Source organism: Asterias amurensis, chromosome 12, assembly GCF_032118995.1.
Source record: "Asterias amurensis chromosome 12, ASM3211899v1".
Taxonomy (NCBI): Eukaryota; Metazoa; Echinodermata; class Asteroidea; order Forcipulatida; family Asteriidae; genus Asterias; species Asterias amurensis.
Window position 1 is genome coordinate 14,348,080 of NC_092659.1, and position 228,824 is coordinate 14,576,903.

The window sequence follows — 228,824 nt, forward strand, 5'->3', positions numbered from 1 at the left end:
GCGGCTTTATGACATTGGGCCCAGGTCCCAATTTCATAAAGCTGTTAGCAGAAAATACTGCTTGAATTTGGGCACCAGTCGCAACAGTGTATACTTTATGGAATGTAACCTGTTTTTACTAAGCAAAATTTTCCTGTGCTAAGCAGGTTTTTGTGCTTACAGGCTTTATGAAATTGGGCTCAGGTTTGGAGTTTGTAGAAAGCTTGTTTATAAGACATCACACAACTATTTTCTGTACTCTTTGTTATGCAAAACATAATGTATATGTACATGTACATGTAAATGGAAAAAAACACTGCATTTTGTCTGTTTATTTTTATGACCATACAAACACTAAAAAAACAATAAATCAAATGAAATATTGCACTAAAATGTATTTGAAGGTTGTAAAATTTGTTTCATTATTGTTGTTTTGTTGTTCAATCATTTTTGGGGTGTGATTCCTTGTTTATTGCTGTTCGATGAGCAACGTGTGCACAGTTTTACATGCACCATTTATCTCTGAAACGACCGTGAGACCAGCGCCAAAACTTAGGTAGAATTTAGGGAAGGGGTGCTTAATTTTTGTTAAGGGCACTTCTGGCCAAGTTTAAGTTGAATTTTTCTGAAACAACCTCTTTGCAGCTACAGATAATTTGATGTTAAAAAAATTATGTCTGCATGTCAATGCATGAATACTAGGTTTTAATAACATTGGAATAGTCACAAAATAAACCATTTTACTTTGGTAATTTTCAATCTCGAGCCCAGATTTAAAAAGGGGGGGGGACACGCCCCATGCCACTAAGTTACCACTGATAGGGTTCAAGGAATTTAAAGAATAGACATTTAAATTAGTAGTTCGCATATTACTTTTCAAAAAGAACAGGCAAGTCTTTGGTTTTATAAGTAAACTACAGGGAGCTGTAAATAGCATCAAAATGTCTATTAGTGTTCGCATATCCCTTGCTGGACTCTAGAGGGCAGTAGATTTTGGCATGGAAACGCTCTTTCAACTCGGCCTGATTAGATAGACTAATACATTAAACTTTAGGGTGGTTCAGAAGAAAATAATATCAGAATTACATATTATTTTCATTATTAAAGAGAACAATAGTTTTAAGTACAATTCCAGCAGGAAGAATATCTTCTACATGTCAATATTTGCCGTTAAAATCATTTTATTTTATGCATTATTTGACATTTTTGGGGGGTACATCGTAAAGATAACCCCTTACAAAATAATGAATTACTCCATGTGAAAGTAATGTATACAAAGTCATGGCGGCGAAGAAGACGTAACATTTTCATCAGTAAAAAAGTAAGATTTTTTGTCTTCCTATTTGTTTGAAGTGTGCTAATTTACGACGTATTAAGAACAAAAGAACAACGGAATCCCGTAGCCCGTAGCCGAAAACTGACTATGCTTGTAAGAAATAGAATACGCTGAAATATCTTTCGTTTTTTGATACTTTTTTTATTTAATGTCATTTTCGACACTCATTCGTCTATTCGATTCTCCCATTCTGATTCTCACTCAGTCTGCAGGCTATTTGAGTATTTTCTTTTTATTTGTTTACTTGTAAGTTTAGTATTTACTATTTTCTTAGCATACAAAATGCGTAAGTAAAACTAAAGGTCTCTTCCCCTCTTCCATTGCGAATTACTAATACTGCTACTGGTTCCTTTTTTCAAAATAAGTATTAGCTACTATATTTTAGGGGCCTACCTGAGCATTAATTTAATTAATTATTGTTCTTGTTCGATACAACTTACAAGGAACATGAGTCTATGACCAAGAATAAGATGGATACAGCGTGATAAAGGTCTATTTTAAGACTAAAATTCATTCAAGTCGGTCACAAAGCTAGGGCCTTCAAAGATTCATTCTTCGTATCAACTGTTAAACTCTGGAACTCACTCTCCTCGGCTGCTGTGAACAGCACAACTCTAGCTAAATTCAAGGGACACTTAAGCAACACCAAATATAGTAGTCTATTTCCACACGCAGTGCGCAAGTTAGCGTTGATGTATCCGGCAGGATATTTTGCTGACTTAACCAATGGAGATGAGATGGAGATAGTCTTATCACACTCAAGTAAGGACATCCGGATGAGTTACTTGTCCTAACTTAGGACTACCCTTAAGTTTTTAGTATCTCCTAGGACTAGTACTATGTTCTTTGTGAAATTTTCCCCTCCTGGTTCGATGGCACGCAAAAAGAAAAATTTTACCCCGTCCTGTTTCATTGTAACTTGTAGTAAACATCAATTATCAGAAAAACGCAGGGCTTTGATGTATCACACATAAGGCCTTTATGTGCTAATTTAAAAGAAAATTAAGCCTATTGTATTAGGTAATTAGAAGTTGTTTTACAAAGGGAAGTTTTACCAAAACTAAGTCAAGTGGCACAGTATTCTAAATAATATAGTTGCTCCAAATAATGCCCTTGAACTTTTTTTGATGACTGTTTAATTTAACATAACTCTCTACCCATTTTGATCTCTGAAGTGCTCTTGCGTCAGTTGAAGGCTAGCTAGCTCAAATCCCACCATGCCGTCAAAGCTAGAGTTCCATGTGTTCGCCCGGCTGAAATCAGCAAAACGCCAAGACTCCAACACCGATCACCATGACTACAAGAGTGGGGCCACTTTCAGCGGTCACTTAGATGGCATGAAGAGGGTCGGAAACGGCACGTTTCTCTGGCCAAACGGTGACCGCTACGCTGGAGAATACGCCGACAACCAGAGGCACGGGAAGGGCGAGCAACTGTGGGCAGATGGGGCACAGTTTACGGGGCACTTTGTGAGAGATATGAGGCACGGTTATGGGGAACATACCTGGGGTGATGGTGAGGTGAGATATGAATAAATTATTCAATTTGCTTATCACCCACATTTCTATTGGCCAACTTCACAAATGCTGATCAATGAATAATGCATGAGAAGTTTTTAAGATCCTCTATAGGACTAGTCCTAAGTTAGGACTAGTCCTAACTCTTTGTGACATTGACCCCAGATCTCTTTTCTTGCTGGATTTCTGGGTTGCCATGCATCCCCTTGCTTCTTCTTGTGAAGTAGCACCAAAGCCAAGATCAGGGGCAGTGGAGACCGTGGCCTTCATTGCCTCCGTGTACTTCCAGGCATCCAACATTGTTATGGCAAGTCAGTTGACCCATTTCACCTGACGTCATCTTGAATGCGCCATACTGGTGGGCAGTTTCACTGTGCGTTTTTATATATAACTCTATGCTGCGCGTTGTGCAATAAAGTGTGCATTTTAGGCGACGCGGCGTTAAACCACATAAACCTAACTGCCCACGAACATGGTGAGCGTGGCACCAGTCGCCTCGTGTGACGCATGCAAGGGGTCAATAATGTTTCCTTCACCACTTCACAGCTCTGATCTCGTTTCTTGCCATGCAACCCCTTGCTTCTTCTCGACCTGTCTCCAAACTTTATGTCTCATCTTTCCTTCAGAGCTACAAGGGAGACTATTTTAAAGACCATCGGCACGGACAAGGGACCTACACATGGCCAGATGGTTCCAAGTTCACTGGGACCTTCTATAAAGACTCAAAAGAAGGCTATGGCGTTTTTATTTGTGCGAATGGCAACAAATTTGAGGTAATTTAGTCAATATATTGTCAGTTTTTATTTGTAGCCTTATTATTTGATAATAGGATAAGATGTGTCAGTCAACATATACAATGTAAATATTATTAATAGTGATTTTAGTATAAATACATACTGTGCTGGTAAACCATAACCGAAATGTGGCAGATTTTGGTATGACTGGTGCGGCTCTGCCCATAGAGTTATGTATAAGAACTAGAGGGCGCACTGGCCTATATATGCGCTCCGGCATGCGCGCAGACGGCCATTTTCTAAGTTGACAAAACTGGCATCTCACAGCGTGTGTTTGTGCGGCCATTTTGTAAGTTGAACAAACAGCATCTCGGTAGCGTTCAATAAAAAAAAACTCAAACGTGTATTTCATATTCAACGCGCGTGCAGAATGACGCGCTTGTCATCTTGCGGTCCCGTGGTGTTTGTGCACGAAGCATCACTCGTGCGCCCTCTAGTTCTAATATATAACTCTATGGGCTGTGCCACACACATGAAGTGGGCAGAAAATGAGCTCGGGTATCCAGTAGCCAAGGTATTTTGAAGCGAGATTGACCTTTTAACCGTCTAAAATTTGCGTTGCGTGTAGCGATCTTGTTGCACTGGTATGATATGTTATTCAGTGCCCACAACAAAACCATTTTCTGATATTTATCATTAACACGGGGTGTTTATGTCTTTGTTCCCAAAACAACAACAATAACAACAACATTAATGCATCCATAGGGTCTATACAAGGATGGCGAGAGGCTCGGACCTGGAATCTTGATGGACACCGAGGGGTTTCAAGATGTTGGACTCTGGCACAAGGAGCGATTAGTGAAGCTCTGCGCACCAATAGAGGGCGCTTTCACCATGAGAGAACATCCCGAGTTTGATTACGACCCGTCAGAGCATCAGATGCTGATTAACATAAACCAAAGTGGAAGTACACAGGTATGGTTAAATTTTGACCCCATCCATCGGCTGCCCAAGCTGAGCAGCTTTCTCAAGCTCAAAGTGTTGAATGTAATGGAGAAATAACTAGGGTGTTGTGAATGATAATTGTTTTATAACTTTCCTGAAAATAGTGAGAGACTGTATGGACGATGTGACCTGTGACATCACATGTTTACAAAAGAGCCACAGAGCCTGGACTTCATGCAGGCACGATTTGTACACAGCCTAATGGATTCAAACATAAAATCTTAAATTTTATGGATTTTGCACTGTCTAATTCCTATCAACTTTTGATAAGATGATAGGAGGCACATCTCAAAACTTGTCCAGCTTTTACTTTCATAATTCTTGGATTTATGTGGAAAATTATGACACAAAGTGCCAACTTTCCCATAGGACCTGTGTAGTATCTTGCCTGCCAGAATACCCAAAGAATGCACAAGGTCACACTTGTTGTAAACAAAGTTCACATGGTCTTTAGTGAGAGTTCCTGGTGCTTATGGAAATAGTGTTCCAAAGTTTTGGCTATCGAGAAAGACTTATCCCTGAGGGATTTTGAACTTAAAGGAATTTCAAGAAGAAGTTTATCTATTTTGGTTTTTACCCATACACCAATGTGTGTTAGCACTGTATACTCAGTACTTTCCCGAGTCCTGTGAACAAATATCACAGGCATGTTACTCGGGTGGGATTCGACTCCCACGACCCTTGCAATTCTAGAGCAGTGTCTTACCAACTAGACTACCAAGGTTGCCCGGTAGCTAGAGGCAGTTCGAATCCTATGTTCGGCAGCGGGTACCGCAACAATATAAGAGATGTTAAATTTGCATCGGGGATAAAGAATATCTATTTTGGTTTTTACCCATACACCGATGTGTGTTAGCACTGTAGAAGAAGCTTGTCTGTCGAAGATCTGAGTCCTGCCCTGCCCATTTGATACAAAATAAGAATGTATACATTGGGAGAGATATATCACAAACCTGCAGCTCTATGGTGGACTACTGAGAGTTAGCACCAAGATTAGGACAAGAAGGCTGAGATTAGCAGGTCACTGTCTCAGACATGCTGAGCTGGCAGTGAGCAGGCTGGTGCTATGGGACCCTACTCAAGGTCACCAATGGTCACTGTTCCCGAGGCAGACCACACACCACCTATGTGGACACCTTGTGCCGGGACTCTGGTCTGCCAACGGGGGGAGCTGAGCACAGCAATGGGAGACAACCAAATTTGGAGGGCCATCATCCGATGCTCCGCATCATGAATGAATGAATGAAGAATGAAATGATTTCTTATTCTCTTCTAGTTGTTGAACGGTTCCGGAGATGCTCCAGACACTGTCAGGGACACCATGGAGCGACTTTCCAGGACGTCGTTCTCCACGGACTTTGAAACATTTCTCCCGAGTCGTCAAGAGAGCGTTGATTTCTCAACGTTGGAGTATGACAAAGAAGAGTATGATCAATCCTTCTTCAAACAGGTAGGTGTTACACTTTTGTTTTTCACGTTTGTGTATTAAGTGCTCGGTACATACATACATACATACATACAACAGAGCGTCTATAAAGCACCTTTGGACAAGATCAAAGCGCTATAAAGTGAGCCAACTAATGGAACTGTACTACAACATATTACACTTGATACAGATAAGTTTGATAAGATTTCTTGAAAAAATGGCAAAGAGTTACAATTTCTAATGGATACTGGGAGGTTGTTCTATATTTTGGGAGCAACATAGGTGAAAGTCGAGTTGTGAGCAGATGAGAGTGGGATGGTTGAGTGTTTAGTTAGGTGTGTGGTGTCAGAAGCTGATCGCAAGCTTGAGCGTGGCGGTTGGTAGAGAGCAAGGCAAGATGATAAGTAGCCCGGTGCGATTCCTAGGAGACATTTAAACACAGTAATTAAAACTTTGAAAGTTACTTTCTCTTTGACCGGAAGCCAATGTAACTGCTGAAGGCAGGGTGTCATGTGGTCATACTTCATAGCACTGCAAATCAGCTTGGCCGCCCAGTTTTGGATTTGTAGAAGACTTAAGCAAAGGGCCCAATTTCATAGAACTGCTTTAAGCCCAAAAAGTAACTAAGCATAATAGCAACGTGCTTTACCAGGATAAGGTTACCAGATCAAATAGCATTCCATTTATTACTGGTATCCTGCTCCTTTTTGCTTAGCAGAAATTTTCTAAGCAAAGTTTGCTGCTTAAGCAGCTCACTAAAGTTGGGAAGATCAGCTGGAAGCACCCCGATGTCCCTAGCAACTCTATATCTCTATAGTGGAGCTTTTTTTCTTCCCCTAATTTTTCTTTCTATGTTTTGGTGACCTTGGCCCAATTTCATAGAGCTTCTAAGCTCAAAAAATTGCTTAGCATGAAATTTCTTCCTTGATAAAAACAGGAATACCAAACAAATTTCCTTTTGTTGCATATTGCTTGTTACTAGTATTCAGCTGTTGTTTGCTTATCCTGAAAAAATCATGTGGAAATTTGGTTGGTAATCCTGTTTTTATCAAGGCAAAAATTTCATGCTCAGCAAATTTTTGTGCGTAGCAGCTCTATGAAATTGGGCCCTGGTGATAAGCTGAGAGACAGGTTCTTTGATGTTTCTGTTTGAGTGCCCTGCTAGTCTCATACAGCGTTGTTGTGTTTTAGTGTACAGCTTTAGTTCATTGCTGTACAGTTCAGTAGCTGTCATACATTGACTCCAAGTAGACTTAAAGGTAGGGTCTAGTTTGGAAGTGACCCAGAATTTTGTTCTTTAACTTTTATCCAAAATCTTTCTCGTTGAGCATTGAAGAAGTCGGTTTTAGCAGTTGTTTACTAATTTATTTTTAGATTTTTGTTGTTTGTTTCTTCTCTTCTCTCAGAACTACAAACCTGAAGGTCAGGGGTCAACTGAGGTCGTTGCCCTGAATAACACCCCGTCTTTCATTGACCTCCAGAAACATATATACAAGCACAGAGGCAGGGCAAAAGAAGTCTCATTCTCAGTAGAAAAAATTATGCAAGGTAAGGAATAATGGCGTCCTTTAGTTATATTGGCCCCCCTAAAAGTTATATTGACCTCCGGTGGCATATACCTCCAGTGGCAAATTGACGCTGCATTAGTTGCATTAGTGGAATAAAAACTTCCAGTGGGTTGATCCATTCCGTTTTACAGACTATTCAGGACGCTCTCAAATCATGAATGCATCATACCATGGAACAACGTTGCCCCTCAGCGTTGATTTTATGTTTCTCTTCCAGAAGTTAGGTATGAGAGGTGACGATACAGTTCAATGCCCATGGTGCGAGGCTGGTTATCTCTCCTAATTCGAGGCCCAACAAGTATCAATGGATTCTTACAAACAGTTTCCCTACAAGTGCTTTCAAACTGTAATAGACCTTTATCATTGTGCGGCCATCTTGACTTTCTTTCATTCTTACCAACGTAACCAAATCGAGGCTGGAAGGAGAAATTGTCTGGTACCTTTTCATGATGAATGAATATTAGCATCCATTAATGTTATTGGATACAGGGAACAAGACGAAGATGGTGTCCGCATGATAAAGGTCTCTTTACTATATATGTATTTTTATTTATTTATTTTTTCTTCACACAAGGGCACCGTGGGAAACATGGTAAAGAAGGCCCCATAGAGCAGACATCCCAGAAGCTCATCAAAGCCGCAGCGGCTGGTGACCAACAGACGGTACATTCACTGCTCATGCAGGGAGCCGTCAATGTCAACGTAGCTGATAAGCACGGTCATACTGCACTACTTGGAGCAGCGGTAAGACACCATTTGAATTTTTTCATTCATCCAAAATGAAAGTTTTATTCACAGTACAGTTTTTGAAATTGTGATGTTCCAGTCTTGTTGTCTGTAGGGGCCCGATTTTATAGAGTACTTAAGCCCCAAAAGTAACGTACGCACTTGTTTAAAGGCAGTGGACACTACTGGTAATTACTCAAAATAATTATCAGCATAAAACCTCACTTGGTAACAAGTAATGGAGAACTGTTGATAGTGTAAAACATTGTGAGAAACAGCTCCCTCTGAAGTGACGTAGTTTTCAAGAAAGAAGTAATTTTCAGCGAATTTGATTTCAAGACCTCAAGTTTAGAATTTGAGGTCTCGAAATCAAGCATCTGAAAGCACACAACTTCGTGTGACAAGGGTGTTTTTTTCTTTCATAGTTATCTCGCAACTTCGAGATTTGTTATTTTATGCGTATGTTGAGATACACCAAGTGAGAAGACTGGTCTTTGACAATTACCAATAGTGTCCAGTGTCCTTAACCCTTTAGAGACCATAGCAGTGAGAAACGGCTTGCACCAAAATACTTATAGCATCACAAACAGCTGGAAGATCTGACCTCTGTTCATTCAAACAATAGAACCATTGCATATGACGTCACACTCTCGAAAAGGAGGCAGATCATTGGACATAGCTGTTCTCTGTGCGTAAAAACATGCGCGTGACCTGTAGCTATTGATTTCCTACACAATACAGAACGGGCCTCTGAACAATGCGCGAAATCTTTGGTGTCAACTCTCTTTTGTGCATGTTTGTATATGATTTTTGACACCCCAAAAATAATAATGCAAGTTCATTTAAAACAAGGCTAAAAGCCAATCTAGGTAACGGGCTACAAGAACAAAATGATTAAACATGAAAATAACTCAGTGGAGCTGGAGGCAGGAATTGATATTCCTCTTAAAACAGTCCAGACTGTAGGATGAGGGGGAAACATCCACCAGGCAAGGAGTTCAAAAGAGATGCACTACGTGGAATAAAGCTGTTGGAATGACCCTTTGTGCTGTTTTGTATGTGACTAATAGCTGCGTTACACAGACTAATTTGTGTATGCCTCTTAGTGCACATCTCTGTGGCGTTTGCCAACCAATTGGGTCTGTACGCATTAGTGAATGTAATTAGCATATTTAATGGGAAGGGTATATGTGTTGACGTTGCTTAGCAAATTCATAGGGAACCAGTCAAATGTGCATTTCTTGATATTTTAGCTGGTAACCCTGTTTTGTAAATCAGTAGGGAACCAGTCGAACGAGCATATTGAAGCTCTCAACCTATTTTGCTTAGCAGGAATGTTTCTGTGGTTAACAGCTAAAGATTTCTTTATTAATTTTCACTTTAAGGTGAATATGCATTTTGAAATCATCAATACCCTCTTGGACAATGGCGCTGACGTCAACAAACTAAACGATGAAGGACTCTCAGCACTGGTTGCCTGCCAAATGCTCTTCTACCCGACCAAGTCCTTCCAGTATAACATCGCCGAGAGATACCTCCCCTTCCCGGAGAATGAAGAGATCCACAGTCTGACTCTCTGTCCAATCAACCCATCTGAGGGTGACAAAACAGGAAGTGTCTATTCAGGTAAAAGGGGTGATTCAGCAATGAGTTCTCATTCTTCGCAATTGAAACCCACAAGTGACTTGGACCAAGAGGATGGAATCGACGAAGATGAAGAAGTTGATGAAGAGGATTTAGACGAGAGTGGGCCTTTCGGAACTCCGGTAAATGAACCAATCACAGATCAGGATAATGATCTCGGTACGCGAGCCGAAGAGAACCGCGTCCCAAGCACGGTACCCAGTGATTTTGAGTCCGACACGACACTCGTGAATTTTGAAATTGACGTGACGGAAGACCTAGTCGAGAGAAGTGCTACGGTGATGAGTAATAATAGACGGATTGTTAGTGGGCGGAGCTCTAGGTGTAGTGAGGGGAACATGGACCAGGCCAGGCTAAGGGCCATTGTCAAGGCAGAGTAAGTTTAACAAATTTAACTAGAATAGAAAAACTCTTGTTGCCGTCTCTGCCGTCGATTTCACCAAACTCTTGCTTACTTAGGATTAATCTTAGGACTTAGGACGAGTCTTAGCCTTGCACTGTAACATGTATACCTTCAGATTAATCCTAAGTTAGTTACTCGTCCTAACTCGAGATACAATTAATCCTAGCGTGTCGTGAAATTGGCTGCTGGCTACATAAGGATACATAACGATTTTTCTCTTAGCTCAAAATGTTAAACGGACCAGAAATGTTTGTACTAGACCAGAATCAACCAGAATCAAAATGAGAAAAAAAATCCTAGGTCCTTCAACATGTAACTGTTTTTATTTTAACAATGGACAGAGCACCAAGATTTGTACAAGATTAATCTCATCTCTTTTTGCTATTACTTCATAACAATTTAGAGGTATTTATCAGACTCAAAAAATCACAAATTTGTTGAAATTCATTTCTGGTCAAGATACCACATAGTGAAGCACATGTAATTTTCTTCAAGTAAAATAAAAGAATGTCGGACAAGTAAGGTCATAAGTTCACCGGCCCAACACTCAAACCCCTGGCCCGAGACCTGCGGTCTAGTTTAAAAACTGAGCCATGTATGGTGAAGTTTATATACCTTCTCAAATCAGATCATATTCTCAAACCTTCTCAAATCAGATCAATACAAAACATCTTTAAAAACTCACCGTTTCCAGTTGCCCTTTAAAATGTATTTGTTTTTTTCATTTTCTCTTGTGCTGAGCGCCATGATTTTTATGAAATGGCGCTCTAGAAATCCTGTTATTATAGTAATAATAATTATTATTTAGTTTAAGATTCAACTAAAATAGAAATCGCACATTGCAGAGTTATGTACACTGAACCTCAGCAGTTTCTGGCTACATAACGATACATAACGATTTTTCTCCTAGCTCAAAACAGTTTTTATGAAGGGTTTTGAAAATAAGAGAGGTTTTGAAAATGTTGTACTGTTTACTCTATCGTCTTTCAATATGTGATTGTTTATATTTTTACATGTACATATATTTTTACCATTGTTACGTTAAGGCCATTTTTTTTTTATTACTTGGATTACGGATTTGTTAGCTACAAAAAACGGGCGGGGGCGGGAAAAAAAAAAAAAGAAAAAAAAAAAAAAAGAGGGATTATGGAATTTCGAGCCCAGAAAACGGGCGGGGGAAAAAAAAAAAAAAAAAAAGGAAAAAAAAGAAAAAAATGCACGTGGGCGGCTTCTAAAACACGTACATATATACACAATTTATGTAGATAAAAGCAACCACTCACTGAAAGAATGTCGCCAGTGTTTTAGGCCAAACAAAATGTTCGGTTTCTGGTTACTGACCGGCCCTTACTTTTACATCGCGACCCTAAATTATTCACATTTTCGGCTTGAAAAAAATTTATTCATATTTTTTTTTAAACCGTGTCGAACAAAAAGTCAGACTTTCACCAAATTAACAAATGTTAGAACAAAATTGAAATAAAGACAAATTTACCGATATCTCCGTGATTTAAGGCCCATGATTTATTACTAATCCACGGACGTACACCGGTTCCTAGCTCACGAGTGAACGTTGAGCGCATTCTAAAGATTTGCAAAATGGGCAGATTGCGCGCAATTTTCCCGAGCTACAATACTAACAAAGCACAAATCTGCAGATTGCGCACCTTTTATGCTGGATCGCCATTCATCTGCCAATTAAGCTGAGCGCACACACGACACGCTGATGCTCTGCCCAAATTCGCGCACACAGACCATTTGTTGATGCATCAATTGATTGCATGAGTTTGGGTCGTGAGCGGTCGATGCTCTCGTGGTTGTTACTAAATGGCCAAACTGTATGCACTTGGGCAAATAGTATAGTCTATAAACGGACTCACACTTTTGTACGTGAATGCATACCATTGGTCTGGTTTCCATCATACATCGGCCGCGATTTTTTTTTCTCCGTTGACACTGACTCACGCCGCGGTTTAATACGTGTACATGTGCATGTACATTGTACAGTACATGTATGTGTACATGTAGGGGTCTCGTTGTAAATTCCAGAAGAAAAAATCGCTAGTAAAAACATGAACACGATGGTGTTTTGTACATGTACGCGATCGGTGGCACTGTTGTATGAAAGTGCTGTGTATTTATTTATTTATTTATTTTTTTTTCCCCCTACAAAATTAGATTTTTCGGGCGGGGAATTTTTAAATTTTTTTCAGAAACACGATTTTTTTCGGGCGGCGATTCCCGTAATCCAAGTTATTAAAAAAAAATGGCCTAAGTGACCCTTTCAGCTAATGCTGCTGGTCATTTTGCATACATACCATTAAAAAGTCGAGTCTAGTCACCCACCTATACTTTCTCGATGTTTGTTTTTCTTCTTGTTTATAGGCACGTCAATATGGAAGCAACAATCCGCCTACTTCTGAAGAGAGGTGCAGACCCTAACGCTTCCAGCGTACCCATGCCAGTCATCTTCTTTGCGATCAAGGCGGCAGACGTCGATGCCGTCCAAGCTTTCTTGGAGAAAGGAGCATTCACCGACATCAGACTGTCACACAAGGTCAGATACTTTGAACTTATGAACACTATTCAATTTTTATAGGATTGTAAATTGGATTCAATACATTTAAATTAAATAATTTAACCCTCCTACTATGTTACCAATTAATATCACTCGCTGTGGTTTTGAATGAAACTTTGAACCTTGAACTTATGAACCCCATACAATGTTTATAGAGTTGTAAATTGAATTCAATACATTGAAATTAAATAATTTAACCCTCCAACTATGTTACCAATTAATATCAATCGCTGTGGTTTTGAATGATACTTTGAACTTTGAACTTAAGAAAACCATTCAATGTTTAAAGGGCTGTAAATTGAATTCAATACATGGAAATTAAATTATTTAACCCTCCTACTATGTAACTTATTAATATTCTTTGCTGTGGTTTTGAATGACACTTTGATACTTTGAGCATCATTCACTGTTTATGGGGCTGTAAATTGAATCCAGTACATAAAAATAAAATCATTTAACCCTCCTACTATGTGACCAATCAATATCACCAGCTGTGGTTTTAAATGATACTTTGAACATATGAACACCATTCAATGTTTATAGAGTTGTAAATTGAATCCAGAACTTTGAAATAAAAGGATTTAACCCTCCTACTGTGTGACCAATTAAGTATCACCTGCTGTGGTTTTAAATGACAGATGTTCCTAGATTGATTGGCTGCGTATTGCGCCACAGCACCTTATATAAACCATTACATTATATTATTTTATTTTCTGAATAATTGTAGAAAGAAGGTCTAGCACCCTTACACATCGCCAGTGCTATTCGTGGTGAAGAAGGCGTTCAGATCACCAGACTACTCCTTGCTGGAAATGCCTGCCCTAACGACCGATCGCTGGACAACGATTCTCACACGGAAATGGTAAGATTACAAAATTACAGAATCTTTTCCCTAGTATGTTGAATGTAATTCTAAATATTTCCCCGATTGTTGTACCAAATCTCCCTGATTGCAAGATACAAATATCGGTGGCTCTACACCATCATTATCATCATCATCATCATCATTCTCTGTGGTCCATCAAGGGGGACGTAGAGCCGCTCAAACCAATCGATTGGTTGCAGACTGCCACAGCTGCTGTACTGGTGAGCCATGGTCCACTTCTAGCTGGCGCAACCAGGTGTTGCGTGGTCGCCCTCTGGGTCTCTTCCAGGCTGGGCCAGGCTGAGTCTCTTCCAGGCTGAGTCCCCCTCGAGCGTTGACGCTCAGTTTGAGGGCGGCATGTGCTGGAGTGTGTTCTGGAAGTCGGCGGACATGGCCAAAGAGGGAGTGGCGTCGCCGTGAGATGGTCACACGGATGTCCTCGAGACCGGTGGTTTCCAAAATTGATTCGTTGGAGACGAAGTCTGACCAATGGACACCGAGTATCCGCCGTTGGCATCTGGTGTGAAATGTTTGAAGCCTACACCTACCTTGTAGAAACAAATAGGGAGCGGTTTGAGATGCTCTCAGGTGTGACAAGTGCTATTATAATAATAATAATAATTGTGGCTTCTTATATAGCGCACATGTCCGTCATTTAGTAGTGACGCTCCTGGCGCTGTAACATACAGTATTTCCTGCAAGATGTGGGACGACGTTTTTTAAATATGAGACCTAATCCTTAGAAAGTTTTTACAAGATGCTGTGGCACAACTGCTGCCGATCGGACCAGGAACACAGGGGCGAACCCCTTCTCTTTTCGATACGTGCACTCGGTTCTTTTACATGCGTTACATAACACATGGGACCAACGGCTTAACGTCCCATCCGAAGGACGAAGCAATGGTGAAGTGTCTTGCTCAGCTAGGATACAAGTGTCACGGCTGGGGATTCGAACCCACACTCTGCTGATCAGAAACACCAGAGTGTGAATTTGGTGCTCAAAGCGCTCGGCCACGATGCTATGCATATTATATTATTCTTATTCTATGTTTTTTTTTCATGATGACCTTAGCAGGAGGGAGGCCCAAGTAGTGCTAATCCAAACAAGATGAGACCCGGTCTCGACGACAGTGTCTCTGTGCTCCTTCGTGAGCTCCAAGAGAAGGGTGAAGACAAGGGTGGACGTACCCCTCTACACATTGCCTGCGACAGAGATGACAACCATGAGGTCAGTATAACAATATTATCATCATCTGGGTAAATTTCATAGAGCTGGCTGCTAAAAGGGTTTGGGTACTTTCTGGACGACACAAAAACACAAACGTCCACAGATTTACATTGAACTTACACGTTTTGAAGATACTGATGATAGAGAGCTTCCCTTAAAATCTTTTTGAGAAATGAGTACATGTAAAACAATTTCTTGAAAATTGTTTTTACAAATTTACCAACTCTTCTGAAAAAATGGCTCAAATCTTTCTTACTGAGGTGCTGTAGTTTTTGAGAAATGAGTAAAACAATGTCATGAAAATACGTTTGTAAATGATAAAAATAATTTTCGTCTCATGAGGCGAAAATTATTTTCATGATATTGTTTTACTCATTTCCCCAAAACTACAGCACCTCAGCACGTAGTATTTTCAGGGAAGCTTTCTACTATCATTATCTTCAAACTGTGTAAGTTTAGTGTAAATCTGTGGACATTGTGTTTTTTGCCCTACAAAAGTTACATAGACCCTTTTAACAGCTCTATGAAACTTGGCCCAGGGCTCGAATTGTGGTTAAAAGATCACAAGGCAGGGCTTGTAGCTCAAAAATTTTACTTAACAGCAATTCTTTTAAGAAAAAGGTGAATGAAATATCTTTTTAAATATTAATTGTATTTTGGGCTATGATTTCATGCTCAAAAGATATTTATTGGATTCAAAGTCAAGATTTGAACAATTTTTTTTTTTAAATAGGTTAAGATGAAGTGAGATATTATCATTTCAAATACACAAGACTGTCAGACTTTTCTGGTTGTAATTTTATTGGTCCGACACTAATTTAGATCCAACATTTTGCAGCTTTTACTTGATATTCATTCATGGCTCTCTCTTTTTCCCCCCTTCGAATTGACCAACTAGCTTGCGAGACAAGTCGTTCATCTACTGTTGGAGCATGGGGCTAATCCCAACGTGCTCTGCTGTGGACAATCTCCACTCTCATTGGCTATTGCCAGTGGCAACGACCTGGTAAGTTTCATCTGTAGTATGAACAGGATGCTTGCTTGCTTACTTGCTTAAGTCGAGTGATGTCCTCGAATCACGATGGTTCCCGGAGCCTTTCTGTCCCCCATTGCTGACTTGAAATCTGCCAGTGATTTAAGTCTTGTGTCCATTTTAAGAATGTTAGTGAGTGTAAGTTAGTGCCGGTCTACCAGGTTTCTTCCTCCCATGCTTAGGGGTCCACAAAACAATATTGGACACTGGTTCGTCTTTGCTCCTGTAGCAGTGGCCAGCAACACACATCCTTCTCTCTCTGAAGAGGATATGTAATAACTAGTTTTTGTACAGTGCTTTATCTGCAAGGGCGTCTCAGACAGGTTTTTTTAAGTGAGACCCATTTATTTTACACCTTGGAGGGGTTTACAAAGTGATGCAGCACATATAGCAACCACTGCCAGAAATACCAAGCCTAACCCCCTTCTCTTAGTTAGAACATGGTTCTTTTACATGCATTACACAACACATGGGACCAACTGCTTTACGTCCCACCCAAAGGACAAAGCAATAGTGGTCAAGTTCCATGCTTAGGGACATAGGACCAGGACTCAAACCCACACTCTGATGATACATGTAAGAAACACCAGAGCTTGTGTCCAGTGTGCTTGACCCCTCACCCACGACACGCCATAGGATATAGAAAATACAGACATTGAGCCCAATTTGTCTAGTTTCGTCTTCCAAACACTGCCCAAAGAAATTACCCTCGCTACACCCCTGTGAGATATGTTAGTGATTCATTGTGGTTTTAACTATTCTCTTTTTTTTCCCCCTTCAACCAGGCCATTGATGAGTTGATAGCCTATGGCGCCAACCCAAGCCTACCCCTGGGTAATGGCATTGGTAGTGCACTGTGTGTTGCAACTAATACTGCCTATGAATTCAGAAGAAACGCTCACCAGCGAATTGCTCTTGTAAGTTTACACCTTTTTAACTAACGTTAATAAAGTTTTTTTTATGATTCTGAATTCTTAACCCTTTCTATAGATGGCAGTGGACACTATTGGTATTAACTCAAATAATTATAGCATAAAACCTTACTTGATTACAAGTAATGGGGAGAGGTTGATGGTATAAAACATTGTGAGAAATGGCTCCCTCTGAAGTGATGTAGTTTTCGAGAAAGAAGTAATTTTCCACGAGTTTGATTTCAAGACCTCAGATTTAGAATTTGAGGTCTCGAAATCAAGCATCTTCGTGTGACCATGGTGCGACAAGGGTGTTTTTTTTCTTTCATTAATATCTCGCAACTTCGACGACCGATTGAGCTCAAATTTTCACAGGGTTGTTATTTTATGCATATGTTGAGATACAACAAATGTCAAGACAAGTCTTTGGCAGTTACCAATAGTGTTCAGTGTCTTTAAGTTTGCATCAAAGATAATCATTAATATTTGATTTTACCCTAACTCTGATGTGTGTTACATGACGGTCTGTATACTCATTACTTTCCTGACAAAAGGCCCAGACCCACTGCAGCGATAGTGAGAACGATAATGATAACGGCGCAAAGAGAATTTCTAATAATAATGATAACGAGGTCTTATAGAGCGCACAAATCCACAAAAGTGCTCAGGGCATTATTACAGAGAAAATTATGTTGGTTGAATGAGCGTGTGCAAATTCTGCATGGAGCAATTTAACCAATAGAATGCTTTAATTTTCGATGTGATCATTATCGTTTTCGATATTGCTGCGGTGTGACTCAACCTTTAGTCCTGTGAAAATTTGTGTAGTACCCGCTCCTAGAATATAGGATTCAAACTGTCTCTTGTTACTTGGCAATCTCGGTGGTCTAATGGTAAGACATTTGCTCTAGAACAGCAATGGTTGTGGGTTTGAATCCCAACCGAGTATGCCTGTGTAGTTTTTTTTCACAGGACTCGGGCAAGTATTGAGTGTACACTGCTTTACACACATCGATGTATGGGTAAAACCAAACATTAATCTTAACCCTCTAACTCTCTGACCATTCAGTATCATCCACTGTGGTTTTTAAGGCTAGATAAACTATCCAAGCCTGCAATCATCTGATGACTGCAACTACATACGTGTAGTACACAGTTAACCCTCCTACTAATTAACCATTCAATATTATTAGTTTTACTTTTCCAGCCTGCACTATAATTCTTTCTTGTGATGAATGCATCTACACATTACACAGTTCTGTGTACAGTTATGCCACCGTACAAATCCCATGCAGTTGAATGATTTCAAATGATTGGTAATTTCGCTGGAAAATCGTTTAACAAGAGTGGGAGGGTTAAGACCAAGATAAATGGGTAGTGTGTGAAAGTCTCTTCAAGAATATAAAGTTGATCCTAAAATCTCCCTCCCTACAGATTGATAAACTTGTCAAGGCAGGAGCCAATATCTTAGCACCAGTCCCAGTGGGAGGGAAGAAAGTGATGGGAACAGCTGTTGACTATGCCTACTGGATGTTCAATCAGGTAATAACAATGGACTTTGCTAGTCTACCATTTATGAATTATGATGTCGCGCCCCTGTACATCGCCCCCTTCAACCATCTTAGCAGGCATTATACTTCGCTCATGAAGGGGCACAGCAATTTCCCTCTGGTGAAGAGCACTTTTATGGGGGAAATGTAAATTTGTATTGAACTTTGCAAAGGGCACCACAGCAAAAGCGCAGGGCACCACGGCAATCGCTGTGGGTGCCGTGGGTTAATTCTAGGCGTGTTATAGGCAACACAAGGTAACACAGTCTACCACAAATCACTCTGTACTTTTTCATTTTGAGCCAAAACCTTACACACTATTTCATTTAATAACTCTGGTTGTGATGTCAAGCACTCTCAGAAAAGCAAACTTAATCACAGGTTTCAATTTTAGATCTGGGAGGAAAACCCATGCAATTCGGTGGAAAAACTGAAAAGCCAGTTCGCATGCTACACTGCCCGGCAGGATTCAAACTGGGCCCAATTTCATAGAGCTGCTAAGCACAACAACTTGCTTAGCGTGAAATTTCTTCCTTGATAAAAACAGAATTACCAACCAAATTTCCATTTGTTGCTGATTGCTTGTTACTGGTAGTCAGCTGTTGTTTGCCTACTCTGAAAATCATTTGGAAATTTGGTTGGTAATCCTGTTTTTATCAAGGCAAAAATTTCATGCTAAGCAAATTTGTGTGCTTAGCAGCTCTGTGAAATTCGGGCCAGGGTCCCAGAGGTGGAAGGTGAGGAAAGAAACCACTACAACGACCCGACCACCGAGCAGTACCTCCCCTCTAACCATCCTTGACCTCCCCTCTCAACAAAATATAATTTAAAAAAAAACCACTTGAACAGTAATTCAAATGTCCAAGGTTCACACCCAGATTCTTGTTCATGTCCCCTCCAGGATCGGCGAATTGCCCACATGCCTTACCACGCCCTGACCCACTCCGAGAGAGATACATACAATGCTCGACGGAAACTCCTGGCCCACCTTGGCGACATCCTACGAGGAGCGGCCGTTAAGAGAGAAAGACAGAGGCTTGAGATGGAAGAGTTTGGTGGAAATAGAAGTAAGCTTTTATACATTTTTCTTTAATTGTCTGAAATTTGAGCAAAAAATTGATGGTCGGATTTTCACTGAAAATGTTGGTGTTGTTGAATTGGTTTTTCTAGATAAATTTTGACAGATGAATGCAAAAACCTCTGCATATACAGCAATGCAAAAAAATACATGATAACAACCATTATTAGTTACTAGATATAACCCATGCATGTAGGTATGATAAGAACCCATAGTTACTTGATAACCTACAGCTACTAGATTAGAACTTATAGTTACTAGATACGAACATAATCTATTAAGAACCTTGGAGTCAGTTTTAGATATTTTAAAGCACTCATTAAAATTACAAGATCAGGACCAATAAGATACTAGTTAAGAACCCAGAACTAGATGCAAACTTAAGATATGAACCTATAGCAATGTGACCTATGTTTACATTCAAACCGCCCTCTGTTGACAAAACACTGTACACGTCATGTTTCGCCAGGCAAAAAGACTGGTCGTGGTAAGATTGCGTGTACTTTCTAGCTGGCTGCCAAAACACAAAGTTTTTGCCCGGCGGTATGCACGCGAATCATATTATGGTTTTCGAGTGACGTCAGAGGTCACATCATCTATAGATACTACATGTAGATAAGAATAATTCTTGCAAAATAAGAACACATTAGTTACTAGATACTGGTACTATTAAATAATTATTTTCCTTCCATAGGTATGAGTCCGAGCCAGGGTTTCTTGTATACAGGTGCTGGCGCTAAACCCCAGGAGAGCGCCCTCGTCAGACCGAAAGCGCTAAGACAGGGAGGAAGGGGTAGCCCCACACCGAAGAGCGCAGAGGATGGGGGCAAGCAGGTTGCTTTTAGAGCCATTACAAAGGACAGCACAGGCGCTGAGCAGCCATTGGTCGACAGAGATGATGATGGAACAGTAAGGTGAGCGACTAAACATACAGGGATGAGAAATGTCAAGCTTTTATCGGAATTCAGACTTTTTTTTTCAAAAGTCTGCCTGGTAAACAAAACGTGCTGTATTTTTGTCCAGAAAAAAATTAGTCATGCTCCTTCTGTAGCGCTGAGGGTACTGTTCCCAGAAGCTCCTTGGAATGTTTTACTCCTGGACCGATTTCACTAAAGTCCCGATTTGTGATTATTGCTATCACACTAATGAAGAGATCTTATACTGAAAATCCATCGCTTGCGACATCGCTGATTTTGTGTTATTGCAGTTGCGATGAATTAAAAATGAAACTAATTTTTTGTAAGAGGCTAAAAAACTAATTTTTGGTAAGAGGCTAAAAGCAATAACCTTTGACACAACCCGCCAAAAAAACATCGGTCGTCGCGATTAACAGAAAAATGCATGAATTTTAAATGTAAATTGAAAAGAAATTGCTAAATCAGCTATCATTTGGATTAGTTCAACACTTACTTTCACACAAGACGGATTTCCCTTGAAAGTTCTCAGGAAATCTGTTCACACTTGTCTACCATTTCTTGGGAGTTGAGGTAAAGTAGGATCATTCTGGGGGGGGGGGAGTGGTAAGCATACCGTATGCTCAAAATTTCCCAGGAAAATTTTGTCAAGTGTGAAACAAACATGGGGTGGCGGTGTTAAAATCCCCCAGAAATATTCTAGGAATTCAGGGCTCAGTGAATGTGAAATGAGCTTGAGAAATCCACACTTTATCTTGGTCTCCACGTTATGGCTTCCATTAACATAATAAACCCTTTGGTGCACAAGGCGGTCTCCAGCGACCACCAAAAACACGTCAAATTGGACTTTTATAAACAGTCGTAACTTAAAAACTACAACCCCCAAATATACCGCTCTCATTCGACTGTTTAGAGCGAGTGTTGAGCTTTCATTTTGTGTGATGGGGGTGCTATTGAAAAAGTTTGAGAAAAGCACGGATGAACATGTTCTTTTTTTTGCTTTAAAAAAAAAAAAATCTGTGCACCAAAGGGTTAATAACTATAACTGTACATTAACCATTTATACTAATAACAAACACTATCCTCTCTTTGGCATGCTTCTCATCATAGGAAACAAAAACAAAGGTATAGTTTGTGTGTGCTTGTTAAAGGTTATCTTGTTTTGTAGGATGGAAAAAGCTGTTTCAGTCCACCAAGAGTGAAATTTAAAAAAACGCAAAAGCTTGTATGATGGCTTTTTTTAGTTTGAATTAAACAGGCGACTAAACAACAACATTTTATTTGTTTGTTTAAAGTGCACTTCCCTTTCATTTGCATAGTTTATAAGCTCTTCTACTCTCTGATCTTTCAAACTCTATGTTTTGAAACGATAGACTATGTCAATATAGTATCATGTTGTGAATGCATCATCACAGTACACACTCAACCCTCCTACTGTCTGATCAGTTAAGCTCATCCACTGTGGTGTGGAATAATAGGTAAAATCTACACAGTACACACTCAACCCTCGTACTGTCTGATCAGTTAAGCTCATCCACTGTGGTTTGGAATAATAGGTAAAATCTACACAGTACACACTCAACCCTCCTACTGTCTGATCAGTTAATTGCTCATCCACTGTGGTTTGGAATAATTGATAAACTATTCCAGCCTGCAATATGATATCATGTGGTGATTGCATCATCACAGTACACAGTCAACCCTCCTACTGTTTGACCATTTCACTGCGGTTTTGAATGATAGATGATGAAAGCCTGCTATTATGTTATCTTGCTGGAGATACGCAAAGTGAACACAGTTAGTTCTGTGCACAGTTGTGCCACCATACACAAATCTTGCATTTTGACGGTTTCAAATGATTGGTCAACCTACTGAAAAGTAGTGATACCAAGAGTAGGAGGGTTAAGACCAAGAGGAATTGTTAGTGTTTGAAAAATTAGTGGAGTTCCTTCCCGTTGCAATCTTGTAATATAAGAACGAATCACTGTCGGAACTTGTGTCATTATTGATTCACAGAATTGTTTTAAAACTATTTTCTGAGTCTGAAATGCCATTCTAAAAAACACTTGCTTTATCTCTATTTTTGGTGTCAGGTTAAATAATTAAATTTTTCCTTTTCCCCCTCAATATTTGTTTCCTCTTTTTTGTCTATTCTCTCTCACACCTCCTTTCTGCATTGATTTGTTATTGGTTCTGCGTCCACCCTTTTGCCAACCCTTCTGTCACTTCCCCCCCACGTGCACCTCTTTCAAATGAGACAGTGAAACTGCTGTTATGACAGTTTACATGAAAGAAAGTGGCTACGACTCAGGGGCCGTTAAGCGGCTCCTGCAGACCAAGAAGTTACGCTACAGGTTGGGTCAGAATTTCAGAATCAAGATTGTTTTGTTTCTGTCGTTTGGAGTGGCGTTATCTTGCAGTTTTATTTGCACCTTTTCGTCATGTAGGAATAGAATTTGGGAATTTGCACATTTCTTTAAAAGAAAAATTCTGTAGTTTCTGTAGTTTTAGAAACCCCTTTGTTGAATGGGGCAATTAAGTTTGCATTATTATGACATCATGACTCATTTGCATAATGACCTAACCTGATGACAGTTGTAGTAACCAGTTAATTGACTAATAACTCAGAATGAGACGGTAAAAGCAGGGGGTGTGAGCTCACAACAAAGAAGAAGTGCAATCACACACAGAATACATCTCATGTGTAAAAAAAATGGCAATTCACAGAGTTGTGCCTCCTCCCCCTGGAGTTGCTGCTGCGTTAGACTTGTGGACGTTGTTGATGGTTTGTCGCGGTGATAGTTAAGTCATGGTGGTGGTGTAATGGTTCAGGTGTCCGCGATCGAATACTGCTCTCACGAGATCACTGCTTTCTCGTGAAGCTGCTGGCTGCCGCCTAGTCCCCCCGTTAAATTAGACTGCACAGCGCGAGAGCTAGTCACGCAGGGGCCAGCAGTTGCGCGAGAATTTCGCCAGTGTGCAGGAATCACGGAGAGAGAGAGAGTCGGGACACTATCAACGTGACAGACATTTAATGACTTGTCCACAAGTCTATCGCTGCATATACTACCATACTTATTTCCTTGCATATAGATGTGTTAACTTTCTTTTGATTGATTTATTCCCTGATTTTCTTTTGCGTAATGAAACCATAGACATCATGGACGAAGTGATAGATATCATTTCAGGTGACATGCTAAAGCCTGGTTCATCGCAAATGCGAATGCATTATGAATTTTGACGTCATTGGGCTATTTTCGCGGCAGTTTCGCACAAGTCAACCTATTGCAAATTATTCGTTGCGAATTTGTGACGTCAAAATTCATACCACATTCGCATTCGCAGGAAGTATGAACCGGTCCGAATACATCACTGCTTCACTCAATACCACACCTTCACAGCATGCTGTGTTAATCAGTGGCTTTGTCGTTCGGCATTGAATGTACAATTTCATGCTAAAATTTCAGGCATTTATTGTATTGTGTCACATTTGTAATAGATTTCACTGTTATAGCCCAGGCCAATTTCACCTCCATTTTAATAGCTCACCTCACCCCCAGTGTTCTCCCTTTCCCCTTCATGTAATCGTCTGCTTGCCAACCATTCACTTACCATCCACCACTCGAATCAACAAATTGACCTAAAAGTCAACCATTGTTGGTTTGATCATCCGCTCACCAAACCATCCACTGACCATCCAACCCTCCAATTAAAAAATCATCCTAAAATTCAACCAAAAATAGTTTGATCAACTATCCATCAACCACCTAAATCAACAAAAACCCTCAAGTCAACCACATGGATGTTGTCATCCACGATCGCCAACCCACATCCACTGACCATCCAACCCTCCAATTAAAAAATCATCCTAAAATTCAACCAAAAATAGTTTGATCAACTATCCATCAACCACCTAAATCAACAAAAACCCTCAAGTCAACCACATGGATGTTGTCATCCACGATTGCCAACCCACATCCACTGACCATCCACCCTCCAATCAACAATCACCCTAAAAGTCAACCATAGTTGTTTCATAGATCAAGGACGCTCATGGTTGGTTTGACCCCACTCAAACCCCCTGCCCGTCACCCAAATCAACAAAAACCCTTAAGTCAACCACATGGATTTTGTCATCCAGAATTGCCAACCCGCATCCACTGACCATCCACCTTCCAATCAACAATCACCCTAAAAGTCAACCATAGTTGTTTCATAGAGCAAGGACGCTCATGGTTGGTTAGATCCCCACTCCAACCCCCTGCCCGCCACCCAAATCAACAAAAAACCCTTAAAGGATTTTGGTACTTTTAGTAACACAAAACATCATGTCCACAGATACATGAAACTTACACCGTCTGAAGATAGTGATAGTAGAAAGCTTACCTTAAAATATTACTTGCTGAGGTGCTGTAGTTTTTGAGAAATGAGAACAACGTCATGGAAATACGTTTTACATGCTAAAATAATTTTCGTCTCCTGACACAAAAATTATTGTCATGACTTGTTTGACTCATTTCTCAAAAAACTACACCCGCCAACCCATCCACTGATTGTCCACCTCTCTAATCAACAAGTTACAATAAAATTCAACCAGATAATTGATTTGATCCGTAATCAACAGAACACTCTCACCTCTCTTTCCACAGTCACAAAGTTATCGTGTGAAGTTCATCCACTGCCTTAATGTCCCCCTTCCCCCAAATCCAGAATGCTGTGAGATTTCATATAATTATTATCACATTCATTATTCACAGCTACAACAAGTAATTAGGAGCCATAGAGTCAATGAAGGAATCTTAAAAATATAAAGTTTAAAAAAAAACCCAAAAAACCAAAAACATTATCATTGCGTTATGGTAAATCTGTCTGAAGTGTAGAAAATAAAGGTCCTGGTTGAGTGTAAAGCGAGCTGTTTTAGGGAATTGCTTGTGTAATTTTTCCTCATCTAAAGAGATGTTGATAATAGGTCAAAGTAAAACTACCAGATAATCATCCCGCCCACATCTGTCTTGGAAGACGCACCCACTTAAAAAAAAAGGGGGTGGGACGGGGGTCACACCAAAAATTCATATTTACCTGTTTTTTTTTCACTTTTACCTTGGCACCATTCTTTCCACGTTTGATGAATAATTCACACATATTTTTCGGACTTCCAAGTTCCACAAAGCCAGCAATTTTTCTGGGTCTTTCTTCCTTCCTAAAATTAAAGGCCCTCATATCCTGTACTGTTTTAAAAATCCAAGAAGGTTCATCTGATAGTGTAATTTTTTACTTGGTCTTCATGGCTACTTTCATTGTCTGGAGTTTGGTTGGGAACATTATTTTGGTAAGCGTAAACTTGTTATGCTTAGCTACATTTTGTGCTGGGACAACAAGGGCTTTTGAAATTGTAACAAACAATATGTAGACAAAGACCCAGGACACAAAGTTTGAAGCCTTTGAAGTTTGTTCTAGATTTCGCATTGCAGTGTCACATACAACAAACAACTGAAAACCTATTGTATTGAAGTCTAAAGAAGCTTTCCCAATGTGCCTTTACTTTTACAGGAAGCCACTGTTCAAGTATTGCTACGAGTGTGGACGGTGTCTAGGAGTGCGCTTATCGGCCTGCACACGCTGTAAAGAGGTCTACTACTGCAGTAAAGCGTGTAAAATCAAGGCGTGGAACGCGAGGCACAAGGAGGAGTGCGTGCGGATTGGAGGTAAAGTTTGGGGTGTAATTTCATAGAGCTGCTTGACGGCTGATATTGTGCTCACTGCAAGCAAGTTGCCATTTCATTGTTTGTTTGTTTGTTTGAATGATCTTCCCATCAAGGGAACTTGGCAAACTCCCACATTATAAGTTATCACACAAGCGCGGGTGGAATACGAGTTGGATATGGGACGCAGACGCGCTATATTTTTTGTATTTCACGAGCGTGCGTGTGATAACAAATTCATCTTCCAGTCTCACTTGCAACGTGCAAAATTTAAAACTTCAGAGCGTCAGTTCACGGGCACAAAGTTTAGAATGTAATTTTTGCACCGTCCGTATACGTAGCGTGACAAAATGACATTTCACAATACGCACTGTGTAATAAAAACAGAGGAAGTAGGGTATAAAACAGAGGTCGCAGTATCCCCTAGTAGTTTGAGCTTCTAATTGGTGGATATAGCGCATACTGGAAGGTAAAGGGATATAAACACCAAACTGACATCAGCAAATCTCTTTCATACAAACATTGGTTTAACGTCTGTGATTATGAATTAAACATATCAAGAAATTGTGATTCAGTAACTATTTGACAATATTTAGTCTAGTCATTGTTAAATCAGCGGTTAGCCTTAATTTGCTAAACAAAAGCTTAACTATGCTGTGTTTAGCAACTTTTTCCGTTTGAGCAGCTCTATGAAAAATTGGTTTTCCTTTTCACTTTAACTCCATGCTGTCTGACATTTCAATATCATCCATTATGGTATTGAATGATGAACAAACTAGGCCAGCCTGCAACATGCATGGTATGATATCATGTGATCAGTGAATCTACATAGTACACAGTCGTCTCATTATCAAACTTGGGCAAAACCTTTATAATCTTGCTCTTGGCTGTTCAGTACTGAATCCATCAAGCTCGGGCAAAAATTTCAGACTTTGATAAGCAAGATTGATATGCCTGGCCCCATGGCGAGTCTGGTTTGTTTTGTCGGGCAGAACTGAGTCAAACTCGGGTGAAACCCATGGAAGTCAGGGTAGGAATGTGCAGTTGGGATTTTTAGGAAAAAGTCTTTCCCTCTAAACATTGATAATTTTTTTTTTTTTTCAGGACGAAGCAGTCGCAGCCCAAGTCCCACCAGCAAACCGTCTCTTAGCACAGCCTCCACATTGACAACGAATCCAAGCCACGGAAATTCATTGGAGAGCCTAGCCTCATCTGTAGCGAACCCAATGATCAGCCAATCAGGCAAGCTTGGAGGTCAACGAGGGTCAAATGCCAAAGGTCAAGGTAGTAAAAACCTATTAGGGGCTGCTGCTAAGTCACTAGGGTCAAAGGGTGGCCAGGGGACTAAAGGGTCGGGGGTTAAAGGTCAACAGACTGGACCATCGATTGGAGGGAAGGGTGTTGCCGGAATCGGCAAGGGTGTTGCGGGAACCGGCCATGGTGGAAAGTTAAACAGTACAGATGAGTACAGTTTACGGGCTGAAATAACAGAGAATTATAGCTATAACTGAATGAACTATTTTTATTTATGATTATGTTCATCCACTGCATTGCTCAGGTGTTATTGCCTCCAAGGGATTGGTCGATTGGGATCAGTGCCACATTTGGAGTGAGGGTTTGTGATTGGGGTTAAATTATATCCCATTTGTATCAGCGCTTAGAAACCCCTGTATTAATGCATGTTATTATTATTATTATTATTATTAATTGGAAACTGAAATGACTGCTGTTTGGTACTGTTCCTGTTGAATGCCATTGAGTTTCTAAGTGAGGTGTTCCAACTTGGGATTAGTATTCCAAGTTGGGTAGTTCAGACACCACAGTTGGGTTCCAGAAGACTATCCATGTTGTACTCCCTGATTTGATTTGGTGCTCAATATGGGGCATGGTGTAAACTCTCATCCCCACCCCCTCTTTTGTGTCTACTTTGTGTGCTTGGAAACTCGGGAATTTGTAAGAGGATTTTAGGCGGTACGTCTTTTTAAGACGAATACAAAATTGTGGTAAAGTATTGGAACATGTGTGTTGTAGCCACAGTGGGCGGTGCCGGGCGTGCCTGCCCAGCCTGCCCAGAACTAACATGAATAATTGTGTTAAACCCTCTCGCCCTAAATTGGATTTAGAGCCCACTACTGGCATGGTATACCCGGTGGGGGAAAAACCAGGACTCGGTTGACGCGAGTGTATATCTAAATGGGGGTAATTTAACTGTATACATTCCCCCAATTGGGAGAAGATGTTAATGTACATCCCAAATGGGGTATTTTAAATGAGCTCATCAGTAGAGAATTCCAGATTATCTATGTTGGTATTCCCTCACTGCTTTTAACAAGTCTTGTTTTTGTGCGGTAATCATCACACAATGTAGCATTTCCCATTATGACCAGTGTAGTATCTTGCCTAGTACCAGGGATTCCCTGGATTGACAAGGTGTCACCAAACATTTTTCATATGAGTGGCAAGGGGTAGATACATAAATTTGGGGGCTGTTCAAAGGCACTGGACACTATTGGTAATTATTCAAAATAACTGTTAGCATAAAAACTTACTTGGTAACAAGCAATGGAGAGCTGTTGATAGTATAAAACATTGTGAGAAACGGCTCCCTCTGAAGTAACGTAGTTTTGGAGAAAGAAGTGATTTTTGACTAAAATATTTGAATTTGATTACGAGACCTCAGAATTTGATTTTGAGGTCTCGAAATTAAGCATTTGAAAGCACACAACTTCGTGTGACAAGGGTGTTTTTTCCCCCCATTATTGTCTCGCCAACTCAACGATCATTTGAGTTCAAATGTTCACAGGTTTGTTATTTTGTGCATACGTTGAGATACACCAAGAGAGAAGACTGGTATTTGACATTACCAATAGTGTCCAGTTTCTTTGATGTACATGTATCTAACCATTCATTTTGCATTTTGAGGGTCTTATTTGTGTTTGGGAGCTGGTGGGCAAGGCTTCTTGGGGTTGGGGGCCTCCCATTCCCCGTCTTCACTCTTGTTACGCAAGCGGGGCCATCACTATACTGACCAAAAGACTAATTGAATATTCACAACATTTGTCACATGAAATCTCAACAATCTATAGTCAAGTAACAAAAGATTTTGACCAACATTTGGATGTAAAAGAAACGATAGCTTTGAGTTTTTTTCATCTTTTTTTTCATTTGAAGTTTTCTTTATTTGTATCATATTTCTAAGAGCACTATTGTATTATATAATCTAAGCTTAACTTTTGAATTTGCTGTGACAAAATTATCACTTTTTATCCATAAAAGAACCCTGAAATTGTGGTTCTAATTATGATTGACCTAAACCAATTTAAGAAGAATTACAAAGTCAAAATACAAGTTGATATACAATAAATTTGTCAGAGGTAAAATACGATATAAAGTGCAACGTTTTAAATATACAACATTCAGGCATGAAATAGTATAATACCTTGCTTTTTGGTTGGCGCATAAATTTTGTTGTGCGTAGCTACTTTTTGTGCTTAATGGAAAAACATCGCTTAACAACTGCTTCACGGAAATGAGCAGGATACCAGTCACAAATGTTACATGTGGCATGGTATTTTTCGCTGGTAACCATACTCTGGTAAGCATGATTTGGTTGTACGTATCTACTTTTTTGTTGAAGCAGAAAAACACTTATTAACAATTATCTGTTCTTATTTTGCATTTATGGCTTTCCATTGTTTTCCAATCTTGGTTTGCAAAAACTTGGGTTGTGACGTTGCAATAGAAAGGTCTATGGGGAGGTTTGGAGCATTCCATTGTTTCAGCGGGGATGCAGTGGGATGTTCATTGTTCTCAAAAGATTGTGCATTCTCAAGAGCGGGATCCTTTTCAGATGCTAGAGTGGGCGCCTGACATGCCATGTAATTATCCCTGATTTCTTATTCTGCTAGACCCATATCTTTAAGCAAAGGTTTTCAAAAAACGCCCATTGCAAAAACTATGAAAAATGACAAGGTACATTTGCCTCTATCTAGTGTCTGAACAACCTCCTATTCCCCTCGCCATGCAATATAATACAATAGAAAAGAACAATTATTTGCAGCCTCAATATTAAAACTGTTGAATGAAATCCACTCGATAGCAATAAATATACTAGAAAACTAGAAAACAAATTTGTTTCTACACGAACAAAGAAACAAGGCAAGACAAAGAAACCGTAGAAACTGGATTAAAAAAAGACATATCAGTGACTCAGAACCAATGTACACAGGAACAGCCATCCAGTTGGGGCTCTTGACATTTTCTAAAGATGTTACTGCTTGCCTTTGACGCTAACAATAAATAGAATTTTTGTTATAACAGTAGTTTAACACCCGAGAAAGAACACACACTACCCAATAAGTTAAAAAATAGTTGCTATTATTAAGTTGGCGCGGTCTCCTGACCTGGGCTTATTCCACAGCAAGGATGCGGAATCCTGACCTGGGCTTACTCCACAGCAAGGATGCGGAATCCTGACCTGGGCTTATTCCACAGCAATGATGCTCTTTCCTAGAGCTCCTCGCTGATTTTCCATCTCCCAATGGGCTGTTCCAGCCTCTTCTAGGGAGTAGACTTTGTTGATGTGAGGGCGCAACCATCCCTCCTCCACGCCTGCATAAAGATCTCTAGCAATCAGTTCTCTGTCCTCCTGTATTAAACAAAAGAGAAGAAGAACATTTAAACCTGATTTTCTACGTTCCAAGTAGTAGTTAAAGGCAGGACAGTTCTTTTCAGAACAGAGAAGTCTCTAGAATTCTGAAAATCTACTCAGCGGTAATGGAATATAAAACAAGACAGTTCTCTAACATCACTGTAGAAAGAGAACTATATTTATGGGAGTGGATTTTGCTTTGGTTTGATGGAGAGTGGAGCATCAGAGTGTTGCATATGAGACCCTTTATAGTTGCTCCATCACTGTGGAAAGAGAACTATAGAGTTATGGAATTGGACTTGGCTATGGTCTAGAGTATGAAGTCTTAAAGATGTAGCATTTGAGACCATTTTACAGACTGTCTACTTCACTGTAGAAAGAGAACTATATTTATGGGAGTGGATTTTGCTTTGGTTTGATGGAGAGTGGAGCATCCAGAGTGTTGCATTTGAGACCCTTTATAAATGCTCCATCACTGTGGAAGGACAACTAGATATATGGGAGTGGACTTAGCTGTTGTCTAGAGAATGAAGTCTTAAAGATGTAGCATTTTAGACCATTTTACAGACTCTCTACTTCACTGTAGAAAGAGAACTAGATTTATGGGAGTGGAATTTGCTTTGGTCTAGAGAGTGGAGCATCCAGAGTGTTGCATTTGAGACCCTTCATAAATGCTCCATCACTGTGGAAGGACAACTAGATTTATGGAAGTGGACTTAGCTGTTGTCTAGAGAATGAAGTCTTAAAGATGTAGCATTTGAGACCATTTTACAGATTGTCTACTTCACTGTAGAAAGAGAACTATATTTATGGGAGTGGATTTTGCTTTGGTTTGATGGAGAGTGGAGCATCAGAGTGTTGCTCTTGAGACCCTTTATAGACGCTCCATCACTGTGGAAAGAGAACTATAGAGTTATGGGAGTGGACTTAGCTGTGGTCTAGAGAATGAAGTCTTAAAGATGTAGCATTTGAGACCATTTTACAGACTGTCTACTTCACTGTCGAAAGAGAACTAGATTTATTGGAGTGGATTTTGCTTTGGTCTGGAGAATGAAACCTCTAAGGTATTTCTTTAGAGACAATTTCAGACTCTCTACATTATTACAGAAAGAGAACTAGACTTATGGAACTGGACTTCAGTTTAATCAATTGAGTATTTGAAGCCTTTGAAAACCTTAAAAGGGTTTTGGGTTTGAGACAATGTCTGGATTCTACATCACTACAGAAAGAGAACTAGACTTATGGATCTGGACTTCACTTTAATCAATTGAGTATATGAAGCTTTTGAAAACCTTAAAATGGTTTTGGGTTTGAGACAATTCACAGACTCTACATCACTACAGAAAGAGAACTAGACTTATGGATCTGGACTTCAGTTTAATCAATTGAGTATTTGAAGCCTTTGAAACCCTTAAAAGGGTTTTGGGTTTGAGACAATTTACGGACCCTACATCACTACAGAAAGAGAACTAGACTTATGGAACTGGACTTCACTTTAATCAATTGAGTATATGAAGCCTTTGAAAACCTTAAAAGGGTTTTGGGTTTGAGACAATTTACGGACCCTACATCACTACAGAAAGAGAACTAGATTTATGGAACTGGATTTCGCTATGGTCCAGAGAGTTAAGTCCTAACAGTGTTGTAAGAGACTGTTAATACTCTCTACGTCCCTGTAGATCGAGAACTAGATTTATGGATCTAGATTTCCCTTCAGTCTACAGAATGAAACCTGTGGATTTTGCATTCTACATCACCACAAGAAGGGAAGTTGGAGAGTGAAGCCCCCAAGGTTTTACATTTAAAACAGTTGATGGACTCTGTCCGTTTCCCTCCTACCTCAGTTGCCAGTCGGAGACCACTCCCCATCATCAATGCTTCCTTTAACATCAGCCTGGAGGGATCGCATTTTGCCTCGCCTTTCTTTCCAACGATCTATGCAAAGAAAAAGCCAAGTTTATTCAAGACAATGGGAAACTTTAGACTATGTGCCAATCACCAAGAGAGGGCGCTCTTCACCAGGTAATGTCAACAACTAAGGAATAGGAGGAGCATGAGTGACGGTCACTGACAGCAAATACCTTGTGTTTTGCGTGTTTTTGATTTTGTATTTTAGATTTAGCCAAACTGTATTTTGTTTTTCATAACACATCGCCAGCATAAACCTAACTGTTCTGGAACAGGACGTACTGGACACGAGTTCCCCAATGATAACGAGCGGTGTGCATGAGTTTTTGGGAGAGTTTCTTCTAGGGTAATTAGCAAAAATTCCAAAATGCTGACCTACCAAAAATTGAGAAATCTGAAGTTTAGTTGTATGACAATGTATCTGATTTAATTTTCAAGGGGCTGAGAGACTTCTAAATATTTTTTGAGTATTTTTGAATTTTTAGCATTTACCATTGTTTGCTATAGGAGTTGTGCACCCTTACCTGGTAGGTCTGCTGCCCTCTAGTGGCAGAGCTTTCAAAAAGTCTCCCATTCAGACTCGTGAAGTTTTGCTTGAATGATGTTAATATAGGTTTTCTCAGTCAATTTCGGCAAATGAGCAGCCAACTTAACCACCAAGCTATTCTATTTCGCGCGAAATTGAATGCTACTGAGAAGGGTCATTTGATTTCGTTTTATGATTAGTCAAATGTAATGTTGTGTCATTCAATTTAACAAAATAATCATTCAATTTAACAATTCATCAAAGCAGCATTCAATTTTGCAGACGCTTCTTGAGGCGTGTTTGTCACGAAAAAGAATGACGATACGCTAAATTGAACAGAGTGCTAAAGGAATTTGACTCGACTCAAAACGAAAGTGAATGGACGAATGCTGAATTTGAAACACAGTAACAACTGGAGAGGCAAAACAGCTTTAATTCAGACGCATGAAAATGAAATTGGCTGCTCATTTGCCGACTTTGACCGAGAAAACGTATAGTATTATGAAGCACGAGGGAATCTGACTTGGTAACGCTTGACCAGTCAGTTTCCCTTGTGGTTTTTACTTGATATTTGAAATAAAAAAATTGCATCCCCTTGAAGTGATCCCCTGGCTGCCGCTTCCCAGGTTGTATCATGAAATTGGGTGTGATCCCTGGCTACATGGCAGATAACGGTTATGGCTTCTGACTGGCCCAAAAGAACAAATATATTGACATAATTGGGAGACCACCCGCTAGATAGCTCAGTTGGTAGGTCAGTGATTTTTGTGAACAGTTGTTTCGTTTACAGATAAATAATTTTTCTTACAATTAATTTTTTACTTACAACAATACGACCTCCTTCACCAATGATGTCCATATCCAGTGCTATGTTGGTGTCACAGTTCATCTCGATAATCACATCAATGTTCTTGTCTGCAAAGGCAGTCTGAAAATTATAATTCATAATAATAATAACAACAACAAATTCTTATATAGTGCATTTCACAATAACCGTATCAATGCGCTTTACATTAGTGCCCTGGTCATAGGGCCAATAACACCCTTTTATTCTCAGCTCTTGGGAGTATGCGTGTAAGGCGCTTGTGGCTTTTCATACACAATATTAACATCTACCCTGGCAGGAACTCATTTATAGAACAAATTGCAATAGAATAAATTGGATGGAACGAAAAATGCACGGTGAATGACGTAGCGTATGTTTACTTGCTACATGTATCATGTGACGGACAGTCCTCCAATACAAATGGCAAAGATCTGCTTGTGTGTTATATAATAATGTCATACCTTCATCTGGTCCTTATAGTCTTCCGCTCTGTAGTCAATGGCGAAGTCTGCGCCTTGCTTCATTACCAGGTTTCGTCCCTCTGGTGTACCTGCTGTGCCGACGATAGTAGTTGCTCCAAAAGCACGTGCTATCTGAATGCATGCTAGACCAACCTGCATTCAGTATTTGGATAATAAAGTGAACCTGATTTAAGACGATTGATTTTGATGTATTGGGTTGATCAAATCTGACATCTCAGTGAAATTTAACTGCGTTAAATATGTTTGACCATTCAGTACAATGGATATGAGAAACCAGAGGTCGTTTGTTTGTTTATTTGTTTGCTTTTTTTGTTTGTTTGTTTGTGTAGATTATCTTCCCAACAAAGGAAGTCGGAAAAGCTCCCAAAAGGAGATATAAATGCAAACGCCAAGCTGGTAACGGCCAAATTCTCTCAAACAAACATTGGTTTAGTCTATGATTATGAATGGCACAAATTGTTAACTTCATTCAGTAACTAGACGATAATACTTATTCTAATCATTGTGAAATCAGTGGTAAGTTTAGCTGGATTCGAACACACAACCTTGTGATTGCAAGTCCTGCAGTCTAACCAGTGATCACAGTGCCAAAGTCCGAAAAGTTTTCCCTTAACAATTATACTACTAATAATAATAAGGTCCCTCAGACCTATTCTTAAAAGCAGTGGACACTATTGGTAATTACTCAAAATAATTATTGTCATAAAACCTTACTTGGTAGTGAGTAATGGGGAGAGGTTGATAGTATAAAACATTGTGAGAAACGGCTTCCTCTGAAGTGGAGTAGTTTTCGAGAAAGAAGTAATTTTCCACAAATTTGATTTCGAAACCTCAAGTTTAGAATTTGAGGTCTCGAAATCAACCATCTAAACGCACACAACTTTGTGTGACAAGGGTGTTTTTTTCTTTCATAGTTATCTCGCAACTCCGATGACCAATCAAGCTCAAATTTTCACCGGTTTGTTATTTTATGCATATGTTGAGATACACCAAGTGAGAAGACTGGTCTTTGACATTTACCAATAGTGTCCACTGGCTTTAATGTCATCCTACCTTTGATTTGCTAATCTTTATTAATCGACCCTTGTTAGTTGCATCATGATGCAACTTGCTCTCTAATCCTACCCTTTCATGTTTCCCTGCATTGTTATCGAACGATGCATTTACCACTTTTATGGTCCAGAAATCCATCCTTTCATACTAAACATCCTTTGTCCTCGCCACTTTACTCCTATTGGTTCATTGCCACCAATTGTTTCTGAAACAGAAACTTTGATTGGCTATAATTTCCCCGCTTTTTCCTGGATCCTTCCCTTAATCCCTTTCCCCTCTCTTTTTCTATAAATGGATATGTATTTGTTTGTACTTGTTTTATGCCTCTGAAGAAGATTTGGATCGAAAGCTAAGGCCATCTACCCTACTCATATTTTAATAATAATTTAAAAAAAATATATTTATAAAGCGCCAAATCATTTTGGGCCAATCCCTCTCATACTCTCACCACAGTAATTCCTTTTAAATCATTGAACTAAAAAAACTCCAATATATATATTTGAATGTACATCTTTACCAATAAACATTAGTCTTGGAGATTTTTACCTGTCCGCTCGCTCCTTGGATCAGAACTGACTCCCCTTTCTCGATTCTTGCCCTGTTAAGACAAAAATCATGAATTAAGTTTGAGTTTGAATGAAGGATACAGTGTGCTTTATAATTGAGCACTCCACTCCAGAAAAAATGTCTTCAACAAAAGATGCTTTGATTCATTAAAAAAAACTTTGCAGCTTTGAAAACACTATTGCTTATTATTTTCTAACTTTTTTATTACAAATACAATATGCATGTTTATGATTCGCTCTGCCACTAGCTACCAGGCAATCTCAGTGGTCTAATCGGTAAGACACTGCTGTAGAATTACAAAGGTTGTGGGTTCCAATCCCACCCATGTAATAACAACATGCCTATGATTTTGTCACAGAACTCAAACAAGTACTGAGTATACAGTGCTAACACACATCAGTGTACCAATCTATGTGGTATGTGTAAAAAACAAAAAACAAAAACAAACATATATCCCCTCCCTCTTTTTTGGACATTCAACAGGCTCCTCCCACCTCCAACTCCCCCACCCCCACTTTTCCAACTTTCCGCCTCCCACACATTCCCACACATTCCCACACATCCCCATCATGCTTCCTTCACCCCCCCCCCCCCCCCCCCCCTGAAAAGAGCCGGTTGGGTCTCGACGTTTCGAACAGTATACTCTGCTCGTCTTCAGGAGAATCCCCTCCTTACATTCAAACTTACCTCTTGACCAAGGCCCTGTGTGCTGTGAAGTAAGGAATCGGAAGAACAGCTCCCTCGTTGAAGCTCAGCTTATCGTGAAGCAGGTACAAGTTATCTTCATTGGCTAGGGTGTATTCTGCGTAGGTTCCCGTGCGTCCACAGACCACGTAAACTCTATCGCCAGGCTGAATTAAGATAAATTTATATAAGTGAACCAAACTCAACTTCTGGTGAAGCTGTGGGTTCGAATTCATTGGGAAGGCATTTACTGCAGCTGATCTCTTCGCCAAAAAGCTAGGTCCCCGGCAGGATAAAATGACAGATAATGTTCAGTGGATTCCAGGTGTTTGATATAAGTTTAAAAGTCGTGGACAGTATTGGGGTGTGGGTTCAAATTTCGGTTATGGCACTCTTGAGCAATATGTTTTAACTGCAATTTACTCCCCTTCACATAGGAGAGAAAATTGTCCGTACCTTGCCACCACTTTTTAGTTTGTTATGAAGTAAAATAGTATTTACCTTACTCAAAACGAGATATTCCTTTTTTATTTTATTTTATTTTTTTTATGAAAAAGTAGTAATTACAGGATAAACCTAACTATACATGTACATTGTACATTCTGCATATATTATGAGATTTATTTTGTTTTCCTGCGCACAATTATTTTGGACGGCGCACGCAGCAACCTCACATCAGTGTGTTTTAAATATCTTCATACCATTGAAGTCTGCACTATATACTTGGAAGGGAGTAGAAGATGTTTTTGTGAAATATTTTATGGTACTCTTGTAATTATTTTTTAACGAGCTACCTTGAATTTGGTGACTTCACCACCGACTTGTTCCACGACTCCACTGCCGTCTACGCCCATAACACTCTGGGGTTTAAACAGGCTCGTCAAGAACAGTCCCTGCCGTACTCTGCCCTCAACCGAATTGATGCCTGCTGACTTTATCTTTACCAGAATCTGGAGAAGAAAACGGGTTAAAAAAAAACAAAACAGGTTCTTATATCCTCCTCTCACCAGTTTTCACGGTATTATGCAGTTTTCTTTGAATTGGGGAAAAAAATAATGATGCGATATATCAACCGATGCCCTGCCCTGATTATCTTTATTTGTTTATATTAAGTATGGAAACATAAATTAAAACTTGATGGACATTGAAATGTTCGCACCACACACCGATCTTCAATGACTTCAACTGGTCCCATTTGTTTTGAGTTTTTTCTGTTTTCAAGGCAAACGAGAAAGAATGGTTTCCCGGTGAAGCCACACGTGGTATAAATATCTGCAGTGACTGCAAGTGTTCTGTGAGAGTCTGTGTATGACTCTATAGCCAGAAGTTGTCTTCATTTTATTAACAATATTTTTATGACATTTTAAAAATAACAATAGTAATTTGCAAAAAAAAAAACAAAAAAAAAAAACATTAAATAATAAGTGTGAATAATTATTGGCTTTTAAATCTAATTTTTAATTGTTTTTAATAAAACTTTTTCCCCTTAACATTTATAATAAAGCGTAAAAATAAAAAGTGATAATTGAATCACCAAGCTGATGTTTAATTATACTAATATTGATACGAGGGTTAACAAAAATATATTAGAAAATAATATAAGCGAATGGCTTCTTTTAGCCTCTTTTTTTCCCAGAATGCTCAGCAGAATGCTCAGTCACATGATTTGATCATCGTTAATTGTGAATTGAAATAGTGTTTGATGAAACTTTTTCGGTGGGCAATTTTTTTATAAAGGCCTCAACATTATGACATATTTTTGTACCTTGTAGAAATGCCTAAAATACCAAACTTTTTATATTTACAAGTGCAAATAACCAGTGGAGCAATACGTGTTTCTAAGTTTTGGTCAAGGGAGAGGAGACTCTTTGCTTGGCAAATAAAACCAACATTTTTGTATCTAGGGGACTGTTTACATCGCGCACAGAGAGGTAAAAGATTTGCCATGATTTTAGGGACACCTTGAAAATAGGACCTCCTACGATATAGGGAATTTTTTCAATAACCATATCATTATCAATGCACTTTTCATTAGTTCTCTGGTCATTGGGTCAATAACATTCCTTTTCTCAGCGCAGTGGAAAGTATACCACCCCGGGCAACCCGTAGCGCTCTGGCCAGTGGCTTTTTCAAACACAACACCAATCTCTACCCTCCACTCTAAAAACTAAAGAGTTTGAATCCAACACTTGCACTGATGATTTCAGTGCCTATACACAGCATACCGACGTCGGGCTGACGTTAAAAAGGGTCATTTTAGGTCGGTGAAGGTCGCCGTCGGTGCCTGACGTTTGTGACACGTGATATTATGGTCAACCTATGACATTCAGGTTGGTGTTTAAATTTTGACGTCAGTAGTGTTCATAGGTTTTGGAGGTACGTCGGCTGGTCGACCACGTCAGAGCCAATGAACAGCTCTCACTGGGTAGCTCCACCCACAATTTACATACACGACGAACGTTGCAGAGGTTTCCTTTATTCTGATTCATTACAGCAGGGTGAATATTCATGTATCGGCCTCTGCGATGTCGAAACACCTGAAGCTTACTCGAGCTATTCTCAAATGCAAATGAATAGAATGTGTGCTCGTAACATACCAAGTAACACGAACAGTGCAGGACTGTCTCAACTCACATTGGCTCTTTACTTGGTATATGTCACGAGCACACAGTCTATTCATTCGCCTTTGAATAGCGCGATTAGCTTACCGGGGGTTTCGTCATCGCAGAGGCCGATACATGAATATTCACCCTGCTGTAATGAATCAGAATAAAGGAACCTTGTGCAACGTTCGTCGTGTATGTAAATTGTGGGTGGAGCTACAGAGCTGTTCATTGGCTCTGACGTGGTCGACCGGCCGACGTACCTCCAAAACCTATGAACACTATAGTGGGACGTCAGTGAGGTGTGAAACTATTGACGTTATTTAGACGTCGTTATTTGGTCTTCTTTTTTTTATGTAGATGTCATTTTGAAGTCATCATGCTGACGTTTTTACAACGTCATATTGTGGTCAACCGGCGATGTCATTTTGGCGACCAACTATTGACGCCAATAAAACGTCATTTAATGGTCAATTTTTGACATCAGTTTAGCGTCGAAATATTGTAGTTAGACGTCATATTTTGGTCATGTTTAGATGTTATTTTGGAGTCAAACGCGGACATTAAAATAATGTCATATTAAGGTCAACCTGCAAAGTCATTTTGGCGTCTAATTAGTGATATCAGTTAAACGTCATTTAATGGTCAATTTTTTACAACAATTTGGCGTCGGAATTAAGTAGTTAGTAAGACGTAATATTTTGGTCACGTTGAGATGTGTAATTTTTGATGCATTATGCTGACATTAGTACAACGTCATTCAATGGCAACAATCAGTATAAGTGACTACGTTTTGAAAGTGTTGGATCCAGCGTTTTGTTTGTTAAATCAAGCATTTTAAAGTTCTGATAAAAAAAAGGGTTAATTCAATAATTTGTTATTTCAACATTTCTTTTAAAAAAATCCTTTGAATCGCTTCAGCAGCTTTTAAAACGTTAAACTGGCACATAAATTGTTGGCCGAATACTCTAGAATGATGGATTTAAAGGCAGTGGACACTATTGGTAATTACTCAAAATAATTATTATCATAAAACCTTTCTTGATTACGAGTAATGGGGAGAGGTTGATATAGTATAGAACATTGTGAGAAACAGCTCCCACTGAAGTGACGTAGTTTTCGAGAAAGAAGTAATTTTCCACGAATTTGATTTCGAGACCTCAGATTTAGAATTTTGTGTCTCGAAATCAAGCATCTGAAAGCACGCAACTTTGTGTGACAAAGGTGTTTTTCATCCATGTTTGTTATTTTTATGTTGAGATACACCAACTTGTCTTTGTCAATTACCAATCTTGTCCAGTGTCTTTGACATACAAAATGCTGGATTCAACATATAAAATGCTGGATTCAACACTTTCAAAGTGTAGTCACTCACCGAACTCATGCAAGTTTTTAGTTTTTAAGAGTTATATCAGGTACCCATTTATACCCCTAGGTGTGGTGAAGCATCTTGCTCAAGGACACAAGTGGCGAGACCGGGACCCGAACCGACGCCCAGATGACTTAACCACCAGAACTTGAATTTGATGCTCTAATAAACCACTCGGCCATGACAATATGACACCCTACAAATTAATATTCCCCTCATTTCACGTGTCTTCGGTATGAGTTGTCAATAAATAAGTCTATGAATTTCATGAAATTGTTTTTGCATATTTTTGAGCTCCTGGTAAAACAATGGGGAATTGTGGTCAAGAGGTGTCTTCTTTGTTGAAAATTGTTGGGCCCTATATCTAACTTTAAAGTGTGAATTAAACACTAGAGGGCATTCAAAGTGTGACCTGAAACGAAATCTACAAACAAGCTCAACTTCAAACTTAGCCGAAATAATGCAAAGTTTCTGAGAAGTTTCGTTAAAAACATTTTTTTATATATAGGTAAAACAATTATTCCTACCTGTTTTGCTCCCGGTGTCGGAACGTCAACATCGGACCGGTGCTTGAGAACCTCTGGGCCGCCGTATCCGTCGATAACAACGCCGTTCATTTTGCTCGTTGTCTCCATTGCGGTGAAAGTTTCTTGTAAATTTGTGAATGAAGTTCTCTCGAAAAAGGCTGCAAATATCATGCAAAAAAAAGAAAGCATATACCGGATATTTAATATAAAAACTATAGGTTTTCTCGATCAAATTCGGCGTATAATCGATCAATTTAGCGTATCGTCATTCTTTTTCGTGACACACACGCCTCAAGAAGCGTCTGCGACTTTCAATGCTGCTTTGATGAATTGCTAAATTGAATGATCATTTTGTTAAATCGAATGACGCAACATTACATTTGAGTTATTATCATAAAACGAAATCGAGTGACCCTTTTCAGTAGCATTCGATTTCGCGCGAAATAGAGAAAGCTGGTGGTTAAATTGGCTGCTCTTTTTCCGAAATTGACCGAGAAAACTTATATTATTTGTAGCACTTTTCGAAACATTCGAAGGATAACCAGATACTATACTGTTGCGTGTGTCTGAATTCAGAATGTAGACCTACCACAATACACGTCGTCGTACGTACTAAATAATAATTACAACAGCGGCTTCTTTATGGCGCCAATTATCCGTTACCCAGTCCTCTTAATGCACTTTTACGTAATATAGGTTTTCTCGGTCAAATTCGGCACGTGAGCAGGGGTGGATTTCACAAAGAGTTAGGACTAGTCTTATCTCGAGTTAGGACCAGTTACTCGTCCTAACTTAGGACTACCAGTGCAATTTGTACATCTCCTAGGACTAGTCTTAAGTTAGGACTAGTCCTAACTCTTTGTGAAATCGACCCACGGCAACATCATTTTCATGCGATCGAATTAAAGCTGTTTTGCCTCTTCAGTTGTTCCTGCGTTTCAAATTAGGTTTTCTGTAGGGGATTTATACAAAGAAACTTTTGAAAAGAAGGTTCAATAGTCATGGCCATACCGCCGCATATATAGCACAATATTCTCGTCAAGAAGTTACAGTGTCTAGGCCTTCCACAATATAAAAAAAGTTAGTTGTAAGAATTGCAGACTTTCGGGAAAACTGCATGATCTCCAGTATAACCAGAAACGAAATGCCACAAAGGACGCAGATTTTTTCCAACATCTGCAGACTAAATTTAACTGTTGGTCTTAGCTTTTTTTTCGCAAGAGTAAAATTATTACCCAATGACGGAGAAAGTAGTTTTGCACACCCGCACGCGTGGTCGTAGCCAACATTACCAACAGCCTTGAAATCCTTCGAGTCACGTACTATTTGTCTAATTATACAAAATCGTCTTAGCCAACATTGTATTCTCGTTGTGGATTTCACAATACAAATTGACCCGACGCGTCGGAGTGCCAGATCCGTGTTCCAAAGAAATCATAATGTGAACAATGACGTCATTGTCATTGTTCACAAGTCCAAAACATCACTCTCACCTGACTACCGGACAAAAGACGGCTTTAAAAGGAAGCGAATTATTGGTCCCCATTTTAAAGCCTGCATTATACACTTTCGGAGCAGAAAAAGAAAAAAAAAGTTCACAGATTTACATATTACTTACAGGGTTTACAGAAGGTTATGGTAAAAGACTTCTCTTGAAATATTATTCCATGAAATAGGCATTCAAGTTTAGGGTCTTGTAGGCATACTGGTAATTAGTGAGAGTGTGGTGGTGTGTGTGGTTGGGTTAGGCTAAAACCGGTTCCTCCATGCTATAACTAAAGAGGACAATATGGTCCACGGTTGGAAAACGTTGGAAAGCTGTTGGAAAAACAGTATGAACAAAGGGGGGGGGGGTGAATAATTATGAAAGATTACGCAATGAGTTCCGTCGCGCGCCTGCCACGAACAGACACCATCCCAAGTGTCAGGTAGTGCTGAACACCGAAGGTGGTGTCATTCGTTAGTTCGTGGAAACGTCACAGACACGATTTTATATTATTAAATAAAGGGACACGTTCAGGGTTCGACCTTAACGCTGGTCCGCTGGCCAAATGCCAGTAGAAATCGCGGCGGACCAGCTGAAACACCTTGCCAACTGGTCCGGCTGACCAGTCAAAAATATCGGCAGCGGTACTACAGAACTATGACTATTATTTAAATATTTTTAGGCTCGAATAAAACATAAAAACATTCACTCAAGGTTTGGATAAAACGTAAAAAAATCACCTGAAGTGCCGCTGAACGCTGGCAAACTTCCCACGATAACACATACACATGTACACACAGCGCAAAATCCCATCATGCAACGCAAATGCTTGTAGTCTTAGTATTAGTTCACGTGTGCCAAAAAGTGTAAGAAACATTGATCGCTAGAGGGCGTTTCAGAATATTCGATAGCGTGAGAATAGACGCCCTCTATTGGTGAAAGTACGCGATAGCTTACAAAACTAGCTTCAATCGCCTTGACAAAAGACCACAAAGCAAAACACATTCTGTCAGCAGCATGGTCGTCGTCAACGGAGCAGATTTCCGTGTGGGGAAAAGAGTCTAGCGTGTTTACGAAAAACGAGCGAGACGGTGAGGCTTCATTGAACAAAAATTACAAAGTTAGGATACTCTGGATGAGCAAAAAGGAGTATTTAATTGGGATTAGTATGGTTCTTCCGTCCTGATTTTGCTTAATTTTTTTGTTATTTGGGGCTTGTTTTTTTTTGCGGGCGATCGGTGGGCGATCTAGTTTTGCTCCATGGTTTTATTGGTCAAATATAATGCGCGGTTGCTTCGGGTTTTTTTTGCGGGTTCAAATTTCAAGAAATACTTGGGTTCTCGAATGCAACACCTCCATGGTTTAACAAAGGCGCAGTTGTTTTTGCTGCTTTTAAATGATTTTTTTCTTCACAAAGGCAGACGCCGGCACCGACCATTCCGTACACATAATTAAAAAAATACCGCAAAACGCCGTATGCTTCTCCATGGATGTTGCAACTATTTTGATGTCTACTTTTTGTTGTTTTTTTTCTGGACGAAAGTGGGAAGATTTTGGGAACTTCGGTTATCGGTACGATGTATTGTGTTTATGAATACTTAATATTAAAAGTACAAACAGGCAATGTTTATACATGATAAAATAACTTAAGCGATCGCACGTAAACCCTCCCCACTGTAGATTTGAAGGCAATACATAAAAAGTTAATATTTTTAACAGTCGGTTTTAAAGTGTTTTTTTTTGTTAAGTAAAACAATAAAAACAAATTCATACAAATGTTCTTCGTACTTGAGAATACTTTGATGTCCAATGCTTACAATAAACCGTAGACTAAAATATTACCTAAATAAAGATCATGTTAAATTTTCCAATTTGCTCTCACAAATAATTTGACCTGTTTTTAAATCAATTTTAATAAGATTATTGTTATTACTTTTTTTAAAGAAAAAATACTCTCAAATTAGTGAACCCCCTTACGAACACAATAACTTGGTACACAAAAATAAAGTATGGCTTCCAGTGCAGTTAAGTTGACGTTGCAATTAATGTTGAATTTTGAAATAGCGGCGATTAAAAATCGAGCAGTTGGTATACAACAGTATTTTTTTAGTTAAAAAAACATATAAAAAATTTGACGGACCAGTCAAAAACCTGGCGGACCAGTGAAAAATCAAGCCAACTGGTCCTGCTGGCCAGTTGAAAAAAAAGTTAAGGGCAACCCCTGACGTTGTCTCAATCGGTCGAGTTCATGAAAAGGTGTTTGAAACCGATTGTTATGAAATCGGTAGGCCTATGGTCTAGGAAGATATTTTAAAAGTAGTATCGAAATTGCATGCTTTTTCTTTACTTTGAGAACTAACACGGTAGGCCATTTATGGAGTCAAAAACTAGACTCCCCTAAATGGCGTGCCACGTTAGTTAAGGAAAACCATGCAATTTCAATGCATATTTGTCTGGCTCATTATATTTCAAAACGTCTTGCAAACCAAACGCGTTTCATAACAAACGTTTTCAAACGCTTTTTTCATAGACCAACTCGCCCGATCCAAAGCAACGAGTGGGAAAGTGCGCGGAGGCAAGGCCCGAAAATAAGCCAAAGTAGCTTTTGTGAAAGGAATAATTTCAAAAAGTTGCATTTTAGATATCGCCGCGGTTACGCAGCAGTTGACTAATAATTGGAGTACACAATCTAAGAAACTTTAAAGACAGTGGACACTATTGGTAATTGTCTAAGACCTTCACAGTTGGTGTATCTCAACACATGCATAAAATATCAAACCTGTGAAAATTTGAGCTCAATCGGTCGTCGAAGTTGCGAGATAATAATAAAAGAAAAAACACCCTTGTCACACGAAGTTGTATGCTAATTCTGATGCTTGATTTCGAGACCTCAAATTCTAAACTTGTGGTCTCGAAATCAAATTCGTGGAAAATTACTTCTTTCTCGAAAACCACGTCACTTCAGAGGGAGCTGTTTCTCACAATGTTTTATTCTATCAACCTCTCCCCATTACTCGTAATCAAGAAAGGTTTTATGATAATAGTTATTTTGAGTGCCACTGCCTTTAAACAGTAAAACTTCTGAATTTTACTGGCATTAAAACCGATATATTAAAATGCTTTAAAAATGCTTTTAAAATACCATCAAAAGCTGATGTAGGTTCTAACCAAAGAATATTTACATTAATTGGAAGAATGATCATCCAAAGTATAGGACCTCTGTATGCCTACCTTCCCTCCATTTAATAAGGATAACATCAAAAAGATAATAACTGCTCTTTAGCAGGCTCATGGTTTCCACTTACCAAATTGTTAATGCTGTTTGCCAAGGCTCAACTCATCTGCTGTGTGATTGATTTTTCTTCAAAGCAAACTCTTTTTATATATTTTACAAAATGTTAGACTCTGACCCCGAAAACCACGAAGTCCGCGATTCCCAAAACTGATTGGAGTTTTTTTCCAGCGGGACTGGTTAACTCTACACGAGGGGGTTTTTCCCATCAATAGCCCGGAGAAACCACTTGACACTTGATCTGTTTTTTTAAGTTCTGGCTAAGTGCCACCGGTATCCGTGAAAGAGTTTTAAACCCGGCTCTTTCTTCCTGCATGGGTGTAATAGAGAAGAAACAGACGCCTGCATGCCGTTAAAGAGGCAAAAAGGACCCGGTAGTTGCGATGTGTGCAAGGTCTACCTATCCACACCAGGGGCCTTATTCATGAAGCCTTCTTAATCTTAGGTCTTAGTAAGCACTTACGTGTCTAGTTCGTTCTTAGCGAGTTGCGTCATATTCACGAAGCACTCGTAACTTCAATCGAGTGCGTAAGTCCTTACTAGTGCTTCGTGGGGTGTTTTCGGCTTCGTAGCGTTTTCTTAAACCCTTTTTCAACATTCCTGGCCAATATTTTCGGGCGAATCGAGCTTTATGTCAGTTACATTAACTTTTAATATTATGTTCTACAATCCTTGCGACATTTTCTCAAACTTTCTCAACATTTTTGAGAATTTACTAACCTATTTTTTCTCACTTTTTAGTAAATTTTTCGTGATTTTGTTATTTTATTTCGTCATTAAATAATTATTTATATTTATTTATTTAGTTAATAGTAATATTAATAATAATAGTGGGCATGTATAATGCGCGGGTATCCATCTAAATATGCTCATGGCGCAGTGACACAATAAACGGGAAAAACGGTTATGAAGTCCTCATCAGATGAGGCTTGATGGAAGTTTTGAACAAAGCTATTGATGGAGAAAGTTTAATATGATCCGGCAAGTCGTTCCATAATGAAGGAGCAGCAGAAGTAATTGATCTCTTACCTATGGTGGCCCCGAAGGGACATCGCATAACGCAAACGTGTGCGCACACGTATGCAATGTCGTGAAACATATCGCAAATATATGCGCACACGTATACAATATCGTGAAACAATTCGCGAATATGTGCGCACACGTATGCAATCTCGTGAACCAAATCGTGAATATGTGCGCACACGAGTGCGATTTGTTTTGCAATGTCGTGAATTTTATTGCATACCATGTTGCATACCATTAGGATGATGTCATAGTTGTGGATAATTTGTTACCGATCTAGGGAGTACTGTGGCGCTACAGCAGGCTCCCTCTGTAAAGCATGTGTATACCCAGGAACTTGGCACCAGGCCAAGGACGACCACACGCCTCGCTTGCCTCACAACAAAGACTACTGCTGCAATGACTACCGCTTATCTCACTGTTGGAAAGAAACCCCCCAGATCATTAGACATTTTATTCAAAGGTATGCAACATGGTATGCAATAAAATTCACGACATCGCAAATAATATTCGCAGACGTGTGCGCACATATTCGCGAATTGTTTCACGACATTGCATACGTGTGCGCACATATTTGCGAATTGTTTCACGACATTGCATACGTGTGCGCACATATTCGCGAATTGTTTCACGACATTGCATTCGTGTGCGCACATATTTGCGAATTGTTTCACGACATTGCATACGTATGCGCACACGTTTGCGATATGCGATGTCCCTTCAGGGCCACCACACTTACCCCATGATGTTTTGGCCAGGGAATTCCTTAAAAGATGTTTGTTATTAGATCGCATATAGACTGGCGGTTGGAAGTATGAGGTTGGAGTCCTTCTGAGAGATATGGTGATAAAGTGCCTTTTGATATGAGCGATAGGCATACACAAGGATCTTGAAGATGATTCTATCTTTAATGGGTAGTCAGTGTAGATCTTGTAGGATAGGTGTGATGTGACTGTGTATTGGACCGGGTTACAATTCTGACGGTAATATTTTGAAGGCAAGACAAGCGTAAATTTATTATGCAGTCCATAGAGGAGAGAGTTTCCCATGTCAAGTCGGGAGGTTAACAAAGGTGCGAACGAGTTTCTTTGTAGTATTTACTTCGTTTACTTTATTTACTTCGTTTATTTACTTCGTTTATTTATTTATTTTGTATTTTTAGTTTAGGGGTAACCAACTACATTTTGTACTCTCATTGCATGTTTGCGTCGTGTGAAAGCTTGCGAAATCTCTGAATGTCATCCCATTTGTGATGTACCACTTTGGTAGTTCTGAGGACTTTTCCAACACAGTTGATTCTCCGCGATTTGCTCAGGTGTCGGCCTTTCTCTTCAGCGTTAAAACATCTGAAAATTTGTTATTAAGCACCTACCAATTCAATGCAACATAGTCAACTAACTTCACTATCTCAGCAGGCGAGAAACTTCGCCTTCCAATGATTCCCCTTTGCCTCCTCCTCGCGTTGCGGGACAACGGTCTTCCTTCTTGCTTTAGTCTGGCTCTCCCTGTTTGCAGGATGACAAATATCTTCTAAATGACCGTAGCCAGTCCAGTCACTGTATAAATACTCGTTCTGGACAATGAGATCACGCTCCAGTTAGCCTTGATCAAGGCTGTTGACGTACTGTTCCCCGGCCCGGTTCGCTGCACACGCATGCAGTGCATACACAACTGTACATTACCATACGTTGTAAAGCGAGAACAGTAGCGTAGTCGTGAGTACGGTCGTGTCTTTCTACTTTCAACCTCGCACACGTGGCTCAAACAACAGCCTTGATGGGTTTGTAAAGCTTTATCGGAATTCCGATAAAAGGGTATTCATGATGTGGGCGTGTCATTCTAAACATTGGCCAATCACAGGCGCGATTGAGAATGACGTATTACTGCAAGCAATCATGACACGTCCATGCATGCATGGGTGTGTGTGTGTGTGTGTACGCTGTACGCTACCTGTATGGACATGTACTGTAATACGTGCTTTTAATAGCAGTGTCGGGAGCGTGGTGTGTATATTAGCTATGATTGTAAGGGGTCTGAATGCGCTGCCGGACGGGTGAGCCGGACAAGGCTTTTTGCAATCGGTCAACCTCAGGGATCGGTGGTGGCTTTTTGCAATCAGTCAACTTTAGTGATCGGTGGTGGATTTTTGCAATCGGTCAACTTTAGGGATCGGTGGTGGCTTTTTGCAATCGGTCAACTTCAGGGATCGGTGGTGGCTTTTTGCAATCAGTCAACTTTAGGGATCGGTGGTGGCTTTTTGCAATCGGTCAACGTTTGCAACCGGTGATGGAATTTTGGGATATCCGAATTTTGCGTCCGGTCGGTGCAGGCCTACTTCAAAACCTATGATTGTGTAGATTGTGGATATTAATTGTTGTTATTTTCTAGTTCACACCACCGTGGAGGAATAAATTACACTCGCCAGCGGGTTGACTGACTTGCCAAACATTTTTAGAAGAGTACCATTTTATACCCAGATAACATACATACATTGGGCAATCAGTTATTCCAAATTATTACATTATTGCAATCAAGATTTATTAATAACTACAATTTTTGGGGTATTTTATAGCAAAAAAAATCTCAACAAATTACATTACTTTGTCATTTTTTAATTGTTTCGACAATCTTAAGACATCCTGTGCCACAGCTTTGACACCCTGCCTTGAAAATTGCATATTATGACCAATGTCGGTTCAATGCCGGCCCAATGGTGGCCGTTACCAAATCAGTATTGGCACAAAAAAGTTGTTTTATACCATTATTTGCCAAAACGGTGTGCCACTTCGAAACCAGTATTGGCCCAGAAAAGGTTTTCTATACCATTTTGTCAAAATGGCGTGGCGCTAAAAAAAAAGTATTGGCCCAGAAAAGATTGTCTATGGTGCAGCTACAAAACCAGGGTTGGCCCAATTGAGGTTTTCTACCATTTTGCCAAAATGGTGTGCCGCCAACAAACCAGTAGACAGATGACAGAAAGTAAAACTTTCATTATCAGACGAAAATTCAACCAGCATTTTAACTCGTAAGTTTTTATTAATAAAATAAAAATGCAAAAAGTATATAAAATATATTAAATTTAAATGAAATTACTTTGCAATAAAAAGGTTCATTACAATAAAGTGTAGTTGTCCATGATAAACAAAAAACATTAAAAAAATGAAAAAACAGCAGCAATGAATAAATCAAATTAAAAATGCTATGTAAAAACCAATAGAATAATAAAGGAGGTATACATTTTAGAATTTTGTTTTATTAATAGTATTCGGTTTCTCAAAATGCCGGTACCATCAGGGGTCGATTTCACAGAGAGTTAGGCCTAGTCCTAACTTAGGACATAGTCCTTGGAGATATATAAGAAACGTATGGCTAGTCCTAAGTTGGGACGATTAACTCTTCCTAACTCGAGATAAGACTAGTCTTAACTCTTTGTGAAATCCACCCCAGCTTCAATAACTTGCATGGGCTAATTCCTTTTTAAATATCAAGTCGGTTTAGTAATTAGAACATATTTCTTTACCGTTTTGCCAAAGCCAGTATTGGCATAATTGGCCCCGAAAAGGTTTTCTATATGACACCATTTTGACAAAAATGGTGTGCAGCTACAAAACCAGTATTGGCTCAATGAGAGGTTTTCTGCCTGTTTTCCCAAATGGTGTGCCACAAAACCAGTATTGGACCATTGCAGGTTTTCTACCACTTTCCCAAAATGGTGCACCGCTACAAAACCAGCATTGGCCCATTAAAGGTTCATCATTTTGCCGAAACGATGTGCCGCACAAAACCAATATTGGTCAAGACAGGCAAACCTCCGTCCTAACTAAAATAGTTTGCCTCTATAAAACCGACATTGGCCCAGTGTGGGCACTTTACTAGCAAGGACATGACGCTTGACCGGAAGAAGGCCAGCACTGGCCCAATTCTGGCTCAATATCATCATCATAATTAACGGCACCATATCGAAACTCGACGCCGGTACATGCCACCATTGGCCCGATACTGTATTGTTTGTTAGGCTATAACTGAAAAAAGGTTTGAACATAAATTGTGAAGTTCTTGGGAAATTGTCCCACTTCCGGTTGACCTGGAAGTAGAGCTAGGTCAATATGGGGGGCAAATTTTGTTTAAAGGTTAATCCTTAATGCTCAAAGAGTCTTAATGCTCAAAAGGGACCCTAACTCCACAAACTCGCCCTTCCAAATTTTTTCTTGCAACGCTATTAAGGGCACGGCGGCCCCAAGATCGTCACAGACGCTATGCAGTGGCACGCTATCTAACCCAGCAAGCGACGCGCTAACGGAACTTACAAATATTGGTGTATTATGAAAGACTCACCGGTTGTTGTCGGCGGCATCACTGCCCCATGCACCGTCGCTGCCGTTGGTGGAACCGTAAATGTCGATGGAGGTACCCCATCCGTCATAACATTCCATCCACAAGCTGGTGTCGTCGACGGGGCCGTCGTCGTGGGCGGCGGTGGTGCCGAAGCAGCGGTTTTTACATAGCATTTTTAATTTGATTTATTCATTGCTGCTGTTTTTTCATTTTTTTATGTTTTTTGTTTATCATGGACAACTACACTTTATTGTAATGAACTTTTTTATTGCAAAGTAATTTCATTTAAATTTAATATATTTTATATACTTTTTGCATTTTTATTTTATTAATAAAAACTTACGAGTTAAAATGCTGGTTGAATTTTCGTCTGATAATGAAAGTTTTACTTTCTGTCATCTGTCTACTGGTTTGTTGGCGGCACACCATTTTTGCAAAATGGTAGAAAACCTCTATTGGGCCAACACTGGTTTTGTAGCTGCACCATAGACAATCTTTTCTGGGCCAATACTTTTGTTTTTAGCGCCACGCCATTTGACAAAATGGTATAGAAAACCTTTTCTGGGCCAATATTGGTTTCGAAGTGGCACACCGTTTTGGCAAATAATGGTATAAAACAACTTTTTTGTGCCAATACTGATTTGGTAACGGCCACCATTGGGCCGGCATTGAACCGACATTGGTCATAATATGCAATTTTCAAGGCAGGGTGTCAAAGCTGTGGCACAGGATGTCTTAAGATTGTCGAAACAATTAAAAAATGACAAAGTAATGTAATTTGTTGAGAATTTTTTTTGCTATAAAATACCCCAAAATTGTAGATATTAATAAATCTTGATTGCAATAATGTAATAATTTGGAATAACTGATTGCCCAATGTATGTATGTTATCTGGGTATAAAATGGTACTCTTCTAAAAATGTTTGGCAAGTCAGTCAACCCGCTGGTGAGTGTAATTTATTCCTCCACGGTGGTGTGAACTAGAAAATAACAACAATTAATATCAACAATCTACACAATCATAGGTTTTGAAGTAGGCCTGCACCGACCGGACGCAAAATTCGGATATCCCAAAATTCCATCACCGGCTGCAAACGTTGACCGATTGCAAAAAGCCACCACCGATCCCTAAAATTGATTGATTGCAAAAAGCCACCACCGATCCCTGAAGTTGACCGATTGCAAAAAGCCACCACCGATCACTAAAGTTGACCGATTGCAAACTTCCATCACCGGTTGCAAAAGTTGACCGATTGCAAAAAGCCACCACCGATCTCTAAAGTTGACCGATTGCAAAAAGCCACCACCGATCCCTAAAGTTGACCGATTGCAAAAAGCGACCACCGATCACTAAAGTTGACCGATTGCAAAAAGCCACCACCGATCACTAAAGTTGACCGATTGCAAAAAGCCACCACCGATCACTAAAGTTTACCGATTGCAAAAAGCCACCACCGATCACTAAAGTTGACCGATTGCAAAAAGCCATCACCGATCGTGAATATGCATGACCGATCGCTAAACCATCACCGATCGTGAATATGCATGACCGATCGCTAAAATGGACCACTGATCGTGTTTTATCACCGCTCGCTAAAATTGATCACCGATCGCATAGGACCACCACCGATGACAAATTTCCGGTTGCAAATACCATCACCGATGATTAAATGCCTCTTTGGCGTTCCATATACTTCTTCCAGTATCGACTGACTGATTGACGTGATTGGTTCCCCAACACAAACACAGTTCGGCGCCCGTGCATTGTGCGTGTTTTATGGTTCACGTTCACGGGCCGTCCTTTGAAAGCGAAAAAGCAAATGGCCACTTTTCGGCCACCTAGGTAAAATATGATTTTCCGGTATCTGAAAGAAGAAAAGGAGATGGCCACTTTTCGGCCGCCAGAATAAAATCTGCTTTTCAGGTGGCGGAAAAGCAGAGAAATAGAAAATTGCATTTTTACAAAACGTTAAATCTGCTTTTCTACTATTCTGATAGCAGAAAAGCAAATGGCCACTTTTCGTCCACCAGAGTAAAATCCTCTTTTCATGTGGCAGAAAAGCAGAGAAATAGAAAATTGCATTTTCACGAAACGTTAAATCTGCTTTTCTACTATTCCGATATCAGAAAAGCAAAAGGCCACTTTTCGTCCGCCAACATATGGAGAAAAAGTAAAACCTGCTTTTCTGGTAACAGAAAAGTAGAAAAGTAGAAAATGCTTTTCAAAAAACGATCAATCTGCTTTTCAGGTAGCAGAAAAGTAGAAAAGGAGAAAAAATTGCTACAAAAACCCATTAAATCTGCTTTTCTGCAATTCTGATACCAGAAAAGCAGATGTCCACTTTCCGTCCTCCATAGCGGGGGCATCGTGTCGTGCGATGTTACGCACAGTGAATACGGGTGGGTTTTTATACAGCGGCGGTCTTTTTTCGGAGTGAATAATTCGACTGCCTTGAGCAAGGCTAGGAGTATTGTGGCATTCTTTCCCCATGGCGACTGTGATCAGTATACAATAATTGCTGCACGCTGTGACGGGGTCAATGGCGTTTCGTACACCCAAGGGGGGGGGGGATGGCACCCGAGGGTGTACAAAACCCATGGACCCCTATCAAATCGTGCAACAATATGAGTATATTAGTAGATACGTGCGCTATATAAGACTTCGATATTATATTATTATTATACCTCGGTAAATAATTGATTATTCCTCTTCTCGAAGTTCTGTTGTCAACTACAACCTTTATTTTCAACGAGCCTTTGTTGCACGTCACGTGATTGTTCTCGACCAATCAAACTTCACAGTTTGTTACCGAGGTATAACAAACAAAAAACGCCCAACAAAGTGGGACATCAGCCGTGATGACCCCAGTTGTCCCAAATACACTCAATACATCTTTGTGTAACTAAGACGAGACGCGTCATCAAGTTGTTTGATGTGTTTCAGTGAACTTTGGATAGATCTCTTCCCCAAATAATGGATTCTACTTAAACAGGAACTGTCCATGATCACGTGACAGCGTTCCTATGACGGTACTTTCCCCTTTCATGAAATAAATGACATGATATGACCATTGCCCAATTTCACAAAGCACGTAAGCACAAACACTTGCTAAGCATAGAAAATTAATATTGCTTAACAGAAACAGGTTTACCAGAGCCAAAATTGACTTATTTACGTTGTTGTGATTGGTGCCTCACTCTCAATTTTTGCTTAGCAAAGAAATTTAGTCAAGCAGTATTTTTTTATCTTGACAGCTTTATAAAATTGGGCCAAAATTTATGAGTATCCAGACACTAACTCAGTGTATTGGGGCCCAATTTCATGTAGAGCTAACGGCTGAGTGTGTGCTTAGGCCAATAAAAAAAAGAAATACCAACTGATCGTCCCCCGCGCCCGCATCCTTTTTGGGGGCTGCATCGTTTTTTTTTTACCATTTTAGATTTTTGAAAAAAAATATCTAACTTGATGCATGATCTCGAACACGTGTAACCGTCTGTTTCATAAAACAAAATTAGTGAATGGCTACCACTCCAGAAAATCTTTTAGTGTAATAATATCCAACCCTGTGACGTGAATGCGGGTCATCGTGCAACAAATAGATCAAAATAAGTTTGCGCCGCGGTGGTTTCAAACTGAAGAATTGGCGGCCTGTTTGATTTGAAATACATATGCGGCCATCTTGGAAAAAAGTAGAAAATAAATAAAAAAGGCCCTCATCCTCCTCTTTTTGGAAAATATCCGGACGATCAACTGGTATTTTTTTAATTATTATTTGGCCTACTGCGCGATTTTAGATGCTAACCGTAAGCGTGCTAACCTTCCGGTGCTTACTGCACGAAAACACACTTGACGTCACGTGCCTTAAAGGGAAGGTACACGTTTGGTAATTACTCAAAGCAAATATTAACTTAAAAACTGACTTGGTAACGAGCGTTGGAGAGCTGTTGATAGTATAACACATTGTGAGAAACGGCTCCCTGTGAAGTAGCATGGATTTTGAGAAAGTGGTAATTTCCCACTAAAATAATAAAAGACATCTGGCTAGAAGTCTTTTATTCCTATCTGAAAGCACACAAATTCGTCCAACAAAGGTGGGTTTTTCTCATCATTTTCTCGCAACTTCGATGACCAAATTTAGCTCAAATTTTCAGAGGTTTGTTATTTTATGCTTATGTTAGGATACACCGAGTGAGAACTCAAGACTGGTCTTTGCCAATTACCAAACGTGTACCTTCCCTTTAATGTCTTGCTAAAACCTGTGTGAAATACGCTTTTACACTGTTAAGCAATGTTGTCTGCTACTTAGCACAGCAAATTTGCTTTCCGTTAAGCAGCGCTATGAAGTTGGGCCCCATAATGTCTTGACTGCATCAGTCATTAGACCGGACATAAGGACCCGGAGGTTCAAGGTTCAGTTTTATGACTCACATACACATGGGTTGTGGTTTGATGTGGTGTTTAGTATGGTGGCCCTGAAGGGACATCGCATATCGCAAACGTGTGCGCATACGTATGCAATGTCGTGAAACAATTCGCAAATATGTGCGCACACGAATGCAATGTCGTGAAACAATTCGCGAATATGTGCGCACACGTATGCAATGTCGTGAAACAATTCGCAAATTATGTGCGCACACGTATGCAATGTCGTGAAACAATTCGCGAATATGTGCGCACACGTATGCAATGTCGCGAAACAAGTCGCGAATATGTGCGCACACGTCTGCGAATATTATTTGCGATGTCGTGAATTTTATTGCATACCATGTTGCATACCTTTGAATAAAATGTCTAATGATCTGGGGGGTTTCTTTCCAACAGTGAGATAAGCGGTAGTCATTGCAGCAGTAGTCTTTGTTGTGAGGCAAGCGTGTACGTAGCGTAATGATACATTAATTTTGACTAATCAATTTGTACGCCACTCGACACAATCATTATATCCCATCCATGGGAGTGGGGCATGGGGGTGGAAGGAGGCTAAATTGTCTTCCTCCAAATTCTAGGTCAATGCTCTGCTTTACGTGAAAATACTAACTTACACGACTTAATATAATTACCCGGATAAGTTCTAACCCGCTGCCACGCCCCCCAACCAACCCAAACCGTGACGTCATTCAAGGAGATCAATGGTTTTTATCGCTGAAGGTCACACGTGAGGTCAAATAAGCCCAATCATTATGTACCCAGACGTCTACTGGACTAAAACACGCGCTGTTGCATCCGGGTTCTGACTAAGTACGGAACAAGGAAAAACCTTGACGGAAAAATGACGAACATTACGTCTGCTAAATGAATGAATGAAATATCAATGTTTGTTCTTTCCAAGAACTGTTAAACCACGTCAAAGAAAGAGTGTGATATCTAGTCTACATTTGTAAACAACCTATAATTATTGCTGGACATAAATGGCGGATTCAGAAGCAGTTATGAAAGACGAAACTTGTTCGACGATGTCGGGATCGACTCAGCAACCCCTTAAATCGGAATCTTCGTCGGTGTCGAAACAAGAGACTGAATATAAACCTTTTACGTTGAAGAAATGGAACATTGTTGCTATGTGGAGTTGGGATGTAGAATGTGATACCTGTGCAATATGCAGAGTTCAAGTAATGGGTAAGATTTGGGAGTATATTTGGGAATATTATTAATTAAATTAAAGAATAAAGAAAGACATGGAAACAGGAAGGATTCTTTGAATTTGATTTTTAAATGACTCAATAATTGTTATTATAATAGTTATATCAATAATAAGATTAATGGCGATTCAGAACCGCAATGCGTTATGGGTAGGCAGATGGGGCAGATTTGCTACAGCAGTGAATGCTGTCACGCACAACTCGCGCACCCATCGCCTATACTTTGTGTGGGTTCAACAGCGCCCTCTCTTGATATTTTGCTATTCGCGGTAAACCTTATGTATAAGATTATAAATATATTGAATAAGTAAGTTCCGAGGGGGGGGGGGCCGGGTGGGGGGGGGGGGGACATAGTTGCAGTAACGTGACCCTCCTACCGACGGCCTGACCGGTGGGTTATGAGTATTGTCATAATACTGAGAAATGGTCCAACATGTATAATTTCGACAACTAGTCGCCAGATTTGCCCCATTTTTTCCATTTTCAAAAATCCTGACAGTGACACTTGAAACATATTCTAAGAACTCGAGCATTAATACCCAATGAATCCTTTCATAACACTCGGAACACCATTGAGGAAATATTTTGAAGAAAAAAGACAACAAATTACCAGAGCCCGGAGCTAAGCAGTCTGCTGAGATTGAGAAGCAGTTTAGATGGCAAACAAGTAGTGCCAATACGCTGGCTTCAATTTCTTCTGCTTCTTTGCCCTAGCCCCTTTTTGGGTGCGTTCGTTTAGCTTCCCTGGGTCGACCCTGGTGTGTGGCGGGTTTATTTTCCAGGACGATTGGGGTAATTATCTGCACATGTTCGTCCTGGAAAAAAATACGCCACACACCGGGGTCGACCCGGGGAAGCTAAACGAACGCACCCATAGTTGTACATTGCATCAGAGAGTAGACCATTTTTCAAATAGAAACCCACAAATTGCCTAGATTTTCCCCCACCCTGTTGTCATTTACCATTGTCTAATAAGAATATAAGAAGAATACATTAGAACAATTTTATGTAAGCTCTTTTTGGTGTAATTTTATGAAGAATCTTGAACTATCATCGGCGCCATGCTATTTAGTGATGCGCATCTGCAATGACAAACGGTATGACTTTGCTATTTGTAAGTCTTTTGTAAAGGTGGTAATTATCACACACTCAGCCACCCCTGCAGAACTTAGATCAGCTCTGTAAGATGTTTATAATATCAATTCTAACTTGGATCTCTAATTTTGTTTTTCAGATGCTTGTTTACGTTGTCAGACAGAAAATAAACAAGAGGAATGTGTTGGTAAGAGAGCAAGTATAAAAAAAAAATGGGTTTAGACTTGAAAAAAGCTTTCCAAGCGGTCGAGTTGGTCTTTGAAAAGCATTTCATAAATGCATAAAACCCATAAAATGCATTGGGTAGAAAGATGTTGTATAAGTAGAATACAATGATCCACACAAACATGTTTCGAAAGTGCAGGGTTTTCCTTTTACCTCGTCGACTAACACGGTTGGCCATTTATGGGAGTCAAATAAAAAACTCCCATAATGTTAGTTCGCAAAGTAAAAGGAAAACCACGCAATTTCGAGGCAAATTTGTGTGGATCATTGTATTCTACTTTTAAAACATCTTTCCAACCATATGCATTTAACAAACGATTTCAAACGCTTTTTATAGACCAACTCGTCTGATCCAAGGCAACGTGTTCCTAACTGTTTGATATACCCCCTTGCAAATGGTGCTATCGCTAAGTTGTGTGTACACGCTAAACTGCACCCAACTCAAAGCCATCGAAAGTCATCCTTTGAACTCAGTGAGGGCACTATTTAAAGGCAGTGGACACTATTGGTAATTACTCAAAATAATTATTAGCATAAAACCTTTCTTCATGACGAGTAATGGGGAGAGGTTTAATGGTATAAAACATTTTGAGAAACGGCTCCCCCTGAAGTGCCATAGTTTTCGAGAAAGAAATAATTTTCCACGGATTTGATTTCGAGACCAAGTTTAGAACTTGAGGTCTCAAAATCAACCATCTAAACGCACACAACTTCGTGCGACAAGGGTGTTTTTCTTCCACTGTTCTTCCACTCAACCCAAAAGGTCAAAGTAAAGGTCATGACCGGAATTGACATTTTCAAATGCTTTTTATGTTTTATAGTATCTGTGTTTCTAAAACAAAACCTAAATTCTGTTTTGTATTATTATTTTTGGCTTAAGACTTTTACAAAAATGTTTTTCTCAATTTTTTGTTTAAGGTGTATAGTGATGATTATGCAAAAATTAATGGACTCTGAAGGTTCAAAGAGTTTTCTGATGGGTTTCTAGGGGCAGGCAATTCGTGGTAAACAACTCTAATTTTACCTTTTGTTTGTTTTCAGTCGTATGGGGCGAGTGCAACCATTCCTTCCATAACTGCTGTATGTCACTCTGGGTCAAACAGAACAACCGGTGCCCGCTGTGTCAACAGGAATGGATGGTTCAGAGAATAGGGAAATAGACACCAGGCTAAAGGAGAGTGATTGTATATTCAAGTGAGTCAGGATGCCAGATCCTCATTTGAACGTCACCAGCATTTTGAGAATGAGGCCATGTACAGGACACCTGTCAAGGTAGAAACTAGGGCCGAGTCCAAGTGTTATGTCTGATGTGATTGTACGGAACTGAATAGGGCACTACTCTAAATGGACCCTGACTAACTGCCACCTCTGTGATGACAGTATAACTGAGCGGGACATCGGAGAAGTTAAATTGCTCAAAACGGCACCCAGCAATGTCCGTACATAATAAACATTTCTCTGTATATAGAAATAAAACCCAAAGAAAGCTGTGTGACTCTGCTTTGAGGCAATTCGTGTGCTCTGCCATTCTAGCTTGTCCCATCGGTTGATCTGGCTTACTTTTTAAACTCCATTGAAGTGAAAACAAAATTAATGTTGAAAGCACGGGATTTCGATCCGAGGCCATTTCCACTCATGGCTGTAATGGGTGACTTTAGATTGCCAGGTGGCACCAGACTCAGCAGGTAGTTTTCCATTATTTGCGTGGGTCTGAGCATGCGCACATTACCGACACCGATGGATTTACATGTTTGAGGTAAAAGCCTGGTTCATACTTCCTGCGAATGCGAATGCAATACAAGATTTGATGTCACAAATTATCAAAGAACAATTTAAAACAGCTGAACTGTGTTCAACTCTTGCAAACAACCAGCCATGTTACATTAAAATACGCTTCGCATTCTCATTTGCAGGAAGTATGAACCTGGCTTATGTCTGTTGCCAACTAGCGTCCCCAAAATCCCCCAGTAATAAAGGTTGGGGGGGACGGTGACGGTGAAGGGGGTGATGATAAGAACAATCTACAGGTAGAGTTCCAGGAGTGGCATATCTTTTATCCAAACGATAAAATAATTTGTCTTGCCAACTCGACTTATCTCATCGTTTTAGTGTACTAACTAAAGCATTCTCTGATTTTTGCAGAGGAATCTTTGAAAAATTGAACAATAGAAGTAACATGAGTGTTACGCGGAAGGACCCCAAGTCGCACCATATAAGTTTGTGTGGTTTGTTAGCTGAATCTTGTAGACTCCTTTAAAACAATGGAACAAGGCAAGGTTTTTATTTGTTCAGGTATTGAGCTCAATTGTTTTTTCCTTTCTTATTTGTTTTTTCTTATTTTTTCAAAATTTGACAAACTCAACACATAATTTAGGCTTGATAGAAACTTAAAAGCTGTGATACTTTGCTTGACATGTTCACTATATTGAGCAAAGCACGATCTGTAGTGCTTACAGATTAATTAATAATATTTGTTTATGTAGTTCTTTGTAACTTGAGTGAAAGAACTTAAATGAAATGTGAGCAAGTTAATAAATATAGAATATAGAGTGTTTCCCAACTTATTTTGTAATTTTCTTTTAATTTAATTATGACTTGAATAATACTGAAATATGGCAAGACTTAACTATTATTATTATTAGTTTTAAATTTGGGCAAATTCGATTAACATGCATTTCAGATAAAAATGTGACAATTATGCAAGGCTTTTCCCCTCACGTTTTTTTTCTTCTGAGCTCTTTAAAGCAAAGTAAAAAAAAAAATGCAAGACCTCATGGAGCAAAATTTGCATTTTAAAATTTGTCACACGACATTTTAGAGCATTTTAAAGCAAAATTTGATAAAAATGCAAGGCTTAAGCCTTATAATTTTTTCTTGCATTTTAGAACAAAATTTGATGAAAATGCAAGGCTAAAATCTTATATTTTTTTCTTGCATTTTAGAAAATAATTGATGAAAATGCAAGGCTTAAGCCTTGTATGTTTTTTCGTGCATTTTAGAAATAAATTGATGAAAATGCAAGGCCTTATAATTTTGTTGGCATTTTATTTTGTTCATTTTAGAGCAAAATTTTAGAAAAAAAAGCAAGGCTTAAGCATCATAGTTTTTTCTTGCATTTTAGAGTACAATTTGATGAAAATGCATGCCTTGTAATTTTTTCGTGCATTTTAAAGCAAAGTTTGATTACAATGCAAGGCTTAAGCCTTATCTATTTTTTCGTGCATTTAAGAGCAAAGTTTTTGAAAAATGCAAGGCTTAAGCCTTATAATTTTTTCTTGTATTTTAGAATACTTATTGATAAAAATGCAAGGCTTAAGCCTTGTAATTTTTTCTTGCATTTAAGGACAAAATTTGATAAAAATGCAAGGCTTAAGCCTTGTAATTTTTTTTGTGCATTTTAGAGCAAAATTTGATAAAAATGCAAGGCTTAAGCCTTGTAATTTTTTCGTGCATTTTAAAGCAAAGTTTGATAAAAATGCTAGGCTTAAGCCTTATAAGTTTTGCTTGAATTTTAGAACAAAATTTGATGAAAATGCAAGGCTTAAGCCTTATAATTTTTTTGTCCATTTTAGTACATAATTTGATAAAAATGCAAGGCCTTATAATTTTTTCATGCATTTCATAGCAAAAATTTAGGAAAATGAGAGGCCTTGTAATTTTTTTTGTGCATTTTAGAGCATAATTTGATAAAAATGCAAGGCTTAAGCCTTATAATTTTTTCTTGTATTTTAGAATACTTATTGATAAAAATGCAAGGCTTTAAAGCCTTGTAATTTTTTCTTGCATTTAAGGACAAAATTTGATAAAAATGCAAGGCTTAAGCCTTGTAATTTTTTTTGTGCATTTTAGAGCAAAATTTGATAAAAATGCAAGACTTAAGCCTTGTAATTTTTTCGTGCATTTTAAAGCAAAGTTTGATAAAAATGCTAGGCTTAAGCCTTATAAGTTTTGCTTGAATTTTAGAACAAAATTTGATGAAAATGCAAGGCTTAAGCCTTATAATTTTTTTGTCCATTTTAGTACATAATTTGATAAAAATGCAAGGCCTTATAATTTTTTCATGCATTTCATAGCAAAAATTTAGGAAAATGAGAGGCCTTGTAATTTTTTCGTGCCTTTTAGATTAAAGTTTTTGAAAAATGCAAGGCTTAAGCCTTATAAGTTTTGCTTGAATTTTAGAACAAAATTTGATGAAAATGCAAGGCTTAAGCCTGATATTTTTTTGGGTGCATTTTAGAGCAAAATTTGATAAAAATGCAAGGCTTAAAGCCATTGGACCCTTTCGGTTCAGAAAAAAAATAAAAGTTCACAGATTTACAAATAACTTACACGGTTTACAGAAGGCATAGGTGAAAGACTTCTCTTGAAATATTATTACATGAAATGCTTTACTTTTTGAGAAAACAGCAAAACAATATAAATTCTCGTTAACGAGAATTACGGATTTATTTTAAACACATGTCATGACACGGCGAAATGCGCAAAAACAAGGGTGGGTTTTTGACGTTGTTTTCTCCCGACTCCGATGACCGATTGAGCCTAAATTTTCACAGGTTTTTTATTTGATATAGAAGTTGTGGTACACAAAGTGTGGGCCTTGGACAACACTGTTTACCGAAAGGGTCCAATGGCTTTAAGCCTTATAATTTTTTCTTGCATTTTAGAACAAAAATTTATAAAAAAGCAAGCCTTATAATTTTTTCTTGGATTTTGGAACAAAAATTGATAAAAATGCCAGGTTTAAGCACTTGATAATTTTTTTTGCATTTCAGAGCAAAATTTGATAAAAATGCAAGGCTTAAGCCTTATAATTTTTTTTGTCCATTTTAGTACATAATTTGATAAAAATGCAAGGCTTAAGCCTTATAATTTTTTCATGCATTTCATAGCAAAAATTTAGGAAAATGAGAGGCCTTGTAATTGTTTTGGTGCATTTTAGAGCATAATTTGATAAAAATGCAAGGCTTAAGCATTATAATTTTTTCGTGCCTTTTAGAGCAAAGCTTTTGAAAAATGCAAGGCTTAAGCCTTATAATTTTTTCTTGGATTTTAGAACAAAAATTAATAAAAATGCCAGGCTTAAGCATTTGATAATTTTTTCTTGCATTTTAGAGCAAAATTTGATAAAAATGCAAGGCTTAAGCCTTGTACATTTTTCGTGCATTTTAAAGCAAAGTTTGATAAAAATGCAAGGCTTAAGCCTTATAATTTTTTCTTGGATTTTAGAACAAAAAATTTAAAAAAACCATCCTTATAATTTTTTCTTGGATTTTGGAACAAAAATTGATAAAAATGCAAGGCTTAAGCCTTATAATTTTTTTGTTCATTTTAGTACATAATTTGATAAAAATGCAAGGCTTAAGCCTTATATTCTTTTCTTGCGTTTTAGAAAAAAATTGATGAAAATCCAAGGCTTAAGCCTTGTAATTTTTTTTGTGCATTTTAGAGCATAACTTGATAAAAATGCAAGGCTTAAAAATGCAAGCCTTATAATTGTTTTGGTGCATTTTAGAGCAAAATTTGATAAAAATGCAAGGCTTAAGCATTATAATTTTTTTGTGCCTTCTAGAGCAAAGTTTTTGAAAAATGCAAGGCTTAAGCCTTATAATTTTTTCTTGGATTTTAGAACAAAAATTGATAAAAATGCCAGGCTTAAGCATTTGATAATTTTTCTTGCATTTTAGAGCAAAATTTGATAAAAATGCAAGGCTTAAGCCTTATAATTTTTTCTTAGATTTTAGAACAAAAATTTATAAAAATGCCAGGCTTAAGCATTTGATAATTTTTTCTTGCATTTTAGAGCACAATTTGATAAAAATTCAAGGCCTAAGCCTTATAATTTTTTCTTGGATTTTGGAACAAAATTGATAAAAATGCCAGGCTTAAGCATTTGATAATTTTTTCTTGCATTTTAGAGCAAATTTTGATAAAAATGCTATAATTGTTTCTTGCATTACAGAACAAACTTCGATAAAAATGCAAGGCTTAAACCTTTCGATTTTTTTTTCGTGCATTTTAGAGCAAGATTTGATAAAAATGCAAGGTTTAAGCCTTATGATTGTGTTTGTGCATTATAGAGCAAAATGTGATAAAAATGCACAGCTTAACTTAGAGTTATTTCGTGCATTTTAGAGCAAAATTTGATAAAAATGCAAGAACAATTTAGAACAAAAATTGATAACCAATACAAGGCTCTAAGCCTTATAATTTTTTTGAGCATTTCAAAATTTATGACTTTTTCATGCATTTTCGAGCAAAATTTGATAAAAATGCAAAGAGCATTTAAGAACAAAGTGTGATAAAAAATACAAGGCTAAATAAGCCCCATGATTTTCAGTGCATTTTACAGCAAAACGTTACACCAATGCAAGGCTAAATCGACTACAAGCTGCAAATCTTTGCCAATATTAAAAAACATTTTTAACTATAATTATTTGGAAGAAGCCCAAAAAGAAAGGTACAGAAGTTTGTACTTGACGCAGAACAATCAAACAGAATGAAGGACGCAAAACAACAAGGTATATTTTGGTAAAACACATGTCCACCCAAATGAATTTTCTATCTTTTATTATTAAAAATGGAGTATTCACTACACGTGAGAGTGAGTGGCAACAGACATAAATTTTATACAAACTGTGATGTAGAAATTGTACTTTTTTTACTTTAAAGCATCAATTGTTTTCCCACTGTGCTTCTGCCCACGGTCAACTCCATTATATCACTAGTCTCCACGATGAACAGAAATTCAATTTACACTTCACTTCGGGGAACTCAGAACAGACACATTATTTTAACGACTCTCTTCTTTGCTTGCAAGTTTCAAGCGAAGAGAATCACGGAAGATGCTGAAGTTTGGCAAAATGCTTTTAAATAAATCATTTGGAGAAAGATTTCCACTTTCTTTTTTAGCACCTGTGCAAAGTGATCCCTTTTTTATGTGATTAACTCTTCAGCTAAAAGGCACTGGACACTATTGGTAATTACTCAAAATAATTACTAGCATAAAACCTTAGAAAGAAGTAATTTTCCCACATATTTGATTCTGAGACCTCGGAATTAGATTTTGAGGTCTCAAAATCAAGCATCTGAAAGCACACAACTTCGTGTGACAAGGGTGTTTTTTCTTTCATTATTATCTCGCAACTTCGACAACCAATTGAGCTCAAATTTTCACAGGTTTGTTATTTTATGCAAATGTTAAGATGCACCAAGTGAGAAGACAAGTCTTTGACAACTACCAATAGTGTCCATTGTCTTTAAAGATGCCAGCTCTTCAAACTTTAACTCTACAATCAGTGGCATTCTATTGTCACCTTTGACCCCTAGTTAAACAAGGCGTATAAGGCAAATTGGTGGCTACATCTACCGCTATACTTTCGTGTCATCATTCATGGAAGTATAGTACATCCTTAGCAACACCCTTAGATAACATTCGTAGCGAGAGCTGCAGCCGCCAATTTGAATCTAAGATTAGGCTTTATAAATACAACAAATTCATGGCTATAGGTTCCCACTTGCCCGTTGCCAGCTTTGAGCCCTTCTATATTTCAAATCATACAGAAGCCAAAATGAATAACTAAAATGCTCCAAAATGATAAACCAAAATGGCAATACAATGCACCTTTGATTGTTTAGTACTTACAAAACCAGGGTCCAATATAAGGCTTTGTGAGTTAGACTTGATCTCTAGTATAATGCCCTGCTTAGTAATACAATTACATGGATTGCTGAATTCCTCAAACTAAATCCAGTGCTGCTTTATCACATGTTGGTTAGAGGCAAACCTTTGCATAGACATGGCTACCACTCATACACAATTTCAAATGAAATATGTGGAACAAAGGCATAGAGTTACATACATGTACAAGAACTAGAGGGCGCACTGGCCTATATACGCGACACCCGGCATGCATGCATGCGGCCATTTTCTAAGTTGACAAAACAGCCATCTCACAGCTGTGTTTGTGCGGCCATTTCGTAAGTTGAACAAACAGCATTGCGTGAGCGTTCAATAAAAAAAATCAAACATGTGTTTCATATTCAACGCGGGTACAGAATCATAAATGGCACGCTAGTCTCCTTGCGGTCCCGTTTGTGCAAGCAACATCACCAGTGCGCCCTTGAGTTCTTATATATAACTCTATGATTAAGACAGACACTGGGCTCGATTTCACAAAGCACTAAGATTGACACTTGCACTTGCTACGTAAAATTGGGGAGGTAGTGCTTTCTGCTCTACCGGCCAGGCTTCAGACTGATGATACCCAAGCCTACATGTACATCCATATAGACTGTGAAATGGGTAACCCTTTTTCAGCCCTAGGAGTAGGTGACTACCAAGTTCTAAAGGCATTATTTGCGCCCCTGGGAGAATGACATATTGGGGCTTATCTGGAGGTTTCCATACAAAAGCTTGTCCTAAACCATGTGCATTGCAACGATATTTTTAGTCTGAGGAATTCAAATTGAACATTTAATGGCGACAAGGCAAGTCACTGCACCAGACATTACATACATAGACCTTTTCGCAAACACTGGGGCGCGCGGGTAAAGCTTGGAATACGGTGCATTGTGGTCTAGCTGGTATCTAAGGGTGCGTTCGTTTAGCTTCCCTGGGTTGACCCCAGTGTGTGGTGTGGTTTTTTTCCAGGACGAACGTGGGTAACTTTCCGCACACGTTCGTCCTGAAAGAAAAAAACCGCCACACACCGGGGTCGACCCAGGGAAGCTAAACGAACGCACCCGATATTTGATCCATTTCTATCCCACAATGCACCTCATTCAGCAGTCTGCGCTTGCGCAATGGTATTTGCGAAAAGGTCTATTATGCACTGATGTCATACCGCCACCAGGGGTGTATTTTCGCGCTAGTAACCAATAACCGTTTTGGTCATTGATTAATGAATAGCCAGTTCAACTGTTATTGGTTCAACCGTGAAAACGCACCTTTTCTGATGAACCAATGGGAACATACAACCATGTCAGCAATGCGCACTAGATGGACCAATAAGCAACCTCTATTGACTGACTGCAGTGACGTCTTGTGCAAGTCTACCCCAATTAAAATTGCAAATGGCTTATTTTAAAAAGTTGCTGAGCAAAAAATGTATCTGCTATTAAAGTAAAAACCATGGTGGCACCAGTCTAAAACAATATACAAAAGACGACCAGTGTCTGCTGGCAAGACATTCTCTCACACAGCTCAAAGGTCTCACAAACTAGATCTTGCTTTTGGCCGACTTGATTTCAGAAATGGTTGGTAGAGGGGGCCGCAGAACACCCTTTCTGGTGAACATTGGTAGGCTTCATTGTTTACACTGCTAATTAAGAGAGGTAGACAGTGAGTAAAAGCTGTAAATACTTCAATGCACTGTTTAGTATAGCTATAGGCAATGTCAGAATACATTGATTCAGCAGCGGCCATGGCTAGATCATCGAAAAGTCCTAATTCTTCAATGTTGTAGCTGCAGCCAACGCCATTCTTGAATTCGCTTGATTAAGCCCCCATTCCCCTTACTTTGAACTCCCTCCCCAAAAAAACAGGACATTTCAATGTTTTATTTTATAGTAATTGGCCTTAATAGTATACATGGGTTGCCTATCAGTTTCAGGCTTTTTTATTTTAATTTAGTTACAAGACCTAAATTTTAGGCAAATTTTAAAATTTTGTGTTTTGTTTTAGGAGATTGTTGTAAAGAAAGTTTCACGTTTCTTACAACACGACACAAACATTATAAGCGACTTCAAATGAATTTACCACCAACTCGAAATGCCACATGACAGCACCAGACCATTTTGCGCATACGCCTCAAGCCATGTCCGAATTGGCGGCTACAGCTCGGCAAAGGCTGGATTGCCGAGTCATCATGCATTGAAGTATAGGATGTCCTTAGCAACAGCCATAGCTGTTAAGTGTAGTCGCCATTTTGGATACGGCCTCACTTTGATTTTCCCAGAATTTTTTTTTCTGGGGGGGGGGGGATGAATAAATTTTAGAGACAATTCATTATAAGGTTTCGAAAAGCAAAAGAGACTTCTATTGGAAATTCTAGTTGATGATTTGTTCCTACCACAAATGAAAGTATATGAGACATTCAGCAGACAAAGATTAAAAGAATCTTCCCAAAATAACGACAACCATGTTAAAAACACAACAAATTCAGTCTTGACCAAAACAAAAGCAGCAGTTTGTCAAAACATCTTTCCAAAACATGATTTGGTTTTGACTGACTTTTTAAACAATCAGTGTTCTCCCTTAGAAATGGTCTACTGGCCAGGTACCAGTTAAAACACCTGGGGAGGACCAGTGAGAATTCTCTCCAGTTGGTCTGGCTGACTAGTTCAGTGTTGAAACAATCATCTTTCTAAAACATGATTTGGTTTTGACTGACTTTGTTAAAACAATCAGTGTTATCCCTTAGAAATGGTCTACTGGCCAGGTACCAGTTAAAACACCAAAGGACCAGTGAGAATTGTCTCCAATTGGTCTGGCCGACCAGTTCAGCTTTTAAACACACCCCTTATTAACATAATATATGATGAACTAGTGACAAACCTTACAAAGCAATAAAATGACAAGCTAACTGGTCCTGCTGGCTAGAGCATTACATTAGGGCTTTAAAAAGTAAACATTATCTCAGTTGATGAAACTCACAAAATAAAAAATTAAACAAGTTTTACAAACATATACAAAGTGGGATTCAACTTTTAGTGTCTTTACAAACAGTACATAGGTGCAGGCCGACATGTGTGGACAATCACGTTTAACGCTACAGCTTTTCTTTTATCTTTTCTCTAAAGAAAATACCTTCCAAAGAGTAAAGAGTATAACTTCCCGCTAGTGTGTATCACAGGAAAAAAACTACACCATGAAGAAACCATCGTTCTTCTTTTGTATACCACACACACAGATCTTGTTATTTGATTGGTGGAACACGTGTCCTTTATGTGTCATCCATTATTTTGTCATGCCTTCAATGCTAAGATGCTCCAAACTTTAATATTGGACAGATACCCATTCAATATGGAAAATTATAGGACACTGTTGATTTTGGGAACAACATTCCCTGCCAGTTTGTCTTAAGGAGGCAAGGTAAAGTTACAAAGGAAAAGGTTGGAGTCTTCATGGTGTCTTCAACATTGTTTGGAAGTTTTTAAAAGGAATTTTCAGAATGTGGGGTGGAACAAGTTTTCATGTCCATATTTGTTTATCGTGACCAAAATACAAATGGCAAGGATCTATGTGCGAGTTATATAAATCAAATATTGAATGTAATTCCTCTTTGCATTGTCACTGGATGTCTGGGTTCCCCATTATATTCGGCTTTGCTTTGTTAACATAAAATAACCCAGAAATTTTCACCTGATTAAATTCTGCACGAATGCACTCATGTTCATCCAATATTTGTTTATTACAGGCTTGGAATTACATGCATACAATGGAGGCCATGGGCTCTGTTGCCCCATGTGTTGGCCTTGGTGCCACTTCAAAAGTTTCCCATTCACAGTAAGATCGATTGTTCAATGGAAGTACCCTTTTCAAAATTAAAATGGCCTTGCCCTTTTTAAGACGAAATTCCAGGCCTGTATTAATACCACAAACAGAAATTAGACCAGCAGAACCAGATATGTTTGTTTACATTGAAGAGGCTATGTTATTTCAACTTTCCATGAGTTTTTATCCGGTCATGCGATTTTCATTTTGGTTGTCTTCAACCAGAGCCCATTTTCATAGAGTTGCATCACTTTTGATTACCAGAACAAGACTACCAGCCAAAACACAATGTCATTATGTGCCATTTGCAACTGGTTTCCTGCATCTTGTTGCTTAGTTGAAATTTTGTAAGCTTAATGAAATGGGGACCAAGATTTCACTGGTTCAAGAAAACAATCTTTTCAGTTCTCTAAGAAGTTAAACATGTGAAGGTGTTTTGTTAACGAAAATGTACAACAAAAATACACACTGTACAAATACACAGAAATATTAAGGCAACATATGGTAGGTAATAAAGATCAAGGTTGGGTCAGCCTGACAAAGAGTGACCAACAGAGGGCGCTTTATACCTAATGTAGAGAAGCTACCTTTTTATGGGATTGTGAGGCCGTGTCCAAATGGTGGCTGCGGCAACCTCGTCCCCATGATTACTTTATTTTCAACCATGTTTACAATAGTAAACCCTGGGATGGAAACTCCTTACTTGGACCCTGATTGGACAACGACTTTACAATATTAGAATATGTTCCATATTCATAGGTACAGCCAGCTGCCGGCAACCAACAATGTACAAACAAGTTATCAAATCTGGTACCGTACTACGTGATTATGACGAAGATGTGAATTTCAAACAGTAGCCAGACTATATTAATTTGCAAATTTTTTGGATATGCAAATGATCCAATACCAGGGTGAGAGAGCCGTCAACCCTGTAACCACTCGACACACCCTGGGGACGAGGTTGTGGCTGCGGCTGTTGTTACAGGTATTCCTTAATATTGGTGGCAATATGAAAAAAGGTCTACTACTGCCACAGCCATCGCAGAAGCGCCTTTCTTCGAATACGGCTTTGGAAACTGCCCACGGTTCATACACAGTGCCCACATTGACATCTGGCGTCCATCTTAACATGCAAAAGTGTACAGACTGGGGGGGCCATCTTTACATGCAAAAGTGTACAGACTCCAAAAATGAGACTCACACTCATTTGCCTTGATATTTTATTCTCACAGAAGAAAAAAAACCCTACGTTTTTGCAATCAACAAAAATTAAAAGAACTCAAAACGAGCCTTGTTTGGGATCCTGATTGTTTAAAGCTATCATTACAGCCAATCAAATTGTCTGTTAGCGGTAACGCTATGGAAGGCAATTACAAAATTTTTAATCAAAGCTCGATGCGATTGGTCCATTATATTCCTTGCAACCTGTTGAATATTCAGAAGAGCTTTTTCTTTCGGGGGGGGGGGGGGGGGGGAGGGTCCAGAGTTTGGCTTATGGACATTTAATACCCTTCAGCACGATTGGGGACATTGGCACAACTCCCGATATTTAAAAAAAAAAATGAAAAAAAGAAGAGATTTTTAACAATCTAGTTATAACATTTGTCCTCATGCCCAAACTGATTGTCCATCAACAGACTTTTTTAACAAAGGAATAAAGGTATTTTTGGGGAGAGTTAACGTCACATTTTTAATTCGATGAAGCAGGAACTAACCACATGTTGTAATTGTATGATCCTAATGAGAAGGTATCATTCATCACATTAGTTTTGGGCTAAAACAAATTTGACTTGTAATGTACAGCCATTAGGACTCGTCCATGCTCACTTTCTGCTAAGCAGCTTTGGGCTGTTTTCTTAAAGATAGCGCGAACAGGGAAACATCTTGATCCAATTAAATGGCTCTGCTTACAGTAAGTAAAGAACCAGTGCTTATGGACGCAGGGAATTCCATGCTTACGTCAAGCGTAGTTCACGGGTTAGCAGGGAATTTTGGCTTATGCGCATGCATATTCCATATTACTAGAAATTCTTCACTTATAGCTTTGAACTTTGTCTCCTTGCAAAGTAAGCGAAAATGATAATTGAATTTGGCGGTAAGCAGAGCTACAAAATTGGCCTCTGCATGGTAATGATGGTCGCGTTAAGGACCATGAATTTTAATAGTATTGGATTGTCTTTAACTTCGAGGGGAAAAAAACTACAACATATTAACTTTTTGTTGCTAGGCATCTCCAAGATTGGTCCCTGATGACCCCTCTCTCATGATAGCCTGAAAAATATACCAGTTTTCTTGACCTTGTCTATGATAGGCTTAAAAAGGGTCATTGACCTTTATCATGACCTTTCTCATGATAGGGTCGACAGACTGACCTACGACCTTTACCGATTATAAAAACAAACCCCCCTTAAATCAATAGCAGATGTCACAACAACAACAAAAAACTACAAAGGCGCACCCGCTCACTTTTTTGTCAAATATTGCCCTCAACGTCGGCCGTTAAAGGCAGCAGAGATCATGTCACAAGTTTGCAGTAATAAAATCCCTGAGTCACCGTAGACAAGTTGACAAATTTTATGACCTTTTGACTCCCTTCATGGTCCCTCCTTGGATGGTCCACTACTGCCCCCTTGATGGCTGAACTATCGGGTCTGCTTTTTTTCCTCACCGACGACGAGCTTTTGGCGGTTAAGGCGAGGCAATCATTTACACGAGGGCGCACTGTAAACTCGAGTCGAGGTCCCCACTTGCAAACAATGAGTGTGAGGTCACTGCGGTCATGCTCAGAAAACGAGGGCTGATCCACTCCTTGCCTGGGGAGGGGGTTGGGATACTGACAATATAAAGAGGCGGTTTTAGCAGCTGCTGCAAGTCCATTATTGGTTGGCGAGTCATCCCCGCCCACCTGGGAGGAAGAAGGGTCTCCTACCTCCGTGACGTCACCGCTGGAGTGAGCTGTACTAGGCCGTCTTGCTCCGATTCATCTAGCGAACCATTGGCCTGTGACCCTGTCATCATGCCCCGACCCTTGGATAGAATCAGGGGACGGATTGACATCATACACCTCACCACCATGAGGGGAAAGCCCCTTGAATCTTTCGGCTCACTATTTTTTACCCCCTTTTTTTGGGGTCTGGTCCTTCCCACAGGGTGCTGTCCATCGCGTCCAACCAATTTTTTTGTATCTTTTTATCTTTTTTTTTTACACAATCCTGGTACAAAAAATTCCTTGTGGGTCTCTGCAATGGTTTGCATCATTTCCGCAGATCCAAAACACACACCTGTGGAAAAACAACAACAAAAATCAGAAAGAAAAAACTAAGTATAACTCAAAGATTTTTGTGTTCATAAAACCTATTCATAAATACCTCCGACAGTTTTGCTATTCCTATTGGTGGAGAGCGCGTCACGTGGGTGTGTATAAACCTGTTTATTGACCAGTAAAAAGTGTTGAAACATGGGCATGACACGCGAACTTGCACCTGTGCTTTTCATTCCTATTGGTCGAGAGCAACGGCTGAAACAGTTGTGCCACATCACGCGATACGTGCAACGTGCACAGCCTTCCCTTATAAGGAATTGTTTTCCCGAGGGCCTTGACTGGGCCTTACCATTTCATAGCTGGAGGGGTGTTGTGTTGAAAGAAATCATTGAAAAATTACAATTTTTGCATTTATTTTACATTGTGACCACAAAGTATTGACGTTTTTTGACCGAAAAGGTATTTATGAATGGGAATCAAAGTGTGTTGAATCGGTTTTCAACTAGTGGTTAAAACCCGCCGAGGCCTGGTTCTTGATTATTTACCTCGACTTCGTCTCGGTAAAATTATCACGAACCAGGCCTCGTTGGGATTAAACCAATAGTTGAAAACCTCTTCACCACACATTGATTCCCTTATTTATTATGGTTGTGAAGCCAAGGATTCCCAGGAAAGCAAACTTAATCACTGTACTAGCAAAGAACCCAAATGGAGAGACGACAAGGAAGGAAGTTTCACTTTTAAAGGCAGTGGACACTATTGGTAATTACTCAAAATAATTATCAGCATTAAACCTCACTTGGTAACGAGTAATGGGGACAGGTTGATGGTATAAAACATTGTGAGAAACGGCTCTCTCTGAAGTGACATAGTTTTCGAGAAAGAAGTAATTTTCCACGAATTTGATTTTGAGACCTCAAGTTTAGAACTCAAGGTCTTGAAATTTAACCATCTAAACGCACACAACTTCGTGTTTTTTCTTTCATTATTATCTCGCAACTCCGACGACCAATTGAGCTCAAATTTTCACAGTTTTGTTATTTCATGCACATGTTGAGATACACCAAGTGAAAAGACAGGTCTATGACAAATACCAATAGTGTCCACTGTCTTTAAATGTTGGAGAGAAACCCCAGAGAATTATTACAGAGAAAACCCAAGCAGCCTTATAGGGGTCTATGATTTCACAAAGAGTTAGGACTAGTCCTAACTTAGGACTAATCCTAGGAGATACTAAAAACTGAAGGGTAGTCCTAAGTTAGGACGAGTAACTCGTCTTAACTCGAGATAAGACTAGTCTTAACTCTTTGTGAAATCCACCCCTAGAAACATAATGCCCCCTTGCAGGAGTCAAACCAGGTCCTATGTGAACGTTGGGGGTCTCCCTATTTTGTCAACATCTTTCGTCAGGCATGAACACACCATGTGGCTAAAGCCGTGTTTGCATTTTCGAGGGCAAACTAACAAAACAAATAGGTAACTTCTCCAGTGTAATCAGCTGAGGGAAATGTCCACCTCCATTAGATAACTTATCTAAGTCCAATGAGCAACGGGGGTAAACTAACAAAACAAATAGGTAACTTCTCCAGTGTAATCAGCTGAGGGAAATTTCACCTACAGTAGGTATATTATTTGAGTCTAATGAGCAACGGGGTAAACTAACAAAACAAATGGGTAACTTGTCCAGTGCAAACAGCTAAGGGAAATTTCACTTACAGTAGGTAACGTAATATCCGAGTCCATTGGGCAGTTTAACTGACCATCTTCTGCACAGGTTAACTAACTTGGTATAAATAACCGAAGGATCAATAAAACAAGGAGAGTTACTTACTGAACCATCTGATGCACTCGCTCCAACTTTATCTCCCCTTGAATTCCAACACACTTCAAAGATTCCCCCTGTCCCTCTATAACTATGTACAAGTGTACCCGTCTGTAAAGACAACAAGAAAGAAAAACGATTAATTCTCAATGAAACGTTGAGACCAATTTAGGAACTGACTCTGCGGTAGTACAGTTAGTTTACAATCATACAGCGTATAAGCTAAAGTAGTAGTCCAAGCCTATTTCTATACCAGCCGCCCGGTAATAGTTAATAAGCAGGACAGTTCTTTTCAAAACTGAAAAGTCTCCCGAACCCACCAACAATCTACTCAGCGGTAGTAGAATAAAGAAAGACAGTTCTCTAAGAACAAACTCTACTTGGCAAGTAGATACACACATGGTGTGTACCGCAAACCAAATATATATTAATTTTCAATTCTCAGATTGTTTTCTCCCAATAGGACCAAGCCAATAGGAGACTTCTGACACCACTTGTTGGCAGCAGTCTAAGCTTGCATCCCACGGCAGAATTATTACATAAAGCCTGTAAGCACAAAAACCTGCTAAGCACAGAAAAGTATTGCTTAACAGAAACAGGTTACCAGCCAAAGTTACATTATGTTCACATTGTTGTGGCCTGAGCCCCATTCATTTTTTTGCTTAGCAAAGAAATTTGTTAGGCAGTATTTTCTGCTTAACAGCTTTTTATGAAATTGGGACCAGGTGTCTTCGGAGGTACCTGGGGCTTCTTTTCTTGACCCTCCCAGCTGCCTCAACCAGCCAGGTGTACACCTTGGGTCTTAGGCCCCGTGCAGTGAAAAATCTTAAGATGAGATGAAGTAAGGATTATGAGTCAATCTCTCCCTGGCTGCAGATCAATCACCAAGTATACAAAAAAAAAGTCTGACTGAGTCACCAAATTTCTTCAGATGACAAAAAAAAAGATTGGTGTTCGCTGGATTGATGACGACTAGAGAACACTTTCCGAAAAGTTGAGAAAAACCAGGTCTCCACACAGCCAACACCTCGACCCAAAACATTTCTTACATGGTCAGATTGTATGATAATAGCAATAGTAATAGTGGCTTCTTATAAAGCGCTCATATTCCTGTCACTCACTGACGCTTCAACATTCAGTATTTTTCCTGCGAGATATGTGGTAATAGGATTGAATATAAACCTACTCCTTTCACACAGCACCATATGATGGTTTACAAGGTGCCCTGGCGCAATATGCAGCCAATCAAGCCAGGAACATTGGGGTGAGCCCCTTCTCCTTTCGATAAGTGCACTGAGTTCTTTTATGTGCATTCACTGGACCTAAAGCTTTTTGCTCATCTGAAGGACAAAGCAATAATGGCTATGTGCTTTGCTTAAGTGTCAGGACTGGGATTCGAGTCCAAACTCTGCTGATCAGCAACACCAATACTTGAGTCTGGCTGAGCGTTAAAGAGCGCTGAATTCAGGCTCTGGTGTTTGCTCAGCAGAGGGTGGGTTCAAATCCTGATCGATTGTCTTGAGCAAGACACTCAACCATAAGCTTCTCTCCACCCAGGGGTAAATGGGTACCTGTGAGGGCCGAGATGGGTGATTGAATAGCCAAGTAGCGCATTTCTTGCACAAGGTTGTATACTCCCTAGGGAGCAGAGATGGTTTAAGCAATGATTTAAGGCCCAGTGACCAGGGGTAATAATGTGAAGCACTTTGGGATGCCCTTCAGGCGTGAAAAGCACTATTAAAAACCGGTTATTATTATTATTAAAACTACATGAAAATCCTTGTCTCATCACAAACTCCTGGGTGATAGTTTACTCTTTCCATGTTAACGTTGATTGGTAGTGACTCAGATCGCATGAATCATTCAAATCCTGGCCCCCATCAATCAATCCCCTCCTCGGTTCCTAAGATAACTATCAAGACACTCCCCAAAAAATGTGATTTAACAAAACTTGATTAAATTCCTGTGAAGTTGGTCAAACGCAATGTCCTGTTTCGATCCATCTTTGATCGGTTAGAGAGAGTTTGTCAGCAGGGTTTGCCCTAAACTTCTCCAGTGACTAACCAGCGGGACCAGGGCCCAATTTCATAGAGCTGCTAAGCAGAAAATTTTTGCTTAGCATGACATTTTGCCCTTGATAAAAACAAGATTACCAACCAAATTTCCAAGTGATTTTCAGAATAGACTGTGCAAGTCTCGCGCAGATTTGAACTTCCGGGACCATTGTGGTCCCAACCTTATGGAGTTTTACGTTGGGGAGATTTTGTTTCGTCCATTACTTTAGTTTAATATAGTTTATGACCATAAAAATGACATATGTTGTTAAAAATGTAATACTAATTAACAACATATATAAAAGTAAAAATGAAGTCAACATAATAACGAAGAAAAACCGATATTTAAACTTGACCTCAGGTCAGGTTACTTGTAAAAAATTAAGAATTTGTGCCCATCTCCGATCACGAAACTTACGCAGACGCATGTTTTGGCCGCACGGGGTGGAAAGCCTTTTTATTGGTCACTTAGGCGTCGGCTTCCTCTTTAAAATGCGTTGCGCGTTTATCTAACGCCCTTGCGACCATTGTGCGTCCGCGTATAAACCAGCTTTCAGTAGTTTCACATTCGGGCGTAGATTTACAAAGGGGGTTTAGAAACATTTAAGATCAAACAAACATCCTTGTCCCAGAGTTTTACTTTTGTCTATACATAGACTTTAACCGATAACTGTGTATTAGTTTAAAAAGCTAAAACTAATTTAAACAAGCTCTAATGGGTATTTTTGTTGTTCAGATTCGGCATTAAGAAAACATTAAAGCAAAGACTTGATTCATATAAAAATTAAGTTCTTCAGTTGTCGTGTTTTCTCGCTCTGGTGCGCGCGAGACTTGCACAGTCTATAAGCAAACAACAGCTGAATACCAGAAACGAGCAATATGCAACAAATGGAAATTTGGTTGGTAATCCTGTAAGCAGATAATGGTGAGCAATACAAACACAGTTATGCAGTAAGCAGAGCCTGCTACATACACATGATTATTCTAGAGATTTTTACCTGTGTGGACCAGATGTGAACACATTTATCGAATGAGCCGCTGGCGAGGTACTTGCCATCAGGACTGAACGCTACGCTATAAACAGGCTCTTGGTGTTTTGTGAGGGTGTGTATGCAGATACCTCTATCAACGTCCCACAACCTTACTGTTGAGTCAAACGACGCACTGGAAAACAAGACCACAAGAAAAAACGATTTATATATCTTTAAAAGGAAGGTATACCTTGGTAATAACAATGACAATAAATACTTTTGGTTACGAGTCCTATAGCAGGTTTCGAAAAAACAAAAACCATTTTGAGAAACATTTTGCTTTGAAGTAATGTGAAGTAATGCGGTTATGTAAGTTATGTAACAGTTGTTAAGCCTCACAATTTGAATTTCAGAAGCTTTCAAGGCCGAGTCACACTGCAGCGATAACGATAACGATCACGACGCAAAGAGAACGCATTCTATTGGTTAAATTGCTCCATGCAGAATACGCACACGCTCATTTAACCAATAGAATGTGCTCTCTTTGCGTCGTGATCATTATCGTTATCACTGTAGTGTGACACAGCCTTAAGTAACCCTTCTCAACACATTGTACAAAAAATGAGTGGAAAAAGGTTTCTTCAGTGACACATGGGTGTAAAGCCTGGTTCACACTTCCTGCGAATGCGAATGTTGACGTCACAAATTCTCAACGAATAATTGGCAGCAGTTCAACTCTGCCCAACTCACTTGCGAATATCGCTGTGAAAGGAGGGTTGTGCTGTCAAATTTGCATCGCACTCGTAACCGCAAGAAGTATGAACCAGGCTTAACTGAGAAAAATGAGCAAAGACCATGAACAACTCTTTTTCAAACTGACTCAGGTTTCTGAGCAAACTTTAATCCATGAGAGAATCCTACCTGGCTAGCATGAGTGGTGTATTTGGGTTATTGGGGCTCCATTTAATGGTGTAGATTTCTTTATTATGAGCTTGTAGATCGTGTACACAACAATCCTGCTTCATTGACCATATCTGCAATAAAGAACAAAAGAAACAACCCTGACATTAACTACATGTGCAATATTTCTCTCCTGGGGTGTCGTGGCCGAGTGGATAAAAGCACCAAACTCAAGATGCTTCTGTTCAGCAGAGTGTGGGTTCGAATCCCGGTCGTGACACTTGTGTCCCTGAGCAAGACACGTAAAAAAATATTTTTTTAGTAATTACCAAATGTTTCCAGTGCCTTTGAAGTACATGGTGAGGTGTGTACATGAGTTAATGACATCATATGCTGAGGGTCTACAGTATACGCCAAGAGTTATTAATAATAATAATAATGAAGTCTTATACAGTTCATGTATCTACCAAACAAGGTACTCAATGTGCTGAGTATCTTTCAGAAAGATATGTTATTGCAGTGATGAATTCTGAGACGCAATTATTGAGCACTTTATAAGGGTTTACAAGGTGCTAAGGCGCATTCAGCAGCCACAGCCAGGAACACCGGGGCGAACCTCTCGTCTTTTTTCGATAAAGTGCACTGGGTTCTTTTACATGCGTTACATAACACATGGGACCAACAAAGTTATGTTAATTGGTACACATACACAGGCTGTTACCCGAGCATCCAACACTCCAGGCACCATTTCAAACAATTCCATCTAAGACTTTGCAATACTGCCACCAAGTGGCAGAAGTCGACCAGGAACTGAGTCATCACCGGGTCGATTTAAAAATAAACACAGACAAGAGAGCCAACACGTGTACATGTTCTTGGATACAGTATAATTTTACACACTATTTATAGAATGGGCAATGTGAGGGGAAGAAGAAAATTAATTGCCCAGACTCGACTCAAACCTATACTAAAAGAAAAGTAAAGGATTTTTTTAAAACGAAGAGAATGTTTTCATACTGCACCAGACATCACAGACTTGCATTCATTTACTAGACAAATTCCCTCAGTTACATGTACTTATTCTTGTCCGAGCTTTCTTTTAAAACCTGGGCAAAGATTTGCATAGAGCTACCTCGGCTTGAGAAAGCAGCTAGGCTAGGCACACCAAAGTTATGCTGACCAAAATAAGGTTTCCATTCAAAAAACCAGTTGCGTACAGTTGTGGTATCCTGGACATCAGGGGCAGATTTCACGAAACTTTACGCAACTGCGTAAGTCCACTTGCGCAACGTTAATGGCGTAAGTTGCGCCATAAACTTTGCGCAAGTGGACTTACGCAGTTGCGTAAAGTTTCGTGAAATCGGCTGCAGGTCTGCTTGGCAGAAAGTTATTAGGCCTAAAGCTAACTTTCGGGACGTTAAACTTGCATCGGGGATAAAGAATACAACTTTATATTCTGCTTAAAGCCATTGGACACTTTCGGAACAGAATTTTTCCAAAGTTCACAGATTTACAAATAACTTACAAGGTTTACAGAAGGTAATGGTTGAAAACTTCTCTTGAAATATTATTCCAGGAAATACTTTACTTTTTGAGAAAACATTAAAACAATATCAGCTCTAAAGTTGCATGCCTGGATATAACTGTAGATATCTACAATAAAACTTACTTGGTCACATTATTGAGATATCAGTTTTTATTACCATTACCTTCCGTTCAAGGAACATGTTGCCTTGGATCGGTCGAGTTGGTCTTTGAAATGCATTTGTAACCGTTTTTTTTTTAAAAATGTGTATGTGTAGAAAGATGTTGTAAAAGTAGAATACAATGATCCACACAAACATGCCTCGAAATTGCACGGTTTTCTTTTACCTCGTTGACTAACACGATCGGCCATTTACATGTATGGAAATGGCCGACCGCTACCGTGTTAGTTCGCACAGTAAAAGGAAAACCACGCAATTTCGAGGCAACTTGTGGATCATTGTATTCTACTTTCAAAACATCTTTCCAACCATATGCAATTTATAAAAAAACGGTTACAAACGCTTTTTATAGACCAACTCGACCGATGCAAGGCAACGTGTTCCTTTAAAGCGCCTCTATAAAAGGTCTTAGTTGTTGCCTTGAAAATGGCCAAAGTTATCAAAATGTGAGAGTAGATTTTGTGATATGGACATATTTTGTAATACACTCCTCTTGAACGATCGCTTCTACCAATATAGAATCACACTTGAAATAAATGAAACTTTGAACCTGTAGCAGTTTATTTTTAACATTCAACCTTTCCAAAAAGGAAGATATCCTAATAAGGCCAAGTTGAAAAGAGTGGAACATGGAACCCTCAAACACGATAAGAGAAAAATGCGAACGTCCCGGGAGGATGTTTCACCCTCTCGTCTTAAAGACCATTATGCGTAATCTTTCATGTAGGAAATCAATTCTGACTGGAGAAAAGAAGGGGGGGTAGAAAGCAGAAAGATTTTGAAAGAGGTGGATATGACCAATCCCCCATTACACTAATCCCTTCTAACTGTGAATGATGATGTATGTGTACATGTATGTAATATAATTTACCTGTAGCAGTTTCAACCTCATTAGTTGTCAAGTTTTTGAGGGGAAATTTTTTTTTCAGGAGAGTCGCATAAAACCTGTTGTACATGTACTTGCTAAAATAATTTTGGTCTCACTGAGAACAGAATTATTTTTGTGAAATTGTTTTACTTATTTTTCAAAAACTTCAGCACCTCGACAAGTAATATTTTAAGGGAAGCTTTCTACCATCACTATCTGTAAACAGTGTAAGTTTTAAATGTAAATCTGTGGACGTTTGTGTTTTGTGTCGTACAAAAAGTACCCAGACACTTTTAAAGGGCAAACCACAGCTGATGGGAGTGTTCTAGGTGCCCCTAATCAACAGAGTGCCAACTGTAAATGAACTGGCGGCTAATTTTGTCAGCCTAATGGACTTTAAGTCTTCTGATTGGGGTGACATGTAATTTTACAACATGACCTTTGGATGTGAGTGAGTTTCAGGAAGATGTGATTTCGATGGCTTGACTGTAAGGGGGTGTTGTCAGGAATCTAGAGTCAGTAATCATCATCTGTGCCCAATTTCATGACTCTGCTTTATAAACAACAAGCAAGGAATCAGCGCTTGCGGAAACAGAGAATTCCATGCTCACATGCACGTCAAGCCTATTTCACGAGTTAGCGGGGAATTTTGGCTTGTGCAAGTATGTACCTGTACTCCACGTAACTTGGTATTCTACTACGCTTACACAGCCAGTGCGGTGGTAATTTGGCGTTTGCACGTAAGCGGAGGACGGTGATCTTAAGCGCAGAATTTGGCGGTTAGCAGAGGCATGAAGTTCAGCCCAGGCCCATGCATCCCTTCCTGGTTCCTAGCATGCCATAATGATGTCAGTAGTTCTAAATCCCATTCTAAGAGAAGGTACCAGGCTGTTGTCTCTTTTAACCATAGTAAAATACCTTGGGTTATACGGGGTATAGGGTATCCCCAACCCCCCCCCCCTTCCCCCAAAAAAAGCTGTGACAAGGAGGCAATGCTTTTATCACATTAAATAGTATCATGGGTGGTTCTTTGAACTCCAAATTTTGTTCCTGAAACAGATTCTCGATAAATTCAAGCCATTACTGATTTATAAAAGTTGACTGTACTTGATAAATAACTTTATGATTCACTGATTACTTAAATAATTTGACATTGATGAAACTTTATTGTCAGTATTTGCACATGATTTATAGTATTTTTAGCTATTGTTTGATAAAAATCCCAATAAAGAAATTGGAAGGTATGAAGAATGTTGTGTTAAAGTACAGCACAGCCACACTTCCAAACATAGTGCAGAGTACTTCTTGATAATGTTCCAAGATTTGTCAATTCAATCTCAATTCTGCAAATTTCACTCCTAATTAACACACTAGTTCCTCGAAATTGTCATCAACAGGTTGCTGACTGATGTCGATGGATTCTGGTCACGACAATTTGCTTCAGGTGCAATGACATCATGCCAAGTTAGCTCGACAAATCTGTACCAGTCTGCCGGTAAATTAATACAAGCTCATGGGGCGTGTCGACTGATGATATAATTCAGAATATCCGGTCACTTCTTGGCAAATCTTTCCCACAATCTGAAAATCATTTGATGCTCTCAGTCTTAAAGGATTCAGGTACATTTTGTTTGACACATTTACAGAAACGTCCACTAATTTTCATTAAACTTTAACGGTTTAAAAATACTGATGGAAGAAAGCTTTCCTTAAAACATTATATGCCGAGGAGGATTACTTTTTGTAAGTAGGATTTGAAACTTTACATGGTGGAAATACGATATGGAAAGGTTTGCGGTAACACCATGCAATGACTATCTCGAAATGAGTTGGGTAGGTTCTAATAGAACCGTTGGTTTCAACTCCTGAGGTGCTGTAATTTTTGAGAAATTAGTTAAACGATTTCACAAGACTACTGTATCTCAGTGAGAAGAAAACTATTGTAGCAAGTGCACTGGATTTACGCGACTTCTGAAAACATTGCTGTTTGATTTTCACTTTTTTTCTCTCAGAAACTTGACTAATGAAGCTGAAATCTCTACAATTAAAGCCATTGGACCCTTTCGGTAAACAGTGTTGTCCAAGGCCCACACTTTGTGTACCACAACTTCTATATCAAATAACAAAGCTGTGAAAATTTAGGCTCAATCGGTCATCGGAGTCGGGAGAAAACAACGGAAAAACCTACCCTTGTTTCCGTGTCATGACATGTGTTTAAAATAAATCTGTAATACTCGTTAACGAGAATTTATATTGTTTTGCTGTTTTCTCGAAAAGAAAAGCATTTCATGGAATAATATTTCAAGAGAAGTATTTCACCACTACCTTCTGTAAACCCTGTAAGTCATTTGTAAATCTGTGAACTTTTTTTTTTTTTTCCTGAACCGAAAGGGTCCAATGGCTTTAAATTATATTTACCTATATCTTTATTCACTGTGAGTAGTAGGGATTCATGTCATGGCCAAAAACCAGATCTACAAAAGGTATCAAAACACCTTTAAGGTACAGCTTCACACCTTGCTGATTAAATCGCAGACAGAGTCGCCATGCATCTGTTTCACTCTCCGATAACGCAATCAACACCTTGGATGTGACAGCAACATGTGTCAAGTGATGACCCTGTATATATCTTTACTTCTGACCAAACATTATGGATCTGTGTACTTGACTCAGTCCAAATGGATTACTTTTACAGGGTGAGTGTACGACTGCGTGGCAACTGGACATAATCACACAGGGTTCACACCTCCAACGAATCACTTGGGTCAAAGGTCTTTACCGTTCAGCGGCACACATTTTTTACAACACTCACTGTAAGAATATGGCTGTTTCTAAAGCATACATTCTACGACCCCAGCGATACATATCTCGTTGAGCCCCCGCATCACAGCCCCCGTGCCCCCTTTCAGTGTTGACTCTCGTCACTCGGTCTGCTCTGCCATCAACATTGGGGGGGGGGGGGGATGGGGGAGAGAATGTTTATAGTCATGTTGCGAATGGGTGGCCCAAGTATTTTGGCCTGTATTGTAGCTACGGCCCCAGCTTCAATACGCTCCATTAACCATTTTGAGCTCCATTTGATTTAATACTACATGTATTTGAGTTTTTACCCTACACCTATGTCATGGTACTTCTTAATTTGTCTAAAATCTGCGGTCAGGACAAAATATACAGAGAGATCTTAAAATGGATCAATTTTCTTAGAAGTGTATTGAACAACTGTCGAATTGACGCCATACTCATGGGGACAAATCCAAGAAAGCCAAGGGTCGCACAGAAACAAAGGCCTTAGGTCACTACGAGGTGTCATCACCTACATGTACAATGGCGTCAGAGGTACTCTAGGTGGTCTTAATGCATCAGTCAAAAGGGAATACTGATGCACTCCTGCTGGTCAGAACAATCACAGGTTTTATCATTATTATATTTTTTAAGCGATTTGATAGCTTTTGTTGATCAAATTGTTGACTATGAATCCCTACCCACTGTAAATGAAGTAAAAAGTTTCAGTTGTCAAGTTCTTGAAAAAAAAGGTGAAAAACCACATAGCAATGTTTTCAGGAAAGTCACACAAATCGGTTAGACATGTAATGCTAAAATAGTGTTCAACAATTACTCTTTTGAAATTGTTTACTCATTTCTCAAAAACTACAGCATCTCGGCAAGTAATATGTTTTCAGGGAAGCTTTCTACCAATAACATCTTTAAACTGTGAAAGTTTAATCTAAATCTCTGGAAGCTTTTGTTTTGAGTCGTACAAAAACTCATAAGGATTTTATGCTTTCAGGGTTCTGTAGGTGCACAACATGTTTCTTCACAAAAAATCCATTTCAAATAAGTGTTCACAGCTTTATTTCTATCTTTCACTCTCCACCGATGGTACATTCTCAAAAAACACATTGTGCCAATCATCTATAAGAATTGCGTCAGAATTGCAGCTCTACCAACCAGGGTGGAACACTTCCTAGATGAAATTAAACATAGTACGTGTAGGAAAAAAAAAGAGCCTAGATCCATTACATACAACATCCCCCCCCCCCAACATAACAGACGTACACAAAAATCAGCTGAACGTCATTATGTATCCTTCCGCACAAAATTGTCAAAACTCCCACTACCTGAGTCCACGCCAACTGCAGTGTAAAGATAAAGACTATCACCGGCAAAGAGCCAGGGTAGGGGCCATCAAGTTACATCAACAGCACTTTTTGTGAACGGAGTAGGGGGGTGGGGTTGTCAGGCGACAGGTGGGAAAGGGGGGGCGATAAAATTGGAAAGATATAACCACTTCCTGGCCGTGACCTTAGGGACTCATTTTCAAGGTTTTGCGCACAGTTTGAGTGGACAAGTCTTACCCTCAAGGTGTGGGTTACACCCAGGCATGAAACTTCACTCTTGAAGAGGCCAAGTAGTTTGTCCATACTCAAAGCAACTCTATTGAGGGACATAAGAAGTTTGTCTTGTGGGTTCGAATCCCTGTCACGGCACTTGTATCCTTCAGCAAAATATTTAAGTATAATTGCTTCTCCTTATCCAGGGGTATAAATGGTTACATCTGAGGGTAGAGGTTGATATTGTCTATGAAAAACCCACTAGTGCCATACAGCAGCTCAGGGCAAGTGGTCTGCCTGGCTATCGGGCAATCTCTGTTCTAGTTGGTAAGACACTGCTCTAGAATTGCAAAGGGCGTGGGTTCGAATCCCACCCGAGTAATATGCCTGTTATATTTTTTTCACAAGACTCGGGAAAGTATTGAGTACACAGTGCTAGTACACATCGGTGTATGGGTAAAAACCAAAATTAATATTCTTTATCCCCGATGCAAATTTAACATCTATTATAAATCCACAGATTGTTTGTACACACAGTTTCAGATATAAATATAAGTCTAATAGTCCAAAATAAATGACCAATGTTGAAGCTCTGCCAGTGGATGAGTCAATCCAACAAATTAACTGTCCCACAGGAGGGTCACCAAAAAAAAAAATGAAAGGCAAATGCTGTTCAGGTTCTATTTCCATGGGCGTGACCAATAGAATGACCAAATGTATGCGTTAATCTGAACCATCAGAGTTACAACCTTAGTATCAAACTCTGTCATCAATCTCTTCCTTACCGAAGGGTTGGGTCAAAATAGCCTCCTCAGCGACATCCCTAGCCTGGTAGTGTTTAGGTAAGGAAGGATCAGCGGAGGTTGGTGTGGGCGTGAAGCTAGGTCACGGCGGCGTGACCTACGGGGACTGTAAGATCTCGGGCGTTGGCCCCATTGATTGGTAAATATTATCGGGATAGACCAGAGAGGAATTCCATCTGGGGGTTTCCTGTCTATTATTTATGGCCATGAGAGAGAGAGAGAGAGGGAGAGACCATCCTCTCTGATGTGATGTGAGAGGGGCAAGATGTCTTGAAGGGGGTAGACATACTAAAGATAGAGGATGGTGTGCTGACGGGGAAGGAGTCAAGACTGCCGGAATTGACTGCCGGCCAGCCCCAGGAAAAGGTTTGTTTTTGGGGTATCGATTTCAAATTGGAGCATTCTTTAAAAGTTTCTTTGATCTAATCAATTTGGGTTGCTTTCGTATAAAGAAAAAAAATTGTTTCCAATTAGCCAGAGGGGAAGATTGTTCTATCAAGATTACGTTTTCGTTCCGTTTGGGGGTAGAGATCTTTAGGCGAGGAACAAGATTTAATGTCACATCGGTGAAGATTTTACTTGGGGGTAGGGATGAAAATAACTTATTATATGCTAGAGGGAAGGTTGGGATCCAAGAATAAAGTTTGTTCGAGCGTTTGGGTTAAGGGTGCAGTGTGTTATTCTAACTTTCTGGTCATGACCTAGGGAACCCATAAAAGTGCCCAAGTGGATTGTGAAAAAGAAGATTTGGAAGAAATCTCAGAGGTTGGAGGAAAGCTCCCTCCTACCCGGGAAACCTACATGTACATAGCCATTTAGGGACTGAAATCCACGCATGCAAGGCCTGGTCTGTAGAGGATTCGAACTGGGGACAACTCAGGTGAAATTTATGTTCTGGTAGCCGAGTCATTCACAGTGTGGGTTTGAATCTCAGTGACGGTCACGCCACTGTCTTGTTTAGCAAGATGTGTACTCAACTATTCAATGCTATTAGAGCTTACATTCTAACTCATGAAGTAGAAGTAAAATGACCAGTATATATGTATTGTATTTCTGTCAACAGTCCAAATTTCATGCATGTTTAGGCCTTGCGTAACGACGAATTTTAGCACTATATAAAAAGCCATTATTTTAATGTAGAGATAACTGCACACAATTATGCTTTGACATGCTTGTTAATTCAATAACAGTCTAACTAATTTTCTGAGGGTGAAAAGAAATACCAGAAATCGGACTAAAGTTTGCAGAATATCACTTCTGGAATTCCTTTTATTGTGGCATCATTACTTTGGTTCCTCGAACACTTGTAACTGCTTGTAACTCAAATCAGATTGATGCTTCTACAGGGATTACTCAAGTGGCTCATCTGGATTTACTTATCGGATAAGGGTGGTGCTAGAATTTAAACCAGAGAAGAGTTTTCCGATGTTACTAAAGAAAACATGACAGAGCACAAAATGGCCGACAAAACAAGCCGGTACTGTATAACGAAGATTAATCAATTAATGGTTGTTTTTTATCGCGGAGCAACACATTACACATTACACAAAGACACTGGACACTATTGGTAATTGTCAAAGACTAGTCTTCTCACTTGGTGAATTAGGACAGTTTCAAAGGAATGCTAAATCATGTTAGTTCTAGTTATACATAGCATAAAGGGTATTAGTGTTAAGCTTGACTGTACACATTTTGTAAACAGGGAGCTTAAGATGGTGGCTGTGACTGAGAGCTCTGATAAGGCCATTGACTGCTTTCTTGGAAAGCGAGCAAGCCTAGTAACTTCAATGGAGGTTTTGAAGTATGATACCTTTTTCCTTTGCATAGCACAATGTAATGGTTTACAAGGTGCTGTGGCGCAATATGCAGCCAATCAAACCAGGAACACCGGGGCGGACCCCTTCTCTTACTGTATTGGGTTCTTTGACCTGCGTAATACAACACACAGACCCAAAGGCTTACAACGTCCAATCCGAAAAGCGCAATCAATAATTATAAAGGGTGCGTTCGTTTAGCTTCCCTGGGTCATCCCCGGTCTGCCCCAGTGCGTTCGAATAGCTTTTGACAGCATTCCAGGCGCTTACCCGGGTCAGCCCCCAGTGCCCTGCTTGTGGAGTGGGTCACTGGGGGGCTGGCCCCAGGAAGACGACGTCACTACGAGAGCGGTGAGTGGTCATTTGTTTAGCTCTTGTCAGGGGCTCACCCGAGTGAGCACCACAGGGTAGACCCAGGGAAGCTAAACGAACGCACCCATTGTGTCAAGACTGGGCTGGGACTTGAACCCACACTCCGCGGATTAGAAACACCATAGCTTTAATCCGGTGTTCTTATCCTCGCGGCCACGACATGCCACATAACAACTATTATGTAAAAGACCAATACCAACACAGAAGACTAAGTGTTTGATCCTCCTTTAATATGATTATGAATTATGTCGATTACAACACGTAAAAATAAACCACTAAATCCTGCAGCACTCTTGGAATTAATGTTAATGTATGTTTTCCCGACCAATTTCAACAAAAATTCATTCAATTTGACGTCAGGCTGATTCAATTTTGATCGAAAATGAATATTGTGTTGGATCAGCATTAGAGAGTCATAATGAGTAATTCAATGTCCGCAGTTTAGCAGTTACTGGTCAAATAAGATCATTACATTCATGGGGTCGAACATCATTTAATTTCGCACGAGCCAACAGCTAGAGGCTGGTCAACCATTCAATCTTGGTGTTAGTAGTTAGTAGAAATTCAACTGAAGAAATGTGAAAATGTGAAGTGAACCTGAATGAAAAGAAAGAAATCATACTTGCCAATGAAAATGGAATTGTATGCAATAGCAGCTAGAAAAGAAAATGAAACTGGCCGGAAAAACCTATCGCTCCTGAGCACAAAAAATTTCATTATGAGTGGAGCTTCTGGAATTAAATTTCTGTCCCTCAAAAAATCGGCCGGGATTTCCAGCTTGAGCTCTGTCACTAACTTCCTATAATCACGGTGATAACTACCTCTCAATTAGCTCCAAAAAACTACTGCAGCACTGATTGGCTTTAAATACTTCCTCTATGTAATTACAGGCAGGAAACATCCTCTGGCAACTGGGGGGAGACAGGACGGAGGGCGATGGGGGTGGTGGAGCCCAAGTCTAGGGTAAGGCGACTGGGTGGAGGAGGGGGGTGATTCAGTCACTGGGTATGTTCCCAACTCGCTATCACAAATTACTAAAGATTTGTCCAAGACAAATACTCATCACTCGTGAGCCATAGACAGAAAACTTCTAGATGAATGTACATGTACATATATAATGCATAACTTGGTGAGATTTAATAACTTGGTAAATTACTCAAAACAAATCTTAACTTAAAAACTGACTTGGTAACAAGCACTGGAGAGCTGTTGATAGTATAAAACATTATGAGAAATAGCTCCCTCTGAAGTAATATAGATTTTGAAATAGAGGTGATTTCTCACTAAAATAACAAAAGACTTCTAGCTAGAAGTCTTTTATTTCTATCTGAAAGCACACAAATTCGTCCAACGAGGGTGTTTTTTCTTTCATCATTTTCTCCCAACTCTGATGACCAATTGAACTCAAATTTTCACAGGGTTGTTATTTTATGCAGATGTCGAGATACACCAAGTGAGAACACTGGGTGTTGACAATTACCTATAGTGCACCTTCCCTTTAAAGGTTAAGTCTGCAAGCTGAAGTTTGTCATCAACGAAATGTTTTCATTAGACAGGTGTTCCTTTTAAAGCACAGGGGTGAAGTCCCCAGGAGTTGTCCGTAAGTGTCAGGGTGAAAAAGACCAATGTCAAATACAGGATTAGATAATTTAAAAATACGTTTCTTTATGATTCGTAATAAATACGTGACTTGAAATGCAGGGAGAATAAAAGTAGGACAATGTGCGAAAACCAGATAACCTTATGGGGACTGGAAATAAAACGGTGCAAGATAAACGCCTTGTGGTGGGGAAGTGACTTAAAGTCAAGGATCTCTGGAAACGTCATCGAGGAAAGACAGTCTTTGAAAAGGAATGAGGGTAAAAGTTTCACACGCATTCATCTTTGAAGAGGAAAAGGCTGTTTTAATTTTGCGAGGGGCACTTGCTTTAAAAAAAATCTTAAAATACAAACAGATAGTTAGTAGAGGGGCATCAATGCAAAGGTTTGGGCAAATGAAGCTGAGAGCAAAAACAGTTACACTGTTGAAGCTTTGACTGCCTAGCAAGACACCAGCAGGGCACCACTTGCCTTGGCGTGAATTACATGTAATAGACCTTTTAGCAAATACCCATTGAATCCAAATTTTCACAGGCTTGTTATTTTATGCATTCTTGGGATACACCAAGAGAGAATACTAGTCTTTGACAATTACCAATATTGTGTTCAGTGCCTTTAATTGAATGTGTTGTGAAATTCAGACTTTATCACTATGAGTTCCAGTTTTTCAGTGGAATTTCATTAAAGTGATGAAAGACACTACACCCAGAGTGTAGCTAACATAAAGACACATTTTAATGTGTTCTTGTTTTTTAGCAAACCATGGCTTACTGCATTGGGTGAGTCACATCATATGGGAAGCCATGCTATCCGACTCATATCCTTTTAAGCTATGACTGGAATACCTTGGTGTGACAGGCATGTAGCATCCACGCAAGGACATTCATGAGCCCACGGTTGGCACCCGAGAGGCCAGGGTGGCGTAAGGGTAAAGGGGGCCTAATGAGACCATGATGGGTACCATACCACGGGTACCGTCAGCTTCGCAAAAGGGTATTTCGGGAATGTCAGCATTGAAAAACGAGGGTACTGGGCTAAGGTGCGTACTCATTCCCCATACTCTGGGCACTGACGTCTAGCCATATAACAAATAGGAGGTACAAGGCTAGGGTGTGTATTTATACTTTTCCGAGCAGTTGCTTCTTGGTAAAGGAGTAAGGGGGAATTAAAGAGTCCACAGGTGGGTATTCTTTATGGGCACTTATGTCTCTGCATTGAAAAGGGGTACAAGGCTCAGGGGGTACTCTATAGCCCTTTTCACACTACTCTGTTCCCCGGGGTTGCCCCCAGGGTTGCCCCCAGGGAATACGGCTGACCTTTTCACACTATGATCGCTTTAAACTCGGTCTGCCCACGGTGAGGATACCCCAGAGAATAGCTACCCCTACTCTGGAACAGAGGTAAGCGGTAAAACCCCAGGGTATTCTTGAACCGTGCAACCAGAACCGCGTGGAATAGGGACATCTGAAAATGTGGAGGGGTAACCATGGGATAAAAAACCCTCTAGGGTCGCCCCAGGGCTGTATTCCAGTGGATAAGAGATACAGCGTGAAAAGGGGTTATATGGGCACTCACGTCACATCTTAGGATTAAAGTAATGTGACTCCCAGAATGGCAGACTATGGGCAGCCAATAGCCACAAGCCAGATCAGAGGTTGGGATGGGAAGGGGGGGGGGATGTCTACATGTACATGTATAGTACAATTAAGTTCATCAAAATGGCTGGGAGTGATGAACTCTTTGGGGTTGGTGTACTTTGGAACATGCAGATGTTAAGGACAAAAAGAACGTAATGGGAATTGATGAATGTACATGTAGCCTCCTGAGGTTATGGTGCGAGGAAAGAACCAGATCAAGTAACAAGGAAACATCAATCGCTATCTCAACGTGGGAATTAGGCCTTGTTAAATGGCAATCTTGTAAATGCCTCGTATTGCATGTCACCCGATGACAAAGCTGATTAAATATTAACATACAAATGTCCGCCGAATTTGGAGGGAAATTACACTTCAGAAATTCCTTAGCGAGTATCAAGCTTGTGGAATTAACTTCCAAGGGATTTTCTAAGTACCACGGGAAACATTCATCCAGACTTGCTTAGCGTGAGGAAATTTGTAATTGGAAAAAAACTGGTTTTGTTGATAACCAGTTAATCCGTCATACAAGCTGTGGCATTTCAGGGCCAATGGGTTTACATGGTTTAGTACAAGTCACCGGGGGTGGGTTCAAATCCTGGTCATGACACTGGTGTCCACATGGTCCATGAATAAGACACTCAACTGTAATTACTTCTCTTTACCCAGGGGTAACTTGGTAGTTGTGAGGGCATGGAGAGGGTTCTTGGCAGCCCAGGCTTGTATACTCCCAAGGGAGCTGAGAAAGTTTCAGAAATGAAATAAATAGCCAAGTTACGAGGGGTAATAATGTTAGAGGGCCATGAGCATCACTGAGTGCCAATTTGGGGGTAAAAGAGAAGCTACTGTATCATTATCATTACATTTTGACAGTACTCTGTCAGCACACTGATAATCAAAATAGGCAAGAAAGTCTCAAAACCTGTAAGCGCACAACCCTGAAAAACTCATTCAATAGCTGCTTCACAGGAACAGGTTACCAGCTAAATGCCATACATTGTACCTACTACTGTGACTGGTTCCCAGCTATTTCTAGATAATGAATTCCTGTCAAAAGCATCTACAATGTATACAGAATTATCAACGGTCTGTGGGTCACCGGTTGACAGCCTCTCCATGGCAGAGTCCAGACAAAGAGATACTGCTGTTCTCAACTGGACCGTTCCATTCTACCCCCGGGGACGGCTGCGGCTGACGCTAAGTGATCTAATACATGATATCCTCTCATGCTCATCTATACCATATCCTGAGACAAGAAACTGACCGAGTAAAAAAAATGGGGGTAAGGAAACGACAGAAAAATCTTCTCTGACTCCATCCAGGCGTGTAGTGAAGAAGACACAGGTACCGCCCTGGAACAATTCACTGGTTTGTCTCAAATTCATGGTGTAGGCCCGATACTTTACAGAGCCCGGTAGGCAACTACATGTATACAGTGATTGCCTTCATGCCTCCTGCCTTGGTGCCCTTGATATGCTCCAGAAGTAATTTACATTTTCCTCATAGGGTGCCCTTTACAAAGAGAAAATGCATTGGTGCCCTTGCCTTTTTAAAAACAAGCATAAAGGCCTGATGGTATGAGATACAAAGGTCTTGCAGGATACCAGTGGAGTCTAATCTCATTGGTAAACGTACTTTAATACAATATACATTCATAAATACCTAAGACAGTTTAACTATTCTGATTGGTCGAGAGGGCATCACGAGGGGTTGTTTGAATGGATGATATAACACAAGTAAAAAGTGTTGAAACATGACACACGAGCTTTACGCGAGTCTTATAAGACAGATTTCTCTTCATTCCTATTGGTCAAGAGCAACGGCTGGAACGCGTCTCAGTAAAATTATCAAGAACCAGGCCTCTAGTTGAAAACCTCTTCACCAAACATTGATTCCCTTAGTAATGAAGGGTTACCTTTAATTTATGGAATCCAGTTTAACTGTCACTGGTTTATATGGAAGATGTTCGCCTACAAGGGTACTGTTGAACTGACCAATAAAACCATTTTCAATGTTTTAGTATTTGACTAGTTTGCTTTGTCGGATAATGTGATGGACCGTTAAAGTACATGACACATACTGAATGTCCTTCTGTCATCAGGAATATTAGTAAAGTCTGTCAGCGGTAACCCATTCATCACACTGTCTGCTTGACTGGTCCCACTTTCGCTGAACAATACAACACAAGACATTACAGGCGGCCTTGAGGGGTACCGGGGACTGAAGCTGTCATCGGTAACCATACATCACACCAGTGACATTGATGGGTAACCCCCTATGGAAGTCTCGAACAACCCCAAAAATGGCAAAGTGGGTAAGACTAACTCGAAAGCATGTACAAAGAGGAATCACGGATTGGGGTCGGAAATTGAAGACACAAAACTATGAATTGTTCAACCTGATAACCATCAAGATCTTCATTGAGATGTTACGCAACATGTCAAGAACATTTACTAAGGAGCGTCGCAGAGTTTCCTGCCAGCTGCTCGGCTTATCTACCATCTTAGAAACACGCCCAACGGACAAAAACTACACAAGAAACCCTTTCTGCCTGCATCGCTAGCTACAGACTGATTGACATAGTTACTGATCTACATGGACTGTGATTGTCTACAATGTAGATTTTTAATTGGAGTTTTCCTCCCTTCCTGAGAAAAAAAACTCAACAAGAATTGCCAGGCATGATGCTTTGTTTTTGAAAGGGCAAAAGGGTACAAGGTGTATTCTCCTTGGTAAAGGGCTGGATACTTTTAAGATTAAGTTAAAAACCACTTTGTTTAATGTTGCTTATGTGTAATTGGTCTATGTCTTACTTTCTTTGCTGTGTGTGGTTTCCCCTCTGGTGCGCCTTGAGCACCTCATTTTGGTGGATTCTGGCGCATTATAAATATTCTTTATTATTTTAATTACTTCTATAAGGGAAATTGTAAATTTCTATTGTACATTAAATTCATCGAAAATCACAGATCTGTAGAGCTGTAACATCTTGCCATCAGGGAGATTTTGTCAAACCATCAGGGAGATTTACATTCAACATAATAGGAACAAAGTTTCAATAACCAGGGAGGTTTCCAAACTTGTTCGATTAATAACGGAAACGCTGGTTTACTTTCAGGGAACTTTCCGCAGATTCAAGGAGAGTTATCAGCTCAAAACTTTCACTACAGCTCCACAAAAGGATTCACCTGTAATAAACTGTACTTCTTTCTTGTTCATGTTTGCAGAACTCATCTGGGGAGCTTTGGACTGCAAAAATGTAAAGAATAATGAGTAAATCTCTAGTCGTCTCTCAGGTATTTTAAGTCCCACAATAATCCTTAACTAGACAAAGTTAATAAATTACTTTCCACAAATTCTGGATCAGTTGTCAGTGAATGTCCAATTTGACAGGGGGGTTCTGAACCGAGCGAAAAAATCACTAAATGAATCCATCCCTTTTCTCCGTAAATCTTTATACAGACAGACGTTTTAATGACCAACAAATTTAATTATGAGAAAGACTTCCTGTTCATTGACTCGTAGTGATGTTTTAGTCAAAGCCTAGAGCCGATCCCCCGTCTCGTTCTTTCACAAAACCGATCCCTGTGTCTGACCCCCCCCCCCAACTTTCTCTCTCAATCTGATGGGAAATATACCTCTGCTCATTCAAATCTGCCGTATCATGACTGACGTTCGGTAATCTACGCCAAGATTAATCTATAGATCCTGAAGTTTTTATACAAGGGCACGGAGCCTTAATCACGGTAAATCTGAAATTACCGGCAGGGTGGCCTTTCTTTTACATGTAAGTGGATTTTTCCACCGGGGTTTTAGCTTGAATCTAGGGCGTCAACATTCCTGTGGTGTAAATTTAGAAATAGGGCCACCCGGTGGCTCACTTGTGTATATCTTTGAACAACAATAATAACACTTGGTTCTTGTACATGTAGCACAGCGAGCTTGATCAATAGGGGGGGGGGCTTCACAACATCAGGCCTGATACTTCACGAAGGCAATGATGGCGATTGCCTCCATGCCCCGTGGTCATTGCCTTGGTGCCCTTGAAATGTTCCAGTAGAAATTTGCAATTTCCCCATAGGGTACCCTTTATCAAAGAGGAATTCCAGCGGTGCCCTTTCAAAAATGAAGCATACAGGCCTGTAACATTATTCTATTTTAATTGTTAACTTTGTACATATCAGATTGTTTTTATATAGGCTATATGAATATTTCTAATTGTTTTTTTATCCTTTCCTGTAATTGGCGGCTCGTCCGCTGTTGGTTTGGTCAATAAATATAATAATTATCCATGTTCACCAGGCATACTTGGACCACTCCTCCAACTCTCTCAACTCTTTGTGAAGCACAAAACCCCAAGCTGCTATAAGTTAGCGCTAATAATATAATAATATAATATGGAACAATATAATATCGCTAAGTGCACTGGGTTCTTTTACATGCATTACACAATACATGGGACCAACGGCTTTACGTCCCATCTGAAGGATGAAGCAATGGTTAAAAGTGTCTTGCTTAAAATTATCTTCATTTATTTTATGTTTAAAAAGAGGTTAACATAAGATGCTAAATTTGTCAAATTTGTCTTATCACTGTTGTGGGGTTAAACAGCTATGCGCGAATCCAACATTTTTAGCAGTCGGTACCACAGGCCACAACGATTAAATAGACGTTAAATTTGCATCGGGATATTAGTTGGTTTTACCCTTACACAATCACTGATATATGTTTGTAAGCACTATATACTGTATAAAAAAATATAAAAAATTCCAGTGGTTGAGGACATTGACTTATGGCATGGAGGTCAAGTCGTTTCAAAAGATGTCCCTTCTACAGCTTCTGGATACAGTAAAGATCTAATCTGACATGCCTCGGACTAAATTCAAGGGAATCAATCTGACACAGGAGTGAATCTGTTCTATGCGAACATGTATCAAAACTCCATGAGGTGGCCAGTTCGGAGAGGTTTGACTGTACATCTTCGTGTACTGTGAATACCCAACATCACTAGCATGACACCTCTCAAGAGGGGCTGTCCACTATATAAAGGTTCTACTGACCGAGTCCCTTTCAAAACCTAACATCATCAGCACAGTGTAAAACATAAAGTTCATGTATCTTTAAAGGGAAGTTATCCATGTGGTAGTTACTCATTAAAATTGTGCCAATAAAAAACTTTTGGTTAGAAGCAAACATGAGCTTTCAATAGTACAATGTATACTTTAAAGTAGTGTGGCTTGTTAAAATATATCAGTTTTTATACCCCAAAATTTGAATTTGAACATGTTACGGTAAGTAACATTAATTCTCAGATTGTTTATTTCTAAATGGGGTTTACTTTTCAAGCGTGGACAAATTCACTCTTGCTTTTTGACGATATCTCAAAACATAAAAACCTTTTGAAACAACCTTTTCACGGATTAGTTTAATGGTACAAGTACATGTGAACATGTATACAACTACATATTGAGGATTGAAAAAATCCCTTTTCCTCTTTTCAAAGTGCTATAACGGAATAACTCCTGTTGTCCAATACAACAGTAGAGCACCAGGGTTTGAATTTGAGGAGAGGGGTTTCCAATCTACATCTAGGTCCAATGCTTGATTCTCTAAAGATTTGACGAAACATGCATCAGATCTCAACTCTGCATCAACTGAATCTCAGTTTCACTATCGTTATATTTAGCACTCCTAGGGTTCCCTCCATTAGGAATTTGACAACCGCGAGACAACTCTTGTCGTCACATCTCACCAAGGGTAAGATTTCCTCTCCATGATTCCAGTGACATTTAATCCGACTTCCACGTTACGCCCTCGTTGTCTTCAGAGAGTCTAAACAAAAACTGACAAGAGCTCCTGGAAACTACAGAAACAGGTGCAGGGGCTTATTCTGAGAGTGCCTTTTTAAGTACTTTTCCTGCTTAGCATGTCTTGTCTTGTCTTGTCTTTACTGCACAAACCTGCGCCACTGGGCTATAGACGTGCAGACCCTCATGCATGCGTCTATAGAGAATCACACTTGGCAGAAATAGGTACTTGCCCAAAGTATTGTCATAACCGCTTCTCTATATATTTCTGATTAGCAAACATACCTGCTAAGAGCAAATGGCAATAAGCAACAGCCAGTAATAAGCAAACATGCTGGCTGTTTTAAAAACCACAACTTCAGTTTCAGCTCTGCCTTTATCTCTGCTGTAGCCTAAACCAGATCCTTACCCAGACCCTAAGCCAGAGCATTAGCCATAGTTTAAGCCAGAGCCTCAGCCCAAGCTGTGGTTCTCAGTACAGTATGTGCCCAGGAGTACATTTTGGCGACCCCAACCAAAAACTGTTTCTGACGTCATAACCAAAATGGTCATGACGGTAACCGAGCTCACAACTCGGTTATCGTTCAGTCTGAACAGCAGAACCAACGACCAACAACCAAAACAGTTTTTGGTACGGGTCGCCAAAACGCACTCAAGGTTATTTATGTGATGTTGAACAAGTTTACTAAAACCTACCTTTAACGTCATGTCATCTGAACATGATGCTAACATCGTGCCTGTTGGGTCCCATTTGATGGCGTTGACTTCATTCTAATTAAAGAAAAAAGGGACAGAAAACATGTATGAAAAAGTAGTTGATTGCAAACTTTATAATAATAAAATGTGACAAAAACAAGTGTGATCTCTAACAAGTATGACACAATTTAAAGCAAACTATAAATCTAGCAGTCTCTGTAATAACTTAAGCAGTTTTCCGGTTGTCTGATTTGTCATTATTTGAAGAAAAAATGTCTTTTGTAGTTCCATCATTCGCTCATTCACCAAATGATGTTCTAGACAGCAGCTGCCTCTTTTGAAGCTGTCATAAAATTATTTTCTCAATCCGATCCGAGTGAATCACCTTGACCCTCAGAGAATAAGGTCTAGGGGTCAACCCAAGGTCAGAGGTTAATCCAAACAGGTGTTTCTTATCAGCACTGGCCCAGCGTGGGTCACGGACCCCAAGTCACTTTCATTCAAGTAAAAAATGATTTCATAAAATCCAAGTCAAATTTGCGAACCCACATATTATAAGGGATTATAAATGAAATTTACAAGGTGCTGTGGCGTAATATGCTGCCGATCAAACCAGGAGCACCGGGGGAAAACCCCCTTCTCTTTTCGATTAAGTGCATTTATCACAACACATCACTGGACCAACGGCGCCCACACCAATAATTGTCACTTTTTAGAAACAGTGATATGACATTACCCCTCCTACAATCAGTTCATTTCATTCTGAAACCATTTAAGTCCACAAAGTATTGGAATTTTGAAGGCCATGCGTATGGCTGTACTAGTTTAATGCACACTATTGTGGACACAATTGGTAATTACTCAAAATAATTATTATCATAAAACCTTACTTGGTTACGAGTAATTGGGAGAGGTTGATAGTATAAAACATTGTGATAAATGGCTCCCTCTGAAGTAACATAGTTTTTTGAAAAAGAAGCAATTTTCCACGAATTTGATTTCAAGACCTCAGAATTAGAGTTTGAGGTCTCGAAATCAAGCATCTGAAAGCACTTGACTTTGTGTGACAAGGGTGTTTTTTCTTTTATTATTATTATCTCGCAACTTCGACAAACAATTGAGTTCAAATTTTCACAGGTTTATTATTTTGTGCATATGTTGAGATACATTAAGTGAGAAGACTGGTCTTTGACAATTACCAAATAGTGTCCAGTGTCTTTAACACAACTCTAAAGCAGATTGTTGAACTTTATAGAAAATTTGTGCAAGACAAAAAAAAACCATCAATTTCAAAAAGAGTAAGTTTCATTTGAGGTTTGCATCAATCAAAGCAAAGAAGAGGAAAATTTAAAAATATTGATTTTTAAACATAACATGTTTGAGTATGTCTAAAAAAACATCCTGCATAATAGGTAGAATTTGGATTTGGATTTTAGACTCTACTAACACTAATCTACAGTAGTGTTCTTTGTTTTACTGTATCTTTCCAATCACATCAAATGTAACATTGGAATTTACAGGGTACTGTGGGAATTATGACTCAGTTAAGAGTCTAGTCACATACATGTACAACTGGGACTTCATTTCACATCAGCCTGTCACCCACTTGAAATCACACAACTATTTTACTAACTAGCGCCCTCTTGTGACTCTTTTTTTTTTCATCACCATCGGTTGAATTAAAAACTCGGAGGTAATTCATTATAGATGATATTGTTATCAGGAACCACACTACAGGAACCCAAATCTACACCGCCCCCCTTTTTGGCGGGCAATTTGCTATCAGCCCAAAAAATTAACAGGGGCACATGGGTTTGGTTGTTGAAAATTTCAGTCAGCTTTTTGTTTTTTTTTGGGGGGGGGGGGGACATTTGACAGGAAAACTTTGCGGCAGTTGAACGGGCCAATGATTCCGTGTGGAAGTAAAGCTTAATACAAAGTTGTAATTATAGACAAAGCAGCTTTTTTTGAATGTTGGAACAGAACCAAGAATGATGCCAGCAAAAATCTATCAGTTATTTTAATTTCAATCCATCGTTCCACAGCCGATAGTAATTATTTCCAGATTGAAACCATCAAAGGGTATTTTTGGAGGCACCTGGGGCGGATATCATTAAATAGGCAAGATAATTAAAACATTCAAACCAAAAATTTATCTCAGATGTTTTCTCTTGCATTTGTGAAAATCTGTGGGGGAGGACAATTTCCAAAACGTGAGCTTCTAAAAGTTCACCTGTAACAGAAGCCACTTCCCAAACACTGCAACAGGCATGTATGCTTTGTTTTAGAAAGGGTCAGGGGCAAGGAGGCAATCCCCTTCGTTGCCTTTGTGAAGAATCAGGCCTGCTTTTAAGTGTAATTAATTTTATCGTGTATTTTTGGTATATAAACCAAGGATGCCTCATAAGCGGCCACTTCGCTCTTGAAGGGGCACAGCAATTTCCCTCTGGTGTTGGCCTGATACTTCAAGGAGGCATCGAAGGCGATTGTCTCCATTCCCCCTGGTCACGACCTTGATGCCCTTGAAATGCTCCAGTAGAAATCTACAACTTCATTAGGTGCCCTTTACCAAGCAAAACAAAAAATGAACATACAGGCCTGGATTCAGTTGAAAACCTTTTTTTAAGTGACGAGAGAAAAGGCTGGTGGACCAGTGAAACAAGAAGCTGGCTGAAAAAGTTCCGGCCAATCCCTTTGACTGTTGTATCTGTTCAACCAATCAGAGAGTAGTTTACTTACCGTGTGTCCCTGGAATGTTTTGATTGGTTTGTCGTTACCCAGTTTACACACATGGATGCACTGGTCCGTTGAACACGAAGCAAAACATACATTAGAACACCAGTCCACGTCCAACGCTGGCGCTATAAAATAAGAACAAAACAATATACTTTAATTAATTAAACAGTCTCTCCCTTTTGTGTTTAATTTGACAGAAATTTACTCTAATAATACAGCAATTCTGTAAGTTTAAAAGTAAACCGCTAGCTTCCTGGGTTTCTGACAAGGGCCTAATTTCCTAAAACTGCTTTTAGAACCTCAAAAGTAGCCAAGCATAATAATGAATAATAGTGGCTTCTTATATAGCGCTCAGGTCCGTCACGCAGTGACGCTCATGGTGCTTCAACATTATTACCCCTGGTCACTGGGCCTTAAATCATTCCTTTAACCCATCTCAACTCCCTGGGGAGTATACAGCCTTTGCTGCCAAGTATGTAGCGCTATCAAGGCTAATCAATCACAATAACCATCTCTGCCCTCACAGGTACCCATTTACCCCTGGGTGGAGAGAAGCAAATATAGTTAAGTGTCTTGCTCAGGGACACAAGCATAACAGAATTATGCTACCAGAATAGAGTTACCAGCCAAGACACTGTTTCCATGTGCTACATGTGACTGGTATCCTGCTCATTTTTGCTGAGAAGAAAATAGTTAAGAAATGACCAGGGGGCATGGAGCAAACACCTTCTTTGCCTCCGTCAAGTACATGTACATATCAGGCCTGCAAGGGTTTGCGGTCGAGTGTTAACTTCAAACCCTATATGATATACTCTGGGCAGTTGGGATTTTAACTGAATGAAAACAAAACTGGATAAGCCGTTGAAGTTCACATCCTAATTGATAGACTTGGATACGAGTCAAAGAAATAACAGACAGAGGGAAAGGGGTTGTATTAACCCAAATATAACATCAATGTCTAGATTCATATCTCATCGGATCTACAGTATGATTTCGACAGGTGTGGTCAATTATATTACCGGCCAATCACAAACAGGGCCTGTGTTCGGCCCGATAGATTTAGATCTTTGCGATAAGCTCCGGGGGAAGGACGGGGTGGGAAGCGCGTCTGTAACCTTTGCACGCTTCTAGATGTGGAGGTTTAAAGGGGCAGTAGGGTTAGGATTTTTAAAATGTCAATCAATCAATCATAAATAATTTATAAAACACCTAAATCAAAGGTTTGCTCAAAGGTGCTGTGGCACAGAAGAAATAAATAAGTCATTGATGGTAGGCCTCCTGAAACAAGTGGGCTTTCAGAAGCGTCTGGAATGTGTTGAAAAAAACTCTGAATCAAACTGAATTGTTAACCCTACTACTGTCTGATGATTCAAAACAATTTGCTGTGGTTTTGAATAATAAACTATGCCAGTCAGCTATATTGTATCATGTGGTGATTGCATCTACACAGTAGAGTCAAACAGCTTTCATTGCCATGTTCAGAACAAAACTGAAGTTTAATTTTCTACTCAAATAGTTCTATTATCGTAGTGTTTCATTTTTGTGTATACGTAGTGTATACGTAGGAGCCCCAACAGTCTGAGAGAAGTGTGCATTATAAAACCATATTAATATTGTTGATCTATAAAGTTGGTATCACATTCTTAATGAGAAATGCCAAGTACTCTTAAAATTATAGAAACTTTACTTAATCATTTCAGCAAGAGAACAGGTTTGATAAAATCCTTCCCGTAACTCCGCAGGACTCAAAATGGGACAGACAACAGAGAGGAATAAAAATGTTATAAAAATTTATTCCATTGACCAGTCTTGCTCAAACTTGGAATAACAAATTAGAGTAAGAGGCAAAACAAAATCTACAAACTTTGGCAAATATACTATATAAGGGACCAAGGCAAACACACAGATAATTGAGGACTTTTCATCTACAGTTACTTAGAATTCCAGGGGCATGAAAAAAAACCTACATGTAACCAACTTTGAACGTGATGGATTCAGACACTGACTGACTAGATACACTTAACCTTGCACCTCCATTGTCTATCAAATCACAACACGAGGATATGGTTGAAATCTCTTAAAGGCAGTGGACACTATTGGTAATTACTCAAAATAATTATTGCCATAAAACCTTTCTTGGTGACAAGTAATGGGGAGAGGTTGATGGTATAAAACATTGTGAGAAACGGCTCCCTCTGACGTGCCATAGTTTTTGAGAAAGAAGTAATTTTCCATGAATTTGATTTTGAGACTTCAGATTTAGAACTTGAGGTCTCGAAATCTAAACGCACCTAACTTCGTGTGACAAGGGTTATTTTTCTTTCAATATTATCTCGCAACTTCGATGACCGATTGAGCTCAAATTTTGTTGAGATACACCAACTGTGAAGGCTAGTCTTTGACTATTACCAATAGTGTCCACTGCCTTTAACCTTGGCTGTTTATTGGTACACCAGGTCCATGTTCCTTTATCTATCCATCAAATTTCTTCAGCGAATGTCATATCCTTGAACGTGATGGATTCAGACACTGATGGAATAGATACACTAAACCTTGCACCTCCATCGCTCTATCAAATCACAGCACCAGGATATGGTTGAAATCTCTTAACCTTGGCTGTTTATTGGTACACCAGGTCCATGTTCCTTTATCTATCCATCAAATTCCTCCAGCAAATGTCATATCCTTGAACTTGATGGATTCAGACACTGATGGAATAGATACAAACCTTGCACCTCCATCGCTCTATCAAATCACAGCACCAGGACATGGTTGAAATCTCTTAACCTTGGCCGTTTATTGGTACACCGGGCCCGTCCGTGTTCCTTTTCATCAAATTCCTGCAGCGAATGTCATAACCTTGGACTCTTGACTGACATTGATACGCCCAGCTTTGTGAGTTTCCTTCGCGGATTCATCTTCTTCATGCATCATCATCATAGTATGAACCTCACACTTCTGCTTTTAAGGATCTTGATCAAGTGTGGCACATTGGGTATTTGTAATCAAAGTCATACCCAATTAAACAGATGTGTTGCTGTCAATGAACTGTACTGTGACAAAGTTTTGTGCGTGTCTTTGGGTAAGTGGTCTGTCGCATCAAACTCAATTTCAAGTCCTAATTTTATACTAAGCACAAAAGGTGCCTAACACCAGCCAAATTACCGTGTCACTTATACCATCTGTGACTGGTATCCTGCTCATTTGGGCTAAGCAGGAAGTTGTTAAGCAGTATTTCCTGCTTAAATGGAATTACGACATTGAACCCTAGTGGCTGGCCAGGTCGTCGGAATGTACATACATTGTAGGTTCAGTGTCCTTGTGGATATTAAACTAAAATTGCTTCCCATCACCCAGGAGTATGGGTACCTGTGAGGGTAGAGATTGTTGATGTCAATGGTTTGCACCCATGGTTGTACCCATTTGGCTGGCTTTGCTGTATATTCCTAAAGAGTTGAGATGGTTTCATGAATGCTGAGGGCCCATTAAACTGAGGTAACAATATATATAGTGTAATCAGAGAGTAATAGAGTCCTACTAGGATATCATGATTTCATGGTGAAATTGAGATCTTCGCTTTCTCTCTTCATTTTGAAGGTATATAAGTAAATGTACTTTGTAATACAATCCTCGTTCAAAGTTCAAAGCCTGATGTTCCAACCTGGATCCCTTCTCTAAAGACCCTGGACACCTTTGGTGATTTGTCAAAGCGCGTATCTCAACATGCATAAATTAACAAACCTGTGAAAATTTGAACTCAATTGGTCGTCGAAGTTGCGAGAGAATAATGGAAGAAAAAACACCCTTGTCGCACAAGTTGTGTGCTTTCAGATGCCTTGAATTCGAGACCTCAGCTGAGGTCTAGTATTCAATTCAAATAACTTAGTGAGAAATTACTTCTTTCTCAAAAACTACGTTACTTCAGAGGGAGCCGTTTCTCACAATGTTTTATACTATCAACAGCTCTCCATTGCTCGTTACCAAGTAAGTTTTTATGGTAACAATTATTTTGAGTAATAACCAATAGTGTCCACTGCCTTTAAACTGGGAGGTAAGCCCTCTAGGTTCACATGTCTCGATTACATTGAGCTCACTGTCTGATATTCAGACATCTGTATGTCTGGTTGCCACACCCTCATCCACATATTTGCTGAAAGGGGGGGGGGGGTGAATGTCAAAGTCAAAGTCAATGTCTGCACCTGTAAACCACCTGTCTAGAGTCTTGTCTTACAGGCGTGGTACATCTGCATACACCGCACTTGAATGATTAATGTATCCCCCTCTGGTCGTTGTTGTCGTCTGATTTCATGTCTACACAATGAAATTTATTGTATCAATTCTCCTCTCATAGAGAGGGACCTGACTGTCTTTCCTTCAAGCCTCATTTTGGATGCTATGATCTGGATGGCATCAAAACCAAGGTGTCTGTATTGCGATAGCATTCTTGCACTGACTGCACAGATTGTTCATGCAGGGTTTCAAAATCTAACTCCAATACATTTGACAATGCTGAAAGGTAACCTTAAGATGTCAATCGGTGAAATGACAAGTTCACTTGTTAGTCATTGACAAAGCCAAGGGCAAACCCTGTTAGTGTTAGTGTTTGAGAAAAATGTGGACCAGTGATAAAGCTGGAGGACCAGTGAAATGACAAAATCACTGGTTAGTCACTGGACAAAGTCAAGGGCAAACCCTGTGACAAGTTGACTAGTTGGAGGAAGCATGGTAAAGGTTGAAGCCATCAGTCACCTAAACTTAACAATGTAACTTGTTCTCAATGAATTAAAGCCACATTTGGTAATAACTAAAAATGTATATTAGCTTAAAAACTAACTAAAAAGTAACAAAGTTTTTGAGAAAGCGGTAATTTCTCACTAAAATATTTGAATCTGAGAAAGGCTTCTCAGGCATCTGAAAGCACACAAATTTGTGCAACTCAAATTTTTTTCTTTCATTTTCTTGCACTTTTGATTGTTACCAATTGAGCCAAAATGTTCACAGATATGTTATTTTATCCATATGTTGGGATACACCAAGTGAGAATACTGGTCTTTGACAAAGAAAAACTAGGCAATTTGACGTTGATTGACTCTCACCAGTTTGAATGCATACATCTTGAAGATTGTGAGTACTCATTTGTTTACAAAACAGTTTACAAGTGCCTGTTTACATTGACAAAACTCGACTCCCGTAGCCTGAGGGTAAATGAAGTCAGAGACGTTTGACGCACAATGTAGGATGTATACCTTAACAGCCTCAGCCGGAAGCGTAACAGACCATGATAGACTACGAAAGAACAACCCCCCCCCCAATCAACCCCCTTCAGGCTGAACAGAATCAATCAACGACGACTCAAGACTTGCCCTGGCACTCTACCACAGTTCAATCTTGAAATGTCAATGGGCAGACTTGTACCTGTAAAGCAGTGTTTATTACTCGCACATTGATGGCTGACATTTACGAGTAGCCCATGTTTTGTTTTAGCAGAACTATTTGAGGACTTAAGAATGATTAAAGGTGACGAGAAGAGGTTTGGTTTGGAGGGAAAGAAAGGGGTGGAGGGGAATGATGCGGTAACTAACTTCTTACATCCAGACATTCAGAGACATGAGAGCATTACAGTGTAATCTTTAAAAGATGTCAACATTTGGGTTTGTCCCCATATCACTTGAGAATCACCCCCTTCCCTGTCAAGAAAGTACCGCCAGCTTGACCCCAAAACAGGAATGAGGATTTCTTCTCACTTAATATTAACGAGGGAAGGCACAGGTCATCAACTTCACAGGTTTTGATCAAATACTTTCAGATGTATAGATGTGGATGCAGCCAAACGTTGTGAGCAATTACAGTTCCCAGACGAGCCAGATCTATCAAGTCCGAAACGACTTGTTTTGAACAGTTCTGATGGACTGTGGAGCTGAAGCAACCATACTAGGCAAGAAGCTAGCAAACTGAGTGTGTCAGAGTAATACGTTTGGGTGTCGGGTTACCAGAATGCAGTAGGATTCTTATGGATTCAGGAAAATTCCACATAGAAATACCTTAAAGGAACACGTTGCCTTGGATCGGACGAGTTGGTCAAAACAAAAGCGTTTGTAACCGTTTTTTATAAAATGCATATGGTTGGAAAGATGTTTTAAAAGTAGAATACAATGATCCACACAAGTTTGCCTCGAAATTGCGTGGTTTTCCTTCTACTGTGCGAACTAACATGGTCGGCCATTCATGGGAGTCAAAATTTTGACCCCCATAAATGGCCGACGCGTTTAGTCGGCGAGGTAAAAGGAAAACCACGCAATTTCGAGGCATGTTTGTGTGGATTATTGTATTCTACTTTTACAACAGCTTTCTACCCATATCGATTTATAAAAAACGGTTACAAAGGCTTTTCAAAGACCAACTCGACCGATCCAAGGCAACGTGTTCCTTTAAGTTTTTTGATGAGCTGCAAATTTGTAACATTATTTGAGAGACACTTATCAAGCTATTTAATCTCATTAACAGGTCGAGTTCAAATTAAGTGAGGTTTGGCTACGGCTGTTGAAGAAGTATTTATTCAATTAGAACTGAGTTTGGATTCTCAGTCATTTCTTTTGACCAACCCACTCCTAAAACATCGACTATTATGAATGGCCCCTTAAAAATTTTCAGGCCTGATACTTCACAAGGCAATGAAAGTGATTGCCTCCATGCCCCCGGGTCATTTGCCTTGGTGCCCTTAAAATACTCCAGTAAAAATTTACAATTTCTTCCATTACCTAGAAAAAAGGCCTTGGTGCCCTTGCCCTTTCAGAAACGAAGCATACAGGCATGATTTTAAACACGTACCTGAATGGAAGGGAAATTGTTGTTTACACTCTCCTGATTGGGCGTCCCAGATGATTGTTGTCTTGTCCACCCCGGCACTGAGTATGTAGTTGCCCTTCTTGTTCCATTTCAGTGCAAAGATGGGGCCTTTGTGTTGGCCTAACGTACTAACTAACCGGCCGTCTGTCGACCATATTCTAGCGTAGCCGTCGTAGGAGCCGGTTGCTAACAGGGTACCGTCACACTGCGGAAACACAACGGGGAATTGATCAATTGAGGGCGCTTTCGTGACATCAAGGGCAGATTTCGAAAAAAATTGTGGGATTTTGGGTTACACCATAGACCTTATCGCAAATACTCGGTACACACGCTGTAGGCGCTGAATGAGGGGCATGCTGGTCTAGCTAGAGGTCAAGTTTGCTCTCTAGCTAGACCTCAGCTTTTGCTGTGGTACCTTTATACAAATTTCCATTTACATTTTCCTCAAGAAAAAACAAATTCCCCTTTACCAAAGGATATTTGCTGTGCCCCATCCAGAACGGAGCTCAAGACCTGTCTTTGCATTACACTTTCAATAGATGTTAAATTTGCATCGGGGATAAAGAATACTAATTTTAGTTTTTTTATCCATATTCACTGATGTGTGTTAGCACTATATTGACCCCTTGCACGCGCGTCACAAGCGGCGACTGATGCCACGCTCACCATGTTGGTGGTCAATAGGCTTACGTGTAAGCGCTGCGTCACCTAAAAATGCGCACTTCACTGAATAACACACGTTGACATTGACCACCAAAATGCCGCATCCATCATTATTCTGATGATGACGTCAGGTGAAATGGGTCAATACCCGAAAGACTAATACTTACGTTCCAATCTAACGAGGTAACATCTTTGTTGCTAGGAACATCTTGACCACCTTCTCGAATACAATGTCGTAGTACTAATTGATGAGGGCTACTGTTATTCTCGCTAAGGTTCCATATTCTCGCTGTTGAGTCACCAGAACTGCAAATAACAAATTAAAACAAATATGTCAACTTTAATCATTATCTATAGTCTATATAAGACTTATGCATATGCGAGAAAACAATTAGAACAAGGTTTTTTCCCCTATGATGTAATCTCATCTTTTAAAACAATTCTATTTGTACGAAATTCTTGAAAATGAAAATACTCCAAAGCATTTTACATGTATGATGAATACAATTTTATGTTTTATACAATGCAAATAATTTGTTAATATTAAAAAATTTAACCCTTTAGCACGCACGCAACATTAAACATAATGTCACACGCTCCTTAGTGCGCCAGGAAAATTCAATCGATTTCCAGCCCTATCCAAAAAAACGTTGGATAACTGTCGGTGTGATTATTTTCTTGTGTTACAAGTTGAGTTTATTTTGTAGAGGATGAAATTATCTTGTGGATGATTGTCACAGTTGCTTTGTTTGTCTCACAAAATTCAAGCTTTCAGGTTGGAAACACAAGAGAGATCCAAACAAATTGAAAACATTGTTTGCGTATCAAGTGAAGGTTTGTTTACGTGGAAAGTTGTGCACACAAGTTTTTTCAATTTTACTGTCGTCCGACAGGAAAATAAAGCTATGAAAAGTGGTTGAAAATAATCACAACATACCTTGAGAAATGAAAATGAATGCCTCTATTATCAACAGACATTCTGTACCTAAAATCTTTTGTAAAATCCTTTCAAATCGCGGTATTCCATGTGTAAAAACACCAGAAAGTTTGACGCGAAACAAGCGGAAGACTGCCATTACTGTGTACATGCGCGCGTAGTACGTGGTACATCCCCTATACGGTCCGGCTACACAGAGAAAACGTACGGCTCCACACAGAGAAAAAGCACCCACTCATACATGCGTTGTTTGATTGTGAAATGACTTTCGACCTTTGAACCTTACGTCATTTTTTCTTATGCGGACCATGTGCTATTTTTAGACTGTTGACATCTTGAGATCGCGCTCTATCTACGGCTGTTTGCTGCGTTATAATCGCATGTGTATAACTCAAATTACACCATGTCAAACTGCATGGGCGCGTGCGGGCGGTTTGCGTGGTCATACGCAGGGCGTCTCCGGGCGTTATGCGGGCTAAAGGGTTAAACAAAATTAAAACTTTAATGAGATGATTATTTTTTTAAACCCCATCTGTCAATCACACCTGAATCTGTGCGTCCATTACATTTGATGTAGGTGGTAAAATGAACAGCGGTTGGGTGACATTCTTAATTGGTTACAAGTGACTGGAAACAGAGGTCAAGTCTAACTCTCCAAATTTCTTTGTTGATTTATTAAATTTCATGGTTAAATTTTACTTTCCCAACTATATTAACTTTGTATCCAATATGTTTAAGTTAAATGTAAATTTAAAATGGTTAGGACCAGCGTGGTTCTAGAAGAATAAATAAGTGAGACTTGCAGTCTACAAAGATTAAGAAGTTTATCCAAATGTTTCATTTACACACACACACTTGTAAATGAAATTAAAACGTCTTTCAAATTCACCCCTGTTTTAACTTCAAGCAGACAAAATTCCCTTTTCCCCCCTCAAGAAACAAATTTTCTGGCAGATTGAAAATGCCAGACTTGCACAGTCTGTAAAGATTAAGTTTAAATCCAAATACTTTCTTCTAACTTGCAACCAAATTAATCTGTGTTTTAACAGTGAGCAGACAAAGTTCCCTTTTTTCTCAAGAAACAAATTTTCTAAATTCACAGTGAAGGCTTGTTTCTAAATTCCTATATAAATCGAAAATTAATCCTCCAAATTTGAACTGAAAGTTTTGTTCTTCACGTCTCAACTAAATCTGGAGAATCTTAGGGACACATCCTGTAGAAGTATAAAAACATCCGCCCCTGGGGAAGACGGAGGAAGGATGGGAGGGAGGAGGGGGTGCGCCACTCACTCAACTTCGTCAACAAGACACTGTTAAAACATTCTCTATAGATCTTATCAATTTAATTTGACACCCTATGGAGGGTAAGCATGGTAAACTTTGTAGGAAGTCCAAACATGTGAAAATAGCATATATTTTTTCCATTTGAAGACTTTTGAGGTAGGGTGGCTACAGCCGACAATGAAAGACAGCTGAACTGTGGGCCCGCAGTGGGAGACTTTCAAATGCTAGGTGGCAGCAGACTTATGTAGTTTTGACCACGCGCGCATAACCAAAATAATGGACTTATGAGGTAAGTCTGCTGCCACCTAGTGTCCCCAAAAGTCTCTTATTGAAGGGCGAGACGTTACATGGGACACCACTAGGAAGAATTTATTCACATAATCTACGGGGATGAAGTCAATAAGGAATTAACTATCGAGTGTGATGAGACCTGCCTCCGATGTCTGAAAAGCGGCAAGAGGAAACCAGCAAATTTGGGAGTTGGGACGGCTTTGTACAATGGAGGATGAACAACAAACAGTAAAATGGATTGGGTTCTGCAGAACGCCATGTGTGGGAGATTGTCAATGAGTGAGATTTATTGGTTTTGGCTCCACTCCCGTTTTTAGAAATGGAGGAAGAGTGCTGGCCATGTACCGCAGTAACCCCTGTGGCTTATCCCAAAGTCACTGTTAAAGTGAGATTTACAAGCCTGGAATTTCATCTTTGAAAGGACAAGGCCATTTTCATTTTGCAAAGGGCACCAAGGTAAAGTCTATAGGACACTTTTGAAGGGGCATGAAAGCAAAGACCAGGGGCAACAGAGGGGTCAGAGGCCATTGCCTCAGTAACCTCCGTGTAATTCCAGGACTTGATTTATTAAACATGGTTTTCTCATTGTTTCAGAAACATCTAATTAATATGAAGTTGATTCATTAGGGAGGCTTGCTGCACGTTTTTGCTTTGAGTGTAATATTGCCCACATTACATCATGTGCGTTGTAGTATATCGTCATGAATGTGTGTTGGCTACAAATTTGTTCATTACAACATGGAAAACATTGGCACCCTTTCAGGGAACTTTCTGCAGAGTCAGGGAGATTTGGCAGCTCACGTGTATGCAATAACGTGTACCTTGTCCTCTCACCAACCTTTTACAGGCATGTGAGTAACTATCCATGAAAAAAGAGGAAAAGAGAAAACTGGACAAGAAAAAAAGAGGAAAAGATACTATTCCTATACTTTTGTGCACAGAAAGTGAAGAAAAAAAAGGAAAGTCAAAACCAAAAGAGGAAATCAGCTGAAAAGAGGAAGTCTCACATGCCTGCTTTTAATCTGACCAGTAACGTTACTGACCAGAATACCTGCCAGGTTGAATGCTACGTAATGGGAGACGTTTGAGATGCTGTCGGTCCTTTTTTGCGGTACTCAGCGTGCGCACACATGCTCCGTATTGCACGTCAAGAGTCTGAGCTTGCGCACTACTGGCAAGAACTGTGAAAAAGGACCGTCCAAAGATCTCCCATTAATAAAACCTTCTAAAGGTTTTTCAACCCCGTTTCCAGGGATCCCCTCATCGATGACAACACTGAAACAACTACCACAGGTGGGTGTTAAATTGAGTATTAATTCAAAGAAGAGACATGACACTAATAATAGAAGCACGGCAGGTTTACAAACAATTGAAATAATATGACATACACGTTTTCTGTAATTCTGAGTGACATCAACAGTGTATTGATGACTCAGTAATTATTTATACCTTCGATGGGTTTTCTTTTTTCCTACAATATGACTGGGGAGGAATGATTCCAAACTTTCAAGGTTGAAGTTACTGTTTGTACTTTTTAAGTACAACTGTTTGAAACCATCTTGCCTAAAGGTACATGAAATTTGATGAGAATCGCAAAGAGAGGGTTGGCGTGACAGATAGTGGCACGCTGGCTGACAGCGCGATGCGTCAGACGCTACAAGTGTGACACAGTGTCAAGAGTGTGGAACTTTGGGTTTCAAGAAATCTGGACATAAGGAATTCTTCATATAACAACGTGACGTCTAGACCGATTTGGATCGGTTTTTCTTGCAATTAAAAAAAAAAAATGTAGTACTGGATCTATTCAACTCAATCAAGGCTAATTGGTCTTTGATAAGATTGGTGTGCCTAAATTATCTTGAGCCACTTCTTTAAAAAGGATTCGGGTACTTTTTCAAAATGTCCATAGGTTTACATATAACTTACAGGGTTTGAAGATAATGATAGTGGAAAGCTTCCCTTAAAATATTACTTACTGAGGTGCTGTAGTTTTTGAGAAATGAGTAAAACAATGTCATGAAAATACGTTTGTAAATGCTTAAAATAATTTTAGTCTCATGAGACGAAAATTATTTTCATGACATTGTTTTACTCATTTCCCCAAAACTACAGCACCTCAGCACGTAATATTTTCAGGGAAGCTTTCTACTATCATTATCTTCAAACTGTGTAAGTTTAGTGTAAATCTGTGGACATTGTGTTTTTTGTCCTACAAAAAGTACATACACCCTTTAACTTCCACTTAGAAACTGCTTCTACACCCATTGATGCCTACAAGTTTGATAGGTTACAAGTGGCTTAAATCAGGGCCCCACTTCATAGAGCTATACTGCAAGCACAGCAAGTACTAAAACATTAGGCTTACCAGAAGAAAATTACAAGCCAAAATAGAACGCTGTGTACAATATGTGATTGGTACCCTATTATGAAGCTGGGCCCTGAGTAACTTGGCTGGTCACCCTGAAGGTACAAGTTTGTAGAACTATTGGCTATAACCAAAGCAGGCCTGGAAGAGCAAGGAGGCCATTGCCTCTGTTGCCCCTGGTCTTGGCCTTAGTGCCGTTTCCAAAACTTCCCATAGACTTTCTGATTTTCCAATACAAGTGCCCTTTGCAAAATCAAAATGGCCTTGCGCTTTCACATATGATATTCCAGACCTACCGAAGCCACAAGTGGGTACGGTCACAGTATGATGTTCAAGGGTCTTTAAACACCAGGGTCATTGGGGGGGGGGGGGGGGAGGGGGGGGTGACCATTCACTCACTCTGCGTGAATTCAATAAGCACACAGTAAAGCACAAGGTTAGTTTTTGATCATAGGGGCATTTTGAGGAGGGGGGGGGGGGGTAACGTGACCGCTCACTTACCCTAACGCTAACAGGCCGTTGCATGGATTCAATATGCACACAGTGAGCATAAGGTTAGTTTTTGATCCAGGGGCATTTGGAGGAGGGGGGGGGGAGGGGGTGATATAACCATTCACTCACCCTGACGCTAAAAGGTCGTTGCATGGATTCAATATGCACACGGTGAGCAAAAGGTTTTAGTTTTTGATCCAGGGGCATGTGGAGGAGGGGGGAGGGGGTGATATAACCATTCACTCACCCTGACGCTAAAAGGTCGTTGCATGGATTCCAGGCACAGATGAAGACTTCTGACTCATGACCCCTGAGAACGGTTGCCTTGGTGGCTGGGATTTCTACACCGCCGTCAATCTCCATCGACTCCATGTGGTTGGCTACAGAAAATATAAATTCAGGTACATTTTAAAAAGACTGGAATAAACAATGCAGGTCGTTGTGGTTTTAAAATCTAAGTATACCTTTGGTTTTGGAATCATTGGATTGTTTTATTCCTACATATAAATGTATACATGTGTACAACAATCAAACTAACATGTGAACATTTCATTTCAAAAGATGATCACATTTTTGAGATATCGTCGCAACTCCGGAGCAAATATGTCCCTGCAGGAACAATAATCCCTATAGGAATCCAAATCTGACCAGTATTGCCAACTTCGGTTATGCTGGTCTTTTATACTGAAGTGATTAAGCCTTAAAGGTTTGCACGCTCTAATCACACAGTTTACTTGATTAATATCAAAATTAAAGCCACATTAGTATTCGGAATTCTGCATTTGATTCACCTTTAGTTTGCTCTAATCAGCAGAATCTTTGCTTCAGGTACAAAGTATGGTAAAGTACATACACTGTACATGTAGCAATACCAGATGATAATTGTGTGACTCAATTCCAGAAGGTTAACTGAAAACACTTGGGGTAAAGCACAACTTTTCTTGGTTAAAGGTACATTTTAGTGTTCAAAAGACCCGAAGTACATGTACTGTGCAATACCACAGACAAGACACCAAAAAGGTAGAAATTAGCTGATCAGCTGCATGCCTGGATGCAGTGTTCTCCTTTAACATTGGTCTGCTGGCCAAATGCTAGCTCAGAGTCCGAGTCTCAAGCTTGGCCATAATAAGCAGACAATTGTGTTTACTGTTTAACAATACTATGATGCTAAGCAAATACAAGCAGGAAACCAGTCACAATTAGTCCATGAGACATGGCATTTTGGCCGGTAACCTTTAATTCTGGTAAGCATACTTGTTATGTGCTCAGCTACTGTTTGTGCTTTAACGCAGCTCCATGAAATTGGGACCTGGATTATTTGCTCCTTAATAAGCTGGGATGGAAACATTTAGACTTTCTTTTTTTCCAGACATTTGATGCCAAATGCGCGTATTATTGCCCAATCATGCCGGATGTTCATTCTACTAATAGCCTGCACAATAATGTGTCACAGGCAAAAACCGCCGATATGGGCATATAACATCAATCCCGGTAAATTAACATTCACGTTGAAAGCAATGATCAAACATGCCTTGAGTAGTTCCCAACAGCCCTCTGACCTTATGAGTATCTCAGTGCAATGACACTTTGATATGTCACAGAACTTCTGTGTCATTACTCGCCAAAATAGGCTTATAATTTTCTGTTGTCAAACCTCTGTGACTTTTTAAGACGGGAAGGTTGTCATCTATTGTCTAGGCACATATTCACATGTCAAGATGAATCTCGCACAATGACAACTATAGTGTGAGTTAACGAGAACTGTCAGATCTGACATTGACAGAAATTCTGTTGCTGCGCATAAAAAAAAACAGACAACCAATGGCTGAATCACTCTACCAGAGAGGAAAGGGGATCCATCCTAATGTCAATAGTTTGACAATCAGGTCAAGGTATGGTACCCTGCATCATCAAAACCCAAGGTACCAAAGACTTTTACATACATGTACGTTACAACATGTGCTGTAATCGGTCTTGTAGGTGGGAAGGGGGGGGGGAACCAGTTCTGTTTTGATCTCAATCTTGGTTTAAGATTTAATTGTCTGTCTTGTTCTTGAGTGGGATATCCAGGTCTTGAAACCAAGGTCATTAACGAAAAGGAGTCAAGGTGTTTTGAGAGAGCGAAGATGTTTTCACTTTCGAACAAAAACAATGGGGACGCCACAAATAACCCCTACATGTTAGTCCAAACAATGGGACAACAAACAGAAGACCTTGATTTACCTGGTCAAAAAGAGTGAATGCATACATATATGTAGAGTAAATGTGGGTTGGTATACACGTTCAAATCATGGACCTACAACAAAAGAGGACAATAGGGTCCACGGTTCGGGAAAGGTCCACAGTGGGAGAGTGTGTACAAAACCAATGGGAGCTGTGGCAAAAAAAGTAGAGTATAAACAAAAGAGGGACAACAGGAGGTCCATGAATGCACGCTTGGGTGGGTAGGTGTTCACACTTTAAATCTGGGACCTACATAATAACAATAGGAGGTCCCTGATTACAGGTGTTTATACATTTATTTGTGTGTAGTTGATGCATTCAACAATCATAGTGCAGGCCTGCAGGCTGACACAGCTACGTATCTACAATGAACTATTCAAAACCACAGTGGATGATACTGAATGGTCAGACAGTAGGAGTATTTTAAAATACAAAGCACAAGCCACAACATCTCTGCACTTGCGACAGTGTTACACATGTGAGTTGACTCAAAAGTCATTCACTCTGGCTCTAGAATTCGCAACGAGACCCACAGGTGTTTGCAGGTACTCGACAGTCGTACTGCGGTGCAAAGACCTCAACCCAGATACCTGAAGCTACGAGTGACAGAGAAACAAGCTAATGAGATAACTTAATTAACTGAGTCACTAGAGGGGAATGTAAGCTGTGTAGAGTGATGTCTAGACTCAAAGGGTGTAGGTCTTGAGCTGCCGTTATCCAGGGCCACAATTCCAGGGTGGTGGTAGCACCGTTGGCTGCCTACTACCCTCACAAGTAAAGCGCTCTTACATTACAGGGATCTACATGTATGGGCCAAGTGCTCGTCGAGTACATGTAGGACCTGAAACTTTGCAAGGTGCAGATACAATATACAATTGTTGCACGCTGTGACGGGGTCCATGGTGTTGTGTACAGAGGGTGTCATTTTCCCCCGAGGGTGTACAAAACCTATGGACCCCAATCACAGAGTGCAACAATTGTTTTGTTATACCTTGGTAACATGATTATTCCTCTTTTCAAAGTTATGTTGTCATCTTCAAACATTATAACGACGGAGTATGCATAGATTAATAAGCAGACAAACAGTTTTTCAAATAAGATACCATTCCTCACTGTTCCCTCGAACCCGCGGCCGTTTCGTACTATAGGGGGTCCTAAGCGCTGGAAATCGACCAACGGTGGGAACGATCAAGTTGATGTACACAGGTTAACATCACTCATGTTATCCGCCGCGTTGTGCAGCCATGGTCCATGCGTATTTGTTGCACGGCACGTGATTGGTTCTCGACCAATCAAACTTCACAATATATTACTAAGGTATAACAATCGAGGATGGCTAAGCAGAGCTTCCTGCCCTTAATCTTTGATGCATGTCACAGAGGAACGATTTCGTCTTAAAGCATAATGGTTAGACTAACTTTATTTTGTGCACACTGAATGCCAACATTGGGCAGCAAAGTCTGGTAGTAACTGGGGCATTTTCTGGGGCATTTTCTGTAGCACTTTGTTATGCTACATACATGTATACAAGGGAATCTCTCACTGTAACTACAAGCCCGAGACTTACACATGGGCCATGGCCTTGATCCTCCTTCAATCGTTTCCCATGCTCTTAGTTTTTCCAATGTAAATATCCAATGAGAGCTGTTTTAAGCACATAAAGTAGCTTAGCACAACACAATTACGCTTACCAGAATAAGGTTACCAGCCAAAACACAAAGTCACATGTACTATTTGTGACTGGTATCCTGCTCATTTCTGCTAAGCTGAAAAGTGTTAAGTAATATCTTCTGCTTAAGCAGCTCCATGAAGTTGGGGCCAGTACATGCAGTATGGCCCTCATCAAATGATCGTCAACATCTCAAGCATTATACACCAATGGGAAGAGGCTTAAGCCCAGTTCATACTTTTCAACATCACAAGGCTTTTTTCACTGTTAATGTTTTGCAGGAGTTACCATCTAATCAACTGTTGCAAACTATTCATTGCAAATTTGTAACGTCAAAATTCGTACCGCATTCACATTCGCTGGAAGTATGCACCCGGCTTAAGAAACACCAGACAGATCAAGTTTGTGAACTATTTCCAATGGCATACACATGCACAGAATTCCGTAAACATTGCAACAAATCAAGTCTACACCCAACATTGACACCACCCGAATTCATCATATCCTGTCATTTTCTCAAAATGGCTGACGGAATACCAGCAAGGACCGTCTGCGAGGACCTACAAACCAGGCCGGTCAACAAACCACAGTCCCAGGGTACTTTTGACCTTTGACCTACAACAGGCCTGATAGTTAACAAAGGCAACAAAGGCGATTGCCTCAATGCCCCCTGGTCATTGCCTTGGTGCCCTTGAAGTGCTCCAGTAGAAATTTACAATTAGGACTGTGTCCTTTGACTTACGAGCTGCTGCAGTGAAACTGTCTTCCAAGGAGAAAATGCCTTGGTGCCCTTGCCCTATCAAAAGCGAAGCATACACGCCTGCTACGTACCTTGTAATGAGTTGAGAGCTACATCGTCACCATTGGCATTTGCACCGTCCACTTTATTGGTGTTATTTGTGTTGGCGGCCGCCTGCCTCGTCAGTTCACTCTTCCGTGATGAGATGACGTCTGGCATGACAGCGTCTATCAGAGACAGGGAATCGAACCCATTGTCCATCACCGACCCATCCTGAGAAAATTAACACAAGAAAATTATGAAAACTGGTCAAGGATAGCAGTTTTGTCTCAAGGTACAGAGAGTGGCCTTGGTGCACCCTTACATTCTGAAGTCCTTCGCAATCCTTCTGTTGTCTGAACTTAAACTTATATTTTGTTTATTTATTTATAGCTTAAATACCCCCACATGTTGCCCAACAAAGGGCCAAGATTGATCATTCTGCAAATCACTCACTAAAATAGAAAACTTTTGGGATCCTACCATGTACATTGTAGGTGTCAGGAAAGGTGGATCCATTGTTCTTGCTAATGGGCACATGCACAGAACTACATTGTACATAAACAATGGAAATTTATCTGCCCCAGAAAACTTGTTTTGTTAAAACTATCTTTCTGATGTAGGCCTATTAATGTAGTGATCACAACCAGTTTAATGGTCAAATTGAAAAAAGAAAGAACCTTTTTTGAAAATTATTATTCATTTTTGAAAAGGATGAAACATGAGCATTATGAACAACTAGGTTGCACAGTTTTGAGTACATTAAAGCCCACAGGGCAAGTTGTGAACTGGCAATTGACAGCCTATAACCTTTTTTTTTCATAGACAAAGTACGCAGGACCGGGCTAGTGTAATAAAGAGAGAACAAAAAGAATAACCACCTTTAAATGTTTTTAGTTGGTAATAATTGCTCCATCCTGCACAGCAAAATATTCTGACTAAATATGTTTTGTGCACACTGACCGCAAACAGTCTGTAGCACACATAGGAGTTAGCAACCCCTATATTGCTGGGCTACACAATGTATTACTACATGTGTACAAGGTAAATCATTCAATGACTCTCTGGTATCCTGCTCATTTTTGCTTAACAGAAAAGCTAATGCTACTTTAAAGGAACACGTTGCCTTGGATCGGTCGAGTTGGTCTTTGAAAAACGTTTGTAACCGTTTTTTATAAAATGCATATGGGTAGAAAGATGTTGTAAAAGTAGAATACAATGATCCACACAAACATGCCTCGAAATTGCGTGGTTTTCCTTTTACCTCGTCGACTAACACATCGGCCATTTATGGGGGTCAAAATTTTGACTCCCATAAATGGCCGACCATGTTAGTTCGCACAGTAGAAGGAAAACCACGCAATTTCGAGGCAAACTTGTGTGGATCATTGTATTCTACTTTCAAAACATCTTTCCAACCATATGCATTTTATAAAAAACGGTTACAAACGCTTTTGTTTTGACCAACTTGTCCGATCCAAGGCAACGTGTTCCTTTAAGCGGCTCTAAGCAGAGCCTAATTTCATAGAGATGCTTAAAAGCACAAAAGTTGCTAACCACAACAAAAAAGTGCTTACCAAAATAAGGGTACAAGCCAAACTGCTATGAGAGATAAAACATTTTTGATCAGTATCCTGCTCATTTTTGCTAAGCAGAAACTTGTTAAGCGATCATTTCTGCTTATGCAGCTCTATGAAATCAGGCCCAAGTTCTGACAAAAAGTACCCTTAAAAATAACCCACCCTCCAAAAAAAAAAAAAGTAGAACGTACTACCGGTATTGCAAACCACAATGTTCATGTTTTAGCAACATCATTACAAATCGAACTCCAAACTTGTTTCACACATTTCTTTAAGAAAGTTGTATTGGCAAAGTGCAAGAAGGAGTGACCCCGGAGCTCCGTCCGGATCACTCCAGATTGGTCCGGTTTACAATGTCCCTGATGCATTGATGAATCATCCCTGGTAATCTGACTCATGGTCACACTGCGGCATGCTTTGTGTACACTTGCTTGTACATGCAATAAAGAACATGTTGCGGGTTACCGTGAAGCCACCCCTCCCCCTACCAAATTAAAGTGGTACATAGCTCAGCTTGAGTCAGTTTCCTCTACCAAATAAAATAGCAAGACCCTTTCCCTTCTATACCCACCCCTTAAAGAGGGATATGTTTGAACCCTGAACTAGCCAGCAGGAGTAGGATTTGAAACTTTGCATGGTGGGAAAAACAATCGAGTGAGGTTTGCAAAGACACCATTGAATATAAACCTCTTTTGAGCAGTTGTGGTTCTGAGAAGAACCAGTGTTCCGACAACTCAACCTTTTCATCCGTATGCTCTGGGCCCAATTTCATAGAGCTGCTAAGCACACAAATTTGCTTAGCATGACATTTCTTCCTTGATAAAAATAAGATTACCAACCAAACTTCCACATGATTTTCAGGATAAGCAAAAACAACAGCTGAATAAAAACAAGCAATATGCAACAAATGGAAATTTGGTCGGTAATCCTGTTTTTATCAAGGGAGACATTTCATGCTAAGAAAATTTTTGTGCTTAGCAGCTCTATGAAATTGGGCCCTGATTGTCTTCAGATTGCTAGCCAGACTACTTTGAGAGATTTTTTCATTTTACAAACTGGACAGCAGACCACAGTTACGGGAAAATCCTGATGCACAGCTCACAAGTATATACACCAATCCGACGAAACAAAATTGGTAGCGCCAACTGCGGTGTCTTTTTATGCACAATGTAAGCATTGAAGACACCGCAGCAAATGGCACGCGGTGCTCAACACTTGCGCGCCCGGTGCGCGTCAAAATGGTCTATAAAACAGACCTCATTATAGTGCAACCATCTTGATTTACACTCTTTCAAATCAATGTAACCAAGCCGAGGCTGGAGTGAAAAATAGTCTGGTTCCTTGTTGTACAATGAATACTAGCATTCATTACTGCTATTGGATACAGGGAACATGACCAAGATGGTGGAAGCATGACAAAGGTCTACGGCAAACATACCCAGACAATCAGCCACCTATATGTAGCCTCCCCAGTGTTCTCCCTTAACAGTGGTCCGCTAGCCAAATACCAGTAAAACCACCTCAAGACCAGTCAGAATTCATTCCAAGTGGTTCGGCTGGCTAGTTCAGTGTTGAAAAGCATCCCTATTTCATTTCAAATACTGAAAAAGCTGACAGACAAGCTAAACTGGTCCTGCTGGTTAGTCACTGAAAAAGTTCAGGGCAACCCCTGCATCCCGAAGCGCCCGCCCCCCCCCCCCCCCCCCCCCCCTCAACTCATTCTACCTTACCTCATTGATACTGATTTCTGCCTCCACATATTGGAGTCCTTTCTGTATGATTGAGATGAGAGCTGCTGGGGGCACCAACGCCCCATTGATATTGGACTGACTGATGTGGCTCTCAATGCCAAATGTGAACGCTGAATGTGAAAAACCTGCAGATACAACAAAACAAAAACAAACAAAATGTTAATTTTTGTTTTGACCTTACACCGATATGTGTTTGCATCGTCGACTGTAAACGCAGTACTTTCCCGAGTTCTGTGAAAAAAATCATGGGCATAATTACTCGGGTGGGATTTAAACCCACGACCTTTGCAATTCTAGAGCAGTGTCTTGGCAACTAGACCATCGAGTTTGCCCGGTAGCCAGGGGCAGTTCAAATCCTATATTTTAGCAGCGGGTAGGCAACGATTTAACAAAGTGTCAGTGATGCTGCAATTACTTGATCAATATTGATTTCACACAAGGCAATTTACAGGCAACCAGCTCCAAATAAACTCAAAATATAAAGAATTCACATTTTATTTCTGTTTAAATTTCTTGGCGATACTCTTTGCATTGACTGCTTTGCGAGATACATCACGATCGTTTGTTCCTTTCCTAAAACATAATTTTAAATCCATTCTATTCATGTTGTTTTGTTCAATTTGTCTAGTCTCCTTTCTCTGGCATGATGTGGCCAAGCAGGTAAGAACACCAAACTCAAGCTCAGGGCCCAATTTCATAGAGCTGCTAAGCACAAAAATTTGCTTAGCATGAAACATAGCATTACCAGCCAAATGTCCATGTGATTTACAGCATAAGCAAACAACAGCTGAACACCAGTAAGGAGCAATATGCAACAAATGTAAATTTGGTTGGTAAACCTGTTTTTACCAAGGAAGAAATTTCATGCTAAGCAAATTTTTGTTCTTAGCAGCTCTATGAAATTGGGCCCTCGTGTTTGATCATTTAAGTTTGAGTCCCAAGCACAAAGCAATTAGTTTCATCATAAGATGAGTCGTCAATATTACCGCAGTGATATTTGTATTGTGACGTAACACACTTTGCTCGTGGCAATTAAAATTTAATTTGCAACTAAGATCAATCATGGAGGAAATCTGAGCTCTCTGTGAAATCAACGTTTGGTCTGGGATTTCTCAAAATCCCCGGCCCAGGACACTGATTGGCATTAGCTTGGTTGCCCTGGTGACAGCCTCTATATCCCATTTAGGCAATTAATTAATCAAGTAGAAGCACACAATTCTACATAAACCCCAACAGGAATACATTCTTAGACCAGTAATTTTATACACAAAAACAAAATAGAATACAAATTGCCTTAGTACATCCCCCAAACATGTTCCTTAAACCTAACTCAACTGTCATTTCGAACTCCTGAAAAAGAAAGACGAATGTGGTTTTTAAAACCTTACTCAAAAGTACTTCAAATATTTTAGAATCACTTATTTCAAAAGGTACCTTTCTGGAACATGCATTGATCCAGGGCTACCTGGCTTTTAATTTTCTTTTTTCTACTTTTAATTTAATTTTCTTTTTATTACTTAATCCATCAGCTTTTGTTGTTCATAATTTATATTTTATGGGACGCTTTTAGTGACTCATTCTTAAACTGCCGTTTAAAACTTTGCACGGTCGTGGCCAAGTGATAAAGGCCCTTCGCCCTTCGCACGGCCACGACTTCGAAGTGAATGCAAGATCAACAGTCGACCAAACAATGGGATCGTCAGGGTCTTGACATAGGCTCAATGCCAATCTCTTTGCCTAAGTCATGAGCCTTGACATGTGATGTCAGATGTTCAGGCTATGTCTTACGTAGGAAGTAATTTACATAAATGTACAACTGTAGTTGAAGGTTTTTTTCCAAGCACAATTCAAGCGCACACTGAATGTGTACAGTATGTGTATGTGTAAGACTGAGGAGTAAATAATGTTTTTTTAGTAGCAACTGATATTTTGAGTAGTATTTTGCTACAAAGGAAATCATTCACTGGATTTTTTTTTTTTTGTGAGGAATTGTCCTGAACCTAATGACCTAATGTAAGTATAGTTCAGACATGCCAACCTCTGGGATCACAAAACTGTGTTCTGAAACCCCAAAACCTGTATTTTTCATTACAAACCTGTATTTTTGATAAAACATGCGAAAATGAGTTCACTTCATAATTTTAAGCCCCGAGACATGCAAAATAGAGAAGGTGCGAAGGCCATTAAGTTATCAAACAGGTCATTACACAAGTCAATTAAAAAAAAATAATAGGGCAGAGGTTTCTCTACGGGTGGTAAACCCAATGAAACAGGTTTTTATGAACTTGGATATTGATAAATCATATCGTATGCATATATAGAAACCTTTACTATAATTTTGTCAAAAGAATCTAAGAAGACAGTCAAGTAAAAAACAAAATAAATTTAATTTCAATGAAGAAGGCAACAAATCATCCCAAATTTTTTCGTTTTTTTTGCATTTGGGGGCATAGTTCTCACGTTACTTACATGTATACTGTAGCAACAGTGTTAACTACATACAGACACATTACATAATGTATAATACTAAAACAGGCAAGCATCAGTCATGCGTGTTGTGCAATCCATTACCTTAATTGCTAAGTACACACCACGTCTGCACTCTCGCTTAATAATTTTTAATAAAGACTGATGATAAAATAAATAAACTGATAGATTAGAACAGAAACCATGATTTGTAAATTCTGGGCACTCCTCAGTATCAATCTATAAATAAGGGAATCAATGTGCGGTGAAGAGGTTTTTAACTAGTGGTTTTAACCCAACGAGGCCTGGTTTTTGATAATTTTATCAAAACAAAGTCGAGGTAAATTATCAAGAACCAGGCCTCGGCGGGTTTAAACCACTAGTTGAAAACCGATTCAACACACTTTGACTCCCATACATAAATACCTTTTCGGTCAAAAAACATCAACACTTACGGTAAAAAAGTAAAATAAATGCAAATTTTTTAATTTTTCAATTATTTCTTTCAACACAACACCCCTCCAGCTATGAAATGGTAAGGCCCAGTCAAGGCCCTCGGGTAAACAACTCCTTATAAGGGAATGCTGTGCGCATTGTGCGTATCGCGTGATGTGGCACAACTGTTTCAGCCTTTGCTCGCAACCAATAGGAACGAAGAAACTGTCTTAAAAGCACAGGTGCAAGTTCGCGTGTCACGCCCATGTTTCAACACTTTTTACTGGTCATAAACAAAGGTCTATACACACCCATGTGACGCGCTCTCCACCAATAGGAGTAGAGAAACTGTCTGGGGTATTTATGAATGAAGGTTAACTGAAAATTGGAATAGCACTCCCCATGCCAGCCTACACGTATACAAAGCTACAGTAACATTGTGTTCTTCTGTGTATTTGTGGCCGTGATGAAAGTCCTTCCGTGTTCTTGGGGTTCTTTGTGGGTAGGCCTGGGCGACTATTGAAATTTAAAACTACCCGACTAGAATTGCTTTAACAAGCTGACTATTTCAGGCGCAGGTGCAAGATGGTAAAATTCAAGCTGAATTGTGAAGTATGCATTGCAATGGACCATTTTGCAGTACAAGTAAGCAAATCTTTGATGCAAAATTGCAGAAAATGACAATCAGACATGGACGACTTGCAAAATTCACTACCCAACTAGTGGCGCTTCAATTAGTCACGACTTTGATACTAGTCGAATTATTTTTCAGTAGTAGTGGTGGCACGGTTAACCAGGTATAGGATAACTCCCTGGCCAATGTTGGTGTAACCCAGGCGCTTCAATTAGTCACGACTTTGATACTAGTCGAATTATTTTTCAGTAGTAGTGGTGGCACGGTTAACCAGGTATAGGATAACTCCCTGGCCAATGTTGGTGTAACCCAGTTCACTTCACAATGCAAAAAAAAACACTGCTGCATTTTGCTCCATTTAGCAGAGTTTTGTTTCACCTGTGTTTCATTTTCAAAAACATCACCTAGAACCCAGTTAATGACCTGGACCCAGTAACTGGGGCGCTGTACTTCTTTTCACGAAATTTTGTCATTATTGGTCGTACAACCGTTAATAACAAAATTTCGAGAAAAAAAAAGGGATACAGTACCCCAGTTACTGGGTTTATCTATGACCCAACATTTAAGGTAAGGAAAAACTCAGTACCTGACTCCTGTAGATACCTGTACACCAGAAAGTTGACTTCATCACTACTAATGCTCATGGTGGCCAGAGAAACATCAAGCGGTAAAGATCAACTCATCAACATGGGAACCTTCGGAGTATTAACAAAAGCAAGACAAGAAAATTAAGGGAAAAAGAACATTACAAATTGACCCCTTGAATGATGCGGATTGCACCTCTGCAGAATGCGCCTCTACATGTACTGTACATTTCTGTCATCTCGGGCGCCAACAACAAATGGCGGCCAGGATTGTGTAAGTGCACCGCGTTTCGTTAAACAGGACATATGAAAGAGGTAACCATTTCATTGACACTTGCTAAATAAGGCCAAATATAAAAAAAAACACCAGTTGATCGTCCTGATTTTTCAAAAGAGAGGAGGATGAGGACCTTTTCATTTACTATTTTTTTTTTTTTTTCAAGATGGCCGCTTAGTATTTCAAATCAAACACGCCACCAATTCTTCAGTTTGAACCCATTGCAAACTTGTTTTATACCTTTTTGTTGCATGAGAACCTGTGTTAACACTATTACTGTATTTAGTGTTATTTAATTAACAGGGTCGGATTTGTAAAAAGATTTGCTGGTAGGCATTCACTATTATTGTTTTATGAAACAGACGGTTACACGTGTTCAAGAGCATCACGTTAGATTCGGGAAAAGCTCCTAGGCGAGTCCTTTTGAAAAGATGGAGTTAAAAAAAAGAGGGAAAAAAAGGTTTTTTTTACAAAAATCTAAAATTAACAAATAGCTTAAAAATCGGATGCAGCCCAAAAAAAGGATGCGGACGGGGACGATCAACTGGTATTTTTTTTTTTTTTTGGCCTAAGCGATAATTCATAAAGTAGGACCCAATTTCATAGAGCTGTTAAAGCACACAAAAGTAACCAAGCAATTACAGGCCTGTATGCTTCAGTTCTGAATGGTCAGGGGCACAGAGGCTTTTCCTTCTTGGTAAAGAGCACCCCGTGGGTAAATTGTAAATTTCTACTACAGCGTTTCAAGGGCACCAAGACAATGACCAGGGGGTATATGGAGGCAACTGCCTTTGATGCCTCCTTGAAGTACAGGCCTGCGGTTAAGAACACAATTATGCGCACCAGAAGGAGGTTCCTATTTATCAGTCAAAATGGTATCCTTCTCGTTTTTCTTATCAGAAAATTGCTAAGCAATATTTGCTGTTAAAGCAGCTCTTTGAAATTGGGTATTGAGGTTAACTCAGTGTTCTCCTCCCTGCTTTTTATCTCTGTGGACCTGGGTTCAATTCCAAGACTGTAGCCTTGCAATTGGATTGGGTTTTCAGTCCCTACCTGACTGCGTGGGTTTCCCTATTTGGGGTTTCCTCTCATGTCTAAAACATACATTTCTCCATTGTCTTCTTCAAAACTTGGTGTGAATTGATGTTTCCAATGGATTCAAAATTGGTGTTGAGAAAGAAAAAAAAAAATTAACAAGTACATAAAGATTATCTTGTTTTTTGTGTTTAACCAAAACAGGTCTATGCCCCTTCCGTATGCATTATGAAATACCATTACAGTTGAATATCTTGACCACCAAAGTGCCACACTATCATCAGCTACACCCGTCATAGATGCTTCTAAAGGCTAAATAGTGTTCTATCATATTCTTTTTCTTAGAGGTCAAAAGTTAAAACATCCCAACTGTTTGTGGCTGTTTAAACATTATTTGTTTTTTATCACAAAGGAAGGTAAGCTGGATAGTGACAGGAAAAGGATGTTTTCCACGCACCTAACTACCTTCCATTCTTCAGCAACCAATGATCTGATTCTGATGAATAAAACCGGATGTTAGATCAATTGGGTCGCCTCTGCTTTGACCTCTTAAAACCGAAGATAAACCGGATCAGGTTTAACTCTTTGCTGTCTGAATGCAAGAGGATTTTGCTTTTACGACCACCCCATGGCTTGGGATCAGGCTTAGCTCTGTATAAAAGATGTGTACGGAGTGGAAACACAGCTCGGCCTTTAAATTAACTTGAATTTTTGAAGTAGCGCATATTACACGTGGACGTGGTGGATCGAACATCAGCAGAGGGAGCCTGGAGCCTTAGTCGGATCATAAGGCAAAGCTGCAGTTTACTTTGAGAAAGGCCCCTGGCCTTGGTTTGCCCCAAATTAACAATGGCAAGTATGCTGGTTTATCGGGGACCGCAATTTGAATTATCGCCTTTTTGAAATTTGCTGAATTGCCCAAAGCAAAGGAACTGTGGGATGGAAAAGGGGGCTTACAAAGCCAATTTTTCCATCCCATGATGCCTTTTGGCCATTCAGCAAAATCAATCAGGTGTTAATTGCACATTAGCCAGTTATAAATCCCGCAAAAAAAGACTACTTTACTAGTTTAGTAATATTTAATAATAATGGTTATCAATATTATCATTCACAAAAAAAACATTAAATAGGGCCTACAGATAGACTTCAACAAACCCGTAATAAGGCCAATAACATACATATTATTTGACTTAATCCTTTTCATAAAAGGCCTCCTCTGCAGTCTGCACAACCATTGCCTTAAATCGGTCAAAACCATAGAGCAATGAAAAACGGTCGAGTTGACCAAACGTCCCGCCATTATGGAACAATTTTACAAATTACAGTCAGAAACTAGCTTTTTCAATGAAAATCTTTTGAAAAATTCATGTAAAAACATACCTCCAGGTTTCGTTTAAATAATAACCCAGTGAAACAAGTCGGTGATACACAAGTGAACGTTCTTACCGTGGGTAAATTTGACATTTTCGTCCAGTTCGGCTGCAATACAATCCACACGGTTTTACATGTGAATTCTTACCTTTTTGGGGTTGTACAAAAGCCAGTAATTTGTCTTCTGCCGCGAAAGGGTTGAATTATAACTTGGTGAACCGTCCCAGGAAAAACTCAATTCACACAATTTTTATATCAGAAGCATCTTCGAAATACACTCCGTCGATTAACGTGGTATACCGGTGACGCTTTTCCTGTTTTTGAAGAAATTTCAGATGTTTTTTGAGGTGTTCAGACACTAATTTTTCGAAAAGCAGAAACAAGATGGCGCCATGAACAGATCACTACTCAGTCTTATGAATCGTCCACGAACTACGTTGTCATTTCAGTTGTTACCCTCCCAGTCATGAAATATCACATGTTTGAAGAATGTATAGATATCAGCGATAATAAATGCATAGTTAAATAATCACAAAATTCGTATAAATAATAAGAATCGTTAAAAAATAGCCGTTCAAATTTATGCGGAGTGATATTCATTGTACATAGCGTATAGGAGATGTCACGTGACACGAAGCTTAACGCAGTTTGACAAAGAGGGCGCCATGATTGGAATTATTATTTTAAGCTCAAAAGTTGCACGCACAGATTGGAAGGGGGAAATCTAATGTGTTTTCTTCAGGTTTCTTGTTTTGACAAGAAAGCGGATTCAAGCAACAACATCCTGAGGAATTTATCACATTCGCATATCCAGCAAATACGTTTCCAGTCCTGGGTCTTATAAACTTTCTTCCCGAGAGGCAAATGAAAAATTCAGATAAAAATCATCTTTTTGTTGTTGCGTCACCTTCTTGAACAAGAGAGTAGGAAAGTAAAGTTCACTGCGGTTGGTTGCCTCGAAGTGGCCTGTAAAAGTTGCCTCTTGTGACGAGGCCTTATGACACAAAACTTAGTTTCCTATTGACCAGTGTATCTCACCAGCCAAAAAGATAATTTCCGAGGTCACTTCACTCTCCTTTTTTTTTTTTTTTTTTTTTTTTGGGGGGGAGCAAAGTTTATGGTCTGTATACATCTAATCAAGACATCTTCGCAACTTGCAGTGACCAACAATTGAATCACCCTACATTTGAATTGACGGGGTCATCTTCAAAGGAGTGCATCCAGGTCTGTAGGGCTCAAGCCATCCCTCGGGCCTGCCGATTACCCCCACCCTTCCGAGAAAAAAAAAAAGGCCCGTCAAGGGACAGTCAAAAGATGAATTAAAATACCACATAAGATTTAGGAGGCAAGAAAGGTCAAGCCCAAAGAGGTCGAGGTCTGACCTATGCGGACATTATAACGGCCGAAGGAACACTGATTTCGACAACAGTGAGCATGCATGAAGAACAGGGTGATCTATAGCCTGCACATCAGATGTCACATTTCGAGGCTCGTGAATTACGCCATTGAGTCCACTTACAATAACCTTTGACTGCATCATTTCACATGGGTTCCATGGTTCTGGAGATTGGCTGTTAAAACTGACGTTTAAGGTCATGTACGTTAGCACATAATGACAGTCTAAAAGGTTCCCTACTTTTCTCGTAACATTACTGGCCGAGGACACCATGCCACTCTATAGACGAAAGTTATTATCGGTTCAACCATAGAGAAAAGACCCCGCCGGTCCTTTCTCTGCTTCAACCAAATCCAATCACCGCGACAGACATTTACCGACTTGTCCACAAGTCTATAGTCGTGAGAGCCTATAATCGCACGCAGAGCAGAGCAGCAGTCTTGCCATCAGATAATTGCGGGGAGAACCGTTTCGCTATCACCTCGATAGACAGCTTTAACGACTTGTTCACAAGTCTACTACAAGGGACTTCGCGATGGCGAGTGGTGTGCCAGATTGGTTTGAATTAACCAAGTTATAAATTCGTACACAACGAACGATTGGCCCAACCGAGAATTACGGCTTCGGTGCCTAAAAGTCGGAGCATGAGCCGGAGCCTAACCCATTCCTTGAGAATGGCCAAAGTATGCAACATCCTTATCTCTCGGTATATATAAACTGGGTGTGGCTAGGGTGTGGTCATGTGGATGACATTATTCACGGGCGCCTTTGACGAACTTTCGGCCAAATTTACTGATGCTGGCTCACGTTTTTATCTATCGAGGGGCGTGGGGGGCAAGCTGGAACTAAGGCATGACTATTTATTTAGTTCAATTGATTTAGTTTTTTTCAATGTTAATAATGTTATTAATATTATGTATTCTATCTACCGGTCTATTGTGCATTGTTTCTCAATCGGAGTAGGCCGGCCCCTTTTTATAGAGCTGCTTAAAACAACAAAAGTGTCTCAGCACAAATCAATGTTGCTTGACCAGAAAAAGGTGACCCACTATTACACGTACAGTTTGACTGATTTCTTTTTTTGTTGTTAGCATTGTTGCATGCTTTTTATCAGCTCAATGAAATTGGGCCTCGGAGTACCCCACAAATTATAATTGTCAGATTTATCACACTGTATGTTTTTACTATCGGCTTGTTTACTTCACCCGTTCTCATTTCTTAAAACTTACCATAATATTGGTTGTCCTTCCTTTAAAAACAATATTAAACTTTCTTTGACTTGGTGTCGCGCCTCATATTGTTTCTAAGTGAAAAAGGTTAGAGCCGATAAAGTTTTTGAGGGGATTTTTTTTTAGCTCCCGCTGCCGTAGGACGCAATATAGAGCGCCATACAGTATTGCTTTCGAAAAAGGTGAGATTTAAGCAAGTTTTGAAACTGGCTAATAAAGAAGATTGCCTGATGTTCTGGGGGAGATCATTCCACATACATGATGCTGCGATAGAAAAAGACACGATCCCCCATAATGTGTTTGGGTCTTTGTCTGCAAAAAAAGAAGTTTGGGAACAGGGAGGAACGCAGGTTTCGGACATGTTCTTTGATGGACATAGGTCAGTGAGATCTTATGAAGGGGCTGAGGCAATGATGCAGCGGAACATAATTGTAGGGGGAACTTCCCGTTTCTATACGGGCATTTTGGCGGAAGACTACAGCGTCTCCCACATTCCCAGCGTAGGTGTATGCAACGTAGCAGGACAAAAGTTCTATTTGTGTGTGCACTCCAAAAGGTTGCTCATAAACCTACCTGGTGGTGGAACCTTGAACTGAAAGACATTTCCACAATCTTTCCTCTTCTTTCAAACTCCTTCCTTTGGTTTTCATAGCCCAAAATAAACCTGAAAGAGCAATAATTATTCACACGCACCTTCCTAATCAAATAACCCGCCAATTTCCTTATCCTAGCTAGTTACAAACCGTTGCTTGTACACCCATATGGAAGTGTACAATCAAAACACTCAATCACAACATTGCATTACAAGACATAAAATTGCTATTTGATTCGTTAGTTCTCCTACGCTTTCGTGTGTGCACATGCCCTTATATGGTAAAATTGTCCCCACGTTTCTGGGTTCAAAGCTGAACGCTTTTAAGCAGAAAATCCTGCTTGACAAAATGTATTTGCTTTTAAGCAAAATTAATGTAGTGGGGCACCAGTCACAAACTTAAAGGGAACGTTGCCTTGGATCGGTCGAGTTGGTCCATGAAAAGCTTTTGAAACCGTTTGTTATAAAATGCATAATGGTTAGAAAGATGTTTTAAAAGTTTAATTATATGATCCACACAAATATGCATCGAAATTGCATGGTTTTCCTTATACGTCGTGAACTAACGCGGCACGCCATTTTGTGGAGTCAAGTTTTTGACTTATGGCAGACCGTGTTAGTTCGCAACGTAAAAGGAAAACGACGCAATTTCGATGCATATAATTATTTGTGTGGATCATAATATATTAAACTTTTAAAACATCTTTCTGATCATTATGCATTTTATAACAAACGGTTTCGTATGGATCATTATATTTTACTTTTAAAACATCTTTCTAACCATAACACATTGGGTTTGCAATTGGAGGTCAGGACTCAATTTAGAATAATGTAGAGTAATGAAACTTGAGCATGAACGAAAATCAAGCAACTTCATATTGGTAAAATAGGAGGCACCCCTTTTTCCGAAAAGTGCACTGGGTTATTTTGCGTGGGTTACATAGTTAGAACTCACGGAACCGACAGCTTTACGTCCCATCCGAAGGGCGAAGCAATTGTTAAGCGCCTTTAAGGACACAAGTTTAGTGTAAAGACTGGGACTCGAAATCACACTCTGCAGATCATACAATGTAAGTAGACGAGAGTTTGAGTTTAGTGCAATTAAAGGCAGTGGACACGCGCTATTGGTAATTACTCCAAATAATGGTTGGTATAAAAACTTACTTGGTAACGAGTAAACTTGAGAGCTGTTGATCGTACAAAACATTATGAGAAACGGCTCCTATACTGAAGTAATGTAATTTTCGAGAAAGAAGGCATTTTCCACTAAAATTTGTAATTTGATTTCGAGACCAATACCGTGCTTGCACAACGACTATGAAAAATAGACGAAACCTGTTTTTGGGCAAGCATTGATTAAAGCTCTTCTAAATTTGAGGGCGATTGCCCGAATTCTAGGAAACTTAAATTACTATCTATAAAATCACCTCCCGTTCCTTGTCATTGTAGGTTATCGAGACAATTATCTGTGACAAGTTCCAGTTCGTGTTTCCCCCTAAAAGGAGTGGAAACTTGATTAATTGAGTCACTTTACCTTGTGCCGTCCTCTTGATAATCGTCAGTTATAATTGTTTTAACTATCGCAACAAATGTCGAAAATTCAACAAATCCCTCAAAACTCATTTGTATCAGATGTATGTTGTAGTATGTAGTTCCATTGGTTTTGCTCTTTTCAACGCTTCGATCTTGATGTAAAGGCGCTCTACAAGTATATTTTTAGTTACAGGATATGTAATATGTATAATATTTCATATTTATGATGCATGACTGTTCTATATTCCGACACCCCTAAGTTCCGAAAATCCCTCTTGGTTAACATGCTATGGTATTGGGATTATAGGATTCGGGTTTAATAGGGATAGGTAGGAATTGTTCAACCACACATAAAGAATATATGTTGAAACTTAGGTGACGGAACAACCGTTTGGTCGCTTTATATATATTAATTTGCTCAACATATTTTACGGAACATACTTTAGGCATGTAAGTCCATGCATAACTGATAATAGTGATTCCTCGAAAGGTAAACTAAAAAGTACAGAATTGGTTTAACTTATAGTCTGAAGCTCTCTGATTATTCAATTCATACTAGAAAAGAAAAAATCTATGAAAAATGTCTCTTATAAAAGGAAGTCATACTCGATAACATTGTAATTGGACACCTTAAAAATATGTACCCAGCGAATTTCGGTTGTACAACAAAAAATCAGTATGTGTCTACATGCTGGAAGTAAGTGCATGGTTTAAAGATGCTATGTCAGATTTTTGGCCGATTTGACCCACAAATTTTGATTTAAAATTCAATAGGTATTTTGATGGGGGTCGAGAAAGTTACAAGCTTTCATTTGAACCATTGCTCGAAAAAAATCCGCCAATATTAGTAGAAGTGAAATAAAGTGCTAAAATTAGTTTTTGTCGGGATCCCGACAATATATCACGTGACCGATTCTTATGTGTTTTACAAGAATCGTTTTTTTAAAATGTCATGGTTCCTGACCATTAAAAGTAAAAGTTAAACTTTTGTTCGTTATAGGGCGGGTGATACTCTTTGAAATACCATTCACTAAACAATATATTTTTTAATGTTTGGGGCCAAAAATCTTACATAGCATCTTTAACGATATTCTCCCGATCACACAAAACATTCACATTGGATATTATGCAACCATTCTGTCAGAAACCAATCTTGTAAAATTCCTTTAAATAAAAAAAAGTAAAAAAAAACAGGTGAGGGTTGACTTCCTCTATTTTATTTATACACCAGCAATATTTACCCAAATGGGATTATAAATCAACCTTATATCACGTTGAACCTTGACCCCGTCTATTTTGGGTCCTGGATATTACTCATTGTCCATTTTCCTGAGGTGGGGGTCAAGTCCATCTTTCCCTATTGGTTGTGTGCGATGTTCCTTAAAGCCAGTGGACACTATTGGTAATTACTCAAAATAATTATCAGCAAAAAACTCACTTGGTAATGAGTAATGGGGAGAGGTTGATAGTATACAAATATTGACTGCTTCGAGTGCTATGGTTAAAACTATGACTCCCGAGGTGATCCCCTGAGCGTTCTATTTTCCCGAGGCGAAGCTGACCGGACACAACACTTCATAAAATACCTTTAAACATTGACCTAATAATTAGATAAGTCCCAATTTTTGTGGAATTTCACAGTAGAATCATTAGCAACAGAGTACCTCAAACAAACGTTATTCTTATGTTATGTTTACTCATGGTGGATAAGTTGGCTAAAGGTTGGAAAGAAGCAACACTGAAAACTGGCAATGATCTTCACAACGCTCCTACGTAACTCCTCCTTGGACGACCTTGTCAAAAGGCTTTTACAATTTCCCAAATTTAGGTTAACCTTAAATGCTTAATCTTCCAAGTTGCGAACCTCCCTTGCTAATTTTAGTTTCTCAGAAGATAATTCCGTCTTCTGAAATGCTCACTTCTTCATCCCTAAAAGAAGAAGTTTATTTTGTGCAACTGAATTTGTACAATTTCCGGTAGCAGGTTTGCATATTATTTGCATGTATTCGTCATTAGCCCCATCCCTTTACATTATTTATATACTCACACACACATGTAAAACCAGACAAAGCTTAAGCAGTCCTTGTATACCGGGACATAAGACTCAAACCTAAACTCTCAGAAGTGATTTGCTTAATATCAAAACCATTTTTTGCTTAGCATTTGTTGCCCAGGACCAGAACCCAACAATACATATATATTTAGCTGGTAACCGAATTCTGCTAAGTCAAACCTGTCTTTGCGTGAGAAACAATAAGTTTGACACAGCCTCTTTAAGAGTTTAAACAAACTTATCTTAAGTGGAAATCGGTCTTAACTGCAAATCAAAGTGTGATGCCACAATACAAATAACTATAGTTACTGACAATCCATCTATAACGATGAATCTTTGGTGCTTTGTGAAATCGAGTCCAGGTTTGAACTGATTTGCTTATTCGTCACTGAAGAGCCACACTGCTGATGTCGATCGTGGATGCATAATCAGATGCCAGAACCTAGACACTACTATTGCACATCCATCCTCCATAGGGGGTTTATAGACAGTACGTCTTAACTCTAAATCCAACTTTTTGGCCAAGACGAATCTCTCTCTCTCTCTCTCTCTCTCTCTCTCTATCTGTAAGCCAGTGAGGTTTCATAGTTGATGATTCACGATACAAGGAGGCATGGATATAAATAGATTTGACCTCTCAGCTTGCTGAAGATCCTTCCCGTATACGTGACCTTCATCCTTTTTCCCACTCTCCGAGATACGGTCGAGTTCAGGATAATCTTCTTTGCCCGGCAGTTCCTGGCGGTTCCTGGCGGTTCCAACCGGTGTCAACCGGTTCGTGTGGCGGGCCTGACGGGCAGACGGCCAGCAGGGATTACTTGATAACGATAAGCTAATAAAGTGTCAAGACAGTGTTGGCGATTTCCTTAATTTCAAAAAGGAGTCAATGATGAAAAAGGATCGAATTGTTCCTGAAGACAATTGATTATTAACGATAGCAACCACCTGCAATCTTGAACGCGATATTGCTAAACTTTTTTTTTAAATATTAATTTTTAATTAGGCCTCGGTTTAGCCTGAACATCTAGCGTCATACTACGTCGAGGCCTGTGAATTACGTCATTGATTTGCGCATTGAGCCAACGTATACATAGACACCTTTGATCTCGCATAATTTCCCCTCCATGGTTCTGATTTCACAAAGAGCTATGGTTAATCATAACTGCAAATAATAATAATAATAATAACTCAGCACTTTTAAAGCGCACTTAATCTGTAAAACATTCAAAGGCGCTGGTCAATCGTAGTTGCTTATAAATGATGTCACAATACAAATCACTATATGGCGATCCTGACAACTCGTCTTATACGCCTCTCTTAATGCATGACGTCATAATTCTTACCCAAAATGAGGCTATGGGCGCACGTTCCCCATCACTGGCAGTGGCTGCACCCATCGCCTCGTTTTGAGTTAGCATTGTGACGTACCTCATGCATAATTATTAAGAGAGGCGTTTTGCCATTTTCCCTCCCACGCTCAGCGATAATTCCTCACTATGTCAACTCTCAAGGGATGCACCGTCCCTCAGTCTCACACGACGGGGATGAAATATTGGATAACATCCAAAAGAAACGTTCTGTACCACTTTCTGTTTCTGGAAAGCCTCGAACTCGACAAAGTTATAACTTCAAAACGATAATTTTGTTGTCACTAAACAACTCGCACTTTTCGTGTGCCGGTTCACGACGCTGAGCACTAGTTTGCTCTTAATGAATAATGCTTAACCAAGACAGAAGCCACACGTGGCCATTTAACCCCTCTCTTCGTGCACTAAATTGATTCGCTTGATATCTTAAAGTAATATTAGGCTCCCCACCAAAGGGCATGATTGTCACAACCAGTGGGCAAGGTTGGTAGCCCCCCCCCCCCCCTCCGCTCAGAAAATGCCCCCTTTAGTAAAAAATTAGACCAAACCAACACAAAAATAAAGGATCCGATTCACAAAAGAGCCCCCTTTCCCAGGCCCCATTTTGAAGGCCCGGTTACCTCACTGAGGCTCGAATCATGCCTTCACGAATTGTCGTTTGCAATCTGTAATCTGTGGTATCTCGCTCACCTCTGCTAAGCAGGAAATTGTTCAGTTATATTCTAGCAGCTCTAACGACATTTGGCTATCAAAGTTTGGAAATAATATAGCTTTTTGCTGAATGCGTGATTTCAAGTGAGAGTGGCAATGTGGCTAGACTGATGGGCCCCTGTCATTATCCGCAAGGATTCACGGACATTGAAGAATGACGTCAGACGTTCAGGATACAACATGGCGTGCCAAGTTGCCTCAGCGGACACACACCTTCTACCCAAGCACTGCATCTGCTCACGCAACGACTGTTTAGTGCTTTGGGATCGAGGTTGAAATTCAGGCTATTAGGTGCATGTTTAATTCAGGCTTTGACATTCGATGTCAAAGGGCCATTTCACACGATTTACAAGCAAACAATTCCAGGCAATCTCCAAGAAGGAAGGCCATTAACATTTTAATGTTCACGTATTTTTCTTGTTGATCGTAAGCTATGTTTGAAAAAAGACTTGTTCCCCGACAAAGTGGTCCGGTAGTGCACTGCAAATGGTTGCCTCCGCGTTGCCTGTAAAAGTTGCCTCGTGTGACAAGGCCCTAAGGGTCAATCAGGGTTACCCTCTTCTAACATGACAATAATCACTTCCCCCAAAACTCAAGGATAAACAATAGACAACATAATGTGTTAATGATTTGACGACTTTTGTTTATTTATTTCAGTAGCATACCAGTGGCTAAACATTGTTGACACAATGTTTTTTTCAAAGATTATTGACGACAAAATGTCTGATTATGAAATACATTTTTTTTTCTGGAATGCATAAGCTTTTAATACGAAATTTTATACACTGAAATAAAAATTATATAAAATATATCTTTGTCAAATATACAGTTGTATGTTATGTACAAAACAGTAAAAGAGCGAATCATGTTCATATAGCACATAATACTGGAAGATAACAGAGAACATGTAACATCCAACGGCACATGTATCACCCATATTATTGCAACAGTAAACTGGAAGATGAAAGTAAAAGAAAACAGGTTTAAGATTTGAGAGAAATACTTCAAACAGAACTTAAAGATGTTGAGTTAATTTTAAGGAAGGAGTTTGGCGCCCATCGTAGCAAGAAATCGCTTATTGATTTTCCATTGGTCCTGAAATTTTCGAATTTTGCAAAGAGGCTTTCTTCTAACACTAAATAATTATTGCCACAAAGTAAGGTTTTTAGCTTGATTTTCTCTAAAAACTAATGGTCTGTAAGAACATTTTTCTTTTATAAAGGGGTCATCACGACTCTTTGCTAATTTTGGAATAATCCTACACTTTTAGAGTTTCATTTTGCCCCCAAATGATAAATTTATCAGTGAATTGTCACAAAAAGTATATTTAATGTGTTAACGTGGTCTGAGTGGGAAAACATTTAAAAACCAAGATTAAACTTACTATCATTCAACGAAGCCTCAAATATGCAAATTCACCATTGATGGACGCCATTTTGAGAAAAACACGAATAAAGAATAGCGGAATATGATTAACAGAAAAAGCAGAGAAATAGAACCATTTGACGGATGACCTGGGGACGGTAAATTTAAGCGCCCCGGCGGCAATGCTTGGTTAGTGTTACACTTGATGTTCTTTGATGGTGAAGTTATCTCACAAGTAAAATTAACTGTAAAACAAGATCCCTTCAGACTCAACTAAAATCTACAAAATACTGTTTCAAAAAAGGTTTGACACTCAAATAAAAAGAGGATCATTAAATTTGCAGGAGGAATTTTTCATTTTTTTCTTGAAAGGACTTCCCTGTTTGTCTGGCGAGTCTACTATAAGAATGTTGGACCCTTTACAACTAACATCCGACCCGGCTTATCGTTTTAGAGCAACCGTCCAACCAGAACATGGGACATCTAAGACAATTCAAGACAACCAATCAGGTATAATACGTATCATTCGAGTCAGAACTTCAATGACCCTTGACTTCCACCTGATGACGTCACAGACCACGTCATCATCAAAGTGTTGCAAAAGCAGCAATGCCATTTGCTGATACTTGTTTGGAAAAAATGTATACTTATTATAAAACATTATTGACCCTAAAAGTTGCTGCATTTAAATGGTTCAATAAAGTTTTCACACACGTCATTACTTCAACCGAATGTATGACGTTCTGTTAAGGCAACCCGGAAGCCATCTTGATTACGACTACAAGAATTTCAAATCTGACCCGGAAAGTTTCTGAAAATTTCACAATTAACACAAGTGATTAATATTCCAAACTGGAGATTAATTTTTTGATATGAAATGATTTCACGGCTTGTAATCATGGCGGTGAGTAATTAATTAAAGCACTTAACCACTTTACCGAGCCCGGAAAGGGTTAATTGGCTAACACGAGAAGCTCCATACCATTCGGAAAGAATGTAGGGTTGAGACTTGAGAGCACTGGCTTTAAAGGATGACTCATGAAGTAGAACTATAACCGAGAACAGGAAAAGGTCGTTAGTATACCCCACAAGGCCGACTTTATAGAGGGCAGGGATTATTTCTAGCCCATGGTGCGACCAGGCACAACTTCAAGTGGTATTGAACTCCCTTAAAATAGAAAACCTTAATTTTGTGTAGTAATATAATATACAAATAATCCAGGTCCAAGGATATTAAGTGGATCTTGTTTTGTTTATCAGGCTGCTGTAAAAGGAGGTTGTTGACTCGCGAGAAATGTGACTTGGACTCGAGTCGTTTTTTTTTTTTTTTTTTTTACTTGTGACTTGACTTGTAGTTTTTAGCATTGACTTGTGACTTGAGTTTGACTTGCAATTTTTTTTTTGACTTGCTGCCAACTCTTAGCATTACTGAATGGCACACATGATGTGCATTGGTAAACGACTATTACCTATTATATAGCTGGAACTTTGCAATTGTTTACATTTATAATCTGAATCTGCCAACCAAAAGCCTGCTACCAAACAGCCAGGTATTTCTACAAGTCAAGACTGAGATAGTCTGCACACCCCAAATGAAATGTCACCCGTTTGTGTCCGTGCCTCCCATTTTTACCAACGCTTTAGACTGGTTCACCACCATGCATTTAAAAATACCTTCAAAACCGGAATTTTCTTGAATTTCCTGACAAAGATCGAAGGAACAACGAACGCTTGACCTTATGTCTTTACCTTTTTAGTGCTGGTGTGTTAGACACCCCCCCCTTTCACTATGTGTCATACAGTTGACTTTCTTTACGGGAAATGTCAATTTCTTAAGGGTTTAACATTTTGACTGTTAGAGGAATACCTTGTCTTAAAGATAGTATGTATACAGAAGTCATATACAAGCACGTTTAACCAGCGATGACATGTCAAGTCTGTTCCGGAAATTGCCACTTAAAACTTTAAACGACAAAATGGGCGACATATCTCAGTACATGTGTCATTGGGTAGCTCTTGGGGACAAAACCATTTTCTTTGGCTTACAGAAGGGAAACAAGTTCACACCATTAGTGGTTATTAAGTGTTAAATAATGTGGTACTTTTCCATTTACCAGATTCATGTTGACTGTTAGAAGGCGTCCAAGGCAAAATGATCACTTCACATTTTGCAAATCTCGGCAAATCCTGCCATAATTATTATGATTATTAACAAAGATTGAACTTTTCATTTTCTTAAAAAATGCAAACATTTGTATACAGGTTTTACGAGAGCTTGTTTGGTGACAAACTTGACGTTTCAATCGTTATAATCTGGACGGTCTTCAGGAAGAAACAGACAGGGTCAGAGTTGTTTGTTGTAAACACAACACGCTATTTCGGAAAAAGGAGCTAACAGAGATGTCTGTATAGTCAAGCGCATTTATAATTGAGTATGAACATCAATTTGAAATCACACAATCCTCTTAGTCAGATCGTTTCTAGTCTTGAAATGTAACTCTTCAGATAACTGCTAAAGGTATACAGCGACATCTCAGAGACATGAGAACTGAGAAGTCTCCCGAACAGTGACCCGAACATCTGCTCTGCGGTATAGTAGAATAAAGCAAGACAGTTCTCTATAAAGAACAACCTCTACCGTACCTGGCAAGTAGATACACACATGGTGTTACCGCAAACCAAATACATTGATACGTCACCATGCAATGTCTCAAATCCTATGTGAGAGACTGTTTCAGTGAACGCTCAGGGTTCGATTTCACAAAGATAGTCCTAACTTAGGACCCAAAGCGCTAGGATTCATCTTAAGATGAGTTGTCAATATCACCATAGTGATTTGTATTGTGACATCACACTTTGCTTAGCAAATAAGATGGATTCACAGTAAAGAGCAATCTTAACTCTTTGTGAAATCGGCCCCAGTCAGCTAGTCCTAAGTTTGGGCGAGTAACTAGTCATAACTCGAGAATAAGACTAGTTTTAAAGGCAGTGGACATCACTTTTGGTAATTGTCAAAGACTAGCCTTCACAGTTGGTGTATCTCAACATAGGCATAACATAACAAACCGGTGAAAAGTTAAATCGGTCTTCGAAGTTGCGAGATAATAATGAAAGAAAAATAACCCTTGTCACACGAAGTTGTGTGCTTTTAGATGGTTGATTTCGAGACCTCAAGTTCTAAATCTGAGGTCTCGAAATCAAACTCGTGGAAAATTACTTCTTTCTCGAAAACTATGGCACTTCAGAGGGAGCCGTTTCTCACAATGTTTTATACCATCAACCTCTCCCCATTACTCGTCACCAAGAAAGGTTTTATGCCAATAATTATTTTGAGTAATTACCAATAGTGTCCACTGCCTTTAACTCTTTGTGAAATCGTCCGCAGGTATACATTATTAAATTGTATAGAGGACATTAATTTTGTAATGTCTCCTTTGGCAACGATTTCCAAGAGACTAAACAATAACGATGTGAGTCGACCAGAAACCAATGAGAGAATTAAGTACACTATGATTAATGCGAGGGTCGAGTTAGTCATGTCATCTTAGTTCCTGTGTGAATGTTTGGAAATAAGTGGCTTATGTTCACAGACTCTGATGATGCCGAAAACGGGGACCTTCTCAGCATACTGAAAACTTTGAAGGACTCGATTTCACAGTCTTCTAACTTTTGTTTCGTACATTCACTTATCAAATAATACAGGGACGAATAGTTTCCTGTGATGTCATTTTTGAAATTATTAGAATCATCTTTGTTGATTTGGTTCTTTAAAATTATGAGAAAGTGCCTATTTCAAATTGGATCGTTAAAACAAAAATACACCACAAAAATAGTAGACTTTTACAATAATGTACATTATTTTATACAGAATACTTAATAATTTATACAAATAATTGTACATTTTCCACATAAATCAACTCTCCCCAAAAACCACACACACAACAACAACAACACAACAGCAAACAAAGCCCACAGCAAACAAACAATGTATAACTGCATACACGATATTCAAAATAAAAGCCCGTTAGAACTGTTGAATATAAAAAGTAGTTTTTACCAAATCAATGTGGAAAACAAATTATTGCTTGCAACACATTCTCTTCTCTTTTAGTGTTTGCTACTTGTTTGGGGTTGGTTTGGGGTGTTTTTAGTTTGTTGGTTTGCTGTTTCTTCTTGTTTTACGTGGACAAACTACGATATCCTATTATGGTTCGTATGTGATTTGCTATACAAACTTAGCACAAGTCCGTAGAGATGGTAAGCAAGTAGCTTAAAGTTTATGTGGTAACATGACTTTAAGCAGGAAACCTGAGTCACAAACTATATCTTGGTATTTTAGCTGGTATCCTGCAAAGCAAAATATTCTGTCGTCGATGCTTAGCAATATTGTGCGTGCTTACCACCTCTATGGACTTGGCCTCGAGAGATACCTCATACCTGATTCAAAACAATGTATTTAATAACTATACACTTTTTACAATAGAATCTGCACATCATGAAAATAAAAAATACCCATTGAATTGTCGATCATGCCAATGACTCTGCCGAACTTGTCGAGCAGCACGACGTAGATGATGGGCGAAGGCATCGCAGACTAACGTCGACGTCAGTGGTCGACCCAAAACATCACAGGGCTGGTTGTACACTCTGTATCCCCCATGACGTCGCTGTCTTGTCACCATGTTTTTTCGAAACTTCGAAAATAAAGGTTGGACCGGGTGGGTGGGTGCCGTCAATGGGGCCCGCAGTGCGGAGGCCATCGTCGGTGAATCACCGGTACGCCCACACGCCGGCAAGGTCTGGGTATAGCTGTCAAGTTTAAGTTCAATATCTCTATGGTGGATTTCTTCGTCCATGAATGAATAAACAAACACAAAATGTGTGAAAAATGTGTCCATCCATAGTGTCAAAATAACCAGTTTGCTGATTTATATCTCACGTCAAAGGGTTCGTGATGTTTGTTCCATTATGAATCTTCAACACAAATGTGACATCTTTCTTCCAAGCAAAGCTTGAGAGGCAAGAGCAAGGCAAGAGAGACCGAATCAAAGCTTGCGTGATGGAGGGTAACTGGTGTGTGGTAACTTTCTTCTGGTCAAAAAACCCAAACAAAAATGTTTTGAAGTCCGGCACTCATCAGCACTCATGCGACAATTGTTCAAAGAAGTTTATTTTTGACTTCGTCTGCGTGTACTGGCAAGATTGTACTGCCCGTCGAGGCTTTGGAAGTGGGGGCTCGATGGGTATACCTTTAGAAATGTCCTCGAAAAGCTTCACTCGGTGCCGAATTTCCGGTGAACCAGGGCAAGGGCGTGGAGGTTGGTCGTTCGCACCATCTAAGGGTTTGTTGATGGGTAGTTTAATATTAGTTTGATCGCTGAACATCACTCCTTCAAAGTACTTGATTTTCGTGGTGAGAGGCATGCTGCTGATATCGGGTTCATCGGTTGTCTTTGCCGGCTTGGCCTCGGCATCAGGTTCTGTAGCGACATGCTCGTCGATGGGCTCGTTTTCAGGTCCACCAAATTGTTGGACTTCGTCTGAGAAACGGACTCGTCGATTGCTGTGCCCGCCTTCTTCGCTGTTGCTTGAGAACCGGCGGCTTGTCCGGCGGTTCCTCTCAAGGAAGGCCGTTGGGTTGAAGGAGTCATCAGTTTCACCTGCTGAAGCGTAACCCTCGGACCCGTCATCCTCCTCGGGAAGTGGGTAGGAGTCTCTGACTGACGCCCGATGCCGCACGCGAACGGGCGAACGCGGATTCTGTATCTCGGCTTTCAGTGCCTCTTCACTGGCGGACTCTTGGTGGGTTGTTTTCGCCGAATTGCCGGCCTGCTTCTTGAGCTTGTCATGCTCGGCGAGCATTTCCGTGAGGGGTTTTAAGATGTTCCCATCTTCATCTATGCATCCACTTCGCCTTGCTTCGATCACCTTATGCACACAGTCCACAAACTTATTTTTCTTCTTGCGTCTAAAGAGAAGATCGAAACGCTTGGCGATAGAGCGCTTAAAAAACGCCATGTTGCTGAAGCGAAATACCCACACACTATGTGGTGATGCTGATTTGGCACTAGCTCCCCCTGTCACAGCCAGAGAGTTGACTGAGGTTGGCCAGCCCTGGCTTGGTGGTTTTGATGGGGGATCGAGTAAAGGGGAGCCCGGGTCAGGAGGAAGTTGGTTTCCGCCGCCCTGGCTTCAGCTGAGCTGACTGGCGTCTTGACACATTGCCTGGGACGAAGCTTGAGTCATGAAGGCGTATGGTAAAGATTTGTCGACCAATGAATAACTCTTTGTCAGCTCAATACTATGAAGCAGATTATCTATTTATTCAACTGATTGAATTATTTATATCACTTTAATTCAGAGAGCCATAGCTCTGTCTTTTCGGGAAGTTCGAAATAGTGACAGGCCTACAGAAACTTTGGTAAAGTATATTATTAATTAAGTCTGAAAAGTTTTCATCTGTAGTTTTTGTAAAGTGTAGAGACGATTTGTTTTTCATTAGTCTCAAATTGAAACGTACTAAAGACAATTAATGGCCGACGACAGATGAAGTTGACACTCGGGTGAAAACATTCTCAAGAAATCTTTAGGCCTACTTGTAGTTGTGACGAACGTATGCCATGTTCCCCAAGATGGACTGTAGGCCTATGCTCGTTGACAAACCATCGAATGTGTTTCATTGATTTGTTTTGTTGTTTTGGGCAGGTTTTTTGTTGTAAGAGAAAAACTTGTAGTGCAACGTGTGAATGAAATGTAAGAATACACACCATTTTTCTTTATGCATTTTTTGGTTCCACCCGAAATATTTAACTTTGAGGACATGGAGTTTTCCAACTTCAATGGGTTTTTAGATAGGCCTAGGACATAAACTGTATTATTATTTCTGTGTGGCTTTGACTGATGACATAAGTTGACTCGAGTTCTGCCGAATTAGGGCCCTGTCCTTACAGAAAACCGTTGCCAACATAAACACAATTGTTGATAGTTATTTCCATTCACAAGGGTCTTGTTTCGACTGTGCAATTATATTTTCAAAATAGACCAGCTCAATAGCAGTCGTTGGTGCATGCAATGGTTTGTTCCTAGGGCAACCACAATTGCCAAGACATTATTACTGGGCCAAACAATATTTATTGGCGGACGACGCGCGTCCGCTCCAACTCTGCGTGCTACTGTAAATCTGTATACCGCCCTCTATAGTTCGGTAGTTCACCACGGATTTAGCTGCAAGTAACTTTTACCTCATTTATTTATAATTATAATGAAAATGAATACTTTTGAATTTAATTAAAAATAAAAATATACATTTTTCTCCATTTGAAGATTTAATAATTATAATAAAATAACAAATTTTGTCAAAAGTATTTTTTATCAAATTATTTTAATGTAAATATTAAAATGTTTTACTGTTTATAATAAACTGCTGATAAAAACCAAGTTGCTTGACAACCAATCCATGAGCTCATTTCTGATCGTGGGGAATTTCGACTGCTAGCACAAAATCACTGATTTGACACCTTTACTCAATTTCGAAGAACTTAACAACTTCTGAGAATGGTAAGTTTGGTTACATGTAGATTTCTGAGATTTTTATTACCACGAGCAGTTCGATTATTTAGCAGCAACAAGCAATCCTCGATCGTGACCGTCGTGTCAACTTTCTCACCTCAGTTCAAACAGTTCTCACTCACTGTCACAAGTTATCTGGTTAGGCCTTCCTCTAGTCTATGGGCCTACTATTTAAAAAAAAGTGACAGGTTCTACAATAGAAGCTGTATAAATAAGGCTCACGTGGGAGCTTTCTAGAAGTTACAGACAGTGACACTGTCTCTTCTCTTTTTAGGAGACTCAGTCTCATTTAATGCATGTTGGGTTATTGTTTTTTAAGTAGACCACTGTACTGTGTGACTGACTCCATTTAATTATTTTCAATAAGTTATAACTCTGTCCTTTCTCTATGTGCTCTGACTGACATGGACAACTTGGTCTTGATCATGATGGTGTCTAGAAATTGGTCTGCAAGTGCAACCATATGCAACCGTCGGAGGATGGAGGGTCACGATTATCGCAACTACATTTATTGGCATTGTCAATGTCATGTTTGCATTGCTCTGCAAAGTGAAAGTTGCAAAAATTATTTACAATAAAATATAAGGTTTTTACTTTTAGGTTTTGCGTTTGTATCATTGAAATTTGTCCCATCATCATGATCATCCATCCATCCCTGACCCCTGTCCATGTCATCTCATGTTTACTGTCTGACCACACAGACCGTCTGCATGACCATTCCAAATGTAACTTTTGGAATTTGTCATCGACATAAGCATGATAAGTTGGACCGATCTGGTTTACAACTGTCGGAACCACAATAATGTCCACTCTCCATGGACCCCTTTCATAAACTTAATTAAAAAATATTGTCACATTTCATTGACTTGAATAATTGCTATGTATGTATTCCTTAATTACTAACTAAAGTATTGTGTATAAATGTTCACAATTTGTGAATTTACAATGTTTGCATCTCAGCTAGTTGACTTTTTCCCCCCTTTTGATATTTCCAGTCGCTGCCAGAGAGGTATGCTTTTATTGCCGAGTGGTACGATCAGAATGCAGCCATTATGCGGTCGTACCAACTTCTATATTATGCATCAGATAATACAGTAGAAATGGTAAGACGTGTTCAAAATCTCTGTCTCCAATTCCAAGGCCTTCGATGCCCTGGTATTGTCCTTACCCTGTCCCTTAGAAATGCCCCACATTGTGGCCTGGTCTCAGATGTAGAAATTCCAACCTTGTTTTATGTACCCTTTGGCAGGTCTTGAAGTACCCACTGGACCACTGCCTACTTTATTCCTAGAACTAGAAGGTTCGTTCCGCTATCGTCTCCCTGAACCTCATAGATGATGAATCTCACAACACAATCGTTTCGTTTTCTGATTCCTACCCATCATTTTTACATGATTTTTAAAAATCAAATCTCGCCAAAGTTATAAATTCTTACTGTTGAATTGAGATCCCATCCACATCGTTATACTGTTAGAACAATTATGCACATGCACAGAGCGACAATCCGTTACGAAACAAGCTACGCGTCGGGCCTACCTATTGTCCAGCATTTTTAGCTTTGGGCCAGTTGGCCCACAACCAAACAAGTCCTACAGTACAATGTGTCCTAATACAGTTTGATCAGTCCTACATGATGTAACCCTGTTCCATGGATAGTTTGTCCTTGATAGTTAATAAGGGTTTGAATAGGATTAGACAAAAGCTTAGGCCTCTGTTGTCCCTGGTCTAGGCCTTGGTGCCCCATCATAAGTTTCCCATACACGTTTAAGATTGGGAGTGCCCTTTGCAAAATGAAAATAGCCTTATCTCAAAGTTGAAATTTTAGTCCTGATTCATATATGTAATTTTTGACTTTCTTTGTGCAGTACGACATCAAAAACAGAAGAATATTCCTGAAGCGTTCTAAAGTTGAGAATCTCTGCTTTGAAGATCTCTTCATTGGAGGAACAATCAACGTACACTCTAGACAACTGAACCTTGTGGAGTATGCTGATGAGTTTACAAAGAAACAACTGAGCTCAAAGAAGGAAAAGTAAGATATAATTCTTGTCCTTAAGGTTTTAGCGAAGAATATTTGTCCAAATCCTTTCAACTTGTTTGATTACAAAAAGTGGTTGTACTGGACCTCTTCTTCAGATGCACTGCTGTCCACTCAGGCGTTCAGTCTCACCAGAAAGGAGTTTGAAGATGCCTACAGGCAGGAACCTTTCAACCACTGCTGGTTTAATCATCCATTTCTCAAAATTATCCATTTTAACCCTCCTACTGTTTGATCATTTAACATCCCCCAATATGGTTCTGAATAATTATTGAGAAATTACTGTACTGTGTTGATTGCATTAAACAGGTATCAATATAGATTTGGTTTGTGGTAACACCATGTGTGTATCTACATGCCAGATAGAGTTTGTTCACACATACATGGTGTTACCGCAAACCACATATCATAAACAGTTCACAGATCTGTCCAATGTTATGCCATTATACACAACATATGCAGTTTCAAATAGTCTCAATAGGTTAGGCAACTCACTGAAAGCTGTTACAAAAAAGTAGGGGGTCAAAGTGCAACTGTTTCTCTACATGATTTGTTGAGATGTATACATATTTCTTTGGAATATAAACCCTTGCTGTTCACCAACTTCGTGTTCTCTTTCGTTTTCCTAAAGGACACTTGCTATGATCAAGCCAGACGCTGTTGCTAAGTTTGGTAAGTATTATCAATAATAACAATAGTAATAATAATAACAAATTCTTATACCTAGCGCATATCACAATAACCATCTCAGTAGTGCCCTGGTCATTGGACCCATAATAATCCTTTTAATCTTTCTCGGCTCCCGGGGGAGTAAACAGACTATTATTGAGTAGTGCTCCAAGGTATTATTGGGGGTTTCAGCCATCAGCCAAATCAACCTTTGTTTTCGTCCAGATTTTTAGTTTGTTTTTCTATCAGAACAGTTCTCACATCATTTATACGTGACATTTGTTATCGATTGATCTCAGGAGTTACAGTCTTAAAAGCAGTGGACATTATTGGTAATTACTCATAATAATCATTGGCATAAACCCTTACTTGGTAACGAGTAATGTGTAGCTGTTGATAGTATAAAACATTGTGAGAAATGTAGTTTTCGAGAAAGAAGTAATTTTCCACGAATTTGATTTTGAGACATTAGAATTAGAGGTAAGCTTGGGCGATATTGATTTATTTTATTCACGATATATCGCCGACAATATATCGAGATACTCGATATAATCGCGATTAATGAAATTTGACATAATCAGTCTTAAAACTCCACGTGAAAGTTGTAGAGAGACAGTCATAGCATAAGAGAGGTGTTCTAATGACCTATTCTTCTGGTTTTACTCCAAACCTATGGGGTGCAAGATGTCTCAGCTAGCAAATACATCGCGATATTTAATCGATATATCGATATATCGCGATTATCGCGATATATTGTGATTATCGCGATATATCGAAATTTCGATTAAAACCAAAGCCATCCGATATCAAAATCGTTTCAAAGTTAATATCGCGATATTCGATAATATCGTGATATCGCCCAAGCTTAATTAGAGGTCTTGAAATCAAGCATCTGAAAGCGCATAACTTCATGTGACAAGGGTGTTTTTTTCTTTCATTAATTATCTCGCAACTTCGACGACCAATTGAGCTCAAATGTTCACAGGTTTGTTATTTTATGCATATGTTGAGATACACCAAGTGTGAAGACTGGTCTTTGACAATTACCAATAGTGTCCAGTGTCTTTTAAAGACACAAACAATATATCAAATTAAATCCTGTGCTCTAACTGAGATCCAATCAGCAGTTGTTTCAAGTGTTGACGATGTTAACAAATTAAGAACACCCATAAATGTATTGTGAAACGGGCCTGATGAACCATTACTGTATAGACGATGTGACCTATGTTTACATTCAAACCGCCCTCTGTTGACAAAACACTATATACGTCATGTTTCGCCGGGCACTGAGTTGCGTAGTCATAGTAAGATTGCGTACACTTTCTAGCAGGCTGCTGAAACACAAAGGTTTTGCCCGGCCGTATGCGCGCGAATCATGTTATGGTTTTCGTGTGACGTCAGAGGTCACATCGTCTATACAATGACCTAAAACCAACTGTAAATTCAGTTTCGTTAGGGTTTTCGACCAAACTAAGCATTTTGGATATGAAATGTTATTTTCTGTATTTGTTCCACCAAACGAAACTCGCATTGTTTGTAACGTAAAAAACACATGTCTAGTCATGTTATTGAAATGTGGTAACTGATGTATTTTACACTGCCGGATGTTATACAAGTTATGTATTGAATTAAATAATGAAATAATTCATTAATCAGTTTAATATTGACGATAACATCTTGTCACATTGTAGGTGCCATTATTGACATGATCTACAGAGGCGGGTTTCTCATCGTCAACGCTAAAATGACTAAATTATCAAGAAAAGACGCTGAGGAATTCTATCAGGAACACGTTCAGAGGCCATTTTTTGAGTGAGTACAAACAATATGCTTCAAAATTTGCACTAATTATTAATCTGATATTACTTTCATTATTTTGGTTTACCCTTCACGGACTGGGTGCTTTCCCTGAGTCCTGCAGGAAAACATATCCACAGGCATAGTACTCCGACGGGATAAGAATCCATGACCCCCTTGTTGTAACAACTACTAGACTACTGAGCTTGCCTGGTGACCAGAGTTCCGTTTGAATGAATCAGGGCCCAATTTCATGGCTTTGCTTACCAGCGAATTCTGCGCTTGGAGACTTTGGTGGCTATGGAACTATCAAAGTTAACTTTTGAGCAAAAGCAAGAATAACTCTTTGGAAAGAATGTATCGAAATGGACACAGAAACACACACAGAATTTGAGGACATACAGAACATACTCTTAAAACCATAAAACCATCTTCAAATATGATATGGCGGCCATTTTAGACATGGTGGCCATCTTGAAAAAAATAACAACAAATTTGAAAATAACAAATAACAAGGACCTCCCTCATCAACCTTTTTAAAAAGTCCGGACGAGCAACATGTTATTTATTTCACTTGGCCTTAGTCGAGCCCTGCGGACTTTACTGTCTGGCCCTGACCTGACGGTCACTGGATTGGCTGGAACATTAGCCGTTCCCTGGCCATCATTGGCACATACTGCCATTTAAACCATGGAGTTTTTAATATGGCTGATCGGAACAAACTTTGAACTAAAATGACGATTTGGAATACAGCGCTTCTCTGTCACAACTCTCTCGATTGTCTCAAGCGAATAAAACTATATTTCTTGTAAACATAGCAAGATAACTCCATTCAAAATTAATCTTGATTCATCACAGTTTTGGGGGTGGGAATTCTTCACACAAAATGCACTGAAAACATAGCAGTTATAATCAATAAATAAGTTGTTTAACTTACAGTCAATCCATCGGTGGTTCTTCCCCGCCGAATATCTGGTTTAGATATTTTGGTGACAAATTTCACCCTGCTATGCTTTGCCTTTGGTTTAATGGCTCATGATTTGAGCTGAGCATAGAGTGCCGACACACTTCTATTCTCGATGTTGCTGGCACATCACAAATGTAAGGTGGAAGAGCAGAGTGGCTGGGCAGTATGACCCTCTTGCTGCTCTTGTTGGATCTATCTGGCCAACACCCAAAACTTGGAATGTTATTCTGGCTAACTACTTTGCATAATCACCTTGAATAAATTATATACTTCACTGAACCAATGTTACATAACCTAAAACATCTATACCTGAAACACGTGTGATAAAAGAACAAGGGAATGACTAAACCTCTACACTCCAGTAAGCCCAACCAATGTCAACCTCAAAGGAAGATAAAGAATAACCTGAGTGAAACTTAAAGGCACATTACTGTACAGAAAAAATACACAGCAATTTTGTGGCACTAACATAGGGCTAGATAGCTCAGTTGGTAGTCTTGGTTCCAAGACGCTCAAGTTGTGTAGTCATGAAAACCTAACAGCTATCTAAACTGCTATCACCCCAATAACCACTTGCCACTAGAGGGCGCTCTCATTCCCGTAACCGCTATCACACCACGAACCGCTCTCCTGTAAGAGCAGTTCTTGGACCCGCTCTCCTGTAAGAGCAGTTCTTGGAACCGCTCTCCTGTAAGAGCAGTTCTTGGTGATAGCGGTTACGGGAATGATAGCGCCCTCTAGTGGCAAGTTGTTCGTGGGGCTGTGAGAGCAGTTTGGAGAGCGGTTAGGTTTTCATGACGACATGGTTTGTGACTACACAACTGGAGCGTCTTGAAACCAAGACTACTCAGTTAGTAGAGCAACTAGTCAGTTTTCTTTTGTTCTACACAAAATTATTTAAAAAAATGTACCCAGTCAGTTCCGTTGTGGTTATTACTTGAGATTTTAACTTTGAACACTTTTGGGACCACACTCGCAGGTGTGATTTTGCGATTGTTAAGGGCAGATGTTTGAAGTAGGGCCATAGATTAATTTTTTTAGTCAACACAATGAGGATTTACTCCTGTAAATCCTCAATGGGTCAATAGACATACAATGAGAGTCACCTGTGAAAGTTTCAACTGAATCTCATTGAGAAAACATAAAAAAACTGTCACAGTAATTTCATTATCATAATAAATATAGGTCTTGCTCTAGTTCACACTCGCGTGTCACAACAGGGGGTGCGTTTTGGCGGTCGTAACCAAAAACTGTTTCTGTTGATGGTCGTTGGTTCTGCTGTTCAGACTGAACAATAACCAAGTTGTGAGCTCGGTTACCGTTTTTGTTATGACGTCAGAAACAATTACTGGTTACAGCCGCCAAAATGCACCCAGGAAACCCACTCACCATTAACGACTCGGCCACCGGAACTTGGGTCAGATGCACCAAACCGCTCGGCCACGACTCACCGCTAATTATTTTCTATTGTAATTTTCTTGCAGTAACCTGGTACGGTTTATGGCGAGTGGACCATCTATTGCCATGGAACTAATGAGTAACAGTGCTGTAACAGAGTGGCGTAGACTACTCGGCCCGACCGATAGTAGTATGGCACGTAGTGAGGCCCCTAATAGTGTCAGGGCAAAGTTTGGCACAGGTCAGTCATGTACCCTGTATGCACTACCAATTATTATAACTGATTCACATCTTACCTAAAAAGGGCCAGACTGCTATGCCCTTCTAGCCCCAGATTGGTTACACAACAGAGGGGACGGAGAAAAACATTTGTCTTCTTTGGCTTTGGATTCGGCTTCAGGCTCTGTTCTCTGGTCTGAAGCCTTGAGCATGTACGCTAAGCACTTGTAATTGTCAAAACAACTGCAGGGCCAAGCTAGCCTGAGCCGAATCTGGAGCCGAAGCCGTGGTTTCGAAAAGGGTCAAAGGAGTAGAAAAAAAGTTCTAGATGTCTGGTATTAGTTGAGGTAGTTTTAAAACCTTCCACGTGTCCGGTTTTCCAATCACCCTACCGGAAGTATCACAGTACTAGGACAGCATTTATGAAGATTCAAAATGATTTACTGGTGGGGATGATTTCCAGGCATGTTATTCTGCTTGTCTTTTAAGACTTGAGTGCAATATTCGATCACATCATTTTACTGCAACGTCTACAGTCTAAGATCAAAACCACTGGCAAGTCCCTTGAGTGGTTTTCATCTTAAAATAGCCCAGATGTACACACATGCCTCGATAAGATTTTTTTTGCATGGAGCATTTTCATTGACGATGTTTTAGCAAAATCAAGTAATGATGTTTTGCGACTAACACCACGATTTGAGGGGGGGGGGGCTAATCATCCTTACTCGCAGCTAGAGCTGAAATGTGAAGGACGCGGCTACAATGTGTGTGAGAAGCAGGCATGCAAGGGCGCATTCTGCTTCCAGCCACATCAACCCATTATGACCATGGAGCACATTGGTTGTTTTAACTTGGATTTGAGCCAATGGACTACTGTTTTGAAGTGAGAAATGTATTGATGCATGTCTGTTTTTATTGTTTATAGATCAAACACGGAATGCATGCCATGGCTCTGATGCTGTCGCCACCGGTCAGAGAGAGACATCCTTCTTCTTCGCTGCCCCTGGGAGATGGAAAAACACGGCCAAGTTCTCTGAAAGTTCATGCTGTGTGATCAAACCGAGTGCAGTCCTGGAAGGTAGTGTACTCCTCATCAATGCCTTCATGAAATTCAAAGACTGAAGGGCTGTAACCCTCTTGTTACCAAATTATTTCGACATAAACAACCACTTCTTAAACCACTCCTCAACATTTCTTGGCTCCCTCAAGAACGAACAACCTCAAACTACATACTAGTGCCACCAGGTTAGTTCAACATAAAACTGTCTCGGCCCTGGCAGGTTCCCATTAATATACACCTAGGTTAAGAGAAAAAATGTATGATTAACTGATACAAATGTCAAGACCAGGTTACAAACCCACACCCTGATGTATAACACTATCAGAACTGGGTCCAATTTAATTGAGCTGCTAAGCACAAAAATTTGCTTAGCATGAAATTTCTGCCTTGATAAAAACAGGATTACCAACCAAATTTCCATTTGATTTTCAGGATAAGCAAAAAACAGCTGAATACCAGTAATAAGCAATATGCAACAATTGGAAATTTAGTTGGTAATCCTGTTTATACCAAAGAAGAAAATTCATGCTAAGCAAATTTTTGTGCTTAGCAGCTCTATTAAATTAGGCCCTGGAGTCCAATAAGCAAGAACATTTGACCAAGTCCTGCAAGACTAAACCTTTCTGAATTATGATTTTGTTTTTTAGGTAATGCTGGCCAGATCATGATGGCCATCAAAGAGGCAGGGTTTGAAGTATCAGCCCTTCAGATGTTCCATCTAGAGAAAGCAAATGCTGAAGAATTCTTTGAAGTCTACAAGGGTGTCGTTGCAGAATTCACTGTACGTACAATTTCAAATCGTTTTGGAAAGTGTGATTATGTCTTTTAATACAAAATAATAATAATTATAAATTTATACCACGCACCTATCAGTCAACAGAGAGAAATTGAATAGTAACAATGACAGAAAACTTGATACTGATTTTAGAAAGAGTGTTTAAACAAATTTTTTCTTTGAACTGGGCTGGAAGCACTGAATGGATGTAAATGGGAGAGTGTTCCGAACTCATGGGGCAGCCACGCAGAATGACCGGTCTCCCCACAAGCATCTCGATCTGGGCTCAGAGAGCCTGTTATGAGTGTCAGATGAGCGAAGACCAGATCGCCAAGTATATGTTTTGTAGAAGCTCAGATAGGTAGGTTGGAGCTTGAGTGCTTTGTAGGTAATCATGGAGTTTGTCAGTAATAGTTCTATAGGTAGGGTTATAGATTGATAGATCCTTGCAGAATGCCATCATTTGTGAACAAATTGCCAAATAAGTTCATTTTATTTGTGTTCATCATTTTCAGGAGATGGTACAAGAGTTATGTTCTGGCCCATGCTTTGCCTTGGAGATCACTGGCAAAGGTCCGAACACAGCGAATGACTTCCGTGAATTTGTGGGCCCAGCCGACCCTGAGATTGCCCGCACCCTCCGCCCCAACACCTTACGCGCCAAGTTTGGACTGAACAAGATCAAGAACGCAATCCACTGCACTGACCTGCCAGAGGATTGTCAGTTAGAGGTGGAATACTTCTTCCGCATCTTGGCCGAGTAGGAATTATATCTTCGCGTCTTTTGAGGGAAGCAATTTGTGGTCGATCAATGCTGATTCCTAAACTTGGGCTGCATTCTCTGTGTCAAAACCCCCCCCCACCTTTACCAAGTTAATGGCGGAAGATACATGCCATTTTTCTGTGCAAGAAATTTGATGATGTGTTGACCCTTTTTATTAAACTTTCGGAATATCGGATGGTTAACAAGCCCAGACGTTTCTGTGTATAGCTTTTTTTTCCCTATAAAAAGAGGGAGACAGGTTACTGGATCTCATGCTCGTAATCTCCCTTTTTCATTATTTTGTTGTACGAACAGGATTATGAGAGTTAAGATAGGCTACCATCATTGTTTATTATTTTATTTGGCTCAATGAGAGGCAAGTCCATGTGGTCCAGGATTTTAACATACCACAGCCAATTCTCTGCTGTGGCATAGCCATACATAAGGTTTTGCGACTCTCATATTTTCTCAAAAGAGAACGCAAAATCCTTGTGTATTATGAGAATATTTGTTGCCTTAACATGTACTTTGTTTACTTAGGGTTTCATTGTGAAAAATTATGAAAAAATATTTTCTCTTGGCATGGACAAAATTTGGTAAGAAGTGGTTACATTCATCAGTAAACCATGTAAAGAGTAACGACATGTATACATTGACATAGACAATAGTAAGTTCAGCAGTTAAAAATACTTCCCTCGATTGTTTACTGTACAAATTTCAAGTTGTATATAATTGACAGACGGCCGTTACAAATACTGTATACATATGTAGAAGTTCTTCATGGAAAATTACTTCTTTCTAAAAAACTACATTACTTTAGAGGGAGCCACTTCTCACAATGCTTTATACTATCAACCTCTCCTCATTGCTTGTTACCACGTAAGGTTTTATGCTAATAATTATCTACATGTAACAATGGAAAATGCTACACAAAGTAGCATGATGGTGTAGGAAAAGACATCACCCTCAAACTAGACTATCTTTAATGCAGTTGTTTATTCCAAACAAAATGAACATTTACAATTTTGTTAGACATAAATTTAATAATTGAAAATAATCCTGAGATGCACCTCATATTAATGCTTGTTAATACACAATTAGTCTACCACAAATATTCTACCACTGTATTAAAGGTTTTTAAAAAACTCAATACTGTATATGGCATACATAAATAAAACTACATGTACTATGTATATTAAAAACACAAACTTGGGGGGGGGGCTCTCACTTTGAACTGAAAATTGTCAATGGAGTTGTACTGGACTTTGGGATTGTGTTCTTGTAAGATTGTTTAAATTCATCGCATTTTTCAGAGTGTGACTTATTAGTGACAAAAACATAATGTTCGGCAAATCAACACCTTGTCCAATCAGCGATGATTTGCTCGCAGTGTTCTTTTTATACTTACAAATACTGTTTAAATTAATTGTATATAAAAGTTATTTCAATTTATTGAAGTGTTCATGATTGTTTTCTTCAGATTTTTCTTGAGTTTATAAAGTATTACTTTATAGCCTTTGTGGCTTTCTCAGATGTACCCCTGGATCAGCCTAAAAGAAGCTGCAAAGCACATGTCTTTCTGGTTTTCCCTGATCCAGTTATCTGGGCCTAAAATAAATACGAAAGATTCATTGGACTAACGTTGTCCAAATCGAATTCTCTTATAATAGTAATATAATAATAATAATGATTATACAGACAGTATCAAAAATATAATTTGTCTCATAAAGACGAGCAGGGCTCGGTAAGTTCTTGATCATCCAAACTTAAGTAAGCCCAAAGCTTTATTACAAGACAACAAGTGGCTTTTACAATTATTTCAAAAGACAAAACATTAGTGCAAAACACAAGTCCTTATGAACTCCCCAAGTTATTGCAGGTAAACCACAATTCACTAAATATACACATTAATAAAATCATAATAAATACAACAATTATTAGTATGAAAAACGCGGTATTTCGATGAACATATATTGGTGTGTATTATGGTATTACATTGAACTCCCTAAGTTAGTGCAGGTAAACCACAATTCACTAAATATACACATTAATAAAATCATAATAAATACAATAATAGTTTGTATGAAAAACGTGGTATTTTTTTGCCTTTTCTGATCATTTCTCGGTAATTAGATATTTGTACAAAATAAAAACACTCTAAAACTTATTGTCTTTGATTCTCATCCCTAAAATATGAGCGAGTAAACTGGTGTGATCCTTTGAGTCTCATGTAAATAACTGCCTAACTGGCAAGTTTATATTTGCGGGTTTGTAAGTTAGAAATCAATAAGGAATTCTCTATTAATTTAAATGTTCTATGCTCATGCATAATATGCGCGCACAAACTCAATTTCTCAACACTACATGTGTAGTATAAAAAAAGAGGTGGGTGTTTTGTTAAATTAAAAAATATTCAAGATGGGATTCTTCTTTTCCTTCGTGCTCTCATTGCTGAGACTCGCTCTTTGAAAAGATCCCGAGCGTAATCATACAAAAGAAAGTCTTCGGCGTTGACGTCATAGATTCGCTGGATTTGCTCCACTGTCAAATCTTCCTGCTTTATGCTAGCTGCATTTGTATCATTGCGCTGAATAAAATCTTCCATAAACTTCAACTTGAAAGTGTCTTCAAATAACAACTGTGTGTCTACCTGGTTTTCTGTAAGACCGAAGAAAGCAAACCGTCTTAAATTCTCCTTGGCGCTTTCAAGCATTTTCACTTTAGTTTCAGCGTCGGATAATGATGAGTAGCAACCAACTTTAGTGAGGTCAGCAAGCATTCTCGTCTGGCGGTTTGTGGCCAAGTTGAACGGGCAAGACAAGAACTCATCGAGTGAGACACCTGCCCAAGATGCATCTTTGTAGCAGTGTGGTAACTCCTTTTTCGTAGGGACATGTCCGTCGCACATGTGAAGTGAACTGAACCAGGTGGCCCCTCTCTTGACGTGTTGCCACTCACTAAGGAATCGTGCAAACGGCTCACGCAACATTGTCACATAAAAGTATCTGAAAATGAAAGATCAATTTAGCTTACAATTGTTAATTTTAGCTTTTAAATTTTAGAAACCCGACCTTGTGATAAGCAAAGTTCTGTTACATGTGCATACAGCCCTCAATCCTCAACAACCCTCAACATCACGAAGAAAATTGTGGAAGATACAGGAGGGTTCACAGCCAGGTTCTACTTTCCTGGCAATGCAAAGTGAATTTCTATGTCCCATGGCTGTTTTTGCAGCGAATGTTTCGCAGGAGTTGAATTGAACACAGTTCAACTGTTGCAAGTTATTTGTTGCGATTGTTGACGTCAAAATTCATATCTCATTCACATTTTGCAGAGATTTGAACCAGGCTTTAGGAGGACTGTTGTCAACCATAATAATAGACTAGTGGCTTCACATGTACACAAGTTCCTGTACACATGTGCACTTGCCGTCATTTTATTGTGACGTGACCTCAACAACAACACCCCGGCAAAGAAAGCATTTTTAAACATGGCCATAAACTGCAGAGGTATGTAGAATCCCCTGGAACATGGTTGGTCGAGATCTAATGGCTTGCCCGAGGACATCTCAAGCAACTGGGTCAACCAAGCAAGGCTGACAGACTCTGGAACCTAGCTACTGACCGTGCACAAAGGAGAATAGCGTGACAGACCCCCACGACAACTGTCCCCCTTTAAGAATGGTTGTGGAGTTTGCCCTGTTTTGAACATGAGAGCTAAAATTACCTTCGTTTCTGTTGTGCATTTTCAAACTTATCCAACATCGACGGAACACAGTTGATCATTTCAGTCCAATCAGCATGTAGACCACACGCCCACTCCGACAGAGTGTTCACTGAATAACCATTGTTCTTTCTCACTTCCTGGACGAGAACAGTTGCAGACCTTTGAGCCACGCTGACAAACACAAGCTTCTCCAACATGAGGTTTGCCTTGAGGTGTCGACCGAAATTGGACCCTCCTGTTTTCTGGATATGCACAAGAACGATGACGTCTTTCCACTGTTTCCCAGCTATGTCAAAGGTAACATTCTTGGATGAAAATTCTCGTGTGGTGTCGTGTGGTGCCGTTACTACCAGATTCCTTAACGTGCTGCCACAATTATACATGTCCATGTCAAATGAATCATACAGCAGAGATAAGATTGTTAAGCCAATAATTGTACTAAGTCCAACAATATAATAATTCGCCATAATTGCGTTTGCAACTTGGTTTAGCTTCTCAAGTCAAATCACCAACGACCACTCCGGTTCAAAGAATATTTCTTACACCTTGTCATGTGAAAAAAGATGCCTTGATGAGTTTGTGGTGCGGGTAATTATTATTGTCCTCAATATGAACCAAAAAGTGCTGAAAGCTCGACTGGGGAGACCTGGAATGCATCCTCAGTGCTGACCATAATTCCGTACCTGTAAATGAAGAAATGAACCAATTTTTTTTAAGTTGTTTCGCTTTCAGTTTTTGGATCAACGAAAAGTCATCCTTACAGACAATTTTAAAGCTGGGTAACAAACACGAACAAAAGTAAAATTTACTCTGATATGCTCTGATAAAATAAAAATGTTGGCTATGTTTTTGTTGTTGTGATCATTTTAGGTTTATATTTTTTGTATAACATCTGTTCTCATATACTGTAGCCCAATGTAGGCTTAGTGAGTGTGTTGGGAAAGTGTTGGTTGTGTAGCAAGGGACACTGAAGTTTATGATGGCAAACGATCATCAAAATGTTCGCCTATCAACAACGATTTTGAAGAAAAGTATACAAGGTACATATACCACTTAGGAGGCCCAAAATAGGAGTAGCAGTAAGAAAACCCTAACTTGGGGGAAAGAATTCCAGTTGGGGCTGGGACTGTGGGAGTAGGAGATTCTGTCCCCCGGACCGTTGTGCGGGGGAACAGAATTTCCTGTGACACCGTTCCCCAAAATAGAAGTATTCATAGTCTTGCTCATGGAAAAGAGGTACTTTAATTTAACTTACTAAAAATTCTGATCTTCTCATCTCAAGAAATCCTTCGCTTGCCTCTGTTCTGTGTTCATGTTGCGTCTGTATAGTAGTGCACTTCCGCAGGTTTGGAAACTTCCACTTATAAATTGGGGGCGTTACTTTTAAACTAGGGAAAATGCACATCTATACTGTCTCTGTACACGCAACGTTATGCGGAAGGTTTGAGTATACAAGTCATTTATACTAACATTTTACTTTGAAGGCTAAAATCTGTGTAATTTCATTTTATAATTTATCAATAATGACGAACCATAACCGGAAATGTTTAAAGTTACCCCTTCAATAGTGTAGGCTATTCCAACAAGAAAACATTTCACACACCGCCCTCTTTCGCTGGATATTAGTCAGGTTTTAAAGTTCTCTCTGTCGCAGCCCCCCCCCCCCCCCCTAACTTTGCTACAAACAGTAGTAGCGGGTAAAACAGTAGTAGGTAATAAAGACAAAACCCTCAATTCATCTCAACCATCTCAGATTTGACTGTCAGCAATGCAACTGTTTATTTAAAATAAAAATGGTAATTAAATTATCCTGAGGTGCAACTCATAATTTCCAATTCTTCCAAAATTTCTTATAAAAAAAAAGATTGAAAAACAGAAACCTCAATAACTGGCCTATATAAATATAATGTACTTCTAGAAACTATAAGGCTTCCCCGTGAGCGGGAGCCAGTTTTTAGAAGTAAGTATAATGATGTTATGTTTTAAACACAAACTGTAGTGGACTGTTAATTGTTCATGGAGTTGTATTCAAGCTAGGATTATTCTTTAAATGATTGAAGTTAAATTTGTCACTGTCACCACGATGTGACCTGTTTATCAATAAACAAATTTCTGCAAACCAATTTTTTTATGTATTGATAATGGTCTGAAGTTTCAGAACCTAACATGTTTTTTCTTCCATTACTTCTCGCAACTTCGAAGACCAAGTGAGTGCATGACACACCAAGTGAAAATACTGGTCCTTTACATGCTTGACAATTGCCAAAGGTCACAGGTGTCTACAATGCATTCCTGGCGAGGAGGCGACTGTCAAGCCTATGCTTTTTTTGAAAGCTAGAGTTTTCATGAGGTGACCTACATGTACACATGTATACTTTATCAATATGCATTGTTTATTTAGTAATTAATGTGTATTAGTAATTAATTTCTCAGGTCAAAATGGGTGTACACAGGGGTAATTGTAGATCTACCCAAATAGACAAAATGTACAGCTCAGAGTTGGGAAAAACATGGGCATGTACATGTAGCCCATTCAAATTAAACCTTTTGTTTGTTTGACAAAAGTCCCATTTGAATTATAATACTGAATTTTCTATAAGCGATGAACAGCGGCGGCTAATTCCACAGCTTGTGTTGTGAGTAAAATTATGCAAATTCCTACAGAGCTGGCAAGTTTCTTGATTGTGGAATTTTATGTTAGGTATCCACATGGAATGAACGATTAATTAAAACTGTTTGCATAATACGGGCCAAAAACAATTTTTTTTTGTGAACTTGAGTCTTTCGAGTAACCTACATCAATAGTGTACTGAACAGTCCATCTATAAAATTCTTCTGCACAATTTCGTTAACTATTAAAAATGACGTTTTTGGAGACCCTTATTTCTGCACAAAAAGGGTAACGCTTTTTGTCTCATATTTCTTAATTTTGGAAATACATAAAATTATGAAATAATTTTTGTAGGTACAATTAAAACATTATTGCTTCGTTATATGACAGTTTTTGTCTGTTACACAGTATTTAATATTCCAGAATTGGATTTTGTAAAATGTGTCCTCCGAGCTCAATATGTATTCATAGGCGCGACGGTCATTAATACGTAACAAATGAAAGGAAGACTTTTTATGACCGGTGCGCACTACTGATATTTCCCAACATATTTGACTGCATGCCCAGTTGTCCAAATCAAGCAGAACACATTGTTTCTCTCTCTTTTCTAGAATAAAAATTCAGGTGGGTATTTTGCTAAATATAAAAATAATGCATTCTATATTAATAATTCAAGATGAGATATTTGTTTTCCTTCGTGCTCTCATTGCCGAGACTCTCTCTTTGAAAAGATCCCGAGCGTAATCGTACAAAAGAAAGTCTTCGGCGTTGATGTCATAGATTCCCTGGATTTGCTCCACTGTCAAATTTTCTTTTTTGATCTTAGCCGCGTATGTATCATTCCGCTGATCAAAATCTTTCTTAAACTTCAACTTGAAAGTGTCTTCAAATAACAACTGTGTGTCCAACTGGTTCTCCAAAAGTCCAAAGAAAGCAAACCGTCTTAAATTCTCCTTGGCGCTTTCGAGCATTTTCACTTTAGTTTCAGCGTCGGATAATGATGAGTAGCATCCAACTTTAGTGAGGTCAGCAAGCATTCTCGTCTGGCGGTTTGTGGCCAAGTTGAACGGACAAGACAAGAATTCATCGAGCGAGACATTTTCCCAAGATGCACCTTTGTAGCACAGTGGTAACTCCTCTTCCGTCGGGACATGTCCGTTGCACATGTGCAGTGAACTGAACCAGGTGGCTCCCCTCTGTACATGTTGCCACTCACTGAGGAATCGTGCAAACGGCTCGCGCAATACTGTCACATAGAAGTACCTGAAAAAGAAAGACTGAGTTAGCTTTACAATTGGTAAGTTTGCTTGCTTAAAGACACTGCCATCGATGTAGGAAGCATTGAACCCATCCTAAGTTAGGACGGGTTACTCATCCTAACTCGAGTTAGGATTAATCCTAGAGTTTTGTGAAATCGGCTGCAGGACACCTTTGGTAGTTGTCAAAGAGCAGTCTTCTCACTTGTATCTCAACATATGCGTAAAATAATTAACAAACCTGTGAAAATTTGAGCTCAATTGGTTGTTGAAGTTGCGAGATAACTATGAAAGAAAAAACACCCTTGTCACACCAAGTGTGCTTTCAGATGCTTGATTTTGAGACTACAAAATCTAATTCTGAGGTTTCAAAATCAAATTTGCAGAAAATTACTTCTTTCTCAAAAACTACATTACTGCGGAGGGAGCCGTTTCTCACAATGTTTTATACTATCAACCTCACCCCATTACTTCTTACCAAGTAAGGTTTTATGCTAATAACTATTTTGAGTAATTACCATTAGTGTCCACTGCCTTAAAAAAACTGACTGAGGTCCCAACTTCATAGACTTGCATTATAAGCAATATATTGCGATTTCCTGCTTAGCTAAAGTGAGCAGGACACCAGTTTGACACTACCTAGTCACAAATGGTTCGTGTTAAATATTTTTTTTGTCTGAAACCTACTTGTATAGCCCGGTTCATACTTCCTACGAATGCGATGCTAATTAGACGTCGCAACTCTGCCCCCGCTGCGATATTCGCAAGAGAGTTGAGCACAACTCAAATGCTGCAAACTAACTGTTTCGAATTTGTGGTGTCAACATTCATATCCCATTTGCATTCGCAGGAAGTATGAACCAGGCTTTACTCAGCTAGCTATAAGCATAATATAGTATCATTGTGTACAATGCCTATGCCGGCATCCTGTGTTGGGGCCCAGCTGCAGGGGGTAACCCTGTTTCAGGCCCAGGGCCAGGAGCACACAAAAGTAGGAGGCAATGGGCCCCTGGATGGTGGCAGTTGGTTTGGGTCGATGGCCCAAATCATTTAAGTGTAGCCCTCTTAGAGTGGCCATCTGTGGGCTTGTGAAGTTGTCTCTCATAAATAACAACAATCAGAAATTGTGCCGTCAATGTATAATAAGGTGACTGTCGTGTCGTAGGATGACAGTCCCCCTTTAACCATGGTACATTTATCATTTGGGGAGAGATTGGAGTCTGCTCTGTTTGGAACACGAGAGCTTAATTACATACCTTCGTCTCTGCCATGTCTGCTGCTTGACATTTTCATACTTATCCAACATCGACGGAACACAGTTGACCATTTCAGTCCAATCCGCATGGACACCACACGCCCACCCCGACAGAGTACTCACTGAACAGCCACTGTTCGTTCTCACTCCCTGGACGAGAACAGTTGCAGGCCTTTATGCCGCGCTGACAAACACAAGGCTTCTCCAACATAAGGTTTGCTTTGAGGTGTCGACCGAAATTGGACCCTCCTGTTTTCTGGATATGCACAAAAACAATGACGTCTTTCCAATGTTTCCCGTAGATATCAAAAGTAACATTCTTGGATGTGAATTCTCGTGTGGTGTCGTGTAGTGCCATTTCCCCCCGTTTACACATATACATGTCCATGTCAAAGGAATCGTACAGCAGAGATAAGATTGTCAAACCAACAATTGTACTTAGTCCAACAAAATAATAATTTGCCATTATTGTTTGCGCAGCTTGGTTCACATGGCTTTACAAATCAACCTGAAGGTAAAGAAGGTGCCTTAAAAAGTTTGGGGTGCGGATAAATTCTCCTCATTTTGGATCAAAAAGTGCCGACACCGACAGCTTCATTGGGAAGCCTTGGAATGCATCCTCAATGCTGACTATAATTCTGGCAATTCAGAACCTGCATTTGAAAGAAAGAACAATTTTTCGTTTAGGTTTTATTGAAAACAAAAGCCTTTGGTTATTTTAAAGAACAAAAATGGATTTTAAAACTGGGTTGGTGACAACCATGAATGCAACTAAATTTTACTTTCATAAAACAGAAACGTTGGTAAAAATCTGCACAAAACCAATACATTATTAATTAAATATATACGTACACATGCACATGTTAGTGGATTGGCCCTTTTAGTGTGAACTGCAGATGAGAAATCAGCTTATTTTAAAAAGGTATCAATATAAACCACAAGGGAAACTGACTGGGTAAATTTTGAAATGATTTTTGGGGTTGAACAAAGAATTGACTGGAGTGGGATTCGAACCAACGACCTCCGGATTAACATGCCGGCGCTCTACCAACTGAGCTAGGATTCGAACCAACGACCTCCGGATTAACGTGTCGGCGCTCTACCTATAGCTCAGTTGGTAGAGCGCCGGCACGTTAATCCAGAGGTCAGTGGTTCGAATCCCACTCCAGTCAATTCTTAGTTCAACCCCAAAAATTATTTTTAAAAGGAATAGCATATAGTTACACTTTGCAAGCCCCATCCTGGGTCTACATACTGAAATTAAGGCCTAACTTACGTCAAGAGACAAACTATTGTATTTATAAGTTATGTATTATTTATAAATAATATAAGACTCCCCCCCCCCCTCCCACCCTAACCCTAACTACCTCCATGCCCTAACTGACGGCCGGGAGGAGGGTTACGTTATCGCAACTAGACCTGACTATAGCCCTGGTAGGACGTCAGTCAGTGCCACTGGAGGAGTCCAACCTGGGCTAATGGAATGCCAATGCACTATACAGCCAGCGCCCAAAATGAATACCGGACACTTCGGCATCTCGCAAAGTCGGCACCTGCAAACTCGACACCTTGCACACTCGGCACCCACTCAGCACCAAGAATGTCGGCACCATCCAAACTCGGCACCGGCCTTTTTTTGACTATCAGCACCAAGCAAAAATTAATATCACCTCGAATAGTCAAGTGGTTACAAATAAAGTAACGTGCGTGTACTTACACAATAAAAATAGGTTTGGGAGTTTTAATAGTAGCTTTTTAAACCATGTTAAATCACTAATTCTATGGGTGATGAAAATTCCGAACTTTCGAGAACAATTGGGCCCCTGGAAGTTTACCGTCCGACCCGCATGTGTCGTGTTTAGTCAACAAGTAGGCTGCATGTTGGTGAAGTGCGGTGCCATTTTTCTTATGAACTTTCGAGAACATTTGGGCCCCTGGAAGTTTACCGTCCGGCCCGCATGTGCCGTGTTTAGTCAACAAGTAGGCTGCATGTTGGGAAAGTGCGGTGCCATTTTCTTATGATTTTGGCTCTGAAATTTTTTAAAAAGGGTTCGTTTAGTTAGGTTAATAATTTTCAATGGATTTTTGCCTCTTAACAGAGCGTGATTTGCCGAAAGGCACTGGCCGGATAATTTCCCGAGGGCTCCGTTTTGTGCGTGATATGGACGGCACGCACACGCCGCTAGATCGTTTGGTCTGCACACTCCTTCCAGTGCTAATTTTTTTTTTTTATGATTTAAACGTATTCCAATAATATTTGCAATGTTTTTAGTAACAACTTTATAAAAGAATCACGCTTTTTATGGGACTATGAATGATGGTGGGACTGATAACATAAAAATGAGGCTACCACACAGTGTAAAAATTGAACTTTTTCAACTGGGTGCCGAGTTTGTATTTGTACATGTGCCGAGTTTGCTAGGTGCCGAGATTGTGGGTGCCGAGTTTGCAAGGTGCCGAGTTTGCAGGTGCCGAGGCGAGTTTGCTGCCGAAGTAACCGGTACCCGCCCAAAATATAAATCACAAACTTTCTAGACAGGTTGATTGAATTGAAGACTGAAGAAATTTAAGCTTGTGTGAGGAAAACGCCGCGTAGTAGTAGCTAGTACTAAAACTATAAGGTTCGTTCCGCTATTATTCAGTGGATACGATAGCGGAACGAACGTCATAAAGTTCTAGGGAATCCCGTTCTAGGAATAGTAGAAGACCGGGATCAGCAATGATCAGAAACCACTGAACGACCCACGGACGGGACGGTCAGTGCATGGAGGAAGAACAATTTTTTTCTTCCTCCATGGTCAGTGTGAGTGTACACGACCACCTACTACACACGCAACTCACATAATGTTTCTTGTATAGTGAAATGTAATCTAAGGGCATAAGTTAGGCAGCCTAATCTTTCCTTCTGACCTTCTTTTGAAAACACTGGCTGTACAAAATCACGAACTTACTCTACGCTTGAGTTGTCCTTCGATCTGCGGTCGGGGCACTTTTAAAGCTAGGTGGTGGTGCTCGTGTTGGACATGCATTACATGTGGACTGTGTTTTTAATTATTGCACCAACACAAAAAAATGAGGGCGCTATGCTGGTTTAACGGTGGTATTTTGTTTGCAGGTGAAAAATTAACGGTTGTGTTAAATACCGCCCTCTTACGTGTGGACAACTGCTGCTTTATGATTGGTCCGTTGCGCGTAAGTTAATAACCAAGCTTTATGATTGGTCTGTTAAGCGTAAGCTTACGCGCAACAGACCAATCATAAAGCAGCAGTTGTTCTCTTAATAACCAAGCTTTATGATTGGTCCGTTAAGCGTAAGCTTACGCGCAACAGACCAATCATAAAGCAGCAGTTGTTCTCACGTAAGAGGGCGGTATTTAACACAACCGTAAATTTTTCACCTGCAAACAAAATAAGGCCGTGTCCGAAACGGCGACTTCGGCTACAACTACGGCTAGATCGCGCGCGTCTGCCTATTCTTCAACACGTACTGGTAGACGCGCTGATCTAGACGTAGCTGTAGCCGAAGTCGTCGTTTCGGACACGGCCTAACCACCGTTAAACCAGCATTGCGCCCTCATTTGTTTGTGTTGGCGCAAATAATTAAAAACTAAACACAGTCCACATGTCATGCATGTCAACACGAAGACCACTTAGCTAGCAGAGCACAGCTCAACTTCAGTTCTAGAACCTTGAATTTGTTCATAATTTCTTCACTTTTTTGAAGAACTTTCACCATTTCTGTGGTTACAAACCATACCATCTCTTCATTAGGGAGTCCCAAACTAGAACTGATCGCAAGGAAGGTAAGCAAACATTTTTGCGTGTTCGGTTGAGCGCTGTATGTGACCATGGAGGAATAAATTAGATGTGACGACGAAGCGGTTCAGACTTTCAGACCATGCCAACCGATAACCGATTAATTAAGACTCGGTGGACTTTGGTTGGGGTCGCCAAAACACACCCTAGGCCTAATATGCGGGCCGGTATGCGCTCATCATCCTCATGCGGCCATTTTGTAAATTGACAAAACAGCTTTGCATAGCTTGTGTTCACATGTGTTCTCTCTCAATGTCCATTCAAAGCTGTCATACAGGAAACAAATTAATGTTTATCTACTGTAGGTGGAGGTCTGACGTTACAATTGAAAAAAAAAGTTTGATTCAGTATCATTCACAAAGATGGTTGAGGAACTTATCCAGCCATCATATTTATTTTTCTAAAAGTAAAGTAAAATAAAATGTATTGTTTATTGTTTTTTTTTTGGGGGGAGATTAATTTAAAACAATTCTGTCTACTATTTAGATGTGGATTATTTATGAGAGACAAACGGATTGTGGGTAATGTAACCGAAAGACTGATATGAATGGATAAAAATTAAAAACTAATAAAGTGACAAACAAAAACAAATTAATTTAGTGTACAATTGAACACAAATTGCAGAATGCATCAGGCACCAGACTGATTACAAAATCACTTGACAATTTATATTTCATTACCTTCTGAAAAAGTGCAACATTTACAAATACATTCTTAATTCTTTAAGTGAGCAAAGCCATCAAGGGTGATAACACAAAGCAATCAAGGGTGATTTTAAAGTAAACTGCTGTCATCTCTGACAGGCACCCTGTACACTCGTTTATAAATTACAGGCCCGAGTCATTTTTACACAACGGGCCCCGACTATTTTTTTTATCAAAGTTTATACAAATCATATTTTGCTGTATTAACATAAAGCGTTAAGTTTAAAAGTACTTTCGATAAACAGTACATTAAAAAATGGCTTTCTTGATTATTTGTCCCATACAAAACAGCCAGCATAAAGTTCCTGCGACTACAGTAGGTACATCTTAAATCAGGCTTTTGAAAAGGAAGTTGAGAAATCTGCTTTGTTAATAGCCAACTATAGTCCTTTATCATGGTGCAGCCATTTTGAATTTTTCCCATTGACATCAATGTAACCAAACCGAGGCTGGAAGAACAAAATAGTCTGGTTCCTATTTGCACAATTATAATTAGCATTCATTCTTTGTTATTCGCTACAAGGAACATGACCAAGATGGAGACAACATGATGAAGATCTATTCAAGGTTCATCCCTAGAACAAAATAGTCCTTTTTTTTGTGATTAAAGTTTATACAAACCAAATTTGGCTGTATTAACATAAACATTTAGTTTAAAAAGTACTTAAAAAGATAAACAGTACATTAAAAATGGCTTTCTTCCATGGAAGATAAACATGATTATTTGTTCTATATAAAATTGCAAGTGTAAAACACATAACCTGTGACCGCAATATTTGTACATCTTGAAGGCTGCACTCACAAGGAAGAAGAGGAATTCACTTTGTTGATTTGAAACTAAACGGGTTTATCCTCAGCACATAACTGTCCAACAAAGGCTTGCTTTTAACTAAAAAGTGGGACAAGTAAACTATCATTGAATAATGAGCGGAGATGAGCTCCGAACTCAAGTTCTGTTGTGGGTTCGGGAGTCGTGACGCTTTTGTCCCTGAGCAAGATACTTAACTACATGCTCCTTTCCACCTAGGGGGTCAAATGGGTACCTGCGAGGGTGAGATGGTTCTTGTGATTGATTAAGCTGAGTAGCACATATCTGTTGCACAAGATAGCTGAGATGGTTAACGGAATGATTCAAGGCCCAGTGAGTGACCTGGGGTAGTAATGCGAAGCGCACTGGGACACCCTTCCAGGGTGTGAAAAGCACTATATAAACTTAATATTATTACTAACTATCATTTTCACTGGTTCCTCTTCTTTTATCACTGGTTCCCATTTTCAGATTTCCTTTTATTTCCGCATTACAGGGGACTTATAATTTAATATGGTAGTTATTCCCTCTTTAAATATCAACAACTTTGATGTTCCGTTAAAATTGTAATTATGCTTTAGCTCAGCCATAGAATGTTTGGTTGGAAGTACTGACTCCATCAAAATCTTACATGAAATAAGGGCATAGGATTCCGCAGAGAGTTCAGGTAGTTGTGGTTAAAATTACAATCAAATAGTAAAATTGTAAAAAAAACACTGATATGAAACGATCTTAATCTTCAATAAGTTGTGGACATTAAACCATAATTATAACAATCGAAACTCAAAATGCAAAATCTGATAAATTCTGTGTAATTAGTTGCATAATTCTCTCATTTAAAAATGGCAAATCTTTTATCAAAAATATAGGTGTTGAATAGTACAATGCTAATAATGCTATACATGTACTTTGAAGTTACAGTATTAAAAAATGCAAACATTGTTTATGACCTCGAGTCTCTCCCAAAGTACTTTGAAATGTGACATACCCGAGTATATATGGGCATTTAAGAAAAATAGATTACGAAGAAATTACTTTATAAAAAAATTACTTTTCAGGAATTACATTAATTCTCCTCCCCACCAGATCAGGGCCCAATTTCATGGCTCTGCTTACCGCCGAATTCTGCGCTTACGGTCGCGATTACCCGCTTACGTGCAAGTGCAAAATTTCTGCGCTAGCCTTTTAAGCGTAGAATGCCTAGAAACGTGAAGTACGTACGCACGCAGAAGCCAAAATTCGCCACTAACCCGTGAAATACGCTTGCCGTAAGCACAGAATTCCCTGCTTCCATATCGTCGATTTTGTGCTTACGGTAAGCAGAGCCATGAAATTGGGCCCAGCTGGGAACTATGTTTTTCAAATTCTGTAAGATACTTTCCCCAATGATATCTAATAATTGGGAAGGCATTAGTATATATCACTGATATTCTTTTAAACTTGACATAATCACAGATTTTAAATTTGAGCTAACTTGTGTGTTAAACTTGAGCCAACATTAGCTCATCTAGGAAAACGATTTTTGAAACTTAACATGTGGGCTACATAAACCATGTTTAAAAACAACAAAACATATTTAAAAAACTGTAAATTGCACTGAATTAAATACTGTCTAAAGTTGACAAAGTCTTTGAGTAAACAGTACAAGTTTCAATGTTTTTGTCAGGGATTTTATAAGAACTCACATTCGGAGAATTAGAACTTTCAAGCATGGCAAACACCCCCCCCCCTCAAATCTGTTCATCAGATCATGAAATTTTGGTTCTGCAGAATCAGAGAGATCGAGTTTGAAGCTCTGCAGAGAAGTTTACTACTATTACAAACAATTCTTTATGTTAATCCATCATGAATGCAACCAGTGAACCAATTGAATACAAATGTGTGCATATTTTATGCATTATGCTCACCACCACCCTGCTACAGACCCCATAAAGCCATTGGACCCTACCGGTAAACAGTGTTGTCCAAGGCCCACACTTTGTGTACCACAACTTCTATATCAAATAACAAACCTGTGAAAATTTAGGCTCAATCGGTCATCGGAGTCGGGAGAAAACAACGGAAAAACCCACCCTTGTTTCCGCGCGTTTCGCCATGTCATGACATGTGTTTAAAATAAATCCGTAATTCTCGTTAACGAGAATTTATATTGTTTTGCTGTTTTCTCAAAAAGTAAAGCATTTCATGGAATAATATTTCAAGAGAAGTCTTTCACCATTGCCTTCTGTAAACCCTGTAAGTTATTTGTAAATCTGTGAAGGGTCCAATGGCTTTAAACGCAACATCACATGAACCAAACAGTGAGAGTGAGGGTGGGGGGGGGGGCTAGACTTGCACCCAGCATGGTGCTCATCTCGCTGCAAAATAGTCTTCATTGGCGATGCTAGTTTTTGTGTTCGTCCCGTTAGGGTCCAATATTGACTGGCTTAGAGAGATTGGACAAGTCTATGTCCGAACCAGGGACTTTGTTTACAGCTACGGCTAGATCAGCGCGTCTGCCAGTGTTGAAGTTCAGGCAGACGCCCGTGATCTAGCCATAGCTCTAGCCGAAGTCACCGCTTCGGACATGGCCTTAGAATCTGGATCCAAATCTTTATCAACATGTTTGTTTGATACAGATATCTTTTCTCCAGTAATTCGCATTGTGATAATTTGAGTTGTGATATCAGCGACTATGGTAGCAAAATGGATGCCAATCAAGACTATAGCTGCAGGTTGGTCTGCACTCTTTATGTTGTAGTGGACTACCCTTTACTTTCTTGTGTGGTAGTCTGGATACCAGCCTGCTCATGAGCGCTCTACATGCATGGTGAGCGCAGGCAATATACATGTATGGGAACAAACAAACACACCAAAACACATCACATGCCCTGCAGAAATTGAATAGGGTGCTAATCAACTTTTCTTTTTAACATGACGTCATACATGTATAGAGAATTAAACACACACTGTTTAGATGCGTTCAGCCACATAATATCATATAGCAGGCTGCCATATAATGCCTTTACCCTCATTCAGTCATTTGAACGATATTGATTTGTCAGTAAAAATGAAGAGTTAGTGGGTGATTTTCTACAATACTAACACCAACAAAAAGTGCAACCGTGAAAGAAAGGAGACATCAACTTCAACATAGGGGTAAAAAAAACTTGGGAAAACTGTTGGGAGTATTTTTAAGCGGAAAGGTTGGTAGTACTGGCCACAATATCATAAAGCCTGTTATGCACAAAATCTTGATAAGCAGAGACAAATCTTGCTTAGCTGGGTTTCCAGCTGATATGTAATATAGTTAAAACATTGTTGCCACTTGTTCACAACTCATATTTTTGCCTAGCAAAGTCATCTTCTTAGCAGTATTTTCTGCTTAAAGGCAGTGGACATTATTGGTATTTTCTCAAAATAATTATTATAATAAAACCTTTCTTGATTACGAGTAATGGGGAGAGTTTGATAGTATAAAACAATGTGAGAAACAGCGCACTCTGAAGTGACGTAGTTTTTGAGAAAGAAGTTATTTTCCAAGAATTTGATTTCGAGACCTCGAGATTTAGGATGTGAGGTCTCAAAATCAAGCATCTGAAAGCACACAACTTTAGTGTGACAAGGGAGTTTTTTCTTTCATTATTATCTCGCAACTTCGATGACCGATTGAGCTTAAATTTTCACAGCTGTGTTGTTTTATGCAGATGTTGAGATACACCAACTGTGAAGGCTAGTCTTTGACAATTACCAAGTGTACACTGTCTTTAACGGCTCTATGAAATTGGGGCCCTGAACAGTAGGTTAAGTCACATACCACATGCTAAGTTCAAACATGTTTGATCAAATGGACAGAAAATAAGTAAATATAACAATGAATGTATTTTATGGGTTTTTTTCCCCCTTGGTCATGTTGGCTGGGATTTGATTAAAAACAATTGTTTGATTATTTCTTTTATACAAGGAGTAACAAAACAAAGTAACAGGTGTCCGAAAATTGTAACATTTCCCTACTAATTGTTGTTTTCTGTGCTGGGGTCTGGGTTGGTATAATTACGGACACCCACTACTAGTAAATGTATTTTAGTCTTACAAACAAATCACTTGTTCTATTAAAACTACGTATAAATTTTATCCGCATCACCAGAGGAAAGTAAAGTTGTAACAAACTACAATGAGGAAACATGCAATTTCAACAAACACAGGTTGAACACAGGTGTGGCACAGCATCGATAACATAGTATATTTTGAATGAATAAGTTTGACTAACTATTGCTTAGCCTATGGTGGTACCAAGTGGAAAAGTCACAGGACTAATAAACAATTTCCAATCAGGGTAAGTGACTTCATAAAGCCTGTAAGCACAAAAGTTAGCTTAGCAGGAAATTTCTTCCTTAATAAAAACAGGATTACCAACCAACAAATTTCCACATGATTTTCAGGAAAAGCAATTAACAGCTGAATGCCAGGAACAAGCAATATGCAACAAATTAATATTTGGTTGGCAATCTTGTTTTTATCAAGGAAGAAATTTCATGCTAAGCAAATTTTTTGTACTTACAGGCTTTATGAAATTGGGCCCAGGTAGCTTGTCATTTCACTAGTCCGTCAGGTTTGTCACCAGTCCATTTTTCACACTGTATATAGGGATGCTTTCCAACACTAAACTAGCCTGCCGCAGAATTTTGACTGGTCTTTGGGTGGTTTAACTGGTTTTTGGCCAGCGGACCACTGTTAAGTGTGAACGCTGCCAACACATCTGTAACACCCTTAAGTAACCCATGCAATACACTATCATCCAGTATGGATCTTTCTGCTAACAAAAACATCGATTCAGACTTGCATGCGGCAGTGCAGTGTCTATCAAAGCTTATAAGCACCAAATTTTGCTAAGCGTATAAACAACCTGCTCAGCAGAAATAGGTTACCAACCAAATTGCCATTTAGTTCATCTTGTTGCCCCGGTAATTGTTCAAGTTATTTGTGGGCGAATTTTCTGCTTAACAGCTTTATGAAATTTGGCCCTCGTGGTTCGAGACATTTTACTATTGATGTTATTGATGCTGTTCCTTATCGATATTAATAAGACTACATACTCAGCCTAGGATTTGGTAAATTGAAGCTAATCACTTGGGATCATTCTGTATGGATGGAAAAGAGAAACTAAGTATAAAGAATAAAAACAAACAAGAACTTTGCCCGGACGGGTTGTAAATTGTTAAAGACACTGGACACTCATTGGTAATTGTCAAAGACCAGTCTTCTCTTTTGGTGTATCTCAACATATGCATAAAATAACAAACCTGTGAAAATTTGAGCTCAATTGGTCGTTGAAGTTGTGAGATAACTATGGAAGAAAGAACACCCTTGTCACACGAAGTTGTGTGTTTTCATGCTTGATTTCGAGACCTCAAAAAGCTAATTCTGAGGTCTCGAAATCAAACTCAAGGAAAATTACTTCTTTCTTGAAAGACTACGTCACTTCAGAGGGAGCTGTTTCTCACAATGGTTAACACTATCAACCTCTCCCCATTACTCGTTACCAAGTAAGGTTTTATGCTAATAATTATTTTGAGTAATTACCAATAGTGTCAAGTACCTTTAATACATGTAATACAGAGGAATGTCTAACAGGGTAAACTTACCTTCACAATCCCTGAATGAGATTGGATTTGGTCTGAACTTCAATTAAAAAATCTTAGAACTTAGGATGAGTTAAGTTCCATATCCAGCCGTCGATATCACCAAACTCTTCCTAACTTAGGATTAATCTTGGGACTAAGGACGGGGTCAGTTTCGTATACAAATACATAGGACGCATGAACCCATCCTAAGTTAGGGCGAGTTACTCGTCTTAACTCGAGATAGGATTAATCCTAGCGTTTCGTGAAATCGGCTGCAGAGCTGTTAGGGCGCATTGAACCCATCCTAAGTTAGGGCGAGTTACTCGTCCTAACTCGAGTTAGGATTAATCCTAGCGTTTTGTGAAATCGGCTGCAGAGATGTTAGGGCCCATTGAACCCATCCTAAGTTAGGATGAGTTACTCGTCTTAACTCGAGATAGGATTAATCCTAGCGTTTCGTGAAATCGGCTGCAGAGCTGTTAGGGCGCATTGAACCCATCCTAAGTTAGGGCGAGTTACTCGTCCTAACTCGAGTTAGGATTAATCCTAGCGTTTTGTGAAATCGGCTGCAGAGATGTTGGGGCCCATTGAACCCATCCTAAGTTAGGATTGATGAAATATTCATGTTCAGGTTGAAGATCTATATACAGATTATACTTCTTGGCCATGTTGTTATTTTAATCTCGACCTGACAGCTGCGACTGGTCTTAATTGTGGACTTGGCGGTTTATGTGCTGGGACGGGTCTCTTTGTATTTGGCGAACTGAAGTACGTATGTCTGATTTCAAACTCATTTTCATCACACGGTACCTCATGAAATGACGGCTCGTGCAAGGGGACTGGTTCACAAACCAGGTTAGCATATGAATGTTCAAATTTTGAAGTGGAGGTATCATCTATGGGACATGTGGTGCGGGCCGAGGGGGCGGGCGGAGACCCACCTGATTTTTGGGGGAAATCATCTTCGAAGACGCAGGAATAAATATCGTCGTCTTCGATGACTACTGGTGGCGGGGAATCTAAAACAGAAAAAAAAACCGTTAAAATAGCCTAGCCTCGGAAATACAAACTTCTTCATTTCAAAACTAAAATTGAGAAAAAGATCCAAATGTTCACAAGTTGATCATGAATCAAACAGCGTTTGCATACGCTGTGTCATCAGCCATGAGAATACTTGAACAATTGTCAAACAATTGTCATTTGCTATTTACATTATTATCTCGCAGTTTCGACAACCAATTGAGCTCAAATTTTCACAGGTTTGTTTTTTCATGCATATGTTGAGATACACCAAATTAACTTGGGCGATATTGCTTCTATTATCCCACGATACATCGTCAAAAAAGTATCAAGATATTTGATTAAATCACGATTTATATTTGAAGTATAAAAGTCTGACATGTTACTATGCCCAATTTTAAAATTTCTGTGTTCTAAACAAATCGAGATATGGATATGGAGGTGTACTGTCTACCCATGGTGTTATAGCTCTATGAGTTACACACACATAAAGTGTCTTTTAAAGTGTCTACTGCGCATGACTGTTCTTACATGTGTGTATATCCTGCCCATTTCATTCTAGCTAACCAATAAGCATCCATAATGCACATGGGGTGACTTCTCATTCACAAAATGGGTTGTGGATGGGTTGTGGTTTGTGTAATATGATCCCATTGTGGTCTGCAGTTCGGCGGCGAGGCAGCGCACAAGGCTCCCACACAGGGGAGGTAATTGATACATTGTGTTACTTCTGAAGTGTCTGTGGGAGACCGCCTGGGCCTAAAGTCTTTGATGTTATTTTGTTCAATTGGGGAATCTTGCGGTTGGTTCTGGGACTTTATACTTTTTTAAACAGCCCGTTGTGGTTGCAAGACGTCTCAATTAAGGAATATATCATGATACATCATGATACAAAACCACGATTTGCCGAAAATTCCATTAACAAAAAATCAAGACGATATGGTAATCGTTTAAGAAATGGTATCGCGATTTTTGATTATATCAAGATATCGCCCAAGCTTAACACCAAGTGAGAAGACTGGTCTTTGACAATTACCAATAGTGTCTAGTGTCTTTTATTATTCAAGTATTTTTGAAAGCACACTTACTTTTAGGACTTTTTGGAGGTGGGTCTTTCACTGCTTTCTGGAATGGCTTTGGGGAGACAGCCGGCTTGCGAAGTTTAGTTTGGGGTGTTGGGCACACAACGACTGATTGGCGTTGATGTTCTTTCAATTTGTCGTTATCCATATTGCCGTAGAGCTGGCCGGAGTCCTCCTGGCCATCCTCGGGGACGAAGTAGACGGGGTCGTTTTCCGGTTCATTTTGCTCCACTTGGATTCTGGGAGGGCATTGGGCTGAATTGGCTGAACTGTTGAAACTAGGATTTAATCAGAAAAACAATTTGGTGGAAAAAGTGGTTAATATACTGGTCTTCACAGCCAAAGATCAAAGTAATGAGTTAACAGTAACAGTAACAGTAATGAGTTAACAGTAATGAGTTAACAGTAACAGTAACAGTAACAGTAACAGTAACAGTAACAGTAACAATAACAATAACAATAACAATAATAATAATAATAATAATAATAATAATACTACTACTACTAATAATAATAATAATAATAATGGTGGCCTCTTATAAAGCGCTCAGGTCCATCAAGCATGACGCTAATGGTGCTTTACAAGCAAAATTCATACAAAACGACAATGTAACTATACAACATTGCACATATACATATTGACTATCTTAACTTAGGTAGAGATGCAGGGTCATCAGTTCAATGGAACAGAATTACGAAGTGAACAAATGAGTTTTGAGTAGTTGCTTGAAAGAACTAGCAGATGAGGCTTGGCAAAGAAGAAGAGGAAGATTGTTCAAGAGAGATGGGACTGTGTGGGTAAAGCTGTGGTCACCCCAAGAGTGCCCCGATCGGGAAACCTGAAGAAGCAAAGAATGTGATGACCGAAGTCTGCGAGATGGTTGATATGCCTAGATAGAGTTCTGCAAGTAGATTGGTGAGGAGCCATGGACTGTGTGGTAGACCAGCAACAGAAGTTTGAATGTGATTCGTTTCCAACAGGGTACCAGTGAAGAGAATGAAGAAACGGTGTTATGTGACAGGTGTTAGTACAGTAACTGGTACTGATGACGCATAGGTTGACTGACGAGTCAATGGTATTCCTAAATAAGGATAATTCTTCCTGCGTGGACATTCTCACGCCGGGGTTTTGGCGATATCCCAATGTGGCCACCGGGACTGGACTTTCATTCTTGAACATGTTGAAAGGGCAAGGCCATTTTCATTTTGCAAAGGGCACTTCCATTGGGGAATCTTAAAGTCAATGGGAAAATTTTCAAGGGCACCAAGGCCTAGGCCAGGGGGAAAACTTCCTCAGGTTAATTTAATTGTATACAAATACATTTTCAATTCCAAAACCCTTTATCACGCTGCCTCCATCTTGGTCACATTCCTTGTATCGAATAACAAAAATGAATGCTAATAATCATTATGCAATTAGAAACCAGACTATTTTTTCCTTCCAGCCTCGGAATGGTTACTCACCTAGGTGGCATAACGGGGGTCTCTGGATCTGATGCAACTTCAAAATATTCTGATTTGCTGGCCCTCGGGGATGAAAGACATGGGGAGAGATTTGGAACGACGTACATATCATCCTCTTCAACCTGTTGAACCTCTACCTCATCTAATAATAATAATAATAACAATAATAAAAACAATAATAAAAACAATAATAAAAACAATAATAAAAACAATAATAAAAACAATAATAAAAACAATAATAAAAACAATAATAAAAACAATAATAAAAACAATAATAAAAACAATAACAATATTCTTTTAAATGCGTTACATAACACATTCGACCAACAGCTTAACATCCCATCAAAAGGGCGAAGCAATGGTCAAGTGTCTTGCTTAAGGACACAAGTGTCACGACTGGGGATTCGAACCCACACTCTGATGATCAGAAACACCAGAGTTTGAATTCGGTGCTCTTAATCGCTGGGCAACGACACTTCCAAAATAACAAAACTTCTTTCAATAATAAAAACAGTACAAGATATTTATATCAGTGTAGCACATAATGCAGAAGCCACTACAAGCCACATAAAAACCTAAAACAAAGAAATACAATATATTATAGACCATGTGAATTTTGTCTACAATAAGTGTGACCTTGTACATTCTTTGGGTATTCTGGCAGGCAAGATACTGCACTGGCCCATGGGAAAGTTGACATTTTGTGTCATAATTTCCACATAAAACCAAGAGTTATGAAAGTAAAAGCTTGACAAGTTTTGAGATGTGCCCCCTTTCATCATATCAAAAGTTGATAAGAATTAGACAGTGCAATCTCCATAAAATATAAGAACTTATGATTTCTCTCATTAGGCTGTGTACAAATCCTGCCTGCAGGAAGTCCAGGCTCTGTGGCTCTTTTGTAAACATGTGATGTCACAGGTCACATCGTCTAACAATTAACCCCTTGCACGCACGTCACACGCGGCGACTGTGCCACTCTCACCATTTTGGTGGTCAATAGGTTTACGTTTAAACCCTGCGTCGCCTAAAATGCGCACTTCACTGAATAACGCACAGAGTGACATTGCCCACCAGTATGGCGCATCCAAGATTATTCAATGATGATGCAGGTGAATTGGATCAATATACATGATCCTAAGAGTAGGAAATCATGGGGTGATAGGTCATTTTCGCATGCTGGACCCACATTCTGGAATGACTTACCATTTTCAAATTCGTAATATTTCTGGTATTAAAACTTTCAAGATTAGTTTGAAAACTAGCTTGTTTAAAATGGCCTATCTGAAATTTTTGTTTGTCTGATTTTCCTTGACTGTGTGAGGATTCCCTTTCGTGTGACTTGAGCACCTTAATTTGGTGGATTTTGTCGGTTTACAAATTTCCTACATGTATATTATTATTATTTTAAAAAAAATTGTTTCTTGAAAGTTCCTGTAACTAATGGTGGCATCCATTCGGTAATTTCTCATTAACTAATTTCTCATTAACAATCAATGACATAAAACAAGTGGATCGTACTATTTCTTGGTGGGAGTTTCGGCGCTTCATTTCCAGAGATTTTCTTTTTAAGCATTTCCTCATCAGGCGTCATATATTCGTTTTCATCTTCCAAGTCGCTTTCATCGCTCTCAGATGCATGGTTAAAAACTGAAACAAAGAGAAGGAAAAAACAAAAACATTCTTTTGGTTTTACCCTCACACTGATGATGCTCTCGGAGGTCCTTCAGGAAGACAAATCCACAGGCTGCTCTGGTAGGATTTGAACCCAGGACCCTAGCATTCTAGTGTAGATGTCTTAACCACTACAGGCTGGCTGGCTGTGGCATAGTATGTTTAAAACAATGGTGGATGATATTGCATGGTCAGACAGTAGGAGGGTTGACTGTACTGTGTAGATGCATTCACAACTTGATATCATATTGCAGGCTGGCATATCATTCAACACTACATTGGATGATATTAAATGGTCAGACAGTAGGAGGGTTGACTGTGTACTGTGTGGATGCATTCACAACTTGCTATCATATTGCAGGCTGGCATATCCTTCAACACTACAGTGGATGATATTGAATGGTCAGACAGTAGGAGGGTTGACTGCGTAACTGTATGTTGATGCATTCAGCACATGGTATCATACTGCTAGCTGACATAGAGAGGTATCATTCAAAACACACTGGATGATATTGAAAGGTCAGCCAGTAGGAGGGTTGACAATGTACCGTTGAAATGCAATCATAACTTGATATCATACACCAGTCTGGCATGTGATTCAATGCCACATTGGATGATATTGAATGGTCAGACAGTAGGAGGGTTGACTGTGTACTGTGTAAATGCAATCACCACATAGTATCAAACTGCAGGCTGGCATAGCTTATCTATCATTCAATACCACAGCAGTATATATTAAAAGGTCAGACAGTGGGAGGGTTGACTCAGGAAAAAATACATAAAGACAAAGTATGACATTACCTTGAACCCCACCCTTCGGCTGCTTATTTTTACCATGTTGTGTGAAAACAGGTTCCGATGGTAGACTGCAGATTTGGGGTGAGGTATTAAAGGTCTGCGGGGATGGTAAAGACTTGAACTTCTGTGCTGGCAGGTTTCGTTCTAATGCTGGATCTCTTGGAGGGAGCTGAAGATGCAACTTTCTGAAAACGTCCTCAACTTTAATGCTATTTTCTGTAAAAGAAAGTAATCAAAAATATAAATTTTAAGCAATTATAGTAAAGCATCTTGCTTAAAGATGCTATGTCAGATTTTTGGCCGATTTGACCCAAAAATGTTGATTTAAAATTCAATAGGTATTTTGAAGGGGGTCGAGAAAGTTACAAGCTTTCATTTGAGCCATTGCTCAAAAAGTCCGCCAATTATATGTAGCAGTGAAAACAATATACATCATGTGACCAATTCTTATGTGTTTTATAAGAAACGTTTTAAATTTTTGTCATGGTTTCAGACCATTAAAAGTAAAAGTTAAACGTTTTTTTGTTAGAGCGGGTGATACTCTTTGAAATACCATTCACTCACAAAAAATCTATTTTTTAATGTTTGGGGCAAAAAATCTGACAAAGCATCTTTAAGGACACAAGTGTCATGAAAAGGATTTGAATCGACACCCGATGACTTAACCACCAGAACTCAAGTTCAGGGCTCTTAACCACTCGTTTGTTCTCTCCCGAGTCATGAAGGGTCTTTCTTCGCACCCTCTGGCTTCCTTTTTCAGAAAATCATCACACATCTCTGGCTGTGCTCTGTGGTCATTTATAGGTTGATGTATCTAAAAGGCCCCTTTACATGCCTGTCACTCGGATGGCCATGGTAAGGCATTGCTGCAGGCACACTGAGCTGCCTGCAAGCCGTCTGGTGCTGTTGGAATCGACTTAAGCCCGGTTCATACTTCCTGCGAATGCGAATGCGATGCAAATTTGACGTGAATATGACGTCACAACTCTCCTTTCGCAGCAACAGTCGCGAGTGAGTTGAGCAGAGTTGAACTGCTCCGAATTATTCAGTGCAAATTTGTGACGTCAACATTCCGGGGAAGTATGAACTGGGCTTTATGGGGTGAAGCTGAGGGGAAGACTGAGATTGAGCCATGTCGGGGTCCCGAGGAGAGTTGCTGGGGCGGAGACCACAACAGAGTTGGCTGCCTGCAAGCTGTCTGGTGCTAGCTGTGGGAACCGACTTATAGGGTGAAGCTGAGGGGAAGACAGAGGTCGAGCTATGTCAGAGTCTTGAGGAGAGATGCTGGAAAGAGACCACAACAGAGTTGGCTTCCTGAATAAAGGACAGGGAAGACAGGCACCCTGAGCTGCCTGCAAGCCGTCTGGTGCTAGCTGTGGGAATCGACTTATAGGGTGAAGCTGAGGGGAAGACAGAGGTTGAGATATGTCAGAGTCTTGAGGAGAGATGCTGGAAAGAGACCACAACAGAGTTGGCTTCCTGAATAAAGGACAGGGAAGACAGGCACCCTGAGCTGCCTGCAAGCCGTCTGGTGCTAGCTGTGGGAATCGACTTATAGGGTGAAGCTGAGGGGAAGACAGAGGTTGAGATATGTCAGAGTCTTGAGGAGAGATGCTGGAAAGAGACCACAACAGAGTTGGCTTCCTGAATAAAGGACTGGGAAGACAGGCACCCTGAGCTGCCTGCAAGCCGTCTGGTGCTAGCTGTGGGAACCGACTTATAGGGTGAAGCTGAGGGGAAGACAGAGGTTGAGATATGTCCGAGTCTTGAGGAGAGATGCTGGGGCTGAGACCACAACAGAGTTGGCTGCCTGCAAGCTGTCTGGTGCTAGCTGTGGGAACCGACTTATCGGGTGAAGCTGAGGGGAAGACAGAGGTCGAGCTATGTCAGAGTCTTGAGGAGAGATGCTGGAAAGAGACCACAACAGAGTTGGCTTCCTGAATAAAGGACAGGGAAGACAGGCACCCTGAGCTGCCTGCAAGCCGTCTGGTGCTAGCTGTGGGAATCGACTTATAGGGTGAAGCTGAGGGGAAGACAGAGGTTGAGATATGTCAGAGTCTTGAGGAGAGATGCTGGAAAGAGACCACAACAGAGTTGGCTTCCTGAATAAAGGACAGGGAAGACAGGCACCCTGAGCTGCCTGCAAGCCGTCTGGTGCTAGCTGTGGGAATCGACTTATAGGGTGAAGCTGAGGGGAAGACAGAGGTTGAGATATGTCCGAGTCTTGAGGAGAGATGCTGGGGCTGAGACCACAACAGAGTTGGCTGCCTGCATAAAGGACAGGAAGGGTTACAGGCGCCGGGGGAGATCTCGCTTGCGGGCGACCCTTCCACGTTGTAACTGCATCCTTCACAATTCCATTTCTCAGCAATGAGTGAAGAATGACTAGCCTACACAAATTATCATTACTATTACTTTTTTCTGTATCTTGCGTACTGGTTTCTATACCTGATACAGAACTAGGTGTCATTGCTGGTCCACTCGGCATCGACTCGACTGCTTCTAGTTTCACCTTACACAAGGCAGTGCTTTTCTCAAGAAAACCCATCAGAGATTGACAGTGTTTTGTCATCGACTCCTTCAACAGCACAGCCTAAACACACAGAAAAGAAATTTAAAGGTATTATACAGGACTGGGAGAGCCGAGAAAAATAGTCGCAGACACTGTTCATGTGTTGTGTGATCAACCAGGCCTGGAATTTGATCTTTGAAAGGGCAAGGCCATTTTTATTCTGCAAAGCCCACTTCCATTGGAAAATCTTAAAGTCTATGAGAAACCTTTGAAGGGGCACCAAGTCAAAGACCAGCCGTCGATTTCATCAAACTCTTTCTAACTTAGGATTAATCTTAGGACTTGGGCAAGTCAAGTTCCGTATCCAAAGACGTAGGACGTATTGAACCCATCCGAAGTAAGAACAGGTTACTCGTCCTAACTCGAGATAGGATCAATCCTAGCAATTCGTGAAATCGGCTGCAGGGCAAGGACGGCCATATCCTCCATGAAATCCCAGGCCTGAACAATCACATACAATATGTACATGAAACAACAAACAGTGAAAATTTGGGCCTATGCTGCTGTGTGAGTCAGGAGCATAGTGAAAAACCAAGCACAATTTTCACATTGTAAAACACATTGTCCTTATTTTTGAAAGTAACAACCAACATTTTATTTTAGGCTTTAGATATAGTTTTCCCGAATATGACTTCATTTCAGAGGAAAATATTTCACAATGGTTCTCTACATGAAGTATAGTGAAGAGCCTTGTTCAAGGGCACAAGTGTCATGACATGGATTTGCAACCACACTCCACTCAGCTGACAACACAAAAGCTTGGGTCCTGCAAACTAGACACCAGGGCCCAATTTCATGGCTCTGCTTTCCGAAAGCACAGAATCGGCGCTTACAGAAGCAGGGAATTCTGTGCTTACGGCAAGCGTATTTCACGCGTTAGTGGCGAATTTGGGCTTCTGCGCGTGCGTACACCACGTTACTAGGCATTCTACGCTTACAAGGCTAGCGCAGAAATTCGGCGCTTGCACGTAAGCGGGGAATCGTGATCGTAAGCGCAGAATTAGGCGGTAAGCAGAGCCATGAAATTGGGCTCAGTTGCGTTCGGCAACACCACACCACAAAGCTAACTAGACAGGGCAATATTCTTACCTTAAAGACTTCAAATTCTGCAAGACATTTCTTCAGTACTTCGGCCATTTCTCCATCTTTTGCTTGTGCCTTGAGAATAAAATAAACAACATTCAATTTGTTACTTAACATAGTTCCTTCTGGCTGACATCCTTGCACGAAACTAACATTTAAGATTTAAAGGCAGTGGACACTATTGGTAATTACTCAGAATAATTGTTAGCATAAAACCTTACTTGGCAACGAGTACTGGGGAGAGGTTAATAGTAAAAAACATTGTGAGAAACAGCTCTCTCTGAGGTAACAAAGTTTGTGGGAAATAAGTATTTTTCCACAAATTTGATTTCAAGACCTCAGAATTAGATTTTGAGGTCTCGAAATCAAGCATCTGAAAGCACAAAACTTTGTGTGACAAGGGTGTTTTTTTCTTTCATTATTATCTTGCAACTTCGATGACCAGTTGAGCTAAAATTTTCACTGGTTTGTTATTTTATGCATATGTTGAGGTACACCAAGTGAGAAGACTGGTCTTTGACAATTACCAACAGTGTCCAGTGCCTTTAAGACTATGCATGGTGTAAAACATACTTAGTGAGTAAAGTTTGCGACGACTGATGTAAAAATCTCTCTTTTTGTGAGTAGTGGTGGCTCTGAGACGAACCGGTTCGTTTGTTCGACATTTCGGTCAGTGCGCTCTGATCGTCTTCATTCTCCCGAAGACTGTCGGAGCACGCTGACCGAAACGAAGAGGGGGAACAAACCGGCTCTTCCCAGAGCCACCACCATTGACAACAGAGATTTTTACATGGTGTCACCACAAACCTTAGGCTGTGTCCGAAACGGCGACTTCAGCTACAGCTACGGCTAGATCAGTGCATCTGTCATTGTGGAAGAATGGACAGAAGTGCAAGATCTAGCCGTAGCTGTAGCCAAACGCGCCTTTTCGAACACGGCCATACTTGCTTAGTAACCTAAACAATCCATTTTCCATTGGGATATCTTCTTCTTACCAAATACAGCTCCGACTCCAAGTTCACAATTTTAGATTTTTCTGTTTTCTTGGCCTTCTTGGCACTCTCCACCTGCAAAAAGAGAACGGTTTTTAGAACATGAAAACATGTTGCAAGTAAATATAATTGGAGACTTAAAGAGAGAGTATAATAATGTACACATAATGACTCATAAAACTAATGGCAGTAAAATCTTACTTGCCTAGAAGTATTACCGTCGATTTCACCAAACTCTTCATAACTTAGGATTTATCTCAGGACATAAAACGAGTTAAGTTTCGTATCCATAGACGGTAGGGCATTGAACCCATCCTAAGTTAGGAAAAGTTACATGTCTTAAAGGAACACGTTGCCTTGGATCGGTCGAGTTGGTCTTTGAAAAGCGTTCATAACCGTTTGTTATAAAAATGAATATGGGTAGAAAGATGATGTAAAAATAGAATACAAGGATCCACACAAACATGCCTCGAAAATGCACGGTTTTCCTTTTACCTCGTCGACTAACACGGTCGGCCATTTATGGGAGTCAAATTTTTGACTCCCATAAATGGCTGAGCGTGTTAGTTCGCAGAGTAAAAGAAAAACCACGCAATTTCCAGGCATGTTTGTGTGGATCATTGTATTCTACTTTTAAAACATCTCTCTAACCATATCGATTTTATAACAACGGTTACAGAACGCTTTTCAAAGACCAACTCGACCGATCCAAGGCAACGTGTTCCTTTAACACGGATTGTCCAGATAAATAACACTGTATACTATACATGTAACAACCAACCTTGTTCCGGCAGGCGACCACCTTGCTTGCAGATTTCTCTTTTTCTCTCTGGACTTCTGTGATTTTCTTTCCTTCTGCTGTGATGTCCTTGAACGTCTTTCTGTATCTGGAACACTAAATCATGAAAAGAAAACAAATTCAAATGAGCTTGTATTATTTCAACGAGAAGTAAACTCTTTAAAAGTGTACCTGAAAATAATAATCATCTATTCACAGCCTTGATAAAAAATTGCGTTAATTATACAAATTTGTTTGTAGTTGAGCTTCACCATAAATGTCAAGGTATAATTATGTTTTTCCATTGTCGTTAACACACAGATGCCGTGATTGGTGGACCACGTGTCAAGATCCTCTAGGATGCTCCAAAATTTAATATAGGATTCCTATATGGGTAATTGTAGGGTGTAAGCTTAATAGGGTGCTTTGGATATTTCACAGCATCCTTTCTAAAATAATAATTCCCCACCCATCTGTCCAAACGGGGTTGCTCCATTGATATTTAATTTAGGATTCCTATATGGATAATGGGAGACTTTCCAACGCTAGGTGGCAGCCTGATTACCGGATAAATTTCCATTGTTTACGTAGTTCTGAACATGCACATACTTCTGAGAACAATGGATTACCCGGTAAGTCTGCTGTCACCTATGGTCCAAGAAAGTCTCCCACTATTGAGCGCTCAAAAGGATGCTTCACAGTGTTGTTTCTAAAATAATCAATCCCGCCTGTCTGCCCTAATGCGGGAAGGTCGTGTCAAGTGAGTAAAAGGTTAGTGTCTACAAGAGTTGTCCACGGTGTTTAAAGGCAGCGGACACTATTGGTAATTACTCAAAATAATTATTAGCGTAAAACCTTAATTGGTAACGAGTAATGGGGAGAGGTTGATGGTATAAAACATTGTGAGAAACGGCTCCCTCTGAAGTGACGCAGTTTTCGAGAAAGAAGTAATTTTCCACAAATTTGATTTCGTGACCTCAAGTTTAGAATTTGAGGTCTCGAAATCAAGCATCTGAAAGCATACAACTTCAGGTGACAAGCATGTTTTTTCTTTCATTATTATCTCGCAACTTTGATGACCAACTGAGCTCAAATTTTCACAGGTTTGTTATTTTATGCATATGTTGAGATACACCAAGTGAGAAGACTGGACTTTGACAAAAACCAATAGTGTCTACTGGCTTTAAAGGCACTGGACATTTGATAATTACTCAAAATGTAACTTTACACTTCAGTGATTTTAAATACTTTGGTGTAGTAGAATGTGCTTCCGTTACCGACCCTATTCATATTTTATAAACTAAAAGTATATCAGCCAAAAAGAAGAGGCCATTTTGAAGGCAGTCATTAGTAAAACAAATTGTGACAATTGCTTGATGTAACTTATTTTAAAAACTGTTAAAGGGTGGCTGCAGTGTTTTTTAAAATAATTTATTATGCGATTAAACATGACTTTTTAAACCTAAAATATTTTTTTATATTTTGTTATTAAATGCGCAAGTATTTAAAAAATGGTTTTCAAGTGATTAGGGGAACCCACCCCGCCCCTAAAAGGGAGCCTTCATGTGACGTCATGTCGGGAACCTGAGCCGTCGGGCCCCCTGGCTGTGTGCATATATATAGACTTGTGCACTGTGTGGCCTGGTACCTAGGCGCGTGTAGTTAGGGACCAGACTCTTTTTGCCGACAATATGTTTGAATTCCCGACGTGACGTGGATGGTAGGGGGGGGGGCAGTAACAATCCACAAAAGGGGGGGCATGACTTATTCGCTAATTACGCAAGTGAGATATGTCGGGGAAAAAACAAAACACATTTTATTGATGTTCAATAAATATATCAGAAATAAATGACAGCAAACTGTTTTTATTTTAATTCACTGCAGCATCCCTTTAATGATATCTATGATTTAAATAGAGTGTAATGAGTCAAAACGTCCTTGAGTTACCATGGAATTGCCCTATATACATTTCAACCCCAGAAGTCTCAAACATTTAAAGACACATTTCCTTGTACCCAAGTTTTTTACACTGTGAGTCATGCATTTATATGTAAATTTAATTATCCTTTTATTGATGGCAACTTTCTTGTGGCATGATGTTTATTTACTTTAATGCAAGTGTTTCCTGGTTCATCTGCAATACAATACTATAGCAACCAGATTTGTGTTGGGAAAAGGAAATGTGGCTACACTATGTATAGTCTATTATGACAAAGCCCGATGGGTTTCTTTTGTCAGAGAGAAGAGTTAGGTTAGTCATTTCGTATTCTGAACATGGACACCTATTGAAGAAAGACCGCCGAAAAAATGCAAGTCATATCCAAGCCGGATTAGGTTTCTCACCAAGCATAAGGAAGCTGATTGGGCCTATCACGCTGTCACCATCTTGGTCATGTTTCATTGCGCAAACATGGCACCAGACTATTATTTAGTTCAGCCTCAGTTTGGTTACAATGAGTTGGAATGGAGTACAAAATCAAGATGGCCACACCGTGACAAAGGTCTGTACGCACGAATTGCAGAAAACAAAACAGGAACAAAAAACATACAAACCCAAAGCAATTTTGTCAAAACACCCAAGTTGAAAACGCTCCAAGGACCTTGTTTCAATTCAGCGTGCTTTTGCCGAACTTCTAAAATGTTGGTACAAAATGCCCTTGTTGACCATATCGAATATTGACGTTACCATTCAAATACCTGTCCCAAAACATGTGACAGGTACGTAATGAAGCATGCAACGTAACGGTTTGATTTAAACGACACATGCACGCACGTACACATACACGCTTACAGATGCCATGTTGTAGGGCAATTCAGTCTATTGGCTCTTGACAATAAACCACTGGCATCAGGCTTGCGATCCAGTGTCAAATCAAGCCCTGGTGTCAGATAGTCACTAAGTTGTGCAGGTCAAACTGCAACTGCACTGCGTCACTGCGTCACCACCCCCCCCCCCCCCCTTAGAAAAACAAAGCAGAAAGTAGAAAAAGTCTCACCAGTCAATTAAAACTTACAAAAGAGAAATTCAAAAATTAGTTAGTGGCCGACGTTTCAACACAAGCAGAGTTTTCTTGAAGGCTACAAAACAGCCTACGTACTAGTGTTGAAACGTAAAGACACTCACCATGCTAACTATTTTCTTATATAAATTTCAGTCAATGATTACAAGCTGACCAACAAGTAGTGCAGTCAGGAAATTGGGGAAATCCTGTCATCGGCAAAGAGGAAATTAAGTGTTTTTTTTAAGCAAACTTCCAACAAAATCAATGATGTAAGTGTTTGTTTTTATCTTTCAGTGTAATTGAACCCGCACAAGCTAAAAAGCCACTTCAGATGATGGCTAACGTACAAAGATAGAGAAGATAACATGGTAAATTCTGATTGAAGGAGGACATTGAGGAGGGGCAAACGTACTGGGTTCAATTTCACCAAGCTGCTTCTTGCACCAAAAAGTAGAGCCATGTACAATTTAAGCATGCTGACCAGGGGCCAATTTCATAGAGCTGCTTATAAAGCAAAAAATTTACTTAACCACGAAAATAGCTCGCTTATTTTACACATGTTACTGGCCAAAATTTCCTGCCATATACATTGCTTATGACTAGTATTTAGCTGTTGTTTACTTAGCATAACAATTGAGTGGAGTCTTGGCCGGTGATCTGATTTTACTAAGCAATGAATTTTTTGCTTTGAAAGCAAAATTTTGTGCTTTTAAAAACAGCTCTATGAAATTGGGCCCAGAATTAGGTTACCATCCAGACTAACATTTGACATGAATTTGTGAAGAACCTATCTTTACTCCTTAGGAGTATGCAGCACCACAAACATACATGTAACTGGCAAACGTACCTACAAATTTTACAATGTAATTGATCACAAAGAAAGATGTAAGCCCCACACATCATTCTAGATTAAGATTCCAAGAACCTAGGAAGTAGGACCCTTGACAAAATTATCTTTGAAAAGGCATGCAATGTGCCCTCTTGTCTATGGTCGTTACAGCTTCCTACATATTTCCTCATGTGTGATAAGAATTTAAAAGACAATTTTGTCTTTCTAGGACTGTCAATATTGTTTCATGCTTTGAATGTGATGGGGTCTATGGTGTTTCCTCTGCCCATTCATGCATGAGAAGTTGGGGACCCACCTCTGGCCAGGAATATTGGTCTTGGAGAGGGCAAAGCCATTTTTCAATTGGTATCTTTTAAAAATAAGCCGTTTTCACACTGTTTCCCAGAGGAATACAGCCCCTGGGAGGCTCAGAGACTTGTTTTATCCCACGGCTACCCTGGCGCACTTCCACACAGTGTCCCTACTCCAATTCCCTGGAGTTACACTTTTCAAGAATAACCCAGGTTTTTACTGCTTACCCCTACTCCTGAGCAGGGGCAGCTATTCCACGGAATTTACTAGGCCTGGGCGAATTATTCGAATATCCGGTTAATGGCGAATAGGTTTTCCTATCCGTAACCGCGAATGCCTTTTTTTTCTTAACCGGATATCCGAATAGGGCGTGAATAGCTATTTATAAACCGGATAGTTCTGTAATTACAACCAAGTAACCAGATATTCTTTAATATCCGAATATCCGCAGACGTCAGGCGACAACTGACATGAATGTTTTGTCTGAATCCTAATGAAACTTCTATTAAGACAGCATAAAACAGCATAAATTAAGTATTTAACTATGCTCACCTCCGTGAAGAGTTAAAACAATGACATTTCTGACGTAATTTGTTCAAAGATTACAAAAGTTTTCCTTCACGTAGAGTCATCCATGATCAAAAGAAAAAGCAAATCGCCATCTTTAAATTAGATCCGGTCATTTTTATGAAAGAACCGAGTGACACTGTCTAAAACTAATATCAATCCGCCCAGAAGATCTCATTCACAATTGAACAGCGCCCTCTAGCGACAATTTTTTTTTTTTTTTAATATATATATATATATATATATATTTTTTTTTTAATAGCGCCCTCTAGCGGCCAAAAGAACTATTCGAATATCCGGTTAAATTCGGATAGTTGGCCAGCGGTATCCGAATAACAAAATTTCACTATTCGCCTAGCACTAGAATTTACTCATTCGCCGGGGGTAAAGCGAATCAAGTGAGAAACAGCCGACCGCTATTCCCCGTGGATAACCCCGGCATGCCCGGGGAAAAGCATAGTGTGAAAGGGGCTATAGAAAATATTACAGTATGGGAAAATTTTGAGGGGCACCAAGGCCAAGACCAGGGCAATGACAGCTTGGGCCCTGTCCTCCAAAGACTCTTATTCCTGCACCCTGTTACCTTACGTGACTGCTTCGCTCATTTTTTGGCACATATCACCACCTTGCTGAGAAGATTTGCCAAAATGTTCACTTTGTATCATTTAGCTTTTTCCCGAACCTCTACATGGGTCATTAAAGCCATAATTGGACACTTTCGGTAAACAGTATTGTCCAAAGGCCCACACTTCGTGTATCACAACTTATATATAAAATAACAAACCTGTGAAAATTTAGGCTCAATCGGTCATCGGAGTCAGGAGAAAATAATGGCAAAACCCGCCCCTGTTTCTGCACGTTTCGCCGTGTCATGACATGTGTTTAAAATAAATTGGTAATTCTCAATTGATAATTGTTTTAATGTTTTCTCAAAAAGAAAATCATTTCATGGAACAATATTTCAAGAGAAGTCTTTCACCATTACCTTCTGTAAACCCTTTAAAGTATTTGTAAATCTGTGAACTTTTTTTTTTCTGTTCCGAAAGTGTATAATGGCTTTAAGAACATTTGAGAGTTCGCAGAGAATTGAAACCTAATCATCGTTACCATTTCATATTTCTGGTAATGAAACCAAAGATGTCTCATTAAATTGAAGTGAACTTTATCAGCTGTATTTCACAAGCCTGAGGGAACCTGTAAAAAAAAGTGCTAGCGCTGTGAACCAGGGGTTGATTTCACAATAATACGCCTCTCTTAATATTTATGCGTGAGTAGGTCTTCATGTATGTCATAATTCTAACCCCAAGCGAGGCCATCCATGTGTAGGCAAAGTACACTGCAAGTGGTGGTGGACGTTAAGCTTGGGCGATATCGATTTATTTTATTCACGATATATCACCGACAATATATCGCGATATTCGATATAATCGCGATTAATTAAATTTGACATCATCAGTCTTCAAACTCCAAGTGAAAGTTGTAGAAGAGACAGTCATAGCATAAGAGAGGTGTTCTAATGACCTATTCTTCTGGTTTTACTCCAAACCCATGGGGTGCAAGATGTCTAAGCTAGCAAATACATCGCGATGTTAAATCGATATCGTGATATATCGCAATTAATCGCGATATATCGATATTTCGATTAAAACCAAATCCATACGATATCAAAATCGTTTCCAAATTAATATCGCGATATTCGATAATATCGTGATATCGCCCAAGCTTAGTGGACGTGCGCCTATGGCCTCATTTTGGGTTAGACATGTGATGTCATGCATTAATTTTAAGAGAGACGTACTATGTCCTAACTTAGCACTTGTCCCAGGACTCTTTAGGAGTAATTTAAAACTTAAGGCTAGTCCTAAGTTAGGTCGAGGGAAACCTGCCTAACTCGAGCTAAGACTAGTCTTAACTCTTCGTGAAAAAATATACCCCAGAAACACCAACTAATTTTTGGTTTAAAAATTGCCACAATGTAAAAAAATATTTCTGGTAATGACAATGACAATGTATACAAAAATAATTTCTTGTTTTTCTCCTTATTGTTAATTTCTATTTGATGTTTGCTTTTGATGTTTGTATTTTTATGTGCAATCAGTTTTTTAACTGCGATAAATTTTTTAATTAAATTGAAATGAAAAATAAGAATACAATAAATATTTTTGTCTCGTACCTCTTCCATATATTCTTGTAAGAGTTGAGTAAATCCGGCATCCAAGTCGGACCACGCTGAAAACACATCTGGGAATGCATAGTTGGGTTCACTGTAAGACCATTTGAGTAGGTCCAAGCTCACTGGAAGTGAACAAGAGAAGACAATTAACAACTTTACTCAAACTTAAAGGTCTTATTACCATTTAACTAAAAATCGGAAACAGCTACATTAAATAGATTTTCGCATAATGTAATGAGTTAAATTCAATTCACAAATTGTCACATGTTTGTTATTATGCATTTTATATGTTGAGATACACCAAGTGAGAAGACTGGTCTTTGACAATTACCAATTAGTGTCCAGTGTTTTTAAAAGCAACTCCATGAAATTGGACCCAGAACAATGCTTGGATACCTACTTATTCAAATACTAAGGGAAGCCATAGAAAATTCCCGCACCCACAGCAGGATTTCCCCCCCAAGGGGAAAAAACAACATTGTTTGTAAAGAAAGTTTCAACACACCACATTTACATTGTATTTCAAGCAACCCCAAAACCCCTTTTCATTTTCTGTCCTTCATTATTGTCTACCCAGGAATTCTTCAGTCACCTGTTATGTAACTGATTACACATCCTGAACCGCAAGAAGAAAACAAAGAAAACAATAAAATCCAGGTTTCTTCAAAAAGCTATCACTTCATGGTTAAAATGTGCACTTTTTGTTTCATCTCATTCGTCCAGTCTGCATCCAAACTGGCAGCCACAGCTATGGTTACAAATTTTTGGCAAGGGTGTTTTTAGGGACATCTTTGTCTTCAACGATGGAAATCTAGCCAAGCAGTTCATAACATCACAACATTGCAAACTGTAGCAAACACGTGTAGTGTCCTGAGTATGTTTAAATTGTGGTTGGGTGAGATATAATTCAAAATTCATTTTGCAATAACAACAGTTGAAGAAATGTATTATTTTTATAGGGGAAAAACTTCTCATAGGTCTCTTTCAGTCTGTAGTGCATGTGTCTGTGAGTGTTATGTCCATTGTTATCAGTCAGCCTTTTTTGACGGCTGATCTCTGTGGCTGATAGGGAGGTGGCAACAATTTCCTTTTTAAAACAAAGTTTCATACTGGAAGCTGTAGGAAAAGCCTTAATAAATTAACAACTCTGCTCTGGGAGTCGAACATTGATCTAGAATAACTAAATATTAATTTTGTTCCTTCCTTTACACCTTTTGTGCTGTATCAGTTCTTTCACGAGTTTCTGTGAAAAAATCACTAGGGCATAATACATGATTGGGTGGTATTGAAACCCACGATGCTTGCAGTTCAAGAGCAGTGTCATTAAAGGAACACGTTGCCTTAGATTGGACGAATTGGTCTATAAAAATGCGTTTGACACCGTTTTTTGTAAAATGCATTGGTTGGAAAGATGTTTTAAGAGTAGAATACAATGATCCACACAAATTTGACTCGAAACTGCGTGGTTTTCCTTTACTGTCATGACTGTGCGAACTAACACGGTCGGCCATTTATGGGAGTAAAAAATCTGACTCCCATAAACGGCCGACCTTGTTAGTCGACGAGGTAAAAGGAAAACCATGCAATTTCGAGGCATGTTTGTGTGGATCATTGTATATGCTACTTTTACAACATCTTTCTACCCATATGCATTTTATTACAACCGCTTTCCAAAGACCAACTTGACCGATCCAAGGCAACGTATTCCTTTAAAAACTAGACCACCGAGATTGCCAGGTATACAGATACAGGCAGTTCGAATCCTATATCAGGGGGTACCATCATTCCAGGCAAATACTTTCAAAATTCAGGCGAGTTCTTTGCAAACCCTCTCCATTTTGCTCGGACACAATTTCCTTTGGCACCGGACACACACATACTTGCCAAACACTCTTTCGCAAGACACCGGCGGCACAATAGACCTTTATCACGGTGTGGCCATCTTGATTTTACTCCATTCCAACTCATTGTAACCAAACTGAGGCTGGACGAAACAATAGTCTGGTGCCATGTTTGCACAATGAATGTTAGCGTTCATTACTGTTATGGAAACTGGGAACATGACCAAGATGGTGACAGCGTGATAAGGTCCATAATCCAGGTCGCAAGTATCCATGCAGCTCCAGTCAATGTTAATTTTGTCCCGAACCTTAAAATTACCTTGTTAAACCAAACATAAAAACCCCAGATCACGACCTGACACAGGCACAATAATCCAGAGGTCGCAGGTTAAAATCGGATAATTTTCTGCACGTCCCCACCAATTTATCCGCCCTTAATTAACTCAAAAACCTGAAAACCCCTGATCTTACCATCATTTAAACTGGATATAAGTTTTCCATTGATCAATTCTTGCACGGTTTTCTGGTCCATGACAACCGTAGCAAGATCGCTTCTTCTCAGCATGTTCTTTGCGACCCATTTCATTCCATCCATCTTCATCATCTTGACAGATACGATTCGTGCGCAAGTCTTGAAAGTCAACTGTACGCAATTTGGTTTGGCCTAAAATAATTCTCAAAACGTTTCAAGTTTAAACCTTTTCCATAAACACCCAAACATTGAATTAATTTACAACGATATGTCATCACAAGGCATCAGCCATAAAGTCTTAAATTTTCAAAGTTACACAATCAATTTGTTTGATCAAAAAACAAATCTGGTTGTTAATCACACTTCACAGAATACAGCAGCTTCTTCCTGGTTTGTTGCGCACGACTTGGATGTTTTGAAACAACAGCTTTCAGTTAAAGTTTCCGGCTTCTCTAAACATGTCTAAACTAAAAGTGAAAGTCAAATTCATCCGAGTTGATATATCAATTATCATCGAAGAATACAAAATAGTTGTGTCCATTTTCCCCGAACTTTAGCCAAAAAGGCACGGCCCAAAAGGCAGTGTTCAGCACAGTTCTGCACCCCTGCAATGCAACCGTCTACCGACCCGTCATACACCCCTTCCTCACAACATGCCGTTGCCGTTGTTTGTTGATGCAGCGATTTGTGCATGCAGGTAGCATCAAGTCCAGTGACAAAGTTGACTGACTCACTTATCACTCTTTCAAACTTCCTTTCTTCTTTTCCCCGATGGACACAAAGTTGGGGTTCATCAACACTTTATCTGATGTCTAGTTGAGATTGCACAGAAGTATGAACACGATCATCTTCTCCATTAGATGTAGATCACTTAACGTCGTCCAAGGATGGGAGAGAGAAGGCGGAAGTAAATAGTAAACTTACGTAGTGTGTACGATCTTTGATGTTAATCATAGAGCTATATAACTCTATGGTGTTAATGCATAACTGACTCGACCGGCGGTGACCCGGCCGGTCACACGTACCTTTTTCGGCACCTCTCAGCTCTCTGTGAACTCGGCACCACAAACTCGCCACATTATGCACTCATCCAAAGTCAGTCCCACATGTGAGGGGGTAGTAACGATAACGCAATGTGGCACAGCTCCGGCGTGACCAGTTAAAAAAGCAGAATCAATCAAGGATGCGATCAACAAGTAATTACCTTTTGACATAATGGGAGCGGGCCTAAGCGATTTGTTATTAAAAAGAAATCATGAATAATATTCGTTCCTAACAAAATTTTGAGTTGAATATCCTTCACTGTGATTTAAATTATCCCCATAACATGATTATGAAGAATATGTGTAGGTGGATGATGGAGGTGGTGATCCCAGCTACTCTGCAAAGGGTCGATCGTGAGGCCCACTGAAGTTCAATATTTTTGTGTTTTCATTTTTTTCTTTTTTCTTTTTGGCTGGTTAGCAATTTAAATTTCACTTTCATGCACCATTTATTTTAGTGACAAATAATTTATTGGTGTCAACACAAAGTTGACATGATTCAGATGCAATGAAGTAATAGTTATCCCTAATCGTGATCGTTACGTTGTTCTCTATGGTTGTTCATTATGCACGACAAACAGTTTGACCCCTATTTTTCTTTAAGTACCAAGATAATCACATAAGTGTAAATTTTACAAAATGTATTTGAAAAAATCAGGAATCAGGCCGGGACGGAGAAAGTTCTGTAACCTAATTTGTGATCACCATGCACGCCCATAAACTTTAAAGGCAGTGGACATATTATTGGTAATTGTCAAAGACCAGTTTTCTCTCTTCTCTCTTGGTGTATCTCAACATATGCATAAAATAACAAACCTGTGAAAGTTTGAGCTCAATCGGTCAACGAAGTTGCGAGATAAAGAAAAAAAACATCCTTGTCACACGAAGTTAATCCAAAAACACAAAGCTACCGCAACTAAATCACCTTGTATATAGCATGACTCGATTACAGAAACTTGCGGGAATTTTCTGTGCTCTAACTGGTTAAAAACTTTTTGGGCGAGACCACACGAACGCACAGGTAGGTTTTTACTCTATGCCAAGATGGGTCACGCACGCAAAACAAAACAATACCAAAAATACTAGTGTTACAGTGGTGCAACCTATAGGACATTTTAAAAGGCTAGCGTTTCACAAAATATTTGTTCACCCATTTTTAGAATTAGGAATTTGTATTTTCCATTCAATTTTTTTGCTTACGTTAGGGAGGAACTTGAACGTGAACGTCAGAAAATTGTGTTGTTAAAATCTAAACGTGAAGGTACCATTTTTCCGGCGTCAGGAACGACGTGCGTTCAGACGTCATACGTGAGCATGCAATAAGCCCAAAGTGGTGACGTCACCTAGAAACAACATCATTTTTGACGTTCACGTTCACGTGTTTGCTCACGTTAACGTGCAGCTAAACCTTACTATTTTGAACAGTGTATGTTTTTTGTTTGGACTTATTTGTTTGTCAACTGAATGCGTTTGGGGAAAAATGATGACAGCAAGCCAGTTGGCAAAAAAGCAACCTTTGAGGAGGGTCATTCTGGAATTTAGCAAACAGCTGATCTGCCAAAAATTTATAAGACAAAATGACAGGTGGAGATTCAAACCACAGTTAAAGGCAGTAGACACTACTGGTAATTACTCAAGATATTTATTAGCATAAGACCTTTCTTGGTAACGAGTAATGGGGAGAGGTTGATAGTATAAAACATTGTGAGAAACGGCTCCCTCTGAAGTACAGGTAGTAGAGTTTTCGAGAAAGAAGCAATTTTCCACGAATTTGTTTTCGAGACCTCAGATTAAGAATTTGAGGTCTCGAAATCAAGCATATTATGAAAGGACACAACTACATGTATGCTTTTCCTATCCTTATTATCTCGCAACTTCGACGACCGATTGAGCTCAAATTTTCGAGGTTTGGTATTTTATTCATATATATATTGAGATACACCAACTGTGAAGACTAGTCTTTGACAATTCGCAATAGTGTCCAGTGTCTTTAACAGTATCCTCGCAAAAACGAGAGGCCCCCTGTTATGGATCTTGGAACTATTTACAAGAGGAATTACACCAAGTTGGGACTTATAGCCTAAAATAGCGTGATAGGCCCTACCCTGGTGAAGAGAAGATTAGAATCAGTAGGAACCAACGGAAACCATGGAGAGTGTATCCAGGTTTGCGTGTTTGTGTTTTGAACCTCTGTTTGAAATTAAAGACGCCTCGCCCTGAAGTTAGCGGAGATAATTTCGTTTTTGAAAAGTTAGAGTGTGGTTAGATGACTTTGGTATAGGCTATGGAAGATTGAAGTTTTGTTTGTATGTAAAACTCCCCAAAAGGATGTGTTTACAAAGTGAAAGTGTCGTGGCCGAGCGGTTAAGAGCACCGAATTCAAAGTGTTCTAACCAGCCGTGACACTTGTGTCCTTAAGCAAGACACTCAACCATTGCTTCGTCCTTCGGATGGGACGTAAAGCCGTTGGTCCCATGTGTTGTGTAACGCATGTAAAAGAAGCCAGTGCACTTATCGAAAAGGGAAGGGGTTCTCCCCGGTGTTCCTGGCTGTGGCTGTATGCGCCGTAGCACCTTGTATATCCTTATGAGGTGCTACATAATTGGGTCTCAAAATTCATCACTTCAATAACCCATCTTTCTGAAAGTTTGTATAACTCAGCACCGCATGTTTGGTAGATACGTGCGCTATAAAGACTTCGATACTATCAGAAGTGGCATCATCACCATCGTGATCACTTTATATTTAGGCTGTGTTAATCCAGTGTACGTAAGATAGCCCGCTTCACGTAAATGCTATGGATTTTCTTTCTACTTTTTCAGTTCTGGTCCATGCTGTTCATGCATGTGATTTCATCCCTCCATCTTCTTTGTCTACCTCTTTTCCTTTTCCCTGTTCTTGGTTGCCTTTGGGGTGTGGGAAGGGAGTTGAGGGTAGTCGACTGGGCCTATTCAGTTTTATTTTGAAAATGAACATCAATTTTTGCAAAAGATAGATATACCCACCTTTAGCATAACTGGAAGCAGGAAGACAGAAAGTTCACTGTGCTTTTTAGTTGGCACGAACCCGGATCTCAAGGGGTTAAGAAAACGGCCCCCATGCGTGACAAGCAGTAAGTGGTATCTGAAACTGCTATTTATAAATATAAGGGTTTTTGTGGGAAAAGAAACTTTTACTGTGAAATAAAAACAAATTTGCTCAATTGTGTTTGCACTACTAAAAAATAGTCTTGAAAGTGTATATAAAGAGGCTCAGGGGGCTCGCCCAGGCACTGTTTTGACCGTGAGCTGTCGCGCTTGAAACCGTTTTCAGTCATTGTCGCGAGAGAGATTCCCCTGATTTCGTCGGTTGTTCGATCATCTTCTGCCATGCCTCTACGCATACTAGCAATCTTGACAGTACTGACACTGGTGTTGACCAGCTGGGTGAGTGTTTGTAAGAGAATTATTTGAGACACATTGATTATGAAGCCCCACTTGAGCCTTCTGACTATATAGTAGTGCGACCAAAAGACACTAAGTTGCGGCCTTAAAGGAAGTTAACGAAAGTTGCGGCCGAAAAAGATAGTAAGTTGCGACCGTAAAAAGATAGTAAGTTGCGACCGTAAAAAGACAGAAAGTTGCGGCCGTAAAAAGACAGAAAGTTGCGGCCGTAAAACGATGGTAAGTTGCGACCGTCAAAATATAGAAAGTTGTGGTGGAAAAAAGATAGTAAGTTGCGGTCGTTAAGAAGATAGTAAAACGCGGACGTAAAATGATGGAAATCTGTTGCCGTAAAAAGATAGAAAGTTGCGGCCGTAAAAAGATAGAAAAGCTGCGGCCCTAAACCGACAGAAAATTGCGGCCGTAAAAAGATAGAAAGTTGTGGCGGAAAACAGATAGTAAGTTGCGGTCGTAAGAAGTCTGTTGCGACCGTAAAAAGGTATAGGTTTTCTCGGTCAGATCCGAAAAATGAGCAGCCAATATCATGTTCATGCGTTCTCCAGTTGTTACTGCGTTTCAAATTCAGAATTCGGCCATTTAATTTAATTTTGAATCTAGTCAAATGCATTTAGCACTCTGTTCAATTTAGCGTATCGTCATTCTTTTTCGTGACACACACGCCTCAACAAGCGTCTGTGAATTGGAATGCTGCTTTGATGAATTGTTAAATTGAACGATTATTTTGTTAAATCGAATGACACAACATCACATTTGACTAATCATAAAACGAAATCGAATGACTCTTTTCAGTAGCATTCGATTTCGCGCGAAATAGAATAGCTTGGTGGTTTAATTGGCTGTTCATTTGCCGAAATTGACCGAGAAAACCTATATAGTAAGTTGCGACCCTAAACAAGTAGTAAGTTGCGGCCGTACACAGATAGAAAGTTGCGACCTTAAAAGCATGGAGAAAGAAAATAGTAAAAGATAGACATTTGCGGACGTAAAAGGATAGAAGTCTGCGGCCGTAAAAAGATAGAAAGTTGTGACGGCAAAAAGAAAATAAGTTGCGGTCGTAAGAAAATATAGGTTTTCTCCGTAAAATTCGGTTAAATGAGCAGTCAATTTTATTTTCATGCGTTCGAATTAAAGCTATTTTGCCTCTCCAGTTGTTACTGCGTTTCAAATTCAGAATTTGGCCATTCAATTTCGTTTTGAGATCGAGTCAAATTCCTTTAGCACTCTGTTCAATTTAGTGTATCGTCATTCTTTTCCGAGACACACACGCCCCAAGAAGCGACTGCGAATTTGAATGCTGCTTTGTGAATTGTTAACTTGAATGATTATTTTGTTAAATCGAATGACGCAACATTACATTTGACTAATAAAACGAAATCGAATGACCCTTTTCAGTAGAGTGCGATTTCGCGCGAAATAGAAGCTTGATGGTTAAATTGGCTGCTCATTTTCCGAAATTGGCCGAACAAAACCTATAGTTAGTTGCGACCGTAAAAAGATATAGTAAGTTGCGACCGTAAAAAGTAGAAAGTTGCGGCCGTAAACAGATAGAAAGTTGCGACCTTAAAAGCATGGAGGAAGAAAATAGTAAAAGATAGACATTTGCCGCCGTAAAAAGATAGTAAGTTGCGACCGTAAAAAGATAGTAAGTTGCGACCGTAAAAAGACAGAAAGTTGCGACCGTAAAAAGATAGAAAGTTGCAGCCGTAAAAAGATAGAAAGTTGTGGCGGGAAACAGATAGTATAGACCTAAGTTGCGGTCGTAAGAAGTTGCGACCGTAAAAAAGTAGTATGTTGCGGCCGTAAACAGATAGAAAGTTGCGACCTTAAAAGCATGGAGGAAGAAAATAGTAAAAGATAGACATTTGCGGACGTAAAAGGAAAGAACCTGCGGCCGTAAAAAGATATAATGTCGCGGCCGTCAAAAGATAGAAAGTTGTGGCGGAGAAAAATTATAGCAAGTTGCGGTCGTAAGAAGATAATAAGTTGCGACCGTAAAAAGATAGAAAGCTGCGCGGCCGTAAAAAGATAGAAAGTTGCAGCCGTCAAAAAGATAGAAACCTGCGGTCGTAAGAGGATAGAAAGTTAAGACCGTAAAGATAGATAGAAAGCTGCGGCCGTAAAAAGATACCAAGTTGCGGCCATAAAGAGACACTAAATTGCGGCCGTAAAAAGATGCCAAGTTGCGGCCGTAGAAAGATGGCGGCAAAGATAACAATTAGTTGCCGATGCCGCCATTTGATACATACTGAATACTAATGTAAGGTAAGAAGTGGCGACCGTAAGTTATACTAAAGCTGTGGCCCTTAGATGCAAAGTGCCGGCCACAAGTTGCAATCTTAAAGGACACTATTGGTAATTGTCAAAGACCAGTCTTCGCACTTGGTGTATCTCAACATATGCATAAAATAACAAACTTGTGGAAATTTGAGCTCGATATTGGTCGTAGAAGTTGCGAGATAATGATGGAAGAAAAACACCCGTGACACACGAAGTTGTGTGCTTTCAGAAGCTTGATTTCGAGATCTCAAAATCTAATTCTGAGGTCTCGAAATAAAATTCGTGGAAAATTACTTCTTTCTCTAAAAGTAAGGTACTTCAGAGGGAGCCGTTTCTCACATTGTTGTATAATATCAACAGCTCTCCATCACTCGTTACCAAGTAAGGTTTTATAATAATAACCATTTTGAGTAATTACCATTAGTGTCTTTTTTACCATCACTGCCTTTAAACGGTATGATGTAATGACCTTTTAGATTAATGTCAATTATTGAGATATAAGTATAATGCATTTTGTGAAACGTTTCACTTCGAATAACTGCGATTATGGAAAAAGATATCACTTGTCCCCCAACAATTTAACCTGAGAAGCGTTACTGACAGTAACGCTTCTCAGATTGTGCAAGCCCTAACAGATTATCTGCTGGGACCTAACTTATTAAATCCCGGTGACACGTTGCCTCGCATTATTTGGCGCTTTGGGCTATAAAACGCTTTTGTAATGAAATAAATACAACTGGAAAGATGTTTGAAAAGTACAATCATGTATTATGATCCATTCAAAGTTCTTCGCAGTGCATGTGTTCCCCTTAACTTCGTAAAACTAACGGCCTGCCATTTTGCAGAACCAAACTTTTGACTCCACGAAAGGGCATGACTGTGTTATGCGAAGTGAAAGAAAACCACAATATTTTGTGGGTATTGGATAAATCAATAAATTTTTCCACTATTAAGGCATCCTGCAAACCACCATTCATAAATACCTCAGACAGTTTCGCTATTCCTATTTGTGGAGAGCGCGTCACGTGGGTCGTGTATAAACCTTTGTTTTTGACCAGTAAACAGTGTTGAAACATGTGCGTGACACGCGAGCTTGCACCTGTTCTTATAAGACAGTTTCTTCATTCCTATTGGTCGAGAGCAACGGCTGAAACAGTTGTGCCACATCACGCGATACGCGCGACGCGCACAGCATTCCCTTGTAAGGAGTTGTTTACCCGAGGGCGGCGGAGGGCTTTACCATTTCATAGCTGGAGGGGTGTTGTGTTGAAAGAAATCAGTGAACAATTATAATTTTTGCATTTATTTTACTTTTTGACCAAAAAGTTTCGATGTTTTTGACCAAAAAGGTATTTTTGAATGGGAATCAAAGTGTGTTGAATCGGTTTTCAACTAGTGGTTTAAACCCGCAAAGGCCTGGTTCTTGATAATTTACCTCGACTTCGTCTCGGTAAAATTATCAAGAACCAGGCCTCGTTGGGATTAAACCACTAGTTGAAAACCTCTTCACCACACATTGATTCCCTTATTAATTTCATAACATACGCTTTTTATTATAGCCTAAACCAGGAACATCTCCCGTTATCCTTCGCAATGGCAGGAAACCGATTAAACTTGCGCAACCATTATTTTTCTTTGACATACCTTTTTGCTCATTATGATGTTGCCTTCACTGGTACTGCTGTTAACCCGTCACGTCGTTCCTTCAGACACACGACGTCATTTTATAAGGTGTTTATTCGCAACTAGAGGACGGACTTTATAACTGTTGTAATGCCGTGCTCCCATTGGCAAATACTCTACTCGGCTTTGGGCGTGAATTGCTACGTTTGTGCTGCTTGGCGAAAATACAGCCGCCATCTTGAAACAAATAATGTGAGATAACAGTTTTGAAAACACTTTTGAAATAATGGACAACTGTAAAACAAAAACAAAAAAACAAAAAAGGAAGACCACATTGCGAAATGGCCACCGTCTTACTATCATGCCCACCATCTTGCAATAAGAGACTTTGGAACGCTAGGTGGCAGCAGACTTACCAGGTAAATGTCCATTGTTCACGTAGTTCTGAGCATGCGCACATAACCGAGAACAATGGATTCTGCTGCCACCAAGCGTCCCGAAAGACCCCTATTGAGATACCTTAACAAATTTTAAAGAGTGTTAATGATATACTTTGTCACAGGTTGGGACGGCAGAAGCGGTGGATAACTATTATGTCGCCCAAAAAGCAAAGGAATACGCAGCTCAAGGCAGCACTAGATGGACATTTGAAGCGTATCACCCATATGGTGGGAGAAACACGGACAAATGCAACCTCTTTGTTGCAGATGTGCTTGAAGAGATGGGGAAAAAGGTCCCGCATAGGTAAGACATGGACCACTCAGCACCACTCTGCCTAGACTTGATTCAAGTCCCATTCTCGTGTGAGAGGTCCCTAAGCATATACCCAAACTTACTATAAATAAAAACAACACGTAGCATACACAGTACAGTGCGCGCTCGCCGTCAAAATGTGGTCCCGAGAATGGGATTTGACGAGGTCGTTTCTTACTCTGCACGTTGTTATTGGAAAATCTCCCCAAATGGGGAGATGTACAAAACCAATGGGAGCGTGGAAGCGCTGCCCGCTGGTAAAATATTCATTATACTCTGTGACATCACAGAGTGGAAGACAGTGGGGCGGGTAAACTCATTAGCAGGCAAGGGGGTGTCGGTGTCATAAGTCGTTTTATTGCACTTCCCAAAATTAAACTTGACCAAGATGGAGGCAGCATGATAAAGGTTTAAACTATTAGCCCGACTTATTTTGTGCTTCCGTTTCCATCTTCTTATCAATTCAGATGGTGGGGGATGGCTGGCCCTATCGGTGCAGGGGAGTGGGGCAACCCACATTCATCTTACTTGACAAGCGCATGGTGCTGGAAGAATACATTAACTCCGAATGAAGGTAACGTCGTCGGAGACGGGAGACACGTCGGGATCATGACCGGATTGAGACAAACAACCAGTGCCGGAGCGAATGGACTCGTGACCAACGACTGGGGTTTTCGTGCATTTGGACCTGGAAGCCGTGATTCTGTAACCTTCTGGGCAAGCGTTTGTTCTTTTTGAGAGGTCCCTAAGCAAGTCACCCCAACTTTACTATAAAACAACACGTAGCATGCTATACAGTACGGTGCGCGCTAGCCGTCAAAATGTCAACTTACTTGGGAACGAGCAATGTGGAGCAGTTGGTAGTACAACACATTGTGAGAAACAACTCCCTCTGAAGTAAGTCAGTTTTCGAGAAAGAATTAATTTTCCACGAATTTGGTTTCATGACCTCAGAATTAGATTTTGAGGTCTCGAAATCAAGCATCTGAAAGCACACAACTTCGTGTGACAAGGGTTTCTATTATTATCTCGCAACTTCGACGACCGATTGAGTTCAAATGTTCACTGGTTTGTTTTCTTTGTGCATTTTTGAGTATGCTTAGTTTCCTTTAAATGAAAGGCATCTCTCATTTGTAATCAGTTAGTCATTCTTTGTGACATTAGACTTGTGAACAAGTCGTTAAATCGGGGAGCCAGCAGTTCGCGCGAGAGCAATGATCTCGCGAGAGCACCGCCACAACTCGACTATATCACCGCGTGGGACCGATATAACGACTTGTCTACAAGTCTATTGTGACATTGGTTTTACCTGCTAGATATAGAAAAAAAATGTGAAGTTCACACGCTCTTTGTCACACTTATGTGTACATTAGTTTGGACAATCGACGTAAGTAATTTAGTCTTGGTACAAGACGCTACTATCTCAAACTCGTAACGCAACGCGATAACCCGACAGAGGGCTTGAATCTTGATATTTTTTTGTTTATATGTTAATATATGTTTAGAATGCCAATTGTTTTAATGTTGCGATTGTTGGTTTCTGTTTAAGATTTTTTAAGACAATACATGTGTATGCTGCTTTCGCAAGGTTGCTGATTAACAGTTTGTTGTTTTCACTTTTGTACGAGATAGTATACATAGCCAAAGCAAATGTTCGCCACTTTTATATGTTTGCCATTTTAAAGGTAGTGGGCACTATTGGTAATTACTCAAATTAATTATTAGCCCAAAACCTTTCTTGGTGACGAGTAATGGGGAGAGGTTGATAGTATAAAACATTGTGCGAAACGGCTCCCTCTGAAGTAATGTAGTTTTCGATAAAGAGGTAATTTTCCACGAACTTGATTTCGAGACCTCAGATTTAGAATTGAGGTCTCTAAATCAAGCATATGAAAGCACACAACTTCGTGTGACAAGGGTGTTTTTTCTTTCATTATTATCTCGCAACAACTTCGATGACCGGTTGAGCTCAAATTATTGCAGATTTGTTATGTTATGCATGTGTTGAGATACACCAAGTGAGAACACTGGTCTTTGACAATTACCAATACTGTCCAGTGTCTTTAAAGTCACCTGGAAGTGGTATTTTTTTAAAATAAAGCTTTTGTAACTATTATATGTGTTTTGATGAGTGGAATGTGAATAAACAGTTAACTAAGGTTTTAAAAAATCAGTTCTCATGTTATTTACAAATTTAAGAGTAGACCCCGACCCGAGAGGGCGCTGTTCGTGACGTCAATCGAGGCAGACTTTGCCTGTAATGCGTAGAGTAAACACAATTGCAAAGTACATGTACGGACAAAGTCGTGAGTTTGTACTTTCTTTTTCCCGGCAATGCCGGCCAGGTGTAGTGCTGCTGAATGCAGAAAAACACTTTTTGAAATGTACCAACTCAAGACTTGGACGTACATGTACTTTCCACGTGTGTTCACTATACGCATTGCAGGCAAAGTCTGCCTCGATTGACGTCACAAAAGGGGTAGGCGGAGTCAGCCCCTTAAACAACTTATATATTTTTTAAACATATAAATCGTGACAAACAATTACTAAAAAAATTGTTTTATTGTTCGTAAGCATATACTCTTAAAACAAATTATATTTCCAGGTGACTTTAAATAAAATGCCACACAAACAAGTCAAAATCAGGCAAAATACGCAAAATTTATGAAGACCTTTAAACTCAATAAAATTAGCATGCACCCATCAAGCAGTATCCCCGATTGTGCTGCTTGGCCAAAATACAGCCGCAATGTTGAAAAATAAAGGGAGGTTAACAGTCTCGCACTTTAAAAATGTCCTTTTAAATTTTATAAAGACAACCGTAAAACGAAATGAAGATAATATTGCGAAATGGCAACCATTTTACTATCATGCCGACCATCTTGAAATTGAGAGACCTAAACTGACACTAAAGCCATTTTCACACGAAATTTAGCAAGGGTCCCTTGCTTAGTTTTAGCATGGTTGCGAAATATCACCTCGTGTGCAAGGACAGCAAATGTTCATTATACTGTCCGTAAAGGAAAGCAAATGTTTTCTTTGGGACCTTGGTCAGTCCAAACGTGTGTTATCCTTTCACAACGTGGAATTTGAAACAATTGTACAATTTGTAGTTTTCACAAACACGCTTAAAGGCACTGGACACTATTGGTAATTACTCAAAATAGTTATTGGAATATAACCTTACTTGGTAACGAGTAATGGGGAGCTCTTGATAGTACAAAACACTGTGAGAAACAGCTCCCTCTGAAGTAATGTAGTTTTCGAGAAAGAAGTAAGTTTCCACGAATTTGATTTGGGGGCTCAGATTTAGAATTTGAGGTCTCGAAATCAAGCATCTGAAAGCACACAACTTCGTGTGACAAGTGTGTTTTTCTTTCATTAGTATCTCGCAACTTCGATGACCGATTGAGCTCAAACTTTCACAGGTTTGTTATTTTATGCATATGTATGTTGAGATACAGCAAGTGAGAAGACTGGTCTTGGACAATTACCAATAGTGTCCAGTGTCTTTAAAGCCATTATACACTTTCGGTAAACAGTATTGTCCAAGTCCCACACTTCGTGTATCACAACTTACATATAAGATAACAATCCTGTGGAAATTTAGGCTGAATCGGACATCGGAGTCGGGAGAAAATAACGGGAAAACCCACTCCTGTTTTCGCGCGTTTCGCCGTGTCATGACATGTGTTTATAACAAATCCGTAATTCTCGTTAACGAGAATTTATATTGTTTTACCGTTTTCTCAAAAAGTAAAGCATTTCATGGACTAATATTTCAAGAGATGTCTTTCACCATTACCTTCTGTAAACCCTGTAAATTATTTGTAAATCTGTGAACCCTTTTTTTTTTCTGTACCGAAAGGGTCCAATGGCTTTAAACTAAGCAAGGGACCCCAGTTAAATTGCTGTCGTGTGAAAAGGGCACTAGTCCCTTTTCGAAACCACGTTTATAGCCTTGGACTCCAGCTTGGGATCCGTCCTTCAGATTGAAGTCCCTTATAATATGGAAAGCGCACGTCTTTAAGTAACTGGTTGGAGCCATATGACCAAAATAAGAAGCCCTTTGTGATGAGTTTCATGCTTTTATAAGAGGCATGAGGTTTCCACAATGCTAAAGTCTGGACCATACGGAGTGAAAGGAGCACTTAATGGCGTACATTTGTGCTCGATACGGCAATTTATGATTTTTGGCAATTTTAGATTGTGATTGAAAAAAAAAACACCCTGTTGTTTCAATTATTTCCAAACTATAGCTCCTTTTAAAACCGCAGCATTGGCTCATGCTTCATATAGGCTCCGTCGGTAATTATTTAGAAAAACGCGCCCTTTCAGGTATAAGGGGCTTTAAAAGGGCAGACGGGGCTTAAGAGCCAACGCTTAAAGGCATATGCTGGTGGAAGACTCATATCAGGACCCAGACTTTGACCCATTATATCGTTTCGATGTTATACATATAATTTACAAAAAATAGTTAATGGCCTGACGTTTCGACCCTAGCAGAGTCTTTCTCGAAGGCTAAATGACAACACAACAAACATGAACAGGTAACTATAAGTGAAACATAAGCAGTGAAGTGGAAATACATGAATGGGGTTAGAAAGCATACATAAAAAAACAGGGGGGTAAACAATGAATAGGGGGACAAAAAAGGGGGGGTTGAAGGGAAGGGACTGGCTTGACCACAAGCAAGAGGATGGAAACACATATAATTTACAACAGAATAAGATCGTTCTTTCTGATAGACTAATGCAAAACATTTTGGACACGTCAATGAGTGGCATGCATGGGCGTGGCATGTCCTTAAGCGCTCGCGTCTCACCACTGTCGTGCTGGTTCGGTTCACACGGCCAAGGCCATCGAGACTTTCCATGCCAAGTTTTTTGTTTCTCTGGGGTAGGCTTACGGTTTTCCTTTCTCAGGGAAAATGGAACACTTTTGATTGCTGGCTGTGTGCTCTCTATTGTCGGTCGACATGGCTGACTGCCAAAGGTGCACTGGCACGCCTGTGGCTCAAACAGCTTCTTAGCTGCAACATTCACAATGATTAATAGCCTCCGCAACATATTATTTAATTATCAAGTTCGCGATTTTGTTTCGCTCACATGAAATCTTAACGTAAAGAAGGTCATCAAACGGATCTTGGAATTTAAATTCAGCCTTTCAGGCAGAATGTATGACGTCAAATACCCGGCTGAGAAGAAACGTATTAAAATTTTGCTTTTGTATTTCATAAACATATCTTGTTGTATCAGTATGTATGAGTACTGGTGAATACTCAATTGTAAGTTTTTACCCCCCCCCCCCAAAAAAAAAAGGGGGGAAGAAGAAAAAAAAAACCTAAACCAAAACCCAAAATCCCAAAACGCAGTATTTGTTGTCAGTTTGTTTTGTGTGTATAGATGACAATTTGATTAGTTGGAATTTTCAAACCTAAGTATTGATTATGACTACATTGTTCATCTCCTGTGATCCACATGGAACTTCTTTGTACAAAGTCTGTTGAAAAATTTAGTCTGGTCTGGAACCAACGGTAAAGACATGCAAATTGTTGTGTTATTTATTTGTACATACTTACTATTGTTATTCTACAATACTCGATCAACGTTGGCTGTAAACTGTAAAGGGCTGTCAAGAGCAGAGAACGACAGGGCTTTTACAGACGAGAGGACGGAGCCTGAAGCCAAATGTATCGGCACTCTGCATGGCACACATTTTCAAATATGTGGAGACATCTTTTGTTTTTCTCTATTTTGTCTCCGTACATTTTCAAACAGACTTTGTACAACAAAATTTCATATGATGGAACACCCCCAGTCTTTAGAATTTGCCCACATGGAGTTCTTTTAGTTCCCATTTTGTTTGTGTGTCATTGGCCTGCATGGTACGGAATATGAGCAGATGCTCAAACGAACCTTGCGGATCCTGTTTTGAGTCATGTTGTTCTTAATTATTCCCATTACCAAATACCATGTGTCACATGTACCATTGTGATTAGTATCCTGTTCACTTTTGCTTAAAGGTAGCATCATTTTCTGTTTAAGCAGCTCTATTCGGCACGGGCAAAATTGTTTAAAGAGCTATTATTAAGCGAAAAAGTAGCATAAATCAACAAATTAATAACAGACTAATGGTACAGCCAAAACATGATAAACAGACCTTCTCAGCTTTTGTCAGAGAATCGTTAAGCATTATTTTCTGCCGCTTTAAGCAGCTTAAAAATTGGGCAGTGACGGTACTTAGTTGGAACCAGTATAAAGAACCAACGGAAACCATGGAGAGTGCATCCGGGTTTGCGTGTTTGTGTTTTGAACCTCTGTTTAAAATTAAAGACGCCTCGCCCTGAAGTTAGCGGAGATAATTTCGTTTTGGAAAGTGAGGGTGTGGTTAGATGACTTTTGGTGGGCAATAGAGGAATGAAGTTTTGTTTGTATACCGTACAACTCCAAAACAACGATGTGTTTATCACTGGCGGTGTGGCAGGAGATTCTGTGCCCCCCCCCCCCCCAGACTTGATTCAAGTCCCATTCTCGTGTGAGAGGTTTCTAAGCATATTTTCCTCCAAAATTTTCCTGTAAAACAACACGTAGCATACATACAGTGCGCGCTCGCCGTCAAAATGGCCCCTTGCTTAGTTTTAGCAGTGGAATAGAGTCGATAGTGAGAATATGGATTGGATGATAGGGATGCTCCCACCATTGAGGTGTGGATGGGAGGAACAGGTTTTGGAATGCAGAGCATCACAAAACAATAGTTTCCTGGGGATGGCACTGGATTGGGACTTGAGTCAAGTCTAGTCCTCCCCCCGGAGATTTGGTACGCCCATGGCAAACTGTGTACAAACTTCTTCTGATAGCGCCCTCTTTTGAATCCTCCTGCTCCAGCCCACTATTTCTCATTTTTATTATAGGGGACCGAATCTCCGGCGGACAGAATTTATTCCCACTACTCCACATAGAGAGCTGGACGTGTTTGTGTGTGCACATCTAAATCGGGACCTATCTGTAACAGATGATGACAATAGGGTCTAGGTTATTGGTTGAAGGTACCAATCTTGAAAGTCCAATTGGAGCTGGTGCCAAACAAGCTGGTAAAAACAAAAGGGGATTGCAGGTTGTTTACGCACAAAGATGCAATAAAGTAAGGTTTGCGAGTGGATGCAAAATAATGAAAGGCGCCTACTTATTAGTTGCGCAAATTTCTGGCACACTATTCAGAAATGATAGAAAAAGAAAATCAAAAGAAAAAGCGAAATCAGCACGGTTTTTATCCCAAATCCCCGACCAATCACCAATGGAATAGAGTCAATATTGTGAGAATATGAATTGGATGTAGGGATGCTCACCATTGAGGTGTGGGGTGGGAGGAATCACGGGGAAGTCAATTATTTATTTCACAATAAAATAATACATCCACCTTTAAGCCCGGTTCATACTTCCTGCGAATGCGAATGCGAAGCGAATTTGACGTGAATTTGACGTCACACCCTCCTTTCGCAGCAATATTCGCAAGAGAGTAGAGCAGAGGGCAACTGCTGCGAATTGCCCCGTTGCGAATTTGTGACGTCAACATTCGCTTCGCATTCGCATTCGCAGAAAGTATGAACCGGGCTTTAGTATGACTCAATGCAGGAAGGTAGACAGTTCATTTTGATTAGTGCTCGGCACGAACCCGGATCTCGAGGGTTAAGAAAACGGCCCACATGAGGCAAACAAGCAGTGTATCTTACTTTATACTTAAAGACACTATTGGTAATTGTCAAAGACCAGTCTTCTCACTTGGTGTATCTTATATACATACAATAACAAACATGTGAAAATTTGGACAATGGAAGAAAAACACCCTTGTTGCACGAGTTACGTGCTTTCAGATGCCCTGAATTCGAGACCTCAGCTGAAGTCCCGAAATCAAATTCAAACTATTGTAGTGAGAAATTACTTCTTTCTCAAAAGAAACGTTCAGAGGGAGCCGTTTCTCACGATGTTTTATACCATCATCAGCTCTCCATTGTTCGTTTAATACCAAGTAAGTTTTTATGCTAACAATTATTTTGAGTATTTACCAAATGCCAAGTGCCTTTAATTGGGGGTTAGTTCTGTTGAAAAAGGAACTTCTGCGGTGAAATATGAACACATCTGCTATTGTAATTTGCAATACTAAAAAAAAATTAGAAAGTGTGTATATAAAGGAGCTCAGTTCCTTTACATCTCAGAAAATGTTTTGGCCGTGAGCTGTCTAGTTCCTGTCTTCTTCGTGAGAAAAATTTCCCTGATTCGGTTGTTCGATCATCGTCACCATGGCTCTACGCATACTTGCAATCTTGACTGTACTGACACTGGTGTTGACCAGCTGGGTGAGTGTTTTTTTAAGAGAATTCTTTTAAAGACGCAAATAATATGAAAGAAAAATATACTAACTTGCGGCCGTAAAAAGATGCTATTAGTTGCGGCCGTAACAAGATAGACTCTGAAAACTAAAGAGTTTAAAGGCAGTGGACACTATTGGTAATCACTCAAAATAATTATTAGCATAAAACCTTACTTGGTAACGAGTAATGGGGAGAGGTTGATAGTATAAAACATTGTGAGAAACGGCTCCCTCTGAAGTGCCATAGTTTTCGAGAGAGAAGTAGTTTTCCACGAATTTGATTTCGAGACCTCAAGTTTAGAACTTGAGGTCTCGAAATCAACTATCTAAACGCACACAACTTCGTGTGACAAGGGTATTTTTTCTTTCATTATTATCTCGGAAGTTCGATGACCGATTGAGCTCAAATTTTCACAGGTTTGTTATTTAATGCATATGTTGCGATACACCAAGTGAGAAGACTGGTCTTTGACAATTACCAATGGTGTCCACTGCCTTTAATCCAACACTTGCATGAGTTCGGTGAGTGTATACACTTCGAAAGTGTTAGATCCAGCGTTTTTTTTTTGGTTAAATCTAGCATTATAAGTTTTTGATCCAACGCAAAAGGGTTAATTCAACAATTCAAGTATTATTTCAACATATCTCAAAAAAGTTCCTTTGAGTTGTTGGATCAGCTTTTTAAACGTTAAACTGGCACTTAAATTGTTGACCGAATACTTGATGGATTTAACATATACAATGCTGGACTCAACACTTTCAAAGTGTAGTCACTCACCGAACTCATGCAAGTGTTGGATTCAACTCTTTAGTTTTAGAGTGTACTTAGTTGCGCCGTAAAAAGGTACTAAACCGCGGCCGCAAAAAGATAGTAAGTTCCGGCCATAAAGATACGAAGTTGCGGCCGTAAGATACAGTGGGACTGTATGGTAAGAAGTTGCAGGATACAAGTTGCAGCCGTAAAAATATACACTCTAAAATCTAAAGAGTTGAATCCAACACGTGCATGAGTTCGGTAAGTGACTACACTTTGAAAGTGTTGAATCCAGCATTTTATATGTTAAATCCAGCATTGTAAAATATTCAGGATCCAGTATTACTGCCAGTTTAACGTTTAAAAAGCTGATCCAACAATTCAAAGGAATATTTGTTTGAGAAATGTTGAAATAACATTTAAACTGTTGAATTAACCATTTTTGCGTTGGATCAAAACGTTTAAATGCTAGATTTACAAACAAAACGCTGAATCCAACACTTCCAAAGTGTAATCACTCACCGAGCTCAAGTGTTGGATTCATCTCTTTAATTTTTAGAGTGTACTAAGTCGCGGCTGTAAAGAAGTTGCGACCGTCAAGACTCAAGAGACGCTAAATTTCGGCCGTAATACTAATTTGCGGCCGTAAAAATAAACTTAGTTTAGGCCGTAAGAAACTTTGGCCGTAAAAAGATGCGAAGTTGCGGCCGCAAAAAAAATATTAAATTGTGGCTGCAAAAAGATACTAAGTTGCTGCAAAAAAGTTACGGCAAAGATAACCAGTTGCACTTAGATACTTTGTAAGGTAAGAAGTTGCAGCAAGATGCAAGTTGCAGGAAAGAGGAAGTGGTGACCATGTGGTCGTTGTATGCAAAGTGCACCAAAATACGAAGCTGCAGTCAACTAAAGGAAATTGCAACCTTAAAGGCAATGGACACTATTGGTAATTACTCAAAATAATTACTAGCATAAAATCTTACTTGGTAACGAGTAATGGGAAAAGGTTATAATATAAAACATTGTGAGAAACGGCTCCCTCTGAAATGACGTAGTTTCCAAGAAAGAAGTAATTTTCCACGAATTTGATTTCGAGACCTCAGACGTAGAATTTGAGGTCTCGAAATCAAGCATCTACAAGCACACAACTTCGTGTGACAAGGTGTTTTTTCTTTCATTATTATTTTGCAACTTCGACGACCAATTGAGCTCAAATTTTCACAGGTTTGTTATTTTATGCATTATGTTGAGATACATCAAGTGAAAAGACTGGTCTTTGACAATTACCAATAGTGTCCAGGGTCTTTAAGACACCAAATTGCAGCTGCAATATTGTTGGTGACCGAAATGTACTAACTTGCGGACGGCGTGTTGTAGGAAACATTTTTTTTTATCCAAGGTTGCTTTGACATAAATGTATTATACTTTGTCACAGGTTGGCAAGGCAGAGGCCGTGTCCGGCACTACTATCGCCAACAAAGCAAAGGAATACGCTGATGCAGGCCTGACTAATTGGACATATGCTGCAGCTCATCCAGATGCTAGTCGGTTTGACTTTCGTCAAAACCTCGTGACTGATGGGTCAAACGCGAGAAAAAGCCACCTGTTTGTGGCAGATGTTTTTGAGGCAGTCGGGGTAACGGTCCCGCATAGGTAAGACATGCACCACTCAGCCCAGTGTATTAGTTAAGGCCCCTATTATGATCCCTATAATGCCAACCAGTCAATAAAAGTGTAGAATACCGATGCTGGTCCCCGTTGCTGTAGAGGGCAGCAGACTTAATACCAGGTAATCCAAAGTTCATTGAAATGTCTGCCAGTGTTAAAGAATAGGGAGACGCATGCGATCTAGCCAGACCTCAGTAGCCGAAGTCACCGGACTCGGTGTTAGTTAAAGGCAGTGGACACTATTGGTAACTACTCAAAATAATTATTGGCATAAAACCTCACTTGGTAACAAGTAATGGGGAGAGGTTGATAGTATAAAGCATTGTGAGAAACGGCTCCCGCTAAAGTGACGTAGTTTTCGAGAAAGGAATAATTTTCCACGAGTTTGATTTCAAGACCTCAGATTTAGAATTTGAAGTCTCGAAATCACGCATCTAAAAGCACACAACTTCGTGTGACAAGGGTGTTTTTTCTTCCATAGTTATCTCGCAACTCCGATGACCAACCAAGCTCAAATTTTCACATGTTTGTTATTTAATGCATATGTTGAGATACACCAAGTGAGGGGACTGGATTTTGACAATTACCAATGATTTCCATTGTCTTTAACCAAGTTGGTAAGGCTGCTGCCACTATATCGTTTAACAGTCTCCCATTCTGAATTCAAACGGCCAAAAATTTAATACTATCAGTCTGACTCATTTTTTGCTTCCAATTTATTATCTGTTTAGAAGGGTAATGGTGGCGCCGGTACCTATCAGTGCATGGGAATGGGGATACCAGTATACCTCTTACTTGACTATATCCACATTGTGCTGGGAGTTAAGATCGTATCCGAGTGTAGGTTACGTCATCAGCGATAGAACATACGTGGGGATTGTGACCGGAGCGAATGAAACAACCATTGCCGCATCTGCCAAACTTCTGTCCGTCGACTGGGGTTTTCGCGATGGATCTGGATTTGGAAGCCGTTCTTCTATAACTGCATACTGGGAATACGTTTGTTAAAAGCATTCAGACTTACAGCGCCTTTTGCGGGGGTCTATTCACTATAAACCGCCCAAGGCTATTTGCGATCAAAAAAAGTTATTTATCCAGAGTCGTATTTTCATGAGACAAATTGTAAAGTTTAAAGGGACACGTTGCCTTGGATAGGGCGAGTTGGTCAAACACTTTAACATAAGGCCGAGTCACACGCAGCGATAACGAAAACGACCACGACGCGAAAATAAACCGCATCAATCGAGGGCGTGCATTGTTAACGTCCTCGTAAACGTTCTAGTTTTCGTTCTCGTTATCGAGGCCTGTTTGTGTGACCGGGCCTTAACTCGCCCTATCTTATATGGGCATCGTCTCTAAATAAATACGTAAACAAAAAAACCTGCTTTTATAAGTTTTTAAATATTTTTTTGTTATAATGTATTAATGTATGCTAAAATTGCATCGGGGATAAAGCATTATTAATGTTAGTTTTACCCATACACCGATGTGTGTTTAAGCACTGTATACTCAGTACTTTCCCCGAGTCCTGTGAAAAAAAATTACTCGGTGTGATTCAAACCCACGACCCTTGCGATTATAGAGCACTGTCGTACCAATATCGGTGGTCTAGTTGGTTAGACGCTGCTCAAGAATTGCAAGGTTCGTGGGTTCGAATCCCACCCAAGTAATATACCTGTGAATGTTTTTTTCACATGACTCGGGAATAATTTTACATACATATTGTTGTAAAAAAAGCTGTGAAAATTTGAGCTCAATTGGTCGTTGAACTTGCGAGATAATAATGAAAGAAAAAGACACCCTTGTCACACGAAGTTGTGTGCGTTTAGATGGTTGATTTCGAGACCTCAAGTTCTAAATCTGAGGTCTCGAAATCAAATTCATAAAAAATAACTTCTGTCTCGAAAACTATGGCACTTCAGAGGGAGCCGTTTCTCACAATGTTTTATACCATCAACCTCTCCCCATTATTCGTCACCAAGAAAGCTTTTATGCTAATAATTATTTTGAGTAATTACCAAAAGTGTCCACTGCCTTTAAATGAATGGTATCTCTCATCACTTGTAATCAGTTAATCATTCTTTGTGACATTGGTTTTACCTGCTAGATACATAAATGTGGAGTTCACACGCTCTTTTTCACACTTTACATTATAGTTTGGACAGTCGACGTAATCTAGTCTTTGTCCAAGACGTTACTATCTCAAACTCAAACTCAAGCTTTACTTCTTGAATTCTGTCAAGTTTAGACTGCCAATTAATAATGTAGCGATTGCTGTTTTTGTTAAGGTTGTTTGAAGACAATAAAATGTGTATGTTGATAAACAGTTTGTTGTTTTCACTTTTGTACGAGTTATCTGTTTGCCATGTTGATACTATTGATTATTTTGTCTTCCATTTTGAACATGCATATTTGAGTATGCCACACATAAAAGTCAGGATAAGGCAAAAATACTCAAAGTTTATGATAGTAAACAATGTTTTTTAATAAAAAGTAAAATAAAATGAAGAAGATGAAGATTCAACATGCATCTTAGGCATGGTAGCATGCACCCCAAGCAATATCATCGATTGTGCTTGCTTGGCCAAAATACAGCCGCCATCTTGAAAAGTAACGGGATATAAATACTCTCGCCCTTTTGAAATGTCCTCTTAAACTCTACAATAGACATGTACAACAGAAATGAAGATAATTTTGCGAAATGGCCACCATTTTACTATCACGCCCCACCACCTTGCAATTGAGAGACCTAAACTGACACTAAAGCCGTTTTCACACGACATTTAGCAAGGGTCCCTTGCTTAGTTTTAGCATGGTTGCGAAATTGCACCCCGTGTGAAAGGCAGCAATGTTTATACTGTCAGTAATTCAGGAAAGAAAATTTTTCATTAGGGACCTTGGTTAGTCCAACCGTGTGTCGTCCTTTCACAATGTGAAATTTGCGATTGTGCAATTAGTAAAATCACAACCATGCTAAAACTAACCAAGGGACCCCTGCTGAATGGACCCTTCCCATGAAATATGCTAATTATATTCACGCATGCGTACAGACCCTGTTGGTTGGCAAACACCATAGAGTTGTGCACTAAGTGCGTCACGCACCCATTAGCCGTGTACAAACAGCGCGATGTTCTCTCATTTTGTCAACCAAAACGTTAGTGCGCACGCGCTATGTGCAATTTACATATTTCATGGGAAGGGTCTATTGCTGTCGTGTGAAAAGAGCACTATAGTCCCTTTTCGAAACCACGGCTATAGGCTTGGGCTCCAGCTTGGGATCCGTCCTTCTGATTGAAGCCCCTAGGCAAAGCGCATAACTGATCGGAGCCTATAATTATGTCATTTCTAAGTTGGCCCCTTTGTGCTGAAAAAAACATGTAAATTTCCACAATGCTAGAGTCTGGACCACATGGTGGAGAAAGGAGCACTTAATGTCGTGCATTTTGTGCTCGATGGAATTGCTATAGCTACTTATCATTTTTGGCAATTTTAGATTGTGATTGAAAAAGGGATTATTTTACATACATATTTCCAAACTATAGCTCATTTTAAAATCATCAATACAGTCCATAAAATCCTAACTATATCTGACACTGTGAAATCGGATACCCACAATAGATAAGCTATTTCCATTTTTTAAGAAAGAAAGAACAAGTCAGGAATTTTGGAGTAGAATTATACGCCATCAGTTTACGACCGCAACAGACGCTAGACACCAGGTCAAATAATTAGCTTCATGTTATACCCGCAACATTATGTGTGTGGACATGTTTTTCTGTTCATGCACTGTACTTCATACAAGTGCATCAATTCAAGGGGACCCACCGTGACCGACACCGTCAGTGAGAAATCGCAGGTAATTTGCATATTCCCATTGTTGGCTCCTGTTTTGCATATGAAGACCATTGAAATGTAAGTCAATATCAATGGAGGTAATCATTAGAGTCGAGTTCATGAGCACGCTCTGGGATTTCCACTTGCAGGCCTTTTCACCAGCAGTACTGGGAAAATTCACTGTTGCGAAATAAGCATTGCAGTGTATGGACAGCCTTTTGTATCAAATAAGAGTGTCATTATGGCTGCCGAACAGACATATGGAACATCATGTATGTGGTAATGCACTGTTGTCTGATACTGGTTTGCACAAGGTTTGTGAAGTCTGTAACAATTTTTAGCGTTGCTCCGCTGGCACTTTTTAAATAAAAATCACGGTATCTAAGAACAGGACATCTATAGAATTGTGTGGACGAAGACGAGTCGGTTTTAACGTCATCGTTTATTCAAAATGAAGTGTCGAAGTTGTGGCGTTCAGAAACTGTCAAATGAGTTCCCGCCATGGACCATTATGGAAGAATGTAGACATGCTCCTCTCCATTGCCTTAGGGTAAGTGTGTTATATATAAGTCACATTGATGTGTTACATTGTTTTAATATATGACAATGAACATTCCAGCGCATTTTCTGAAGGCAACTAACCATACAGTTTAATAATAATTATATCATGGAGGTTTACGCCTAACACATTTTGTCTCAATTTTTACATAAAATCAAGGAGTAGAAATGAAAAGGGCTATTAAAAACCTTCGTCTTCCTCGATGTACTAAAAAACAACCACTCATATAGGTCATGGTTTAAAGGCCATTACAAAATATGAACGCAAGGAATTAAGTGGATTTTTATTTCCATTGAGGCCTTGGTCGGTTTCAAGACTCTGTCCATATTCAGTGGTTATGAAGCAATCTTACTTAGACCATAATTGACCAGTGGGTTAAACTAATGGATGAAAAGTACGTGGGTTCAGAGAACTGTTAATGGGTTTTCATGTGATTTGCTATAAAGTGGAACTTCTTATTAGGCAGTGGACACTATTGGTAATTACTCAAAATAATTATTAGCATAAAACCTTTCTTGGTGACGAGTAATGGGGAGAGGTTGATGGTATAAAACATTGTGAGAAACAGCTCCCTCTGAAGTGCCATAGTTTTCGAGAGAAAGAAGTAATTTTCCATGAATTTGATTTCGAGACCTCAGATTACGAACTTGAGGTCTCGAAATCAACCATCTAAACGCACACAACTTCGTGTGACAAGGGTGTTTTTTCTTTCATCATTATCTCGCAAGTTCGATAACCGATTGAGCTCAAATTTTCACAGGTTTGTTATTTTATGCTTATGTTGAGATACAGCAACTGTGAAGGCTAGTCTTTGACAGTATACAAATATTGACTGCTTCGAGTGCTATGGTTAAAACTATGACTCCTGAGGTGATCCCCGGAGCGTTCTATTTTCCCGAGGCGAAGCCGAGGGAAAATAGAACGCTCCGGGGATCACCGAGGGAGTCATAGTTTTTAACCATTGCACGAGTAAAAGCAGTCAATATTTGTTTTATAACACCCCAAACATTTCTAAATACTGTACTATTATTATTAAGTTACAGACCTGAATGCTACAATCCACGGACAACGCGAACACAGATTGCAAACACTTTTACTTACTGTGTTGCATGTAGTGTCGTGCAATCCGAAATGGTTACAGACTATTAATTTATCATCCTCGTACACGCAACGGACGTCTGGGTACTGCACGTCGTGTGCTAGTCTGTCGGACTAGCGCACGGCGCCATGTGCTAGTCTTCGGACTAGCGCATGATGGCAAACCGACGCACTATCACACGGCCGTCGTCTAGCAAAACTAAGACATGTCATGTGACGCGCTCTAAACCAATGAGCAGGCAGAATACTTGCAAGGGGTGTTATAATTACCAATAGTGTCCACTGTCTTTAAGGCAGGATTTACGGCTTCATATATTATTATTAGCATTTGCTACAAAGTAACAACAAACAATTTTCCTAAACTTTCTTGTTATGCAGGATACTTTTTTTGTAAATGTAAATTTTTTCCCAACACATATGCAGTGAAAATCTGGCCTCAATTGGTCGTCGTTGTTGCATTTACAAGAAAACAATGAGATAAAAAACACACTTATCATGTGTGCTTTCAGATGTACGAGTGAGAAAGGCTTCTTGACTGAAGCCGTTTCTCAAATTTTAGGGTGACAGTTAACTCTTTGTCTAAAACTAATTTTGAGTCGTTTCTCACAATGTTTAATACTACCAACAGCTCATTGCAAAGTAAAGTTGTTATGGTCACTTTAATTTGTTGAGTAATTATAATATCAACAGAATATGAACTGCCTTTTATTTACTAAGTATAGTGTATATATTTCATTGTTGTCCTGATTGTTCTTTGCAGTGCGTGGTTGCCCATGTTGAAGAACATGGCGAGTGTTCCCAGTGCGACGTCACTGTTGGTGAAGATTCTATCCGTCTAAAGCGATGCTACAGCCAGCTGGAAGCCATGTTTCCAGAGTGCAAGCTGAATTACGTCCCAAAGGCGGAAGGAGCACCTACGCTCAGTGGAAAGGGCTTCATCAGCCTGGCCATGCTGAATGGTGACAGTGCAAGTTTACAGCTTAACTCGGGCATGACGGTGTCAACATTGAAAGTATACGTGAAAAGTAAACTGCAAGTTCCACTGGAGAATCAACAGCTAATTTACAATGGGACTGAACTTAAGGTAGGTGCATGAATGCACAACTGTGTGGTTGTATACAAATAGTGTGATTAAACTAAAAATTGTCGTATAAGTAGAAAGTAACTGGGCACCCACACTTTTTCACCAGTGACTATAAAAGTATTATATTTTATTCAGGTAAAGATTTTGGTCATAACAGTGTAAAATGGGTGTCGAATAAAATGTTTTATCCGAATCTTTTTATAACAACCTATTCATCCCTTTCTTTTTATGTCCTAATCAGGTGGTTCAAAACACTTTAATATTGTAAGCTTTTATATTATTATTATTATTATTATCCTTATCCTTATCCTTATCCTTATCCTTATCCTTATCCTTATCCTTATCCTTATCCTTATCCTTATCCTTATCCTTATCCTTATCCTTATCCTTATCCTTATCCTTATCCTTATCCTTATCCTTATCCTTATCCTTATCCTTATCCTTATCCTTATCCTTATCCTTATCCTTATCCTTATCCTTATCCTTATCCTTATCCTTATCCTTATCCTTATCCTTATCCTTATCCTTATCCTTATCCTTATCCTTATCCTTATCCTTATCCTTATCCTTATCCTTATCCTTTTCCTTATCATTATCATTATCATTATCATTATCATTATCATTATCATTATCATTATCATTATCATTATCATTATCATTATCATTATCATTATCATTATCATTATCATTATCATTATCATTATCATTATCATTATCATTATCATTATCATTATCATTATCATTATCATTATCATTATCATTATCATTATCATTATCATTATCATTATCATTATCATTATCATTATCATTATCATTATCATTATCATTATCATTATCATTATCATTATCATTATCATTATCATTATCATTATCATTATCATTATCATTATCATTATCATTATCATTATCATTATCATTATTATTATTATTATTATTATTATTATTATTATTATTATTATTATTATTATTATTATTATTATTATTATTATTATCATTATTATTATCATTATTATTAGCTGCTCAGGACTGGGTGTCCCTTAGCCTCCTTTGAAAACAGTCCCCGTTCATGTCTATTTCTAACTAAATGCTCTGCCTCATGAAGTAGAATGTTGGCATGCCCATCCAGAATTTGCACCTTCCAGAGCAATGGTGGGCGTCCTCGTTGGCGTGGAGTGTTGAAGTCACTGTAGTAGACCAGGTTGGGTAGCCTGGCATTCTGATAACATGGCCAAACCAGTCCAGGCGACGTCTGGTCACTACATCTGTTACTGTTGTGTTCATCTTAGAGTTGCCTGCGTATTTCTTGATTTCTCATTTTGTCTCTTAATGAGACACCTAGTATGGAGCGGAGGCATCTCATCTCAAAGCCTTCCAGTTTTTGTTTGGTGGCTTTTGTGAGAGTCCAGGATTCAGAACCAAGTGTTGCTATTGGGAGGATGAGCGATATCATGATTGGTTGGTTTCTTCAACTGAGTTTTGACCTGCTATTCAAACTTGGCACACGGCCATTGACTTCCCAGTTGGGTGAGATGTTACTTTACTACTTCCAAGGGGTTGGGCCACCAGCCGCTTCTTCTAGATGACAGACCCCCATGTGGGTTTCCAACGGTTTTCCTTCCGTTTCCAGCCTAGGTGTTTTTATTCTGGGGGCATGGAACCCAGTCGTCTCCGTCAATCTGCCTGCTCTTTGGTGAGCAGTTGCCAGGGTGCTCCACTTGGAGGTAGGGACTAGGCATTTTGTATTGGTAGAGGCATTTTCAGTACCAGAGAAGGGGCTTATGGTGGTAATGCCCTCCTTTTCGCCTTACGGCTAGGCACCCGCCCGGTCGCACCCCATTGCTTTTAGTTTTAAAATAATTGTTTAGTAAGTTGTCTTATCGTGTTTTGAAAGCATATATTTTTTGTGTTTAGTATTTTTTTTTTTTTTCATTTTGCATGGACAGGAGTTTACTGATGCGAAAGCTGCAGCAACTCTGGGTTATTATCAAGTCCAGCCGACTTCTACCATTCACGTGAGGCGACTCCTCTACTCCGCACCTAAAGATCTGGACAAGGTGGTGTTTGACCTTAACTGGGGTTATCCAAGTCGAAGGCGTGATTTTTTAGATGCAAGTGTTTTAATTTTTGAGAGACATAAATATGTAGGCGTTCTTGACTACCGGCACACGAGTTTCCCACCAGCCATGCGACATTCGGGAGATCTGATGAATGATAGAAATCGCACAGGTCACCATTTTATCAATGTAGATCTCCATAAAATCCCAGCAAACATCACCCACTTCTTCTTCACTCTGAGTGCTTGGAACTCCCCCACAGTGTCCAGATACCCGAATCCTAGTCTACGGTTTTACAAGCAGTCTGAGCCAGGCAAGATGCTGTGTGAGGACACCATAACCAAACTGAATTACTCTCAGGCCATCGTTATGGCGTGGATGACCAGACAAGGCGGCCATTGGTGTGTCTTCAGCGCTGGGAAGCCTTCAGCCGGTAACGCGAAAAACTATAAGTGTCTGGTGTCAACAATACAAGGCATTATTTCTAATGGAGTGTAGAAATTGGGTGTGTGGGTATATTTTGGGGATTTTAGTGTAGAAAATGGGTGTGTGTTTTCTATTCATTGTATGATAAAGGGAAGGCAAATAACCACCACGCCGCGAGAGTAACATAATGGTGTAGAAATACATGCAGTATTAATTTCATATAAAACAGGCGGTGATCCCTGTTTTTTTGTATGCCGGGGTGGGCCTAGTGTGGCATACACCTAATTTTTTAGACATAGCATTCTAATTATGAACAAAATTCAAGTGTTTAGTGTGAGTCATTTAACGAGAATTTTTTAATGTGGAATTCGAGGTCCGCTGCAGTTGTACATCAATTGATTTAAAATTACATTGCAGAATGTTGCTTTACTCTTCCATTCGCTTCTCTGATGTACCTCTCTCTTTATTTGTTATTTTGTCGAGTTGGTCTTTGAAAAGCGCTTGTAACCGTTTGTTATAAAATGCATATGGTTAGAAAAAAATGATTTAAAAGTAGAATACAATGATCCACACAAATTTGCCTCAAAAATGCGTGATTTTCCTTTTACTTTGCGAACTAACACGGTCGGCCATATAATAATGGGAGTCAAAAATTTGACTCCCATAAATGGCCGACCGTGTTAGTCGACAAAGTAAAAGGAAAACCACGTAATTTCGAGTGATACTTGTGTGGATCATTATATTCTACTTTAAAAATATCTATCTAACCATATGCGTTTCATAACAAACGGTTTCAAACACTTTTCAAAGACCAACTCGACCGATCCAAGGCAACCGTATTTAAAAATAAGTCAGTTGTTTTGAAAACCGTGACGAAAACGAAAACGGTTCAAGTTGTGATAGGGACTTGGTTTTGTTGTTTTTTGTCGCTTCGCATTTTTTTTGAGAGATTTGATTTTGTCTCAACTTTGACTGTCATTAAAATTTTGATTATTTGGAGGATCAAAATCATGGAAGATTGACTTAACAATTAAGATCTCAGATTAAAACTAATAATTTTTCCAGTAGTATAGTTTTTTCATTATACGGTTACACCGATTTACATAAAATTTAGCTTAAAGTTACTTAAGGGGGCACCGATGTCGTGATCACAGCGAGTCTGGCCATACATCACATTCTGAACTGGATAATGGATTACAACATTTCCAACAACACTATAGCTTTAAAGGGTGTATGTACTTTTTGTAGGACAAAAAACACAATGTCCACAGATTTACACTAAACTTACACAGTTCGAAGATAATGATAGTAGAAAGCTTCCCTGAAAGTATTACGTGCTGAGGTGCTGTAGTTTTTACGTAATGAGTAAAACAAAATTATGTTAGGCATTTACAAACGTATTTTCATAACATTGTTTTACTCATTTCTCAAAAACTACAGCACCTCAGTAAGTAATATTTGAAGGGAAGCTTTCCACTATCATTATCTTCAAACCCTGTAAGTTTAATGTAAATCTATGGACATCTTGAAAAAGTACCCAAATCCTTTAAGTTGAGCTTGATGTGGTCATGCCTGAACTATATGTGAAACGTAACCGATTATCCCGAGAAATATTTCCATCTTCAAAAGTTGCTTCAAGAAAAAGGGTGTGTCACATTATACTCAGCATTGATTATATAAACCGTTAGGCTGCTATGTAACATATTATTTTAATGTTAACTGAATACCCATTTTATAATTATATTTGTCAAAATAAATTTATAAGCGAAGGGAGTACTTTTGGGGGCACTGGACACTATTGGTATTTACACAAAACAAGCATTAGCATAAAACTTACATGAAAACAAGAAATGGAGAGCTGTTGATAGTATAAAACATTGTGGGAAATGGCTCCCTCGGAAGTTACGTAGTATTCGAGAAAGAAGTAATTTTCCACTAAAATATTTCAATTTGATTTCGAGACTTGTAATTTTTAGCTCCCGAAATCAAGCATATGAAAGCACACAACTTCGTGTGTCGAGGGTGTTTTTTCTTCCGCTATTATCTCGCAACTTCGACGAGTTCAAATTTTCACAGGTTTGTTATAGTGTTCAGTGCCTTTAAAGTTAAGTGCCTTAAACGAAATAAACGCAGTTTTGAAATTATTTTAATTGGAAAATTGCATCATTCTTATCACAGGCCGCGTGGCCACTTCAAGATGATGGCTATCACTTGACTGGTTCGGGCTGATGGCTCAAATCAACTGTCACCTATCGGTATTCCTGGGGCTGATAATGAGGTGTACACCTTCACAGTCCGTAGGGATGTAAGCATGGGTATTATCCACTGACCGTAAGAGCAGGAAGGCACTGCTTTACACATTTTTAACGAACCAGTTATGGTTATAAAGTTCCTTGCTATAGGGTTAAAAGTGCCATGATCGTGACTCAAACCCACACTATGCTGCTGACAACATGGCTTAGCTTTGCCACAACACGCCACTTGCACTCGATAACAATCTCTGTGCGTTCAAATATAGCTGATCTCCATCAGCATTTTTTTTTAGTGAGGCACAAAAACTAAAGTAGTCTCACGTGCGGGGTTGTGCGCTGCAAAAACTGGGGTGTTGTAATGGACACCGTCCGTGTTGTCACCATAACATACCGAAGAGAGAATTAAAAGTAATCTTAAAGGGTGTTAAAATAGCACAAATGGAAATGGGTGTTATTTTGACACCATATTTTGGAAATGTTGATTCTTTTGCAGGTATCTGTATGTGACCACACACTCATGGTTTCATTTAAACACACATGGAAGGGGTGTTGCGCAACATTTCCGATCGCGTTTTGGGGTAGGCCCACACTACATTTTTAAAAAGAGATAACTACCG

General features: G+C 39.6%; 11 protein-coding genes across 20 annotated transcripts; 6 read left to right on the forward strand and 5 right to left on the reverse strand.

Annotated features, from left to right (window-relative positions):
* The first annotated feature begins 1,205 nt into the window (after nt 1-1,205).
* On the forward strand, nt 1,206-29,842 carry LOC139944782 (ankyrin repeat and MYND domain-containing protein 1-like). Of its 4 annotated transcripts, XM_071941889.1 has the most exons (20): nt 1,272-1,408; nt 2,491-2,835; nt 3,459-3,605; nt 4,332-4,541; nt 5,848-6,021; nt 7,404-7,545; nt 8,140-8,309; nt 9,677-10,311; nt 12,724-12,895; nt 13,644-13,778; nt 14,854-15,009; nt 15,908-16,015; nt 16,828-16,959; nt 18,388-18,495; nt 19,405-19,570; nt 20,276-20,495; nt 22,757-22,849; nt 23,651-23,683; nt 26,046-26,200; nt 27,302-29,842. In XM_071941889.1, exons 2-20 carry the CDS (start codon nt 2,533-2,535, stop codon nt 27,706-27,708), a joined length of 3,666 nt encoding a protein of 1,221 aa, XP_071797990.1. In that variant the 5' UTR covers nt 1,272-1,408; nt 2,491-2,532; the 3' UTR covers nt 27,709-29,842. The 4 variants fall into 4 exon arrangements, with proteins under 4 accessions (XP_071797991.1, XP_071797994.1, XP_071797993.1 ...); XM_071941890.1 differs by lacking the exon at nt 23,651-23,683 and having other exon boundaries at nt 1,206-1,300; XM_071941893.1 differs by lacking the exon at nt 23,651-23,683 and having other exon boundaries at nt 1,206-1,300; nt 14,857-15,009.
* On the reverse strand, nt 29,408-51,585 carry LOC139944783 (quinone oxidoreductase-like). 3 transcript variants are annotated; one of them, XM_071941894.1, is made up of 9 exons: nt 51,530-51,585; nt 41,394-41,551; nt 37,689-37,844; nt 36,898-37,061; nt 36,190-36,241; nt 34,570-34,722; nt 34,109-34,210; nt 32,688-32,783; nt 29,408-30,845 (listed from the first exon to the last, which is right to left on the reverse strand). In XM_071941894.1, exons 1-9 carry the CDS (start codon nt 51,546-51,548, stop codon nt 30,681-30,683), a joined length of 1,065 nt encoding a protein of 354 aa, XP_071797995.1. In that variant the 5' UTR covers nt 51,549-51,585; the 3' UTR covers nt 29,408-30,680. The 3 variants fall into 3 exon arrangements, with proteins under 3 accessions (XP_071797995.1, XP_071797997.1, XP_071797996.1); XM_071941896.1 differs by lacking the exon at nt 51,530-51,585 and adding an exon at nt 48,567-48,588; XM_071941895.1 differs by lacking the exon at nt 51,530-51,585 and adding an exon at nt 46,185-46,318.
* A 5,166-nt stretch (nt 51,586-56,751) lies between these two features.
* LOC139945519 (RING-box protein 2-like) lies at nt 56,752-61,276 on the forward strand. Its single transcript, XM_071942892.1, has 3 exons — nt 56,752-57,143; nt 58,401-58,448; nt 59,528-61,276. Exons 1-3 carry the CDS (start codon nt 56,936-56,938, stop codon nt 59,644-59,646), a joined length of 375 nt encoding a protein of 124 aa, XP_071798993.1. The 5' UTR covers nt 56,752-56,935; the 3' UTR covers nt 59,647-61,276.
* Nucleotides 61,277-65,007: 3,731 nt separating this feature from the next.
* Nucleotides 65,008-129,504, reverse strand: LOC139944839 (F-box-like/WD repeat-containing protein TBL1XR1). 4 transcript variants are annotated; one of them, XM_071941962.1, is made up of 13 exons: nt 129,182-129,504; nt 126,353-126,461; nt 122,211-122,356; nt 118,954-119,134; nt 114,478-114,610; nt 109,029-109,167; nt 108,181-108,403; nt 101,356-101,477; nt 98,617-98,691; nt 79,011-79,123; nt 78,117-78,282; nt 75,074-75,175; nt 65,008-73,261 (listed from the first exon to the last, which is right to left on the reverse strand). In XM_071941962.1, exons 2-13 carry the CDS (start codon nt 126,408-126,410, stop codon nt 73,235-73,237), a joined length of 1,485 nt encoding a protein of 494 aa, XP_071798063.1. In that variant the 5' UTR covers nt 126,411-126,461; nt 129,182-129,504; the 3' UTR covers nt 65,008-73,234. The 4 variants fall into 4 exon arrangements, with proteins under 4 accessions (XP_071798063.1, XP_071798064.1, XP_071798065.1 ...); XM_071941963.1 differs by having other exon boundaries at nt 129,109-129,504; XM_071941964.1 differs by lacking the exon at nt 129,182-129,504 and adding an exon at nt 129,043-129,121.
* A 17,215-nt stretch (nt 129,505-146,719) lies between these two features.
* Nucleotides 146,720-157,986, forward strand: LOC139945110 (nucleoside diphosphate kinase homolog 7-like). Its single transcript, XM_071942379.1, has 9 exons — nt 146,720-146,836; nt 147,844-147,951; nt 148,714-148,880; nt 149,518-149,558; nt 151,247-151,367; nt 153,804-153,958; nt 154,862-155,014; nt 155,644-155,777; nt 156,287-157,986. Exons 1-9 carry the CDS (start codon nt 146,834-146,836, stop codon nt 156,533-156,535), a joined length of 1,131 nt encoding a protein of 376 aa, XP_071798480.1. The 5' UTR covers nt 146,720-146,833; the 3' UTR covers nt 156,536-157,986.
* Nucleotides 157,207-161,738, reverse strand: LOC139945111 (heparan-sulfate 6-O-sulfotransferase 1-B-like). Its single transcript, XM_071942380.1, is given in 5 exon segments — nt 157,207-159,539; nt 160,261-160,352; nt 160,354-160,445; nt 160,448-160,943; nt 161,516-161,738. Coding segments are annotated over 4 exon segments (1,056 nt in total). The 5' UTR covers nt 160,728-160,943; nt 161,516-161,738; the 3' UTR covers nt 157,207-158,947.
* A 291-nt stretch (nt 161,739-162,029) lies between these two features.
* On the reverse strand, nt 162,030-168,476 carry LOC139944813 (heparan-sulfate 6-O-sulfotransferase 1-B-like). The gene is given in 4 exon segments (XM_071941925.1): nt 162,030-164,134; nt 165,384-165,490; nt 165,492-166,035; nt 168,334-168,476. Coding segments are annotated over 3 exon segments (1,056 nt in total). The 5' UTR covers nt 165,849-166,035; nt 168,334-168,476; the 3' UTR covers nt 162,030-163,542.
* A 5,420-nt stretch (nt 168,477-173,896) lies between these two features.
* On the reverse strand, nt 173,897-197,999 carry LOC139944814 (uncharacterized). 2 transcript variants are annotated; one of them, XM_071941927.1, is made up of 12 exons: nt 196,972-197,998; nt 194,660-194,781; nt 187,780-187,893; nt 187,002-187,073; nt 186,013-186,081; nt 184,800-184,944; nt 182,355-182,567; nt 181,401-181,529; nt 179,880-180,021; nt 178,422-178,693; nt 177,255-177,332; nt 173,897-175,830 (listed from the first exon to the last, which is right to left on the reverse strand). In XM_071941927.1, the coding sequence occupies exons 1-12, from the start codon at nt 197,102-197,104 to the stop codon at nt 175,826-175,828; spliced, it is 1,494 nt and encodes a 497-aa protein (XP_071798028.1). In that variant the 5' UTR covers nt 197,105-197,998; the 3' UTR covers nt 173,897-175,825. The 2 variants fall into 2 exon arrangements, with proteins under 2 accessions (XP_071798028.1, XP_071798027.1); XM_071941926.1 differs by having other exon boundaries at nt 173,897-177,332; nt 196,972-197,999.
* A 3,205-nt stretch (nt 198,000-201,204) lies between these two features.
* On the forward strand, nt 201,205-208,281 carry LOC139945524 (uncharacterized). The gene is made up of 3 exons (XM_071942902.1): nt 201,205-201,440; nt 205,921-206,102; nt 206,579-208,281. The coding sequence occupies exons 1-3, from the start codon at nt 201,384-201,386 to the stop codon at nt 206,847-206,849; spliced, it is 510 nt and encodes a 169-aa protein (XP_071799003.1). The 5' UTR covers nt 201,205-201,383; the 3' UTR covers nt 206,850-208,281.
* Nucleotides 208,282-214,312: 6,031 nt separating this feature from the next.
* LOC139945031 (uncharacterized) lies at nt 214,313-219,206 on the forward strand. Its single transcript, XM_071942275.1, has 3 exons — nt 214,313-214,467; nt 216,668-216,885; nt 217,632-219,206. The coding sequence occupies exons 1-3, from the start codon at nt 214,411-214,413 to the stop codon at nt 217,906-217,908; spliced, it is 552 nt and encodes a 183-aa protein (XP_071798376.1). The 5' UTR covers nt 214,313-214,410; the 3' UTR covers nt 217,909-219,206.
* A 1,593-nt stretch (nt 219,207-220,799) lies between these two features.
* Nucleotides 220,800-226,478, forward strand: LOC139945135 (uncharacterized). The gene is made up of 3 exons (XM_071942412.1): nt 220,800-221,284; nt 223,152-223,475; nt 225,419-226,478. Exons 1-3 carry the CDS (start codon nt 221,186-221,188, stop codon nt 226,025-226,027), a joined length of 1,032 nt encoding a protein of 343 aa, XP_071798513.1. The 5' UTR covers nt 220,800-221,185; the 3' UTR covers nt 226,028-226,478.
* The last annotated feature ends 2,346 nt before the right edge of the window (nt 226,479-228,824 follow it).

Bases quoted from the DNA above. Each gene is read 5' to 3' on its own strand.
- LOC139944782 (XM_071941889.1), top strand. From the start codon at position 2,533: ATGCCGTCAAAGCTAGAGTTCCATGTGTTCGCCCGGCTGAAATCAGCA. The intron at 4,542-5,847 runs GTATGGTTAAAT...ATTCTCTTCTAG, and splicing joins ACCAAAGTGGAAGTACACAG to TTGTTGAACGGTTCCGGAGA. The intron at 15,010-15,907 runs GTCAGTATAACA...TTGACCAACTAG, and splicing joins ACAGAGATGACAACCATGAG to CTTGCGAGACAAGTCGTTCA.
- LOC139944783 (XM_071941894.1), bottom strand. The intron at 34,211-34,569 runs GTATGACATTAT...TATAATTTTCAG, and splicing joins ACTATAAGGACCAGATGAAG to ACTGCCTTTGCAGACAAGAA. The intron at 30,846-32,687 runs GTAGGAGGGAAA...TGTTTAATACAG, and splicing joins GTCTCCGACTGGCAACTGAG to GAGGACAGAGAACTGATTGC.
- LOC139945519 (XM_071942892.1), top strand. From the start codon at position 56,936: ATGGCGGATTCAGAAGCAGTTATGAAAGACGAAACTTGTTCGACGATG. The intron at 57,144-58,400 runs GTAAGATTTGGG...TTTGTTTTTCAG, and splicing joins ATGCAGAGTTCAAGTAATGG to ATGCTTGTTTACGTTGTCAG. The intron at 58,449-59,527 runs GTAAGAGAGCAA...GTTTGTTTTCAG, and splicing joins TAAACAAGAGGAATGTGTTG to TCGTATGGGGCGAGTGCAAC.
- LOC139944839 (XM_071941962.1), bottom strand. From the start codon at position 126,410: ATGAGCATTAGTAGTGATGAAGTCAACTTTCTGGTGTACAGGTATCTA. The intron at 114,611-118,953 runs GTACGTAGCAGG...TATTTTCTGTAG, and splicing joins AGCTCTCAACTCATTACAAG to CCAACCACATGGAGTCGATG. The intron at 109,168-114,477 runs GTGAGTGAATGG...TGTTATTTGCAG, and splicing joins AACGACCTTTTAGCGTCAGG to TTCTGGTGACTCAACAGCGA.
- LOC139945110 (XM_071942379.1), top strand. The intron at 147,952-148,713 runs GTAAGACGTGTT...TTCTTTGTGCAG, and splicing joins CAGATAATACAGTAGAAATG to TACGACATCAAAAACAGAAG. The intron at 148,881-149,517 runs GTAAGATATAAT...GTTTTCCTAAAG, and splicing joins CTGAGCTCAAAGAAGGAAAA to GACACTTGCTATGATCAAGC.
- LOC139944814 (XM_071941926.1), bottom strand. From the start codon at position 197,104: ATGATGAAGATGGATGGAATGAAATGGGTCGCAAAGAACATGCTGAGA. The intron at 187,894-194,659 runs GTACGAGACAAA...TTCATGATTTAG, and splicing joins TACAAGAATATATGGAAGAG to TGTTCCAGATACAGAAAGAC. The intron at 177,333-178,421 runs GTAAGTGTGCTT...TTTCTGTTTTAG, and splicing joins ACCTCCAAAAAGTCCTAAAA to ATTCCCCGCCACCAGTAGTC.
- LOC139945524 (XM_071942902.1), top strand. From the start codon at position 201,384: ATGCCTCTACGCATACTAGCAATCTTGACAGTACTGACACTGGTGTTG. The intron at 201,441-205,920 runs GTGAGTGTTTGT...ACTTTGTCACAG, and splicing joins CACTGGTGTTGACCAGCTGG to GTTGGGACGGCAGAAGCGGT. The intron at 206,103-206,578 runs GTAAGACATGGA...TTATCAATTCAG, and splicing joins GGGAAAAAGGTCCCGCATAG to ATGGTGGGGGATGGCTGGCC.
- LOC139945031 (XM_071942275.1), top strand. From the start codon at position 214,411: ATGGCTCTACGCATACTTGCAATCTTGACTGTACTGACACTGGTGTTG. The intron at 214,468-216,667 runs GTGAGTGTTTTT...ACTTTGTCACAG, and splicing joins CACTGGTGTTGACCAGCTGG to GTTGGCAAGGCAGAGGCCGT. The intron at 216,886-217,631 runs GTAAGACATGCA...TTATCTGTTTAG, and splicing joins GGGGTAACGGTCCCGCATAG to AAGGGTAATGGTGGCGCCGG.
- LOC139945135 (XM_071942412.1), top strand. From the start codon at position 221,186: ATGAAGTGTCGAAGTTGTGGCGTTCAGAAACTGTCAAATGAGTTCCCG. The intron at 221,285-223,151 runs GTAAGTGTGTTA...TGTTCTTTGCAG, and splicing joins CTCCTCTCCATTGCCTTAGG to TGCGTGGTTGCCCATGTTGA. The intron at 223,476-225,418 runs GTAGGTGCATGA...TTGCATGGACAG, and splicing joins ACAATGGGACTGAACTTAAG to GAGTTTACTGATGCGAAAGC.